Source organism: Solea senegalensis, linkage group LG16, assembly GCF_019176455.1.
Source record: "Solea senegalensis isolate Sse05_10M linkage group LG16, IFAPA_SoseM_1, whole genome shotgun sequence".
Taxonomy (NCBI): Eukaryota; Metazoa; Chordata; class Actinopteri; order Pleuronectiformes; family Soleidae; genus Solea; species Solea senegalensis.
In genome coordinates this window covers 15,538,966-15,807,488 of record NC_058036.1, presented here as the reverse complement: position 1 = coordinate 15,807,488, position 268,523 = coordinate 15,538,966, and the positions used below count along the sequence as shown (strand labels likewise).

General features: G+C 42.8%; 8 protein-coding genes across 37 annotated transcripts; 1 reads left to right on the top strand and 7 right to left on the bottom strand.

Moving 5' to 3' along the window:
* Positions 1 to 280: 280 nt before the first annotated feature.
* Positions 281 to 7,485, bottom strand: LOC122782714 (eukaryotic translation initiation factor 5A-1-like). 3 transcript variants are annotated; one of them, XM_044047190.1, is made up of 10 exons: positions 7,310 to 7,485; positions 6,698 to 6,854; positions 5,924 to 6,028; positions 5,404 to 5,474; positions 5,180 to 5,326; positions 4,738 to 4,865; positions 3,737 to 3,906; positions 3,513 to 3,617; positions 2,484 to 2,615; positions 281 to 2,111 (listed from the first exon to the last, which is right to left on the bottom strand). In XM_044047190.1, exons 3-10 carry the CDS (start codon positions 5,969 to 5,971, stop codon positions 2,061 to 2,063), a joined length of 852 nt encoding a protein of 283 aa, XP_043903125.1. In that variant the 5' UTR covers positions 5,972 to 6,028; positions 6,698 to 6,854; positions 7,310 to 7,485; the 3' UTR covers positions 281 to 2,060. The 3 variants fall into 3 exon arrangements, with proteins under 3 accessions (XP_043903125.1, XP_043903126.1, XP_043903127.1); XM_044047191.1 differs by lacking the exons at positions 4,738 to 4,865; positions 5,404 to 5,474; positions 5,924 to 6,028; positions 6,698 to 6,854; positions 7,310 to 7,485 and having other exon boundaries at positions 5,180 to 5,240; XM_044047192.1 differs by lacking the exons at positions 4,738 to 4,865; positions 5,180 to 5,326; positions 5,404 to 5,474; ... (1 more) ...; positions 6,698 to 6,854; positions 7,310 to 7,485 and adding an exon at positions 4,481 to 4,731.
* Positions 281 to 15,009, bottom strand: LOC122782715 (eukaryotic translation initiation factor 5A-1-like). 2 transcript variants are annotated; one of them, XR_006361955.1, is made up of 6 exons: positions 14,844 to 15,009; positions 13,442 to 13,611; positions 13,218 to 13,322; positions 12,118 to 12,249; positions 8,556 to 10,666; positions 281 to 782 (listed from the first exon to the last, which is right to left on the bottom strand). XR_006361955.1 is itself a non-coding variant. In XM_044047193.1 (5 exons), the coding sequence occupies exons 2-5, from the start codon at positions 13,601 to 13,603 to the stop codon at positions 10,607 to 10,609; spliced, it is 459 nt and encodes a 152-aa protein (XP_043903128.1). In that variant the 5' UTR covers positions 13,604 to 13,611; positions 14,844 to 15,009; the 3' UTR covers positions 7,997 to 10,606. The 2 variants fall into 2 exon arrangements, 1 of the variants encoding a protein (XP_043903128.1); XM_044047193.1 differs by lacking the exon at positions 281 to 782 and having other exon boundaries at positions 7,997 to 10,666.
* A 708-nt stretch (positions 15,010 to 15,717) lies between these two features.
* slc2a2 (solute carrier family 2 member 2) lies at positions 15,718 to 25,615 on the bottom strand. 3 transcript variants are annotated; one of them, XM_044047880.1, is made up of 12 exons: positions 25,279 to 25,615; positions 24,151 to 24,243; positions 22,484 to 22,689; positions 22,258 to 22,382; positions 21,475 to 21,590; positions 21,226 to 21,388; positions 20,082 to 20,188; positions 19,686 to 19,766; positions 19,395 to 19,499; positions 19,218 to 19,319; positions 17,896 to 18,099; positions 15,718 to 17,803 (listed from the first exon to the last, which is right to left on the bottom strand). In XM_044047880.1, exons 1-12 carry the CDS (start codon positions 25,291 to 25,293, stop codon positions 17,600 to 17,602), a joined length of 1,521 nt encoding a protein of 506 aa, XP_043903815.1. In that variant the 5' UTR covers positions 25,294 to 25,615; the 3' UTR covers positions 15,718 to 17,599. The 3 variants fall into 3 exon arrangements, with proteins under 3 accessions (XP_043903815.1, XP_043903814.1, XP_043903816.1); XM_044047879.1 differs by having other exon boundaries at positions 24,151 to 24,246; positions 25,279 to 25,614; XM_044047881.1 differs by lacking the exons at positions 24,151 to 24,243; positions 25,279 to 25,615 and having other exon boundaries at positions 22,468 to 22,528.
* Positions 25,616 to 26,164: 549 nt separating this feature from the next.
* tnika (TRAF2 and NCK interacting kinase a) lies at positions 26,165 to 78,597 on the bottom strand. 20 transcript variants are annotated; one of them, XM_044047856.1, is made up of 37 exons: positions 78,191 to 78,597; positions 68,353 to 68,418; positions 52,588 to 52,644; positions 51,577 to 51,702; positions 49,059 to 49,169; positions 48,000 to 48,090; positions 47,579 to 47,709; positions 47,433 to 47,487; positions 46,657 to 46,735; positions 46,167 to 46,342; positions 44,688 to 44,754; positions 44,384 to 44,582; positions 43,532 to 43,648; positions 42,740 to 42,826; positions 41,033 to 41,221; positions 40,212 to 40,817; positions 37,525 to 37,689; positions 36,399 to 36,659; positions 35,822 to 35,928; positions 35,558 to 35,673; positions 34,766 to 34,863; positions 34,549 to 34,572; positions 34,213 to 34,221; positions 33,703 to 33,771; positions 33,452 to 33,558; positions 33,240 to 33,342; positions 32,786 to 32,935; positions 32,282 to 32,384; positions 32,028 to 32,198; positions 31,800 to 31,943; positions 31,008 to 31,142; positions 30,592 to 30,692; positions 30,324 to 30,473; positions 29,890 to 29,895; positions 28,309 to 28,468; positions 27,956 to 28,095; positions 26,165 to 27,806 (listed from the first exon to the last, which is right to left on the bottom strand). In XM_044047856.1, the coding sequence occupies exons 1-37, from the start codon at positions 78,245 to 78,247 to the stop codon at positions 27,723 to 27,725; spliced, it is 4,617 nt and encodes a 1,538-aa protein (XP_043903791.1). In that variant the 5' UTR covers positions 78,248 to 78,597; the 3' UTR covers positions 26,165 to 27,722. The 20 variants fall into 20 exon arrangements, with proteins under 20 accessions (XP_043903791.1, XP_043903792.1, XP_043903793.1 ...); XM_044047857.1 differs by lacking the exon at positions 29,890 to 29,895; XM_044047858.1 differs by lacking the exon at positions 34,213 to 34,221.
* Positions 78,598 to 81,341: 2,744 nt separating this feature from the next.
* pld1a (phospholipase D1a) lies at positions 81,342 to 107,775 on the bottom strand. Its single transcript, XM_044047772.1, has 26 exons — positions 107,686 to 107,775; positions 96,938 to 97,152; positions 96,096 to 96,265; positions 95,439 to 95,581; positions 94,154 to 94,265; positions 93,813 to 93,878; positions 93,078 to 93,136; positions 92,824 to 92,916; positions 91,894 to 92,046; positions 91,320 to 91,469; positions 90,685 to 90,768; positions 88,745 to 88,826; positions 88,245 to 88,355; positions 87,964 to 88,149; positions 87,626 to 87,839; positions 87,269 to 87,397; positions 86,925 to 87,043; positions 86,454 to 86,567; positions 85,547 to 85,657; positions 85,312 to 85,400; positions 84,608 to 84,721; positions 84,483 to 84,532; positions 84,256 to 84,390; positions 83,556 to 83,715; positions 82,215 to 82,326; positions 81,342 to 81,568 (listed from the first exon to the last, which is right to left on the bottom strand). Exons 2-26 carry the CDS (start codon positions 97,119 to 97,121, stop codon positions 81,344 to 81,346), a joined length of 3,165 nt encoding a protein of 1,054 aa, XP_043903707.1. The 5' UTR covers positions 97,122 to 97,152; positions 107,686 to 107,775; the 3' UTR covers positions 81,342 to 81,343.
* A 1,077-nt stretch (positions 107,776 to 108,852) lies between these two features.
* Positions 108,853 to 111,467, top strand: ghsra (growth hormone secretagogue receptor a). Of its 2 annotated transcripts, XM_044047036.1 has the most exons (3): positions 108,853 to 110,294; positions 110,391 to 110,501; positions 110,807 to 111,467. In XM_044047036.1, exons 1-3 carry the CDS (start codon positions 109,658 to 109,660, stop codon positions 111,118 to 111,120), a joined length of 1,062 nt encoding a protein of 353 aa, XP_043902971.1. In that variant the 5' UTR covers positions 108,853 to 109,657; the 3' UTR covers positions 111,121 to 111,467. The 2 variants fall into 2 exon arrangements, with proteins under 2 accessions (XP_043902971.1, XP_043902970.1); XM_044047035.1 differs by having other exon boundaries at positions 108,853 to 110,501.
* A 7,358-nt stretch (positions 111,468 to 118,825) lies between these two features.
* Positions 118,826 to 203,599, bottom strand: fndc3ba (fibronectin type III domain containing 3Ba). 4 transcript variants are annotated; one of them, XM_044047598.1, is made up of 27 exons: positions 203,494 to 203,599; positions 182,292 to 182,437; positions 179,381 to 179,465; positions 163,293 to 163,369; positions 159,545 to 159,776; positions 159,248 to 159,413; positions 158,344 to 158,474; positions 145,430 to 145,488; positions 142,858 to 143,009; positions 142,705 to 142,764; positions 142,468 to 142,606; positions 141,680 to 141,733; positions 141,333 to 141,457; positions 139,338 to 139,512; positions 138,517 to 138,603; positions 137,158 to 137,293; positions 135,925 to 135,996; positions 133,971 to 134,089; positions 133,636 to 133,741; positions 132,535 to 132,707; positions 131,350 to 131,463; positions 130,943 to 131,092; positions 129,690 to 129,970; positions 127,531 to 127,749; positions 122,251 to 122,417; positions 121,139 to 121,266; positions 118,826 to 119,606 (listed from the first exon to the last, which is right to left on the bottom strand). In XM_044047598.1, the coding sequence occupies exons 2-27, from the start codon at positions 182,406 to 182,408 to the stop codon at positions 119,295 to 119,297; spliced, it is 3,636 nt and encodes a 1,211-aa protein (XP_043903533.1). In that variant the 5' UTR covers positions 182,409 to 182,437; positions 203,494 to 203,599; the 3' UTR covers positions 118,826 to 119,294. The 4 variants fall into 4 exon arrangements, with proteins under 4 accessions (XP_043903533.1, XP_043903535.1, XP_043903536.1 ...); XM_044047600.1 differs by having other exon boundaries at positions 179,381 to 179,462; XM_044047601.1 differs by having other exon boundaries at positions 179,381 to 179,456.
* A 9,116-nt stretch (positions 203,600 to 212,715) lies between these two features.
* ppp2r3a (protein phosphatase 2, regulatory subunit B'', alpha) lies at positions 212,716 to 236,005 on the bottom strand. Of its 2 annotated transcripts, none has more exons than XM_044047300.1 (12): positions 230,988 to 236,005; positions 219,237 to 219,560; positions 218,655 to 218,758; positions 218,451 to 218,553; positions 218,256 to 218,330; positions 216,411 to 216,654; positions 215,901 to 215,949; positions 215,694 to 215,783; positions 215,424 to 215,599; positions 215,212 to 215,330; positions 214,247 to 214,353; positions 212,716 to 214,127 (listed from the first exon to the last, which is right to left on the bottom strand). In XM_044047300.1, exons 1-12 carry the CDS (start codon positions 233,709 to 233,711, stop codon positions 214,031 to 214,033), a joined length of 4,212 nt encoding a protein of 1,403 aa, XP_043903235.1. In that variant the 5' UTR covers positions 233,712 to 236,005; the 3' UTR covers positions 212,716 to 214,030. The 2 variants fall into 2 exon arrangements, with proteins under 2 accessions (XP_043903235.1, XP_043903236.1); XM_044047301.1 differs by lacking the exon at positions 230,988 to 236,005 and adding an exon at positions 220,449 to 221,055.
* Positions 236,006 to 268,523: the final 32,518 nt, after the last annotated feature.

Genomic DNA, 268,523 nt, shown 5'->3' with positions numbered 1-268,523 from the left:
CCTATGACTTTTTTGACTGATTTTGGACGACATACTAACCTATGACTTTTTGACTGATTTTAGACGACATACTAACCTATGACTTTTTTGACTGATATTGGACCACATACTATACTATGACTTTTTTGACTGATTTTGGACCACATACTAACCTATGACTTTTTTGACTGATTTTTGACGACATACTAACCTATGACTTTTTTGACTGATTTTGGACCACATACTATACTACTATACGAACTTGGAGAAATTTGTTTTCAATGAGCAGACAGTCAATTCATTTCTTGGTGCTAGTAACTTTATTTTGCCTACACAGAACAAATAAGACAGTTGTGATAATCAAGACAGCAGCCATACATTTGTTAGGAGAGAAGTCTTTGCATCTTTATGCTCCAGAAGTGATTCAAGGTCAGATTCCACCTAAAACCTGTGCCAACGTCAGAATTCATGAGCTACAAGACCAACTTACTGTGGTATCATAACACACTGTACCTATTCTAAAACATAAAATAAACCCCATTGTTGCAAGTATAATTAAGCAGCATTTAAACCATAAACAGAGACTCAGTGGAGGACAGAAAATTTAAAAAAAATAATAATAATTCTTTAAAAACAAAAACAAACAAAAAAACACTAAATACCCATCCTCACTACTGACACAATTTAAGTAACACATGTCTGAACAGTCAGTTTGAAGCCCTGAGAAAATAACTAATAACACTCAATTTAACCGTTTGCTGCACACCCAGATCTGCATGTGAAGCTGACAAGGACAAGACCACCTTCCAGTCCAATTAATGGCACACTCCTTTTGGTCACAAGAAAACATAGGTTCCATTGACAATTGTTTGAGGTTAAGAGAGGAAGTCCGCTTAAAAGCAAAAGACAAAAAGTCTCCTGGTAAGAAATCCCTGCTACTGGAACAGGATGGGTGGGATGACCTAACCCTCATTTCATAGGACCAGGACTATGGACATGTACACACACACACACACACACAAACATGTGATCAAGCCCTTACAGTGTAATCATCGGTCAGACACACACGGAGAACAGTTTACAGCAGAGGATCACTGTCAAGATGGTGGCAATTTGTGCTACAAATCAGAGGCTAGACCTGCTTAGTAACTCAGTGGGAACAGAGAATGATGCAATAAGTTTGAGGAACAGCAGCCTGAAGTAGTGAAGCATCATTTAGTTCTCCGGCACATTTTCAGTTGTCTGAGCAAATAACGTGCAAATTTGACTACAGAGGAGTAACGTTTTTACTAAACTGCTCAATCAAAAGTTAATTGACCAAACACTTGACCTGGTTGATGATATAAATTCTCAATATGAATTTCTGACAAAGGCTTTTGTCAAAATAGGCAAGAAGAATCCAGACTTGGGAGCCATTCTCAATACAAGTGCATTACTCTTGGTCAATGAACAAAATGTTAAGAAATGTTAACAGAAAATCACCCTTTTTTCTCTATTTTTTTTTTCTTTTTTTTTACAAAAGTTACAATCCATGTCAAAGTGTAGACTCTGCAAATCCTTAACATCAAATTTAAATCCGTGGTAACACCCCAAAACATTCCCTTCCTCCACAAAAGGTCTCAATGGACAGAAAAACAAAAAGTAAAATGGCTTCACACCACCACCCAAGATCACCCAAGATCAGGCTTGTTCAGATTCAATTAGCACCTGAAGTGCGGAGTAAATTTAATGATGCTACCAACTACTAACCACAACTTTAAATGTAAATTTCTAAAAAGGAATTTTAAAAATTCCTAGAATAATATTACTACCTGCAAAACGAAGATGCATTTGCTCATTAACTTTGGTGATTGCGGGGAATACAGTCAGTCCAGAGTTTAAGATTTCATTTGACCAGCATTCACTACATTTCCAAGCACTTACATAAAGCTATGATTATAGTTGGACAAACACAGCAACTCAACTTTTACCAATGCTGTGTAAACGTGGGCTGAGCTTTGGTGACGCTTGAAAACCATGGCAAAGGATGACAATGTAAGGATGTGAGGTCTCCAAGCGTTATCCTCAATTAGTTACTTGAATTACTTTACGGCAACTATTTGCTCTTCACCTATAGCCTCGAGCACAGTGATCTGAAAAACAGAAGATCAAAAGTCAGTTGAGCCACAGTTTTGTTCTCTTTTTAGAGCAATCATGACTAGATTTGCATTCATAAACGACTTGTTGAGTTAGCACAGCACTGTCACTAACTGACCAGCTCATTATGAAGTTTAGCGTTTTCTTTACACACGTTTCAAACATTTTGTGGTCAGTAAAAACAAAGCTGTAGTCACAAGCACTCTCTCGTCAACTAGGTGTAAAGAAGTTTACAGGCAGTCCAAGTTTAGTGCTTTGAGGACATATATTGGAGGAGTTAGGATGCATTAATTGCAATATAACCTGCTATTACAAGCTTCCCAGACTCCTACTACACCATATTTTTCTTATTTTTCTTATTATTCTACCTTAAACTCTTGATCCTGTGCAAACCGGGTGTCAATTTCTTTGCCCATTTCATTTTCTGGCAGTTTAAGATCCTCTCTGATATCTTCAGTGTCATCCATGAGACTCAGGAGACCATCCGAGATGTTCAATACCTGATATTGGCCACCAGGAAAGAAACAAATAAGACCAACATGAAAGAAAAGTTAATAGACATAGAACACCAATCAAATACAGTATAAGCAGTAACATTTCAACGTAAACAGCCCAAGTTAAATCCAAGTTTAACCCTAAAGTGCTAGTTGACAGTTCTATAAATACACATTACAATCAAGTTATCAGACTGCAATACAAAAATAATTGAATACTCTAGAAACAACCAAGGGTTTAACTGATTATATTTGAGTATTGATTGGGGGAAAAAAGTGACATTATGATCTAAATTTGTCAACAACAACATGCAATAATTCAAGAAAAACAATACAAAAGAGACTTGGGCTGTAAATTCTCTGACTTTTTCATAACCAATAGGAAGTTGATCTACATATGGAAAATGCTATGCGAACAAAGGAGTGATAGAGAAGGCAAAATTCAAATGCCTGAAAATACGAAAAAGACAAAAACCTTTTGTTGTGTATTTTTAGTTTCATTTAAGTGAATCTTTTAAAATTACGGTATCAGGCATGAGAATGGTGCTTTGGTGTGTTTTAGTGGTGATATGTGTTAACTGCATATCACCACTGTTACCACAGTCCATCTGAAAACTGACTTGCCCATTGCGCCCCCTCAAAATAAAACGTCACCAGCCGCCACTGGTAACCAGTTTATCCTTTGACAACTGCTGCAGAGACGGTTCAACAACTACACACGACACACCCATTCAGCAAATAGGACACATTCTCCAAAATACACAATTTTGTATTTAAAACAAATCATAGTTACAGCTGTATTGTGGTGTCTAAACAAATGCCAAACCATTCTGTATTGACAAGGAAAACTTTCTACTGAGAACCCCTTTGGAACAAAGTGACAAAAGACAAAAGATCATTTACCTGGTAGTCCTTCCTCGTTACATTTGGGACCTCCATGTTGTGGGTAGATGGGCATATATCTTCATACTTTTCTTTAGTAAAGATGTCGACTCCAACAAGGTGAACCTGTAAAACCAACATAAGTTTTTGGATTCTACAGCCAGGGTGGGTGTGGACAAACTAGGAAACATCAAAAAAGTGCCTTGAGCTCTGCATTCCAAATAGGATGCACCGTATGCCTTTACCTTGGCATCTCCATGCTTGCCAGTCTTTGAGGTAGACATGTCAACTATCTTACAGGGACGTCCTTTCAGCATGACATGGCCATTCTTCCTCAACGCAGAGCACTGCATGGGGTATGTCAGAGAAGCCCCGGAGTCCGCGATATCAAATGAATCATCTCCCATGATGCACTCTGTTATGCGAGACCCAACAGGAGTACAGGAGCAAACATTAAAAACATTATTAAAGTCAGACTGACGATAGAAAAACCTGTTAAATATTATTATTTATTATTTAACAGGTTTCTGTCTCTCGAGAGACAGCTTGGCAGTCATTCATCTCATTCATTGGGCAGCTGAGTCACCAGATTCTTTGTTCATCTGGAAATAATTCAGTTTGGCCTTTGAATCCTGTGGAAGATCTAAGAGCTGCATGTCTTCATTTCCATCCAAACCACAAATGGGGAAATTATCTTTTCGATTACTTAAGTTTACATACACATACAATTATTCGATTAATCGATTACTAATTTAACTGTCAACTATTTTGATAATCAATTAATCAGTTTCAGTTTCTTGAATGTGATTTTTTTTGGGTTCCTTTGCTCCAAATAAATGAAGAAATCATTAAAACTGAATCATTTAACATTTGAGAACATCATCATTTCCAGTTTTCAAAGACAACTGATTAATCTAATCGATTGTGAAAATAATCGTTGCTTGCAGCACTATTTCAGAGTACACAATCCTGTATCAATAACTTAGTACCTGGAAAGTCAAGAGCTGCTGTTGGCCCCTAGTGTGTGATGTTTCCTTTCCGGTGAAACTCGTTAACTTTCACAGCATAGTCAATACAATTACTCAGGTCGGCCTCACAGTGGCAACGAACTTCCACCAGCAGCCCGATTTACCCCGCGGTACTGGACCCACCCCCAAAAATAACACACATTCGCAGAGCTGCCACCACACCTCGAAACGAAAGCCTTCTGAGTTAGCTGCCGTCAACATTGTTACCTTTAGCTTACCTTTAGTCCTGCTAGCACCAAGAGAAAATGAAGTCACTTGACATACGTGGAGCTTTTGTACCAGCAGGGGCAGGAACAGGCTCAGGTGACAGGGAGTGGCGGGAGGAATGTCATGACTTCTTCTTCTTCTACATTTTTGAGATTGCATGGCAGCCACCAAATTATCAAACAATGTGAATAGAATGTTGACCCCATGAACAGCTGATGAAATGACAATTTGCTTTTGTTACATTGTGGTCAGAAGGAAAATTATCTTAGCTACTGTGGTAAAGTTAACAATTGCGATACAATATGTTAACTTGTAAAATGAAAAGAACAGGGGAGAGACCCCTTTCTATATTGTCATAAATGCCAGCAACCCATACAACAAAGTTGATTTTGTGTACTGTAGCTCTGTGGCTGTTTTGAGCTGCTGCATTTCACTAATGTCTTTGGGACTCACCGCCAGCTCCTTCCGTCCCTTCTGGAAGATGGCGGCGATCTCCTCAAACGTTTTCCCTTTGTTCTCGGGGACCCGAGGGTAAGTGAACACGGTGAAACCAAGAAGCAGCACTGCAAAAATGTTGAACACATAACAGCCCAGCCAAGCCTGAAAAACAACAACACCAAAACAAATGAGACAAGACAAAACTTTCATTAAAAGGAAATTTAAATTTCTCACACAACCTCCAGTGGCTGGCTGATGTTTGCCCAAAGCAGGAGTGGAGAGTGAGTTGCAGTCTGTGTAGGAATGGATTCTGCCCCACAAAAACACAACGGTCTCCCCAGTTAATGTCTTGGCTGTGAGTCCGTGACCCTCACCCCCATGAGTGCGAGCACAGCGATTAATTTAATTATTGTAGCTTTTTGTCGTGTTTTTATGTGGAGTCAATGAAACAAAATCCCAAATTATGGACAGTAAAACTGGACCTAACCTATACAAAAATGTTGTGATGAATATGAATTTTCTCAACACACAACATTTGGAATATACAGAAGAGTATTAGGGCCACATGTAAAAAAAAATAATCAAAAAACAGCATGAATTCTGAGAAAAAAGTCAGAATTATTTCGTTTATTTATTTATTTATTTATTTTTACATGTGGCCCTAATACGCCGTACTGCCGTAAGAATATAACGTCCAAAAAAAGCGAAGCTATAGCAATAGTGAAGCTCAGGTCAAAACGCTCATGCTCTTGAACGAACCTGGAAAGCGAGGCCCACTGTCCACACGGTGATCGCACAGCAGCACATCCCTCCCAGACCAACGAGAGTCAGGGAACGTCTGGCCGCCTTATCCACTAGTGCAACCTAGAACACACAGTAAACTGTTCAGTGGGACGTGTGTGTGAAAGGGTACAAAAGTGTGCAGCTAGTGCACACATTTTTTGTTATTTCGTTGCCAGTGAAAAGGTAACATGGGCTCTCGGGACAAAAGGGTAGCAGAATGGACTGTAACACTGCCAGTGCTCCAGACAGACCAAGTAACAATGTCCACATGTCATCATTACTGTGATATCATGGTATCAAGAACCAGTCTTGGCTTTCAGCTTTAACTGTCTTTATTAGAGATGACAACGTATGTCACAGACTGACCGATTAGGCTAAACAGTCTCCCTCTCACTAGTTGCAACATACAGCTGCTTTTACTGTCTCAACCTGTGACAGAGTTCACTTCAGATTAAGCTAACTAGAGCCCCCTGCTGGTTCCAGAGTGCAACTGCATTAAACATACACTTTACCGAGCACAAAGTCGAAGCCTCTTTACCTACGAGCGCAGACAAATGCAATTAAAGCGATAATTACATTACATGTCATTTAGCAGACGCTTTTATCCAAAGCGACTTACAATAAGTGCATTTAAACATTTGGGTACAAAATAATATTTTAATGTGATATAAATAAATAAATAATAAATAATATGATAATATGTTTGGGTTGTTGTTTGGCTGGGCAACTCAACTGTTGTTCAAGCCTCACCTGGCTGATTAGGATGCCAACGACAATAGCCAGCGGGTGCAATCTCTCCAATGGGCACGAGTCCTGATGTCAACCCTGAAACCGATGATCTTCTGCGTTGTGTTTTATTGAGTGAGGCGCACACACACAGGAGTTGAGTTCTGGAGGATTTATTCCGCTTTTCAAAGGAAACAGAAAGCACAGGCGTCACACACAGTCCACAATGCACAGCATCTCACTACACTCAGAGCATCAGTGCTCACTCAAGCTCCATAAATTAGAAACCATTTATGAATGCATGTGGAAATTATCAAATTATCAAATCATTATCATAAATAAAGCACAAAACAGCCTCAAAGACATAAGTTAAATACAAAAAGGTATATACAACACAGACACGCAGTGGTGTTTTTACCCCGTAATAACTGCCGCTAGCATTAAGCTAATTCTCGTATGAATTAACACATAAAAGTCCTTAGTTTCTTACGACAATTTATCAAACTGAACAACGGGAATTTAACCCGCATGCTTGACAGCACGTCACGAAGCAGTGTGCATTATGATGGAAATGTTTAAGAGCGACAAAAACCTATAAAAAAAAATCATAGGGAGAGAGATGTAAACATTACTTACCAGCTGGACACAGGTGCAACGCCAAAGTACTCCCCAGGGAAACAAAAAGGTAAATAATGGAAAATAACAACGTGGAACCTTTTTACAATAGAAAACTATTTGGGGGGAGTTCACCATAGAAAGTAATGTGAATAAATGACCAAAATAAAATAAAACAAAATTTATCTCGGCTACATATGTCGTCCAAAATGTGACAAAAAAGTCATATTTTAGTATGCTGTCCTAAATGAGACAAACCATTGTAGGTTACCATGTCCTTTCAAAACACTTGGCCCTACCTCAGCGTGGATGTATGTTGCATAAATACTGCAAGTCTGCAGTTGGAGCAGTGTTTACCCAAAATCTAATAATTCCAAACCTGTTCATCTGCTTCCCAGTGCCAGTAAGAAGATGCCTCAGATGTCAGAAACACTGGGAGTTCCTGATGGTGTTCAGTCGTGAATAAGGGAAGGCCTTCATGGGTTTTGGAGTCTGATAGTACTTGACTAATATAACATATCCAAGATTGGTAGAAAGACAGACACCCAATGGATTGAGCAATGTTTTGCTGCCACCTACTGAGCAGCTGAAGTAGATAAGCGCTTTAAAGCCTATTCTTCCCAAGGTTTTGATAATTTCCAAAAACTCTAAAATGACCAAATGAACTTGGAGGAATTTGTTGTTTTCCATGAGCAGACAGTCAATTCATTTCTTGGTGCTAGTAACTTTATTTTGCCTACACAGAACAAATAAGACAGTTGTGATAATCAAGACAGCAGCCATACATTTGTTAGGAGAGAAGTCTTTGCATCTTTATGCTCCAGAAGTGATTCAAGGTCAGATTCCACCTAAAACCTGTGCCAACGTCAGAATTCATGAGCTACAAGACCAACTTACTGTGGTATCATAACACACTGTACCTATTCTAAAACATAAAATAAACCCCATTGTTGCAAGTATAATTAAGCAGCATTTAAACCATAAACAGAGACTCAGTGGAGGACAGAAAATGTCTGACAGATGCCAGAATGGACTAAAGGAACAAAAAAGAAATTTAAAAGAGACAATTTAAAAAAAATAATAATAATTCTTTAAAAACAAAAACAAACAAAAAAACACTAAATACCCATCCTCACTACTGACACAATTTAAGTAACACATGTCTGAACAGTCAGTTTGAAGCCCTGAGAAAATAACTAATAACACTCAATTTAACCGTTTGCTGCACACCCAGATCTGCATGTGAAGCTGACAAGGACAAGACCACCTTCCACTTTCCAGTCCATTTTATGGCACACTCCTTTTGGTCACAAGAAAACATAGGTTCCATTGACAACTGTTTGAGGTCAAGGGAGGAAGTCCGCTTAAAAGCAAAAGACAAAAAGTCTCCTGGTAAGAAATCCCTGCTACTGGAACAGGATGGATGGGATGACATAACCCTCATTTCATAGGACCAGGACTATGGACATGTACACACACACACAAACATGTGATCAAGCCCTTACAGTGTAATCATCGGTCAGACACACACGGAGAACAGTTTACAGCAGAGGATCACTGTCAAGATGGTGGCAATTTGTGAAACAAATCAGAGGCTAGACCTGCTTAGTAACTCAGTGGGAACAGAGAGTAACATTTCCCACATTTGACTGAATATAAACAAATGTAAGGTTTCAATAAGACCTTTTCTTACACCTCACTTCTGAATTAGGAAGCAAAACAAAAGGCTTCCACCGGCACATGGCATGTTTACAACTGAAATGACGCAGCCCATATACGTATGCATTCTTTGGGCTCACTTCTCCCTGAGAATGATGCAATAAGTTTGAGGAACAGCAGCCTGAAGTAGTGCAGCATCATTTAGTTCTCCGGCACATTTTCAGTTGTCTGAGCAAATAACGTGCAAATTTGACTACAGAGGAGAAATGTTTTTACTAAACTGCTCAATCAAAAGTCAACAGACCAAACACTTGACCTGGTTGATGATATAAATTCTCAATATGAATTTCTGACAATGGATTTTGTCAAAATAGGCAAGAAGAATCCAGACTTGGGAGCCATTCTCAATACAAGTGCATTACTACCAGCAAGAGGTCAATGAACAAAATGTTAAGTATTAAGTATTGCTGTGGCCAAACTACACAAGTGGAAAGCTCATATGGCTTACCCATGTGGACTGACCGCTAATAAACAGATTGAAATGAGCCAGCGCATATGAGCAGGATATCAATTTTGTCATGTCACATTAATCCAAATGTCCTGATAAAAATAAGGGGTATATTGTTAATATTACACTTTATTTTGTAGGAGGTAGCGAAGACAATGGGCAACATGCAAACGCAGGTTCTACGGCAACACAAAACCTGCGCATTAATGCAATGCATATTGAGACATTGTTATTTTGTGCCATTAATAGAAAATCACCCTTTTTTCTCTATTTTTTTTTTTTCTTTTTTTTTTACAAAAGTTACAATCCATGTCAAAGTGTAGACTCTGCAAATCCTTAACATCAAATTTAAATCTGTTGTCACACCCCAAAAACATTCCCTTCCTCCACAAAAGGTCTCAATGGACAGAAAAACAAAAAGTAAAAATGGCTTCACCCCACCACCCAAGATCCCCGTTAGAACAGTCCAATCTTACAGATGCCCAGTTATATGCGCAACAGACTTGCCACACGATTAGCACCTGAAGTGCGGAGTAAATAACATGATGCCGTCTACATAGATGAACTGCCAAGGCATGTTTACACAAGATATTGTCAAGTTTGCATGGACCTAGAGATCTACTCATAGTCAGAGGCAAAGGCTTATTTTAAGGCTCGAGCCTGCATGACATGGAATGACGGATGAAAAAACAAGGTAGAATTTAAGTCGAAAAGAAGCAGCAGCATTAACTGTACATGTGAGTTGAAACACATGTTCGGTCAAAGACTGATTTAAAACAAAAAACTATTAACCACAACTTTAAATATAAATTTCTAAAAAAGGAATGTTACAAATTCCTAGAATAATATTACTACCTGCAAAACGAAGATGCATTTGCTCATTAACTTCGGTGATCGCGGGGAATGCCAGTCAGCCGTAAGCCCATGATGCAGCAGAAGCTGAGCCAGTCCAGAGTTTAAGATTTCATTTGACCAGCATTCACTACATTTCCAAGCACTTACATAAAGCTATGATTATAGTTGGACAAACACAGCAACTCAACTTTTACCAATGCTGTGTAAACGTGGGCTGAGCTTTGGTGACGCTTGAAAACCATGGCAAAGGATGACAATGTAAGGATGTGAGGTCTCCAAGCGTTATCCTCAATTAGTTACTTTGTGTACTTTACGGCAACTACTTGCTCTTCACCTATAGCCTCGAGCACAGTGACCTGAAAAACAGAAGATCAAAAGTCAGTTGAGCCACAGTTTTGTTCTCTTTTTAGAGCAATCATGACTAGATTTGCATTAAACGACTTGTTGAGTTAGCACAGATTTAAATTTGACTATATGTAGGGATGTAACGATTACCGGTATGACGATAAACCGCGGTAAAATTCCTGACGGTTAGTACTACCGTTTCAAATTTTAATTATCGTTAAAACCGTGATTGATTACCGCAACTGATGACCGAAAAACTCAGTGATACTGCTCATTTCCTGAAGAAGCAGCGGCACCTGAACGGCACTCGCTCAGAAGCGGGCACGCATGCGCAGTTTCCACTGTCCTGTGACAACACGGCTGAAGCCACCTGCGCTCCAGAGATTTTCCCCCAGTAAAAAAACAAGATCAGAAGTCTGGGCATATTTTGCATTTTTAAATGATGTTGACGGTAAAATAATTGAAGACAAAAAAAAAACTCTGCAAAGGGGGGTAACACTTCCGTGACCACCACCCACAACGTTTCAGCGAGTGTAAAGTAAGTCAACAAAAACGGGATTTCGGAATAGTGGGAAATGTCATGGTTTGTCTGTAAAACGTTCCTATTTTCTCAATAAAGGAAACCTAAGTTAAGTGTTACCTAACGTTACTCCTGTAAAAATACATGTTATTGGGCGCTATCAGCGAAAGCGAGTAGTGTGTGCAGACAACACGTACCGTAGCAGAGCAAAATATGTTTGTTTCTGTGTTTTTTATTTTATTTTCATGCTGTGTACGACCACTGCTACTTAATTATTAGTGAGGACCTGGGTGTGTTTGCGCGCGCGCGTCAGTCAGTCGGATGATAATTAATAATAATAATCATCATATAATATAAAATATATTTTTTTAAATAAAACTTTGTTAAAAGATTTCAGTGTGTGTGTTCAGTACTTTCTGAACATTTTGAACACATCTAACAATACCGCGATAATATTGATCATTTTGGTCACAATAACCGTGATATGAAATTTTCATATCGTTACATCTCTAACTATATGCGAACATACCTGTCACTAACTGACCAGCTCATTATGAAGTTTAGCGTTTTCTTTACACACTTTTCAAACATTTTGTGGTCAGTAAAAACAAAGCTGTAGTCACAAGCACTCTCTCGTCAACTAGGTGTAAAGAAGTTTACAGGCAGTCCAAGTTTAGTGCTTTGAGGACAGAGCTTTGACAAGCGTATATTGGAGGAGTTAGGATGCATTAATTGCAATATAACCTGCTATTACAAGCTTTCCAGACTCCTACTACATCATATTTATTTTTTATTTTTGACCAGACAACGTTATGTTTATCTGGGCATAAAGATCAATGTTTCATAAAAACAAAGTTGAGCTTCAACAGTTACTCAGGATAAGTCAGTAATTTGCAGTAATTTGTTTATTTTCTGAAATAGAAAATAGGCCTTAGAACTTACCATTATGTTGTCGACCTTTTCAAACTGGGAGTCAATTTCTTTGCCCAGGTCATTTTCTGGCAGTTTAAGATCCTCTCTGGTCGCTGCCGCGTCATCCATGAGACTCAAGTAACCATCCGAGATGTCCGACACCTGACATTGGCCACCAGGAAAGAAACAAATAAGACCAACATGAAAGAAAAGTTAATAGACATACAACACCGATCAAATACAGTATAACCAATAACATTTCAACGTAACACCCCAAGTTAAAACCTAAAGTGCTAGTTGACTTTTAACTTTTAAACTTTTTTAATTTATATTTTGTTAAGTTAAACTGTTGGTTCTTCTCTTATTATTATTCTTATCGCTGGGCCGACCGGGTTCTGGAGAGATTGATTTTCGTTCTGACCTCATGTCTAATGTGTGTTGGTATGACAATAAAGAAATCTTGAGTCTTGAACAGTCCTATCAATACACATTACAATCAAGTTATCAGATTGCAATATAAAATTAACTGAACACTCTAGAAACAAATGAGGGTTTGACTGATTATATTTGAGTATTGATTTGGGGAAAAAAAATGACATTATGATCATTTTTGCAAACAACGTTTGGCAAGAAAAACATGCAACAATTCAAGGAAACCCATACAAAAGAGACTTGGGCGGTAAATTCTGTGACTTTTTCCTTAACCAATGGTTAATCTATAACACACAAACAATTTTTCTTAAATTTTAATTGGGGTACATCCCTAGTCAAGACACTAATCAAGTGATCCAGAACATAATCATGGCTTTGCATTTTTTAGTGAATTTAAATCCAAAGAGCTGCATCCAATCATGGGAGAAACAGAAAGTAGCCAAGTCTAAACCTGTGTAACCAGTTTATCCTTTGACAACTGCTGCAGAGACAGTTCAACTTCTACACACGACACACCCATTCAGCAAATAGGACACATTCTCCAAAGGCACAATTTTGTGTTTAAAACAAATCATAGTTACAGCTGTATTGTGGTGTCTAAACAAATGCCAAACCATTCTGTATCGACAAGGAAAACTGTCTACTGAGAACCCCTTTGTAACAAAGTGACAAAAAACGATTGAAAAAAGATTACTTACCTGGTAGTCCTTCCTTTTTATATGTGGGACCTCCATGTTGTGGGTAGATGGGCATATATCTTCATACTTTTTTTGAGTAAAGATGTCGACTCCAACAAGGTGAACCTGTAAAACCAACATAAGTTTTTGGATTCTACAGCCAGGGTGGGTGTGGACAAACTAGGAAACATCAAAAAAGTGCCTTGAGCTCTGCATTCCAAATAGGATGCACCGTATGCCTTTACCTTGGCATGTCCATGCTTGCCAGTCTTTGAGGTAGACATGTCAACTATCTTACAGGGACGTCCTTTCAGCATGACATGGCCATTCTTCCTCAACGCAGAGCACTGCATGGGGTATGTCAGAGAAGCCCCGGAGTCCGCGATATCAAATGAATCATCTCCCATGATGCACTCTGTTATGCGACACCCAACAGAACAAGAACAAACATTAAAAACATTATTAAAGTCTGACTGACGATAGAAAAACCTGTTAAATTAAGACTATTTGCCAGACAGCTTGGCAGACATTCATCTCATTCATTGGGCAGCTGAGTCACCAGATTCTTTGTTCATCTGGTAATAATTTAGTTTGGTCTTTGCAACCTGTGGAAGATCTGAGAGCCACATGTCTTCATTTCCATCCAAACCACAAATGGGGAAATTATCTTTTCGATTACTTAAGTTTACATACACGTTCAAAAGTATAAGAACTGTAAATCTATTGTTGCTCCACTTCCTCATTAATTCACACATTTGTGCAATAACTATTTCAGAGTAGGGCCGAAACAATTATTCGATTATTAATAAATGACTAGTATTTTGATAATCAATTATTGGGTTTGAGAGTTTTTTCATTATTAAAACAAGATGTACGAATATTTTCTGGTACAAAAAAAATCATTAAAACTGAATCATTTAGGTTTGAGGGCATAACAAGACATTTGAGAACCTCATCATTTCCAGGTTTCAAAGACACTGATCGACATTTTTCCAACATGTAATGGACCGAACGATTACTCGATTAATCGAGAGTTTAATATTAATCGATTGTGAAAATAATCGTTGCTTGCAACACTATTTCAGAGTACACAATCCTGTATCAATAACTTAGTACCTGGAAAGTCAAGAGCTGCCGTTGGCCGCTAGTGTGTGATGTTTCCTTGTACAAAGTGTTCCGGTGAAACTCGTGAACGTCTTTAGCATGTCAACTAGCTCACCGACTCATCACTTTCACAGCATAGTCAATACAATTACTCAAGTTGGCGTCACATTTGCGACTAACTTCGGCTTTAAACGCTAGCAGACGCCACAAAACGGTTCTGTTTACAAGGCAACCGAGCCACGACCATCGGGGGAAAAAGTCGTTAGCCACGTTAGCTCACAAACACGACCCACACCCATGGACAGTGACTGACAAGACTACTGCTAATGTTAGCCAAACCAGCGTGGCAGCATGTTACAGTTACAGACCAAGCATTTCGTAACACTACTAGTTTAGCAAGTTACTGATTAACCACGGAGACTACAGACCCACCCCCCAAAATAACACACATTCGCCGATCTGCCACTACACCACAAAACGAAGGCCTCATGAGTAAGCGGGCGTCAAAATTGTTACCATTAAGCCACTGGGTGTTTAGCTTACCTTTAGTCCTGCTAGCACCAAGAGAAGAAGGAGTCACTTGACATACGTGGAGCTTTTGTACCAGGAGGGGCAGGTACAGGCTCCGGTGACAGGGAGTGGAGGAGGAGGCGGAATGAGTAGGTCGACTCCGTCACGACGTTTCCTCCCACCTGTCGATCTCCTTTCCGGAAGTTTATGACATCAAAAATAAGCGCATGTCTTCTTCTTCTTCTTCTTCTACCTTTTTTGAGGTTGATAATAGCAGTTGGCAAACAAGCATTTGGTACATTACTGCCACCATCTGGTATAAAGTGTGGATCAAAATGTTGTTCATAATAATAATAAGCCATAACATTGCAATGACAACCTTTCCCTGGAGAAATTGACAGTGTTTGATAACAGTTACTCAGGTTCTTTTGTGTCTTAACTTTTGGATCATATTTTATCTTTCTCTTTGACACTTTTGACATTAAGTTAAAACACTCTGAACTGTTTCCTCCTGCGCACAGTGATCGCATCCCATTGTTTTTGCCAACTCTGCTTTAGTTTTTGTCTAATGATGCTCTTCATTTCCATCCCTTAATCCATCTCCTACCGCTTAGTCCTCCACATGCGGAAATGCAGTTGCTGGTACCAATCCCAGCTGACATAGGACAACCTGCATTTGTCTGGTCTTTCTTATTTATTAAAATAACATTGACAAATTATCAAACAATGGGAATAGAATGTTGAATCCACGAACAGCTCATTTACTTTTGTTACATTGTGGTCAGAATGAAAAATAGCTTAGCTATGGTAGTAAAATTAACAATTGTGTTAAAATGACACTTACAAGTTAAACTTATAAAACTGATTCAAACATTTCAGAAAATCAGGGAACAAATGGATATGGACATATGTTCACTGTCAGGTTTATTGCATCAATAAGTATACAGAAAAACAACAATGAAAAACGACAAACCACTAAGAAAATGTTTGAATTAAAATGCTATAGCGATGACGACCTTTCCCTGCGGCCTTGTTTGACCTCCGTTTTGCAGGATTGTCATGATCAGCTGAAAAACCTTTTTGTCATTGAGTAAAAAAGAAATGTTATTGGTGTAAACACATAAGAAAAAATGCAGGACCAAAACATTTTCATAAGGGGTATGGAACATTCCATAAGTGATAATAAGTGTTTTTCTCCACCAGCCAAGTGAACTTATTCACTTATTCGTATTTTAAAATTTTATAAATTCAATCCGATTTTGAGTGCTTTTTGCTCAGGTGTGTTTACATAGTTGGTGAAAAAAGATTGCCTATAGGTTGTGCTGAAAAAAAGGATATAAAACACTCTATGTTGCACGTTCTTCAACCCTCTGTATAAACTGTACATTTTAACATAGTCATGGAAAAAAGCAGCCACAATTCTCTGTGTTGTAAGGGTTAAAACACTATTTAGATATCTTAATATATCTAGATTTCTATAATGTGGTAGGCTGATGATCAAGGGGCCCCAAGTGGCTGCTTCGTTTTTTAAGTGCAGTTTCATTTGCATTTATACTTGCAGTGGTCCAAGAAGTCACCCTTGCAGGGGAATTGAACTGAAACTAATTAGTGATGATACAGGCATCATGATGGCATTAGCATATATTAGTGTATGTTCGGTTTCTAGAGCTTATGAATAAGCCTGCTTGGGCTATATGTGCTATTCAAGAGACTGGCGAAAGTAAATCAAGAGTATGTTAACTCTTAAAATTAAAATAACAAAGGAGAGACGCCTTTCTATATAAAAGCCAGCAACTACAGTGGCCGACAGGGGCAAACGCACTGCAACTACCCAAAACACATGCAGGAGGAGAAAGGAGCTGCATATTCACAAACGCTGCGGATTCCCAAAACACCGGCAAGTCCCAAAACATTTGCGTTTGTCCCTCTTGGCCAACAGAAACAACGGAGGCGTACTAAAAACGGAAGAGCTTGGGTCTGTGGGAGCACTTGTTTTCGTGCAGCTATACGACTAGCCGTTACGATGCTCGGGGACTACTTAATTCTTACTTTACAATTAAAAGACCTTTACTAAGAGGTTATCTGACTGCAATCAAGCTATCCGACGTGGAATTTTAACGCCTGAATCACTAAGGGATTTACGGTAAAAAGCCTGCAGCCAAGCTGATTTTTAAGGACATCGACGTACATGTTTTAAAAATAAAACACTCAGATCACCGTATCTACACGTTTGAAAGCACACCTCCTCGCAGCTGTGTCAGAGACCTATTAATCGGACATAAGCATCTGTACTGTATACATTGATATCTGATAGTATATTGTAAACCAGTTGTACTGTACAATGTTTGAAAAAAATTCAAATTAAAAGTCAGATTCGCCCCCCCAATACGAAATTATTATCAACTTTGAGATGGAATAAAAGCATACTTCTACTGCCGAATTGAAACACTGATCATAAAAACGGCAGGGTTATAGGAGGATAACCTCTTAATAAAAGTCTTTTAATAAAGTAACAATTAAGTAGTCCCTGAGTATCACTGGTGTTTTGGGACTTGCTGGTGTTTTGGGACTTGCTGGTGTTTTGGGAATCTGCAGTGTTTATGAATATGCAGCTCGTTTCTCCTCGTGCATGTGCTTTGGGTCGTTGCAGTGTGTTTGCCCCGGACACTTAGAGTTGATTTTGTGTACTGTAGCTCTCATAACACTGTGGCATAATATCTGTGAACCAAGTAGTCATCAAAACACCGTCACACACACACACACACACACACACACACACAGCCGTCACATTAGGCATCTGTGGCTGTTTTGAGCTGCTGCATTTCACTAATGTCTTTGGGACTCGCCGCCAGCTCCTTCCGTCCCTTCTGGAAGATGGCGGCGATCTCCTCAAACGTTTTCCCTTTGGTCTCGGGGACCCGAAGGTAAGTGAACACGGTGAAACCAAGAAGCAGCACTGCAAAAACGATGAACACATAACAGCCCAGCCAAGCCTGAAAAACAACAACACCAAAACAAATGAAAAGTCAGCAGGGTCCGTTTGCGTGATATTGTGTGTGTAGGTTTAGGACTTAGGACTGTTTACCTGTATATAAGAGAAGGTCATGCCTACAATGAAGTTGCTGGTCCAGTTGCAGCAGCCAGCCAGAGCAATAGCTGCAGGCCGAGGCCCCTGGCTGAACAGTTCTGCCACTATGAACCATGGGATAGGCCCCGGACCAATTTCAAAGAAAGCCACAAAGAGGAAGATGGCCGACATGCTGACGTAGCTCATCCACCAGAACTGACTCTGCAAGGAAGAGTCATGTGGGTGACTTCAAAATCATCAATTCACTTGTGTCACACACGTCTGCACAGGCAAATAACAAAAAGTGAATGACAGTTTTGTTGTAGCCATGGCAACTGAGCAGACGCAGACAAAAGAGATTTTACCAGACATTGAAAAATGTATACTTGCTTAATAGAATTGAACTTTCATTAAAGGAGCTTAAATTCCTCACACAACCTCCAGGGGCCCGGCAGGCTGACTTTTATTAAATGAAGTTTTCTGTTTTCCCAAAGCAGGAGTGGAGAGTGAGTGAGTGATTGTGCTAATGTCAGCGGACGAACCAGCTCCAAGCACAGCACGGAAACCCCACAAAAACACAGCGGCCGTGAGTCCGTGACGCTCACCCCCATGAGTGCAAGCACAGCGATGAGGCTACAGGTCAGTTGTGGCCACACGTGTCCCTGATGATTTTTATAACCTTTTTCATTTAGTCACTAATTTAATTCAACTCAAAGCTCTGAGGGTTTACTGTCTTTAATTATTGTAGCTTTTTGTCGTGTTTTTGTGGAGTCAATGAAACAAAATCCCAAATTGTGGACGGTAAAAGTGAACCTAACCTATACAAAAATGATGTGATAAATATGAATTTTATCAGAGTATTAGAGCCACGTGTAAAAAAAAATATTACATTACATGTCATTTAGCGAACGCTTTTATCCAAAGCGACTTATACTGAGACAATTCTGACTGAGATTAAAGTCAGAATTGTCAGATTAAAGTCAGAATTCCGAAATAAGTCAGAATTCTGATTTACAGTAAATCTCAGAATTCATGCCGTTTATTTTTTTATTCTGAGATGAAATCATTATTTGACTTTATGATGATGTGATGAATATTCATTTTCTCAACCCAACATTTGAAATATACGGAAGAGCATTATTCTGAGATTAAAGTCAGAATTCTCTTCCTTTCTTTCGTTTATTTGTGTTATTTTTTTTACACGTGGCCCTGATACTCTTCCGTAAGAATAGAGCGTCCAAAAAGAGCAAAGCTGCAAAGTCATTTGAAAACTGGGACGCTCACCACACAAGTGAAGCTCAGGTCAAAACGCTCATGCTCTGACACCGGGTTGAACGAACCTGGAAAGCGAGGCCCACTGTCATGATGATCGCACAGCAGCACATCCCTCCCAGGCCAACGAGAGTCAGGGAACGTCTGCCCGCCTTATCCACTAGTGCAACCTAGAACACACAGTAAACTGCTCAGCGGGATGTGTGTGTGTGTGTGTGTGTGTACAAAAGTGTGTAGCTACTCACAGACACCATAGTGAAAATTGTATTGATGACCCCGACTCCTATAGTGGCATAAACTGGCTGACTGATGCCCGCCTGAGTGAAGATGGCTGTAGAGAAGTAAAATATCTTGAAGGCAGAACAAAAAAGAGGTTTTCCATTACTGCACAGTCAAAACAGGAACAAATAAACAAGTCATTTCTATCAGGATATATATGATACAAATGTTGGAATAATAATAATCCTGGGGGTGTGTGTTTATAAGTCACTCTATTCAGATACAAAAGGCAGAGACGAGATTCATTTGCCACTCACTCCGTTGATGCCGGAAAACTGTTGCGAGAGATGCATCATGAGGGCAACGAAGAGCTGCTGTCTGTAGACAGTGGAGCGGATCTCCACAGAAATAAAGACACACAAGAACCTTGTCATTCATCTGTAGTGGATTTCTACAGCACATTGATGCACATACATTTTAGTTTAAGGCTGTGGTGCGTACATTTTATGTTATTTTGGTGCCTCCTTACTTTGAAAATGTTAGGTTTCTCTGAGTAGCACGAGTGAGTATTAATGTATAACTATGGACCACCATGTAACAAATAAAAGCCGGACATAAAGCTTTAATATCGCATCAACGACGGCTGTGACTGCTCTATGGTTGCTGGGTAATGTGGACATGTTGCACTTTCATGACTTCAAATGGAGACCTACCAAAGAAAGGAGAGACACCCTGGGCTCCTTGTCAGCCTCCTCTTTCTCTCTCCGCATTTCCTCTAGATCTGCGGTGGCGTCGTACTGCCCTTTAAGACGACACAGACCTGCAAAGAAACAACAACACGATATATCTTCAGCCAAGTGTACACAAACAGTTAACCCTGTTATTTATATAATTACATAATTACATTATAAAATAGAAGATATTTTTTGGTGTATTTACACAGATTAAACAAAAGAAGTAAGCAGTGCTTTGTGTCCATAGCTTTATTTATATACTGTATATATATATATAGATATATATATATATATATATATACTGTCTGAACACTGTCCTGCATGTTTTAGATCAGGGCTCTCAAACTCAAATGACCCGGGGGCCACTGAGTGTGTTTAGGGTCAGTAAAAGCTGTTGCGTAGGGGTGAGTGATATGAGCTTCAAATTATATAATAATATGCTATTTTTATTCCCTTTTTACATGTATTTTATTGCCTTGTATGAGCCTTCATAATCTTTGGTCCACTGTGATTGAAGCGCTTTACAGATAACCTTGGATTGCATTTGGAGAATTTCAAAATAAAAGCATGTGTTCTGATATTTTATTTCGTATTTATGATGCAAAATGAATCTATTCATTCGAAAAAACGTGCAAAAAAAAATTGACTTAATATAACTTGATACCGACATGAAATCGATGATCATTTGAATCAGGTGTGTTGGAGCAGGGCAACAACATCTAAAACATGCAGGGCAGTGTTCCCTGAGGACCAGGGTTGGGAAACACTGGTATGTATGATACAGGGCCACAAGGTTGGTGTAGTGGTTAGCACTCTTGCCTTTGCAAGAAGACCCGGGTTCTCCGGCTTCCTCCCACAGTCTAAAAACATGCAATATGGGGATCAGGTAAATTGGACACTCTCCTAGGTGTGAGTGTGAGAGTGAGTGGTTGTTTGTCTCTATGTGTGGCCCTACGATGGGCTGGCAAACTGTCCATAAAGATGGATAGATATATAATACAGTAACAGACATGACAGTGGATTGGTTACTTTACTATAGCTACAAAAAAGTGTATACTATGTGCTTCTGCATTGTCTAATAAAATGAGATATCACAAGATCACAAGACGAGTGTGATTCTTACTGATCCGAGCCTCTTCCTCCTCGCCCAGTATAATGAAAAGGTAACGTGGGCTCTCGGGACAAAAGGGTAGCAGAATGGACTGCAACACTGCCGGAGCTCCAGACAGACCAAGTAACAGTGGCCACATGTCATCATTACCGAGCACAAAGTCCAAGCCTATCACCTGCGAGCGCAGACGAATGCAAGTTCAGCGATAATATGTTTGGGGTGTTGTTTGGCTGCGCAACTCTGCTGTTGTTAAAGCCTCACCTGGCTGATTAGGATGCCAACGACAATAGCCAGCTGGTGCAATGTTCCCAGAGCCCCTCGGTAAGCCTTGGGTGCAATCTCTCCAATGTACATGGGCACGAGTCCTGATGTCAACCCTGAAAAACACACACACGTTGACAGGGATTATAGTGCACTACCTGTCTATGAATGGATTCAACTCTAAACTAAACTCACAAAGCAAGGCAATTTACAGTCAAGTGCATGTAAAGCAAAATGCAGATGCTCCTTTTTGACACATTATATATGCACTAGATGGATCTGTCCCTCAGGCTTGTATCCTTTTTTTTTATCCCCAGCAGGACCGAGGCGATCTGATGAGAAAAAAAATGTAATTTTTACCAACTATTTATACACACCTGAGCAAAACGTACTCAAATTTGTGAAATTTGGAAATACGTCACAGTTCAAAGTGCGCTTGGCTCGTTTTTATATCACTACTAAAAACGAATCATAACTTTGACTCAACAACTACATAAATCCTTTTTTTTTTAAAGCCTGAATATGTGACCTATAAACCCACACCCCCAGGATGTCCATATAAGGAGCTGTGTATTATTCCCACTGCCTATTATTACCATAGGTGCACCTATGGTTGGTTAATAAAGGGTTAATAAACAATTATATATTAAAAAAAAATTGTTCTGTATTGTTTTTCACCTTTTTTTTTTTTTAACTGATCACAAAAAAGGAAGGAAAGATCTATGGCAAGTATTTGATGTCGATGAGTATTCATTGAAGGTTATCGGACGTGCTTTACTATACCGCAGTAAAAGCCCATGACAGCACGGCCTGAGATGACCATAATGTGAGGTTTCCACATTCTGCACAGCCCCATCAGCAGTCCAGCAGCAACTGCCAGAACATTGACCATTAACATGCCTTTTACCCTGCATGTCAGGAGGAGACACATAGAAAGCAGGACGTCAGATGTTTATAAGATTGGTTCCCCCCCCCCTCCCCACTAATATTTACCTCTTTCCTTTCTCACCTTCCTTTCAGGTCTCCAACAAAGCCCACCAGAAAGGACGACAACACGCCGCCAATGGAGAAGATCGCCACGGACAGCGACCAGTACATGACCACAGTCGGATGTTGACCCACCTCGGGCAATTCTTCTTCTGTGCTGTTTTGCGAAAAGACAGCGGACTCCTCTGTCCAGACACCCAGGGAGCGGGCATAATTCTTTTCAATCACCTGTGACAATGACACCAGGCTTCACTGAACACAAACCACAGCTGCAAGTTGCTACAAATTATGCACAAATGACACCACTCTGATCCCTTTACAACCCTTTTATCCTCCACAGGAGGGTCGCGGTGGGAGCTGTGCCGATTTCAGCCGACATAGGGCGATAGGCGAATTGTTGGTGATCCGGTAAAATGCTCAAGACATTGTTGCCTATTTTTATGGGTGTAAACAATGTTGCCTACCGCCAAAAGGATACTGTTTTGGTTGCGAGTGTTGGGTGATGGGATTGTGTGATGTCGGCCATCAGATCTCTATTAAAGAAGACCTGAAACTGAGACCATTAAATGTAAGTTGGAAGTATAGGGTCATTTTCCCATAGACTTCCATACAAATTAAGTCCTTTTTTTTTTCCGCAGCAGCAGAGTCGCCCACTAGTGGCTATTCAGTATATTCTCACATCCTGATTCGCTTCACTGGCAAAATTAAATGACTGTATCTTATATTTAGTGTCCAGTTTACCTAATTGACCCCCATTAGTGCACGTTTTTGGACTGTGGGAGGAAGCCGGAGAAAACCCACGAGCACACACGGGGAGAACATACAAACTCCATGCAGAAAGGCCCTTGTTCCAACCAGTGCTCTTACACGGCTCTTCTTGCTGCAAAGGCATGAGTAATAACCACTACACCGAACGTGTAAAGTCTCATATCATAACTAGGTGTTCCTGTAATCAAATTAATTAAGTAATATAACATTTGAACCTGCCAGTTGTCTGTCATGATAATCTTAAAACCAATAAACCAATCTTGACATCAAAAACATTTCTGCCCTGTCCTAAATACAGTAGGTCAACTGTGGACCTGATCTTGAGCTACACGATTCTGGACATGGCTCTGGACACAAGATCAGGGATTGTAATCCACACGGGGACTAATGACGACGTGCCTCAGCAGCAGCAGTGCTCTCCGACTCCAGAGTTTCAGATGAAGCAACTCATTGATTGTGAAGCTAATCAGTATGCAGAGAGCAGAGCCATGTGTCAGAGTCAAAGATGAAAAAAAAAAATGGATAATGCAATTTTGCAGGATCAGGATGTGAGAATATGCTGATTAGTGGGCGACTCTGCTTGCTGCTAAGAAAATAACTTCATTTATATGGACGTCTATGGGACAATGACTCTATACTTCCAACTTATATTTTAAACATTTAATGGTCTCAGTAACTAGTCAACATCACACAACACTCAAACAATATCCTTCTGGCAGGAGGCAACACTGTTTACACCCATAAAAATAGGCAACACTGTATTGTATTGACAACAAATGAAGGTTTTACCGGATCAACAACGATTAACCGACCACAAGCTGCAAGAACTCCCAAACACGGGTTACGAGAAAATAATGACGTCATGACTTTTCTTTTCTCGCAGAATAGGAGTACGATACCGGTGGATTAGTTCGAGTTTACCTTCTGTGGCGCGTTGATGACTCCGAGGCTGTAGCCGTACTGCAGGGAGCCCAGAGCGGCTGTGAACACGGCCACGGCCAGTGTGCCCGATAACTGCTGCAAAGGTCAAAGGTGAGGACACACTGATATACACTGTAGGTCAGGCAGTCACACACGTGTTTAAACAGCCATTATTATAGTGAACGAAAACTAACAAAATAGCTGCAATAAAAGGGTAATAAAAGGGTTAGAGGTTTTTCTCTTTGTAAATTCATTTCATACATAATCTGTTTGGATTCATCTGGACATAAGGACAAACATACGTTAAACATACGATGTCAGAAAATGTTGATCAGTGTCTCTCAAACTCAATTCGAATGATTTCTTTGTTCTATGGAGCAAAGAAACCAGAAAATATTCACAGTTAAGAAGCTGTAAAATCAGAAAGAATCCTTAAAAACACACTAACCGATTAATCGATTGATTTAATAATCGATTCATTGTTTCAGCCCTAGTTCAACATACCATTGGTTATGTAGTTAACTGGGCTGAGATGGTTCATCGTGAGATGGTGAATCAGACCTCTAGTCTTTTATTGGGTTTATTGTTTGTTTGTTTTTAAATGTTGCTCATGTTTTTCCTCAGATGAGACATGAGGGATATTTCTTAGGGTCCAGGTGCGTTTTTGAGGGCTTTCCCGTGCCCCAAAACTCACAGATTTCTACGACTGCATCAGACCTGGTGAAAATGTACGTCTGAAAGTGGCTTAGTTCTAAAAACAAATGAAAACCTACTCGTTTTAAAAACAAAAAGTCTAAACTGTAATAACCATAACCTATAACTTAGTAGTCACAAATGAAGAGACATCAATAGATTCATAACTGTGTTATAGTGAGTGCGTACAGATGTTACACAGGTTTGTTTGTGCTCTAACGTCTATGAAGTCATTCAATAAAAGGAGTGACGAAGCACGACAGAGCCGACTCAAAGCTTCTGAGCATCTCTCACGGCTTAAGCTTCATTTTTTTCCAGCACTGTAGTGACCACAGGAACACATCCTTACACGACTCACAGGGAAGAGGTAACATTATGTCATGTAACTCCTTTTTAAATTCAAAACATCACTCTCGTGCCAAAGGATTCTCTTACCTTTGCTGACTCCATGCTGGGTCCAGAGAGACAGCCAGGAGGCTAATGATCAATGGAGCTGTGCGCTCAATCACGCTTTGTCCACTCACTAATCGACCGACACATGCATGACCACACGCACATGGACGCAAACAGCAGTGCTGCTGGCAGAGGAACCGACATGCAACGGGAGTCTTATTCCTCCTTTGTGCATTAACACATTTTGTCTCATTTAAAAGAAAATGATCAGAGTATGTTGGTGGGTAACACAGTCCAGAGAGATTACTGCCATTTCAGGTGCACTTTGATACAATTAATGGCAGTGTATCTCTCTATCTGTCACACACACACACATGCACACAGTGGCTGTTAATGATTGTTGAACTTCAGGGGTGGACAAAGTCTGAGGGTCGACACTGATAGAAAATGTGCATCGTTGCAAAAACAAACAAAAAAAAGGGCAGAAAAAAGAAAAACGTCACAGTCTCGCCAAACAACAACAACAAATGTCACAAAACCTCTGAGGTGTAATGCTCTAGTTTCATTTATTTCTCTCTTACAGCATCTCTTTTACAAAACAAATCAATCCCAGAACAGGAACATTAGTAATGTGCTTTGAAAAGAAAAAGAAAACGACAAGAATAAAGAATACAGTGGTTTTTCTATCTTTGAAAGGAGAGCGCTCAGTGAAATGACTGTCATGTCATGGTAACATTGCCCCAAAATTCACATATTATGCTCAGTTGTGCACGCACGCACACACGCACACAGGGAAGACTGGTGGCTTCTTCAGCTTGGTTCGTTATTGCTAAATGTTAGCCTGCCCCCAGAGATCAGTGAACCTAACGCAGAAACCGCTACTGCATGGATGTGCAAAAAGTACGGCGACGATTCTTCTCTGAAAACGCAAAAAATGTATTAATAATTGAACTAAATATTCAGGAGCGAAAATGGAACACTTTCGTCATGCGATGCAATGACTCCTTTCAGAGAACAAATCAAGTCTTAAGGTTGTTAATGTCACGTGTTAAGGTTGAGGACAATAACGCACGCATACACACACACACACACACAAAAACAAAAAAATGTGTAAACTAAACCGCATAGGCAATAAAATCCATTGATTATAAAAAAACGAGCGGTGACCTCTCGGCCTGGTTTTAGTCGGTTACGTCATACGCTTGGCACCGTACGCACACAGTTGGGAGGCCAAAATCAGGAGAGCCAATCACAGCTTTCACAACACACACACACACACACACAGTACTCCCGGTAGCTCATACCCCGCTGTGACGCGGGCGCGAGTAGCCGGAATATTGTTGTCTTCAAGGCAACAGAATCATCCGCCAATATCGAAGAAGATAACTCCATAAACCTGCTTGTAAACACACTCTCTCACACACACACACACACACACACACACTCACAGAATGACTGGACTTTGTTTTGTCGACATTTTCTTCAATATCCTACGATTCCTGATTTTAGAGACGCGTGTGCTGTACAATTCATCGAGCTTCAATTAAGACTAAGCTGACCGCAAAAAGTGCTACACAGAAAAAGGAAAGACGAAAAAAACAGAAGAAGAAGGAGGAGAAGAAGAAGAATGAACACAATAACGTGCGCATTGTTCATTTTAATGTTACAGTATACCTGATGCAGCACCTTCAGAGAGGAGTGAAAAGTGTGTGTGGGGGTGTGGGGGGGGAGATAAGTGAAAGGGAAAGAGGAAGACGGGAGAGAAAACACTTCATGGACCAGTGGTTTCATATTAAAGGGACATGGACATCGTCTTTGCATACTATGTCTACCTGCCTACGACGGCAGAGTCTCGCCGCATCTCTATCAGCAATCGAACACCAAATCACAACCTCGAGGAGGTGCAGGAGGAGGAAGGGGAGTGACAGGAGGAGAAGGAAAATCAATACCCGTCGTCCCTCGGCCGGCCCCCCCTTTTGTGCTCCCTCACATCCAGAGGAAACTATTTAAATTGATATCAAATCGTAATTCCGCCGATGAGGGCAAGATCTAACGGGAAGAGAGGAAGGAGCAGAGGAGTATTCTTCAACAGCTGTGGAATGCACTGGTCCGTTTTGCGGGGGGGAGAGAGACTAAAAAGGAGAAAGAGTTACAGACAGACAGACACTGAAAGAGAATATTTGGAGAGTTAGTGGCACCGGTTTGCCAGTCAGTTGTGTATCAATGGCTTCTGCACGACCAGACATAATCTTCTGGACACGACCTCTTCACTTAGCACACGCGTGTGTTGTCGTTTTTGTGGTTGTTTTTTTTTCCTTACATCATTTTTTTTGGGTCTCTCCAGTGTTAAAATAGTTCACTCGCGGCCTCTCGGGGAGTCGCGTTCGCTTGTGTGTGTGACGTGCCGTGGGTGGGGCCTAAGGTGAGTCGGCCCTGGTCGGGCCAACAGAAGAGTGAGGCAGAAGAGGGGACAGTGGGAGGAGCCATCACCAGTTCATCATAGAGTTTCTGTTGAGAGTCATGAAGAAAACTTGGCTGCTGCCTCCCGAACGCACCGATGCAAAGAACACCTATGGAGAGAAGGACGATACAACGAATTATTGGCAGAGTATAACTGCTTTGAGTTCATTGACCATGCTTTCCATGTTTCTACAGCAGCCGGAGCATGTGTTTCAGGTTGTGAAGCAGAAGTTTATTATTATACGGCTGTGCGTCCTACCTTGTCGTTCCGCTCGCAGAGGAACTTGAGTCTCTGGGCCCTCTTGTGCATAAAGACGCCGTCCAGGTGACCCGTTTCCACAGAGCGGATCTCTATGGCTTTCTCACCCCAGCCCATAATCTGGTTGGAATGAATGTAGGCTGGCAAAACGGGAGACACATAAATGGCACATGAGCGATTTTTTTAACTATTAGAACCTTCTGCCGACACGCTAAAATGGACCAAATTCAATCTTTTTAAAAACAAAATAAAATACAACAGAGTTGTGTCTGCATGATTTAAGTGCAGCATCTTATTTGCATCTTCAAAAACTAAAACAGTTGCAGTTGTTTTCCATGTCGGGGGGGGCATACCAACAGAGGTAGGCATCTCTCCCCACTGAAGCACCACGTCCTTTGTGATCCGACCGTAGGTGTTCACGTAGACGCCCTCGTCCTCGTAACACAGCAGCATCTCCATCCCGTCGGTCTTGGGCAGCACCACGATGGCGTGGGGCGTCACCTGACTCTGGATCTGATGCGAGCAAAAACATTTTTGAAAAGGGCTTTAATCTAATCTGCCACGATGGACGTCAGATTAAAAATATTGCTGGTGTTAACACCGCTACACGAATCGGTCTGACTGTGGACTATATTAGTGTGTGTTTAATCCTCTGAAGAGCAGTTTGGAAGGAGCGTCTGAGAAGCCTTTTTTCCCACATAAACTGCAAAAAAAGAGGCCAATATTAGCCCTTTTCTACAGCGTTAATGAACAGAAAGAGCATTAGAAGTGGCGGCACACATGTAGACAGAGGAGGAGGAGGAGAAGACACAGAGCGTAGTCCAGGGACCACGACTGCACTAACATATGATGAGCAACAACTCATGACTCATTAGGTGGTGAAAAAACTCATTTTTGGCCACAAGGATGATCCACATTCACACAGGAACCCCCCAGTTTGTACTTCAGGCATATTTTAGTGTATTTTATTTATTTATTTTCATTATAATTGTTGTTGTTGTCTCCTGAAGATGGAGACGGCCACCTAGAATGTCTATATAGACATTCACTGCATTCAGACACATGATAAAGACTGTTGACAGAATTCAGGGTATATACTGTATATATATATAAATATAGATATTTTGAATTTTAATCCGGTCTATGGTCTTCAAAGAGTCCTCGATATGATCTTGTGTGTGTGCACAGTGGGATTCTGGGATTGTGAGGATACAGTACACAGGCAGATTAGATGTTAATCTCCCGCTGCCTTGGAAACATGCGGCGACAGCAGAGGACAACATTTCTTTGCTGTGCATTTTGAGTTTGTGTGGATCAGATACATTAATGACCAACATCTAAAAACAACAAACTTTTCACTTTTAATGGGGAGAATAAAGTTGCTTTAAGAGCAAATCGGGGAAACAAATGTCTATTACATTCATGAAAATGAGCTCATGCAATGATGATGAAGTCAGTAGGGCAGCGTGTAGATCTACTTAAAGTACCTAAAAGGGATACTTTTATAGTAAAAGTACAAGTATCTTAGCAGGAAATAACTTTGGTAGAAGTTGAAGTCAATTTCTTTTGTTATATTACTTTAATTAAAGTCTTAAAGTTCATGACATTTACTGTACTTAAGTATCAAAAGTCATTTTCTGACATAAAGACAGGCTTTAGCCATGGTGGCTCAGTGGTAGGGCGAGTTGTCTTTCGACTGGAAGGTTGTGGGTTCAATTCCTGGCTCTGCTCGCGAGATCGTAAACCCATCATTTTATGTTCATTTCCGTGACGTCTACCGTGGCCAAGATGGATTTTTTTCACGCTAAACCAAATGCATTAATGCACTAACGAACTGCGCTGTGAACACAGCAGTGAAAAGGAAGCAAAGGACACGGTACTTTCTGTGCACTTTCTCTGGACCTAGTCTAAAGGAGCAGACGGCAGGACATCACCTTTATCTGCAAAGGAGAGAGGAGTGGAAGCACAAATGAAACGTGAAAAACACAGCAAGACATTCAGAGTTCATGAATATTCTTTCCTTATGAAAACCCTCGTGAGTTTGCTGCGTGGATACTTGTTTACATTCGTGGGTTTGGGTATGAAAAAGTACCGATGGTCCACCTACTGGGCACAAACCACCTCTGAATGTGGTTTTTGTGATCCGATTTTGTGCAATCTTGCTTTTCTTTGCCTGTTTTCCTTTCTCAGGGTTGTCTTTTGATTATCCACGTATTGCATTCATATTTTATGTTGCTGCTTACTTCATTTATATGTCATATAATATATTGTTTGCATGTACGAATGAAACTAGGTTGGATGTTAATGTGTAGAGCTTTGATTCAATGACGACGCGCACACACACATACACACACACACACACACTTACATGTGAGGGGATGTAGATGTCGTAAGGGTTGCCCGAGTCTACGTCGACGACATGGAAGCCCACGCTGGAGCCGTAGATGACTTTTAACCGCTGACCTTCCTCCACCGTCAAGTCGACCAGCTGGGGGCGGTGCTGCAGCTCAGTGAAGGACTGAAAAAAAAGAAAAGAAGACGAGGGGGAATGAGGGATAGCAGATATGAAGTTAGGGGCGTGGAGTGGAAAAAGACAAAGTGAGAAGCCAATGGAGTTCAGGAGTTTCCTTCCATACCTTGAAGGCCATAAACTTGTGGTAGGGTTTGGGAGCCCAGGCGTAGATTTCCACCGAGTTCTTCAGAGCGATAACCAGAAATTTGATCCGCTCGTATTTTACTGGAAAGGAACAGGCACACGTTTTTGGTTTAATTCAAAATGTTTGTCACTTCTCAGCACGTATATGCATTTGAACGTACATAACATTTCATTTAAATAAAAGGTGATGCTTTTTAATTTCACTCAGGATCAAATCTATCTCTAAATATCTGACATTTATCACATCGATTGATATATGATGTGAAAAATCCATACGTTAGAATAACAAAAAGGGACCACGTTTCGGTCTCCATGACGCGGTCAGTGCCAGAAAAAGGTCCAAAATACAAGAACACACACACACAAACACGCGGTATACACATAAACAATCCTTACCAACTTTATAATGCACACACCCCTCCAGCTCTCCCACGGTAATCCAGCCCTGCTTCTTTTCCACCTCAGGGTCGTTGTGTAATATTCGGTTTCTCAGCCAGGACAAGTAGTAGACGCGCAACTTGTTCTTTTTCCCTAAGAGAGAGAGAGAGAGAGGGAGAGGGAGAGAGAGAGAGAGGGAGAGAGAGAGAGAGAGAGAGAGGGAGGGAAAGACAGCAGGAGAAAGAAAGGCGAGACACCGAATTTATTGGATTGACATGTCAAAATGAATGAAAGACCTATCCAGCTGTAAACTGTAAACATTATACCTCAATATAACAGACTCCAAATGTTCTTGTTTGTTTTAAATAATAATAATAAACTTTATATATATATATATATATATATATAGTACCTTTCAAAACACAAGTCCTTTACAAGCCGTATAATAAAGGGAAAACAAAAACAGACGGCAATCACAACATAAAACAGAACGTAATCAAACAATAAAAGCAGTAAAAACACAAATCAAAATCACAATAAAAGTCCCGTAAAAGTGCACTTGTAAAAGGGATTTATAAGAGGATAATGAAAGTAGGCTATTCTCAGTGGAACTGGGAAGGCCAGTGGATGAGTTTTTAAAGACAAGAATGACAATTCAGATTATGACCGGGCACACGTGGCGTTAAAAGGTCAACAATGTATTTAGGTGCATGTCCAAAGAGGGACCCTAAAAGCTAGCAGTAAAATCTTTAAATCAGTTCTAAAAATGGACCGTTTGACGCTGAAATGGTAGTCATGTGTGAGACCTACCAGATATTGTGACTAATACATTGAGACCCTCCAGCACGTCCATCTGCAGGAAGCGGCGCCTGGTGATGAGGTTGTACACTTTCCCCTGTCCACTGCGGTCAAGCAGCATCAAGCCATTCTCCGTCCCGACCAGTAAGTTGACGCCTGAACACAACAAAAAAAAAGAAGCTACAGCGACATGAAGGTTTTCCTTTTGTTGTGGGACGAACGGAGGTTGCTCCCTCCTACCCCAGAGTGCGGCGCACAGGATCTCAGAGTTGAAGCGCTTCTTGTACTTGCGGATCTCGGGTGTGTCGCTGTGGGGGCGGATGTTGGTAGGGTTCACGTTGACCACGGAGATCTTTCTGGCTTCGTTTAGTCTGGCCTGCTCCTGCCTCAGCAGCTCGTTTGCAAACATGGCTAGGGCATCACAGAAGGGAGAGTAAGTGAGTAAAACGAATGTGCATATTTCAGCAAAATGATGTGACAAACGAGACAAATACCTGCCGCTGAGTTGTCGTCATCGTCATTTTCACTTGGGGAGGTCTGATAGACACGTGGATCGACAAATGGCGTAAAGGATGCTTTCGAGCCACTAATACCAAACTGTTTGGGGGGAAAAAAAAACAGGAATAGTGTTGTGTGAATATACAAGAATTTAAATCTGGTATTTCACACAAAAATGGACATAGTCTTTCGGTTTAAACCAGAGACAGTTGCACAAAGAACCCAGTTTGAGTGGAACTCTGTGGAAACACGGGCCCTAATTAATTAAACTTGATTTATAACATCTCAAACACTAGTTTCGGGTCTTCTGCAATAGAACACGACGTCACTTTTGTAAATGATGCTACAAATGAGAGGTAAATGAACGATTAAGCATAGCACACGTGAGTAAACATTGGTGCGATCGACAGCTCCACTTCCATTTTTACAGAACACATATGTGTGGATTTCCTTTCAACTCAGTGAGAGACGGATATTAGCATGTGTGGTTGTGTGTGCACCTCTGCCATGTCACTAAGTTCCTGCAGGGCGCTGGTGGGCGTAGCTGAGGGGGAGTGGCTCTGCTGTACCAAGTCGGGGAGGTTGCCGTGGTTGCCGTGACTTCCAAAGCCGTTGCTCTCCGTGTGACCTCCTCTCCTCCTCTCTTCCGCCTGCAACAGAACGAGAAAGAAGGGTGCTGACATGAGACAGGATAAGATGATAAGATGCAGAATAAAAGTGTCAATGAACACACTGAGTGGAGTGGGAGTGAAGACATTTTGGCTGGTCCTCACGTTCTCTCACCATTTCAGTTAGAATTGGGTTTAATTTAGGGTTAGGGTTAGGCATTTAGTTGTGATGGTTAAGGTTAGGATAAGGGGCAAGGGAATGTTTAGTGTGTCTATGAGGCTCACTTCCTCACTTCCAATGCTGCACAAACCTGTGCTGTGTGTGTGTGTGTGTTTTATTTAGTACCTCTCTCATCACTTGAGTGCTGTCCTTGGAGCTATTATAGGCCTCTCCCAAGGAGTCCTCCGTCAGCCCTCCATAAGACTCGCCACTGCCCTGCACTGCTGGCCTGCAACACACACACACACACACGCACGCACGCGCGCGCGTAGATGTCAATGCAAATGGACGGTGATGGAAACAGGGTATACGGCGAGAAACAGACGGGAGGCGCTTACATGATGCGTGGGATGTCACTAACAGCAACGGTCCCGTCGTGACCCACCGTCTCCCCGTCCTCGTCGCTGCTCTCTGACTCGTCACTCGAGGACGAATAGTCGGTCACCTTCATTAGAGGAAGAGAGGGCTACAGATTGCATGAATGCTGACATGCATATCCAGTTACTCGTTACAAAGTTGATCAGTGTTCTTGTTTTGTTTGATTGTAAATAGACATTATTAGAATAATGCTATTCTTTGTTCACAGTACCTTGACTGGGGGCCTGGTGCCCTCCTCTACCCTCAGTTCTCGGAGTTCTTTAGCCAGTGCACTTAGGTCCTATAAAGAAGGAAAGAGGAGGAGGAGAGAGAACAACAACGTCACTCACTTTGGGGTCACCAGAAACTAAGAGGCCAAACCACATACAAGAGTGAAGGGAGCAGAGAAGGGCGAAGCGTTAGACAAGCCATCAGCATCATGTCACGAGGACAACTGATTTGTCATCCCATAAAAACATCAAGAGTGCATATCTGAGAGCATTTTTTCTTCAAGTAACACTAAAAGGAGCACTTTTTATCTCTCACAAGCAACTATTATGAACACGTCTGATATGCAGATAATCAGGCTTAATGAACTCATAGAGTGCAGCATCGACCTCATCAAGCTCCTCTACCCCATCATTTCATCTCCTTCCTCCCTCTCCCAGTCAAAACCGAGCCAATGGATCAGACCAAATCATGCACATGGAAGTTTGGGGGGGGGTGGGGGGGATGGGCTTACCAGCTCCTCCTGACCAGTAACCGTGACAACAGTAAAACAGGAAAAGAGATTTAGAGAGTGTTCAGGTGCTTGGTTCCACACACACACGCGAACACACCGCATGCATGCATACACCGTCCACATACGCCGTCTGAGGCATGTGTGTAGAAGCACACATGCACTGCCATCGCTACGGCAACCCGATACTTCAAAGTTAACAGAAACGGCAAAACGTCGTCTTTTTTTTGTGTGTGTGAAAATTCCACCATGCCGCACGCAGTTCAAGAGAAGGGCTCTGCAGTTTCAAAACAAGAGGGAAAACTAGGGTCAGGGAAAGAGGACTCGGGCGTCACTAACCTCATCTATGGCTTTCTTATAGCTCTGAAGAAAGACAGGTGAGAGAGAGAGAGAGAGAGAGGCGGACAGAGACAGAGAGGAAGAGAAAATAGAAGGACAGACAAAAAAGAACCAGATGAAAAGAAGAAAAAAGGATAAGAGAGCTGTAGAAGATTCCCTGAGAGGAGATCGCTTTGACAGACAGTGATTGAGTGAGTGTATGTGCCGTGTGACTCACAGCAGGTCGGCTGGGTCTGGCTGATTCACGGCCCTCTTCCGGTTTGGACTTTGCCTCCTGATTGGCTCCTGGAGGAGACGAGTCCTGCTTGGGTTGACCTATCGGAGAAGAAAACTTTTTAAAAAGCTTAAATTTAAGTTCCTAAATTGAAACGTCAATTTTGTGCTTTTTATGACGTTTTCCCGCTTGAAGCCATCTGTCTTATCCTTATATATATATATATTTTGCAACCGAGCCCCACTTCAAAGTAGTAATAGAAACCAAACATTAAGGACAACACTTCTACATCTTCCCTCTGTCAAGAGCTTCAAACTCAAATTATCCCGGCGAGCGGATATCCTGCAATATTCTTGTCTTCTCTAGCCTTAATGTTCACTTCTTCTCAGGCTCAGCTGCCTGAGAAGAAGTGAACATTAAGGCTTTTGCTCTGAGGAAGGTAGCATTTAAAACCCTCGCACATCAAGTCACTGACATCAGTGGATGCTGCAGGAGTTCGAGTCCACTTCTTTATGTTCTGTATTTGCCAGAGGGAGATCCATGCATATCTTAGACATCCCTGCGCCATGGTGTTTGACACATCCCTCGACACCTCTTTCGACATCAATCCCTCTCTTCCGCCTCCCTCGAGGCCGAGGGCAACAGGGCAGATCGGACAGGTTGATCAGAGCAGAACTGTGACTGACAACACCGCCCCGAAACAAGCTGGAGCGATGTCGGTGCATGTAGGCGCTTGTGCGCGCGTTAGTTTGTAATTGTCAGCATGAATATGTGTTTCGGGGTGAGCGTTTGTACCTCTTCTCTCGACCGAGCCTCCCTGAGATGAAGGGGAGGAGGAGGAGGAGGAGTTGGAGGAGGTTCTTTGCAGCATGGCATCTAAGGAGAGCTCAGAGCGTCTCAGGTCCGGGTTACTATAACAGAGACAGACATATTTCTACAGCAGCCCCAAAAAGACAAACCAACCGTGCTTTTCTCTTGACAAAGCAAATACAGACAGAATTAGGCAATAAATGTGTCCTCAGTTGTGCAGCTTGCATGCCATAATAACACAAGCTCTACCTGGCCCGTATGAGCTGTGAACCTGTGCGAGGGCCTAGATCCGCTCCTCCGTTCGGGGAGTTCTTCCTGACGAGAGCTGGGGAGATGGATGTGGTCCTTTGGGGGACCTGGAGATGAAAAACAGAAGGTCAGGATAGGGGTACGTAATCACCGAGCAAGACAGTTAAAAGCTATTTTATCATCAAACTATCTGTATGACGGTGATGACGGTAAATTGGCTGTTGTTGCTTTAAATACTCAATATGTGGAGAATTAGGGTTAAACTATCTGAGTCAAATATCTAACTGTGATTCTGTGTGAAATTATCGAGGCTGCAGTTTAGAAACTCATAGAAATTCATATCATAAAGATCTCATCCTTGATATTTCTCTCTGTGTGTTTCAGGGCTGAGTGTAGGACACTTAAAAAGCTGCTAAACCATCTCTCAAAGCTCAATTTCACCAAATGCTTTAATGTCATTTGTATATCATTGCTATTATGGTAACACCTTACACTGCAGTGACAACATAGTAAAAAGAAAGGGGAAAAAGTGATTCTAATGGAATGTCTAACTTGGTCCTCCTGATGGTTCTCTGACCTTTGGTGGAAGGTCCTCCTCTCTCAGCCAAGCATTCCTGTCCCGATCCCTGTCTCGTTCCCGGTCGCGTTCCTCCCTGCCGGTGACGCGCAGCTGGGGTCCGGGGTTGTCAGACGTGGGGTCCGAGTTTTGCCGAGGCATCTCGGGCCGCGGGGACACTGCGCTCACACCCTCACTCAGGGCTGAGCCCGTCTGGTCCTGCAGAGACTGAGAGCCAGACATGGAGCTGGAGTGGGTCTTCACTGGAACCAGATGAGCCATCTGAGGGACACAGGAATGGTAAGTGGTTTGGATTTATATAGTGCTTTTCTAGTCCTGATGACCACTCAAAGTTTTGCCATTCACCCATTCATTCCATCACTCTTTCATACCCATTCACACACTGCCAGCACAACCGTGTAGTGGAGCCAGGAATCAAACCCCAGACCTTTGAGTTGAAACTCAAAGGTCTGGTCACTGTCGCCCAGGACAACGTGAAGGGACAGCGTCAGGTGGACAGAAATAGGGTTGAGCATGGCCAGGACAGAGATTCAGAAGAAAGAACGTTTAAATGAGAGATGAGAAGTTGGAAAAGCGTGCAGAGGCAAATGTTTTAGGAAAGATAATGTGGTAAAACTAGAAGAAGAAGAAGATGGAGTGATGGGGTAAGTGGGTCTGTGTAAAGAAGGTAGAGAGAGATCATCATAGGAAGAAGAAACACCAAGGATGAAAGTACAGCAGAGTAGGAAAGTAGGAAATTAAAGGTGCCACATGTAAGAAATGTATTATAATACATTTTTAATGACCATGAAGGGGAGTTAATGACTGACATCCCTTAATAGATCATATATGTATATATAAGTATATATACATATATATGTGTGTATATATAGCAGATGCTTACTTTCAATCTCATATAATTTATAAATTGTGGTTGGAGATTTGTAAAGAAGAAATGATGAAGAAGTTGAAGAAAAAAAGAACGAATGACAGAAATGTGAAAGAGAGAGAGAGAGAAAGGCACTTTCATTGCTTATTTAATTAAAGACACAGGGAGAAAAATAGATTTGGTATTAATTGATTAACAATACCAGTCACAAGGAAATACACCCACTGCCCACACATGCACGCGCACACACACACACACCTGTGGTTCGATGGAGCGGTGAATGGGTGGGGTGCGGGCAGGCTGCATGCCCCCGCTGCTGAAGGACTCGGATCGGGGAGGGAGGGAGGGGTCAGAGATGCGGTTGGACACTTTGTGCTGCAGCGCTGGCGAGCTCTGCCTGTTCAGCTTAGACCGCTCCTCCACCTGGGACGGGTCACACACACCACGGTCACTCACAGCGCAGCCCGCAGCGCAACCGACCACTACACTTGCACCACCGAGGTTATTAGTGCCATGCGTCCCACTGAGCCACCGGACAGCCTTAACGTCATCCACCTCTGTGGGACAGAGTCTATGGAGAGGAATTTAGGTAAAATGTTGTTGCACCTGTGAAAATGTGTTTGACGTTTGCTTATTTTGCCAGATTTTGTTTTGTTCTAAAGTGATGTACTATGGCTCAACAGATACATGAGAACTCACACAAGTGACTGTGAGTGTTCCAGGTGCATCAGGCAAGACAAAAACTCAATAATGTGTTTGTGTTGCTGTACCCCCGTCTTTCCTTTGAAGGACAACACCACTCCAGACTTCACGGAATTCATAGTACACGAGGGAAAAAAAAGGCAAGGTGATGACACCGCCGTTTAGATTTGGCTCCGTGTGAACCACCCTCTGTGTTTGGATTATCTTTGTCTTTGATCCCAGAACCATCTGTTCATGTGCGATACTGTATGCGCCTCTACACTTCCCACATGAGGTCGAAGAGTTAGCAGGTCCGATGGCCGGGAGGAAAGGTCCAAAGGGGTCTCTAGTGATTCAATAACCATGGTTCTCAAACTGTGGTGCGAGTGCCACCAGTGGCACACGAGCTTCCTCTGGTGGTACTTGGAGGAAAATCCGAAATGTGCTTCCACTGTATGTACCAGGGTATGTGATCGGAGTGGAGCTGAAGAATTTTGACCGGAGTAAGTAGAAAATAAGAAGAATTTAAATAAATAAATAATTAGGGTCCCCTTATCTCTCGCTCCATCTTAATCTAATTTCACTAAACCAGTCTAAAGCATAAGGTGAGGAAAAGAGAGCACTTTGAGAGCCCAATATTTTCTCAGGTGGTACTTGGTGTAAAAAGTTTGAGAACCACTGGTCTGCAACGCACTACATTATTTTGTACGAAAATATCCATAGATTGGATTAAACGCAAATGTACACATACAGAAACCGTGTTCGACTGTCGGTGCACTTAAGCACTCGAGGGACAATAGCGCCCACTGAATATCTGTGTGTGTGAGCAAGGCAGAAAGCTCTGCTTGCCAGGGTAATCAGATTATCAGATTATCTGCTGTGCAGCAAGAGAAGGCCTCCGAGGAATGCCCTCACTTGCCGAATCACACTCCTTTTTTTATTACTCTGAACAATCTACTCAATGGTCTGTGGAGGGTTAAGTCATGGCACAGAGCACAGTGTCAATACACCCTCCCCCAGGTAAGCATGCATGTGCAATGAGAGCTTTTGCCTTTGGAGGCTTTCGGATGGTCTGTGTCATTTCCTGAATCTGTTGTTAGTCACCAGTCAACTACTGGGTGGCAGAGAAGTTCATGAGTACTTTGTTAAAGACACAAATAATTGACGATGGAAGAAATGCTTCAGAAGAACGACTGTTTGATCTGTGGAGGCAGCACACGATCAAGGTTAGCCAAAGCATCAGCTGACCCTACAAGAGACAGAGAGAGAGGTTCCTCTTAGAGGATCCAACAACAGAAGAAAAACCTTCTGGGTCGTGCTGCTTCTGTTTTAGAAGACCACCCAAAAGCTCTTTCTGCTATGGCAGAGGTTCTACAGACACACAGACGGAACATTAGGTTATTTATGACCACAGCTGTGTCTATTTAAGGAAAGGACACAGGTACGTGTTAGACAGGTAGACAGAATGACATCCATTGAGGGGTCCTGGTTGGGGGAAAATGATCCCATCACCACTTGGCCAGAAACCATCACCATCAAGGTTGTACTTGATTGAGGGGTTGACTAACCTAAAGGGAGGTCGGAAAAGGTGTCTTTCTCTGGTGATGTGGACATCAATATATCCAGAAGAGGGTTTGCCGTGGTGCATTCTGGGGTGTGGTTAAGTGATTATGGTAATATTAGTCGAAGCATGCGTACGAGCACCCCTCCTTTAGATTGTAGCTTGAGTAGACAATAATATCAGCCAAATTATTTATAGAGATTGTAGATATTTGTGTGTGTGTGTGTGGCGTGTGTAATCCAAAAAGAGTGCTAAGGAAAGGGGGGTAATGATGAGCAATGAGTGAGAGCGAAGATGCACTCGAAGAATCTGGAGAGCAAAACAACTACGTGTTTGGTGGAGCGGCTACTCATTAGACAAAGCTCAGCCAGGTTGTGTGTGAGCATGTCTCGAAAAGGTCAGACCTGCACAACACACCTCATCCCTCCATAAGAGAGGGAGCAAGAAAAAAAAAGCAGAGGTTGTTATCAGGGATTTGAAGGAGGATGCCACTGCTGCGGTCAGATGAGTAGGCGGTACTTTAGTCTAAGTAAGGTTGGCTGGAGAGCGCTTCCAGATCGGATACAGAGAGGGAGTCAGGCCATGTCTGTGGAGACTGAGAGATGGCTTCACCCCGTACCCCAAATCATGGAAAAAAGGGTTCTAGATCTACATCTATTCTACAGATAGCCGAGTGCAACCTGCGATGAGGATGATCACTAACCAATTTCACAGCAGGGTTGGAAACTTGATTTGTTTCAGACTGGGATCTCTGGACTTGTCCTGGGGGCTGAGGATGAGATTGAAGGGCCTTGGGCTGTAGGTCTGAAGACATTAGCCCCTGGGTGGCTCCCATTATTATGGGACCGGAGAGAAACCTTTCTCTACTCTTCTCTATGTGACTACTGGCCCTCAGAGGATTAAGGTTGGGTACTGGACTAGATGGGTTGGGTTTTCCTTGACTAGAAAGCTCATTATGGCTCTTAGTAGGGCCTTTGGTGGGTCCTTGCCCAGCAGCAGGAGTGTGTTTCTGGGAGGGCCCCGGACTGCACTTCTGACTAAGTCTCTGGGCCCTAAACTCGCGGACCTGCTGACTTATCTCCTGCTTCAGCCCTGGATCTAGGGATTTTTCGAGGTCTGGGGAAACACATATGTTGGTGAGTCGGGCAGAGAGGGGCGGAGGACCATGGGACTGGCTATGGGACTGTGTTCGTCTAGGAGCTTGATTTCTGGGTTGGCCTTGAGAGCCAGGGGACGAAGCCGGTTGATTGAACGACTGGTGATGTCGTAGTTGGGGCATGTTACCATGAGCATGCTGCTGCTTCGGTACCTAGAAGTCAGAGTCAGAGGAAGGTAAGCCAAACACAAATACAGGATCAATTCATTCTCAAGGGATGCAGACAGCTTCTCCCCAGCACCGCTGCTTCTTGTAAGTCCTGTGGAATGATACTACCAAAATAAAAAAGGCCACTTTGTTTGTGAATGTACTGTATATGAGACATTAAATGTGTCATATTTCCACATCACACACAAGGCGAGACTTGCCTCTTTAGCCCACGCAGGCTTGTCATTAGGATTGATGACATCTTTGTAGTGGTAAAGCTGTTTCTTCTCCGCTTGCCTTCCCTCCTGCTGCTGCTGTTGCAGAGACACCAGGTAGGCTCTCTCCTGCTGGAGCTGCCTCTGTAGCCGCTCCGCTTGCCGCTGCTCCTCGATCTGCTTACGCTTGTACTCCTAGAGGGTTGGTGGTGGGGGGGGGGAAGGGGAAACAGAACATGAGAAACACAAGGATAATTTAAATCAAGTCAGCATTGCAGCCCATTAATGATCAGCGGGGAGATATTATTTAGTAGTTGCCAGATGTGTGTATTTTACAACCTTAGTGTAACATAAATATTTACCAAGAAACCGACAAATGTTCAGCTCCGTGAGCATTTGCAAATACTTCACAGATCATGCAAAACAGATAAACACACACACACGCAGCAGTGGATATGGAACATAAACACACACGTACAACACGTACACTTTCACAATAATCACAATTGCAAGCACTTCCTGATGACAAACAATGATACCAGACACGGGGGAGGGTAGAGAGCGTCTCGAGATGAACCGAGAAGGTGACGACCTTTTCTGGGTTTTGGTGTTTTCGAGTTTTTCCTGTGGCTGGTGGAGTTTTGCACGTGTTGGTTTCCTTGCAAAGAGTAGCGGTGTACAAGCGCGACACAATTAACTGTAGTATAGATCGGTCTTTTTTTCAAATCAAAACTCGTGAGTCATAGACTGTCCTTTTCATCTGAAGAGAAAGTCCTCAAAGTATAACTGCCTTGATGAAAACAGGGCACATATGAGTTGAAATCAAGTAGTGTTTAAGTAGCAACGTCACCCATAAGAATTTAAAGGCCTGTTTTAAAGCCTCCAAATTCACAGCCGGCACCATATTGAGGTTTTGCAAGCAGAAATGTCACCTGCAACTAGGCTCCTGTCAATCACACTGGTGTCCAGTCATCTGTGCCTGGTTTTATTGTCCATTTTCTTTCAAATGGGAAAATTATTTAAAGAACTGAAGAAGGCCTGAAATTAGAGATGTAGACCATTAACTCCTCAGAAAAATATGAGAAAAGAGTCATTTCCGCTTAGACCTCCAATCAGAAACAGAATTCTTTTTGCAGCCAGTTGGGTCGCCTCCTGGTGGCTACTCAAATCATTTTTACTTCCACGTTGGTGTCCTGATGGAAACCGGAAAAAAAGAAAACGAAAAAAAAATGTGGTCTATGGTCAAAACTCATTGGTATTTAACTATGAAGATATTCATCAGAGAGCCCCGAAAGGCTTTTCTTTGGGACTACCACTTAAACTTTAAGAACTTTCCATTAAGATCAGAAGAACAATCTTTACTGTGACTTTTAAATTGACTTTTTGCTCTTTGTTTTGTTTTTCTTCATTACTGAGTGAGCGATTTTCCAATTCTCAAATCGTTTCCCCTGCACCCTCGGGGGAGTTCTTTGCGATCCAGCCAACTTTAGGGTTCATACTTGCAAATAGTGATCTGAATACATTCCAGACAAAGCATCGCAGCAGTATGGTTTTTTTTCTTTTCTTCGGGCCTGCCGCTAACTGAGCAACTCGGACTGTGAATTCCATCACAGTCAGTTCCTCAGCTGCCAGGCGGGTGCATGCAGGGGGAAATGGGGGCCACACAGCACAGGTGGGGGGGAGTGGTATAGGAGCACGTAGGACTATGGTTACCAGCAGTAACGCCTGTTCCTGTAGTAGCTGCTGCTGGAGAATCTCTAACTGCCTCTGCTCCTCTTCCAGCTGTCTACGAATATACTCCTGAGCAGCACATCGGCACAAGGACAAAGAAAAATCAGGAAATCTTAACATCAGAACAGAGACACAGATAAAAAAAGAGAGGAAGAGAGAGGGATAATCTCACAAGGTGGCGACTGTGAATGATGAGAGTCAGAAGCAAATGTAACAGATTATGAAGTAGATGATGTGATGAACAGTTTTGGAGAAAAAAAGAAGTGAAACAGGAAAGACTTGAAAGGTGCAATCAGAGTACACAAGCAAGAATTAGAAGAAAGCAGGAAAGATGATAAAATGGGAGTCTGAACTAAAAATCAAAGATTTCTCAACATGTCACACATAATGTACTTCAAAAGATAATATTGAAGACATACTACAGTCATAATCTCATCTTAATGAGAATTAGACTTTTTGTATTTGTAGTTAACTTAAATATGGCTTTAAAATGGTATTAATCAGAGAAAAAAAATGGAAATTCTTTGAATGCAAGATCAACAGAGCTGAAAAAAGAAAGAAGAGACAGAATATCTAATGGTGATTGAACCATGGACATAATTCTGCACAAGATTTAAGATCTGCAAAAAAAAAAGACATGAGAAACAGAGACAACGGGAGACATAGAACAAAGTTGAAGGAGAGATGAGGGAATTTCATCTTTAATTCATTATTCTCATCAAGGTGCACATATCTGCAGCGTCACACTTTCACAATTAGAGAAAGCACACCAACCTGCTCTCTCTCGGCATGCCTCCTCTCCTCCTCTCTGCGGAGCTGCTCCATTTCCTCATAGCGCCTCCTCTGTTCCCTCTCGTGCTGCTTCCTCAGCTCACGTTCGCGCTGCTGCTGCTGTCAGGAGAACAGAGGCACGGGGAGATTCAGGGAGGCTGCACACATTGAATCGTTCAATTCAGTGCAAATTGAGAAGTCAAGTCTCAGCAGATTCTTGTTTTTTTTTTTAAATATACTTGTAAATCATAATAATAGAATATTCACAGAAAGCCATGTGCTTTCATACACACACACACACTAGACTCTGAGAGGAGAGGTCATGTTAGTTGAATTGAGTCATGATGCTTAGCCATGCAAATCCCGGTGGGAACCCAGAGAGAACATAAAGATTATGGTCTAAGGATTTCCTCCTATAAGCCTGCTCTCTGGAATTATGAGAGGGACACCAGAGAAATGCTGTGTTTGTGTGTGTGCGCTTGTGTACTTACACTTGTATTTGTTGCATATTTAGGACATTTTCTGGTATTAACTGGTGTTGTTGTGATCATTGAGGCAGAACCTCATTTCTGAGGAAGGTCTTTCAAATGGTGACTGTTGTGTTTTTATTTATTAAGACAAAACTGAGGTAAGTTATGTCATCACAAGGTGTTTTCATCCGCCGGTTTCCAATGCTCACATAAAAACTCCTGAATGAAAAAAAATTAGCCTCTTTGGTGAATCAGATTACAGCTTTTCTGTGTTTGATGAATGATCCGACATGTGCTGTATGATTAGGTTTTTATTGTCGGATGCAGTAGAGGCATGCTCCCAGTGTGGTCAAAGGTCATGGTTCTACATGTGCCCTTCATTTACCTCCTCCAGCCGCCTCCTCTGCTCCTTCTGCTCCTCGATGCGTTTCTGTCTCTCAGCCAGCAGTAAGCGCTTGTGCTCCTCGTTCTGCTGCTGCTCCAGCTGCTGCCGCCTCTGCGCCTCGGAGCGCTCCTTATTGGCCAGCTGGAGGCGCAGGAAGTCCCGCCTCAAGGTCGACTCGCCGGGGATGTTGATGATGGAGCTGAGGGTGAAAGAGGTAGACGGGAGAGAGGCAGGTCTTGAGGTTTGGAAAAGCGCTGATAAAAGGCGTTAATGATTTTGTACAGTTTGCAGACAAGCCACTGACCTCGGTTCACCCATTTCTCTTTCTTCGTCCTCCTCTTCACTGCCGCTGTACTCGTACTCCGTCTCATCTGATGAGGAGAGCGGGAATAAAAAGAGTGAGAGCATTTAAATAAGAGAGCAAAAGTGTGTAAGGTAATCACTTACTGGGAACGCAGCCGTTTCCCTTCTCTTTTTGCATTTCTCACTTCAGCTACTCTTGTTCATTACCAAACCGCTCACGATGCTGTTGGCGTTCCTACATTCTCACTCCTCCAGGGGATCTTTCTTTTAGTGACTTTGAATAAGAGTATAAATTGTAATTTTACTGTGTGCAGCGAGGTGGAGAACATTAGCTCACAGCTCATTCAGTCAAACGGCTGCTCAAAGCTTAACGGTCGTGGCTGCAGCTTGTTCTCCAAATGTGACAAACTGACAGCCGGAGAAAGGCGCAGTCTCTGCGACGGCGAAACATTTCTATACATCATCGGCTGCTCTACTTCCGCCCTGCAGTGTTTTGCTTCTCGAAGCGGCTAATGTAGTTTTCACCGCACAGTTCTGTGCGCCCAAGTGTCAATCTATCACTCGGACACTCGTTTCGTTTGTGTGATACGACAGAGGAGGACGGACATCTGTCACTTTTACTTTTGCCGTCGCTCATGTGCGTAGGGTTTTCGCGCGTGCGTCTGAAACGTAAGGTCTTTTCTGTGTGATTTATACACCCAATATCTCGTTTTGGCATCAGTGATGGGATTTCCTTGAGCAGCATATTTTGCAGAACAAGGTCAATCGCTGCAAAGTTTGTCCTCTTCCGAATCTGACCATTCAGAATGTTGAAATTCACTCAGGCTGCTATTAATCGAGTGAATGACGTGTAAAAAGTGTAAAATGCCATCATTTGTTTGTATGTTTTTGTGGATGGTGTCTTACTTTGCTTTTTTTTAAACCGCTGGCTGTGAATCAGGATTTGGACAAAATCTTATGGGTGAAGCCCAAATGTCACATGACACAATTTCCTCCGGGATTCTGATACCGCCATATACACGTACAGTATAAAGCCCATTTCATTGTGTCTATGTCTAACTATGTTGTTCAACCTTTTTTTTTTTTTACCCTTCTACTCAACTTCCTCCTTTTGCTTAGTTGGTATCCGGTTGATGTAGGCGGAACCGTTGTTCTCCATTTACGTAGTTCAAAAGGTGAAACACATTTCATTAGGGCTGCTGTAGAAAGTGCAAGTCAGCATCACCTTTGTGAAGCAAACCTATTTATGTACTATAAGTGATACAAACATGTGTATCGGATGTATCTTCAATTTCTATTCTAATATATATATATACATGTATATATATATACATGTATATACATATGTATATATATATATATACATACTGTATGTATATATCATATATCATTCCTCCCCTGAATCGGAACCGAATAGAAGTATGAGAACACCGTCACACACTGGACCTTTAAATTATAAGCTGCCACACATCTCCCTCACCCCTTTCTCCTCTCTTCTTCTTGGTGCGGTCGATGTGGTCCTTCAGCTGGATGCGGATCTGCCTCTCGTTGGGCAGGTCTCTGATGAACGGGTGCTTGAGCAGCTGCTCCGTGCTGGGTCTCTGGCTGTGGCTCTTCACCAGGCAGCTCTCTATGAACGACTGGAACTTCTTTGACCTGAAAGAACACCACAGGTGAGCAAACATGAGACAAAGTCGTTTCTTATGAGACGCTCAGTTGTGTTGCGCTGGCGTGAAATTGTTTCTTAAAAAACCTAATAGCATTTGACAAATATTAGGGACTACTGCAACCCTATGTCAGCTCTTTGAACCATTGCACAAACTGACACAAAACGTTCTTAAAAAACTTATTTTAAAGAAAGTGCATTCAAGTTAATTCCATCAAAGAATCTCAAGATTGTAATTACTCATATATTTACCCTTAGATGTGCTACAGGCTTATGGTCACAAATGTCAGGATTCACCACTCACCACTTCTTCGACTTGAGTCTGGGTGCAGGGTTGCGCGGGATGAGGAAGAGCGCCCTCATCGGGTGCATGTCACAGAGCGCTGAGGAGTCGAGACAAAAAGAGTTACCAAATGTGGGCGCACGTCAGCGTAAGTGTAAGTGCTTCTAACTAATTGTACTAAACATCATCTTGGCATAAAGTCAAAGAGAGTTGGAGTTTGCTCTGACGCAATCGATACACGCTTGTCAATACTGATAACATTAATGTGTGTGAGTGAGTGAAACACACACACACACTGTTTTGCCTTCTTATAAACACCAACTTTAAGTTCAGGTAAAGAAAAGATAATGATGCATTTACCTCGTGTCCCTTATTATATTAAATTAATCTTAAATGGCATTGTAAACAAGACATATAAACAAGACAATGATCAAAGAAGCCCAGGATCGCTGCCATAAAACGAGCTCAAAGAGCAGCACAGCAGACGGAGCGATGGGACTTTACATCGGTTACATCGGACGAGTTTTTCACTCGATGTGAAGGAAAGAAACAAACTTCTGCAACCTGTGATCATAAAGACTGCGAGCAAGCACTTAGGAATGAGATTCTCAATAAACAAAAGAGGGACTTTGGGCAAACGCCCAGCAATCTGACAAGCAATTTTACCCTTGTTGCTCGGCAATCATTACAATTATAGCCCCAGATAAAGTTGTATTGGCCAGGATTGAACACCTGATTATAATGATCTACTGTAGCAGCATTAAAAAAACCACGCGTGTCGTTGCGCGGGTACGTACGTGGCGCTCCCTCAGCCATCTCGATCGCGGTGATTCCCAGTGACCATAAATCACTCTGCAATAATAAGACAAGACACAGTGCAAACACATTAACCAAAGACGGAGAGTCGGGGGAAAGGGAAGGAAGCGGTGGGACGCTCACGCACCTTGAAGTCATACGTGGCGTCGGGGTTCTCGTCACAAGCGATGACCTCTGGTGCCATCCAATACGGTGTCCCGATAAATGTGTTCCTGCGACCTACTGTCCTGTCCAGCTGCGCCGACACACCAAAGTCCACTGCGGGTTCAAACGCACACAGAATTCTTCCGAGTTAATGTTTTGAATGAGTTTTGAATGAGTGATCCAAAATAGCTTTATCATTAAAGCTTAAAAAAAAGAAGCTATTTTGGATTTTTTTGCAAAAATCTTGACTCGTGGCAGCACTGTGACCACATTGTGACACCTTCCAAGGCACCGAGAGGAGCCGATGAAGGACACAGAGCCTGAATTTGGACACAGGCTGAAACTTTATACCTCCTCCCGATCCTAAAGTTGCTTTATCAAGTGAGGTAGGGTGACAGACTGACCCAGTTTGACCTCTGCATTCTCCGTCAGCAGGACATTCTGTCCCTTGATGTCTCGGTGGATGACCTTGTGCTGATGGAGATGAGTCAGACCCTGCAGATAGTGACACAAACACGACATAATATTATTATTAACCTGATTATTATGGAGCAGCAGCATTATCATAGGCCATATGAGTCGTTATATTTCAATGTAGATGAACTTATTATACGTATAGCATTGTTACCGTTTTATAATTGTGTCAAACACTTCTTAACATCTTTCTCTTTTAAACATAATTCAGCTGCATGTGATATTATTCATGAGATTTATTTATCCAAATCTCAAAAATTGTTTTGACACTTCCAAACTTATTAGTGTAGCGAGGCACAGTGTTGACTGTAAAGCGCCTTAAATAATAAGGGTAAAGATAAATATGAGAGAAAAGGGAGAATGGAGCACAGAAGGAAAAGCAATAAAGACATAAAAAAGGAGGGAGAGAAGACTAAATCAGACCAGGAAGAGAGAGTGAAATGATGTGAGAGGAAATCATTGTTGCCGCTGCCTTGAAACGCCACTGTTGCCAAGATGCAGCGTTATTGCTTCTCTCAACTTGAGGCCACAGACAACGACAGATATGAGAGATAACATGTGAGGACAATTTCAGTAAACATTTCAAAACGGAGGCAAGACAGGACACCGACAAGTGGTGATCGCTATCAAAACGGACAGGTCCGTGTCAAGCATCGCGTTTCTCCAATTCAGTCCAGACGTCTTCGTCTGCACTGGTTTGCAAGGACATAATAATACTTAATACTGTGACAGCACTTTAATTGTATGGTAATAAACTGGTAATGGGTAGGTAAACAAAGGTAGAAGTGTGGATAATATTTGGGTAAAAGTTTATATGAAAACAACAATAGGTTTCCATCAGCTCTTACTTGGTACATGATATAAATAAAATGGTGGTTACCATAAAATGACTTCCCTAATACAGAATAATTACCGTACTATGACCATATTGTAATGTAAACACAGTGAAAAGACATTCATCATCACAGTGTGCCAATGTGGCGTCGTACCCGGAGGATCTCTCTGCAGATGTAAGCGGTCCACTCCTCCTTTAGAGAGTTCCCCTTGGTGTTCTTGATCAAGTCCGTCACTGAGCCGGCTCCACAGAACTCCATGACCAGCTACACACACACACATAGAGAGAAGCTGGATTATTAGTCACTCTGCATGGAAGAAACCATCTGGTTTGCGATGTGTTTCCGTTCACGTACAAAAAAATAAAGTGAGATGAATCAAAAGATAAACCCTGTAGATTTCACATTACCCAAGTAAATATCAGGTTATTAAATAAAAACATATAAATTGACGTTTGCTGTGTGATTTTATTCAGGGTTTCAACATGATTTAATGCTTACTGAGACAAAACACAATCAATACGAATGTTTTCTGTCCATAAAAGGAGATTATGACCAAAATGAACCCTTGAACGGCGAGCGCTCTATGCATTACCGTAATTATGAGGTGTTTTTTTTGCTATTGGGATAAAAATTCCAACAGTTCCTGAAAACTTAGAACTTGCACTTCAAAGCCAAACAATGTGGTTATTACGCTCATGTCAGTGGCACACACTCGGTGGAGCGGTGGAGAAACGGAGCACAGAGCATAGAATTTTAATATCAAAAAGTTCTACTCAAATATGTTTTATATTGTTCAAATTTCAAAATGAAAATGCAAAATCTCTCATAAAACTAGTTTTTCTTGACTAAAAGTCTGTTAATGCACTCATTTAACACGCAGTATATTGTAAATAACTGTCATGTGTTGAAAGTTCAAAGTGTTCTGGGCAAAGACACTTACTCAAAGGACCTTTTCTGGGTACCATAAGCAAAAAAGGCCAGACATTTTAATCACCGTAATTATGATTATCGGCTGATTTGAAATCTTTTTGTTGTGATATTCTTTTGGCCACATCACCCGGTCATATACATAGAAACAGAAACTAATTCCTGTCATACACTGACTCAACAGGGTCACGGGATCACACGAATGAACCGGGACCAGCGCTTCACCCAAACACAATGTGTTCCTTTCTGTCCATCCTCTCTGTTCTCTCCCTCTTTTGCTGCTTTCTCCTCCACCTCCCCTCCCCTCCCCTTCCTAACCTCTCTGCTCCTCTCCTTTCTCCCACTGCATTACAGCCCTATAACTCTGCAGCCAGAATCTCAGCTGGTCACTTCTGGCTCCGCTTCAAGCTCCCTTCATCACTGCTCAGGCTTAAAGAGAGAGAGAGAGAGAGTAGCGAGTAATAAATAGAAATAAAAAGCCTTCACATCCAGTCTCAGCGTATATCTTACGCTAATACACGGAAAAAACACACAAACGCAGTGCATCAAAACGTGAACCTCACTGCAAAATGACACAGTGTATTCATATATGTATACAGTGTGAGTCTTTTTGTGTGTGTCTGGATACTTGGTGCAGACTTGAGGAGAAGGGTTTGGCTATTTATTACTCACTACTTCCTCTTGCCTTTTAAGTCTGACTAGTGATAAACAGAGCTTGAAGCAGAGCCAGAAGTGACCATATGTACAGTATATACATTATATATATATATATATATATATATATATATATATATATATATATATATATATATATATATATATATGTATATATATACACTGTATGTACTTACAAATAGTATATGATATACAGTAGTATAATGCATATGTATATACATATATATATATATATAATGTGTATGTATATATATATATGTACACACATTACATATTCCGCATACTAACCTTCAGTCAGCGCACACATGCATGACAAAAATACACACTCACTTCTTTGATGTGACTTGTAACAATGACAAATGGAAACTCGCTTCTTTCTGTTCCGCTCTGACAGACTCCTTCTCTTCATGCACACAAAAATACACAAATGCTGACAAAATGCGGGAGTTTTTTTTTTTTTTGTTTTTGTTTATTTAAATCACTGCTCAGTAGAGGAAATATTTTGACTGATATGGAAACTGTACAGCGGCAGACTGGGTTAGTTATTCAGAGCGATCCAAACTAAAATCATTAGACTCCCCCTGGCCTTTTTATACAGGTACCACTATCGATGTGACACCCACCCGTTGACACTGCTGCCCTCTAGAACCATGGTTCCCAACCTGGGGTCCAAGCCCCCCTTAGGGTGGTGCCAGAGATCACATGGGAGGGCGCAGAGCTTTGACTGCTCTGAGTTTGTGAGTGTTAATATAATTATATTTATGCATCCCAATCAGACAGTCTACTGGACAGTAGTTTGGGTCGGGGCTGGGTTGTCCTGGACACAAGCTTCAAAGTCAAAAGGTTGGGAACCACTGCTCTAGAAGATGCTATAGGGCCTGTTTTTACCCTGCAGGCATTTATTTAGCTTTTGTCCCCTGTCCCTTTCCCTCCCCCACCACTGCCACAATGATAAATGATTTTAACAACACTTTTAAATTTAACTTCAGGTTGTTTTACATCATTTATTTAGATTTGTCTCTGTAACGCTAGTAACATGAGCCCCGTTTGTATTGTTCACAACACTTACCCATAGCTGGTCATCTACGCCAGGGGGGTTTTTCTTGATGAACGCTCCATAGTAGGTGGCGATGTTCCGATGGTGGCTGTACTTCTTCAGCATGTTGATTTCCGCTTTAATCTCCTCCTCCTCATCCTAACAAACGAGAGACGAGACACATCGCACAGGAAAACAGGAAAGCATGTATAATAAAGGTCCAGTTTGTAGAAATTGAATATACGACCCACAAGTATGTCTATGAAATAAAATTCCTTTGTGTTCCAAAGGCTTCTTAAATGTGAATATTTTCTAGTTTCGGGGATTTTTCATCTTCTTAAATGTGAATATTTTCTGTTTTCTTTGCTCCACAAACAAAGAAATCATTAAAAACTGAATCATCTTGGTTTGTAGACAAAAACACTCAATATTTTTGGACATTTTATGGACCAAACGATTACTCGATTAATTGAGAAAATAATCTACAGATGAATCAATTATGAAAATAATTGTTAGTTGCAGCTCCACTCATGGTGAATTTTTGTCGTAGCATCTCATTTAGTTTGCAATGATGTGTTTTCAATCTTTAATTAACACAGTCCTTTTTACACGGTTTCTTTTAAGAGCCATTCATTCATTCATACTGCTGCTCATCCATTCATCTCCATTCATACACCTTCCTGTACACAGTATGTTCATTTACTTATCCATTCATTGCTTCTGGCTCTCACTCATTCATGTGTCTTTTAGCTGCTTTGTTGCTTCGCTCCTGCAAAGCGCCATTGTTTTGCTGGCAGCTGATTCTTGACACAGCAGCGTAGGGTGAAACCATGTCTAAAAATAGCAGAGACTCCCTCCTGCATTACAGACACTACCACACTCTGCTGCCTTAATAACTCCAGCTAATATTTCCCAGCAAATCATTCGGTCCTAATTATCTCTCTGGCACATCACACACACCCACACACACACACGAGCCTGCACAGACTCGTCAATTAAATGACATGCTCATGTATATACAGTATATACGAGCCTGGTTCTTACCCCGGTGACATCCATGACCTTGATGGCTGCCAGCTGCCCTGTCTTAACATGGCGACCCTGTAGGAAGAAGGAAAGGAGACAGAGACAGGGACGAAGAGGGAAATAGGTGTTTAGCATTCACTCAAGGAACTGCAGCACATTTGCACTGATGTTGATCTTTTTCTTTCAAGCATTACACTGTAGCTAATCAGTGGCTACTGTACGTCCATGTGACTTTCTAAAGATGCACTATTTCAGAAATGCAGTCATAAAATGAGACATAAAATGACCATAATGTTAAATTGAAATACTGGCTTCCCTCTAACAATGGTATATTAGCAGTTAAAATGTTCATTTAGAGTCCGCAAACTCTATTTATATTCCGTTTTGGTGTTATGGGCCCGGAAGAAGAGTTAGTCTTTATCCTCCATTTTACATCCATCCGTCCCAAACGTTATCTCCGTCAGTACCCTCCATGCCTCCATGCATCTTTTGCATTGGTATGGACGTCTACACAAGACCTCCTCTAGAGGGCAGTGCTGAGTACCAAGTTGCAGGCATCGACAAACATAGTGACAATTAAAAGGGACCGTTTCTATTGTGTTTGATCAGAAATGGACTGCGATATCGCTCCGTGTCGTAAGCTCCCCCGCTTTGCGCACAATGGTGGACGAAATGAACGCAAAGTACAGCGAAAGGCACTATCCATCTTGGTCTTTTGCGCAGAGTAGAAATGGGCATTAAGACGTCAAGCTGCAGCTATGGGACGCAAATGCCAAACATTACCAAAGCTAAAAGGCCTCAGTACTCCTCTTAAAAATGTCTCAACCTGAAGAGAAGACGAGTAAGCAATTGAGTAGCCAAGGTCTCCCTCTCTCTCTCCCTATATATATATATAGATATATATCTTACATGTTGGTGAATATTTACCAAACATTTAAAATAGTGCTTTCACTTTTTATCTGAAATTTTGTATATTCGTTCAGCGGGAAAGTTTAAACTTGTACCTTAAATAAACACAATCCACAGACAATATTTGAGGCCAGCCAGGCAGATGTCTGGGGACACCAGGAGGCAAGGAACTGGATCCTGAGGGGCGACTGGAAGGCCCAAGTGGTCTGTTTGCAACAGAGCATCTGTGGCTGTGCTTAGCTGACAGCACTAGAGATTCTTAAACTCCTAAAGGCTATTACTTCCACCTCAACTGATTAGCATGTTATAGCCAAACAGCCAAACAGCTTAGTAGCAGAGGCACAAACAAAAGAATAACACTTGCTCAAAACAAGGGGCACACTGTTTTCCTGGTGGAACTGTTAAAAACCAGATGGCATTAAGGGTCTGGCGCTAAAGTGCCTCCTCAGGGCTTTAATCAAAGGGCCATTCTGATAATGAGCACTGAAGCCAAAACAGAACTGAGGAACAAGAACAATACCATGTTATGGATAAAATTTGGTGGGTTTTTATTGCAGCTCACTGGAAGTAATGAGCGTATTGCAAAAGTAACAACATCTCTGCACCCTGACACTGGGAATTCATCATTGAAGTCATTTTTACAGATAAATTGGACCCAAATGCTTGTGAAACCTTATTTAACTGGATTTTATTGGTTAACTGGATTATTTTACTTTTTTAACACAATGTCCCTAGACTCTTGATACAAACAGTCACCATTTTAACCATTATCTGCCCTGGGGTTCAGTCTGGGGGTAAAATTACAAGTTAAGTTAAAAATAAATGTCGTAAACAAGCTGTTTCTTGTTTATTATGCTTCAAAACTCACCAAAATGATTTGTTTTTAATCTGATGAAGACATCATACTTCCCACAAGACACTGGTAATTTAACATCAAATGAAGTTCCTGAGAGAGGGACATTTATAGTCATGAGTTGCAATTCTTATTAAACTGATCCTCTGATCCAGCACAATGGAAACTAAGCACCACTGAACGGTTAAATTCTGTGATTGGTCTCTCTCTCTCTCTCTCTCTCTCACACACACACACACACACACACACACACACACACACACACACACACACACACACACACACACACACACACACACACACACACACACACACACACACACACACACACACACACACACAGAAGTCCAAATTCTGTGTGAGCAAAAGAGCCGCAAAGATTGAACAGGGATTTCTCATTAGGATCAGACTGCCCCAATTCCATAAGCACAAGGACCGGCTTTGTTGAAGACCCACAAAGGGATTACAGCCACTTACAAACCAGAAACTCAGACACACATACTTGTAGACGCACACACACGCACACATACACACAATATACAGAAAGACAACTCCTCACACAGACAGAGGAATCCTTACAAACACCCACACATCTGCACAAAGACAGAGGAAGGAGGCGAGATAATGACAGAGGGAGTTCAATATTAGAACTCGAACATCGTCAGGGCTGCATCATGATTCATTCCTCTGAGCCACCTGACGACCGGCCTCATATGATTAATGAACAAGAGAGAGAGGAGTAACAGCACTCAACAGGGAGTCTCCCTGTTCATTCGTTTTCGAATTCATAACACTGTGGCAAGAGGTTATAGATTTGTTTTTATTTTGCTTTTATTAATTGCAAAGTACTGAATGGGTCCTATCTTCCAACAAGTGCAACTTGTCCATTTCAGACCAACAAATGATTTCATATTCTTCGAAGTGTTAAGGGTTAATAATGAAAAATAATAAGATTTCACATAATCGTCCACCTTTTTAATAAACGGCCTCCCCTCCCACACTCTGATCCATCCCATTCAGGACAAGCATTTCTCAGCCCGATCATCCCTTCCTCCACTCGTTTGGCTCTCTGACCTAGATCTGCAGTTCCTCGCTCGCTCCCCGTGGCTCTAGCTCTCTCTCGCTCACTCTCATCCCTCTAATTCTCTCTCACTATCTAACCCTCTTCACTTCTCACAGTCTCCTCATTACGCCTTTTCATTATTTGCACCCCTTCCTCCCTCCTTAATGTCTTGGTTACTTCCCCATCATGCCATGCTCACGGCTCAGTCCAGTATCCTGTGAGATGATGCAGCTCCGTCGTGAGCATGACTTACTGTAGCTGTGAACGCTAATGCCAGACAAACAACATTTAGCTCTGAGCTTGACAAGCACAGACGACACAGATCGCGGACTTCCTGCAAACTTTCTTCCACAAAGAAGAAGAAACGTAGATTTATAGATATCGTATGCTCCTGCACGTGGAATCCCTTCATCTAATTATACTGAGCAGCTTAGCTTCAATCATCACAGTGACATTTAAACTGAGGTCTGGGTGAAATTATCTTCACATATCCACTCCACCATATTTACCCTCCTCAATCCTGTTAAGGAGTAGTTTTACACACACACACACGCAAGGAGATTGCGACACCACCACCAAGACAGGTGTACATAAGCGATACCAGACCCAAATCGATCGTTGAGCGGCCGCCATGCTTTGATGGAGACAGCAAACTGATGCCCAAGCTTATTTCCAATCAGCCTTCAGGCAGCCACATCGTGGCAGGTTTATTACGCTGCATCATCCTGACAGGTCAATGTTTGTTAAACTGCTGTCAAACTATTGGTGGGGAATCAGAGATAGGACTTGAGGCCTTAGGAAAGAGGACGTTCTTTCATGAAACAAAGTCAACTACAGTAAAAATGTTCTGTAATATATGTTGTGACAGTGACAGTGATTGTTTACTGATGTTCTATCGTGAATGTACTCATGTAACACCCAAAATTGGAGTTAAGGCCCTGGTGAACTTCCATGCACATGCCACGTGCGCCAGAGTGCGCGTCGCATATCGCGGACCCTGGTATACTAGCGCCTCAGGGTGGTGGTACAAGTCTGGATGCAGGGAATAGGACGCATTCCTACCAGAGAAGAAGAGAATGATGCAACAGCTCCATCTGTCATTCAACCTAAATCCAACCTTACAAAAGCAAGTGCAGTTTAGAGAATGTTCCCTAAGGGTTATGCAGAAGCCTAACATTCCCTGAACGTTGAGGGAACCAAAAACTGAAATGTTCTCCTGTAGTTGCACTGTGGTCACCACACAATGTATATTTAACGGTATTTTTTGTTTACAACTAAAAAAGAATGTGTTGAGTACGTTGTCTAGAGGTTTCATTATGCTAACTCCTGGAGATACACAGAGCTGGATGACTGAGAACCTTCGCAGACATGTCTGGGTGATCTTGCACCACCTCCACCCCTTCACTATCCCCTCAAACTTTTTTTCCACTTTTTGTTCTTTGAGATTTCTAAGCCGGATGCCCTTCCTGACACAACCCTCCCATTTATCCAGGCTTGGGACCGGCACAATGAGTTCACTGGATGAATTTGACCCCTGTGGCTGTGGTCAATTTAGAGAGTCCAATTAACAATGAGCAATGGGGGATTCACTGCATACCTTGCTCAGGGGTACCCCAGCCCTTGATTTGGTGGAGACTTGAATTGGCGACCCTTCGGTCACAAGCCAAAATGTACACGCTACAGCTTCAACGCAACCTGTGTGTGTATACTTTACGTAAACCACCTCCACTACCACGGGACACATTTACTATGCAGGACACTTCCTATTGTTGCCTAGCAACAGTCTTGGCTGGCCTACAGTTGGCACTACACTTAAACGCACACATGTACATACAGTATACAGACATAGGAAGAGACTATTGTCCTGAAATGGAGGAGTTGTTATATAGAAGGATAGGTGGAGGGAGGGAGGGAGAAACAGAATAGTTCACCAAGATAGCTGAATGTTACAGTGGTGTGACCAAGCGGCAAGGTCAAAGGAAGCCAAAAATCTGCATTTACTGCCAGTGCTTCTGTATGTTTTAGCTCATTTGCTACAAATCTCATTACATGGGGGACAATTTTCACAAGTCTATAAAAATTAAGATGAATGTTTCTGCTTCTAATTTCTTTGGACCCTTAAGTTTTTCCATCTTTTCCAAAAAAAAAGAAAAAAAAAAAGGGGCTCGATAACATGGGTTATGGGTTTACCATGTCTGCTAAACATTTCCTAGGGGAAACCCTGTTCTACTTGTTGGTGCCTCCAGAGCTGTCAACCCAAAGGAGGAAGCATTTAATATAAGACAACAAAAAAAGGATTAAAATTATTATTTTACACAACACTGTTTTTAATTTGTCGCCTGGGCTTCAGACAACGTACTCATTAATCCTAAATCTTGTCACATCTAGACTCACTGTCTGGCAGATAAGTCATCAGAACGACAAACAAAAACTGAAGCATATGGCTGGATATACGCTCACTCACCAAGGAAATGGGTCAGAGTATAATCCTAATCTGACCTGCGATGATAGATGATAATCCACAAAAACACACACACAAACGTCAAGCAAAAAGACTGGATGTCATGAACGCATGCTCTCCTGGCACAGGGCCTGTCGGCATGGTAACAGCATCACAGGAGAGAAGTGGGCTATGGGGCGTGTGCCCCTAGGCTTTGCCTCTATACGTTCAGTCTATACAGGGACATTGCCCACTTCTGTCACATACGCTCACTCACACAGACCAAACTAGTTCAACAGTGTCGGGGTGGAAGGATTTTTGGATACGCAGTGTTTCTGAGTGCACACTGGCATCAACACCCCTGATTCTAGCGTGAAGGCTTACTCACGCTCAGCTGCAGGTGTCGAAGCAAGTTTAAAGCTACTTTTTTTTTTGGTTTAACAAACACTACAGACACAGTTCTGCTCGAAGAAATCCAAAGAAATTGGGGGGGGGGTAATGCTCCCAGACACACCTCATTGCAGTTCAAACACACGCAATCAGTCTGCACTGCTCACACACACACACTCACGGGCAAGTGTGTGTACACACAACGCTGTTGTGGAATCAGCGAGGCAGTAAATAAAAGTGACAAAGGCCTCCATTCCAATCTACTAGTGCACTGCCCAAGAAATATATAGAAGCACCTCGAGGCTACGCTCGCGCTCACACATGAGAAAGAAAGGGGGGGACAGCGTGACAGATTGAGACGGGAAGAGATTTAAAAAGGAGAGAACGAGAGCCGGTGAAAACGAGGGTGACATATACAAGCAAAAAGTTTGTGGGAGAAGGAGGCCGTAAAAAAAACCAAAAACAAAACAAAACAGGAGGTCGTGATGATGGGAAAGTAAGAGGAAAGAGGGGAGGGAAAGGGGGTGGAAAAGAGCTGAGATGAGAGCAATGATCTGTGGCACAGACCAGAGGGCTTTTATTGACGAGTGAGGGCTGTTTTGCGGACAAATAGCCAGCGAATGTTGATGTCGACTCTCAATGCAGCAGAAGCCTATTGAAACGATAATCAATCATCAGTCTGAAATATAGCCGCTCATTAACCTGCCCACGCACAGTGCGACAAGCTAATTAACAAGCTTGTTGCACAAGAAACCTGGGGTCGGACGAGGAACTTGGTGCAGTGCTAACTGCTCAGTAATAACAAAGGCAAACGCACTTCAGAGAGACGCCACGATGCAAACACAGGATAAAAAAACTAAGACGTGATCTCCCACACTCTGAAGGTACTTGAAAATTAAGAAATAGCTTGGGCAAGATAAATAGTCTAAGATCATTTTGTAATTGTTGAGTGACAAACTTTAAAGACACATTGTTATAATCTAATGCTTCACTAATGAACTAGTGACTAATTCACACTGCATCCACTCACTCACTCACTCACTCACTGATCCCTGATCAAGCACTAAAACCCAAACACAGTTAGTAAGCTGTATTTGTTTTTGTCTACTTGAATAGAAGTCTATGAGAAAATGACCCCAATCCTCACTCGAATAATAACATCAGTGAATATTTTTATGGTCTAAATTTCCAGGACTAGCACGATGTCCATTTAGTAAATGGTCAAATAGACAATAAAGCACATACTGTACACATGATCTCTTGTGGTTATAACAAAACAAATGGTTTCCACTGACTTGCCTCGCCATGCCATGGCAAGGTTAAGTCGTGTTAAGTCTGTTCAAAAGACTTAATAATCCTAAAAACGTGGGTTGATCTCCAACAACTACCAGGGAAACATCCAAAATCTCAATATTTAACAGAGGAGTGCATCACAAACCCTGCCAGACAGAGTGTGCTCCAGTCATGAAGGAAGCTCTGAATAAATAGTTTTAATTAGCTGATTCTGATGATTCAGTTACACTGAAAACAGCTGCTTTACAAGTCACTCGTCACTCGTTCGCGTGACTTCGCAGTTTCATGCAGTGATGACTCCGCCCACACTGAGTAGGTACTATTTCTGTAGCGGAAAACCAACCTAAACCGTGCCGTGGCAAGGCGAGGCGAGCTGGGACCATGATGGAAAAGGGCCAAAACACAAAATCTGACAATTCACAACAGCAGTTCAGAAACCCCTGTCCAAAAACTGACTAATAAGTCAGTAAAGACAACTATACAATTGGGACAGAGTGGGCAGCACTGCCAGTAAATGCCCCTCAGGCGACATGATCCAAACAAGCTGACCAATCATGGACTTCCATGACTTACTCACACGGCTTTCATCGCTCAGTCAGCAGCGTTCATGTTTACAGCCTTGACGTTGTGGTCCTAGACAACAAGCAGATAAACAACTGCGGGAAACGAGTCAGAGTGTGCATGAGCAAAGCAACGTTACAGGCTGAGTAGGAGGAGGAGGATGAGGAGGAGGACAAGGAGGAGGACAAGGAGGAGGAGGGCTGCAGCGAAAGAGGCAAAGAAAAAGCGGCAGGTTCAGCACATCGGCAGTACGCTCCAGCAGCTCTGGAGGTCAAATGGGCGGCTAAGCTGATTTACTGTACTGACTGAAGGTAAGAGAGGTAAAAAAGACAAAGGCAAAAGGAGGTAAAGAGGGAAAAGAGCTGAGTAACGGCACATGCTGGAGATGAATATAAGAAGATAGCAAGGAAGGAAAACTATTGAAAACACACAAGAGTATGAAGAATAACAGAGTCTGTGGAAGGCCAATAAAGGGCTAAATATGGGCTAAACATAATCAACTGAAAAGTGGTCGATCTCAGAGGAAAAGTATCCGTTAAGAGGGATAGAACAGGAAAGAAAGAGACAAAGACAGGCTGAGAGAGATTGTTGTTGACATCAGGCTTGGGTAATTGACCCTGGTTTGGGTGGCAGGAGTGAATTGTGGGTAAGTAGGACATGTGGCCTTGGGGAAGAGAGGGATGTGATGTAGCCTAATGAACACACTGCCAGATGCGAGTGTGTGTGTGTGTGTGTGCATGACGGCAGAACGAGCACATCCACAGTTCCCACGTTAACAGCCAACATCCACCTCAGTCACGGTCCTGAGGTGGACTCCAGAGATGGGAGCGTGGACGTCCATGCAGTCGTTAAATGTGAATTTAACAAAAGAACGACGACATGACGTTAGAAAAACCAGACTGAACCATCTCGTTTCTCAAAGTCGGACTATCGCGTTCAGATTATGCGGCTGGGAGTTGAGTTACGTCTGCACGTGTATGTTCGATCATACCTCTTGGCTTTGACTCGCACAGAAAAATGAGACATAACAAAATCCTGGCCACTGACAACTGGAGACCGAGTCTTTGCTCTGGCGGCTCAGAGTACTGAATATGTTGAAGTTGGTGCCGGACAGGAGGACTTGGAATGCCATCAGCTAAAGTTGTTTCGGTCTGTGACATAACTGTGTCGCTCTTTGTCTCTGGAATTCTCCCATGAGGCACAATTCATCTGAGAGTCTCTCTCTCTCTCTCCCCCTCCAACCTCTTACAGGCCAGCTTATGTATGGTAACCATGTGGAATTGATGCTTTTTCTGTTCATTTCAAATAGCCTGAGTATCTATACTGCTTTCTTCTGTATTTGCATGGTACTATATGGTCACTATAGAATCACTATATATTCTCTGTACCACTAACTAACTGCAGGATCTACTTTTTTAAAATGCCGCCTTCTTGAATACATAAGAAACACTTATGAGATAGTGGTATGACACAATTTTGCTTTGTGGTCCTGCCTGCTAAACCGCCTAATATAACAGATAACATGGAATTTGAATATGTCCACTAACAAACAATCTTTTGGACGTATTTTATGCTCCACCGAGGGTTGAAAAAAGTACCTTCTCTGTTCTCAACTCATGAAGACGTGATGTTTTGGAGAAACTGTCTGACTGAACGGCCCAACAACAACAACAATAGTATTCTTGCACGGTTATTATTCCCTACTTTATGCATATGTGCTTACAGTATTCAGATTGATCAATTCATTGACCTGTAACTGGTACTTGAAACAATCGGTAGTCGCAGCACTGTGCTATTTTAACACTAGCCGTAAATGAGGAGATAAAACAGGACAGGGATGTGATGAGTCGAGATATTTTAATAAAGTATTTTATCACCACAGACAGCACCAGCGGAGCTGTTGAAGAGGCTGTAATCGTAATGGTATTTAAAGGTATTTATCAACTGGGAAATCAGTGATTTATGTGACTCCCATTAACTATTATGAACTAAACCTCACATATTAATCTTCAGTTCCACTGGAATAAAGTAAATACAATTTGAAAGATGTTAAGTAAAGAAAATGAAGCAATTTTTCAGTTTTTACTTTAAAAAAAACTATAAATCACACAGAGTTCACGTGACATTAAAAAAGAGAAATCTAATATTTTTAGACTCTAAAGTGGCCCTCGGCACACTCATTCAAAACTGCCTAATACTAACAAGCTGAAAGGGGACATAATTTCATTCAATACATAGATTTCCCCACTTGTATGTGCACGGGGACGGCGACAGTCGTCCCACTGAAGTAAGCATGGGAATGATACTTTCAAAGAAATCTCACAGCCACACAACGTGAGCTGGATGAGTCCAGAATGTCAAACGACGACGGAACAAATGAAGCCTCTCCATCGTCCATCCTCTTTCAGAGTCTCTTTGGCCAGGCTGTCACACTTAAGGCTGCTTTCTCTCTTTGTGTGTGTGTACAAGTGAGTGTAGAGCAGGCATGTCCAAAGTCTGGCCCGCGGGCCAATTACGGCCCTCGGTCCGATATTTCTCAACTAAATGCAAATCGGTGAAGTATTCCTTTAAGGATTTGTGCTTTAAAACCAGAGTCCGGGTTCAAACCCCACCTGTGACAGACACATTCTGTCTGTCATGTTTAGAGCTGAAACCATTAATCAATCATTAATCGATTACTAAATTAATCGACAACTATTTTGATAATCGATTTATTGGTTTGAAGCTTTTTTTCATGATTAAAACAAGATTTCCGATTGTTTAAGCTTCTTAAATGTGATTTTATTTTCATTTCTTTGCTCTGGATAACAAAGAAATTATCATAAGTTCATCATTTTGGTTTGATTGTACACCGCTCAACATTTGTTAAGGTTTTCTGATATTTTATGGACCAAACGATTAATCAGAAAAATAACCGAAAGATGCAGCTCTAGTCATGTTATATTATCTGACTCCAGATGTCTCCAAGTCATTCATGCGTGGCTTAGAATTGGTTACATTGCCATTCAAAAATGCTAACTGTGACAATGAAAATGAAATTATTATAATACAGTGCATTTGTATGCAACATTTACTCTCTAAGAAAAAAGGTCTGAGAGGCCGTTGACCCCGGAAATCTTAACATTATCAAATCTGGCCCTCGCTAAATAAAAGTTTGGACACTCCTGGTGTGAAGGAAGGCGTCGGTGGTGAGCATGCAGAGAGAAATCTCGCCAAAGTCCTTTGCAGCGTGACTTAAGGAATAAGAAGATAAGGAAGATTGTTTCGGTTCTTAAGAAAGGAGAAAAGGACGGAGCGAGGAGGAGAAGTGAGTCGAGGTGGGAAACAGACAAGGATTGTACCACCAGGCACACAGAGAAAAGGAGAGTGATCGCTTGATGAGATAAAGCCACTTTGTTGACTCCTGTAATCCTAATCTCCATCCCGTTCGTTTACATTTTCAGAGCCTCACACTAACAAGATTATCATCCAAGACGCGGTGTGGTCGTAGTCGCACACACACACACACACACACACACACGCCGCCACCGCCGCCACCTTGTGTCATCATTTTTGAAGATAAACAAATAACAGGACACACGAGAACACTGTCACCCCATACAGCGCAGGCTCCTTCAAACGTTTGTCGCCACACTGGCAGGTTTGTATTCCGCCGCAGTAAATGGAAACCACACAGCTGCACTTTGTGCAGAGTCGCTGTCACAGTGGGTGAGTAAGTACATAAAAGCCCATATGGCCCAGGTCCCCACCGCCACTTTTCCTCCTCCGTGTTTGTGTGCGTATGTGTGACAGAGGGACTGGTGAATATTTCAAGAGGTGTATGAAGCACTTTGCCCCGAGGAGGAGCAGAGTGGATGTGTTCTGTTGTCAGGAAAAAAAGAAAAAAGAAAGCTTTTCTCTTTCTCTCGCTTCTGCATGGAGACAGCAAAGTCATGAAGAGAAGGGTACGCACACACACACACACACACGCCATGATGTTTACCTGTTTGTGCGTCCCTGTGTGTTCACGTGACCGTGATATGATTAGTCGCCCTCTCAGCTTGTCCTTGCATGTCTCCGCGAGAAAAATAAATCACGTCCCAACCCTAAACCGTATGACACGGAGCTGTGATTTATCAATTAGCCAATCAATAAGTCTGTCAGTCAATAAGTCTCCATGACAGTCTAATGGTAAGCTATTGGGCCAATGTGTGGTAAGAATCAGAACTGTCTAGAGCCGCAGTTAACGATTATATTCATCATCAATGAATCTGTCGAGTATTTTCTCGATTAATCGGGTCATCGTTTACCAGTTTTAATATTTTAATGATTTCTTTGTTTTATGGAGCAAAGAAACCAGAAAATATTCCCATTTAAGAAGCTAAAACGATCAGAGATCTTGTTTTAATAATGAAAAAACCCTCAAACCGATAAATTTGACGATTTAGTAATCGATTAATAATCTATTATTTGAGTAACTGTTACAACCCTAATTATGTCCAGAGTGTTTACCGGGGCTGTGCAAATAATCAAAACAAAATGATAATAAAAAAAAAAACGGGGGCTTTTATTCTGAAAATAACACTTTTAATGTTGTAATGTTGTTTGACTTCTCTAATCCAAATTCAAGAAGGTTAATTCAAAATTTCACATTTAAATTGACTTTTTTTTTACATGCAATAAATGTAATTTGCTTGAAATAATCAGGACTTCAATTTTGACCCAAATAATTGTTATTGTATCCATAAATGAGCAGCCGTAGTGTTTACTAACGTTATAAATCACTAAAGTGAGAGACTTCCATTGAAACTGATGTACAGCGGCTATTCAATGCATTCTGACTTCCACTCTACGGCCCCGACTCCTCCATGGCAACGCATGAGTCGAGGCGATGAGTGCTTCCTCGTTTCAGAGAACTGCAATTCCCAAAACCCCCATCAAATATTCACAGGCATCAGGCAGAAAGAGAGAACGCAGAGAGACGGCGGAGAAACTGAAGGATGATGAAAAAAAAGACGTGGCTAAATAAAGGGAGAGAAGAATACTAATGATGGAAGCAGATGATGAGAAAGAGAGTGACAATGGGATGGGTTAAATGTGGCAAAAGAGAAAGAGTGAGTGCTGGAGAGGGAGGGGAAGTGGAGAGAGAATGCGATTAATTATTCAGTATTACCCATGTTCTCTATATATAGCCCTTTTAGAGGCAGTAGATTTATACATATACATACACATACACACGTGTATATATATATATATATAGATATATATATATACACATACATATAGTATACACTCACACACTGTGGTCATGAGCTGCTCCCTTAAGTACAACTCACCTGCAAAGTTTTCAAAACAAAACAAAAGAGAAGAAACAAACAAAAGGAAACACATTGATAAGGGAAACACGCCAAAGGCGAGGGAGGAGAGGACCAAGGATGAGAAAGTGAGACGGAGGCAAAAGTCGAGCTAAAATTATCTTGTCCACCGCAGCCGCCCCATCCATCATTGCTCTCAGGTCAAAACTATTTATTTGCACCGACAGATGAGTTTGTAATAATTCAGAGGGAGGTTTTTAATTACGAAGAGATGTAGAGAGAGAGCGCACTGAGGGGCAGATCTCTATCATTTAACGAGATGGGGGTACAGAGCAATTGTTGATAAACCCGTTATCTCTTCCTCCCAGACACACAAAACTACAGCAGTTATGTGGTGCATTACTGGACCTCTGTCATCAGTAACATAAACCACTGTGCTGACCACACACATACACACACACACACACACACTAAAGGATGCTGCATGCAAGGCTGCACATAACACCTTTGGCTTCATTGCATACTGGAGAAAAACTACTGCAGCAGAATGCAGTAGACTCAGATTAGAGTAGTGGCAAAAATCGTTGGTCTCTACATGTAATATTTCCTTTAAATTAAATATTAAATCTCAAGTGGGAATATGAAAATGTTTAAAGCTCTGTTAGCGGAGGCGCTTTCCTCTCCAATCTAATGAGCTCCTTAAAATTTTAATGAGCACAAACACAGCCCTACGTGGGTTCACTTCCAACTGCGAACAACTGTTTTTTACCTCCTAACACAGATACATACAGGAACACTGACACTACAGAAACCTCATGATCACAGTCAACAAAGAGGGAAAAAGAAGTGGAGGTTGTGTGCATGTGGTACAGGAGTTCTGTCAACGCTCAGAGAGGAATTATAAGCAAGGGCAAAAGATGTTAACTCCGAATTTATAGCCTCTTTTCCACCTCTGGTCCCAGCTCACCTCGACTCACCTCGCCTCGGTACAGCACGTTGCGGTTGTTAAACTAAAAAACAATTCCAATGAAATTCTGCCCTTTAGGCATTATTTGAAATAAAAAACGCTTATTTATATATTTTTTCATGATATTTATCATCTTCATTTTCAACAAAGAGACTATTTTCTTGATTAAACTTCTGGTCTGCATTGCGGCTGTACCCCAACAAGAATGTTGGTGGTTCAAATTGTGTAAAATAAAGGCACAAATAGATGCACTGTACAAATGGGAAAGGTTTATTCATTATAATTGCTTTGAGTAGCTGTTAAGAATAGAAACTGCTTTAAATACAGTGACCATTTGCCATTTCCAGGTTGAAGTGTAAAAAGGAATACTGGAAAATGTCTGTCACGCTACATTTGGCTCAAGGTAACATATGCTTATTTTGTCTGAAGAACACTGCAAAACCCAAATATTTTGGATTTCCTCCAAGGAGACGAGGAAATGAAGAGCCAGGCTCAATTATTTCAGCTTAACAGTTGGATTTTCTAGTTTTAACCCAAGCTTTCCGGGCTTAAAATTCACCATATCTAGCACCACAAGTCTAACTTTAAACACAAACTTCAATATGGACTCAGTTTGGTACACACTGTGTGACACACGATCAAAGACCAGTGTGGATCAGCCGCACAGGCTCCTGACCCAACTGGTGCTGTTGCTATGGGCAATCCGCAGCTCAGTAATGTAAAGGAACAGACTGTCTGAATGTCAGCCAGTAAATGAGCCGTGACTTTCTCTAAGACAGCAGAGTCAGCAATAAATGGATTCACATAACTCTGCCGTTCTCTATTCCCTTTGTGTTTTTCCCTGCCTTCTGTCACTCATGCTCTCTCTCTCTCTCTCTCGCACACACACACGTATGTGAGGATGTCAATTTTCCAAAAACACAGAGAAGCACGTCTGACCTCTCTGACCTCTGCCCTCTGCTCCAATCAGCTGTAAGGACAGCCCGTCTCCATCATCAACTCCCTGGCTCATTTTGGAATACTGTCTCACGCACTCACCCTTCAAATGTCCGAAACGAGGACACATGGTGAGGAGGGATAACGCGAGCAGAATCAGGAAAAGGAAGCAAGGAGCAGAGAATGACAGTGGCCATTACGGAGGAGGGAAGAGGAAGTTCAGGCTGCGGTGTGGATGGAGAGATAGTGTTTCAGTGACAGCAGCAGGCAGCTGACAGTAGGAACCTCAGACCACAGTGATGTCACAACGTCACATCAAGCAAAAGCACTTCCTGGCAAAACACTTCCTCTCACACCGTCTCTCTTCTGAGAGAAAACAAAAACCCCTACAGACGTATGCAAATAGACGCAGAAGAGAGAGAGGGTGAGACAAGTAAGAATAGAGTGAAGCAAATTCTCCTAAAAGCACTTTAACATGTCGTATGTACATCCGGTCCATTTCTTTACAGCTTGCGAGCTAAATTCATCTCCCTTTATCAGCCAAACAATTATCTACTCAAAGGAAACACACCACAACATAACACAACAAACCTGCAAACCATGAGAACACTGCATAACCCAAATATTTTGGATTTCCTCCAAGTAGACCCGTCCCTTGTCACAATGCACATACATAAGTATTGAATTCCGGTGTTTCAGTCAGGCTTTGGTCTCAGGCCCCTTATCTCCAGTGAAGGACATTTGGACAATGCTATGCTTGCAACAGTTTGAGGACAAAGTGCACTAAGCAAGGACTATAAAGACATGGTTTGACGAGCTTGGTGTGGAGGAACTTGACCTGACCTCAACCCCACCGAGCACCGTTGGGAGGAACTGGAACTTGGAGATCATGAGCCAGGTCTTCTCATCCAACATCAGTGTTTGACCTCATAAATGCTCAGTACAGATTGAAAGGACACAAACTCCCACAAGAAGTGTGGAAAAGGGGAACCAACTCATCCAGCTTCATCATGACAGTCCATGTTGGTGTAAAGACCTATATAGTGTATATCAAAGCCAATAAGTATACAATCTTACCTTGTACACCTGTCCATAGGTGCCATTTCCCACCAGCTCAACCAGCTCAAAGATGCCAGCAGGATCCTGGAAAGACAAGGGAATGAAAGTAGGGATTATTAGTTTTAATTTAATTTAATTTAATTTAATTTAATTTAATTTAATTTAATGTTAAATATATCAGGTAATCAAAGCTATCACATTTACAGTATGTCAAGAAGTTCCCAAAAGTTATACTGGGTATATAGTGCTATAAAGCACTATATAGTCTATAGCCGTTCAATCCATTGCTAAATCAGTTCACACAATGCAGATTAAGTCTATCAGCTCCACAGGACTGTCTCTGTGTTTCTCAGTGCAGCAGCGTTTGGATCTCACGTCACCCGGCAACATTCCCAAGCTGCACATAAGTGATTGGATTTATATCAACAGAGATGGAAACAACAGCGGTGTTTCACTAGTAAAGCGAAACAGCTGCAAACAGGATTATGACTGAAAACACAAAGAAGAACCCACAGAAAGAAGAGAAATCAATTGAATTCTGCTGCTTAAAAAAACAGATCGTTCAGCTGGATAGACTTGCCCCCGCCCGCCATTGTGCTGCAGGTGTATACACACAAATGCTCCCTTGCCAGGGCCATATTCAAATGAGGGACGCAGGCTAAAAAAACCTTGTTTTTCTTCACAAGACCAAACAGGCAGAATAGTAACTACCAAAATCACTTACAGTCACACTCTAAAGCTTTAAAATAATACATTATTATAATGACTCATAAATAATTGTGTTGTAATGTGAAGCCACAAGATGGTAATATCTTGCAACAATGCACCTGATCACCGAATTTTTGCTGACATTGAAAAGACAAAACTGCATCAATGCATCCGATTTGTAGGGTTGGGAATCACAGTTTACCTCACGATACCGTACACGATACACGGTCCACGATACCGATAATATCACGATACAAGGACTCTGTGATAATCAATAGTTTTCAAGACAATCATACAGAGATACATCAAGAGATCTGTCTCAGTGTAGAAAACAAAAACATCTGTCAAAAGTTAAAAGTGCAGGACGTAGTCTGATGTAGCCGTTATCCCGCCGCTAACTTCTGCCCAAGTTTCCCTCGTTCATTTGAGACACTGGCTGGGACTGTTCACTTTAGAGCGCCTTCATTTGTTAATTAAAATATCAATATTTGCCCTGGCGCATCGATTATTGTATTGCACGAGGAGTGACGATGATACATCACTCAAAAATTGATCCCTATCGAGTTGCACGTGGTGTTAAAACATCAAACTAAGGTAGCGCTTGTGTCTAACTCAGCAGACTGACCTCTGTGGATGTTGGTACACTGGTGGACTAATAATTTAATCCTAGATTCGCTAGGCTGCCAACACATCTCTAACAGGGAGCTGTTCGAATCCCGCAAAAACGCCACTGACCCCTGGACAAACACAGACAAACATCACCTCCCCCTTTCTCTGTGCTGCATGCTCCTGTAACAATGGCTGGTATTCACCCTCTCTGCGCTTCTCTCTTTATCTTCCACGCTCTCCGTCTCTCTGGTCCACCAGCTTCTGTTCTCCATCCAGCGGAGGTCCAGGCCTCTATCACTCTTTTATCTTCCCACTCTCCCTCTTTCTTTCTATCCCCCCCTGTTCCTGACAAGTACTTCATTCTCACGCTGCCCTCATTCCAACAGTCCCAGAAACACGACCTTTTAACCAGCGTTAATGTCTCCTTTCTCCTGGTGCCTCCATGAAGCTTTGTAAATGACACAATCGTCTATTTTTAGTACAAGCTCCTCAATTTTATAATGAATTCCTTTAGATGGAGGTGTCTGTACTTCACAAATCCTTCTCCACAATGAGTGTGTGGCTTTTGCAGGGCGATGTACATAGATAGTACTGTGGATTAGGGCTGAAACACTGATTTCTTTAATCAAATACTAGTTTTCTTTTCTTCCTACCATAGTTTATTATCGAGGAATAGGCCAACTAAAATGTTTAAAAATGAGATCTTCTCGGTGCAAAGCCGTTTGCTGATTCGCCAACATGATCTGTGCTATTGTGTACTTCTCCACTGGGGATAAATTAATGCAAGAGCTAGAGAGAAAGAATGATATTACATGATCTCCACTTTTCAGAGACTATTCCCCTCTCAATAAAGCATCGTTTCATTTCTTCCTGAAATGCCACACTTGCACCCAATTTCCATCCCTGTCTCTCTCTCTCTCTTTTTTCCATCTTTTCTAACCTCATCACTTCTCTCCTCCGCCTGCCCACTTGGTTCACAGCCTGTCCTTATTCTTTATCGGTCGCTTTGTTGCAGCTTTGGCTTTCTCCGTTTCTGCACTTTCCTTTTTCGAGCCACATCTGTGAGTTTCGCAGTTGACCTTTCAGTTAACTCTGCAGACCTGTGCGTGGGGAAGGAAATGACACAGGATCATTGCAAAAATGTGAAGAAAAAAAACCCCGTTAGGACTGTTGTCGTTTGTATTTTTTGGATATTTTACTTTGGCCCTTTGTGTCTCTTCCCCATGTTTTTGTCTCCAGTCCTCTCTCTATTCCCCTCACTCTGTCTCTCTGTTTGTTTCTGTGTGTCTCAGCAGGCCTGTCAACCTGTCAGCTGTTTCTGAAGACTTGTGCTTTTTTTTGCACCCTCTTTCCTTTTCCTGTGTTTTGTTTTTTTTCACCCATCTTTCTTTAAGTGCTACAGACGCACACACACACACTCGTATGCAAAGACACACACAGTGTCAAACTCATTCTCTCACACTCCGTCTCAAGTACATCCTCCCGCTGTCTCGCTCTCTCGCACTCTCATAACCACACACATGCAGAGCCAAAGGCAGCCTCCTACACAAGGGCTAGTGTTCAAATGTTCTAACAAGTACGAGTGGGCACAGAATGGAGAGTGTACGTCGGACTGGATGCATGCGGACGCGAACGAGGGCCCCGTCAGAGAAACAAGCAAGCGTCTCTCACGAGTGCAGACAGCAGCTTTCTGCAGGCGGTGCAACTGTTCGATCGACCGTGCTATCAGATCGTCGGCAGGTGCGGATTTCCTTTGCATGTGTAACATGCATGCATGCATTTGGTAACTCCCAAGACACAGCCAAGGATGCACTTTCTCCATCTTTTCCGCGGAGAAGCATGCGCTGTAAAAAGTAAGCACTAACGTGACACGTGACATAGGCCTGTATTTCAGGCTTTCCTTTCCTCCGCGCACGGCATCACAGATTACAGAGCGCGTGCCGTTTCTGCTGCTCCAGTTCATACATGTCCTCCGGCTTGCTGATAAAAAAAATATAGCACAATATCATTCATATTTTATAGGCCACGCGCAGGATGAGCTGTCAGCCTGCAACCGGCCTCTGTCAGAGCGTCTTCAGCGCGACTGCGGTGTCTGTGGTCTGGAACACGTTCGTCCCCTTCCCCTTTTTCATGCTGAGTGTTTACCAGAGTCATGTGACTGCCGCATGAACTCGCCGGTGGCCGGTGAATCATGTGCATGATGCTGCCGAGTGATGGGAACACATCAGATGTACTGTAGCCCCCAAAACAACTTCCCAAGGGCTGGAGAGGGGGAAGTAAGAAAGAGGATCGGCGACTTGAGACGTGACAAACGGTGACGTTGGAACAAAACAGACCAGACTACAGGCTGACCAATATGTTTTTCTTCAGTGGGTGCTGCCAATGCTGATATTTATGTACAGTATCAGGGCAACACTTACTGTCTATCCAAGCTGCATTTTGTATTTTAAATAAAAATAAAAACTAAAGGTATAATCCATAAATCAGGGAATCAACAAACAAGTTACTGAGAGCAGAAATGTGAAAAATTAGACGATTATTCACGTAAACATCTGCATGCTCATCATTCAAAAGTCTCCTAAATCAGTGTGAGTCATCGGCTCGACCAACAGACGCCAGATTTCTTCATTTTTTTCCCCTCAACGTGAACACGACTGCCTTCAATTTCTATGAAAATGTCCATAAAGAAAAGTCCAATTTGCAGAGCTTTTCACACAACAACCGCGAGGACACGTCCGATAATTGGATAGTTACGATAATTGGAAGTCTTCTGGATAGAACAAGCTTCGCCTAACCTCCCTCCGCACTCATCTAAAAGGTGTTAAGAACAACAATATTATCTGGCCAACGTTCAATGCCATATTCAAAGCGCTAGAAAGAAAAAAGGGATGATGTAGGATCAGCGCTGAGATGAATGCAGCATTGGATCTGTTCTACAAAGAGGAGATATCAGTCCGTGTGCACCATAAGCCATTAGAAATAATGGGTTTTAGAGTGCAGGCCTGGAGTTCTCCTGAAGGCCACTTTACAGTCCACGTGTAATGACTGCATTCATTCTTTCATTCCACAGCCTTATTCCTCTCCGCTGAATTCCTTTCCCTCAACTGTGAACAAAAAAACCAAAAGCTATGAAGCTGATTCTTGACCCTAAACCTTAGGACATAACAAACGAGATTTTATTTAAAACCTCAGATACAATCTGATCAGCAGAACCATATTTTAAAAAGGTAATAAGGGCCACAGCTGACCACAATGCAGTTGCACTTCTTCACAGTGGCTCACAACTCTGATTCAACGACATAGCGGTTAGAATTGTTGTCTGCAGGTGATTGTTTCCCTAAGTTTATGCAATTTAAACAATCAAAGGTTTACGCAAGAAAGTCATGATTGTGTATATAATGTAGCTTGACATTCTTTGAAGTCCTCTTTATTTTTTTTTATTTAACATGACCACACGGTGCAACTCGGTGCAAAAACCTGCTCGAGTTAACAAAAAAAACAGCCTAGAGGTACATCAGGCAGTTTAAAGGAATGACCAAGTTCTGTTCCTTTGCTGTTCTATCCTTTCATCACTGTTGTCTTCCACTGATGAACAAATGAAACTGTCCTCCTGAGGAGACGGTCATGACACCAAAATATCTGAAAGGCGATTCGAGTATTTCAACATGTGTGGTCTCAGCATGTCAGTACGATATCTGATCAAGATGCCAACCTTTGCACCTCCCTCAAGCATATTAGCACATTCATGCTATATCTCAATGCTTATTTCATTTCATTAGAGGTGCTTTTATGCACAAATCAAAAAAGTGCATAAAAATATGTGACATGTCTTCATCTACCAGACAGATCCTTTCCTGGTTCATGTCGACATACTGTGTATGTTAAGTATATATTTAAGCACATCAGACTGCAGCCAGGTGAGTCCCGCTGTTCAGAGTCTTATAGAAAGTGAATTAGAGAGAAGTGATGTGGATTGAATTAGAGACCCTAAGAGGATGATAGGAGTCATGCTGGGGCCGGGTCTGTCTCTCTCTTATAAAACCACTTACACTTAACAACATGGTTCACCACTTGCTTGCTTGTACAGGGAGAGGCTTCAGCCCAATTCCCAGGACATCTCACCCAGACATGTACAGTACATTAACAGGAGTCAGCTCTTAATCACAGGTTTACAGTTAAAGGATGACACTTACAAACCCGACCGCTCCTCGTCTCTCCTACAGTCCCCGCCAACTTGTCATCTCACACCTTTTCCTGTCATCTCTCCGCCCCTCCACATCCCAGTCATCATTCGATTTTTTTTCTTCTCATTTCTTTTTGCCTGTCACCCGCCTGTATTGCCACCATGCCCTGCACCGTGCACGTCAGACCACAACCGAGAGCTCGAGCTCCAACTATGGACTTGTTTACGTGCACATAATTCCAGCGTGCACCTCAGATCAAGTGTGAGTGTTTGTGTGAGAGTAAAGGAAAGATGTATTAAAGAGTGTGTGTGTGCTTGCAGGTGATGAAATTATTTTGCAATTAATTGTGCAACACTGTGATGTCCTTTTTCTTGAATTTGATTTATTTTACCTCTGCAAGAACTGGTATTTTTCAGTACTTCCTGTCCTGTGCATGAGGGCATTTTCTAAGGGAAACCTGCCTTCATCCTTACGTGTTAAGTTAACTTTGGAGCGGACGAGTAAGTAACGAACAAAAAACGTCTGCGATTACTATCACACGGATATTATGAGCTCCGTGACTTGTGCGCGCAGAGCCAACTCGTGCATTATTTGTGTTTAGATGAGCGCGGCGGAGGACTGAAGACTTGGTGTGGCTCCATCAGTGACTTGAGGGGAAATAGGTCAACTAGAAGCAGGCAGGCTGAGTGGAAAAGGAGGTGGGAGGGAGGGAGAGGGGCATTTCTCAGTGACAGACTGCCATACAGTATATAGACTACTCATGAATAAGCTCTGTGTAAGCCTTGGGCACTGCTGTGGCCCTGTTACTATGGCATCCGTGGTGAAGGGCCGAGGAATGTGGCCTTACTGGGCAACAAGGAATGGAGAAGAAGGGAGGGAGGGAGGGAGGGTTTTCTGGAGAGGGGCCTAAAGCCTTAGACTACTTTGGTCACTAGTCACATCTCCACCTTTAGTCTGAGCAGAGCCTCTGTCACTTTCTTCTCCTCCCTCTCCGTTCTCTACATCTCTCTTTGTCCCTCTAAGCCTCGCACGTCCTGTTTCTTTCTCTCACTGCATTCATCCTTTCGCTCTCCCTCTGCGCCTTTTTCCTCTGACTTTCACTGACCATGTCACCTTCCCTTCATCATCTCTCGTTCATCACAAATCTCACACCTGAGTCTCCTGCCAGTGTAGGCGTGCAAACGTGTGTGTGTGTGTTGCCGTGGCTGTAGGTCCTGCTGGTCTACCATCTGTTGCTCTCGTCAGCTGACTGGACGTAGCCGCGCCTCTGACGCCTCTGACCCGCGGGTGCGCTCACTTTACATAAAAACTACTGTCCGTATAATAATCTCAACCTCCTCTGCTCTTCTGTCCATCACTCCGAGTCACATTTGGACAGGAAACAGCAGTGACACGTCCGCGAGTGCCTCTTAATTTGGCCTTTCCCACTCGAGCGAAACCTGCAGCATCCATGCAAGTTGCCGCCCGGGGTTGATCCGTAACACTGGCAAATGTCACAGAAAAGATGGTGAGAGGTGGAAAGAAGGACGGAGGAAAGAAGGGAAAAGAGCAGAGACGGCAAACATGAAAAGCTACTGCTGGCATGAACACTGACCTCATCAGGACCAGTTGTCCTGGGGACCAAAACCTGGTTAAGGTTAGGCATTAACTGATTACGATTAAGGTTAGGGATATCAAAATGAATCCAAGTGTAATGCAGCATCCTCAGAGGAATACAGCTGCACAAACCCATGTGTGGGTGAGTGAGTGTGTAGTGTGTGTGTGTGTGTGTGTGACAGTCAGCTTGACTAAATGCCACCAAATTCAAGAGCTTTCAAGCTCTGCCCTTCAACCAGCCCCCAACACACAGACAGAAACACAATCCGCATCATTGCCACCAAAGCCAAGTATTATAATCAACCCCCACCCCGCATCACACCACAGCCTGCTGACCTACTTCCTGTCTAGTCAGTGCAGTGGTTGACTGTACACCATGTCATATGAATGGCTTTGTGTGCATGCATGTGTGCAGTGAGGGGAGGGGGGGCATAATGAGGACTCTAAATGCATGAAAACACGCTGTGGAAAATACATACAAACATGGCAGTGACTAGTGTAAAAGTGATTTATTCGATCATTCTGATTCACAGGGTCCCAATTCAATTCAAATTTGACTTGATTGAATGGAAGTCAAGTCAAGTCTATTTTTGATTCACTTCGCTTCATGTCAGTTTCCATAACCCTGCCACAAAAGTAATGCTGGAAAAGGTACAACAGTTGGCTCCCTCCAAAAATATTATTAACTGACCCAAATACAGAGTTGTCTAGTAGAGGGTCCTGCGAGCTAAGCCTGGGCAGAAGAAGACAACAATGGACAATGGAGGACACAAACAAACCTCTCAAAAGCAGCAGAGTGTGATAGTACTTTTGTACTTTATTGTAGGCAATTATAAATATCATTACTGACGGTTTAACTGACTTCTTCTTCTTCATTTTCTACAATGAACAATGTGGGGAAGATCAGGTTCTAACCCTCACCCAAAAACACGTTATAAGGAGTTTTTATTCAGTGTTTTACAGCAGGGAATTACGGATATCCTCAAGCTTAAAATGAGCCGACATTTCTCAAACTTTAAACACTAAATAGTTTGAAAATTGTGTGACCAATGTGAGTGAGAACCCAGTGAACGTTTTTTTGAATCGGCTTTTAAGGACCACAGGGTTATTAAAAGTACTTTATCAAAGAAATACGTCGCATGTAAGTGCATATTTAAAGCATATACAATAAAAGGGGGCTGTTAAATGACCACTTAAATAATAAATAACGAGCATGCACGCGTGAGTCCCTGTGCTGTAGCTCTTTGTGAGTCACACTAGAGACGAGCACTTGACAAGTCTCAGGGAATAATGGCCTCTTCCTCATTCCTCTGTCTGTCTCCCTCTCCATCTCTTCCTCCGATTTTTCTACCACGCTTCCGTTTCTGTTCGACCACAGACTCTGTTCCTCCAGCCGGCGAGAACACACACACACACACAAGGTGTGAACCTTCAAGACGTAGGTAGCGTTCGCCGTCAAGGCTTTATTCAACTCCCATATTGATATGACTCCTCGTGCAGCCAAGGCAGTGGGAGGGAGAGAGATAATAGTGAGAGACAGAGCAGCTGGCAGACAGACGTGGAGGTGTATTCAGTCAGTCACTGAGTTAGGCAGGTGGAGAGACAAAAACAGGGCATGAAATAGAGAGAAATAGCATGAAGGGTAGATGGATGAGCAGTTTTGACTGTAGTAGAAAAAAATAGAGACAAGCAGACAGGCACGAGGAGCTTGACATAGACTGGTGAGGACAGACAGTAAAGTGGACAAGCAGGCACAAACAAGCAGAAAAGGAGACAGGTGAACATGGGGAGGCAGAGGCAGACATCACCTGCTGCTGCTGCTGCTGCTGCATTGTGAACCTCTTGTGTTTGATGTGGTCTGGTTTGTCAGAGCAGCAAACAGGTCTTTGGGTCTCTGATGCAGCAGCAGCAGCAGCATCATTTACTTGTGTGCAGCATGGCAGACATTAGAAACACACACACACACACACACACACACACACACACACACACACACACACACACACACACACACACACAGCAAGCCCAGTGAAGCGAGAACATGGTTTATCCACGCATAAACTCTGTGCTGTGGTGTGATGTGGTTTGCAGCACACATTTGATGAACAAAAGAAATGGCTATTGCAAGCATGCAAGGCTTTAGTTAGAATAGAGAGCAGTGACTACAGGTGACCCTCTCTCTCAGACACACACACACACACAAATCTGGCCAAATAACTTCAAATGTGACATAAAGTCGTGCTGTTTTGTTGTTGTTTTTCGCTCAGTGACATAAAAAGCCTGAAGAATGAGCAGCAGCAGCAGCGTGAGGGGAATTAAAGGTTAGATTCCTCTGCTGTCTGAGTTAAGGGCCTTTACAAAAAAAAGACAACACAAACCAGGTCAGCAGAATCACACACACACACATACATACCATCAACCTCCCTGTTACTGACTTGAGTAAAGACAAACCTTACAGCTAGTTAATTTCTTATAAACATATATATGTATATCTATAGAGGTATACATATACACATATATATATATATATACACACACACACATTTACATATATATATATACATATACACACACATGCTCGTATCCCACACATCCGCCTCTTAGAGTCTTTCTCTCTCTGCACAGTCAGTCAGGTGCAAGGAGAAGGAGGAGAAAGCCGCGCGTGCGCTCGCTGCGCGCGCACACACACACACACACACGCCGGTTAGCTTGAAACGAAGCAACATCTTAAACACATGTCAAGTGTCACATTCTCTTACCCTCAGAGCGGACAGGTCGATTTCGTCCAGACTCCGGGCCGGAGAGTCACTCGCCATGATGATGGAGGTGTTGCCCTATATCCTGGAACGGCCTCTGCTGTCACGACTGTGTTTCCTCTGTCCCCCCGCCCGCCCCCCACCTGGAGCCTCTCTCTCGCGCGCGCTGTCTCTCGCGCTCTCTCTCGTGCACAGTGATGCCTCGCGGAGGGATAAAATAACCTGCCCCCCACCCTCCCTCTTCACTCCTCTCCCTCTCTCTCGGGACGCGTGTCGTCGGGGCCGCGCAGCTTTTACATGGGGGGCAAGAGCGCGAGGTGCATGGGCCGCTCCAGGTCCATGTCTGCGGGGTTCGGGGAGTGGAGCGGAGCGTACGCTGCTTGCGGTTGTCTCACAGCCGGTGCTGTGACAGCCAGTGAGCACTCAGAGGGAGGAGGAGGAGAGGGAGGAGGCAGTGCAGTGGCACAGCAAAGCCACGCCTATTACTGGGCGGGGTTTAATGAGGCAGTAAATGGGACTCCCTAACTTCTCTTATTTTCTTTCTTTTTTTTTGCCAGTTTCCAGATTTTACAGAAGAGTATGTAAAAAAAATGTTTAAAAAAAATAATTGAAAGAAAGAAAAAATAAAAAATAAAGCAGCATGAATTCTCATTCTCATTAACCCTTATGCAACCTTGTAAATAATAATGATCTCCACCTTAAGGGCAACAATCGCCCTAAAAAATGCCCTAAATTAACAGCATTGGTAGTTATCAAAATAATTTCTTATGTACTTTTTCTGTAATGGTTAATATGCCATTATGTAGAAGCTCTTCAACGGGAAAAAAGATAGTAAAGCACATTATTATTTCTTGATTAAGATGTCAAATTATAGTTATTTATTTGCATTCCTGGACAGAAAAATGTGTTTTATAGGTTGAATAATTTCTGACTTTGACTACATTTACCCTGGAATCCACAAAATCATTGTTTTTTTGTTGTTTTTTAAAAAACAAGCAGGTGTGTCATACAAGAAATATAAAACAGAGAATTCCTTTACACCAACGGACCAGAAAGTTTCTGCTTTGATAGGTTTCTATTTATACAACCTCATAAACACACACATTATGTAAACGCGTCAAAGTTGGAACAACCTGGCTTCACATGATTATCACTTGTGATTGTTCTCGTGGCACGAAACTAAAACAAAAACAACTTTAGATTATTTTTTATTTCTTTAGTGGAGTTACACTGTTGTCAATGAACAGATAGAAAACAAAAATATACCCACTGTACAAAAAAGGTTATTGTACACGAACAGTGAAGTTTCTCACTGGAGTGGAGGAGAGAGCTGTTTAGACCCGGGGGTCGTCACGGTCACAGAGTGCCCTATGGCTACGATGAAGAAACAGTGGTTCAAATACAAATCCAAAGCCATTCACACAACAAAACAAAGCTATACACTGAAACGAGAAGTGTTTTTAGAATGTAAAAATTATTCATATTCCATAAATATTGCACTGAGAGCAATAGCAAGGGGTAAACAATGCAGGCAGTATCAAACTCAATTTAAAAAATAATATATATGTATATGTATATATATATATATATATATATATATATATATATATATATATATATATATATATACACACATATATGTATATATATATATATACACATATATGTATATATATATATATATATATATATATATATATATATATGTAGCAGAAACAGTTTCAAAACATTAGCACTTCATACATTTAAGAAGTTAATGGTCCCTTAAAGTCTTTTAATACTTCTGTGATTCACAGGGATTTGCCCTTTTTCATAAAACTAATTGTTCAGGACTGGGTGAGTGAGCGTAGCTTTTTAACTTCACATTCGGGCGGGGTTACACACACAAGAGACACTTGTTTCTGCTCGACAAGTTAGTGCTGACGATATCCACATGATATATAAAAACATGTCGCAAAAGGTCACTTAACCCGGAAGAGGACAAAAGACGACTGCAACTGCTACACAGCACGCAGTTTCAAGAAAGCGTCCGGCATCGGCGGCATCTACACAGAAAATAATGTTAATTTCTATATTGTTAAAATTGTTTCCAAGACTGCATTTGTGCACTTGATAGAAAGCCTTCACCATAAGACTATAAGAGAACCAGCAGGAGATCCGGAAGTCTCACTTCATACTGTTCTCCTCTCTAAATGTATTTATAAAATGTTAGCACCATCTGCTGGAATTGTTTCTCAGAGTTTTTGGGCAGATTGTCTCAACCAAAGCTGAATTAACAATTGCATTTAATTCTTAGATGTACGGCTCGACCCTTTACTTTTGATTCAATTTAATTTCACACAAAACACCTTGAACATAAGAACAATGTCCGTCTCCAAAAGGTTTCCAAGAGTTGCGATTGGTGCATGCGTCACGTTAAGATTTCGAGCACGGTTAGAATAAATCATGCGCCGACTTTGAACCAATAAAACCGTCAGTCCGTCTGTCTAAGAGAGACAAAAGGAAGAGCAAGTGCACGCCTCGGTTTGGAAAAGATTGACAAAGATACGTCTGAGATAAGATTTCAAACAGCACATGTGATGCAAACTCGCTCTGTAAAAGCTCACATACGGCGTTTTCTAGCACGACAAAGCACCTCACAAGCATACATTACACACTCGGTAAACCACATGTTTCGCCTCTGTGTACGTTTGTTACATCTTTAATCAAGCGCTAAGTATTTATGAGCTCTGTTGTGTAAGATTTTGCTCGTACTCCACCCTCAGAGCTTGCGAAATCCAAGTTATTCCAACAGTCCAAAGGTGCAAAGTGTCCAGAGTTGAGTTTGATTCCCAAAAACCCAAAAGTTCATGTTCCTTTAGATCTTCACACTTGATGATTGCACTCACAGTGGAGTCATAACTGTCGTCAAAATGTGATGTCCTCTCATTCTTCATACATCCCAAATTTTAGTGCTTACACTTTTAATTTGTTACCACTGTTTATAGTGTTTTTTTTCAGTAGCGACACATTTGAGGGATTCGTCAATGCCCAGCAGAGCGGTAAACCCGCGTCTCATCGAAGGAGAAATCTTGCGAATCCAGACACATCAGCCTAATTGTTCCGACGTGAAAATAGGTGGCAGTGGGGTTTTTTTTTGTTTTTTTTTTACATCCTTTATGTCCAGAGCTCGGTGGGAGCCATAGCCTCCTTTGAACCGACAGAGGGCATGAGGTTGTGTTCAGACAGGAAATCCAGAGGAAACTGAACCAAGAAGCCTCGGATTTTGCGCAGCTCCTCCTGTGCGCGGGCCTTGTCGGTCTGGGCCAGGCCTGGTTTGGACTGGAACTGCTCCAGCTCGGTCATGTTCCGCACCAGAGATGAAGGAAGGCAGCGGAACACCTGCAGCAAAAAAAAGCAGGTATTGAGGTAACGTGCTGCTGCTGCCTTTAAAGATGCAATACGTAATGTTGGGGTTGATGTTTAAAACAGAAGAACAAATACACCCCTCCCACAAATGTCCTCATTGTGGGACTAAGAAAGGATTATCTTATCTTGTCTTTAATGCTCCTTCAGAAACTCCGCCCCCACCTGCTGTGAATATTGTCTGACACTTTTTTAATTCACCCTCCAAGATGAATATCACCGTTTGTTGTCCAGAGACTTATGTCTGTATTGGATCATTTATGTGCTGTAAATTGTTTTTAAGATATTTAATTGTTGTTCTTGTGAATATCATGTTTTTCAGTCAGTTACTGACAGCGTATTTGGCACAAACAGATCAAATATCTTTACAAATAACTGTAATACCACAATAAAATACCTCAAATCTAAGAAGGTAAAGTAGAAAGTCTAAAATCTAATACTGCTCAACACTGTATCCCAAAATTCATATGGCCTTAACACAAGGCTTCCGTTATAGATAGAATGAAATTGTTATACATATTCTGTTTCCTTTAGGAGGAAGTTACCCACTTGTGGACTTCAGTTATACATTCACAGGTTTACAAATCTCTGGTTAATTCAAGTTTTTACCCCCGTGACCCACCTTCTCATAAATGGTATCATTGCGTCCGGCTGTGGTCATCCACACTTCTTTATAGAAACGATCGCTGATGGGGTCAGACAGATCGATGCTGGAGTCAGTGTGACCAGAGAGAGAGAGAGAGAGAGATACAGAGAGACACAGAGAGAGAGAGAGAGATACAGAGAGAGGGTGGAAGTGAAGGAAAAACATTACCTCCTAAAACTCATTTTTACTCTTTGGCTTTTGACCCAGTATGAGACATTGGTTTTTATCTTTTCTTTTTTTTATAGTTTTATTGTATGACTTGTTTATTTGTGTTGTTTTTATATTTTCTACAGTATTTTGTTTTATTGTTTGTTCTTAGGTCTGATGGACAGCACTTAGTTTCAGCTGTTGCTTTATAAATAAAGTTGGATTGGAAAATATAATTTCAGTTGTTTTTTGTTTTTCTTAATCATATTGGAGATGTTTTGGGTGTTTATATTACAGTACAGTAACAACATAGTAACAGTATAGTCATCTTTTTACCGCTTGTATTTTATTTATTTTCATTGTATTATGCTGTACTGTAATGTGACTTTGAGTGTTTTGAAAGGCGCACATAAATTAAAGGCATTTTTAGTAGTAGTGGTAGTAATGAAGAGGTAATATAATTCTGTAATAAAAAAAGTAATGTGCAGGTAATGGCTTGGTAATGATAATTACTATATATACTTAACATGCAAATGCTTGTGAATCATGATTAAAAAATAAGTATAATTATACTAATAATTATATTATGAAGTTGAACTCCACTCTCCCATACACGTGTATTACCATAATATTTCTTCCTGACTACAAATATTACCATATTGTTACAGTACTGTAATATAACAGTATACACATGACAATTAGTGACATCTAGTGGTGAGACTGCAGAGTGCAACAAACAGAGGTCTGTTCCACTCACCCCTCCCTCCCTCCCCCAAGCATAATCAGGGAACTATGGTGGCCTTAACACTCTTTCACAACTCTCTGCACTCTCCAACTCTCTCTGCCTCCTCCTATATTTTCTTATTATTGGTTTGTACATCAGGTTTTATGTGGACACACACAGTAAGCTCACACTCGGCTCAACATGGCGATCTCCGTAAAACAAGCACCTTCCCTTGAGTACATATAAAAGACTTATTCTCAGGCTTCAAAATCCATAACATTTTAGTTTATACAAACACACCTATGGGTCGTATATGGATAGTCTGGTTGCTATGACTTCAGAGGACATTACATTGACATTAACTGTGACTGTGTAAACAATTTAGGTCCCCACAACCTGAGTAATACCTGGAACACACACACACACACACACACACACACACACACACACACCTGAAGCATTCCAGGCGTAGCTGGAGAGCGTACGGTCCAGCTTCATACTCCTGGCCATCCATCACAGAAGCCACCTTTTGGGAGTCTTCAACAATCACTGCCACCTCACTGTCGCGTTTACCCAGCATGCTCCTGTCGTTGATGTTGGCAGAGCCTGAAAGAAACACAAACGGGTTCCGTTGAAACTGAATCTCTAGCTTTCACCTGTATTGGTTGTTGTTATTGCTGTTGTTGGTATTGTCTCCATATGCTGGGGAATTGGCAACAAATGCACACAAAGATCATATATTCTACTCTTGTTTAATTTAGCTTATATGATTGTATATATACATATATATGTATATATATGTATATATATATATATATATATATATATATATATATATATACATACATACATACATATATACATACATACATGAGCTGAGCCTTATCAGCCAGCAGGGGGCACAACTGAGCTATATCACTTTGTAACACTCACTTTTCAGTATGACACATAATTATTTAAGTGGTGCATTTGTTAACTGCACACACAGTGGCAGACAGAGAAAACAGAGCCACATTTTGGGCTCCATCACATTTCTCGTGGTGTCAAGGCACTCGAGTGCTGCAGTTGCCTCAAATAGAAAACTGGTGTGAACAGTGTGAGGAAGAAAAAAAAAAAAGGGTGAAAGAAGATGAGAGAAAAGCTGACCGATGATGACTGTGTTGTCGTCGGCGATGAGCATCTTGCTGTGGACGTAGATGAGCTCTGTGACCAGGCGTCCCTCCAGCTCAGCATGAGTCCGCAAACCAGCAAAGGAGATGTAGTTAATCCAGTTGTCGCCCACTGGGATTGAGAGAAGAATATTATCATTTCTCCATATCTCACCTTAATATTGATCTTCATTCTTAAACACTCAAGATGATTCTACTACTTACTCTCCTTTTTCAGCTGGGATATGATGGAGTACTCTCCTCGGATCATGGTCCTTGGGAAGGCAGAGGGTTAATATTGTATAACTGAATCTTCTTTCCGTATAACACTCTGAATGAATGTGGCTTACCTGTAGTTATAGTGCATGACAGCCTGAATGGCGTTGCCTCCCCCTGTCGTGATGTCTCCCTCAAAGCCAGGAAGCAGTGGAGTGACCACATAGACGCGGTACCTCTTACCCTCCCTGTTTGAAGACACACACACTATCAGTACTGTGAATAAATACGTAGATGTTTTTATTTGTCATTTCCAAATGTTGTTTGACAGTTTGCTCAGCAGAAAAATACTAATTGGCACAGTATATTGTCTGCCTGATTGAAATAGCTCATATGCTGTAAATTGGGAATAGGTTTCCTCTTCACTAATTGTCTGTACCACCACAATATTCTTCATCGATACTCTGCTGGTGGCCGTTGTTACCAGTTCTATAGTAGAAATAGTACAACAGTTCAATTTGGTACATTTGTTTTGCGTTTCCATCAGGAATAGTACCAAAATAACCCACCACAACTGTTCCATTTCTTTGGTACCCTTCCCTTGTGGTACCAGAGTAATGGTAAGGTATGGGTGGAGCTAGACCCACGACAGTCAGCTGCGACCAGTGTTTCTTCAACGCACGTGGCCTATTCTCATACAAAGCTTGACGTCTTGTGGAGACAAACAGCCACAAACTGAGTAAACGCAAGCCTGATGCAGGGATTTAACGTTCCGTACCCTACCAAACCGAACTGTACCGTGATGGACACGCGGCTAAAGGTGTTTAATGTGACGTACTTGTGAGCTCTGATGATCCTCTCAATGATGGCGTCTCCGATCTTGTTGTACACCGTTCTGTTGTCGGTGCAGCTGATGAAGAACTGGTTCTGAACAGAGAGGAAGGAGCGACACGAATGCAGTGTAGCAGTTATATGGCTTTCAGGGTTTGACCGAATCAGTTTATACACCGTCAGCTTTCTCATAACAGCATGTGTCTTGTATTTTCTACATCCTGGCCTTTAAGATGGATTACCTCAATGTAGACGTAGTGTTTGCTCTTGGCGATGACCTGGATGTAGGCATTATGAATGGACTCCTCGTGGTACTTTATGCCTGCAGACCAGTCTGCAGCTGACCGCAACACCTTATATACACACACACACACACACACACAGATATATCATTATTAGAGCAGCAATTCAAAAAGTATTTCATCACTTTCATGGAGAAAAAGGGATATATGATATTCTATGCATTATATATATACTGTATATATACAGTATATGTATGACAAATACACATGTATCTGTTCAAGGGCTACAGACTTATTATTTGAATATTAACTTATGTTATTTACATAAGATGATAAATAAACACACAGCTGAAATTCAATTATTAGAACCTTTGGAAAAACTCAACGTGATCTAGCTTCTAATGTTTTATAAAGTAAATAAAGTATTGCCTTAGTGTACACCCTTTTGGTCTACTTATATACTCATACAGAGAAAAGCAGAAATGAAATCCAATAACACTGATGGACTAAAGAACAGGATATCTTCATGTCCATCTTATTTTATAGTCAAACCTTTCACTCCAGGGTTGGTTCCTTTAAGCTATAAAAAGTCAATGACAAGTGCAGATCCTTTCAGTTATGCAAGTTTTTGGCCCGTGGAGAGTTATTTCATGCTTGGTCTGTTTCATCACTTTCCAGCAGTGTTTACAGACTGGCATGCAGAGGGTAGAGTGGGAAAGTGGGAGTTTATGGGAGCTCTATGTGTTCTTGTCTTCTCTCTGTAATTTGCTGCTAGTGGGTTTTTTTGCACCGTGTTTGGCTTCTATCCCAGTTTCTCATTTCATATAATTTAAAAAAAAAAGGCAAAACCCACCAGTTCCAACGTGTACTTATTCATTTTCATGTACTTGGCGTGTACTTCTCTTACTTGTACTTTGGCATCAACACTGTCAGGGACCTGGTATCTGAGCTCATTGGCAGTGGAGTGCGACTTGGGCAGCAGGAAAGGATAAGACAGGGAGCGATACTTGGGCTTCATGATCTGCAAGAGAGGCAGTTGTAGAATTTCAGCAGAGAGAGGGTAAATATAGAGTCATGTAGAAGAGTAACAGTAAAAGCAGGAGAACTGGAGCTGGAGCAATGGAAAAAACGAGTGGATTAAGTATTTTTTCCAATGTTCCAGCCAAAAATGGCCCATTATGTTGCCAGTTTACTTGTTTTACAGACGTTTCCCATTGGTTTCCAGTAAATAAAGCCTCGAATTGACCAGACTATGAAAACAGTTCTACAACATAACTTCAGTAATAGGCAGCCAGTCTAAAAAAGGTGGTAAAGTTGTGCCATTCTAATCCTGATCTACACGCCTGTGCCTTCATCGAGGTACATAATGTTTACGTGCCTTTGTGAAGTTCCAGCGCTGAATGAAGTGTCTGGCCACATCTCGGGCAGCTCTGCCGTGAACCACGGAGGAAATGTCATGCCACGGCATTCTTTGAGTGGTATATCTGTCAATAAAGTCTGCACGTAGAGGAAGGGAAGTAGCAAAAAGGAGGATGTGGGACAAGGAGTAGGAAAAAAGGGGGGGGGAAAGCAGGGGGTTGTGTGGAAAGAGAGAGACAAATAATCTGTTTTATGACTCTGCTCTATAGGTATTTTAATTTCCAGATTACAGAATATTTGGAGGACTGAAATAGTGAGAATTTGGCAACTTTTCAGGGAAAATGTGAGTGTGTGTGTGTATACCATCAAAGGGTTTCTCCAGCTGGATCCAGTCCTTGTACACAAAGTTGCAGTAGTCTTTTCCATGCCAGAAGCGAGTGTTACCCTGCAACTCTCCAACACCTGTTTTCAGACTCCGCACAGAGCCACTCCCTTCACACAGAGAGAGAATCAAATATTATGATGAAGTGGATTCCATTCACAGCATGTGCCGCTTTGACACCACAGCGCTTCCCCATGTGGGCCTCTGATTCACCCATTATCACCCACACTGACACATTAATGCAGGAGCCGAGGCAGGCAGAGAGAGAGAGAGAGAGAGAGAGAGAGCATGTTTATGCCAAAACATAAGAGCCTCGGCTCACGCTCATATAAACATACCTGCACTGTCCACACTGCTGACACTGTCTGCGTGCTGTATAGTGTGTTTATGCAGGTGTCTGTACAGACTAAAGCGAACCATCCTGTGGCGGCCGATGCCCTTCAGCTTGGGCAAGTCCATCGGCTCATTGGGTGGCGTCCCCTGTCCATTGCTTTGGGAGATGCCATCCACAGGGGGCACACCCATGTTGGAGGGAGCATTGGTGGAACCCGCCTGAGGCCATAAAGAGCAATAAAGATCAATTAGTAGAGTTTATTCCCTTTGTTTAAAGGTAAAAACATGCAAACAGGCAGTTTAAAATAGTCAGTTTAAAATAGCCTGTATCCGTGCTTCCGACCTGCTCCAGGGCCACGGAGCGTGTCACACTGCCGACGTCCGTCAGCCGGTGCTCTCTGTCGTCCCAGCGGCCGTACGCCAGGTCGATCCCGCCCACGAAAGCCACCGATTGGTCGACCACAATGATCTTCTCGTGATGTGCCCACAGGTAGACCGAGGAGGAGACGTGGTCTGGATGACGCATCACCTGATAAATGAAAGACAACACACGTGCAGCTATGTATTAAAACTAAATAAATGTATGGTGGACGTTTTGTCCATACACACTGTCCATCCATGTACCTTAATATTGGGGTGCAGGTGCATGAGGGTCCTCTTGCTGTAGCCTGAGTTGATGCCCAGGGCAAGTTCCACCTCCTTATACAACATCACAAAGATGTGAACTCCCTGTTGCTGTTGGCAGAAAATTCAATTGATTACTGGTGGAGGAAGTACTGCAATATTTTATCATTTCTAAGGAACATCAACACACACATACATAAGCACTATAGAGTAAATGTACTTAGCTACTTTGCAGATAACAGTTCTTAAGAAAAAGATAGAAGAATCAATCAAGAGGTCTCAATAAAATTTTTGGACGCAAACACAGTTCTGGGCAAATCCCTTTTCTTGAAGCTTCAGATTCTTACGGGTGATGCCAGTATCATTTACCACTTGACTTAACCAGGTATGTTTACAAATGATCATTTATTACATGTGTGAAGACTCTTTTCTCCTGGACACCCATGTGGACATGAGTGGAGAACCAGGATCTGTTGGCAGTAGGTCTACGGCAGACTTACTGCTTTGCGTTTGAGGATACAGTCCAGTCTCCACCTGTTGCCCTCCACCACAGGTCTCTTCAAGAAGATCTCGGGGCTCAGCCTGAACGGCAAACAGGAGTCAACACAAGGGAAAAACAGTTCGCTCAGGCAATAAAACAAGGACAAATTCATCCTTTATGTTAAAATGTTTTACAGTGGCGTCCATATGACTGACATGACATAGTCTCATGAGTCTCCCACATTGGCATCCTGAGCTTCCATGTCTCAAGTGCCATTGGCTCAAGTTGCATAGGCTGACACCTCATTGGTTAAGACCTTAAGCTCAGTGATTACTGACTTGGGACAGAAGGATTTCAGCCACGTCACACATCTGAGTTGAACACAAACTATTTAATGTGAAATCACAGCGGCGGGACTACGACTGTGCCAGTGGAGAATGGAGACAATCGACAAGCGTTTGACTATTTAGAATAGTGATGACATTTAATTTCAGCTCATAGTATAATTAAGTATAATAAACATGTGTCACTATCATCATGAGAGACTCCACTTTTTTTTATAAACACAGCAAATATTGTTGTGTGCTTATGTTAGATTCCCTACCTTCTCTCTGTGTTTGCATATTTGCTCCATTGAGCAAATATGCAGTAGATTTACAACAAATCTCTGTTTGCAAATGTTGGTCCCAAGAGTCTGAAAAGTACGAGGAAACTTCAGCTCGAACTTCCACAACTGATTCGCTTAGGGTTTGCCGGGTTTCTCTAGTTAAAGAGATTTTGATCTCAACTAAAGAGCATAAATATACATCAAAACAAGACGCAACTGGAAAGATACATATGCATGCAAGCACCTACAATACATGGTAACACAACCAGACTTTCAGGTCATCAAACAGGTCACATAACCATTTTCAGGTGGGGAACATGACGCCTCAGAGGTTAAACAAAAAACTTAATTCAAAAGGAGACCGAGAGAGACAAAGGGAATGTAGTGCAAGTGGAAACAGATATGGAGACGGTGTCTTTCTGTCTGTGTGTGTTTCTATTCTCAGTATGTGGATGGAGCTGTAATTAGAGCTAGAGCCATGGCAGGGCCTTACTGTGAGCTGATGCTTGTTGATAATACATAATGTCATGCGTAACAGCATGTACAATAAGAACGGGGTGTGAGCGTCAGTTAATCAAGTCATAATGGAAAAAAGCCAGAGAATAGATTACCAGCTGGAAAACACGGATGTGTCGCAAACAATGCAAGAGAAGCTGTCTTTGCTAATGTTTTTGATGGAGGCTACATTATTTGACATGTTTGTCACATCCTATAGCTGAAGTAGTGGTTGCTGATGATGTCGTTCTTCTGCCTTTGTTCAATTGTTATGAAGAGAAACTGTGTAATTATGTGTATGCCTGTGTACTATTATCTGAAAATGGGCGCGGGGGCAGAAGTGTTTATCCCACCCACCCATTGAATCTGTAAATTGTGTGCGCTTCTTTTGAGTTTTCATTCATTACTTCAACCTGTTATGTAGACGTCCGGTTTTACTAGTGCAACGTCACATGACAGGAATGTCTCCAGATGACACGACGAGATAAACACAACATATTTGCCATTCGCACACACATTGAAACAGCATGTCTGAGGGGCCTTTTCTATCGCACTTCATTCACACCCTTCGGTCAGCAGTGTCTTACCCAGGAACACACTAGTTATGGCGTGTTTCCACCGGCTCGACTCGACTCGGCACGGCACAGCAATTTCGGCATGAAACTGAGCACGCTTAATGACTCAAGACTGCTCTCTTTTCTTTTTAAACCTGATGAGAGCCTGAGCTAACTGAGCTGTTTTCTCTTTTCCGTGTTCTCACTCTTCACTGACGACGGCAGACACGCGTGACACTCTACGCTCTTTGACGTCACGCACGTTTACACAAAACACACACACACACACACACTCAAACTCACCACCAGTCAGTGATGAAGATCTCCTCTTTGGCCTCCTCCAGAGCGTCAGCCACATCCTCCATGTAAGTTTTTCCATTAACATACCTGCAGTGAAATCCTACAGTTAGGAAAACAAGCCACATGCACAAATGTACATTTGTTTGGACATCTGTTCTGCCCCCTGTCTTTTCCAACCTTGCAACACCCTTATAAGCTTCAGTGTACACCCATAATGGTTTCACCGTGACATAACTGTACTTTACACACTCTTTTTCCATCGACTCACAGGGACAGCAATACAGTTTTGCATCGTGCTCTGTGCCGAGTCCAAAGATAATGCAGTGACATTATCACTTAGATGATTTAATATCACACAATCTGCCAGTTGAGGGGGAGAGAATGCAAAAAAATAAAAGGCCTGAAACCTGGCAGAAGAGGAAAACAAGAGCGTTTACTGCTCAGTGCTCGAAACATTTCCATAGTTACCAGTGAAGAACTAACAGAGGATAAAAATAAGATCGGTCTTTTTGAGCTTATGTTTCTCCCCATTGTGCAGCTTTCTTGTAGAAAACACGATTGAATCCGTGTTTTCCTTTTGTATCAATTTTTTTGAACACGCCAGCATCCGTTTCTTTCGAGCTCCACCAGTTGGTTACCATTTCGCTGGGATGTTTTCCTGCTCCTGTGCAAACGATCCGAAGCGATGATCCCGCAGGAAAGCCTTCCCGTGATTCCTTATGAAGCTCTCGATGCTCTGACCCCACCAGCGCGCGTGTCTGTAGCTGCTGCACTTAAACACCAGGGTCCTGTAGAGAGGACACAGACACATACAGGACTCATGTATCTGTGCTCACACACAGATTAACTAACTCATTTTATTGGGCACCATAAAACTGTGAGGTTGCTTGGTCATAATGTCCGTAACTTAACACACCACAGATCTGTTTATCAAAGCAGGAACTTGTGTTTAACTTTAGTGAGACAACACAGCTGGGATATCATATCATTATTATTATATAAATGCATTTAGTTAGTGCCAGTGCATAAACTTTGCATAAAGCAGTGTTTGAGATTAAAACAATCACAGAGGGATTAGGTGAAGCACCTGCTACTAAATCAGAAAAAAACCCAGAATGTAATAAATAGCCTTTTTTTAATAATGGATATAATGTCTCCAACTACTTTCACACACATACACACACACTGATATATGCACGGAGGAAATATAACCTGGAGAGGCTGTCAATCCGGACTCCATGTTTGGTCTCTGTCTCTTTAGAGTCCATTTTGATGGTGAACTCTTTATCTACCAGCAGCACAAAGGAGATGGCTCCTGAGTCAGGCTTCATGTACAGCAAACACGAGTCCTTCACCACCAGCCAGCTGCACAACAAAAAAAACACACAAACACGTGATTTTCATCCTCAAAATCATCATCATCATCATCAGGATTTCTTTGCTTGTTTCTCTTTGTAAAGAAATTGCCCGGTGCTTAACTTAACTGACTGTTGTTGAAGGTTTCGAATATTTCATGTTCAGAGGAACAGTGTAGGAAGAGAATGATCATAAGGCTGTAGGTGGATGGGCCGAGCATTTCATACAAGTGGGATTTTTTGTTTTGTTTTTGTCTTTAGAAAATAACAATAAAAAGTGCTCACATAATAATTTGGCTGCCATAAAGAGAAAGTGAGAGAAACATTCACAAATAAAGAGATAAGCAAAGCGTGTGCCAACACGTCTGATTTTGCAAGCCAAAAACTAAAATGATGAATATTCACATGACAGCCAGAGACAATACTCTTGTTGTTGTGAGCAGCCTTAGTGTAGGTTTGCACTCTTTGAGGGCTAACGTACAGTACATCACATCAGCTTACATTTGTATTAGAGATTGATGGCAAAAATAAGACATATTTCTATTGAGATTATTGTGCTTTACAGCCTCAAAGATACTGAGAAACATCGGTACTTAACACCTCATATTAGAGCCACAACAATAACATTCATTCCTCAAAGGAGTAATTAAGCTTTGAGGGACATTTTTAGCATAACTAAACTATTGTTGAGTGAGGAGAATAAAAGGAACTACCATTAGATAAAGACTAAAAGACAAGGATAGACAAAGTGAAAGGATAACAGAAAAGGAGAGAGGTGACCACACACCGTTTGGACCAGCGATAGCAGGCTTTGCTTTGACCACAGCAATTCATGCCAGGGATACGGTGTCCACCTGACCGCTTATAGATCATCCCTTCTCTGGAAAGGATATAAAAATATACAATTACAATAGAATTTCATTCTAATCCTTGTTATTTCAGTTGAAACTCGCTTCAGTTGAATACTAGCATATACCATCCTGACACAGGACTGCTGGAATTAGAGTGAAAATGAATTTAAAAGAGGAGGCAAATGCTCACAATCCTTTGGGTCCCAAGTCATGAATGAAAGACAGCTGGCTGACGTCAATGAACGCCATCTGAGAATAGACAGGAAGAGACAACAAGAGGCTTCACACAGTGTGACACACACACACACACACACACACAGGCAGAAAAAGTGATATGTTCTGCACATGAATCTTCCACCTGGAGGCAATGTGACTCATCTTAAATTATTCCACCTCAGATAATCACACTGCAACATGTCCCAATGATGCACAGAATTAATATGTCAGCACACAACGAGCACAACACCACTGCTAAATCCATTACTGGTGTTAAGTTAGCAAAGTTTAGAAGTGTGTCTAATCATTTACTCACATTCATAATAAAAATTAGTTTAGGGAAGATATCTTATATTTATTAATGTTGTGTCACCGTGGAATGGAATGGCAAGCGTTTTAACATGTAACTTTCCAGAGAAGAAACATTGGCTCATGTTTCTCACTGGACTATTTTTATCTAAAGCTAGTACCTTCAGCATGTGGTAATAATATGCCTTACAACAGACACAGTGGTAAAGGTAAACATAACAATGATTTGTGTCTCCTCATAGGACTTCCGTATGGTAAAATATAAAATAACTCATTTACTTTGAAGGTATATACTTGCAGTACTTACAGTAGATACATGTGTTTCCTGGCGGTAATTGAACACATTTAGTACAAACCTGAAGTTCATTCTGAGGTTATGTATCAGTGTATGATTACTCACAGTGTGGTGATATTTGCGGTACATGGCCATCCTCAGCAGCTTGTTCAAATAGTCTTCTAACTGTCTCTGTAGAAACATACACACACTATATTTGGCCACTGTGAGTATTTTAATGATGAAGTCCATGCATGTGAACAGGGACATACACACACACACACTTACATACATACATACATACATACACACACACACACACACAGAGTCAGTGTTTTACGAGACAGAGCTGCAGGCAATGAGACTGCGGGAGAGCTTGTAAGGTGAGCAAACAATGTTTAAACAGGGAAAGCAGGCAAGAAGCTGTAAATCGTGCTGCAAATGTTGCTGTTGCTGCTGCGACGTACCCTCCTGCTGGAGACCTGCTCATCTCGCACCAGCTCGTCTGCTACTCCCCTCGGCAGGGAAGGCATCTCCCTCACCTCGCTCTTCCTCACCGTCCTTCGTCTCACTGTGTGGCTGAGGCAGAGAGCGGAGTAAAAATCGAGATGTTAGAAAGGCCCAATTAAGCAATTTTGGCAGTCTTTCCATATAATGGCTGATTAGATTTTGCTGTGGTGTTGTTCTCTCTTTTCAAACATTGCCTGCAGCATTGCTGAAAGACATTTTCAGTCTTTTTTTTTTTAAGTAGTAGTATTTTGTCAGCAAAAATGACAAAAAGAGGAACATTGCACATCAGCAGAGAGATAAATAAAGGGAAGAAAAACTAAATAAAAATAAATAGAAAAGTGAAATTAAATTCAGTCTAATATCAGAACTCAGAACAGACATTGAAAGTACCACTCAGTTTGAGTAAGTGGTAGAGTTAAACCCACAGACTTCTATAAAGTAAAAGGACTGAGTCCAAAAAGTGAAGCTAATGTCAAAGTGCCTGAAAACTGCTCAGAGAAATATTCACTTGCTTCATAATTTCAGGAAACATTTTCCTGAGGCGATTATGTCGTAATCAGGTCTTACGTACATTTGAGTAAAATAAATAAGAAGCAAGATAGCTTAGTTATGGGGTAATAGTAGGGTGGCCATATGTCCAGATTTAGGCCTCCTTTTTGGAGTTGCATAAATTAAATAGTCTTGGAATGAATATAGAGTCACTGTATCATCATACCATTGTTATCATGGACACAACTGTTTAGTCTAGTGTAGCCGTGTGTGTCCTCCTTTTTGGGGCTATGGAAATAGCCACCCTACTGTTATGCTAAGCTAAGATAAGCTAATAGTCTGCCTGCTCTAGCGTCACATTTATTAAAATGGACACCCTACAGTATGTAATTGACAGTGAATATCATGCACGGGAACTAAAGTACATAAACCAAATTAAATGAATACGTCAGGACGTCGTTTTTTTAACTTTGAAAAGAGCCAAACTGGTTGTTCCTCACAGCTTCATTATGCTAATCTAAGCTAATCGCCCGCTAGCTCTAGCTTCACATGCATTAAAAATATTCTCATCTGAATTAGGCTAATGTAATTGTTCTTTTGATATAATAATACTGTGTGTCAGAAGGCCTATATTGAGCATATTTAAGCACGGTGTACACATATGAATTTAACCTGTTTGTTGGTGTTTGTCCGTGTTCACTTGTGTTTCACATGGGAAGGTTATTATGTGCACCTGTGTGTGTAGGCACCAACCTGCGCGACGGTAACGGTATCCTCATGAAGGTCTTGTATGTCCTGAGCTCCCTGTGCAGCTCCATGAAATGTTTCTCCTTCCTCTTCACCATCCAGGTGAACTCACCGTGTTTCAGCTCAATCTTGAACACAGCTGGCAGAGACTACAGCCAGAAATCACAAGATGAGAGGGAAAGTGCATGCGATAAAAACAGTGAGGTAAAAATGCAACAGCTTGTGCTTTCGATTTACAAGGGAGATAAACTGACTTAATTAGAAATTAGATTAAAGGTAAATTTTCACCTTTTCAACACAGATTTTTTTAGCAGTAGAATTCACTTCTGTGGGTGCTTCCTTACATTTTCAGTCATACTCCTGTTTGCAGCTGTAGTGCATAAATCAAATGCGCCCCCCATCAATTTCATGCGGTCTGCCACTTAACATCAAGCTATAATTTATTTATTTATGTCTGTTTTTTTTTGCATAATTATTGCATACATATGTTTAAATTGTGAACTATTTATTTTTCCACATAGAAACAAACACTTTTACTTGAAAAGGCTGTGAACTAGATATTATTATTTCAATAAATATATATATTTTTCTGGTTGAGAACTAGGCACTCAGAGCAATGTAGAAAGTATAAAAACAAGAGCTTTGTAAGTGTGTACACAGTACCTTGTTGACACTCCGGTTTTGTGACTGGTTAAAGCGGTCCTGAGCTGTGGTGAATCTCTCTACCTCCAGGATTCGGACAGTAATGGGCACAGTGGAGAGGTACACCTTCGCGCTGGCCTCCTTAAAACCCACCGTGGCGTACACTGCTGAAAATGGGATACGACAGTCCCCTAGGAGAGTGGAAGAGAGGAGGGAGGTGTGTGTGTGGTCTTTCTGCTTGTGTAGGTAGGTGTTTCTTGGAAGCTCCGGCTCGAGTAGGCTGCAACAGACTTTTATGCTTTGCTCGCATGTGAGTGTTGAGGTCAACTTTTTGTGTACATTCTCTGGTAAAGTTTATGAGATCTAAATTAAGTAAAGGAAGAAAAGCCACCCTCATACACTTCCACTGTGAGATTCCTGTTTGGAAGCTCAATACATATAGTTTTTTTGTCTAATTTTGAACATGATCACACACACCATCTCTTAATCTGCCAATAGTTCCTACATTTCTGAGAGATTCTAGAAACAGCCTAAAATGACAATAGGAAATGTTTTGTTTCTAGTATTTACCACCATATATATGGTCTTTATAAGGGATTCATTTGTCTCAGGTTCCATTTCCTGTGAATGTAATCTCTTATAATTTCCTTTACAAAAAATTAAATAATTTTCACAGGAATAACTAGTGCTATGCCAAGAGTGCTATGTATGGTTTTGAACAGGGTTCCAGGTATTCTTCAGATGTATTGCATTCAAAGTAATTTCAAACAACCCATTTCCTTTGAGAAATCATCTTTTCAAAATTGAAGTGAGATCCTTCAACATAGGTGAGACAGACATGACCTGTGCCAACACAGACTCACCTAAGTAGTTTGCATCATAGTCATTCTCATCTCCTTCCCCGATATCCAGCTCTCTGGCATCCAAGCTTTCCACAAGATCAGCCATCTTGATATGGTCTTGTGCATCTAGTGTGGCAGTGGAGTCAGAAACCTCTGAGTTTATCAGGTTTAGATTACTGGTCGTTGGCTGATTCTCCCCCAGCATGCTTCAAGTCAGCCCCAAGAGCAGGGTGCACCTAGAAGAGAGGAGAGATTTGGTCAAATTCCACATTAGACACAAGGAAAGTATCTTCTGTTAATGTGACAATATAAACACCAGTTCATATAAAGGGAGCTGTTGTGTAATTAATGAGGTTTGCATGTCTTTGTCTGTGTGATGTAAACACACTCCCAAAACGCAGTCATTTGACCTTTAACCTTTCAGTGATCCTGTACTGACTCAGCATCCTATCACAACTAGTTAAATTCTAACAACATTCTAACATGTTTTGATGGTGGGAGGAAACTTGAGGCTGGAGGAATCCCATGCAGACCCGGGGAGAACATGTTAACTCCACAGAGAAAGGTCCCAGACCACGAATTTAACGCAGCACCTTGTTGCTGTGAGGCAACAGCACTAACCACTACTCCATCGTGCCAATGTTTGACGCTGAAGGATCGGCTGCCTATTGTATAATCCATCCTTGTGTTGCGCTGCTTGTCCCAGTGCCAGCTGACACTGGACACCCCGGACGGGGCACAAGTCGATCACATGCGAAGAGAGACAAACAATTCAGACTCACATTCACACCTACAGGCTATTTAGAGGGGTCAGCTAACCGTGCATGTCTTTGAACTGTGGGAGGAAGCCGGAGTAGCTGAAGAAATAAAAAGCATGCACGAACAAAAAGCTCCCAGGTGAAGCATAAGGTGACACTAACAACATAACATAGCACTACACCTGGGTTGTAACAAACTTCATGTTAAAAAACAAAACAATGTTTTGGTCCAAAAAGGGAGCAAATCCCATCAGATTAAGGGCAAAAGGGTGTTTTACAACAGTCCATTCCCAGGACCATTATACAGAGACAAACAACCATTCACTGGTCAAATTACAGTGTCCAATTAGCCTAATTTGCATGTTTTTTGGAACGTGGGATGACAGAGAAACCCACACGTACATGGGGAGAAGATGCAAACTCAACACAGAAAGGCCCTCACTTTGACTGGGATGTATTATTACATGACTGATTTTAATTCTTCAATGAGTACACATCCATCCTGAGGAGTTGATCCATTTCTTTGGAATGTTCTTTCTCAAGTATGACACGAGTGTAACTTGCACATTGTCGTCTGACGGGAAAGTCCAGTTGTTCATTGTTTACATGTAAATCAAACGATACAGTCTCAGCCGGTCCCACACGGGGGGTCACGTCTCTTTCCCTCTCTTTTCATCCTCTCTTGTTTTTAAAGCTCAATTACAACAACATGCTTTTGCCTAATCTTTTGTGGTATGTTCTCAGGTCCGTGTCTGGGAACCGTTTGGCTGACAGGATCCATGGGAGTGCAAGATGATGGAGCAACAGTCAATGATGTCATCGACAGTTGCTGCTGAGCAACACCTCACATATCTGGGTCTTAGGTGCAATCTGCCACACACCCACATATGATTTTTTAATGAAATGCATGCCGTCATGCGACTCATCATTACACTAGCGACTGCATATGACACAGTTCTCTATAAGTAAATAATGATAACAAACCAGTTAAACAAGGACAATTAATGTGTTTGCACCAACTTTTTCTTTTTAAGAGTAAAACCCTGCAATTATAAGACAGCACAAGCACTGTGTTGTCACACAGTTATCTGCGTTTTAAAGTATTCAACCCTTTTTAAGTGCAAGACACTCCACACCCAAAAAAAACAATGACCGACCAAAGATTTCGTCCAAGACTACCCATAGCTCATGTGGGCCATTAAACAAACCTCCCTCTGGGTCCAGACAAAGCAGAAAAAGGGTTCGGAAGGAGAGAAAGAGAGCAGCTGCAGGTGATTTTGAAAGCCCATTTCACGGAAGGGCAGCTATAGGGATTTTATGTACTCCCTTATTTCTGCCCATAGCTAAGGAATTAGCCAGACATGGTTGCGGTCAACATTTCTCAAGAGAGAAAATACTTCATTTGGAAAGCAAAAGTGGTTTCTGTGAAAGCCTTAGACGCTCCCTTCTATTGAATCCCATGCTGTGTTCATTGAAGTGGAAATATGAGCAGAGCTTGTTTTACTGTGTAATCATTTGTCTCTGTTCTGATAACTATAGGCAAACAAAAAGCAGTCACGGATTAAATAAACACCTAATTGTGGCCGGAATCCAAGAATCACATTGAGGTGACTAATCTGTTAATTTACTTTCATTAACTTTTCCCTATATTACTCAAGGCTGCACAGTCATTTTCATTATGAGGTGATATTTCTATTATTTGCTGAATGGGTTAATTAGCTGTTCAGTCCTTTATTGTCATAGGGGAAAAAAAGAAAACAGGAAAAGTTCATATTTAAGAGGCAGATATTAAAGAACCTTTTATCAAAACTGAAACCAATTAGTTGCTGATCAAACTCATGCGAAAAAAGATGCAACGTTCACTCGCAGCAAAGCGCTGAAGTCCTCTGTTTCGAGCTAAAATTGTTTGTGACAAGTAAATAACACATGAGCGCATGCACGGCAACAGATTACAGCCTGACGTTCCCACTCAAGCGGACAAGATCCAACACGCTCACACACACACACAGTAAGATGAGTCACCAGCTGCCACCAGCAGTTTCTACTTTTCCCTGTGAGGGACCATTGAGACATTTCATTCATTCATTTTCTCATTCCTGGACAGAGATAATCCGATTAGTCAAACTCATTTGGTTTTCGATGATTCTAGGTTTGTCATTCAAGCATATAATATGACCCTAGAACACTAATGTAACACCATCACTTACACTGGGTATATTTTACCTGATATAATATACTTATATAAACAATACATGGCAAATTGAAGTACTCTTCTTTTACTTCCAAACATACATCTCCTCATAAAACAAAAAAGGCATAAGGCATTTGGTCTATCCATTCCTGGGACATGTGAGCCTTGTCTGGTGAAGGCACAGCCTAACCTCAGGCTAAATCCACCCAAAAAAATATTACCCTCAATCACTACCAGTGATAAGAAAAAAAAACAGCGATGAGGTCAGGGAAACAGTCCGACCTTCGATATTGTCCGTAAACAGCATGAAGGTACCCAAGGACCCATGAAACTCAGACAACAACATAATAAAAATCACATATTCATAATTGTGTGGGTGAAAATCACCCAACGTTAGTGTTCTAGGGTTAAAAACCAGGGTTAAAGGTCATGCAGAAGGACAAAAGTGAAGGAAAAGCTATAAACATTCGGATTATATTGCATGAGAGCAAGATTTTCCAATTGCCCCTTGATGACAGACAAGCAAAAGTAATGTTAAAGCATGGAAAGCTTCATCAAAATCTGATACTATTAGAATAAGAGAAAAAAACAAAAACATTAAATGAACGTGACTTGTGGCCTTTGAAGCTATGATATAGTTTAATTCGTCCAACATGCACTGGTTGAACTTTTTATGCAGAGCGCATGCTATCTTGGATTCCAGAGGACATATTTATGACCATGCAGTTATCTGCCCGCTCTAAGAATACCCATGACCCACCACAGGCCTGAGCCACACAGAGGTTCAAGTGTAGATGAAGCTGTCATTCTGAATGTGGTTTGAATGTCTGCATATGTAGACTCAGATGTCGAAACACACGCCCAAGTGTGACAGTGGTAGTAGCGCGGAAGACAAGAACTTGTTTGGAAGAAAAGTATGGATGTGTTATCTCCTTAGGCCATTCAATTGGAACACTGCCAACTTCCTGCTTCCTGTCCTGTTGTCATGGTGAAGGATTTAACAGCCAGCAAGTTGCTTGCATCGAAGTATGAAGAGAAGAAACTAAGAGCATCCGCCTCTGCCTTCGTGCACTTCCATCCCTCATAAATGCCATTTAGCTGGAATCAATGTGGTGTGAAGTCATAGATGAAGAAATGAAGGAACGTTGAGTGGGAGAAGAACAACTCTGGTTTGGTTAAGCTTGGCTTGGGGGGGGGGGTGTAGATTATAAAAGTGAAGCAGGAACTCGTCAATCTTTTCAACACATAACACACAAGACATTTAAGTCCGCCTTCATGCTTCACACAGATCCATTATTGCTCCACTTGTCCTGTGCAGAGCAACCATCATTAAGTCCACGGAGAACAAATCCATTACTGGAGAAGTGACATTTAACTCAAATTTAAAGCGTTTCTGAAATGTGAATGTGTCCTAATGGAGGCCAAAAAATGGTTTGACCTTGATTTCTAATAATGCTTCGCAAATCAAGGCTTATAAGATTTAAATAACGGCGTCACTCATGGTTGATGGAACAATCTAACTCTGATAACTTTCCTGCTTGTGAAAAAAAATAAACATAATGACACTTGCATTGTCTATAGCATGTTTGAACTCTGACCTTCTGGAAAAGTGCTGCAGGGTACATAGAAGATTTGAAGAGATTTGAATTTCAGTAAATTAACCTATTCCTGATAGTGTGTTTAAAGCAACACTATTTTTTAACCTTAAAAGCAGCATCAACATCATTTTGCTGGGTCACTGACTTGTTATTACCAAAATGATGTCTCTTTCATTCCCACTGGTTGGTGCATAACTTATCGCTTTGTCATTTTTGGAAACCTTTGGCTAACTTCCTGACTGTTAGCATTACCCTCCATCCTCTCTATATGAATAAAATTGAAAAGCATCTTCAGCTCAGCCTCCGTCTCGAAGCCATACGTCATAGCAGGTCTCTCTACCATCTTATAGACCTTCCCATTCACTTTTGCTGCTTCTGTCCTTCTGTCACACATCACCCGACACTCGTCTCCTCCCGCTCCACTCCTGCCATCACCCTAATCCTCACCTCTCTTGTGCACTGTCCATTGCTTTGAATGGTTGAACCAAGGTATTTCAACTCTACTCCTCGCACCTGTCTCACTTTCATTCCTCTTGTCTCCAGTGCATACCTCCACACATATTCTATATCACTAAATTGTTTCACTGACAACAGCTTTAATGATTGACGACCAAGGGCACTTTCACACCAAAGGTTTTTGGTCTGCTTTCAAACCGGACCAGAGATCGTTTCCTCGGATAGTCCAAAGTACCCAAAAGTAAAAACAGAAACTGCATACATTTGGTGTTGCTCCATTGTTATTTGTGGTGAACAAGCCAGTTGATGGATTTCTGTTTTCCTGGTCCTGGCCAATCGGTGAGGCGGGCTTCCTTCTTCCTCATGCTTTTTGTTGTTTGACAAAGTGTTGCTTTTCATATAAACTCTTGTGTCTTTCCCAGGCAGACGCCTATCTTTTAAGGCCCTGAAAATGACAACAATATGACCGTTTGCGTCGTTGCCTAAGAGGTGTACTTTTATGTCTGCATGCTAAATATTAAGCTAGCTTTAGCTTAGCATTAAGACAACAGCTATCTCTGTTCAACAGTTAGAAAGAAGAGAAAAAGAATAAGACGGGAAAAAATCCACCCACCATCAACTCTAAAGATCACTAATTAACATGTTGTATCTTCTTATATACATAGTAGTGAAGTGTCAAACAACAATTTTGCGCCAGACTATTTCTTGGTTCAAAGCAGTTTCCAGGCAACTGGAGGAGGATCCCTCGTACAGAACCGCTCCCAGCAACAGACCCCGCTATTGCACAATTTGAACAGGGGGAAAATAATGCGTTGCGATCTTTAAAGGTGCAGGTAGACAGAATTTGTGAAGTTACTTCTCCCAGTTTCCTGTGGTAGTTACAGTATCACATTTAAAGTGTCATCCTTAATAGTTAATTAAGCATCCCTTATTGATTTAATAAAAGTCACTAGTTATATGGGGCTATAAAAACTTTAATAATTAATGTATTCATTGCTGATTAACCAAAATCAATACAGTGTAACTAGAATACGCAGTAGATTCATTCATATTTCACGAGAATCATGAAGGGCAAGGTGCTTTGTCACTGAACATGATGCATTTGTTGTGGTCCCACCCATCCTCCTGAGATTTATTATAACAATGCTTTCCTCTGAGGTTCTGAAATACGAAGAGATAAGACAGCCCATAATATTTGTTTGCAGCAGATCCTGTTTCTAAAGGACTTGCTACAGTGTCTGAGGCTCTCTGGACCCATGAGAGACACAAGGGACGGAAGGAAGACAGGGTCATTCTGACCATGTGTTATCACAGTTGTTGAGCTGCTGCTCTCCTAAATCAAGTTCAGCTCTGGGAGTTGAGTGTCTCGCGGCCAACAGTTTGATTTAGATATGAACTTTTTGTGACCAGAGTCTCTCCATTCTGATGAATTAACTTTCCTCTTCCTGCCGGGCTCTCGTCACGCTTTGGCTGCTGCTGAAAGTTGTGTTGTGCTCACAGTATGGACCCCAGTACTGGTCTGATTGTATTCTAGAATAATTTATAAGAATAAGAAACACTGAATAAGAAACCCTTGATATAATTTGCTTTTTTTACGTGTCACATGACTAAAAAGAACAGAGGTGGACTGAACATTGCTGTCATCAAGTATATATATATATATATATATATATATATACACATATAGTATATATATTTATTTATATATATATATATATATACATATACATATAGTATATATATATATATACACATATATATACACACACACACACACGTCCATGTAGTACATTTAAGACAACATAAACATAGCTTATAGCACTCTCAGATCATGTGGTGCCAACCTCTTCATGGCGCAGATGGTACAAAGAGAGAGAGAGAGACAGAGAGAGATGATGATGGAGGGCGGGAGAGAGAGAAGCAATGAGAGAGGTCTGTGACACCTCTCTTTCTCTGCCCACACTAAAGCTGCCTATTATCTAATCCTTCACACCAGGGATGGGGGCTAGGGCTTGTCAGAGAGGCAGAGAAAGCAAGACATACAGTAGACGCCAGAAAAGTGGGGAGAGAGCGAGAGAGAGAGAGAGCGCAACCGTCAGCATCACCAGAGCGACATTCTGCTAGTGGTAATACAAGGAATCATTGTACTGGTGGAGTGAGGGAACTGATCCGTCTTTCTCTTCTCCTGTACTTTAGCCAAGCCTGACTCGGCTGTTACCCGGAAAATGAAGTGTGAGCCTGGAAATTATTACCAAACTACAATTTGTGTACAGCTCACTAAAGCCACTCTGCACTAAGATTATTGAAGATGACTGTGTGCAGTCATCCTTCACTGAAAGTAACATTATGGTGGTCATCCAGACAGTGACAACTGTTGAACCTGTACGACTGAGACTTCTGCCTTTGACTTTCAATGTGCAATACCATCCACAGACCAAACTGTAATACTTCAACTTGGCTTTTAATAAAAGGTAGGCCAGTGTTGACTGTGTGTTTTATTTGGTTTATCCAGCATTACGCTCTATGGACATGAATACATATTACAACCAAAGACAAATCAAACACAAGCTATCTGCAATCTAGCAGTATTTGATTGGGCATTTTCATCATCAATTAATCAAACATAGAACTAGGGCTGCGGCGATTATTCAATTAATTATCGAAGTGAAGACATTTGAGAACATCATCATTACCAGGTTTGGAGATCAACAAGTACTTGATGAATCAATAGCTTAATCGATTATGAAAGTAATCGTTAGTTGCAACCCTACACTTGGGCCAATAACCGATACCAATACATACAGTTTCTTCTGTAGTGAAAATAACAATATTGTTCATACACAAACAAGCATCAGAACAATAACAGCTGTAGAGGGCGCTAGCATAAAAGACAAAGAGGTAGCAGCATATTCAGCCTACTGTCAAAGTCATTATTCATAGTGGCAGATCTTGGTGTGGCTTGCCGATATCCGATAATACCTTTTAAAGCCAATATCCCGGCATGTGAAGGTTCTCCACACGAGATTCGTAAGAGTCTGCTAATAAACCACGCCCACCACACGCTGATCAAACCTGAGTGTAACATCTTGTGGCCCAGTTGTGACCTTTCCTCGTGAAACCTAAAGCCAGTGGCAGAAGTGTCCTGTGTCCACCCTCTTACATACATATTTCTCTAACAAAGCGCTGGTGAACTCAGCACAATCCAAACTGAAGCATAATATTGAAATTACCAACAAAGTCCACTGGGTGTAAGACATTGTAAGACACGACCTCTGGAATAGATTTTACAGCACTAAATGTGCTTGCCATGCTAAATTTCAAATCCTTCCCGAGAAGAAGAACTCTTGTTACATACCTTCACGTCTGCACATGTGAAAAAAAAAAACAGTAAGTTGAAGTGGACTAAAATTCTTTGACTTTGCTTCCCCTGTCCAGATTAATGATTGATGTGTAAGTATAAGTGAGCAAGGTGGCACGGCATGGGACTGGTCGATACAGTTAAACACACACCGTGCTCGGGGCAGGAGTAATGGTCATAACGCTTAGTTCAACAGAGAAGAATCGAGGTCATGTAAAAGAAGGACAACCACTGCCGCATGCCAGAGGTCAGTGTCTTGTGTATAGGTTGCAAAGAGAGAGGAGGTGGAGGAGGTGGGACAAGACAGGGGACAGCCTTCTTATGGTGCTCCAGCTGAAGCAACAAACTTACATATCAGGGAGAAGAGGAGCAGCACACAGGGGTTCACGCAGCTTTATTCCATCCATTTAGACCTTAACCATAACTACTAAATGCCTAATCCTGAACTTAACAAAATTCAAATCTTAGCCCTGTTCCTCAGAAATGAGGTTCTGCCTCATACGGACCAGGCCAGATCTCCTATGAGGACAACTGGTCCTGACAAGTTCAGTGTTTATGCCAGGAAAGGTCCTGAAGAAACAGCTGTGTTTGTTTGTTTTAGGGCAGAATGTATTGTTGTTTGCGTGTGATTTAAACTCATGCGCCAAGTGACGCTGTGATTACCAATTCAGAATGATAAATGTTACAGAAATGACAGGGGGGGACAAAGGTTATATTGTGATTTGGGTCTTTAAAATGTGAGTCTGTGATGCTAAAGATATACAATGAATTACTTTTAAAGTACTTTTAAAATAACAAATGCACACACACCTGTACTGTCTTTAACCAGTAACACAACACTTGTTGCAGGATTTCATTATGAAAACCTAACAGGAAACAAGGAAAGGTGCCAGGAAAGCTGTCTTCACACAAACCACACACAAAAACATACTGGTAGCACAGGTGTTCCCACATAATGCTAAAATGTGAATAACATAATGTGCACTCTTTCTTCTTCATCATCATGTTCCCAGGAGCAACCCCCAAAAACAAGGAGTGTCACAGTGTGACTGCACCACCTCCCACCACCCCTACACACACACACACACACACACACACACTCCAAATAGATCAGAGCAGACACAGAAGGAGAGGTAAACTTCACCGACCTGCTCTTTTTGTGGTCGCACAGACCACATGTTGTCTCTTGTTTTCAGTCCACTTGGCTTCACTGGGTGGTGAGCAAGACCGGAACACACGCGGACACACACTCCCGCGGACACACACTCCCACGGACACACACACACACACACACTGTCTGAGAGACCGGGAAAGACAGCAGACTCTGTGTCTCCCCTCCTCTGTAACTCTCTCAAGAGTGGCTAAGAAAACTAACAGTGAACTGTGTCCAACTCCTCGGCAAAGGGCGGTGTCTCTGAAACTCTGGACCAATCACGGGGACAAATCGCTCTCGCCGCACACTCGTCTCTGATTGGACAAGAAAAGTGCTGGATTTTTGCTAAAGTGGGAGGAGCCATTTGGGAAGAAAATGCGAGAATACTGCCCCATTAGCCCCTCCCATTATCTTGTTATGTTAAAAAAAAAACTGACTTTTGCTTCCATTTTCTCTCATTTTGATGAATATTTCCCAGCATTTCCACAGTAAAATTGCTTGAATAGGATGAAGACTCCAACAAAAAACAATAATAAACCTTGTAAAATTGTAAAAAAGGAAATACACGGGTTTGTGGAAGAGAAAGGAGAGAAAACACAACAATTATAACACAAACTCAACTTCACGCATGTAAGTACAGATTAAATAGAGATATCTGGCGCCATCTTGTGGCCGAACGCGTGTACTGCACAACTACATAATCCACTCACCTGTGGCTGTGAATTTGTACACCTGTGCTCGTCATTATAATAAGGACTTTGCCCTGTAATTCACCAGCACAGCCTGGAGGATGCATAACAAAATGACATCGAAAAACACCAGACACACTCCGGAAACTATGTTCACAAACAAATAACGTAGGCCTGAACATGTAAAGCGGTGAATTTCCCCTTTGTGAACAGAATAAACAGCAGTTTATTCACACAAAAACAACACCAAAACAAAAATGTGAGCTGGAGGAAATGACAATGACAATGTTAGAGCTCAATTTAATGTAATTTCATTCACTTATAGCCTCTGTTTACAACCAGAAAGTTTGATTTTGTCCTTTTTTGTTGAGATGATCTCAGGCTGTTGTCGTCTTCATAAGAAACATTTGGATTATATGACGCACATGCCAGACACTCCCAGGTTTATGTGTTTTATCTTAATGTCGCCCTCGTTAATATCTGCTCTAACAGACACACAAACTGACACAAAAACACACACACGTTAGAGATTGGACAGACAACTTATGCCACATGAAGGAACTTACTTATTTATGATGAAAAAGGTGTCACAGAGACCGTGAAAGACAACTGTCCTGATCAGCGTCTTGCTTGTTTCCTCTCTCTCTCTTCCTCTTTACCACACACACACCCACACATCATGATTCAATGGTCATAAACATAATGATATCAGCTGGTAAACACAGCGCAAAGGGCAATGAGATAACAATATTTAAAGCAGCGGGTTAATAAAAACAGAACTGTATTGTAACCATGATGATTGGCATGTTTTGTCCACTAGCAAACTTTTTCTTTGTTTTTTTTTTTAATGTTAAACAATATTCAGATATTAATCCAAACCTGTCTGTTGTTATTGGTGTTTGTATATGTTTTAAAACCATGCACCATATGAAAACTGCGATGGCCCATTCACAGGGGAATGAATTTAGGTCACACTTTTACAGCATACAACTTTACATTCATATTAATACATTTTACTGATGAGGGAAATGATTAAAAACCAATCCAATCCAATTTATTCAGAGAGTACTTTTAAAGTCAATCCTGGCCAAAGTGCGGTGCAGTAAGATTATAATCCATAAAAGACACGAAACAGGGGCAAATAACAACATTAAGTACAAAAAAGCAATTAGACACAAAAGGAGGAGTCTTGTCTAATGTGGAGAAAGTGTATTCCACAATGTAAAATGCACAAAAGTGCATTTTCTTGCATTTTGAAACAATATAGAGGGGAGTGTCTACTTTTTACATTACATTACATTTTAGACCTTAGAATACTGGCTTCAAAATCACTAAACCTTTGTCCTTACGCCGTGGCGACTGTCCTCATCCTGCAGAGGCCACAACAATCCCTGGTTTAAATCTGTGTGAAATATCTAATCTGGGGTTCTGTGTGAGAATTGTTGGACATTACAGACAGACAGACAGACAGACAGAGATACTTTTGGAAGGTAATTGCCTCCTTTTCTCTCCACTTTGGTAAACAGTATATTAATTGGAATTGATGGGCATCAAGCCTCAGCAATCACTGCCCTATACACACCAGTAGGTGGCGTTGCAGCACTGACACACTACAAATCCCCTCCCCACACACACACACACACACACACACAGAGATACAACATCATCCTCCCTGTTGAAGGATGTTTTGCGCACAGAGAGTCAGGATCCTCACACTGAACCTGCAGCATAACCAGAGGGTCAACCCAGAGAGCCAGACTGGACGAACTGACACTATTATCATTATTATTATTATTATTATTATTATTTAACTTTAAGTCATTTAAGCTCCTCATTGTATGATTATGTTTACAACGCGTCGTTCCTTCGTGGTTATTGTGACTTTTGCGAAACTGTCTCCGTTCCGTCCCACCACAGTGTTCGTCTTCATGCTGGTTGTAGTGTGTCCGTTTGTGTTCGGCTGAGTGTGGACACATGTCTGTCCACCTGTGCTGCTGCTGCATCATTACGAGCCTGCTGCTTCTGACTCACCGTCACTGAAACTCGCCTTTTCCTCCATTGTTGTGTTTTTGTGTGGCGCTCAGATGCAGGGACGCGCTGCTGGTGATGGGAACTCTTTGGGGCTTTTTCGCTTCTTTGGCGCATGAAGGTTTCATTTGCACCTATCCAACAATCAGAGTCAGACAGGATGCGGGGGATATCTTATTCTCTTGTAAGCAGGTATTTTCTGTGCCAAACATTGTTGAGCCCTATTTTTATTTAGAGTGGACCTAAACTATAGCCATATCCCGTGCCACATCCAGTCTGAGTGGAGTGTTCCCTGACATTCGTTGTGAACTTAAGCTTAAGAAGGACCGTGACGCGTAAAGGGATTCTGGTTTTTACGCACGGCTGTTGCTCTCAACCGTTACCTCTTGGATGTGAACAGTGATGATGGCAGGAAAGCGCAGCGCCACGGGGCTTGAGGAGCCCCAGACCCGGGGTGCGTTCACCACTCAGGGCCAGGCGTGGCCCCGTGAATAATCACGCGGCAACAGCATGCCCACTTGGCCCAATCACTCGGTGTGCCTCTCCATTAACTGCAGCTGGGAGGAGATCCACAACAGCACATGGAATCCAGACCATGTCCAGCCTCCTCTCAACTACTACTCCATCCCTCTCCTCACGGTCATCACCGTCGCCTGCACGCTGCTTTTTCTGATCGGAATGACCGGCAACGTGATGACCATTTTGGTGGTCAGTAAGTACCGGGACATGCGCACCACCACCAACCTCTACCTGTGCAGCATGGCTTTGTCGGACCTGCTCATCTTCCTCTGTATGCCGCTGGACCTGTACCGCATGTGGAGGTACAGGCCCTGGCGCTTTGGAGACGCGCTCTGTAAACTCTTTCAGTTCGTGTCAGAGTCGTGCACATACTCCACCATCCTGAGCATAACTGCGCTCTCAGTGGAGCGCTACCTGGCCATCTGTTTCCCGCTGCGTGCCAAGGCTCTGGTTACGAAAAGGCGGGTGCGCGCCCTCATCCTTCTACTCTGGACGGTATCTCTTTTGAGCGCCGGGCCGGTGTTTGTCATGGTGGGAGTGGAGAGGGACAGCGTGGGACCACGCGACTTCACTTTGGGACTCGGCAACGACAGCGACTCCTCTCTGGAAGGCGTGGACACCCGCGAGTGTAAGATGACGCACTACGCCGTGGAGTCGGGTCTGATGGGTGCCATGGTGTGGTTGAGCTCTGTTTTCTTCTTCATGCCAGTGTTCTGTCTCACAGTGCTCTACAGCCTCATCGGCCGGCGGCTGTGGCAGAGACACCGGGAAACAAGCATCGGCTCCCGCGGGGCTCACAGGGACAAGAGCAACAGACAGACCATCAAGATGCTGGGTGGGTATGGAGACTGGAGAGCGCGCAATTACGCACAGCGCGAGTTTATTTACTAAGAAATAAAACCACAGATATAAAATGTTTGTCAAAACCACTGGAGTACACTAAGTATAGTCTGTTTAGTTCTTCTTTATGGTGGTAAATGAATGTATATAATTCTTTAAAATGTGTAAAAACAACTGTATTGTACTGATATTCAGTGTTGTGATATCAGCATCAGGACAAGAGGAAGTGATATCAGTCATCCCTTAAAAAACCCAGTATCTTTATTATAAACATCACCTATCCTTGTCTTGCTCCTCCAGTGGTGGTGGTGCTGGCGTTCGTCCTATGCTGGTTGCCCTTCCACGTGGGCCGCTACCTGCAGTTCCGCTCCCTGGACGCCCCGTCCCCCCTGCTGTCCCTGTTGTCCGAGTACTGCAGCATGGTGTCCGTGGTTCTCTTCTATCTGAGTGCCGCCATCAACCCCATCCTCTACAACACGATGTCGTGGAAATACAGGGGCGCAGCTGCGCGCCTCTTCGGCCTGACCGACAGCCAGCCCCCACGAGGGCGAACCGCCAGCACCGCGAAGGGAGACTTTTCAAACGGCTGGACAGAGTCGACAGTCAGCCTCTAAACCGCTGTCAAAAAACGTCTGTAAAGATAATGATCACAAACCTGAAAGCCATCTTGAAAGCCATTTATCATCTCTGGACAGAGGATGAGAGCGGCCCCAGCATCCATCCAGACTATTGTTTCAGTCAATATTCCTGTTTCAACAGGTTGCAGCATCATCTGAAACCCTACATGTCAAGTGTTGAGAGTGAACATGAACACATGAACAGCCTGTCAATCACAGACATTAACAACTGCCTTATACTGCATTCATATTCTGGATGACAAAGAAAGCACTGTAGATCTTGTAGCACTGCTCTGCAGCCTATACTCATGTAGGAAGGGGCAGACGTGCTTTGTGTGTGTATGTGTGTGTGTGTGGGATTAGTTTTTAAGTCAAATATCACTTTATTTGTCTCTGTCCTGCGTCTTTAAACTTTACCAAACCACCAAACTATCAACAACTCTATATTCTAATGTGAGGATTAGAATGAAATGAATGAATTACGTCTAACGCGTAGGTTTTGACATTAGGCTGCATAAAGGTTTTGTTCATTTTTATTTAATTGTTTAATTATTTGTTTTATTAATTAATTACTTTGTGGTCCAGAAAATCATATTGTGATTATTTTAGACAAAATGTGGCACAACTATTTTTGAGTCAAGTTAATAAAACGAGAAGAGCAATATTTTTTGGGCCATTAAAAATATCTCATCACAATACTGTTTTTGCACAAACAGCGTTAACAATGATGAAGTTGTTCTGGATTTAGCACTTCTCCATTATTGCAAATTTGATTGTTTGGCTTTTGCGATTAATTGTGCAATCGTTCTTTTTGGTGTGATTATTGTAATTATTGGGAGAGTGTGTGTGTGTGTGTGTGACATGTTTCTGTGTCAATGCAGCCAACCATGGGTCGGTGGGGTTGGCGGAGAGTCAACACAATTCACATTTCCTCAAAATAATCCACAAATAATTAAAAAAGAATATGTACAGAATGCAAACATTTCCAACACTTTTGTCACGTGGAGTAATTCATATTCATGTTAAATGAGCCACAGCATCAGGTCGGACACTTAAAAATGCATCATGTGGTGCACAGGACAACGAAAGCTGTAAAAGTCAACACCATTGACCGTGATTGCCTCAGAACTGTGCGCCACTGATACACTGGTGATTTTCTAACCTCGTCATGAACGCGTATCAGCTATCTCAGGTGTACTGATACAAAGAGTAACAGCGGTTTATCACAGAGAACGGGGGACATGAAGCGCTGTCGCATAACTTTGTAAGTCATTGAGAAGTTACTGTTATTTCACTGTGAACCAGCGGTGAAGTAACCATGTCACCAAACATCCAAAATGTGAACTATATTGTGTTTGTCCTGTACATTTTATTTTGTTGCTAATCGAGGACATTTTACGCGCTTGACAGCCCAATGGAGACGATTTTCCTTTTCAAGTCCAAATGTGTCCGAATGTTACTTACAGCATGTAGACTAGTAGAGCTAGTCCACCTTTTAAACTGCCTTGAATGAATTCACTTTTTTCGGTTTGTATATTACGCTCTCCCCCTTTGGACGAAAAGCGATGCCGTTATTGTCGCTTTAAGTTGTAAATAAGACGCGTCGCATAAAGCTCCACACGCAGTGCTGTACTCTCTTTGAGTTCCAATCACCGCAGCAGCCTCCACTGATCCGCACTGGATCTCAAAAGCATGAGGAATGTATCTCTGTCTAAATCAATGCTTCTGACTGTACGTACTGATGTCATGAAATAATGTTTACTGTGTGAAAACAGAGTCCTATTTTTTGGCCTGTGAATATTTCCTGTTGGGTACCGTGCCTGTTGAAGTCTTGTATAAAGTTGAAGAAAACACACTTTCTCTTTGCTTTTCTTTTGCAGTAGGACAATATGGTTAGAGAGGGAGGGGTTTTTGAAGAACCTGTATCAGAAATCATGGATTTCACACTGTGCAGATTGAGTCTATGAGCTCCAGTTTTTTTTTATTTTTTATGTACAGCAGTGACTTGACGTGTCCCACCTCGTACATCACAACAGTCTTCGCACATTTTAGCTTCCCACAAAATGAATGTGAAACACAAGCTCTCCTTAAACCACTGCCCTGACTTAGAGGAATACTTCATCGATTTGCATTTAGCTTCGTATTACTAGAATAGGGGTAGTATTTTTTGAAAAACTGTGCGAGTCGAGAAATAGCTTCATTCTTTTTTTGTGTAATGTAAACAGTGTCTGCCATCTTTGCTAACAGTTATGCTAACAGGATCAAGTGCCACTGGCGGGCACGTAACAAAGAAAATTGTATTTAGCTTTGTATTACTAGAATAGGGATAGTATTTTTTGAAAAACTGTGCTTCCCAACCTCAGTTCCCCCTGAGTCAAGAAATAGCTTCATTCTTTTTTTTGGGTAATGTAAACAGTGTCTGCCATCTTTGCTAACAGTTATGCTAACAGGACCACAGTGGGCACGTAACAAAGAAAATTGCATTTAGCTTTGTATTACTAGAATAGGGGTAGTATTTTTGAAAAACTGTGCTTCCCAACCTCAGTTTCCCTGAATTGAGAAATATCTTCATTCTTTTCTGTGTAATTTATACAGTGTCTGCCATTTTTGCTAACAGTTATGCTAACAGGACCACAGTGGGCACGTAACAAAGAAAATTGCATTTAGCTTTGTATTACTAGAATAGGGGTAGTATTTTTGAAAAACTGTGCTTCCCAACCTCAGTTTCCCCTGAATTGGAGAAATATCTTCATTCTTTTTCTGTGTAATTTAAACAGTGTCTGCCATTTTTGCTAACAGTTATGCTAACAGGACCACAGTGGGCACGTAACAAAGAAAATTGCATTTAGCTTTGTATGACTAGAATAGGGGTAGTATTTTTTGAAGAATCGTGCTTCCCAACCTCAGCTCCCCCTGAGTTGAGAAATATCTTCATTCTTTTCTTTGTTACATGCCCACCAGTGACACTTGGTCTTGTTAGCGTAACAGTTAGCAAAGATGGCGGACACTGTTTACATTCTGGGAATGAGGTTCAGACCAAGTGTCTTTTACATAAAAGAATATAAAAAAGATATTTCTCGACTCAGGGGAAACTGAGGTTGGGAATAAATCTTCAGCTTTAGTCAAACACTAAATCACTGCTCAGACAGACGAGTTGTCGTGTGGTGAATGTCACTTCCCCTGAAGGGTTACTTTTATTTTTACTGCTGCCGTAACTAAAGAGCAGTTTAACAAAATAAATTCCACTCGATAGTGAAAATGGTTTGTATTGACCATATTATTAACTCTATTTCTATGCAGCACAATGTGCTCATGGATATCACAAAAGGTCAAACGACTTAGTAGCGTCCTGAGGCGGCGGTGCTTAGGCTGCTGCGGGGTGTGGGGAATTGAGCGTGCAGTGTCTCTCTGGTCCTCCGGCCCTCGGGGAGGGCAGGGGATAATAGAGTGTGTGTGATTTACTCCACTCGGCTCTGCGGCTAAACATTATCAAGGCCACAGGAGAGGAGAATGTGGCAGTGAAACACCCTTACACAGACACTAGAGTCCAGATGTAAGAGTCACATCATCAGTCCTCTCACTGAAAACTTTGTGGAATAACAAAACAAAACAAGGCGCTTCCTTATCATTTTCTGTGGCATCACCTTGAATAAATGAAATCTTCACACCACAACATTCACCATCAATCATGTTTTGAAACCTAAAACGAATACTATTTAGTATTCTCTACACAATGCGCTCCTTTTTTAAACAGTTTCCAAAAAAACATACAGTGTCAATCAAAGTCAGAAAAAATTAAAACATTTATTGGGCATAAATATATTATATATACGCTACCGATACAGTTACGTCTTACATACATAGGGTAGTATTTGCAAAAATCTATACATTAAAATTGATATGGCAGTTTCTTTTATATAATGCATATGAAATTGTCTAACATTTACAATACAAGAAGAAATGCATGAATTTCTTTTCTTTTTTTTCTATTCAATTCGTAGCCCATGACAACATTGGAATGTTTTTAAATCGTGAGGTAAAAATATGTCTCTTGATTCTTTTTCTTTTCTCTCTCTCCTTTTTGTGTGTGTGTGTGTGTGTGTCTCGCTTTTGAAAAAATACTTAAATACCTGTGAATCTCTGGAGGTTTTTGTCAAAATCGCCAAATCGCTCAGTCGGAAAATCTCTACGTACAAAACACTGAAAATAAAAAAATAGAAAATAAAACTGATCGGAAGGCACGGATGTGGGGAATCGCTGGGCAAAGAAAAAAACAAAACAAAAATAGTCTCTCATTCTTGACGCCCCTGCTAAAATGTGCAGGACCTGCAGGGTAGTGAGGGAGGGGGAGGGGCTATAACTTCACCAGCATTTTAAAAACAAATTAAAAAAATAATAATTACACATTAAGGGAGTACCTTTGCCCACAAACACGTAGTCTGTGAGTTAACACTGTGTTAACCGCAGACTTTACACTAACATTACTGGCCTGGATTTTTGGCCTAACACGAGGCAAACCTCCGCTCTCCCACTGGGGCGATTTTAAACGTTTTAAAAAAACAAAAAAACACGGTGTGTGTGTGTGTGTGTGTGTGTACGGGCCACATAACATCAGGGGTTAAAGGGCAGGTCACGGAAAAAAAGGCATCGTCCTCCCTGCGAGCTGTATGTCCGTTTTGTCGCCAACGTCACAGTGGCGCCGGCGAATGTAACAGACGACGTTGGCAGTAGTGTTTTGGAACAGAGTGGGGCCCCCGGCGTGACTCCTCCCACTCACATTAACCTCATCGAGACTAATGCTCGGCGTAAAAAATAAAAAAAGTGCTTCAACTCTGTTAGTTCATAACGTGTTCACCATCGTCTCGTTCTATAGCTCTATAGATATCTCTGTATATCATAAAATACTGGATACAAAATACTCGCCGCTACGACTACACCAGCACTAGTCTGAACAAGGAATCGTCGAATATTATTATTGTCGTCGTTTGCCTGAAATCATCTCATGATTGTTTTTGCCTTTCAGTGTGAAATTAAAATTAAAATTGTGTTAACAAAAAAAACGTCTCCAAAAGGGGCTGCGCATTTCAAAAATGGCACATTTTTGCTTTACAAAACAAAAACAAACAAAAGATAATATGAAAAGAAGCATAATCACAGATCACGTTATCGTTTTTTTTTTCCTTTCGAGAGAATAATAACAACAGTAATAATAATCATAATAATAATAAAGACGATGATCGTAACGCTGTGTCGTCACAAAAGAACGCCACAGGAAGCCCCTTAGACGACTGCAACGCTGTTTACACGAGAAGCCTGCACTTAGAATTGTAGAAAGATATCATCAGAAGCTTCGTTATTATAACACTAATCAGAAACAAAACAGAAGAGAAAAAAATAAAAAGCCAAAGGCAGCGACGTTTATCCCAATACCGATGACTGGAAGTGACCCTAAGGCCCGACTTTGCTACATGTCTGTCTAAGCGTTACAAGAACAGCTCGGCTGTGTACGGCCGGAGCAGGAGATGAAAAAAAAACCAAACAAACAAACAAACAAAAAATACATAGGCATTTGGTTACATGTCTGAAACAGCGATGATAACTGCAATGTATGGTTCAATGAGCTACAGGTTCCCAACAGCTGTAAGAGAAATACTTAAAGGGTTACTGAGATAAGGAATGCTGGCCTTAATCATACAATCTAACATACATCCATTAAAAAAAAAAAAAAAAAACATGCTACAAGGAAAAAAAAATTAGTATATAACTACACTTGTCTCATAATCTTTAAATAAATAAATGAAGATTGCACTGTAATTGGCATGTAAAGTACTGTATGCAAATATATAGTATAAATAAACCCTAGAAAAGGAACTCTACCTTAACTTTCCCATCAACTTTGGCAAAGGTTTTTTTTTTGTTTTGTTTTTTTTCTCATTTTCTGTTTGAGCTAGTAAACCACTTTGCTTACGGACTGACGCGCAGGAGCAAGGCACAGCATAGGCGGAGGACAAGATACAGCATCAGACGACGAGAGAGAGCGAGAGAGGAAGAAGACGAGCAAAGACAATGATGATGATGACAGGATGAGCTCTCCCCGCCCCTCTGTAAGGCCTTTTTCCCTGAGGTACATTACAGGCTGCCAATCAGAGCCAATCATTGGTCACCACCCAATCCATCCTCAACCCACGGCCCCCGCCCCCCGGCGCCACATAAGTGGACATGACATGTTAATCTGGTGCTGGTCAGGGTGACTTCTTTGGATTGTCAGGGTGTGTATTAAACTGTACCTTGGCTTTGTTTTTCAGGCTGTGGTTAAATGGATAAGGTTGGTGGGTGGTGCGGATGTCAGAATGCCCCGTCCCTTTACATCCTCAGAGAACATGTGTGACTCAGGAGAGAACGGGGACTTGCTGCCGCTCTGATTACATGTCAATAAAGCACCTTTTAATTAAGGGGGGAGAGAGAGAGAGAGAAAGGGAGAGAGAGCCAGAGCAAAATGGAAAATGACAGATATGTATGCACAGGAAAATGGGGGTGGGGGGTAGGGAGGGAGGATTCACATAGTAGCTGAAGGGAGAAACTACGGCTTCAGGGCAGCTCTGGCTGACAGCTGGATACGTTTTCAAAGGGCTAAAGCTAACTCAAGCTAACTCCTACTGGCTTTCCTGGTTAACACACACACACACACACACACACACACAGAGCTCTGAGAAAGGCAGGCTGTTAGCACCTCTGGGTCTGTGACACTATGGGCTATGAAAAGTCGCAGAAAAAGACGCTGGAGAAATGTGTGTGGTTGTTTTTTTTTTGAGATGGTCGAATGCGGAAAGGAAGGGGCCGCCGGAGAAGCCGCTCACCCGCTAGCTGCGGCCAATCGCGATCCATTCCATTGACTAATGTTTGAATACCTAACAAGGGTTCACACACTGATCCGCGGCCAGTGTTTTTGTTTATTTATTTTTTCTAAAAAAAAACAAAAAGGCTCCTTCAAAGTCACACGAGCCGCTGAACTGACCTCAGAGCTGCTGTTGTGAGCACCAGGAGTAAAACTCCTCCGCTTTTGACGTTGTACTTCAGACCTTACATTTGCCATTCACCTACTATGACATCACTTCTATAGCATCATAGATATTTGTTATAATATATATATATATATATATTTGTATTGCATGTATATATATATATATATATATATATATATATATATATGTGTGTATATATATATATATATATATATATATATAAATTATATTAACTGGTTTTCCATTCTTTCTTAGATATAATAAAATCACAGGATAGCAGCATCTTACACCACACATGGATTGCATCACTTTGGTAGCTGAATGAATGAGTGAGTGAGTGATTGAATGTTAAAAGCTGAGCGGATAAGTGATTGCCTTCTTTTAATGGTGGAAATGTGTTTTTTCATTGTCGTTGCATGAGTGTAATTGTACATGTGTGCACGTACGGCGTATGTATGCGTGCGCGACTATCAGTCTACGGGTCGACCGACGGCCCGCAGAGTAGTATAAAACGGAATAATATCGTATGATCGGCTAAAGCTTTGAAGGCCTACATTGGAATATGGCTGAGTGAATAAAGACTGCAGCAAAAACAAACAAAAAAAAAAGTAAATTTAACATTGAAAAACAATAACAAAACAACAACCTAAAAAAAAAAAAGAACTACCGTAAGGCAATGACTGTCCAGAAAATATACACGTTCTCTAAATCGAATATGTGAAGGAAAAGGAAAGAAAAAATACAAAAATGAGAACATGCAAGTCAGTCTGAGGAGCAACTGCTTTGCTCACAGCTATTCTTAAGGCTTGATTTCTCAGTTTTTCAGGCTTTCCTCAGCCAGAAATCCTTGAAATTCATTGACAAATGAAACGGACGTCGAGTCAGAGACGACAGACGGAGAGAGAAATGAGACCAAACCCGAGTGACGGCAGAAGACGACGGGAACGAGGTGAAGGAAAGAGCCTGAATTCATACTAAAAAGAAAACAAAAAAAACAACAAACAAAAAAAACATATATAGCCTTAAAAGTACATCTCAAGTGTTTGTTTTGATTTCGTTCGGTTCTTTCATAGACTTTTTTTTTTTTCTCTCTTAAAAGTTTCTCTGTGATTTAGCTTTCTCTTTCTATCCTTTTAGTAAAAAATTCCCTCACTTCATGAAGAAGTACTGCAGCAGGCAGGCGATGAGGATGGAGAAGCCCGCGAACACGCACACGATCAGCGCCGCGAAGCGCTCGTCACTCGAGATCAGGCCCGCCCCCTTGCCCGTGTCCGCGGCACACGAGTCTCCCGACGCCGCCGACTCCTGGCGTCGCAGCGCGAACAGGGACGAGGGGCTCAGCGGTCCGCACAGTTCTTGGCACGTGTCCTGGCAGCGGCGGCAGGCGCCCACGCGGAAGCGGTAGTCCGTGTTGCCCTGGAGACCAGAGATCTGGAACAGGCCCTCCTCTCCCTTGAAGACCTGTGCGGGGAGAACGAAGAGAGTTCGTGTTGAGCGTGTTGAGCATTTCTGCCGAGTCTGGCTGCGACTAACGATTATTTTCATAATCGACGAATCTGTTGATTATTTTCTCCATTCGTGGAGTAATCGTTTGGTCCATAAAATGTCAGAAAACGTTGATCAGTGTTTGTCAAACCTGGAAATGGTGATGTTGTCGAATGTCAGAATGATTCACTTTTAATGATTTCTTTGTTACATAAAGAATATGAATATATTCACATTTAAGAAGCTGAAACAATCAGAAATCTTGTTTCAATCACGAAAAAAGCTTCAAACCGATTAATCGATAGTTGGCGACTCATTTAGTAATCGATTAATAATCGATTCATCAAGTAAAAAGCCAAGGTTTTTAATAGTTGTCATGTAAGTAACGAAATAACGAAAACTAAAATTGAAAAAAACACTTTTGTTAACTGAAATAAAAACTAGAGTTAAAAACTAACTGAAAATTTGCTTCTATTTTTTTCTCTGCCAGGCAATTTTGATAATTCATAATAGAAATGTTTTCAATTTGTTTTTTTGTTTACATAAATAAGGCTGTGCAAGTTAAACATAACGCATTAGTTATGGGGTTGAGTTTGATCGTCTAAGTGAATCAAACCTCTCGTCTTTTATTGGGTTTATTTTTGCTCCGGAGTCTCACAAACATTTATTTATATATTATTTATGTTGGCTATTTGATTTTTACATGACACACTGACTGCATCCAACCTCAGCAGTTAAACTGTTATATTTGATTCAGAGATGTGTCCTAATAAACTTGGCATTAAAATGGCATCTTTTGCTGGGTTTTTATGACACACAACATTGATTATTCTGACCTTTTTGCATCTTGCATCCTCCATATTACAAAAAAAACCTAAAACTAAGCTTTAAAAAAAGAAAACTAATCTAAACTAGCAAACCCGCGCTAAAAACTAAAATGAAAACTAACTCATTTTTAATGAAGTCAAAACTATTATAATCTTGCACCCAGCAAAACAAAGGACATGAGTCTAACACAATAACACAAACATGTGACACACTTCTTTAAAGAGCAGACTGAGTGTGTACTGTGTGCATTCACTGTGACATTAGCGAGAGGAAATACACATGCACCACGCTGCAGTTTTGTCCAACAGTGAGTCAGCAGTTCTTTCCTCTGAATATTCACTCACTCAACAAGGGAGAAAATTGACTCTTAAAGATGAAAAGCCTCCACCTGCCACACACACACACACACACACACACTCCATCGATTCTTTTCAATGAAATCTGCAGGAAATTCAGTCTCACATTAGGAAGTTTGTGTGTGTCTGTGTGCGTCTATAATTCTATAACACCCTCACTGTCGTTGCAAATTGCATTTTCCAGCGAGCTAGGGAGAAATATTCCAGACAGAAGCCGAACACACTCCCACTAAAATAAGAATGAACCTAATAATTGAAGTTGGGCTCTGGACACTCTCAATATCATCTTATGTGTGTGTGTGTGTGTGTGTGAGAGACACAAACCTGCTTGTATTCAGACTCGCGTCCCACCAGCACCTGCAGCACATAGCTCACAGGATCCCCTCTCATGGGTGGGATGGTCTCCCATGTGATCTCACACATGTTGCCCTCCAGCTGTTGCACTCTGGGAGCTATCAGTTAAAAAAAAAACCCACAAAGACAAAATCAAGGTGCCGCACAGAAATAGATACTAGATACATTTAACAAACGACAGAGTCACCATGTAACGCTAATGTCTGTCACCCTGTCAGGAGTTCATTCTTCTTCTTCTTAGCAGCAGCAGCAGCAGCAGCAGCAGCAGCAGCAGCAGCAGCAGCAGCAGCAGCGGCAGTGGGTACAGTTAGTCACGTTAATTGCTCTTTTTGTTTCAGGCTATTTAGAGAGTGTGGGCTCATCCTGGATGAAAGGATACATTATTCATACGGAATGATTTTGTTTTTCAGGTGTCAATAATTATTTAAAAAAAAAAACAATAATATACTTGGGGGTGGGGGTGGCGGGGTGATGCCAGAAATAACAACACAACAAGGATCCTATTACGAGTTTAAAAAGTAACTTTTATGATCAGGGTAACCATGGTGAGAAAGGACGTGTTGAGTGTTGGTCTCGGCGCCCTTGACTTTTTAAAGTGTTTATCTGTTTGTAGATACACCAGCGCTGTGCTCTGCACAGCGTTATGTTATTAGTATTATTATTATTATTACCCACGATGCCCTCTGGCTATATCACCAGAGCGAGGGAGAGTGGGGCGTCTGTAACTGGGGTTATTGTTGCCTCAGTTTCTAACAAAGACCACAAAATGGTGTTAATGCTAAAGTACACGCGTCACATCGCCAAGGAAACTAATGTAATCTCATGATATTTGGCCTATAAATTATGATTTAAGATTTTTTCAAAGCAGTTCTGGCGTTAAGATCGACTGTTGCACATTTAAATTGAACAAAAACAAACGTAACAAATCAACAATGACCTAAATGACTAGATTACATATGCTATGCATAACTGTGTATTTATCTTTTTATTCCAAAAATGCACAAATATGAATTGTGAGCAACACATTTCCCCTTTATACAAACAAAACAACACACACTAGACTTTTCCCTGGGTGAGTTTACCTTTGAGGGTCGGGGGAACAGACTTGGTGGTGCAGAAGGTGTGCGTGTCTGAGAACGGGCCGTCCCCAGCGTCACTGATGGCCTGTATTCTGAAACTGTAGCTGCTGGACTCGGTCAACCGCTGGACCTTGTAGGTGTGGCTGGGGCCGCGGTAGATCGTCACAAACCTGGAAGGGGGAAAACACAAAAGGGGGGAGGGGAAGGAGGGAAGGAAGGGAGGAGAGACGGTGAATCACAAACGTCAAGGGGAGACCTGGGCTGGACGTGGAGGCCAGAGGAGAAGATTGAGATGCTAGTGCTCGGCACGGCTCCGGTCATGGAGGAAGTACTGAAGAAATATTTTTTAACAAACTGATTCTAACGATTCAGTTACACTGAAAACAACTGCTTTACAAGTCACTAGTCACTCGTGTGTGTCACGGCAGTTTCATGCAGCCGTGCAGTGATGACTCCGCCCACGTTGAGGAGGTACTATTTTGTTACAGTGATTTGTAAACACCCCGGATAACCAATCACAGGCAATAGACACAAATCAGATGGACGCACTGATGGATTAAAGGAGAGAGGATAAGTTTGGTGAACGAGTGAGCCATTTGATGGAAAAAGATGAATTGTCTCTGTTATAGGTTTTTCAGCAAATAAAGCTAAAGGGAGATAGCAACCGGCGAGGAGACAGGAAAAAGAAGATATGCTGCAAGTGATGGAGGAGGACATGAAGAAAGAGAAGGAGGATGAAAAGAGAGGTGGCTGCTAATTACATGGGTGGAGACTATGATGGAGGGTGTGCTGCGAGAGGAACGTGACAGTGAGGGATACGAGATGAGAGAGGTCACTGTGTAGTAGAATGCTTTAATTCCAGATTAGCTCTTAATGTAGCGGCACCACGGAGACACGATGTGTTTCACGTGGGCGACGTGCGTTGTTGTTGTTGTTTTTTTCCCCTTTACCTCGCTGACAGATGTTACACTTACACTAAAAGTGCTGGTGACAGAAAATAGCAACTTCTTTATTTACAGAAGCAAATGCCACATTTTCCCATAATTAGGAGTCATAATATGTCCTCTGCACTAAAAGGCGGATTATTGAAGCAATTAAAACAACACATAATGACCACATTGCACTTAATGAGATGAACCGTGTCTGTTCCGATAACAGAGAAGCAATTAACCACAACAAAAAGCCCTTTGTTGTGATTATTAAAGTCTGCGTTTTCTGTACTTATTCATAGGAATGCAGTTATTGGGATTTTTTGTGTCCATTTTGCTGCAGTGACGTGTGACAACGTGTGTTTCCTCTGTATCGGTACCATTTGTAAAAAAAATGCAACAACAAGGCAAGCAATAAACTAAAGGAGATTATATTTCAGACTGATGTTATCAAAACATCTCTGTGGTAACGTGTGGCTTTCCCTGATGATTGCCACCGCCAGACTGCGGACACAATTCATGAAAGTCATGAATAATTAGCATAATGTTTTGCCCAACCTCTGTCTCATAGTAAACACGACCGCAGGACATGCAGAGGCGGAGCTCATTCTCCAAAGAAGAGGAAGAAATATGTGCACGAAATAACAATAACAATAATAATAATGATAAGTTCAGTGTTCAAGACGATAAAACTGGTTTCTTTTAGGAATCAGTACATTTTAAACATGAATTTGTATTATTGAATTACTGCCTGATACTGTATCAGTCTACCGCACCATAGACAGTGAAGGAGTAACAGCCTGCTCTCGAGGTGGCTGAATTATTCACTGGCTGACTGGAGTAGGAAACAGATGACTGTACATCTTTTTTCTTGCACGTCTTTACAGATGAATGCAGTGTCAGTGTTATTAATGAGAAATGTAATGTTGAAAAGGCTTTTGTTAAAAAAAGGCCACGTGACTTTGATCTCTCGCTACCCGCACCTGAGCAGTTAGTGCAGTTCGTCTGTGAATCCAAGTGAATGTTTTTGCCAAGATTTAAGAACATTTCTGAAAGCTTTCTTGAGATTGGGGCTGAACTATTTTGAGTGTTTTTTTAAGGAATACAAATAGATTTTTTTCTGGTTTCTTTCTCCCATATAACAAATAAATCTTTAAAACTGAATAGCTATACAGTTTTTGGACAAAACTGAGGACATCATCCTTCCTAGGTTTGAGAAACACTGACCGTTTTCTGACATTTTATGGGCCTACTTGAGATATTGTGTTTGCAAGAATGGTAAATAGTCTGTATTTATACAGCGCTTTTCTAGTCTTGATGAACTAAACTCACAGCTGCTTTACACGACAGTTTCTTGCCATTCACACGCTGCAGTTAGCAGCGGAGATGGGAACCGAACCCACGACCTTCGAGTCGAAAGTCGACCGAAGACGATCTTGACACGACCTTGACACGCCCTGGGCCACCACCTGCCGCGAGCGATGACTAAATGAACGAGTGGAAGGGAGCGCAGCTTCTGCTGGAGGGGTAAACAGTTGTGTGGCCTGGCTGAGCGATGGGTAGAGAATGTGAAGATGGAGGGTATGTAGTGAATCTAGGAAACGCTGAAGGACAAGACGATGAGATGGAAGATGGATGCAAGCCTGGACAGATGGAGCTGTGTGGATGAATGCTTTTTAAGAGTGACAGCGACTACACACAAGCTTTTCCCCGAGTGCATGTTCCTCCCGCTGCATCCGTCTTTAAAAAAAACAAAATCAATTTTTCCAGAAGGTTGAAGCCTTCTTCATGTTGCCATGGCGCCCTTTCACTCCCGATACCCGCGCCAGAAGGCAGTTTTGGGTATAACATGGTCTCGGAAATATCAAACAAACTTGGCCGTGGCTTTTTAAAAGGTGAGGGAAAACAAGTGGAAATGAAAAAAGAGCTGCAAGTGAGGGAGGACAGAGAGCCCTGGCAACCCATCTGCAGGCAGGGAGATAAGAGAAAGGAAATAAGCTACGAGAGAAAGAGGAATGAAGACGGGTGGAAAACAGGGATTCACTGCTGTGAAAACAGCTTTCTTTTTTCTTTTTTTTTTAAAATCATCACACGCACTGATATAAAGCAACCGCAGGGGCGTGGACAAGGGGAAAACAAAGAGGGTAAAAGATGATGTTGGAGGGAGGACACGTATGAAAGGTCGGACACATTTATCAGGAGGTCGTCGCGCAGTGAAGTCACCGCACTCTCAGAAAATTGAATATCAGCCAAGGACAGAGACAGACAGAGGCACAGACACTAAAGCTATTTTCAATATGGAAATAAAGACGGCGATGAAATGTATCGTCAAACCCCAGAATTTAATTCAACTACTGAAACCTGATATGCCTCTGTACCAAACTTAATATCATACATATTGAATAAGAAGAAAGCAGGATTAGTCTTAAGTTAAGAGTTTCCAATCCATCCGTCTGCTAACGAACCACCGCAGACACACGCGCAGCTAATGCACCCGCAAACACAAACATCAGGTCAGAGCCACCAGGAGCTGCACGTAATGAATCCTGGGAAACAATTAGTCTGCACCGGTCAGGAATGATTCACTCATTTAAAAGGGCGCTTATGTGACGGTTTCGTTTGAGGGAAGAAATGTTGGGAGAGGAAGAGGAGGATACAAGTTTAACCGCTATTTTTATCCGCTTTAATTATCCGACACATGGATTGTTTAATCCTCCGCGTGGGCAGAGCCTGTGGATCGATGGATCCTTTCTTCTTAGTTTGTTAACCCGGCGATCGATAAACACAAAAACATAATGCTTTTCACGAGGATAGAATACAAGAATAGAAAGTAATTACCATCGTTGAACAGTGGAAACCTCAATGAATCAAAAACATTCAACGACTTCCTTGGTAGAATTACTCAGCTACTTCACGGGGAACTTTGTTAAAATAAATATAAGTATTCCATTTTCTTCCTTGCTACATTTACGCCGTTTTTAGATGAAAACAGGAAAAAGATATAGTGCTGTAGGGGGACTGGAATGCGCAGAAATCCCTGAATAGACGGAGAGGAAAGCGAACATTAATTCTCTCCCCCGATAATAAAAGAAGCAAAGAAAAAAGTGGACGGACCCAAGTATGAATCACTAACCAACAAAAGACTACTCTGAACCATTCGGACCTGAGCTGCCTGAAAAATGCACATTAATCCCGGGCGGTAATCATCGACGTCAGCGCATTACTTTACGTTTCGCTAAATATAGGAGCGAAAAACATGTGATGCCGCGTTCGAGGTGTGCACTATACTCAGTGCTTTCAGCAAAGAAGACTTCGGTGAGACTCAGACTAACAAACGCATCCAGGCAAACCGCTGGCTTAATTAAAAAGGGTAGTTATAACTCGCTTAACGATGAAAGCTGTTTTTAATCGACTGGAGAGAGCGTGTCCGCGCTTATGTGTGTGTGTGTGTTACAGATCACGGCCCATTCCCAGTGTGCCAAGGTAGCAACGCATGAGAGAGAGAGAGAGAGAGAGAGAGAGAGAGAGAGAGAGAGAGAGAGAGAGAGAGAGAGAGAGCGACAGGAGGGAGAAAGTGAGACAACCTGACAGGTGTGTAGAAGCACTTCCTGTTCTTTCTTGAGCTAAAGTAAATAGAAATTGCCCCCAAACTTGTGTTCTCGCTAATTGTATTTAACTCTCCGTCTGGTGATGTTCTGACCCCTTGTCCCCCTTCCTCCCCACCACAACTGCTAATTCTCTCTCTTCCCATCTGGCTCCCTTGTCTGACCGTCCGGCTAAATGGACGGTTGATTGTTTGTAGGCCATATTCCAGCTGGCTCTATATGCCCACAACGTGACTACTCTCTGGTACATCTGGTTAATGCTCTCTCACACACACACACACACACACACACACACACACACACACACACACACACACACACACACACACACACACACACACCTCCTTCCTCTGCTGCTCATGTTCTCTCCTATTTGTGTGAGTGAGTCTGTAGCGTGTGTGTAATATTGACCTTTTTGTATTGACTGGCTGTAAGATAACAAGTCTGACTCTACACAGGACCTCACAGCGTCAATAAAATAGCTGACGTGTAATATATGAAATACCCACTCATCTATTCAGAAAAGTGCCTCCCCCTTTTTAAAAACACATTTATCTTGCGATTGGTTGGAGCCAATCTCCCAGCTAACGTTGTCCAGTGGAGATGTGAACAAACCTAAAGATTCTCATTGGACGTTTGACATTTTCCCTTTTTTAACACGCGCGTGTGGTCGAGACCCAGCGTCTCAGTTTACACCGCGAGGGGGAAAACAACAGTGGCTTGAGAAGGGTGTCGCGTTCGCGCCTCACCTGTGGTTCTTGTCCTCCATCTGTAGTGTGTAGACCATGTCGTCGGCGAGCAGGGCGCGCGTGTGGCTGGGGTTCTCGCCCCACTTCAGCTTCAGGCTCTGGGGGCCCGCCGCGGAGCATTCCAGAGGGGGCGGGGCCGGAGGGAGGGGCCGTGTCCTCGCCAGCAGTGGCGGACTTGTGGGACTGGAGCCGATGGAATTCAGCGCCTGAATCTGTACACTGCAAAGCCAGGAAGAAAGAGAAGCAGATTATTATTTGTTCAGCAGAGATTATGTTCATTTTACGGCACATGAAGGAGTGAGTAAATGCATGTACATCATTCTTCTGAGACCCATTCGTCTATTGTTATTTCTAGCCTTACTTCGGCTAATGGAGTCAGGATTGACTATAGATCCACTCTCCCATCCCTCATTTTTCATTACAAATCAATGTACTCTCCACTTCAGTGACTGCAGCTGGCCCAGCTTTTCTGTGTATATAAAGTAAAACACATGGAAATCCAAGTGTTTTCTTAGATTTACTATTTTGTGAAGCACTTTTACAAACACACACCTGCATGGATTGTTTACTGCACGTGCACAATTGGATCACCACCCCGCTGCCTGTCGTCTAGGTGTCCGCCTCACTCTCACACCCCCTTTTTCTGCCAGTAATTAATCAGCTGATCAGCATCCACGCGCGAGGCCCACGGCAGCGAGCGCGACCGCCATCTGATCTGACATTTAACTGGTGATTCTCTGTAACAGTAACCTTTTCCTATAATTCATTTGGCCCGAGAGAAGACAAGGGGAGAAAGGGCAGCGTTCGCCCAATTATTTGTCATTCATCCATGGGCCTAATGGAAAGTGTTGGAGGGGCCAATTCACGTGTAATCTGCAGCACACGAGACCCTAATCTTCACGGCTGTGAGTTCTTTTATTTTTTGTAATAATGACATTTCGTAATGCACACCTTAAAGGTTATAAAGCTCTCAGTAAAATGCAATTAGAGAATTGATCATCATCATATTTACCGTGGTCCTTCACAGAGCCATACACAGAAATAACATCAGGATTAATATTATTTGAAGTAGCACACATTCATACACGCGCGCACACACGGGGGCTTTGCCTCCGCGGCAGCAATTACGCAAGGGAGCAAAGCAACACTGGGACGAAAACAACCTCAGAATGAAAACAATGGCGTGTAAACACGGTGCCTCTTCACATGACACCCCCCCCACACACCTCACACACCCTCCCACTCTGTTTCCAAGAACTCATAACATGCAAACATTCAGGCACTGAATTACTCACGGAAACAAAAACAACTGAAGTGAGTCGGATCACAAAATGGGAGTCACATGTTTGGTGTAGTTGCTCGCACTCTCTGTGTGTGTGAGTGTGTGTGTGTGTGTGTGGGGGTTCTCCAGGTTCTCCAGTTTCCTCCCAACATGCAGATGTAGGGATCTAACCTCTAAATTGACCGTAGCTGGGAGTGTGAGAGTGGATGGTTGTGTGTCTCAGTAGTAGAAGATGGATGGAGTAGCGAGATAAAAATCAACATTACTGTGTTATATACATTATGAGATCATTAGTGATAATCTCAGACTCATGCGTCTGCATAATAAAACCATGCACATAATCTGTGGCAGTGGAGGAGACTAAAAGGCCCCAGCTTGGTTGGTTTTCTAAATACATTAAATGTTAAATATCGAGATTTTAGACATTTCCCTGGTAATTGTTGGAGATGAAGCCACGTTTTTAGGATTTTTAAGTCTTTTTAACTGAACTACAGTGCAGCAGTCGGATGTCTCGCTCCTGTAAATGCTGCTCTACGGTGAATGAGAAGCATTTTCGGTTGATTCACTGCAAGCGTGTTCTAGTGACAATTTAAAGCGACTTGTCTTCCCACCGTTGTGTCTATACCCATACAGATTAGTCACATGACAGTTGATTAGGCTCTTTCTTCATCTTTGTTTAGTACAAAAACCTGAGATTTACCGTTCTACGTACTCTCAGTTTTCAGTAGCAGCTGTTTGAACTCTAGAAAAACACAGCACACAAGCGGCAGGTGCAAACCTCTACATCGAGACAAGAGCATCCACTATTTGTACCCCATAATATGCAACCATCATTACAATCATGTCCTCAAGTCAACATCAGAATATGTTCCCGTACCTGTATTCGGTGTCCGGCTGCAGGCCTGTGACAAGGTGACTCGTCCCCGACTCCACAGTGATGGTTTGGTCGTCCACGGTGATGACGTAGGACGTGATCTCCGCCCCGTTGCTGTTTGGCTCGTCCCACTTCAGGAAGAGGCAGGTCGACGGGGAGTTACCCAACTCGGAGGAGGTCGGGAGGTCCAGGAGGAGGAGAGATGAGATCTGGTCCGGAGTTGTTGCTGGGGTCCGGAAACTCACCTGCTCGCTGTAGGGACCGGCGCCCGCCTGATTCACCGCCTGAGTGGGAGACAAGAGAGACAAGAGAATACAGAGACGGTGAAAACAAAGAAGGTAAAGGACAGAAGAGAAGTGGTCAATGTACAATTTTAGTCACTTTTGAAAGCTCAAAACTAAAACAAGACCAAAACCTAATGAAACAGATGGTTTTATTGTCATTTTTTAAGCATAAAAAGGAGCATGTTCAGTATTAATATATAAATGTACAAAAAAATCAATGATATAAACCATTTACAGTCCCCGCGTTGCTAGTACACGGCAGCCTTGACTTGACTACTTATAAGCAGTAAACTATCTACATACCTTTCAGGTCAGCGATAAAGAAATATATTTCGGGGGTTTTGTCTGATTTACGGTCACCTGTCGAATATATTGTGTGAGGATGTCGTGATTTACCTCGTCCTCTGGCACTTCAAAGAGTTCTCATAAAACAAACATGTGTATCTCAAACAATTAAGCATCACCTGAAGGTACAGAACATTAAGATGGGGGGGGTTGGGTCACGTCGAGTTCAACTGTTAGATAAAGCACACCGAGTGATCCAGCCGTCTTGCAGACGCACGCATGCACACACATAATCATTGATTAAAACATCAGCGTGACCTTGTTCTGCCTCTGGAAGTCCATAAAGATCCATGAAACATTTTAGTGAACTCATACTAGCCGAGTGTTCGTCAGGAAAGAAGACACGGAGCAAGAGCAGTACATTTATGGACCAGATCAGGAGTCCGGGCACAAACAGAATAAAAACAACCCTTTCCCTTTCGCCGGCCTCCGTCTGTCGGTGTTGCGCTACTGACTCTTAATGCCTCCATTGGCTGATATTTGTATGTAAATGCTTTCATTCTGACGTGATGAAGTGCCCGTGTCGTACTTGTCATTCTGGACAGCGCAGCCCCTCGCAGTCTGTGTCTGCATAAATGATTCACGCGTATTCCCCTCTCTTCTCAGTGTGCGTGGTTGCACTGTTACCTGTAGCCTGCAGCAGTAATCTGTGGCAGGCGTGAGGTCTGACAGTTCACACAGGGTGGCAGAGCCGGAGTAGATGAGCTCCATGGGTTCCTCTTCCCTTGCCCACTCCAAGCGATATTCAGAGATGTCCGTACCCGAACCCTCGGGACTCTGTGCAACACACAGGGAGAGAGAAATCAATGAGAACTTGGACTTAAATAAAAATGGAATGAATGGACTCAAAAGGCTCTCAAAATGAGGGCAGAAGACTTCTTAAAAAGACTTTGTTTCAAGCTGGAACAGGTATTTAGGTCAGTAGAAACAAAAAAAACAGGGAGTCTAAACATAATATAGACAGCTTTAAATCTCTTTCTGTCTTGTCTCTGTTTTCTTTGCCCATATTAAGCATTTTTCTGCGTTTGTCTCACCTCCCAGTTCAGCGTTATACAAGTGTTGTTGGTGAGAGTGATGAGGGGCGCCCCACACTGGCCAGGAGGACCCGCTGCAGTTGTCACCTCTGTCGGGTCAGAGTACGCTCCCAACTAAAAGAGACAAACACAAACACAGACACAGACGCACACGTGTGGACGTTAACACGTGAGTCACAAGTGTTGTTTTCAGAGCTGTTATTTTCAGCGCGCGCCCTCCATGCTTCCTATTGTGAGCAGCGTGTTTGTGCTGATGAGTCGGCGCGAGCGTCGGTTGATTTTTTTGTCTGGGAGAATAATCAAACCAATCAGGGTTTTAGCTCCAGTCTGTGAAACACTGTGAGAGTGTCTGGGACACTAATTGCTCCTGGCCCCTGTTTACCCCGGGGTGTTCGTGCCTGACACGACCACGGACCATATATAAAAAAAGGGGCACAGCGCAGTCTTGTGGTTGGCACCGTGCACTACAGTTCACAGGCGTCTACTGGATGTTGCCAGCTGTCAATCAAACGGCGCCCACTCATATCTTAATTTCCTCTAAATGGAAACGTAATTTATTACTCAATTAGAAGGACTCGATGAACCAATGAATCGTTATTAAATGTGAGCTTTCTCCTGGTGTTTTTATTCCATCCTTCTCTAAAGAGCACTGTATGAACACTGCTAGTTAAATTGTGAGTAAAGTAAGAATGAATACATTTGTAAATAAGGTAATGAAAACCACTACGTTTGTGGATTATTGGGGATCAGCGTTCAAAACAAGTTGCTATTGCAACCAGCAGAGTAGCCCCCTTCCATCCCATTTTCTGGGCTTCTCCTTGGCTTAGGTGCTCCATATTTGCACACTCTCCTTCACAAAAAGCCACTATTTTCTTTGTTCTAATGAAGTTTCCATCTTTCTGTTCCACGTGTTTGAACAGAATCGGGGGAAAAGAGCGCTTCGAAACCAGTAAAAGTGCCTGTGAACCTCAACTCCTGCACTTTAAATGCCACGCTAACATTGTACACCGTTACATTACTTTTAGTTTTTGTCTAATCTGATATTTATTGTGACCTGTGCTGCTGACCTCTTGGCCAGGTCACCCATGGAAAAGAAAATTTCAATCTCAACTCACGGGTTTTTACCTGGTTAAATAAAGGTCAAATCAAATAAAATCGTCCGTGAGATGCGTGCAGATTTCTCACCCCAGCCTCGTTGGCAGCCCGCAGTCGGAAGCTGTACGTGGCACCGGGCAACAGACTGCCAACAGTGCACTGCAACTCCGTCCCGTGGTACACCTCTGATGGCGTGGCGTCTCCCTCGCTCATCTCCAGACTGAACGCGCACTCCTCGGACACTCCCTCAGAGACGGGCGAGTCTAAGAATGCAGAGGTGAGAGGAGTTTAAGGTCTCTCACAGGACCAACATACACAGATTTACCAACAACTGACTTTCACATTCACATCTACGGTCAATTTCCAGTGTCCAATTAACCTAATCTGCATTTTTTAAACCCACACACACCCACATTGGTTTTCAGATTTTTCAGCTTCTTAAATGTGAATATTTTTCAACTTCTTTGCTCCATGTAACAAATAAATCATTAAAACCTTGTGGACAAAACAATTCGTTTGACAATATCATCATTTGTAATCTGTACGACATTATGTGTATGTATACAATTCCCCAACAAATGATTCTGTTTTCACAGTGAGCTTGAATTCAGACTAGTAAAATGGATCACTTCACTTGGTCCAATGGATAATTTGTGCTGAATTTGACAAAAAGATAAAAAAGATATTGTATTTTACAGAAGTTCCTTTTGTCTCAGTTCATCGGGTCCATTTTTAAATCATTTCCAGGTGATTCTCTCTCCCACCATTTAAGGTACAGTAATAAATGAAGTGCAGCTAATAAATAATGGAGACACGGAGGGGAAAGCCCTCTAATAGTTTTTGTCTGACCTTCAGCTCGGGGCCAGTAATTGTAGCAGCGCTGGCTGCAAGTGAACTGATTAGGCCTGTGGCCTGCTGCATTAGAGCAAGAACTTGTGCCTGCCAACGAAAAACAGCACTAATCTGCAATAATGGTGTGGAATTAGGGGAGTTAAGTCAGATATGAGACGAGGTAAGGTATTTAATGGCCTAAATGAAGGCTCAATTAGGCAGAAATGTGTTTGACTGATGTTACATTAGAGCTCGCCAGGAAACATATTAAACTGCCAGAGGGTGCTCGGGTTGAATTGTGTTAAAGTAAAAAAAATAAACATAAAGCTAACCACAGTGTATGTGTACGTCTGCACTCACCCCATTCTAGCTGTACTTCCTTGTGTTTGGCTTTACCCACAATCCTTGGTGGCTGGCAGGGCCCTGGCGGGACACTTAATGTACGAACCGGAACACTTCCAGTGCACTTTGGGAACAGAGACACACAGAAGAGAATTAAAACAGAAGAGACACGCCACAGTAATTGTGGAATCTTTTCATTAGCGACAGGTGAAAATGCCAATTAAGACGCGAGAGTGTTTGTGTAAGCGCCAGCCTAATGCGTCACCGTTAATTCACTTCTTATCCTGAAACACTTAGCGGGAAAATTTATAGGTCAGCGGCATAAAGATGCGCGTCTCTGTGTGTGGCCTTACCGAGCTGTGGCCCCCTGTGGTGATGCTGCACACGCGTAGGCGGTAGAAGGTCCCAGGTGTCAGGCGCTCGCACATGCACTCTGTCGCTGGACCACTGTACGCTACCTCCCACTGGCTCGCTGCACAAACAAGTAAATACGTAACAAAAGCATGAGTACACATGGCAAACACAAGCCATAGTGTATAGCCTATATTGCTGCTACTCTGGCATGTTGACTGAATGTGTGTGGCTGTGAAAGAGCAACACAGGTTCACCTGTGCTCCTTGTCATTCACCTATCCTCCTCATTCACCTGTCCTCCTCCTCATTCACTTGTCCTCATCATCATTCACCTGTCCTCCTCATCATTCATTCACCTGTCCTCATCATTCACCTGTCCTCATCATTCACCCTTCATCATCACCTGTCCTCATTCACCTGCTGTCCTCATTCACCTGTCCTCATCATTCACCCATCCTCCCTCATTCATTCACCTGTCCTCCTCATCATTCACCCGTCTTCATCATTCACCTGTCCTCCTCATCATTCACCTGTCCTCCTCATCATTCACCTGCTCTGATCATTCACCCGTCCTCATCATTCACCTGTCCTCATCAACTGTCCTCATCATTCATCCTCCTCATCATTCATTCACCTGTCATAATCATTCACCTGTCCTCATCATTCACCCATCTTCAACATTCACCTGTCCTCCTCATCATTCACCCGTTTTCATCATTCACCTGTCCTCATCATTCACCTGTCCAACGTTTTTTTAACACAATAACGGATGTGACTAAAACGAAAAGTACAAGTACACAAAAAAATCTACTCTATCACAGTAACATGAGTAAATATACTGTAATTCATTACTTTCCACCTCTGCAGGTCTTTTTAAACAAAAATGCGGTATTGTGGATGAAGCCTCTGGGAAAAGTCATCCAGAGCGACAACCATGCACACACACAGAATAAAAAAAAAATCACGAATCACAGAATCCATGATGAGATGAGATGAGTCAGGGTCATTGTGTGCGGTTAACCCTGCACCCACCAGTAGAACTTTAGAGTGCAGAGAAGGTAAAAGGGTGCAGAGCAGCAGTAGGAGGCAAGATAGAGACAAACACACCGATGATAGAGGAGAGGCTAATTATGTTTGACTAAAATGTGCTTGTTAGTCCTCCTCCTGCCACTCAATTTGCTGGGCAATAATAAAAAATTCGCCAGACAAGTGGCTTTGGCAAAAACATTATAGCACAAGAATGAAGAAGATTTTTGACCTTTTGGATACAAAATGTCATCACTTCATGCTTTTAACTTTTTTTACATATTCGCTTGAAAAAAATGTTCATAATAAGGGCAGTAAATCGTCAGTAATGGCCATGCAAGGGACGCTGACCTTTGACAGGCAAAATGAGTGTGTATGCTAAATGTGAAGCTGTCCTGAAAGAATTTAATCATTCTAAATATTCAATGATCTCTACCGCATACCATTAAAGGGATGCATGGGGAGCTAGAGCCAGTAGAAGGTAAAATTCGGGGCCAGGGTTCAGTTAACCAAAATCTAATCTACATGTCTTGGACTAACCCCAAATAAAAAGACAGAAAACGTCCACTCAAACACTCAGGGACCACGAGTCATTCACTGAAAGAGCTTTTGAGCCTGTTAAAGACATTATCATATAAAATACATAAACAGATTGCAACTCGTTCTCACGTCCTTTGTCTTTCTGCTGTATATGAACAGAACAAACCATGGTAGTGTGGGTCTGAGGACGTCCAAGCAAAGCTGTGTGCTGGGAGTGATTTAATTTTGAAAGGATGTGATTCTTCTTAATGGAGTAAGTGAGGGGAAATGGACAATAACTGAGAGAACAATAACGAGGGAGAGAATACAGAAGGTGCTTTGCTATACAAAAACAAACAAACCTGAAATACTTTGAATGTGTGGCACACAAAAAAAATGAAAATCGTACCTTCAGTGCAGCCCTCTGAGATCTCCAACAGGTACGTGAGAGTCTCTGAGCCGCCGTTGTCCTGTGGAGGATCTGTCGGAGCAATCGATAGGTTTATTTTAGTTTGGGAGATAGATCACATTATCTATATATTCTTTATGAATGAAGAATCTGTATTATATATATATAAGAGCTGACTAAATCTATCAAAACGAAATATAATTCATGTACGTACGGGATAGTGCATTCGTAAATCATTAGCAAAGCCATCAATCCCGAACACACGTCACATTATTTCACAATAAAAGTGCCGAGGGCACAACTATTGATGCGTTAAACATTCTTGGCTGTTATCAGCAATGTTGTCATAAAGCAAGACTAAACCGCAGAATTAGAGGTGTGTTGTTTAGCAAACTCGGGTTTTATAGTGTCATCGCAGCACTGATTAAAAGCTGCAGCTCAGGCGGACGCCGCCGCCGCCGCCGCCTCACTTTGACAATCACACCTCAGAGGCAGCAGTTTGTCAAAGATTTCGCCATCTTTCATTATAAACATTTCCTCTGGTAAACGCTCGGCTGAATTATTTGATCAGTTGATTTTTTTTTACTCTGCTGAAAATGTAGGTCAGAGAGTAACATCATCCACATTGTACACCGATCCTAAAACCAGAACATCTTTAACTTGTGGTTTTCAACACAACCTCACTGAAAAAGCCAGTGTGTGGTGATTACGGTAAAGTGACTCGCTCTGTTGCAGGAAGCCAGCAAATCAGCGTCTTTGTCACCAGACAGGAGAGAGTTGTAAAAAATGGGTCTCTTTTTGGACCTTGAGACAAAGGCTCAAGCAAATGTTATTTTAAATATGTTTTATACTGTTCAAATTTCAAATTTAACAGGCAAAATCTGGTGTTTTTTCCGTTTCAAATTGTTAACACACCATTTTAACATGCAGTAAATTGTAAATAACTGGTTCAAAGTTCAAAGTTATTCTGGAGGCTTAGGTGTTAAAGGAATAATTCCCCTATTTGCATTTAGCTTTGTATTATTGGAATAGGGGTATTATTTTTGAAAAATTGTACTTCCCAACCTCAGTTTCCCCTGAGTTGAGAAATATTTTGGTCCTGTTAGCGTAACTGTTAGCGTAACTGTTAGCAAAGATGGCGGAAGAAGAATTCGTTTAAGAATAATGGCTAAATCTGTAAGAATGAGCCCTAATTTAAAGAACATGAAAGGTGTGTACAGTGTCTCCATTTACCCCATCTGACAGTAAATCCGTAGGGCGTCGCTGCAGTGACACAGGGTGTAGACGGAGGTCCTGGTTTGTCAGGATTGGTGGTGCACACCAGCACTTCGCTGGGACTGCTCTTCCCCTCCATGTTTGACGCTATGAGCTGCACAGAGGGAAATGGAACGGTGTCAAATAAACCGGAAGGAGAGAAAGACGTGGACAGCCTAAAAAGACTCAGAGTGAGCTTCCTCGGTGAAAACCTAGAAACCTCTTACAGAGCGAATTAATTGTCCTGCCTAATGGAGCCATTACTCTCTTCTCCTCCACCTGTGGCTCTCCGGGCACTTCCACCTTCCATTTATTCCATCAGTTTCGTCATCCAACGGAGAAAAAGAAAACATGCTTTCTTTTCAAATGTCCACAGTGGACATGTGTTACAAAGAACGCAATGAGTTAAGCTTTTGTGATTAACACACATTCAAAAACTCACACATGTCTCCCATCAGTACATTTTGTCTCACAATGTCCTCTCATTATGAGGAGCTGTCACAGCTCTCAGAAGAAGCAAAGCGGGATTATCCCCTCTGTAAGTGGCTTGGTGAATTGCCTGCTCTTTAAAATTGTGGCCAATTCTCTGCTGGTAAAATCCAGTATTCCTCTCTAGTTTGTAACGTTAGAGCCACCTGGAAGGAGTTGGTATCCTTGGAGACGCCTCACGGACTAGAAACTGATGAAGCGAGAACATTTGAGGAGAAGCAATCATAATTCTCCTCCAAAACTACACCAGATGTCAAACGAAACTTAATGTAAACCCGCTAAGTCTCGCTAAATTAATTAGGATACCACACACAAAGTATATTCTTTTGGCAGTTTGCCTTTATATAATAGTAGCGATCACTGCTGAGACCTACAATAACCCCTCCCCCTGTCCCTGACATGCAACTGTCACCATGGTTACTGCTTATTCTTCCTGTTTACAGACACAGCTGACCCTAAATTAGGAGCGTTGATAATTATTGAAATACTTTTTTTATGTTTCTATAATATGTATGTAGATATTTTTAATGCTAAAATATAACTTTTATTGTTATCCATGAATTTTCAAATGTACTGCTTTAAAAAAAATTATGCTACAGATGCACTAGCTTGATAAAACCCGACCAAAATCTAATTTTAAATGCAAAATAGAGCATACTAAGTGGTCTGTAAAGTAGGAGTGGGAAGAGAGTTGTATTAATCTCATTTTCGGTCAAAATCAAAAGGACGTAAACCTAAAAAAACAAACTAAAACAATACACAGCTCTATCATAATAATTAATACCCTTTGGATACAAGGACAATTTAACACAAAAACGCTAATTTAACTGACAACCTGACATTACTTACCCTGAATTTATACTGTGTGCTCCTCTTCAGGCCTTGTACAGTACAAGTCAAGTTTTCTCCAGTGTACTTTGGATGAAAGTCTGCTCCCTGTGAGACAAACACTGTCAGTTATCTGTGTTGCACCACAATGCTGCTTTCATCACCATCACTTTGTCAACATGGATGAAATAAACGCTGATGTTGTGTACGTGTAAGATTTGTTTTTGCAGTGAGTGCATTATGTGGGCAATTTTGAAATGTTTTGTCATAATCCAGTTTTCAAAAGTGCGTCATTAAACTACATTATTCTCTTTCTACTAGTCCTGGGGGATTTGACAGACTGACAGCACGGAGCTCCAAGACGTAATAAAAACAGGAGAAAAAAACAAATTAAGGTTTCATGTTTACTCTGATGGACGACAGAGTTCCTGCTCACTTTTACAATCAATGAGTGCGGTTTTTAGTGTGTGACGGTAAACAAGCTCTACACTTTCAGCAACACTTTACACTACAGGACAATGACATGTTGTGTTCCTAATGGGTTGGTAATAACAATGGGAAATGTGTGTGAGACATAAAGGAGGATGAAAAATTTCAATGGGGGTAACTGATCATTTACAAGCTGTTATCAAAAATAACTATTACCATTGTACGGAAGAGTATTAGGGCTACATGTAAAAAAAAAACCAGCATGAATTATGAGATTTAAATCAGAACTCAGAGATTAAAGACAGAATTTTGAGAAAGAAAAGTCAGAATTCTGACTTTAATCTCAGTACGGAAGAGTATTAAGGCCATAGATCAAGTCAGAATTATGGTGGTTGTGTGTGTGTGGTACTAACGCTGTTGTCCTCCTGGATCTCAAGAATGTATTTGAGCTGCTCCTCACTGGGACTCCCCTCAGGTCGCCCCCACTCCAAGGTCACCCAGGAAACCCCAGCCCTGACCAGCCGTGGTGCCAGGGGCAGAGCAGGCAGGGTACCCATGGTGTAAAACACCACCTCTGTGCTGAAGCCACTGCATGACACATAACCAAAAAAACCAAAAACATATTTTACATTTTGTTTGATTCAAAATGCTGATGTTTTTATTTGAAATGTGGAATGTTGAGGACAGCAGTGGCAGAGACATAAAGGAGAGCAATGAGAGGAGGAAGACATACGGATGCACGCCAGTATACATGTCAGAAACCAGACACACAATTTGGGAGGGGGTTGATTTGTGAGTCACAGGCAGACAAATGACTTAAAAACACAAGCACCTTCAGAGGTTTGAGATGCTGTAAATCTTTTTAAGCGTGAAGAAAAAAGTAATCGAAATCCTGTGCGTAAGCGTATGTTTGTCCATGGCTTTAACTGGGAGTTCATATCACCTCCACCTAACTCCAGATTCCCTCTATCACCACCTCCAATTTCCCCTATCATGGTGAGATCCACCCCGCTATTATGACCAGATGAAAGAACAAGGGAGGGAGATGGAGAGTAATGCTATATTGTGGGTGACATTTACACATATTATTAAAAAAATATAGCTGAACACCCAACAGGTGTTTTTCAATAAAAAAAACCAAACCATTCTCCTACTGTAAGTGAACAAGGACATAGGAGGGAATCTGTGTTTGTTGACTCATAAAGACAACATACTAGGGATGTCGAATATATATATATATATATATGCCCATCCACGTGTGAAAAACAAAATGCTTTGATCGCATATGACCCCTCGCATAACAATAAAGTTTTCTGAATCACAACAATCTCACGCTCAGTTAGACGGCGACGGCGATAAAACACCCACGAAGGTCACCCTTCCTGACCGGCTAAAAAAGCCATGAGTGGAAAGTTTTTGGCTTTCTGTCAACAAACTGAAAAATGTAATTAAATAAAGCTATCACTCGACAACAAGCAACATTATGGGACACCTGCCAACGCCGCAGCCTGGCAAACTAGCGGAGTTTAAAGGAAGACTTCACGATTAGCATTTAGCTTTGTATTACTAGAATAGGGCTAGCATTTTTGAAAAATTGTGCTTCCCAACCTCAATTTCCCCTGAGTTGAGAAATATCTTCATTATTTTCTTTGTTACATGCCCACCAGTGACACTTGGTCCTGTTAGCGTAACTGTTAGCAAAGATGGTGGACAGTCACATTTCTTTAGCAGAAATTTAGCAGTAGAGGAAACCAGGTGAATGTACAGTGAATTTGGTCAATATCGCTCCTTGCAATAAAGAGTTATAGGGTGGACACTGTTTATATTTTGGGAATGAGGTCCCGTCCCCCTACGAGTGGCTCTAAAAAGTGCGGAATTAACGTTGCAGTTTCAAGGCTCGGACCACAAGAATGAAGATATTTCTCGACTCAGGGTTGGGAAGGCTGGGAAGCACAATTTTTCAAAAATACTACCCCTATTCTAGTGATACAAAGCTAAATGCTAATCGGTGAAGTTCGCCGATTAGCATTTGTCAGTTTACAGCTGCTTGTCAGAATGCTATTAAGGACAAACGATGAACATCTCCCAGGGGTCCGGTTTCATAGACTTCATCCAAGAGCTTGAGCCAAGGTGCACGGTTCTTAGCCGCACGACCATCGGCGACAGAGTTGCCACGGAGGCATACGCGACGATCACCGCACATGTCATAGACATAGATATAATTTGCTAATTATATTAACGCCGTCGAGAGGCCCCTGCAGGTCGCCAGTGTCCCATGCATGGCCCAGTGGACAGAACATATAACAACCACATGATATTAAGTTCAAATGTTTTCAAATTGGAATGTAATTCGAATATTAAAAATGGGATGGAAAAAGAAATGGAATTCGAGAGGAAAATTGACATACCTTGTGCCAATGTCGTTGTGTGCAGCCACTCTGAACGTGTAGCCACAGGCAGGAAAGAGTCGTGTCAGCTTACAGTGTCTCTGGCTCCCAAAGTAACAATCTCTGAAAACACTGTTCTTCTTTCCCTGCGCAGGACGGGAGAACATGGTGTGTGAGATTAATTGCAGTGAGAGATGAAAGAAAAACAAATGTAAGGGTGAAAGAGTATTCCGGTAAATGTGAGCATGAGAGAAGATTGAAAATATAATTTACAGAAGCTCAATATTGATGTCGGCATGAGTGCTATTAAAAAACAAAACAAAACAAAAACCCTGACGGATGTTCATGACATCAAGAGGGAGACTTACCTCATCCCACTCAAGCAGGTAGTTTGTGATTTTGGATCCATTGTCGCCAGGAGGCTGTGAATGACAGGGAAATGCACCGCACAAAGGAAAGAGACAAGAGAGAGAGGAGGAGGAGGAGAGATTAGCCAAGGATAAAAGACAGTGAGACAGACAAAATACCTGCCGTGTTTTTGTGATTGACCTAATATCCTGTCTGGGTGACTGATAAAAGTTGCTGGCGTGGAAAAGAGAGGGCACCGACGGCAAGAATGTCCGTCTATTAGAAGCTGCTGGATTATTTGAGTCAAAGTAGCAGACGAAGTAGTGTACACAGTGTAAACCTTAAATGATAAAATCATTACACTTCATTTTGTGTACAATCACCCGTTAGTATGAATTGTTGTTTTTCATTACTCCAGAATTAGCCCTGCCATTTTGGACCGCCACGTTTTTACAGTAGCCCACAATGGACAAACTCACCATTTTTGAGTGTAATGCTAACTGAAGGCTACATCAGTTCTCAAACTCACTTGAGGTGAGGGCTATTTGCCAGCAACACGGAACTTCACTGAGAAATTTTGCTATATTTCACACAAATATCAACATTAATGTGGACAAGGTGGAAATAGTTTCTTTTTCACCTGTAGAAATAAAGTGTCAGACTTTGTGGATGCAGGCAAATTGGACGATACATTAAAAAAAAAATACTGTTAGGGTAGTAGAAGTGTAAATGTGTCATCCAAAAATGAAATCATTATAATGGAAGTGCTTTCTCAGCAGCCTTCAGGATGAAGCACAGGTGCCCGTACCTTCCACTGTAAGGTGAGGGTGCTCTTGGTGCGGTGGGAGAGTTTCGGGGCTAACGGGACGTCAGGAACGCTGCAGTGTGTGGTGAACGAGCCGGCCTCTGAACATGAGCCTCGCACCGAGTTGTACATGGCTGAGACCCTGAGGAGAACACACACACACACAGAAATTGCATTAAAAATGACAACAAAGGGAGAGCAGAAAGTGTACAGACGGCGTATGATCCTGCAAGTCCTTACCGTACGTGGTAGTCTGTTGTCGGCCTTAGGTCTTTGAGATGGTACTCCAGTTCTTCGCCACTAAATCACACACACACATACACACACACAAGAGTCACAAGTGTTCACCGGACATACACTGTATGCTGTCTTTTAAGAGCGATTTCCCCCCACCTGTATATGAGGCGATACTTTCCATCTCGTCCCTTATCGGAGAGGGAGACCTCGTAGGAGCAGGACACGGGCATCCCGTTAGTATGCCTGTGCACCAGCCCTGCCGGGGGGGCCCAGGAGAGCCGCGCAGCCCGCGCCTGCACATTGGACACCTGTGAGACACATAAATATAAGTTCATATGCCTCTCCTCTGTCGTCCCCCATTTTTTCCTTTCACCGCAACCTGTCGAGGCACATGGCCGCACATCTTTGAGTCTGGTTCTGTACATATATTATACATAAACTATGAGCTCAAAATATAATAGTATAAAATTAAAGGATCCCTTTCTGTCAAGAGAACAATCCTTTCCTGAGTTAGAAAATATTATATCTGATGGAGGAATTTATAACAAACAACTACTAATGTGTGAGGTTCATTTCGACGTGAAGTTATCATAATTATTATGTAACTGAATTGTAGTGTAAATGCTGATAATTTAATGCCAGATTTGGCTGGCATTAAAATCTGGCTTACAAAGAAAGAAAGAAAACATGAACCTCCATGTTATTTAAATGCGTGTCCGTCTGTGTGTCTGCCTGCAAGTATGCACATGTTTACGCGACTTTCAGCTGCAACGCACGGCGGTGGAGCCAATTTAGCGGTGATTTAGCACAGTCTGCTGCAATTCTGCAATTTCCAAACTCCAGATTCCCCTGAATAGGCGACAAATGTGCCTCGAGGGCAGCGCAAACCACAAACCATGCCCAGACTGTCTTTGAGGAAGAGCAGCAGACAGACAGAAAGACAGGAAGCCATGATGAGACATTTCATCTCATCCAGGATTGTGATGATTAGGTTTTTTCAATCACTGTGTCAATATAATTGCGAACATCTGCGTCTTCAAAAACATTCAGCATTTTTTAACAGCAGTTGTGTCCATCACTTTGCTTGTGGACACAAAGATGAATGATGTGCAAAGACGGAGAGAAACGATGAAGTTTTAAAAAACGCTGAAGGATGAAATGCACCATTAACATTTGTCACCTTGTCTGCTGACCCTGACAGAGAGTCTGTTTATTACCAACGTTAAGATTTCTCTGACAAGACCGGCCCATATATGCCACCGAATAAAGAGGTATTCGACATCGAGTGTGGTCTGATTGATGTCACATTGAGTCCTTGTCCTCTCTATTCCACACTTTTGCAAGAAAATAACTGAATAACTGTCTGATTGTGCCTTTCACTTAATCTCTGCCTCAGTCGTTTATCAAGGGCTGCTTTTGTGAACACAAACAAAGTCAGACCAATCACAGTAGGATTTGTGTGGAATATTAAACAAAGGCAGCACTCGCGATGACACCCAGTCTTAACTGAGTTAGAAGAGAAACCAGACATTTTCATTTTTAGTTTCATTTTGCAACTAGTGGAGTCGCCCTCTGGCGGCTAGTTGCTACTTCCGTCTTACGTCCCCGGGCTTCACTTTTCAAAGGCTACATCCTATTTAATATTCAGTCTGTGGTTAGTTTGTCTTTACACTTTATTAATTGTGTCGTGCGTTTCCTTTAACCTGCCCAGCACAGCTAACGGTGACATTAACACAAAATAATGACTCGGGCTCGAAGGTTAATATCCTTTTCGAGGAACAGCTTTTAATTCCGGCGTAATTTGAAAGAGGACGTCTTCCTTCATTAAGCGGCTCTGCATGGGAATAGAAACGTTAGCGCCGTCTAACAAAGCGCCTTGAACGGAAGAAAGAGACTATATCTCCTATAGTCTCCCATCGCTCCTCATACAGCTGAAGCAGACGCACAGTATTGACGTGAGAACAAGGTAACGTTGTGAACATTGTTAAAATGAACAATTCTCTCATATGGGCTCTGCCTCTGCAACACCTGCTGCCACGTCTGTCCGGCAGTTCTGCTGCACACAGCCCACACCACCACCACGGCGTCTGATATAAATACATTATAGTATGATCAGAGGAGAGTTGAAATGAAGTATAATGACGGTGAGAAACATCTTTAAATTGCCATATCCCCCCTTAATCTTCTTCTTTTTCCCCTCCCAGTATCAGCCATAATAAAATGGATTAACTGCCGAATCAGTGTTAAGGTCATCTGAGGTAAATCACCATGTACTAATGCACTAATGATGCCTCCCTGTCTTCTTCTTCTCCACTTCCTCTCATCACTGTGCCCTCGATCAGAGAAATCAATTGATCAGACATCTTAAATCACTGGCGAGAGCATTTCCTTTGTGATTAAACTCCTGAGGGAGGGAGGGATTAGCACCAGTTACACCACAGTGTTTTTTCATGATGGCAAGAGAGCAGATCCTGCCTTGGATGAGCAGATGCTGCCCTCGTGTGGCCAGCAGAGAGCACAGCTTATTTAATCAAAGTGAGAAGAACGTGTGTGTGCATGTGTTTGAGTCTGCTTTTTATGTTAATGACAAAGACGGGATGGAAATAAGGGGAAAGAAATAAAAGCTCTAGCCAGCTATGACTACACCAGTGTGTGTGTGTGTGTGTGTGTGTGTGTGTGTGTGTGTGTGTGTGTGTGTGTGTGTGCCGTTGTGGGAGGAAATGCCAACCTGTGGTTTGTCGATTGTAGACAGCATATCTTGGACACGCTTCCCCTCTGAATCATGATCTGAGGAGATAGAAACAAAAGGAAGACAAGGTGATTATCAAACATTAATTACAAGAGGCACGTCTAGTGTTACAAAGAAAAAAGACAGACACTGTGTGTGTGTGTTTGTGTGTGAGACAGATGGAAATCACAAGGGCTTTTCTGTCACAGGTCAGCTCATACCTGCTGTCTGTGCGCATATTTCTAACATGTCTGAATTTGATTCTGCCTGTAGCCTGTTTTTTCCTTTGAACAATAAAAGGGGAAAAATTCATCATCGCAGGGTTTCAAAACAGATGCACATTAACAATTTTTTGGCGGCGCTGCAACAAAAACAGCAGCTGATTGACGAGGAGAGGTTTCTCAATTCCCACGAGCCGTGCGATTGTGATATCTACAAATCTACGGCTCGTTATTGGCCAAGGTCGGCCAAGCGCTGCGCACGGATTGGGGAAAATGTGGGGAGGCTCGACCCCGACATCAACGCTCAAATGATGCCTAATGTTGTCCGTGAAATACACACTCAACTAGTGACTGAGTCATGTGGATAAAAAAAGAACCAAAATAAAGTAAAAGCAGACCTAAATGATCTACTTGTCTAATGGAGTGTGACATAACACACATTTTTATTTTCAGGATCTCATCACCTTTATCTTATCAGACTGTAGGTAGATGGCACTTAGAGTTTTCAACCCACTACCTCTTCACCTGCAAAAATTGTATACAGACTAAGCGGGAATTAATGAATCCACTTTCTTTTCTTTTCAAATCTCTTAAGATCTTATTAAGCAAAAACGCCCATTAAGTGTTTAGTTTTCCTAATTTTCCTCTTAATAATTGAAAATCCACAGTTATAAACTACCTGACGCCTGGTTTGTTTTCTTTGAATTTTATTTTTTATAATCACTCGTCATATTAATCGACACATAGATGCAGCAGAAACATTCATATGATGAGAAGCAAGATGTTTCTTTGTTTATTTGAACTCTAACAGCTCCATGTGTTAGGAGATGCTGAACAGGCTCTGTTGCATAAACACACTCAGGAAAACACACACCTATGCACAAGTCCGGTCTAAAGAGGGACATGGCTGTGATTTAGTAGACCCTCGGGCTGTTGTGAAGGAAAACGTGTGCGTGTGTGTGATGGATGATTTTCCTGCTTCCTATGATCCCTGCATTTGAGATCTTTCTAACTGGAGGAGGTCTGCTTTATTCATCTGAATGTGACCACTGTAAATCACACAGGACTGAGTGAGTGTGTGTGTGTGTACCAAAAAAAACCCAAAACGTCCAATGTGGGGACATTTTGTCTGGGCCCCACAACTTTAAAGTGCTTTTTCAGGGTTAAGACCTGGTTTTAGGCACTTGGTTGAGACTAAAGTGCACAGTTTAAAATAATATTAGTAATATATAACGAATGCTGCCATGTTAATGTATGAAGATTTTGACAAAGTACGTTAGGTGAACATTCTGGGAGAGAACATTCTCTAAAGGTTGTGACAAAGTAATGTTCTGGGAACCAAAAAATAACGTTCTCTGAAGGTTGTGACGAAGTAACTTTGTGGGAACAGAAAGAGAACATTATTTCAAGGTTGTACGAAGGTTGTGACAAAGTAACGTTAGGGGAACATTCTGGGAACCTGTAGAGAACATTCTATAAAGGTTGTATGAAGGTTGTGACTAAGTAATATTCTGGGAAAGTTCGGGGGAAACAAATGTGCAACCAAAAACTTAAAACGTTCCCTAAAACCTTTCCATATCAATCACAGGAGAACCTAGGGGGGACACCTTCAGGGAACGTTCCCGGAACCAAAAATTGGTTGCTGGTGAAGATTTAAAAACAAGTTTGTACATGCGTGAGCAATACTTTGTTGGATGAGTGCGAGTCTAAGTACTAAAAATCACAAGCTGCAACATACATACATATATATATATATATATATATATATATATATATATATATATTTATATATATATATATATATATATATATATTTATATTTACCCAGAATACACACATATACACACACACACAGCATATTTGTATAGAAAGCCGTTTGTGTGTCAAACATCACTGCATACACTTAAGAGCAAGTGCTGAATGAAGTGTGTTTGTAGCTAAGTCCCTTTGACAGGTTCCGTGGAGGAGAGGGCCTTACTGTGCCTGGGGGTATACTTATGAGTCATGGCAACAGTGATGTCATGGAAGCACAGCCTCAACCTGACCTCTGTGTGTGCGCATGTGTATGTGGATATTAGGAGAATTGGTGTGTCTCACTATCAGGTTACAGGAGATTGGTGATGGGTAAGGAGGATAGTTAAGCTCCTATGTATGTGTGTGTGTGTGTGTGTGTTGGGGTTGGAAGAGTTCAACAGGTGAAGTACACATTCTGCATCACTGCCAGACACCGACACTGGCTCACTACAGCCCCTTTTGTCTCAAAAACACATGTGCCCTTTTATCTATTTGGACCAAACTGGGCTTTCCTCTTTTATGGAATAAAAAAAGTGCACCCAGGCTCAAAGCTTCAGACATGAACAGCTCCGTCAGCCATTAAGCTGACCCTAACTTACTCTACCCACGGATCACGGCTGAGTGAAAAAGAAGAATACGGCCCGTTTATGGTGCTGCACTCCTGTAGCTACTGCAGCGCAGACAAAAAAGGTTGGAGTTCCATTACAGCATCACTGCAGCTGTCACGTTCAGCAAACAACAGATGTTAGGAAATCAAGCAATAACCAAGCGTGATGAAGGATTTCTTCACCATTTCTAATGGGAATGTCAGGATTTCATCTCTGCTTTCTTGATTTAAGTTTAGAGAAAAGAAAAATCAAATCTTGTTGTTGTATTTGTTGACACTGTTTAAGAAATGTATTAGCTTTTAGAAAAGAAAGATGTATTCTGTGTATAATATCTTTTGCTTGTTTAGATTAATTCCAGTATAACCAGTGAAATACTGTGTTAGTTAAATGACATTACTGGTGTTACTGGAAAACAGTCAGTCAAGCTACTACACCGTTAAATTAAATTCAATTTCTGTCTTCCAATTCCTCCAAGGGGGCAGTAAACCAACTCTCAGGTTGTTACTATTGGGTGGTTAAGCTGTTGGCTAACTGTTAGCATACATGTAAAGTGCTATTCCCACCATCCACAAACTAAAATATTCTACTCTTTAAGATGCCACAGCATAAAATTGGTCTCTAATCCGGTGGGTACATCCAACAAATGAATTTTGCCATGTTTTTGTCACTGCTGTCTAATTCTTATATTATTTCCTGGTATTGGCTAAGGGTTGCAACTGTGGTACTGTCTGATATCCACAGATACATTTCCAGTCTCTATTTAGTAGTGGAAAACACAATAATTAGCTATTTTTCAATGTCATGTTAGCATAGATTATATTCCATTTGTAGGTTCCTGTCCATTGCAGCTGTTAGCACTCCCCCTCACCTACCTCATGAAGGTTTATGGACAACAAACAGTCGAGAGAACAGCCTCTTTAAATTCTTAAAGGAAATACTAAATTACTATACTAATACTTAGAATAGAGGTAGTATTTTTTGAAAAATTGTGCTTCCCAACCTCAGTTTACGGTGTCTTCATTCTTTTCGTTGTTTCGTGGCCACCAGTGACACTTGGTCCCGTTAGCCTAACTGTTAGCAAAGATGGCGGACACTGTTTACATTCTGGGAATGAGGTCCCGCCCCCCCACGAGTGGGTCTAAAAGGTGCGGAATTAGCGTTGCAGTTTCAAGGCTTGGACCAAAAGAATGAAGATATTTCTCAGGGGAAACTGAGGTTTTTTAAAAAATAATACCCCAATTCTATTAATACAAAGCTAAGTGCAAATCAGTGAAGTATTTCTTTGAGTATTGTGGGATGATTTCTTGTTAGACCACTGAGAGAACCATGCACTGACCAAACATCACAGATCAGTGATAGCCGTCAGAGTAAAGAGCGACTTAATGTGCACTTTAACGGTAATATTTCAGTGCAGCAGGGTTAACTTTATAAACTAATATTTCATGTTCAAAATCATTGCTTCTGTCAGGCTGAACACAGACCTACATCACTGTGAACATTTCTACACTGAATGATATTTTTGTTCTCAACACAATGAAAAAAGGTCGGCGAAAGCCACAAACTCAAACTGTGAGAGGAGAAAGACATGTATTCAAGATGTCAGGCGACTGATAATAAAGTTTGAAAAAGCTCAGCATTCCGACTCGCTGTGGTCGATGAATCCAGCTGTTAAAGTGTTTATTTCAGGAGAAGAACCACATAGAGCTGATGCTGACGGCTGACACTGAAACTGAATCTCTTCCCAGTTCCCCAAACGCACACAGAGACACACACTCGCTCCTCTGTCCTCATTGTCCCTCACCTCGTCTCTTTTCTGTTTATGTGCTGCCCACGCACCATCACTTCCTCTCCTTGTCTGACCTCACATCCTGTCTGTGTCTGACTGCCTGTGTTTGATTACCGAGGACAGCCAGACGGAGCGAGGGAGCGCAACGGGCAGGAGGAAAACAAGAGGAATGAGGAACTGGGGAAGGGGGAGCAACAGGCTAAGCCAAACACAGACAAGAGGGGGATTCAGAGGAAGAAAGATAGACACTGAAGGACAAACTGCAGAGCAAGAGAAAGGACAGGCAATGAGTCTGGGCAAGAGATTAAGGTATAAATACATAAGGACATTGACAGACAAAAAGGGAGCTAGGAATCAACAGAGAGGAGAGAAGACGAGGTGAAAGGCGAGAGGAAGGAGAGGGCTTAGAAAGATGTGAGGCAAGGATTATACAACTTAAAATGACATCATCAGAGGGCGCACACCACTGATCTCAGTGTAGGTGAGAACAGTGAAAAGTCACACTGCCTTCAGGAGTCACAAAAGACATCGAAAACAAACACAGAATATTTTTTTTTTACATCAGATTTGTGAAAGTTATTTAGTTGTAGTTGAACCAACAGATTTTACGGAGCAATAATTGGACAAAAATGCACTTTAATGTCTACATGTGATGCACAGAGCTGATTATTTTTTCTTAAAACTGTTCCTTTAACTGCAAACTGTTTTTATTAAGTTTAAAAATAAGGTGGGGTTAACCTGGGCTCACTATTTTAAAAACTGGGACTGGAAACTAGAATTCTCAACCACTGACATCCTTCAACTTACAGTCACCCAGAAATAGTGTACATAAAAAAAAAAAAAAAAGAAAAGAAATAAGATATCTGAAATAACTTGGATTCTGGATTCTCTGCAGGGCCACATTCACCTAAATACTTCGCGGAGCACGTTCCATTCCTGAAACATGAATCTCTATAAAAAGATCACACAACCCCACACACTTCAAAATTAATGGCATCACTTTTTGCAAAAAAAAAAAAGAAAGAAAAAAAGTGCAACAGTAAAAATGAGTCACTTTGACATTGAGGAGGTTGCATTCCTCCTGCATGACAGCCTGTGGTTCTTAGACACAGTCTGTCTGCACTGGGCCAGAAAAAGACCTTTGAGGCCTGGAAAAGAAATGTGAAAAATGTGGCAACGGTCGCTCTCTGCCTCCACAAAACACACACTCTTGTACAGCATTGTTAGCGGGGACATGCTGTAGCCCCTTTACCCTCACCACAGCCATCACAACTAAATGTCTTACCCTTAACCTAACCCTCACAACAAACTTATCTTAAAGTCTTATCTTTAAAGCCCTTTTAAGACTTGTGAGGACCAGCCACAAGGTGAAAAATGTCCTCACAAAAACAGGTTTGAATCAAAACATGTCCTCACAGCCTACTACAAACAAACACAGCACTGCACCAAAGGCACAGGGCGTGTGTGTGTGTGTGTGTGTGTGTGTAGTGCTAAAGGAACAAAGTGAGATATGATACCCATCTTTAGAGGCCTCTAATCAGCGAGTACAAAGCAAAGTGACGAACCCTCAGCTGGGCGAAAGGAAAAAAACAAAAACAGAGACAGAGATGTGGAGATGAGAGGGAGGGCACGCACAGAAGTGGACGGAGAGAGGAGAGGAAAAGAGGAAAAGGGGCACAGATCTTGAATTCCACACTATTATCATCTGCCGCATAGCGAGCATTCCATCTGTTCAACAGCTGGGCTACACACACACACACACACAAACACATAGTGCAACAATTGTTGGGACATGCCTGAAATTGTGGTCGTCATGGTGAAAGTGTGGTTCACATGGTCAGAGTCCAGATTGTTTATAAAGGGGATTAGAGAGGGGGAGAGACAGACAGACAGACAGACAGACAGCCTGGCACAGAGACGGAGGAAAGAGGGGCACAAAGACAGAAAACAGAGAGAGAGACGACAGAGGCGCAGGCAGAGGCAGACATGCAAATAGGCAACCAGGTTATTATCATCTTTCTGTAGTTACGTGATTTATTGGGATTGACATCTCCAGGTTAAGCTGCGGGAAAATCAAGTTGCTGCAAGTACGATTTCTGCAGGAGAGACTTGATATTTAAGCAGCTGTCTGAATGTTTACAAAGACTGTATCCAGTCTGCCGCATAAAATATCGCAGTATTAATACACAAATGCATTCACTCAATAACTGGGTTTAACGTGTGCATGGAGACACAGAGACCTTGTGCACTGCAGCTCTCTCTCTCTCTCTCGCTGCCGAGGACACAGATTAGTGTCTAAACTGCCAAGCAACACATAAACTCACTCCACTTTTCCAAGAAGAGTGCGAGTTCCGAGGAGCGCGCACACGTACGCACATGTGTTTGTGCTGCAAACGACACACAGCGACCTGGCCAGGCAGGGAGGGATTATGGGGATGCGTTTCTCAGAAACCCTGACCCCATTCGACCCTGCTCAGCCCAAAAAAGAAAAGAAAAAAAAAAGTCTCGAGTTTGAGAAAGAGAGACTGCAGAGACTGGAAGACGGAGTGGAGGATGTGTCCACAGGGTGACAGACGGCAGAAGGCAGAGAGGAAGAGGGACAGAGACGTTACAGAGACAAGAATGAATGAAGTAGTTCAACGTTCATTTGATTTCTCTGTCTTGCCAATTGTAAGCCCAGATGAAATTATTTAATATGACATGGACGGTGGCCACAGAGTCTAAATCGGTCTGCCCTGTCATGTGGACAGAGATTTAATGTCCTGTTAGGGAGGCTTTTCCAACTTAAACTACTTGATTTTCTATTTTTATTCCTCGCTTAACGTTTATGATAAGTGATGGCTTTCATCAGACATTCATTTTTGCTGTTCTTTTGTGACAGGGAAACAATGAAACAATGAAATCTTCATTATCTAGGGGAGAAAAAGAACGATCACATCATCTTTGAATGACCATAAAATCTGTTCTACACAACTTATACAATGTTTGATCAGGAAAAAACAGGTTGAGAGCATTTCAAATGAATCACAATGATATGAATTTTACTTTTTTTTTTGACGGGCAAAATGTGTCAAGTTAGCATATTAGATTAAATATTGTCATATTCTACAGACTGAAGAAAACACCTTTGTTTCATACAGATCCGCACAAATATCATATTAAATACATATTTATATCAATACCTTATTTACCAAAAGTCAGAGTGCACCTCTTGCTCCTTATGCGTTCCCTTAGACTTGAGTACCGCGATGCTTGTGTGATGCTGGCTGCCGTGGACATACATTATGAAATAAAGTCAGCAGCAGCTATTTTCTGCCGCCATCATGTTCCAAATTGATGAAATATTACTCTTAAAATGCCAGGAGATTTACTTTGGCTCCTTTTCCCACCAGCTGTGCAGATGTCTGAGGGTTTGTGCATTTCATCTCATGAATGACATTATTTGATTATACCACTGATGAAGCAGAAGAAGAGCACGATACTGTGTATTTCTGGTGTTCACAGGTGGTGGAGGAGTTTGATAGTGTGGCAAGATTACGTTCGTATCGCAGAGGGCTCTTTGAGCTGAACGGGGGAGACGGGGGAGACGGGGGACGTCTGCTGTATTCATTGTAACCGGCGAGAACAGCCTCCCCTTCTAATCCCACTAGTCTCGTTACATGATATCAGCGGGAAAGACATTCCTCTGCTGGTAAAGCCACCCCTTGTTCTCCTTCCGTTCTCCACAGCCACCATTTTGGCCCTTTCACTGCCCAGTTTCTGTCCTACATTCCTCTCCTTCCCTTTTCTCTCGTCTTATCTGCGTCTTTTCTTTCATCTCTCAACATTCCCTGTCCGAGTCCCTTCACTTCACCTCCATCTTGCCCTACGAACATGGCCCTATTTGGATTTGAGGGAAGGGTTTGGAGTTTGGAGTGTTGTGCAGGGGGCTGCTGAGATTATCGCCATGGCAATGCACATCAAAACAGTCTGGGTCAGGAAAGGCTGCGTGTATGTGTGTGTGTGTTACAACAATGACGTCACCAAAACTACAGAGAGAGAAGAGAGTCCTTTGACCGCTGCTATTGCTCCAAAACTGTCACTAAAATAACTAGATTAGTAGAAAAGAATTACATGGACAGAGCAGCAGAGCACAACCCATGTCATGTGACAACAGCAGCGATGGATCTGCAGGAGCAGCATCTTTTGAACTCACAAAATCCGCCATACACCTCAATTACAATAAACCAACCGTCTCTTTTAACACAGTGAATTGTTTTGTTATCACTAACTGTCTACCTTCATGACTTTTTATTTATTCATGCATCGTGCCTTTGTATGCACCTGCAAATTATTAAACGCCGCTTCCTTGGAGTGCATGTTTGTCCGTCATTGAACTATCATATCATATTTGCATCATTATTTTTTACTTTTTCAGGTAGGCAGGCTTGTCTTTTGGATAATAACGAAGAGGCATATGTCTGAAAGGTTACTTTTCCAGCTCGGGTACAGCGAGCACCTTTCCCATAAACACGTCACGAGTGCCTAACGACCTTAGATTCATCAACCGTTTCTTTAACGACGCTGCCGACTACATATCATTGACGACACTTTTACTATTCAAAGTCAGAGAGCAGCTACTTTTCTTTTATTATTTTTAATGATAAAAATTCGTTCAATTTTAAGTCAAATCTCAGGATTTGGCATGTGTAATTTCACATTTCCATAACTCCTGAACCGTTTGTGACATCTAAAAATCTCAAAAACTACCGGATGTTATGGAGAAACAGAGCTGTGCACCTATATACTTGTCATTACGGTAGACCCTCAGGACTTCTGCGGAGTGACCGTCAAATCACAGACGAGATTGGCCTGCTTCTCGGCACCATCATTCCTAAAATGGTTGAAAAAGTGCCAGATGTGGAAAGTGAAAGTTACTCACTCATTCAACATTCCTTTTGGCCATTCTACAACCATAAAATCAAAATAAATTGAATATCATGATGGTCAAGTGAGGGTTAATTAGGATTCACGGTTAGAAAATATCTTCGGGGATGTATTTGGAAATGAATTAGGTCACTTAGAGGAAAATTAACTTTGAGGAGTTGGTACTTAAATAAGCAAAGCTGGCCATACACAACTCTCACTCGTGTTAAAATGTTCCCTCCGCGTAATAAAAATGTTCCCACCGTTTTCATAGCATTATATCTAAGAGCCTTGTTATTTTGCTCATATCTCACTCAGGGCCAACATGGTGGACACAGCAGTCCCTGTGCACATCTGGTTTCTCCCGAATTCACAGCTTTTGGCAATGACGTAGAACCAAAGATGGAGGCGCTGAGGGTGCTGCTCCATCTGGTTCTGCTGAAATCCCAGTTTCTCAGAGTGAGAGACAGGATCTGCGGTGGTGATGATGCAGAGCCAAGATGGAGGAACAGAGGGGACGGGGCCCACATCTGTTTCTGCTCAGCGAGCAGCTCAGCTCTGAGGAAAAAAAAGGCCTGTTGAGTTGCTTTACTGGGGAATGGTCACTGCACTCGCCAAGTCAGCCTGCTGCCTTACTGGCACTTGGGCAACAGCCACACACACACACACACACACACACACACACCGCCTACGCGTTGCCCTTAATGCCCTTGGTCTTGTGTGTGTGTGTGTGTGAGTGCACATGTGTGTGGTATTCTGGGTTGGCCCATACATGGATGCACCGGGCCAAGCAACAACTCTGTCGGAATGTTTGTACTCTGCTCTTAAAACTGCGTCTCTCCATCTTTCCATCTCTCCATTCCCTGTGATACAGAAGTTCTTCTTTTTTTCCCCCCTCTTTCTTTCTTTCTCTCTCTTTCTCTCTCTCCTTGCAAACCTCCCATCCATCTCTCCCTTCTCTCTCATCTGTCCTTTAAATCCTACATTCCTCTACTCTGTTTGAACCCTGCCTCCCGCCAATCCCCTGGACCCTCATGCTCTGATTGTTTTACAGGAAGCCCAGTCACGGGGTGTGTGTATGTGTGCGCGTGCGTGTGTGAGTGTGTGTGTGTGTGTGTGTGTGTGTGTGTGTACATCCAGCTGACTCAGCCTGATCTCCACCCTAGTACTGAGACCTTCATACCCTGAGAGAAGCTGCAACATGCTGACATGTCTCTCTCTCTCTCTCTGTCGGTCATGTGCGTTAATGTTGTTGGAGTTACTGCAGCATTTGCCACTTGAAAGGGCGAGACTCATAAGCCGAGGTGCCGGCCTTGCTTTTCTTTTCCCCCTCCTTTGGCACTCCTCTAAGATAATTCTCTGTCCTGTGGCAGTCTGGTATGAGAGTGTGTGTGCGAGTGTAGCCGGACAGTCTCTGTGCCATACAGTGTAGTCCAAACGCCGCCTTTCTGACTCAAGTTATGAGTAAGTTTGCTGGGTTAAGATGATTTCTGTGCATTGGCGATGACGCTTCTTGAATATCTAATCAGCCAATCACATGGCAGCAGCAGCCACAGGTGGTCAAGGCAAACTGAAGCCGCTTTTCCACCTATGGTCCCACCTCGACTCGCCTCAACTCGGCTTGGCACGGGGCGGTTTAGTGTTTTGTGTTTCCATTCCAATATAGTGCCTGCTGCATGAAACTGCCGTGACTTGGTTTTACACACACAAACGAGTAACTAGTGTGTAACTGAATCATTAGAATCAGTTCATTCAAAAGATTTGTTCAGTACTTCCTCCATGACTGGAGCACAGACTACGTCAGACACAGTCACTTGACTGAAATGCAGCGGTGGGGTTTGTGATGCCGGTCGCAATCAGTGGTGCTGTCACGAAATACACCAGACTCCTGTGTTAAATATTGAGATTTTAGACCTTTCCCTGGTAAATGTTGGAGATTAATCCACGTTTTTAGGATTGTTAAGTCTTTTTAACTGATCTACGGTTCGGCTTGATGTCGGACGTGGGAGCCACGTCTGCGACTGTGTTGGTGAATTTTGCAAGGGTCAGTGTCTTACTAGTGGTTTACAGTAGTGTGTGTATTTTTGGTTGTTATCGGAGAATGCTGTGCACTATTACGATCATTCAGCTGAACAAAATACCAGTCATGTTTATCGACTTCTGCTATTCAAAATATGCAATTATGAATTAAAGTTACATTACAGTAAGGTGATGATCCGAATTCTGCAGAAATCCTTTATCAGTGTGGACTTGGAGTTTTGCTCATATCTCATAGATGTAGAACACAGAGATGAGCCCACACCTGGCAGGGATTAAATGTTCCTCTGATCTGACACCATGCTGCGAGGGACCAGACCAAGCTTTTATGAGGAGGTTCGATTTAAAAAAAAAGAAAGAAATTCAGAAAAGAAAGAAAAGAATTTCAGTCCTTCTGTATTGATATTTGTCTGTCAACACCTCCAATGATGTGCGCGTGTTCAACATACATCTGACATGTCACAAAAAAAAACAAGAAAACCACATGTGTGCGATTTGAGGACCCGAGAACTTTGAAGGTCTTTTTTTGGGGGGTTTAAGATTTGGATTTAGACTGAAAAACTACTTTCTTACTTAAAAATTCAAGTTAAATTGTATCATTAATAATATACTACTAGGTTAATGTGCAAGAGTGCAATACACCCAAGAGTCTCCTCACTGAAGATGCTGTTTGTTACTACAGTGACATAAACACACTGACCGTGTCAGGACCAGAAGTTGTCAGACACAAAACCACTTCTTAATGATGCAGAACCCCATAAGTTTTAAGTCCGGGTTAGACATTAAGTGTTTATAGTTAAGGTCAGAGGTGACACTTAGGCTGTGTGACCTGTGCGTGCATGCATGTGTTTACACGCCCCCTAGTGTCTTTGCACACTGTTTTCATGAGTATGTACGATACGGCTGAGCTTCAATGCCTCAATCTCAGAGCTCAAAGGTTTCCTTCATCTCCAGCAGGACTCTACAGGTATGCAACTCCCCCCACCCTAGCAGCCCCCCAACGCCTCCATCCCCCTACCCCTGTGGCTCAGCCCCCACCAACAATGCCAGTATTGTAGTGAGGGTAAAACGATAGCGCTCAGGGACGGGTTCAGCTATGTGGTTACCCAGACAACCCCTCTCACCCCCATCCCCACCTCCAATCCCTTCATCCTCTCCCCACTGGATCCCTTCAAGCCAGTCACACAGAGACAAAGAGCGCGGGGTCACAGGGGATAGAAGTTATTCCTTCATAAGGAGATATGAGCTGGTTGCATGTTAGGGCTGAGATATCGGCCGTTTGGCCAGTGCTGTTTCGTAGTTGGCAATATTTAGACTGCAAAATGGAAAACGAATCCTTTGAGCTTCTGATTTAGTCTGTATGCGTTTCACATCTCCTGTGCCGTGCGATTTATTGACTGAAGGCGCCCCGTATTAAAAATTAAAAACAACCAAATCGATGAGATGCTTTCAAGGAAAGGAAAACACAAAGCCCTGCAGTCACCCTTCGCAGTTCATCAAAGGTTTTTTAGTATTATCATTAAAAGTGTGCGTCAGTCTCCCCTGCATTTATTTGAGTCCTACCTTGTGTTTGTGTCTCTGGTTCACTGCTCCTTGGACTGCTGCGGAGTCGTCTCTCGGGCTTCTTCCCTCCCGGACTGCCGACGCCTCCCCCTGACCCCACTGACCCCAGCAGTGGGGTGTGTGATTTGGTGCTGCATCACAAATGACATTTCAACACCATTATTTATTAAGAAGGGGACAAGAAAAAGATATATGCAAATATATCTCAGACCCAGTACGTAGTTCTCATCCCAACTACTCAAATAAACACAGCATAACAAACAATCTACTGCTAAGAATGTTAGATTGTTTACACCTGTAGCTCATTTATTATAGGCATTTATTTACAATTTACTGCATGTTAAAATAGTGTGTTAACAATTTAAAATGAAGAAAAACAAAACAATTTTAAATGAAACACCAGATCCATAAAATGTCATAAAATGTTGAAAAATATTGATCCGTGTTAGTCAAACCTGGAAATGACAACGTTTCTTTGTCTTATGGAGCAAAGAAACACGGAAAATATTCACATTTAAGACGCTGAAACTATCACAGAAACTGGTTTGAATTCTGTAGGAAACACTCAAACCGTAATGATTAATTTAGCAATCGATTAATAATCGATAATGCGACTAATGTTATACATAATTGTAATTAAATAAATGAATCGACATAATACAGCGGTGAATCCTATTTGGTACTAGGTACTAAGTAAAGTTATATTACTTTTTCAGGCAGTGATATGTAATAACTGATGCTTTCAAACACAATGGTGAAGGTTTCTGATTATTTTCCAGGAGCTACAGAGGCAGCTGATATTTCCTCAGTCTGCGTTGTTGTGAATGCATGACCAACATCTGGAATAACTGCTGGATTTAATCAAATCATAGAAGTGAACCCATCAAAGAGAACTCGTGGTCACCTGTATCCGTTGTGTGCCGTGCCCAGGCTGCTCTTATAGTGGAGAGTGGAGGGAGGGGAATTAAGTCGGTTCTGCCGGTTCTGTTCCCTTATCTTTTTGGGCTGTGGCTTACTGTAAGTCTCCTCTCTGCCTATGAAGTTGGACATCCCATAAACTGGGATTATATCTGCGGGAGAAGAGGACAAGAGAATGGGGACATGATTGCAACGATTGGATTAATAATTGCAATTTTCAAATTTCATATTAAAAAGGGAGGGTAAAAAAGGGAGGGTAAAAAACCAGTTGTCACATCAGTACCTGGATCGCCGTACATGGGGGGGAGGTGGTGCTGGTAGTATTGGTGGGGGGGCAGCTCTCCTGGGCTGACAGGCGGGTAGAAAGAGTGAGAGTTGGGAATGAAGTGTGGGTGAGTCAGATAGGGGGGCAGGTGGTGTGTGGGGGAGAGGGCTGGAGAGTAGGAGGGGGGGTAGCACTCCGGAGACTGGGGGGTCACCACCACCCGGCGGACGCCCGTGGTATCCTCCAATACCTGTGGGTGAAGAGAGACAAAAGACAAAATCAATCCTATATCAAACCTCATAGTAAACAACAAGCGAGTAAAGAAAGAAAGTGATTAAGCATATTTCTATTAAACTATTCCTGTAAACTTGTGATGTCCAAACACTGGGTTGGGACCCACAGATGGGTCAGGGGAGAGGTTATTTAAAAGCTGAAGGGCTGTACCATTTTTGACTCATGGAAAGTGACGACTGCTGCATCAGCTACGCTAGCACTGCTACTACTAGCACTGCTACTACTAGCACTGCTACTACTAGCACTGCTACTACTAGCACTGCTACTACTAGCACTGCTACTACTAGCACTGCTAGTAGCAACACCCCTGAAGCCAGTCAAGCTAGAAACATTGACGACGAATCCACCTCATCGACACGTTTAGGGAATTATCAGCTAACTAACTTGGTGACTAAGTAGTTGGAAATAACGTGAGCTTTTGACATGTTGGTATTCTTAAAGAACTGGTCGTTATTTTTCCATCTAGAATTGTTTATTTTATTTTCAAAAAAGTTGTGCGTTGTGCAGTATCTTTTTGTTGTGGAAGAGAGATGTCTTGTTGTTGTTGTTGTTGTTGACCTGGTCTATATTTATTTCTCACTAACATTTATTTATGTTTATTTACTGTTCTTAAATCTTCTTAATAACTTAATGACTTTGTTTTACAACTGAAAAACATTTCTAAAAAATACCGAAATAAGGTACTGGTACCGACTTCCAGATACTGGTACTATATTGGTTCAATTATGAACCCTAGTCCCCACATTTGGGAAACACTGCTGTAAACTATACCTCTGAAACTCATCCTGCAATATTGTAACGGTTGTTGTTGTAACAGTTGTGTTAAGAGCAGGTGTTCTGTCTGTCTGATGTTTAATAATCGACCAGAAATGCCACACACGTTTTTATTCAGCGAGTGAGAACGTTGTGCAAACAGGATGCTTTGTCCGTGACAGCGGTGAAAACAAGCTCTGCAGTGTTGTCATCAAACGGTCTGCAGATTTCCATAACAACAAGTTTCAAGGACCTGCGTCGAATTAGCATGAATTCACTTTCAAATTCCTTTGGCGCGCACACACACACACACACACACACACACATGCAGACACACAGAACAACAACTATTCAGACACTTTCACAGGCCTGCATTCCAAGCAGTAAGCAAACACATACTCCCTGCAGTGAGGGGAAGTCATCTGCTGGTCCCTAACAACAACAAAACACACTCACACACCAAATAACACCACAACCCCCACACACACACACACACTCACACACACACTGAGAGGCAACCCAGTTGGTGCCAGAATATGACACACCGAGAGGAAAAAAAGGGAGAGCGTTAAAGAGGGTCAGGAGGGGAGGAAGAGAGTTACAAAACTAATCCGAGTGAGAAAAAACTAAGCGAGGAGGGAGGAGGAAGAAGAGGAGGTCCCCCCCTATCTGCACCTCATCTCCGCCTCTGCAGTGAAAGAGAAAAACAGTGTGTTTGTTTACAGAAAAACAAGGGCAAAGTCCCTGCATGAGTACTCGTGGACCCGACCTATGAACCCCCAACAAATAGTAAAAACTGGACAGGACCCACACACACACACACACACACAGATGTGCACCCACACATTGACATCAGCATAAACCACCAAGGACACAAACAGATTGCACTATTTTCCACCAACGCAGTGCACTTTCTACATCCATCCATCCGTCCGTCCCCCTCTTCCTACCCTCAGCCCCCAAAAATCTACCCACTCTGTGCCCATCTTTCCCATCAGGGCTTGTTTACGTACGAATGACAGTGTTTCCTGCTCACACTTGGCCCAGTCTCTACTCACACACACACCCACAGTGAGCCAATGACCCGACTTCCACTGGCACTGGGAACACAATCCCACCACAAGCAGCCTCGACCACACTGGCGGAGGCAGTCCATTTGATTTAAGCGCTCATTTATTTACTGACCTTTGACCCCCAGCAACACCACTAAACATGCCAAACTTGACCTTTCACCAATTCATTATGTCGAGTCTTGACAGAAAAACAATACAAACACAATGGAATTTAATAATGATGATTTGCACCGGGAAATCCTTGTGAGGACACACACACACATTCATGTGCAGCAGTCTGAGTGAGGACACTCATAGACAATAGAGCTGAAACAATTACGCGATTATTAATCGATTATTAAATGAATTGTCAACTATTTTGATAAACGATTAATGGGTTTGAGGGTTTTTTCATTGTATGAAAATAACCGCTAGTTGCAGCTCTAATAGACAAAAATTCATGGTTAGTCAATCACAATTAGAGCTGCAGCTAACAATTACATTCAGAATCGGTTAATCTGTGAATCTGTGGAGTATTTTCTCGATTAATCGACTATTCGCTTGGTGCATAAAATGTCAGAGAATGTAGAAAAATATCGATCAATGTTTGTCAAACCTGGAAATGACGATGTTCTCGAATGTCTTTGTTTTTGTCCACAAACTGAAATGATTCAGTTTCAATGATTTCTTTGTTGTCATGTAGCAAAGAAACCAGGAAATGTTCACATTTACGAAGCTCAAACGTTCAGAATTCTTGTTTTAATAATGAAAAAAACCCTCAAACCGATTAAGCGATGGTCAAAATAGTTGACGGTTCATTTAGTATTCTATTATTTGAAGGAAAATTACAATTACACATTTTCCCCAAACTTTTTCAGCAGGTTTGCACACGTCTTTCTATGGCTGTAAGGAGACACACACACACACACACACAGAAACAAATGCTCCCTAAAATTCAGCACATTCCTGCTTGGTGCTGCAGTGGGGGAGGAGGAGGAGGAGGAGGCATCCTTGGATCCTTGGATCTGTGTCTTTTTGTCGACCAAAGCAGCTCAGAACGGTGCCGGATGGATCAAATGCTCAAAACCTTGTTTACTGACGAACACTCGACTCACTCCTGGTAGTTCTGCCGCCAAGAATAGACGTTGTAGTTTCCGTCTACAGGTCCGTTCGGCCATGTGCTTCGGATTTGCTTTGTGCTTTCAATGAAACATTTTATTTTGGCTGTAAATATATAATTTTCCCTGACTGCATTTCAAGAATTTTCCAGAAACAAGCATTGGTGTGCTTAAAAAAAAAATATATATATATATATATAACACACATGCACAACAGGCAACAATGAACACACACACTAACTTGTTAAATCATGGCAAGAGAAAAAAACCATTCTTTCAACTTGTTGAGTGTGAAAAACAAATGTCAATTACGAGTAAACACGAGAGCACATGATGGCTTAAGACACTCTTTTTTTTAAAAAAGCAAAGAAACCGCGGGGCTAATTAAACGCAGTTGCAAACTCGCGTCTCCCCTCTCATGTTTGTCTCTTCCTTTGCCCAAAACTCTCCCACACAACAGAAACACATGATGACGATGATGAGAAACGTCTGAGACGATCAGACGGGAGGAAAGAAATAACACACACACACACACACAAACAAACTAACCTGTGAGATGTATCCTGGAGGAACGTGGATGGGAGGGATTGACCCATTTGGGGACATCATGGGAACCTCAGCAGGACCTGGAACGTGGGACAGAGGGGAAAGGACGTTTATTTTTTATTAGCCAGGCAGCTCATCTACGTTTGTCAATCAACAGAAAAACATTCAAGACAAAAGCTTGATGTGTTTTATTCCATTTGTGTTTACTCCAGAGATTTTACTTGATCAACAACAGAAAAATCAGATAAAAACAATTAGCACCTACATAAAAAGAGGCACGAGCAGACGACATAATTCAGCCGAATAAAGACACAAATACAACTGTATTAACAGGCACAGCTGCTGTCAATTCATTAACACATTAAATGAGCTAAAATGAATGTTTCGATCCAGTCTTCTGCTTCAGTGAACTTCATCTACAGTATCGCTATGTTATGTAACTTTACAATACATATATACATATATATGTTGTACATACACATATATAATCCCAATTTTAAAAGAAAAATATTCAGAAAGTGAAAAAAGTCAAACTAAAAAAGGCAAGATACCAGACAATTAGATTCAAACCACACCCCAGAATCAGAATATAGAAGATCTAAACATCATTCACACTTGCATATTTGGAGCACAGTGCATGTAGAATGGATGGATTGTAAATGTAATGAAATAAAAAGGAAATTAAATATGGGATTAAAATGTACCATTTGTTTTGGGGCCATTTGTTACTAGTAACCTATTACAGAGACTGTGTGTGTGTATAAGAAGTGCAATGTCAAAGACTAATATGTGTGACACTGTGATCGATTGTTTCTTTTGATGTGTATGTACAAATGTGATGTGTGGAAAAAGAAGAAAGAAATAAGAGTGGCTTCTTCAGATTCCAATGTCAAGAGACTCCTTGGTTAAATGAAGATGAAATTTAAAATAGTCGCATTAGAGATCTTTGTGCTCTTCAAAACCCACTTGCGTAGCTTCAAAGAAAAAAAAAGCACACAAACATAAATCTAAAATGTCAGCCGCTCTTTTCTTCTTGTATGTGGGAGGCAGACTGAAAGGTTGTATGTATTGTGCTATGGATGTGCGACGCATGAGAGCACAGGTCTGTTCTTTCACGACTGAAAGAAAGAAAGAAAGAAAGAAAGAAAGAAAACCTCGGCCTTAAAGGAGGAGCAAGAGAATCTAATAGAATTAGCAGGCTGATAATGATGTTGACTTTTCCACTATCATAACTCCTCCTCCCCCGACCACCACATCTCTCCTTGCCTCTCTTCCTCCTCTGTGTGTGTGTGTGTGTGTGTGTGTGTGTGATGGAGGTCTGCGGCTGCTAAAGTCATTGGGACCCCATTGGGACAGCTGGAGGCAGACTCGGCCTCTGAATAAATCACATACAGAGGCCCTTACTGCCTACAAAAACACATGCAAGCATGAAGAAACACTTCGTTTTTTCTGTCTCTGAAGACACCAGTGCAACGTCTCCTCCTGTAAAGGCTCATTCCACCATTTTACCTCACATTCCTACCTTCTCCTTTACCTCTCTTCTGGTATAGGTGACTTATGTAACTTAACCGACCTTCGTCTTCCCTCCATCCCTCTCTACACCTTTGCGTTCCATCTTTTTTTCAGGAATTCCTCCCACACTAGAAAACTCCCTCTCTCCCATTACTCACATCCTTCACTCCCACCTTTGATTTCAATTACTCGCTTCATCCCTCTGAAACCAGCCTCCCTGAATCAGCCCCCTTTTCCTGACCTCTCACCGGCCACAAACAAACAGGTTCGAGAGAGTACAGTACACACACATTACTGTGCACACACAAACCCAACCGGAGCAAAGTCGAGTGTGTGTGTCTCTGTGTGTGTGTGTGTGAGTGAGTCAGTCACAGGTATGGGGAGAGACAGACGTCTTTCAGACCCGTGTCTGCCCTCCTACCATGGCGACCAGGAAGGATATGAAAGTCCTTATTCACTAGAAGGTCATAGCATGGCATCACACACACACACAGCTCATCTAAACCTCTTTCCATCACTGAATAAGGCACAATTTTTCCTCTTGCTCACACAGTCTCACACACACTCTCTCTCTCTGTATATCAGTAAAGCCTCTCTCAAACACACTCTCTCTAAACAGACATGTGTTTGGACAGTCTGTGCTCTTCACTCGGCAAACAGCAGCATTCCTACACACACACACACACACACAGAGAGAGAGAGAACACTCCCATCCCTGGCCCCCAGGACTGGACCCAACAGGCCCAACTACCCCCAACCCCTCCCCAAAATACAAGACACTCTTTGTCCTATAACCCTTCATACACACACACACACACACACAGCTGTAAGTCATATAGCATTAGGCTGACTGCAATTTAGGAAGGCTAAGGATAACCAAGCAGTAGTCCATGTAGTGTATTTGAGTGTGTGTGTGTGCATGTGCACATTTTAAGTAAATGTGCTCCTTGATCCACACTGTAGTAACATCACTCCCCCGGTCTTTGCCCTTTAAGCACCACAAATAGAGTTACAACTTCCTCTGCCTAATCCAGCTGGAATCCCAGGCAACAGGGGCTCGCGGCGTGCGCTCATCTCCTCCTCTCCTCCGCCACCACCTCTCCCCGTCTTCCATCCGTCACTTCTTCCGCTTCCGAATGTCGGGGAGGTCACTTATGGGGTCAATGATGAGCTCATATCCTGCATTTGGAATGACTCCTACTTACCTGAGTCACTGAAGAGCATCGTGCCATGTAATCTGCCCCCCCGGGAAGCATCCTGGGGGGGCATCGGGCTAAATAGCTTATTTAACCACACGACCTGATAACCAACTACAGTCACCGATAACTTAACCCCATTAACACCTAAGCCTCAAAATATCCGTCTTTTTTTAACCATAAAAGGACACGAAAATGTCCTTTTCACCATTTTCCCCAGAATATCTTTCAATATCTGGCAGTTATTTACAATTTTCTGCATGGCAAAATACACAAACACCAGATTTTGCGTGTTAAATTTGATATTTGTTTGTCTCAATGTGAAAAAACAGCCTCAACAACAATATAATGTCAAAGGTCAGAGACCGCCTGCTGCGTGTCACTTCTTAGATTCATTGTAAAACACTGTTTTACCATTTCATGCGTCTCATCTCACTGTCTGTCATCTGTTAAAGGGCAACGCGCTAATGTTACAGTACGCTAATCCGCATCTGCGACTGCAAGGGCGACGCAGATGAATCTGGGATCAGATGTGCATCATTTGAGGGGAGGTCAGAAACATGTGTTTAAGAGTCACTGCTACAGCAACCGCACGGACCACAGGAATGATGACAGAACGATGCTGCGTGTGTGTGTGTGTGTGCGTGTGTGCGTGTGAACAAAGACAAGATAAATCACGACGCATGGGGGTGAGAGAGGGAGAGAGAGACACAGGTGTTGAATGGGACCATAAAACGATTGCTTTTTAGTCGGACTAAGGCGATAATTTGGTTCAAACAAGTTAGTCCGACTAAAATCAAGCTAGCTTTAGTCGGACTAACATACCTGGATCGTAGTCTGATTACTCCTGCATTTACACCAGAGGTCTCACCAGAACCCTTGGTTGATTTCATGCGGCCCACCACTTAATATTGTAAGGTAACTAAATTAATTTTGGTTCATAAATGTTTTCTTTTTATATATATATATATATATATATATAAAATCCGTAAAATATATTCACAATTTTAGTAGTTGCAATTTCATTTCCCTGTGACCCCTGATGTATGCGGACTTTGTGTCACGATTAACCCGATTCTGACCATGGGCGGGGCTTAGGAAGCTGCCTGCTGATTGGCCACTGAGTTTTGGAGTGACAGCTCAATGGACCGGAAGTCATAGACTTGGAGCACAAAGAACAAGTGTATTTCCAAACAATAAAATACAATATTTTGCAATGATTAAATCAATATTTTATTTGCTTGGTGAAAAGTGTTGTTTGATAATATTGACGAACATCTAATTCCATAGATACAGCGCCACCTACGGAGGAGGAGTGAGACATACAAAGCCAATAAATCAATTTGTCTCCTCCGCATGTATACTCTTAGTCAGATTACTGCCTTATTTTGTTTACTGTAAACACACTGAATTAACTTAACTTAATTTTGACTACAAACTGCTAATTTAGTGGAAATTCAGTCAGATTTGACCGGGAGGTTTAAAAAAAACTTACACTTAAATTGCAGCCTTACCATTTTGCAAATTGCGTTGCCTTATCAATTTAAAAATATTGAATTGCTCAGCCCCATTCGCTGGCAATGTGATTATAAACGCACACGTTATTTCTCACCTCGGTGAGTTTAAATTTTGCCGTCAACCATTTACACAAGATATACACACACACACGCGTGCATGATAAACATCCTGCCGCACACGCAACCACACAAATGGAGAAGTAGCAGAAAATCTACTATGCCGAGCTTTACTGTGGCGACTGTCCAGCTGTGTGTACATACATTCACACACACACACACACACACACAGAGAGAGAGAGGAGGTGACGCAACATTTCATCAGATGTTTCCCATGATACAGCTGTCAGAGGCAGCTGCAACGAGGCCCCCGAACGCACACACAAACACAGAGAGAGGCCCGGCCTCACACACGCCCAATTACTTCCAACCATAATGATGCCCATCATACACACACACTATATGAACGCACAGTCACAAATCACACTTATTAGTCAACTGTACCGACAATGAGAGCGTGTAATGAAGGTCTTTATGTGGATCAGGTGGCGTTGAGGCTCTTAGACTCGAGCAGGATTCAGGTTCCAGGAAAGAAGTGCAACACTGTCACTTTTCTTCTCCCCCCTGGTTCCAGCCCATGTGGTCGCCACATTGAAAGGAAACACAGAACCCCTTGGGAAAGTGTGTGTGTGTGTGTGTTCTTATATGCGTTACCTTTTTCTGGCATAAACAATGACCTTGTCAGGACTGGTCGTCGTCACAGAGAGAGAGGTTCGAAAACTAAAGGTTTGAATTATGTTTAGGTTAAGGGTAAGGTTAAGGTTAAGGGTCTGGCATCAACTGGTTATGGTAACACAGTTAGAGATAATGCAGTGTCTTCAGAAGAATAGCTGTGTGAGTGTCTGTGTGTGTGTAAGCTGACCTGAATACAAAAGAACTTGACTCATTTTTGGATTTCCCAAAAAAATACAGACAAAAACAAGTTAAAAGTACAACACAAACGCACAATCTAAACCCCACAGAGGCAGCCGTCTAATCTCAGTGACTATGTGTGTGTGTGTGTGCACATCTGTGTGTGTGTGTGTGTGTGTCTGGGTCAGTTGTGACGTGGCATTGCCTGGAAGTTATGTAAGCATCAGCGGGGTAATGTTATCTGTCCTCGGCGCTTGGAGCAAGACACTCCCACGGCAGCTTCCTCTACTGCCAATACACACACACACACAGATACACTACACAAAACCCACACTGTGGAGAACACGGGCTATTGTCAGATCTACCTACAATGTAAAAGCACCACAAATCTCCACTGATCCCTTAGTAAATTGAGCTATTAGAAGCTTTGGAGATGAAGAGGAAAAATAAAGAGTGACAGAATGTGAAGCACGATGGGAAATGTAAGGGAAAAAAGAGAGAGAGAGTGAGAGAGAGGAAATGTGGGAGACGACGTTCAAAGAGCACAGTGTGTCGTACATGTACAAACACACACACACACACACACAGGGAGATTGAACCCGTCGGTCCATCTCCGGTGAGTCAAGTCTGGCGGACATGTTTGCTGTGGGCAGGGTGAGTTTCAGTGATGGTGGAGGAAGTCAGGACTTCCTGAGCTGCCTGACCCGCGGCAACAGAGTGACACACACACACACACACACACACACACACACACAAAGAGATCACATCATCATCATCATCATCACGTCTATACATGTGCATAAAGAAACACTCCCGATCTTCTACAGTCCGTAACTTGAGTGGGCTGCCTTGGAGTGTAAAAAGTTAGTGTGTGTGTGTGTGTGTGTGTGCGCACGCAGGTATGCATAAGCACATTCCTCAGAACGAGCACGGGGGGCCCCCCCCCTACACTTCTATCCTCCAAAGTCAACGTTGCATCAGAGTTTCATATGAGAACAAGGAGAAAGTTGTGCCAGAATGACGACACCGTCATCGACACCGCGGTGACTTCATCAACATGTGATGCCAGTGCATTAAAGCGCTCGAGACACGAGAAAAGAAAGAAGCGGCGAAACTCGTGACATTGCATTTCGTTATCCCACCGGCTCCGACTCGTATTTCATATTAGGAGGACTTCAAATGAAATAATAAGCCTTGTGCAACAACAGCAGAGGAACATTTCCACCCCTGCTTGTGCAAAGCTGCCCCTCAGAGCCAGATCCTGCATGGGCTCTGATGGCAGATGTGTGCACTTGAGTCTCCAGGTGGTTCTGCTGTGTTCTGCTCAGCGATAACAGCAGCTAATGGATCAGATCCAATTATTACTTCCCTCTGCTTCTCCGGCATCTCCGTCCTCTCTTTAAGTTGAACTGCCACAAAAAGCCTGCAGTGCCCATCATATCCTCTCAATAGTTTTACATGTCCGGACATAAAGTCAATAAAAATGCACATTTTATCAGTTGTAAGGGGAATGTTTTCTGACATGTATAGTAATTTGAGTTGTCACAGATGTTTTCAAGTCAAACTTTTTACAAAGTATTAACTATCATAGTCTAATTATGTGTTAAACGTGGTGTTTTTGTTCATGGTTTGTGATTGTGCACCACCCCAAAATTTGAAGCCTCTGAGATTTGCTCACTTTGAGTCAAAAATGTATACTTTTCCGTTTCTCCACTCAACTCATTGAACAAGACGAACATTTCGGGTTTGTTTGTTTTTTCGTGTAATGGAAAACTGGCCAAGACAGCAGCAGTGTTTAACTGTCAGTATCCACAGGGAAGTAAAAAAACATCCATGTTATAATAAATCAAACACTCATCGCCTTATTTTTTATTTATTTATTTTCAATCTTCCCTAACGATGAGTTATGTTCCCATACGCGATACACCCAGTTTGTGGAAAAAACTTCTCATCATTACATTAGTAAACCACCCAATTATCTTTTGATGAATACGCCAATGATCCGTTTCTATTCTTCTAAATCCCTCGGGTACAACATCTCCTGAAAACTCTTAACGTATTTGAAAGGGTTAAACTTGTTGGAATAAGATGTTACCGTCTCCATGTAATCTCGTCCCGATCGCCGTGTAAACGGCCCGTAAGCATACAAGCCCAGATCTGTTTAATGTTCCGCATGTAGCCTGGGTGCCAGCCCACACCTCCACCCAGCCCAGACCTCTCTCGCCGCCGCTGCGCCTCCACCCAGAGGAGGGGCGCCGTCAGCCGACCTACTTCTGCTGCTGCTGGGTTTGCTCCAGAAGGAGAGCAACGTAACGTCTGGAGGGACCCGGAGCCCAGTCGGGCTTTGTTCTCAGGATCTTAACATAACACACACTTGAATGGACAGAGGTGTCCAGAGAAAACAGCCGAGTAACCCCAGATCATCATCACCTGAGCAAGCATGCAGAAACTTTTTTTTTAAAGTTGTCAGGCTGACACTTGTGGGACCGACTGACATTTACGGTCAGAAATCGTGGTCACCTTGGTCATCGTGGCCACACACACACACACACACACACACACACAGGCTCTGCCATTATTATCACATGAGTCTATTCTTGGGGCTCACAGATATAATTGTTGTGGAATTGGTAACCATGCAACACACGACGCATGGAGCATCGGCATACTTCACTTATCATGTTTTCCATTCACGCACACACACACACACACACACGCGTGTGTTGCCATGGGCAAAGGCTTGCCTGACATACATGTGCAAGCATGCACGTGCACAAGCGAACATACACAACCCCAGACGCTGATGACTCACTGTATCCATTCCCTAATCAACTCTACATGGCTACAAGGGAGAGAGTGAGTGAGAAAAGGAGAGGGAGAGGAGCGCAACCAAGTGCAACAGCTGTCGTGTGTGTAAACAAACCCAGAGTCTAATAATCATTTCCTGCTCTCCCTCCCTTGCTCCCTTCATTTTTCTCCTCACTCCCTTGAACCCTAAAGACAAAACAAACTCCCCAACCTTGACCCACAAAAGGAACGGCGATGTTTTCAGTCCTACTCATTTTCTTCTCCCAATTTGTGCACAACTTGCTACATTTGCACCCCCTCTCTCTTTCTTTCTCACTCCCTGTCCTCCCCTTCCCCCCCCCCCATCTATCTCCACATGTTAATGTGGGGCATTCCTGGTGTATGAGTCACAGTCAGTCTGAACAGCACCGAGTCCTGTGTCCGCCACAAGGAGCAAGCAGAGAAAGAGTGGGTGCGAGGAGAGGAGAGGAGAGGAGAGGAGAGGAGGAGAGAAGTCGTGTGAATGTCAGTGGAAGAAAGAAGTCAAGACTGGAAGTCCTAGATTAGCAGGGACTTTCCCCCCACTCCCCAAAATTCCACTGTTTGTGTGTATGCATTTACATGAGTGTGTGTATATGTGTATGTGTGTGTGCACATGCACGGGCATACGAGCATGTTTATGCGTGTGTGTGTGTGTGTGTGTGTGTGTGTGCATGTCTGACGACGGCCGTCGAGAGATCAGACAGGAAGTGAAGATGTGGAGACTGTGCGTGCGCGATAAGAAGAAATATCAATGCCCCCACTAACTTCGCTTTCAGACCAATATCAAACCGACTTCTCAATCTGTGCCGCTGACCATTCCTCAACTTCCTGCTCAGCCGTGACCTGTTCATTAACTAACACACACACACACACACACACACACACACACTGGTGTGTCTCGCCGGTCAGATTAGAGAGAAGGAAAACTTTTATGGACGGACACATTTCCAGAACATGATGATGTAACAGTGACATTGATCCGGTGTGTATAAATTATGATTCACACCTGATGATTTGCATTTTCACACAAAAAAATACATCCAAAGTCGTGATTTTTTGGCGGTCTTTTAACTGAAGAATTTCTGCAGCACTGCAGAATTTCACTTTAATTCACACACATTTTTATTTCTCCTTACTGTCCCACAATCTTATTGTAAAAAGTGTTTTAAAATAAATACATAGAGACAGCAGGCAAAAAAATCCTCAAAAAAGTTAAGTTAAAGTTATTAGAGTGAGATTGAAGGAAAAAAAAAAAATACTACGGTATAGAAAGGGAGGAAGTCAATGAGAGGGAGGTGGAGGAGGAGAATGAGGGTGGAGGGAGGAAGAGGAGCTCCAGCTGTACCCTGAGCTTCAACGGAGCCAAGAATTTCATCCCTGGAAAAGCTCTCTCTCTCTTTCTCTCGCTTTCTTTCTCTGGAAAATTCTGAAAGCGCCCTCCAATACACAGCTGCTGTTCACACACTTATCCACTTTCACACAGCCTTACGTATGAAGACAGACACAGTATTCTCCAGAGTTTTTGCCCACTCTCTCTTTTCATCCCCCCACCCCACCCCCCCTTTCGCTGCACTCAGTGGGCCAGTCCCGACAGCGAGCACAGCCTTCCTCAAGAGTTGGCAGGCCAAACCAAGTCAGGAGCACAGGGGTGGTTGGGGTCATCGCTTGGAGGAAGTGGCCTCGCCCGGAATGCATGGCAGCAGACACGACCAGACATGTAGTGTCTGATTCTCTCACTCTCACTCTATTTCTCTTGCTGCTGCTTCTCCTCCTTTATTTACTTTAACCTATTCCATCATTTTATTTCCACTCCATGCTTCCCCCCTTCCTTCCTTCTCCTGCCTCCTCATGCCCTACTGTGTGAGGGCAATGAGTTTATGAGCGAGCACTGGGCAGGGCATACAACAACAATCAACGCTCTATCTCCCTCTCTCTCTCTCTCTCTCACACACACACACACACACACACTCTTAAGTCATGCTCTCACCTTGTGCCAAATAAAGCAAACCAACCCTCTCTATCCTTTTGTTTCTAACAAAGAACACTTAAGTAGGAAACGCTGGAAATAGAAGAAGCCAGGTATACCACACACACAATCTGTGCCCAGAGGGACCACATTCCATTACACACACACACACACACACACACACACACCACCACCTGGAGTGAGAGCCCGTTCCCATAGTGACCAGTTTCCAAAATCCAGTGGGACACGAGACAAATTTAATATCCCCAAATGCACACACAGTTTTCTCTATTGCACGGCGCGAGCGCCTGTTGCAGCACAAAATACTACAAAAAAGCCATGTACCGTGTGGAGTTCAGTGACTTCCGTGCACTCGGAAACGGGTTTAGGGGAATACGCTGGCCTTGCGACAACACACAGGTGTGTTGAAGCAGGGCAACATCTTCTGGTCCTTTTTCCACTATGGTCCCGGGTCCCACTGTGCTAGTGGAAATGCAACGTAACTGTGCCGTGCCAAGGCGAGCCGGTGGAAGTACGCCATTGGGCATGCAGAACAGGGTTGGGAAACACTGGTCTAATACGAGCAAAATGTATAAACTAGAGCTGAAACAATTAATCGATGAATCAATTATTATTATAATGAACTATTTTGATAATCGGTTTGAAGCTTTTTTTCGTGATTAAAACAAGATTTCTGATTGTTTAAGCTTCTTAAAATTTCTTCATTTATTTGATCCGGATAACAAAGAAATCATTAAATCGTTAAAAAATGGTCTCGTGTCTCGTGTAGATCATTCAAAATTAATCATTTTGGTTTGTGGACAAAACAAGACATTTGAGAACATCATCATTTCCAGGTTTGACGAACGTCGATCAACACTGTTTTAAGGTTTTCTGATATTTCATGGACCAAACGATCAATCGATTAGTCGAGAAAATAATCAACAGATGAATCATATTATGAAAATAATCATTTGCTGCAGCTCTGGTGTAAACGTGAACTGCACAATACAACAAAATCCCAGGACTGCAATGATGCTGTGGGAAAAAGACACACATGTACATCATGATAGAAATGTAGAGTGTGGGGGGTGTAATTACATATTACATATTATCCTCAAGTATGTTGCACAGTTTGTTTCAACACATTCTCACACACTGTAAATTATTCCGGCTAACAGAACAGCTGCAGTACAGACTTTAACCAACTCCCCCCCCCCATTGCACTTGAAAGTTCATTTCATTACACAACATGCCTCATGTCACAGTGTTGCACACACAGATGACACACCTCGACATCATCTGACACAGCACAGAACTCACGAATGAAACCAATCTGAGTTACAGTATCTGTGCCTCCTCCCCCAGCTTGTTTAGTGCCATCTGGCCCGCGTGTAAACACGGGCCGCAAAAAAACATTCCACCATATTTTCTCTGAAGCAGCTATTTCCATTTACATCAAAGGGCTCACAGCGTATATGGAAGCGCGCGCGCTCCTCGTCTCAGTCTCAGTGTGTTTTTTACAGCGCGACGCAGTGAAACCAGCGAGAGGAATATTAGCGGCGTCCGTCCGGCGAACACAGGGTGAGATGAAACCGAGAAAAGTGACGGATAAACAAACAAGAGGAGGAATATTTAAAAGTGGAAGAAGAAAAAAAACACACACCCCCTGACGGTCTTCCCTGCTACCGTGACTCGGTGTCTGCATCCTAAGTTAGAAAGAGCAGGTAGTGGAGATGCAAGCAAAGGTGGAATAAATGAGAGAATAAGAAGAAATGGGGACATGCATGGAGAGAGAGTCAATGGTAGAGTCTTATCACAGCCATTGTTTGCCCAACACAGTGCGACCAACTGTTGCTTGCAGCCACAAATGAGCCGCAGCATGCATTGTAATCAATGAAAGCATATAACTTAAGGATTACTGGCATTTTTGTTCCAATTAGATTCATGTAAATTGGAAAATACTCAGTAGCAGAGCATTCTTTGTTTTAAACTGTGGTTCCTTAAGATGTGAGGAAGGGCATCTGGTGTAAGTTCAATAAAACCCAAGATTCTATATAACAAAGTCTATATTAATAATGAGGAACAAATGGATGTAAAGAACATTGCTGGATGGAAATCGGGAAATTGTCTGGGGGGTAAATGCAGCACAAGCCAAGAATGAGCCTCTAATCGTTTGTTTTCCCAGAGCTTTTTGATTTGGGCCAACAGTTCTACTATTCCCACACGCATGCCCCCAAATTTTGATAGTTAAATCTTTCGTAGCGTCTCAAAGAGGAGCCGCACGTTTGCTAATGTGTTTACCTTAACACCACTTGTGCAAAACCAAAGATGCCGCTTTATTTGACATGCAAACACAGCTCCAGATTAAACATCTCTATTCAAAATATGCTTATTTTAACCATAAAACAGGCCAGAAAAAGTCCTGTGAGTAAAGTGCTTTGACCCATTTCTCCACAATAACAGTTAATTACAATTCAGTGCATGTTAAAATAGTATATTAACATTTTGAGGAAAAAACACCGGAGTTGTACATCAACACCAGATTGTACGTGTTAAATTTGAAATTTGAGCAGTATAACACACATTTATGTCCAAACACGGGCCAAAAAATGGAAACTATGTACAGGCGTTTTCCCAACTCTCGCTGATTCACCGGCTTCCTGCGACAGCGCGAGTGAAATTCCCGTAATAACTTCTCATCTTTCAGAAACCCTTTTTTTTTCCGCGATGCGTTCGGTGTTAAAGGATTTAAGGAGTCGATGGCAGACGTTTATCAACCATCTCATCTGCTAACAGTAAGAAGAAAAGCAAAGCCTCGTGACGTCACTTCCTCCGTGGCCGGGCACAGCTTCCTGCTGTTCACCGCCTGGCCTCATCATCCCTCATAAAAAGTCCAACAAAGAGCAAGCAACTCAGTAAATCAACACAGCCTTGTTAAACACAAATACACACACACACACTCATATTAACACACTGACATTCCAGAGCAGGGTGCTCTAACACACCCTCTAGAGTCTTGTCCTTTGATGTGAGTGTGGGAAAGCTCAGGGAATGGTCTTCATGGGGATGGAGAAAGGGAGTCGGGGGCTTCAAAGGGGAGGGGCGGGGAGGCAGCCAGGGGAGGGTGCACACTAAAGCGCACGATGAGAAGTGGGAGGGCGAGTTGAACCTGATCCTCGAGCACCGAGAGGTCAGTCTGTTAAAGGAGGTAACAAACACATGTACACACACACGTGGATCGTCCATCAAGACGGACTCATCCACTGCTCAAAAAACGGCATAAACACACACACACACACACACACACACACACACAACTAGAGGTCAACCGCAATGTGTTTTTTTTGTAGTTATTATATTTATTCCACTGCACAGTTCCAGCACGACTCGTCCCTGCTCCTGGGTGGAGTCAACTGACGTCATTTTTATACGCGACACACAAACTAGTGACTTGAACGTCAATAAATACGTAAATACATCAGACTCCTCTGTTAAATATTGAGATATTAGACATTTCCTTTGCTAAATGTTGGAGATTACGGAACGTTTTCATGGATTTCTTTTTAACTGATCTACAGTTCACCATTGTTCCCTTTTGGATCTTTTCCACCTATGGTCCCGGCTCGCCTCGCCTCACCTCGGTACAGCCTACAGAACCTACTCGAAGTGGGCGGAGTCATCACTGCACGGCTGCATGACACTGCCATGACTTTGTTTTACATGCAACACACAAACGAGTGACTAGTGACTTATAAAGCAGTTGTTTTCAGTGTAACTGAAACACTAGAATCAGTTGATTCAAACTTTTTTTTCAGTACTTCTTCAGTGGCTGGCAGTCTGGTCTAAAAGGGTTAGTACCTAGTACCAGGTACGATGCTAGTGGAAACGCAACTTAACCGTGCCGTGCCGGATGCAACGTTAAAAAAAAAACGAGTAGAAATGAGTAGAGTAGAGTCGAGTCGCGCTGGAACTGTGTTGTGGAAAAGCACCATTCATTTTCTTTTTCTAATACATTGATGAACGCCAACTAGCTGTAAAACCTCAACAACCAAAATGTGACAGAGCAAATAAGGTGGAGATCACTGAAATAACTGATCTGCTCTGTTTCACACGAGCGCACATTTTAATCCCGCTACGCAAATACGTCCACGTCGACTTTGAGTTGCACTAAAAAGAACACAACTGTCGAGCCAGAGGAATTTAGCAGCGGTGTGGCTAATGAGCGGCACTTCACAGCCGTCCAACAAACACAATGCGCTCTCTTCTCTGCTCCGGGTTTTCGCTTCGCGGGCCGAGGCGGACAAGAAATGAGAAGGTAAGGAAAGAAGAGGGAGATGGGAGGAAAAGATGGGAGTAAGAGGAGCGAGTGTAAGAGACGGGGAGGCTGAAAGTTCCTATGAAAGAATCTCTTATGGCTCCAAGCTATCGACGTCTCCAGGCTGGTTCGGACTTGGCAGAGCATCTGTGTGTGTGTGTGTGCACATCTGCATGCATGCACCACAGTGCAGCAGCTAAACAGAGGTTACTTTATATAAAAGCTGGTTCCTGGTTGTGCCCTGAGGTCTCTGTAATCTCGCTGCCTGGTCCCCATACACAAGCGCACCATGCAAACACACACACACACGTCCAGAAGCAGGCGCAAACACAGAGCCCTGAGGTCTCAGTAATCACACCGAGTCTCTGTCTAAAGAGCAACTCAAAAAAACACACTGCCACACTCCACCTTTCATTAAACCCGGTGACCTCCTCCGAAGAGAGACAGAGGGAGAAGGAGCAACTGTGTGTGTGTTTATGTCTGTGTGTGTGTGTGTGTGTGTGGCCCTCCACATTAATAATATGTGCATTCAAACATGACCTCAAGCCACCCGCCCAATTAACTGTCATCAACTGGCGTAAAAGACACCGAAAAAACACACAGGGATACACAGTGTGTCTTCAAAGCCAAACCCACTTGCATGCACCCACACTAATACACAGACGACCGCCAGACGCCGGCTGCATTAATTCCACGTCTCACTGCAAATTCGGTGTCCGCTATCACATTCATCTCAGCCACGCACATAATCCACACATATGTACGTCTCTAATCCATCTCTCCGTTTGCCACAGTGCCATATCTGTGCGTTTCTCTGACATCTGTATCTCCACATCGCCTCCATCACATCCATCACATCCATCCTATCTTTGTAACTTGTCTGTCTGGCATTATCTCAGCCAGTAGGTGTGCCTGGGGCGATCCCTCTGATTTCAGGGAAAAATTGAATTACATGGCGAGTGGAGAGGAGGCGGGCTGTAATTAGCTACGACATTAGACTATGGGGTGGTGGTGGTGGAGTTTTCTTTTCCGAAAGGGGGGGAGAGCGAGCGTGTGAGCCAAATCTGCACTCTCCCCTGCTCTCTCCCTCAAAGAAAACCTTCACTCAGAGGGCAAAGAAAGAGTGAGCGAGGAAGGGTGATACAGACAGAAGGGGAGAGCGAGATTGAGAAGAAAACAAAGGTGCCCTTTCAAAGTTTCTGACTAACAGCTTATGCCGCTGACATCATCAAAGTGAGACGTGATTCCGCAAAAGACTTGGGGAATTCCGGTGTCGCTGCAGCTCCGTTTGGTCTTTGCAGAGTCTTTCAGTGGCTTACATTTCCAAACTTTTCATGTGCCGATATCAGATGCAGACAGAAAGCGAGACTTTAAGTGCTTTCAACTGGCATTTCTTCTAAAAGACTACAGCTCAGGACTATCATAAAGTTTTACAGAAATGTATTGATGCTATTTTTATCCAATTTCTTAAAGAGGAGGGATTCAAATGTGCATCATCTTTTCCACTCAGTACTGATAATAAGACTTTACAGCCTTATTCTCCACGGAGGCACATGAACGCACCATTGTGCATTGTGGAATTAGGTAATACACAATTTAACACAATAAAATAGTGGCATGATATCCCAGCGTGGTTTCTCTCAAGTCTCCATAATTAGTCGTATAGAAGTCATATAAAATGTTTAAAAGTTAAATTACTGGAACTTAGCAGCTACCTGGAGGAAAAAAAGGAGTCATTTCTGAGGAAAAACAGTACATTTTGAGTCAAGTATATAAAAGAAACGAGTTAAATTGATGAGGCAACATGTTAGTAGGAGAACGTAATGATTTAAAAGTGGACTGACCCTGGATGCACTGCAGTGAACCATCCTCTGCTCGGATTGTAAACGTCTCCCCGGGGTTCACCTGCACCAGGATCACCTGGACCAACAAACACACAAAGAGACAGACCACAGCGTTATTCCGTTTAGCCCATCTTCAACGATTACAAACAGGAAAGGACACAGTGCTGCATTTACAATAGGCTTAACACGACACACAGTAACCATCAGATCCTAAGTAGGGTGGATGAAGGAGGTGTTTTCTCTGCTGCTCACACACCCTCATTTAGAAGTTCTCCTGAAGCCACACGGAGTGGCAGAGAACGCCACCAGAACCGCTGCGCACAGACGCCGTACGGCGAGAGGCACGGTTCACGTCTCATAGTGAAACAAACGTGGCCAGGCGAGGCACACAGAAAACGAAACCAAAACAAACACTGTTTTGATCCCTGCTGAACGCGGCCGCAGCACCTTACCGTCATATTGTCCGCATACAGATTGTTGAGAGTGTACACGTGGCTGTAGACATGAAACAGGTGACCCTCCATTGCACACACACACGCACACATGTATCCATGCACACACACATGCACGCACAAGTAGCCGAGTCTACGCTCTACAGGTGCGTCGCTGTAAAATCCTCATACTACTGCGTGTCTCCTGGAGTGTCTGTCTGCTCTCCCATCTCAGCCCTAACCTGCTCGTCTCCCTCAGACACACACACACACACACACACACACACTTCCTGCTCTGTCTACTGCAGCGGCTGCTGTTGCTATGGGAACCCCAGGCATGGTAGGACTGTGTTGTGACAGTGTGCACATCTGTGTGTTACGGTTGCATCGCTATACAAACAGTCATGTGTTTTGGATTTATTTGGATTAGATATTTGGTCGTCCAGCCTGCTGTTGGTCTGCCGCACGCACACAATGTTTAACATAAAGTTCAATCAGAAACGAACCGACAACAACAAGTTCAATTGAAGTAACAGAAAACATTAGACCTAAATCTACTTTTTCTAATTGAGGGTGGTTTGTTTTTTATTTCCATGCAGCAGCTCAGAGCAGTTATTGTCCATAATGTTCATGTAATCTAACTGTGCTCATTTGCATTTAATGGGCAGTGTGTAAACAAACACGGGGGCCGTATTTTTTTGGTACTTCCCGACGTGTGAGGACGCCCATCGTCGTCAATCGTGCAAATTAATTAATAATATATTGTAATAAATAAACATGCAAAATGTGGTATACAGTATATTTGTGATTGTGGTTAAAAGATAATATGTGACCTCCAACTGGCTACATTGTTTCACGTTGTGTAGCCAGCGCAAGATTGCATATTATAAATGCAACAGAATATTGTTGTTTTTTATTACTGTTTATATATAGTTTGATTGCTACCATTAAGAAGCCAGTGTAAGGTTACATGTGACGTAATTGGATGAATTGTTGCACTTTATATTTTTCTTAAAGGTCTACTGAACTGAATATTCTACCCGTAAATATGTTTGTGTAAGATTACAACTGCTTTAAAATGAAAATCCTTCCGTTTCCGTTTCCTTAGAATAAGTTTTCTATAACTTCTTTAGGCAAAGGCCTTGCTTTATAGTAGCTGCCATGTTTCAACAGCAGCCCTAAAACAGACAAACAAGCCAGATTGTGCGGGGTTTCTTTTGTTTCTTTTCGTTTTCCTTTTTTTTTTGTGCTTTGAAGCAGACGCTTACAATGCAAACAAAGAGGAACAGTTTTGCCCACATAAACTCGATGAATAAACCAAGGAGGAGGAGGAAACGGCAGACAAAGAGTGGGCAAAGTTGATGAGTGGCGAGAGTTATGAAAAAAAGTTTTTTTTACATCCCATCTGGTATGTGAACGGCACCGGAGTTCCCTGGCATACTTGGGAAGGGGAAGAGTGAGCTTAGGGATACTCTATTTGTTCCACTATTGCAGTTTAAACGCTGGACTTTTAAAAACAAACGTGATGGGGGAGCAGCGTCGGCTACAGCAGAGACGACAGTGCTGGGACAGAACGTGGCGCCCTAACAATCTCACTCATGTATCTGCAGAACACAGACAAAACACACACGTAAACAGGTGTAGGCAGGTAGGAACAGACAGACAGGGAGCAGGCGAGCGAGCAGACACAAACACAAACACAAACACACAAACAAGTATGTATTCAGACGACAGTGCCCACACACACACACACACGCACGCACGCACTCACATTCAGAGTCAAATCTATATAATCATCGGTCTCCATCTCTGCCTCTACACTGGGAACCAAGTTTAAACTGCAGGGTGTTACAATAAAAAGAGCTCCCTAACTACTGCGTGTTACAGCCAAAACCCTCCCTTAACTGTTATGTGTCACGGCCAAAACACTCCCACCAACCATGCTGAGAGGGAAAAGGCCAAGAAAGTATATATATTTATAATTATCATCATCATCAGCAACCTCAGCATCCGCATGCCTCATAAAAACATTATCTGTGACAACGGGATTAAATCGGAGTCATTTAAATGTGGAGTGGTTTGCAGAAGTCAGGTGTGGAATGTGATATGATCCGTGAGGTGCAGAAATGAATTCATGGCTTGGGAATACATGGACAAAGTAGTCTTTTTCTTTTTTCTTTTTTTTTTTAAACGTGCCCGTGTGCATCTGTGTTTAGTCTCGTTCCTGTTAAATGACAACTGCTTCACAGCTTGGCAGCTGTTCATTACCTGTAGCAGCCACCCATGACGCATGTGATGAACAGACAAAGGCCGTGCATGCTTGCTGGACTCGTATTCCTGTGTGCATCTGGATGGTGCGCGTGCGTGTGCGTGTGTCAACGCAGGAATGCTGAAAGATGACTTGTGTGTTCATTGTGCAGCTATAAGTGAATGCAAACATCAGACGTGTGTGTGCGTGTGTGCGTTTGTGTGTGAGATACCTGCTGTGCTGCATCACCATTAACCATGTGTTGCATTAGGGGGACCTCCCCGTTCAGGAGGGGGGGCGGAGCCAAATCCAGTGGAATCTGGTCTGTCATCATCATTGTGACGTACATTCATGGAGAAATTCACTGAACTGCCCTACCTGGGGAAGTACACAGACAGAGAGAGAGAGAGAGAGAGAGAGAGAATGAGAATGAGAAACAGGGCACATAAGTGTTGTTCATTTAGAAATACACATACAGTATATACATATACACAAATGCCCTGACAGGAAGTAAAGACAAGTAAAAAATAAAACCAGTTTAAAGCAGAACATCCAAGAAACAACAATTTAAAAAGGGAAATCTGTTGATTTTTGCTTCCATTCAGAGGTGAAAGTATAAACTATAGCCTTGTGTGAAGAAGCTAGAATGGGAAGACTCCGTAATTAAAACACTTTAACATTCGTATCACAACGCTACAAAACATACTTTACGCCCTGGATCAGAGTAAAGTACGGCAAAGTAAAGTACATTTATATTGCTACTGTGAATATGAAGCTGGAGGCAGCAGCTAGTTAGTTTAGCTTAGCGGCTAGCAGCTAGCGTGACTGCATGTGAAGAGAACATGTTAAAAACTCATTTTGTAGAAAAAGTTCAATGTAAAAAATGAATATTCTTCGCTTACAATACAGTAAGCTTACTGACTTATGCCAGTTAAAGTTCATTTTGAATAAAAACAAACATGGCACTGTGACCTTCTGTTTAATCTGACTGTAAACCTGAGATTTCCCAAAATGTCAAACTATCAGTTAATGCCAACCAGTTTGATGCGCTACTTTCAGTTTATGCAAATGTTTTTTGCATTAGGAAGGATTTAATTTATATTAAAAAAAGTTGACTGAACTACAGTAGTGTGCAAAAGTATTAGTCTGACTATACAATATCAACTTTATTAGAACATATCCAGAAAATTTGGGCAACATTTAAGCAGTTTTTCAAAAAATAAAGTGAAAACAAAAAACGTTTTTATGTTTTAGTTACCAGCATGACCCAGGCTCTCATAAAATTGGAGTGGAGCCCAAATGAACTTTAATTAACTGTGACTGTCCTTCTATTTCATGTTGAAATATTAAAATGACAAAGTGATAAAATGACAGTAGTAGAGTAAGACTAAACTTTCAGTCACATCGTTTCAATGACCACAGAATTAAACACAGCTGGTGGTGCCCTGAGACTTTTGCATAGTGTTATATCTCTTGACTGTCAGAGATGGAAAGCAGCGATATCCAAACCAGGTGTTCGCTCAGTGACCACGATCAAGGAAGGAAAACAAAACAAATCATGTCACCCGAATGGAAACATAATTCAGTGGTCAGTGTTCTACCAGGAAGGGCTAATAAAATGTAAACAAAGGGACCTCATTTACCTAAAACACAAGCATATTATCAAGATAAGAGAAGTGGAAAGATATACAGTAGATGGTTGGATCAGGATACACAGTTGAAAGAGGATTAAGATTAAAAAAAGGAGATTAAAGAAAATAGGCACATAAGGAGAGACAGAGGAGCTTCATATCAAGTTATATCATGTCAATATGAATGAAAAAGAAGATGAAAGGAGGCAAAGAAACACAGACATTAGTGACTCATTCAAAGCTCTTCATCATTAACAACAATATTCTTGTAAACTGCAGGAGGGATTACAGTGAATATCCTCTTAGGAGGATTAATAAAAAAAAGAACTATTGGATGAATACGGTCTTAGTATGATGGGTGAATGGGGATAACTGCACCTGCCGTTAGCTTTTTCAACAGAGCACAGAGCAGATTAGGATTCCATAAACATGCAAAACACTCAGAACGAGAAGTCTTTCGAGGTCAAGTGTGTGGAGAAGAACCGTGAGCTAAATCTGGGGATGGTTTCTTTGCCTGCGTATAATAAAAGCGGCAAACCCAAAAGAACAACTATAAAGAAAATTAAATAAAAACAACAACAACAACAACCACCACGGCCATTTCTCCTCGTCTTTCATCCACATCTGCAGAAGAGAAGAAAAAAACCCCACGAGGTCTTCAGATATCAATACGTGTACTGTACGCACACGTGCAAATACACGACAATTCAAGCGCCCGAGGCGGATTACTGTATGACGTAGGTGTTTTTAATTCACTGCTGCTGAGTGAAATCGCTGCTAAGTCACTACCAGGCTATAAGCTGCCATATGGACTCGCATGACCACACACAGCATGTCTGAGCATCGAGAGTATGGGCTTTTTTATTAAAGTATTAAGTATGAGAAATATGTCAGATATCCACCTCTCGCACACACACTGACCCTCTAAAAACAGCTGTGTGTCATTGTGTGCCTTCTCTTTCAGCTGCTTGTCTTCAAGCCCTGATGAGGTCTTTGAAAAGGTTAGTGGATCACACAGCTGTGGCTCATACTGTTCTAACATAAACACACACATGCACACACACACACACAGACCAGCAGTGTCTTTGGTGCCTTTCTGACTCTATCTCCTCCTTTAAGTCTTGATTTTTTTTTTGTTTCTCCTCTTGTTAGTCTAAAACCCTCTCTTTTCTCCATTTAAGCCGCATTTCCAGCTCAGCCTAGCCATCCTGCCTTGAACACACACACACACACACACACACACACAGAGAGTTGTGTTCAGGACACATCACAGACACCACTCTCAGCTCTGCCAGGAAACAGCGAAGGGAGAGACACAGAAGAAAGTAGGGAAAAGAGAAGACTTGCGAGGGGGAAAAAGCAACTTGGTGAGGAATCAGAAAATAAAGAAAATAGGATAACCCAATCTTTACTTATGATATAAAATATGAATTCAATATTTGTACTCACATCAGTAACAAAGCTGATATCTAGCCATGCAGGTAAAGGCACATCTTAAACCCTAGATTTCTGCCTCCACCTTAACACAGGGATCCAGGTAAAGTGATGCTCAAGAGCATTTAACACTTCCTGAAGTATCCCTGGATCATTCACAAACATCACTGTTCCACTAAAGGGTTACTGATTTACACCTTGCATTTATATTTCCTGACGTCTGCGGTTCCATCCTGTTTTCAACCCTGTCCTCCTGGCTGTAGGTGTACATGTAACACACAGAGGTTTGACAGTAAACGACCCAAAACACGGACGTATGCCTCACACATGCAGTCGCCGACTGAGCCGTAAAGCCAAATTATATCGTCTTAATCTCACCGGTACCATGTTATATAATTTCTAGGCATCGGCGTCCGCTAAATTTAAACACTCTGCAATTTGGAGCAACTGATGTGTGAAATTGCACAGTGCAGAAAGAACTTTGAGAAGGGGAGGAAGAGAGCCTACAATCGTATTGACGACTTCGCAAAGCCTACACCCGGCCCCGCGCATGCCACTGGAGTGGACTTCAAAACAGAGCCGATGCAGATAATTGGAGTGGAAGTGAATACGTTTTGAGCAACAGTTGTTTTTTGCAGACATCACTGCGACACAGAGCCTACAGCACGGGCTATACTGTAACTACTATATGTGTGTGTTTCACACAGCTGCTCTCTCTGATGCGGGATCTGACGTATATGGGAGTTTTAGCGTATTCTGTGGATCAATGATGACCTTTGTTTTCCGGCGGAATCGCAACCAGATGGATGCTGCTGTTGACAGCTGCAGACATCACCACACACACACACACACACACACACAATGGTTTCCGTTGCCTTATGGAAAGTAGCAGGAATAAGGTGTCGATTCCCGGCCGGGGATAAAGTGTTAAATTGAAAATTCCACGTTGGATCCGGAAAACAATCAGGCACTTGTGCGGCGGCTGGTGTATGAATGTATTTGTGTACCATGAGCGCGTGTGTGTGTGTGTGTGTGTGTTAGGAGTCACTGGACAAAAAAGGCCTGTGTAAGCATGGAAACTGCCTCTCCAACATAAAAGACACATAGACTAAAACGCACACCTCGATTTAACACTCACTCTCTCACACACACAAGGCCTAGATATGCGGAGGCAGCGCTGACCTTACAACACGGCAGTCATAACTCATTCAGTCATTCATCATTCACACACACACGCGCGCGCCCAAAGACTCCAGTTTGTCCATCCTGACGGAGCATAATGGACATTCACAACCTCATAGCAGACTGTCTGACTGATTCACACCTCCATATCTGACCCTCACAGAAACACAAGCACAGACACACACTTGTGCAACTTCTTGGCAATTTTTGCTCCAAATAAATTTGGTTTTTGGGAAATGGACAGAACTCACATTGCTCTATGGTTCCCCTTTCAGGCCCGGAGGACAGTTTATAGCATTATTGTTAAAAGTAAAGACTGACGCTTGCACTGCTGCTGTATTTCCATGTGACTGATGACCTTATCAAAAACATCCTGTTTTGCCCGCAGCTGCAAAACCAAACCGTTTCATCCCCAAAATTAGCTCATGGTTTAGCTTCACGTCAGTCTTTTTATGGACGGGTGATGCATGACATGGCTCCCACATGACAAGACTGGAGGTGACGAGTCCTCTCTTAGAAGCGCTGGTGTCACCGGAGGATTGTTTAAAAATACAAGTGTCTTGAGTCGGGTTTTTAGGTGCAGTGACAGATGACATGGAAACGCACGAGGAAAATAAAGCCAGAGTTTATTTGACGGACGAGAGGGATGAGAATTTGTCTTAAAGCACTTTACAGGAGGATCAGGATTATTGAAACTTTAAGATTGTATATGGATTATTAGGGATGTGTGTAAGGCTAAACGCAGAGTGTTGTATTGCAATGGATGAAGACAATAGACTGAATTTCAATTAATGAATATACAAGGTCATAAGAAACTGGAACAATCTATAATCTATCTATACAATCTATACAAGGTCTATCATTGTGAACTCCCAAAATAGTCTAAAAAGTCACACAGACGCAGTGAAATCTATTTTTACTGGCTGCGTTCAAACGTCATCGCCAAAAGGTTTTCATTCAAACACCCAAATCAAAGGTAATACATGTACTATTGCAATGTTTTTAAATGTGCTTTTGTCCGACGTTATTTCAGCGTTGGCCTGTTAAATATGAATGTATGTTATCAAACTGGACAGAAACACGTATGATGTGACATCACGGCGACATGAGAAGCCTCAAAATAACACAACCACCAAAAGGGAAGCAATATTTCCTGGCCAGTGCGAGAGCTGAGCACAGAAACCAGAACCAGACACGGTGAACTAATATTCACGAGCTGGGAAAAGACAGATTGTAAGCCCTTTCATCCACAACACCAGCTTCTCCGGGACCTTGGGAACTCCTTCACGAACTCAGGAACCTAAAGCTGCTTTTGATTTTTTTCTGTTTTGTCTTCCTAGTTTTCTTTCACAAAGAGCGACCATTAAGACACGTTCGATTTCACCAGCGGCTGCAAAATACCGCGTTTGGAGAACTGAAATTTCCGGCTAATTTTTACAAACTTTGCAAGAATATTACGCAACTGCCATTGACGTTCTAAAGAAAACTGCTGCTGCTGCTTTACTTCATCACGTCACCTTGCTCTGTCAGCATCAGTCGCTCAAGACTCATTTATACCGCTTATGTCACAAAATAATCCAAATCTGCCACTTATATACATGCAAATTCAGATGGATGAGTCGATATACCACTGACATATACTGGGGACACAGTGGGAAACTCAAATATGCACAAGAAACCACTGGAAATGCCCCAAAATGTGAAGTTACTCAACTTCAAAGTTCAGTTTCTCCTGACAAGAGAAACCTAAGGAAATGTACGGCCACAGGTGAAAAGCAAGTAGAACACATGTTCTATGAACAGCTCAAGGAGAAGTGAAAGTGAAACAGAACCATCAACGCATTTAGGTAATGTTTTTCTTTGTAATGCTGTGGTTCAACGACACCGACGTCACCGTGGCCTGGATGTCAGCGACAGAATGCAGACAGTCGCACAAAAAAAAAAAACAACAACCCTGTAAGTCATTTGTAACGTGCATGTAAATGTAGGGACGGAAAAAAAAAGGAGAGGAGAGAACAGGAGACATAGGTGTCAGTGTCCCCGTTTGTTTGTTTGTTTTCCACATCTTGGGTGTGTGAAGAATGCTCTCAGGTGTCAGTGACTAAATGACAATGTGTTCGCACACACACACACACACACACACACACACACAGAGCGTGAGAGTGCGAAATACACATATGCATACAACAGATCGATCCTTTCAAACCCATTGTATCAGCTGACACGATCAATCTGTGCTGGCACTTAATACACACATGTGTGTGTGTGTGTGTGTGTGTGTGTGTGACTTCTAAATATGGTGGGAAACTGCCACCAACACCACTCCCATTCAACTCCAGCTCCTTTTACAAAAGGTATTCAGTCTACAAGAGACCTGTTCCCTCCATGCCCCCCCACCCAACCTCTTTCTAACACACACAAACAGACTGAGAGAGAGTACCTTTTCACCAGAGGAGAGAGAGAGAGAGAGAGAGAGAGAGAGAGAGAGTGGGGTGGAGGTAGGGGAGATGCAGAAAAGGGAGGGAGGGAGGAAAAAAAAAGGTGGGGAGTAAGGCACAGAGGAATGCTCGTCTTGTGCTTACATTGAGGGGAGCATGAATGTAGTCTCTCTCTCACTCACACACACACACACACACACACACACACACACACACTCTTGGGAAAGACAGAGAGGGGATTTATAAAAGATGGAACCTCTTCACATTCCCACGTCAGGCCGACAGCTTTCTGCACATATGCAGGCAGCGTGTGTGGAAGAGAGAGAAGAGGTGGGGGAGGGAGGAGGAGAGCAAGTGAGAGAAAGAAAGAGAGACTGTCTATTGAAAAGGCTGAATGAGAGGGAGCGGAGGTAAAACTTAAGGCTCGGACTTCTTCTGCCCGTATGACTGCATGCATTTCGGGTTTTGCAGATGTGTGTGCGTACATTTGTGTGCAGTGACTTTTATGTGTGTGTGTGTGGATATGGTCAGAGTCCTCTTGCCCTGTAATTGCGGTAATGATATGTCATACACGAAGAAGAAGAACTTGGAGCGGGTGGAGTGGAATGCAACGGACACATACAAGCACACACACACACACACACACACGGAGAGAGAGAGGCTCCACTTGCAAACCGTGTATGAACAAGCTCTTTTACAAACTCTTAAAAACGGAGGCCTCCAGGGCGCCGTCCCCCCCCAAACAGAGGAGATACAGCACCTCCACAAACCACATCTGATGGTGCACGAAAGACTTGACCAACACATATTTCCCTCTGGTTTGTTCCATTTATTGGAAAATTCAAACTCAAACCTTAAAAACCCGGCTCGACTTCAAAATATACAGCCTAGAAGCGCGCAGACCATTCGAAGTGATTACAATTTAGTCCAGCAGATGGCGCTGTGAGCACAGATTCACCTTAGCTCAACTTTGAACCCAGACAGTGGCGTTGCGTTGTGGTATTGGTAACACAAGTGACCTAAATCACTCTCCAAAGTGGACGACGACGACACCAACAGCGTCTGAAAGGCAACATGTGGTAATATCACGAGGAAGCATCTCACAACAACCTTAGGTGACAAATGCTAATAAATAAACAGTAACGTTTACACATTTATGTCTGTGTGTGCGCAAGGGGAATAAGTGAATACCTCTGAAGGAATACGGAGTCATGCAGCATTCGTTCAAACTCCATTTCTGGAGAAAGCCACAGCCAAAATCAGCATTAGGGTAAAACCTAATACCTTTTTCAAGGTAACATTTCTCAGATGCACAATGTTTGTCTCAAAGACACACTGAACTCGTCTGGGTGCAGGACTCGCTGTTGCCTCATTAGACAAAGCTGCCAGACCAGGAGTGTCCACACAGGACGGGAACATGACTAGGAAAAGTAACATACGGTATAAGCCAAGTAATCCTAATATGATGGAATAACTGCCGTCGCTCTTTTTTTTTTCCTCCTGGCTGCTGCAATCCTTATCACAACAACGCTGCAGTTTTGTTTGACGTTCGCTCTTTGCCACGTCCCACATACCCCGCATGAACCAGCGTTTCTCCACTTTTACAGAATGCAAATGAGTCTCCAAGGTTACATTGTGGTTGTTGCCTGAATCTTGCACGTAACTCATGGCAGATGTGGCGCTATTAAGAGTCTGCATTTGGCTCCGTGGAACGCAGAAAACACCCCGACATTAAATGTCACTTTCTGATGAAATCCTGTCATGCCGCATTTAATTAGTCCCAGATTATAGTTGGCACCAAGAAAACGTGCGTATTAATCCCGTTTCATGGGTTGTAACTCTTCTTCTCTTTAATTTTTTTTTGTCTCTTTTCCCTTGTCTGCCCCATCCCCATTTCCTCCAAATACCAGGCATTCTGCAGATTGTTGTGTGCAGCGAGCTAAGGCAAGTCAGGACTTGGCCCGCCGTAAACGACCAGCTCAGCACTTCTCCCCGCCTCTCCTCTCCGCATACACAAAATGAGTAACCTGAGTAAAAAAAAACCCTGTCATTCTCTCCCGTCCATCCATCCATCAATCCATCTACCCACCCATCCAATCCTCTCATCAGGGCTGGTTTCCAGGAACACGGGTCAAAAACAGTTGACCCAGTGACTTAAAGTCACAGGGCCGTTCATCTTTCTTACAGTCTAAAAATAATCCCTAAAGCCCCACTTTCATTTGGGAAATGTGTGTAAAAATAAACTTTTTTTTTTTTTTTTTTACACACTGAAAGCACAGCGACTTTCAACTTTCCCTGGATCTCACTCTACTGCCATCCACTTCCTGGAAAGATCCCGCCTTCGCACGCATTCCACCGCACTGTCAAAACACAGCTCCCCGCTCCCACTGGCTGATGGGAAACCATCAGCCCCGCTCACAGGCTGTTGCCAGAGCAGTGGGCGGGAAGTAAATATATATTAAAAAAAAAAAAAACGGAGCTCAAAGAAGTGGCGGCCCATTCCCAGAGAGAGAGAGACTACGGTTACATAACGTGCACGCAGACACACTCAGGATCAAGACAACACCCTCGCAACACAAAACAGGGTCAGCGAGAGAAAGAAAGAGGGAGAGCACAGAAAGAAAAGGAGGCCAACAGGAAAGAAAGATGGGGTGGGGAGAGAGGTGGTGAGGCATCAGTTTTCAAACTGTGAACAAAATGGTATTTTACACTCGGGTCAGGAGCAGTGTGTGTGTGTGTGTGTGTGTGTGTGACAGAAGCTCACCTGCATCAGTACAGACGTGGAGGAGCAGTGTCATAAATAAAGTATACGCGGGTGTCTGACGCCACTCAAAGCTAATCTGTCTTTCCCTCAAATCAAGTGATTCTTGCGATCTGCAAGCGGAGAGAACGGCAGGGAAGCAGGATGGAGAGAAGAAGAAGAAGAAGAGGAGATGGGGAGGAGGGGGCAGATGATGGGGGCCGGAGGTTGAGTGTGTGCTGAGAGAGAAATGTGTGGAATTCTAATTGTGTTATTGCTCCAGAACAAACATTAGTCCTGCCTGTCATACCACAGACAGCAGGCTCAGTGTGTGTGTGTGTGTGTGAGTGTGAAGAAACAGAGAGTGAGAGAATATTGAATTGAGTCCAGCAAATTAAGAGTCAAGTGCAGCGAGTTTAAAAACAGTCCTGACAATAAGCTCTATGTGTTAATGGCAGTTCCCGCTCAGACAGTGTGTTAGCTTCATGTTAGCACAGCTAGCGCCAGCAGATCTGCCAGTGAGCCCTCCCTCCTGCAGCTGTACGCCTGTAGGCTGGCCATGTGTGTGTGTGTGTGTGTGTGAGTGTGTGTGTGTGTGTGTTTAGGGGGGGGCCGGGCAGAGGGCCAGCAGGCAGCAAACCCTTAGTAGAGGCCCTGACAGTCCAATGTTTGCCACGTAGCCACGACGTAGGCGAGGAGAGGAGAGCAGAGATATATATAAAGCGTTGTTTGTCATTCATCTGCGCTCAAGTACCGTGACACTACACGTCCGGACAAATATTAATATAAAATAAAGGCTTATTATAACACTGGCAGCACAATTTGAATCACATCTTCACATGATATAAAAAGGTGCCGAAATCAGAACGCTTCAACTGGACTATTGTCCTTGACCAGGTATATGCCCCGCCTTTAAGCCTGTTAGTATTAGTCAGTCCTTTTCCGTCCTATCTAATGAAGGCGTAAAGGTCTCGCGTCAGTCAAACTAACCCAGAGGTCTGAAACACGCGGCCCGTGGACCACATGCGGCCCTCCATTTCATGTGGCCCACCACTTTTATTTGTTGTATAATTGAATAACTTTGCATTGCAAACACATTGTTATTGTGGACTAAATATCATTCCATGTCAACACACTTTTATTTTGAAACGTCGTGAGATATCTATCATTGCCATATCATGATAGAAAGTGATATCATTTTAAGCTTCTGCATAATATTTTTCACAAGGATGCTACAAGATGCTCCGTGGCCCTAAGGTCATTTGAATTTGAGACCCCCGGACTTGAGACACACAGCAGCGAACCCCATTTTCCATTAATAGACCAACAATACACATTCCTTGTCTTGTCTATGACGAAAAAGAACAAAAGCAGGACTGAGAACATCTCTGTTCCATTCCCTTGTCTAAATCAGTGGCCCATCAAGTACGTGGCCCGTCAAGAAAGTCCGAACCACTTCACCACCTGAGACCCCACAACTAAAAAAAGAATGTGCGCGAGTCACAGCATACACAAAGGCAAACACAGTCAAACTCAGGGAGACACCGTGACTTCACGGAATTGTTTATCTCACTCGGAGACACCGACGTTTCCACCAATTACATCAGCCAGCAGCTGCCAGACTCTCCCTCGTTTCCTCTGTCTGAGAGCCCCTTTGATTCGCACATGCCGGAGGTTTGCTGGTGACCACACACGCGACAAAACAGTTTATAGGCCGTTGCGCAAACACAACCCTCCCCCCACCACCCTGATAATCGTCATTAAAACTGACCATAACCGTCAGTGCCAGCCTTATTTTTGCAAACACCTTCAATCTTCATTATTCCCATTAACGCCTTAATGCCGGGCCACCTTCAGAGCGCGCACGTGTTCTGTGTGGTTAATGCTGAGGAAGTGGCTTTTCTCCCACAAGCGCATGAACATGACTCACTCCACAGAGCTTCCAGATTTTCCCTTCTTCTTTTGTCCTCCCTCCTTATCGCTTTTTGCCCTCTCTCATCCCTCTCTTCCGTCCTTCCTCGGACACAATTGCAGGCCAAAGAGAGGAGCTTTGGAGCCTGAGGACAGCTCACAGCCAACCCCTCTCCGACACCTTGGATCCACACAAGGCTCAGACTGGCCTCACACTGGGAGGCTAAACGTTGGAGCGGCTGCTGGGACACACACACGTCACACGGGTGCCGGCTCTGCAATTACTCGAATTACCCGAGATAACAGTTTTAGGAGTCCACTTCCTCACAACAATCGAGGTTCATTTAGCATTCAGGAATGTTTATATCACTTCAGCCTCAGGGGCAAAGGCCCAGTAAACCTCATCGCTATTAGACCCAGGAATGAAGCCCCCCGAGTGTGCCCCGGGTGGAGCACGCTGGGACAATTTGAGATGTAAAGAAATAAATGAAGGTTACACCTGGATTGTTTGATTCCCCCTCACTCACACAAGCCTCTGACTATTCTTATTGTACCGTGACATCACAGAGGGCCAGCTCACATCTTTATTCTTCCTCATTCACCACCACCTTTTAGTCTTTCCTTCACGGCTGTGTAATGAAGTTGGTTCCACAAACGTTCACCATGCTTTGACTGCATCACTTCCGTGGTTGCACGCTTTTCGCTCGAAATGGTACAAGTTGCCAATGAACATTAGTTCCACTCTGATTTCTATGCTCCAGTGCTCTTGCTCGGCCTTCCTCCTCCTCCTCTTCCTCCTCTACTCTTGTCATCTTCTCCTCTACCCCTCCCCTGGCCCACTTCCAGCTTTAACCTGTCTCAGCACTCCCCTGCCCTCATTCTTCCCCTCCTCCTTCGTCCTCACCCCCACCAGTCCTGCCTCTACTTCCCAAACAACCCCACGGTTTTCAAAAGACAGGCGCCCATTCAAAAGGTTTTGGTGTGGGATGGGGGAGGGGAGTGGTGCACGGGGGGGGGGTCTCATTCCCGCTAAATTGTCCCACATGGCTGAGCGTGCCGAGTTTAAACAAACACAGCCACTTCCTCCTCCGCACGCACATCGGCGCAGAGACACGGGCACACAAACAGCCGCATAAACATCGACTGGGCGCACACGGGGGGCGCGCTTCGACTCCCGGCGACGCACAAAAACGAGCACATAGGCTGCACACGTACAGGCGGTCACCGTACACTGTGGTCAGAAACACTCTCGGATGAGCCCGGACTCCACACCAAACCAAAACCACCACAGGGCTGCAGATGACTTATTATACAGGATACAGTTACTCGTGACCAACACTCTCATATGCACACTCAGCAGAGTTTGTTTGTGATTTGGCGAGAGAGTTAAACTGAGTTACATTTCAACTGTGCAAGCCACAATAAACACGAGTCTGACCCAGAGTCCTGAATGTACATCACAGAACGTGCATTATTGTTCCCAACCTGAACCAAACTTCAATGGCATTTCCTGGGTTATAAAACCTGCCTTTTGAGTATTTTTTAAAGATGTCAGTGCCTTTTTTTTGCTGGACAGACTGAGCTCAATCGTGACATCCACAAACACCAGTGACTGACTCGCTGGTTTGAGTGACAAGTACTGGATTTGCTCTATTGATGTTGCACTTTCAAAGGGATTAGTGTGAACGCTTACCAGAGAATGTGCCTTGTTGATTTAAGATGCTCTGATACTCACACCAAGAGTTCTGCCTGGCTGCAGAGGAGAGACGGTTGTCTCATTGTTTTCTCGATTAATCCGAGTAATCGTTTGGTTCATAAAATGTCTGAAAATGTCTTGTTTTTGGAGCAAAGAAACCCATAAATATTCACGTTTAAGAAGTTGAAAAATCCCGACCTAAGGTGACCTGGTTTTGTTACTGATGGACTAATAAGTGTAATTTGAGCTTGCTTTGTGTCAGGCCGTGTTATTGCAGTTATCGCCTCTTCAAACAACGTGCATGCAACAGGACATAGGTTATATAAGCCAGGTGGAAAATGCATGCTATGTAAAATAAAGCGCCGTCTTTCTTTTGTTGTTGTTGTTTTACTGGGTTAGATTCCATTGCTAAGAAAATAAATCAATGGAATCGTATTTGAAAAAACACAGGCTGCCGTACCTGGTCTGCAGACGTTAGACGTCGTTGTCTTGTCAACAAATGTTACCATGCGACATTCATTCATTTGAGTGGCAGCCATTGGGGCTTTGTGAGAGTGGAACTAGGGACTCGGACATTTCGACTCGCTACTACAACTCCCAAGAATCCCCTAAAAAAAACAGAAACTAAGCCAAGTTATCACCTACTAACGACACCATCGACTCACCCTGAGCGGAGAAGGATTTCATAACTGAGCTTTGACCAAAAAGACGGAGCAAACAATCAAATCTTCATAATTGCAGACAATGAGCCTCCACTACACGGTACATCCCTGCTGCTAATACCGAGTCTTACCAAAATCACTGATGCCAAGTCAATAAGTTAATTCTACTCCATCCCTTACTAGTCTCTCACACACACACACCACCCACTGAGTTTACTTCTTCATGGCCCATAAAACAGATCATCTGAATGTCCCTCAGTGGTGCGTCTGCATGTGTGTGTGTGTGTGTCTCCGCCGAGGGAGAAAGACTGTTTAGTCACACCTACACGAGAAGCCCGTCTCCTCGCGCTCACAGACGAGACACACATACACATTTTCTCTCCCACGTAGCTCTCGAAATGCCCGACAGAGCCAGCAAATAATGAATGAATGAATGAATGAATGGTTCTATGCATGTTTACTACAACGACTGACTGACAGCTGTGTTAATGAGTGTGTGTGTGTGTGTGTGCAGGTCCAGGAAGCAGAGAGAGTTTTATCCATGACCAAGAAAACGGACAGAGCGCTTCTGAGAATAGCAGCAAGGCAATGGAAAGTGTACATACAATCACTTGCTTCCCAACATCAAACACATGGACACACACACTCACATATTTATAACACCCCTCCCCACAGCCTGGGGTCACAAGGTCACATACCTCCTCCTCAATCAGCCTCAGGATTTCACACACTGGTTCAGAGATGTGTGTGTGCGAGTGTGGTTTTGTGTGTGTGTGTGTTTCTGCCTGCTCGTCTGTGTTTGGGATGTTTTAGTGATTTGTGGGGGGTCCGGCTCGAGGGCGAGGAGGGGAGAGGTGGAGGAAAACAGGGGACCGGAGCCAGCAGTCAAAAGAACTCCAGAGCGCAAAACTTCCTTTACTTAAATCATAAAAATCTTCCCTTAACTGAATCAAACGCAACAATAACAAAAACACCGACAGCGGTCAGGTGATTTGGCTAAAGGGTAACATTTATGAGTCTGTCTCAGTAGTCACGTCTGCCTCGGCCCTTGTGTTTTTCTTTAAAATGGAGTTGAGTTTTTACAAACACGACCCAAAAACTTTCACCAGCACTTCTAGCTTCTTTTTTTAATAATAAACCGCGTGCAGGTGTGCAAGAGTGACAGGTACGGAGGAGTAAACAACCGTGGATGCAACTTCAACGTGCACGAAGACACGGTCGTGGGGAAATTCACTACTCTAGAAAATGTGTCAAGTGTATCAGAGCCAATTTCACTTCCTGTCACATGGTAATTAGGGATATAAGCGGTTGTAGATTCAGTTCCCCCAGTGCATTTTATACACACACACACACACACACACATTCTTATACACCAGTATTGATGATGACACTCAGAGACAGAATATATTCCCTTAACATCACAACTAAATGCCTTACACACACACACACACACACACACACACACACACACACACACAGCAGAAAATGCTCACAGTCAGGCATAAAAACAGCCATTAACAACTGGCGGAACTTTCCATGTGCCTGCCAACAAGCAACACCAACACGCCTGGCATGCTAATGCAGGCACGTAAAGTGAACGCCGTGAGAGCGCATGTTTCGTGCATGTGTGTTAAGTTGGTGCTGTGCATGCGTGTGTGTGTGTGTGTGTGTGCAGGTGCACAATCACCACACACACACACACACAAACACACACCAATGGGCAACTCTTTAATCAGCCATTTCTATGAACGGTGCCCTCGAGGGAGTGTGAAAGGGCACGAGCAGGGCACGGCGACCGAGCGCCGCACATCAACTCCCCTGAATGACTCCACCTTTCCTGCGGGACGTGTACCAACGCGACTTTACCGTCTCCTGAGAATTTACCTACCTAATTCCTAGATTCCAAACATTTTAATCGCTTTGTCAATTTTTTTTTTTTAAATAGTCTGGTGCTCTCTTCATGGAATGTCAGTCAAATCACACGTCAAGGCAGCAGGGGTGGCGGTCTGATCTTCAATGGGATCAAGTGGAAGCATTTACCTACTGTCTTACATCACTGACAGTTCTGACGAGCCTATTTAAAAATGTCACTCGATATCACACGCCCACATTTGTCACTAAGCCAGTCACAAACAAAAAATAAATCATCACGTTCAAATTTTAAATATCATCTTCATAAAATGGCCCAAATATATCTAACAATAGATTTTAACACATCAGAGTGTAAATCATATGAGTCACGACACAATGTGACTAAATGAGAACAGAAATGTCCTTTTGCTGATTACGGCAACATCTGCACAAAAGGAAGAAAAGAGGAGAGCAGACGTGGGACAACATGAGGAGACTGGGAGGGGGAAAAAAAAAAAGTAAAGTGACAAAAGTGATGGAGATAAAAGAGGAAGAGCAGACACTGAATCACCTGAACACATTCAAACTAAATAACAAAAAGTTGAGTCTAATCAAACTTACCGTCATATCAAAACAGGATAACTTCTGCACATGTGCAGCCTTAAAAACAATAAACAGCTGCAGCTTCACTCTGTCACTATTACTATACACTGAATGCCTTTAAAGGTCACTACTGTGTTTACTACAAATTCAGGACAGCTGTTCCTGGACAGTTTTAGATTTAATTTGAGGTACGATGACAGTCAACTTCATAGAGGCCCCCACTGTCATATCTGCACTTTCTTTTAAAAGAGAAAAATGAGGAGAGGTGAGGCTGCTTTTATCTTCTAAATCAACATTCAACAATGCAGGAAATGATCAAGGCAGACAAAAGACGGGGGGGAGACGGCTTTCTGGAGAATGGCAGAGGGCCGGGAATGAGAGAGATAAATAAAGAAGGAAGGGAAAAAAGAAAGAAAGAAGGTAAACATTACAGCTCTGTGCCAAGCAAACAGGAGATGCTGGGATACTTCAACAAAAAGCCCTCGGTTCATATGGGAAAAAGAGGGAGAAGGAATCCGTGGAATAGAAAGTGAAAGCATCCATCGGCCGTTATCATGAGATAGGTTGTAACATTTTCTTTACGTTTTCACACATCCTTCTCTCACAGTGACACGAAGGGAAACTACTGTTCCTGCAAATACAAGATATCGCCGACCATGATGCGACACAACTAAAGAAGTCTGAGAAACCCCACGGAAACATTATGTCACCAGAAAGAAGACGCAGGAAAAACACAGTGCCACATTACACCGACAAATACGGTACAGTAAGGGAAAGACATCATTTACTGGGTCCAGTTCCTCGTTTGCAGGGACAATAATACCGTGTAATTAAATTCTTACTTTGCCAGTCTACTTTTACACAAAAAGAGAGACGAAACCCAAGTTTTAAAGAACTTTCCACTCGTTTTTTTTAAGTTAAATAAAACATTGGGGTGATGTAAGAGCTCCCCTGTGCTCCATCATAACCCATTTTCAAAAAGGAGAGCCTATATACGTGCTTTACTGTGCATGTGAATGAAACCAGTAGACAGAGAGTGAGAGAGAGAGACAAGACACCGACTCTGTCCTCCTTCACTGCCACTTCAGGTGTCAAACCCTTGACCTCGCGGCAGAGGAACGGACCGCCTCCTCACGCCCAACCCTCCACGACAAGAACGCCTCTCATCACAGGCAGTGGAATCAAGAGGCAGCCTGTTCTCTCCGCCAGACCGCAACTCTGCTACAGTAACAGCCAAGGCAGACGCGGTTCTGGGAAGCACACCTGTTGCGCTTGGGAGAAACAGATGGTTTACACCAGCACTGCAGACACAGTGCAGACGCGGCAGAGGTGGGATAGTTTCTTGGGGTGGACGTGTTGACAATCTGGGCAATTATTGGGTGATAACCAACTGTCTTGATATCCTCATTTCCAGGAATTTTCTGGCTTAATCAATCATTTCTTTAAGTCTACAAAAGAATCTGCCTCATCCTAATGCTTGAAAATGACTTAATGCAAACAATAAATTCCTCTAATGGTGACATAAGATGAGTGTATCCTGTGAATTGCCCCCGAACAGGAAACATATCGTGACGAGGTTTTTATCCGACACTCTCCTCTTGTTATTTGCCTCTTTTTCACATGTTCTCACACACACACACACACACAATCCAGGGATATGCATTGTCTTGTCTGTGTAACTCTATCGCTGCTCCAGCTCCTGTTTGCGATACACAAGCACTGTTCGGTAACACTAGCTTCCTTGGATAACGTGTTGGAGAACACCACACACACACACACACACACACACACACACACACACACAGGACTGGCTAGCATCGCCCTTCCCTGACCCAATTACAACTCTACGTGCTGAGCCGACGGCGAACCACCAAAGAGTCCTCACTCAGTACGCTTACTCGCACGACGGGAGTAAACATCGCTCTATCGGCCGTGTACGTCTGACTCCGCCTCCATAGGTGGCGCTTTATGGGCAACAGTACTGCACTTTATACGCCGTCTCCTTTTACTTCCAGTAATCAGACTATGAATCACATTACCCATGTACGTCAGGGTGCATTCACGCCAGAACTTGCTCGGAAAGTCCTCCAAACGCATGGCATTGTGGGTAAACACACCAATAGCCAAGTTCATCTTCTCTTTCAACAATTCTCGATGCAGCGACACCTCAGGCGAGGAGGGGAACACGACCAGCACGATTTTAGTCGGACTAATGTGTTTACATGACATTAAAAAAGAAATTGTCTTAGCCCGACTAAAATCTGACTTTTAACGTGCATATAAAACACACTGATAATCTCTCAGATTATTAAAAGGGAAATCATCCAACACTTTTACACCAACACACAATCAGTCCCATCAATGCTAGACATGTTCATGTCTCCCTGCTGGAGGAGCAGGAGGGAAAAAACAAAAACCATGTTATTTCTGTCGTCTCTCAAACACTCAGACTGAATTTAAAACAAACTGACAAACTAATTAAGTTGGATCAATTAAAGTAAGTCGGGACGTCACAGGGCAGAGCGAGTGTAAACAATGACACCCAGTCACATAACAGTCACTGTTGTACCTGTGTGGTTACAAAACTTAGGTCGTTCACTTACATAAAAGAGTTATTCAGCCGCTTCATGTGACAGAGAGGCAAAGAGCAACAATGGCTACCTACTTTCACCTCACTAAAGTCTGAAAACAGTTATTTCTTACTTAAAAAGCCCTGATATACACACTCAGTTTAGTGTGAAAGAGGCTTAAATCCCTGCTTTCTTTCTGCTGGTATGGATTATATCCTTTGGCACCACATTCTGCCACATTCTCATGTAAATTCTGTCATTTAAATAATGGATAATTCATCCACACTTTGTTTTTAAGGCTCATGACAACACAACGGGGGGAGGGGAGCTTTCATAACGGTTCAAAGCCAGACTATGAGCTTTGTTTACATTCTTAAAGTGTATAAATGTTGAAGCCAAAGAGGCTTAGTGTCCAGAGAACAGTGTTCTGTGATATAAGCCTCATTCATCCTGTGTTTAGAGGAATACGGGCGCACGCGGTCACGACTAACCCACGCAAAAACGCAGACGCAGCCGATTTCGCTCACTTCTCGGTGATTTGCAGCGGTTCTCTTGAACGCGTCGCACACTTGACATGAGCTGTAGGCCTCAACGACCTTCTCTGACTGAAACCGGAGAGACAATAAGACACGTCCTGAGGCTGTGGAGCGGTGTCTTCCCCATATCTGAAAGCCTATCTCACCTCTTAAGACACATCGGAAATCTGAGTTTGAGTCAGACTTGGAAAAATGGGAAACTCCGGTCGAGCGGAGAGCAGTTTCTCAAAACTGCTTAGACAACACATGTCACGGGACGCCAGCCTCATTAAAGCTTTACATGCTCCCTGCGTGTCCTCGTCTCACTGAGCTCCCCCATGTCAAGACATTTTTTTTTAATGACCCCACCGACATGTGGCAAGGGAAATAAATTGCCCATTCATGCACCACGGGGAGAATTCCTTCACAGCCATAATTGTAAACACACCTTTTTTCAGCTGGTAGCCAATCCCTTCATCCCACAACACCCTCATCTCATCACAAAAAAAAAAAAATTCGGATATCAGTTTTTCGAGGAAAAAAGAAAATCATGGCCACATCAGCCTTTCACCAAAGGAATTTCATCTGACGTCATCTATTTAGGATCAGATTTCCTCTCCTTCTTCTTCTCCTCCTCCTCCTCCTCCTCGTCTCTCTCCCTTGAAAATCTCTGAGTGTGTGTGTGTGTGTGTGTGGAAGTGTTAGGTTATTTTTTCCCCTAGCCTATATTCTCCAATGTGCCCACTGGATCCAGAGCCCACAGCATGAGGAGGGAGAGAGTGAGAGAGAAGAAGAGAGAGAAGAAGGTGAAATTCCCAAAATCATAGCCCCAATTATATCCCCCTGCACCACTAATCATGACAGCATGATAATCAGCCACTCAGTCCTGTCATTAACTTTCTTTTTCCCCCTTATAAACAGACGCAGGAGTCATCTTTAACCTCTCTCTCTCTCTGCCACACACACACACACACACATCACTTGTGTCTCCTCTTACTCACCAGTTGAAGCACTTTTAACACAGGGATGTGTGTGTGTGTGTGTGTGTGTGTGTGTGTGTGTGTGTGTGTAAGAAAATCGATCGTTCTCAGCAGGAGGAGACCAATGCTTGATTTCCACGTCTGCATCAGAGAGGGAGAGAGGGGGAGAGAAGGAGAGAGAGAGAGAGAGAGATTTGTCTTCTCTGCACAAACAGACACGTAGCAGTTTCTGATAGACAGAGAGAGAGGGAGAGAGAGGGGAGAGAGAGAGAGAGAGAGAGAGAGAGAGACAGACTGGAAGGAATGCTAGGATATGCTGGAGTTGAGACTTTCCCCCCCCCTTTCTTCGCCACTTTTGCTGCAGCTTCGCACAAATCTTTTATTCGTACGAAAAAGCAAACACGAGCACATAACGCAACACACTCCGATCCAGCGCAACGACAATTATTCCCACACACAGCGCACAAGACGCACAAGGATTTCGCAACAGCACTCTTGTGTCAAATCTGACTGCCTCAGCATCTTCCACTCACACCGACTTCCCCAGCTTTATACACACACACACACACACACACACGTTTATGTATGTATACATAAATATATATATATATATATATATATATATATATATATATACATATATATATATATATAAATAAAAAAGACAATTTTTTTTAAAGAAGCTACGACACAAAGTACAACGCAACAACTTAAGGGAGGGAGGGGGGGGGAGTCAAAGAGAAGACGCTTTGGTCCTGTTGCGCACTCACTCCATCTGAAGACAAAAAGACATTCTTTGGTGGTAAAAGTGTGGACCCGGGACCACAGAGAGCAGCAGGCCGACGCGGACTCGACCACAGCGTGGAGAAGTAACGTCGCTCCCTCAGACTGTGTCGGAGGAAAATGTTGCCCGAAAGTTTCGTTTCACCCCCCTCTCCTTATCCTCTGCTTTCCTTTCCTTTTTCCTCTGCTCTGGCCAAGTGGCCCAGACTGCCGGCGTCAGCGCTCAGCTCACCGAACTCTCACACACACACACACACACAAGCAGACGAAAACGCACACACGTACACACACTCACTCAGAGGGAGAGACAGAGAGAGAGAGAGAGAGAGAGAGAGAGAGAAACACGCACTTCTAAAACTTTTCCCAACACCGACTGCTCCGGAACTCTCGTGCCTTTTCCTGGTTCGACCCCGCGACACAAAGTGTAAAAGAACTCACCTCGCTGCAATAAAATAATCTTCAAACAGACGGCGCTGCGCGTTTTTTTATTCCCAGGGTCGGGTCTTGCCTGTCTGCTGGCGCGGCGCGACGCGTACTGGGAGACTCCGCCATGTCAATCAAAACGCGACGCACATGGAGGTTTAGAGCCCGCCCCCTTTACCCCCCTCCTTTACCGTAATACACTGTGCGCAGCGAGAGGAGGTTTGGTTTGGAGGAATGAAGTGACTGCACCACAGAAGAGCTCCAGAGAGAAGAGTTAGTTAGTTAGTTAGTTAGTTAGTTAGTTAGTTAGTTGGTTAGTTAGTTAGTTAGTTAGTTGGTTAGTCGGTTAGTCTATAGATAGATAGATTTTCTTTGAATATTTATTATTATTACAATATCTGCCATTCCCTTGTGGTACATCCTTTGTTATCACATACACATGTAAAATTCACATACATGTACATACACGTACAACAGAAGAATAGAATAGAATAAAAAAGTATTAGGATGACATATATGATATTACAATAAAGCTGTACAGAGAAAAGGAAAAATAGAATGGAAATGCACAGGTAAGTGGTGGACATTAAAAGTACAGACACATTATGTCACATCAACAGACACAATACACCTGTGGCACAAAGGTTATATCATAAACACAGCATATACAAGTTATTAAAAAGGTAGATCATTGTTTTTGTTTGTCGTTTTATTACAACACACATTACTCGAATTAAGGCTTGGGGCAGTTCAAATAGTTGAATCCGGCCAAAGCCGGTTCATATTTATCTTTCACGATGACACAGAATCTCAACAGTAAATGACCTGCCCCAGCAGCTCGTCCTGGACATTTGTTTGCTCTGGCGACAAAAAAACAAACATAAAAACCAAAAAAAAGAGAACAATAATCGTCAACGGGCAATCGTAAAGATAGCGTGATTACATTAAAAGTGATCATATAGAGTGCTTTAAATAGAGGCTACAGTTGTTTCTCTGACACAACAAAGTTTGCTTAAAAAACAACGTGGACGACAGAGCAAAGTCCTTCCATCAGCTGACAGGTCCAAGGGTCTGACACACAAAAAAGAAGAACAGAAGGTCTTATTTCTGCCAATAATAAAGTGTAATCTAAATTGAATTTGAGGCAAATTGTCAGGACACGTTTCATTATAATACAAACACGAGACTGTGTGTGTGTGTGTGTACAGAGCACAGTTTCATCTGTGGATGAGGATTATTTTAGGGCATGTTGAGACATTAATGTCAACAAGTGTCTCTGTGCCAAATGTGCAATTTAAATAGGTTCATACTTAAAAACCATTACAAAGCATTTTCTAAATGATTTCTAGAACAATTACAGAGCAGGTGAAAAAGTGACATTAATTCGAGGAGTCGTCCGTCTGCTGAAGTTTCTACTTTGACTCCTTCAGGTAAATTATTCTGAAAAAAAAACCTCTCAAGCTACAGGCATCAAGTGTGTGAGTGGTCGTACTTTATGATGGTGCTTTCATGATTTTGTCATTAAAAGAGCAGATTTCTCATGTTCTTTATTGGACGCTCACATCATTATGAGTGCAAGTGGTACAAAAACAAGCAGTAAAAAAACACACAACCTCCCAGCAGCGGGGTTCCTGACAGTTATGAACATGTTTGTGTCCAGCAGTCATCAGTCTCCTTCCTCGCTGCATGCACATGGAGCCAAATACACTCGTTGCCCCTGAGTTCTAGATTTCTCTCTGCTGGCACACACACACACACACACACACACACACACACACACACACATTCCAGAAAGTGTGCTAAGAAAACAGCCACTGTTGTAATTCTAAGCGAGCTAAAGTGTGACCCTGGACCAGGAGAGTCTGCCTGTGAGGAACTGAACTTCAGTTCAATTTTGTTCAACAGTGCCAATATGGATCACACAGAAAACTCCTGCTCTCACATCAGTGATATAACTCAGGTTAAATAGAGTGGGCACAGGCAGACAGACAGACAGACACACAGACAGACAGACTGTGGAGCCCCCTAACTGCAGAACTAGTGAATACAGCTAAATTAAATCAATTTTAAATGTTAATTCTTTACTTTGCCTAATCTGATGCTGGAGGCTTTTACAATCTGTGCCATTTACAGAATCTTTTCACATCATTAGCGCTTTATTTTGTAATATACTCTAAACTTTATGTCATTTTTTTTGGCTTATTCTGTGAATTAAACCTAGATCAAGGCAACATGCTTTATCAAAATAAGCAAAAATGGAATTAATGGGTTATTCCTGCATTTTTACACACGGGCCGCTGTGTTCGAGTTTACCAGGTGTTTGTATTAGCTTAAATCAATACGGTGATAAAATATTGATTTAACACTCAGGGCCGGGTCTAATATAAGTCACACTCATACTTCTAAGCACAAAAAATTTTTGTTTTTTTTTAAAAGCAAGCAATAAATGCCAGTTTCTTTGTCATGATGCCACCAAGTTTTTAGATTAAAATAAATAATATGACTTACTTTCAATTCCTGGGATATGTCAATGATGAGCAGCAACACTTGTGACAGCGCCATCTAGTGGAAATAGCATGTTTTTTCTGCATATGGCGAATATGGCAAAAAAAAAGATCATTTCCAAGGCAAAAGCCCAGATCGACACTCATGTATAATAAAAATACATTATAGTATTTATGCTTTAATGGAAGTGAGATGAGAAACTGCAGTTTGAATGGGTTTCAATGGGACATTTTTTGCGCTTAACGGCACGAGTGTGACACCTGTTTGTACCTGCTGTGTATTTTACATTCATGTGGAGGATTAAGCGTACATGTCTGTTGCTGTCCGTGTGTCAACAGTGAACGTGTAGACAGAAAAAGAGAAGCATATGGGTTAGCAAACACGGGGGGGTGGGGGCAGAAGTCAGTATCAGGAAGATCTTGTACAGTCGAACGCATACATTTGGGAGTTGATGTATTTTCGCTGCGCGGACCTTGTGAACTCAGATAAAGCACAAAGATGGGGGTAACCTTGACGGATACGTCGGAAATTTCCAGACAACCACACAGTTTTATTAGATTAGAGCCGAGGAGGAGAGTAGATGAGGAAAAATCTGGAGGGAGCAGATCTCAGAATGGCAAATGCTGCTATTTCCCCCTGTATGTCAGGGTCAGGCCTCCACAGCCACCAGATGTTTACCACCAACCCAGCTGCTTTCTCTCCCTCTCTCTCTCTACCCCATCTTTCTCCCGGATTTTCTTCTTTTTTTTTGCCTTCCCTTTAAAGCAAGTCCTCCCTGTAATCATGCACACTCAGTTCCCAAACGGTCTTTGAAGTGAGTGGAATATGTCCAGCTTTATGATAATATGCACTGCTGCATGTTCCTCGCAGAGAGGAGGAGAAAGTGGAATAAGTGTGGTTTGCTATATGTTAATTATTGCCTCTCTCCCTTTTTTTTTGACCCTGCACGTGTGTTGTGTGTCTGTTTATGGATCCAGTTATATGACTACACTGGCATGTGTGTGTGTGTGATAGAAGACCAGGGCCCGTTGTCTTAGAACCTCATTTCTGAGGGACTGTGTTAAGTTTAGGGCTAAGATCTGAATCGTTAGGTTGCTAATGCACAGTCCTTAAAAGGATAGCTGTGCAAACCTGTGTGTGTGTGAGGCACTTCCTCCTATAGATGCAAGGATGGAATTTGGCTCATCATGAGTTCAAAGGAGTCAACGCAAAGCTCTCTGCTCACCAACAAGTGCCGACGTGCCTCCCTCTCTCTTTCTCTCTCTCTCTCATTTCTCAGCTGCTTAGACCATCAAACACTTCACCTATTTCTTTGGTGTGTGTGTGTGTGTGTGTGTGTGTGTGTGTGTGTGTGTGTGTGTGTGTGTGTGTCCCACTAATGTTGTGGGGACCTAAACCTGTTTACACAGTCACATTATTGGGACATCCCCATAACGTAAATTACTACATTTTAAGGTGAAGATATGTTTTAAGGTTAGGTTAGGGTTAGGATTAGGCCAGTAGTAATTGTGGTTAAGGTTAGAGTAAGTCTCCAAGAAATGAATGTAAGTCAATGCAATGTCCCCTCAAGTCATGAATGTCGTGTGTGTGTGTGTGTGTGTGTGTGTGTGTGTGTGTGTGTGTGTGTGTGTCCTGAATTGGAATAGATAGGGGCTCATACTATGAGCGCAGACGTGTGTCTGGGAGAAGACATGACAAGAAGATTTGCGACGTGATAATCTGCTGTGACTCTATCGCTAAAGTCCTTTTTTTATGGAAAAAAGACACTTATAATCTGCGTTACAGTACATATATATATATATATCCCTCTTTAAAGGTCAAATAAGTTGGGAATGATATGAAACAAACCACATTTTCCTTCATCGACGGTATATGCTCATGTGCACACTGAGCAGAATAAAATGAAAATATACAGCTTATCGTCCTTTCATTAAATGTTTAAACATTCAGTGCGTTTACATGCACAGTTTAATCAAGCGAGTGCGAGTATACATGCTTGTGCGCCTGACTCCGCCTCCGTAGGTGGCACTGTCACAGAAAAACAAATGGCAAGTGGATCGGGTCAAAGAAGTCCGACTCCAGTCCGACTAAGCGTATACGTGCAGGAGTAATCGGACTATGAATCACATTATCCAGGTATGTTAGTCTGACTAACATATAGCGCGATTTTAGTTGGACTAACTTGTTTATGTGACATTTAGATCATTGTCTTAGTCTGACTAAGACTAGCTTGATTTTAGTCGGACTAAGATGTTTACACAACATTTAGATTATTGTCTTAGTCCGACTGAAATCCGACGCATTAAGTTGCTGTTGCTGTATACACACAAATGCTCCCTCAATCCTGGGCTGACAGTATTGCTTGATATAGTCCGTTTTGGGATAGAAATAATAGTTTTTAACAATAATCAAAATCAGCAGAAGTTACACACTGTAGCTTTAACATCAGACTCATTTTAAAGATTACCTTCAAAGTCGAAACCTACTTTCTGTTGCTTTCAGCGTATTCAGAAATGTCAAACCACAGGTCAGAGACAAAAGCTAAGTCAGGGGAACTGTAAAAGTCAGTATGATTTGTCCGATGCATGCCTTTGACTTTTATGGCAAACTATCCTGTGATTATAATTTCAGTCTGGACCAAACCGGCGCGCTGACTGACCATCCCAGTGACACACTCCAGCACAGGCAAAGACACATTGCACACTGTGATTTTAAGTATTTGGTAATGATATTAAATATTTGATCTGGCATTTATCTGGCAGCTGTGGTATGTCCAAAACAAGCGCCTGATTCAAAATCCCTGTGTGCTCCAGCGCCATCACTCTGTCTCTCTGTGATAAAGATGAATCGCCTCCAGTTGCTCCCTCTCTTTACTTTGTCCACAGCACATGTTTGGAGTATCACTAAATTGTCTGAGACAAGGAAGACGCGGCAAATAATTCAAGACCCTCCAGTGGCCGAGTTGCTCTTTTTTCCCTCTCTTTGATAAGATGGATCAGTTTCCAGTTGTTTCCCTGTGATTCTTTAGACCACCTAATCTAAATCTCAGTTTAGGAATGTGTCATGTCATGTGTTCCTACTTAGTGAACTCCTTCCATTCATGGCATCACGTCATGCTTGCTGGGTCACACCACCAGAACCACCACTGCCGGGTGGTGGGAGTTGGCAATCATGGCAGTGGAATGTCGGTGACTCAGGGAGGTGGGACAGTGATCTGGTTGGCCGTCGACTTTGTCCCTGACATTTGTGGAAAACGAGCCGGCTGCCATTTCAAACAATGACCCGTCAACTCTGACCTTCGACGGGAGGCAAATTGCTCGCGTACAAAATCACAACATGGTGGGACGCCAGCTATTGCACCACGCTCAGGACAATCGGGGCATTCAGAGCGGTCGACTCCGACCGGGACTCCCGACTGCACTTATCTTTGGCTTGATATGAACCGCGCCTCCGAGAAAAGAGGGCAAGGGCAACGTGAGCAAACGAGTTAATTTGCCCCAAAGTGAAAAGCTGTTCAAACTTCTTGAACTTTCACAAATCAAATATTCGCTGTCCTAAAACCGGCCGACTGAGCACGAGCAGGGAGCACCGACACGCTTTCTGCTGCCGTCTATGAGCTCACTCACACATTAACCAGATATTATGATAAGGAGCTGGCGGGAGGTTGGACACATTTTGTGTTTACAGGACGAGCTCCTGACACGCTCCAGCAGCTTAAGTGAAGTTTGTGCGATGCATCATAAAATATACAGTGTATTATTTACAGTAAAGTATTCAACTTTGCTACCATTCGATGGGAAACCGGAGAACCCGCAGAGGTGTGAGAGTGAATGGCTGTTTGTCTTTGATGGAGGATAAAGCGGTAGAAGACGGATGGACAAATCTAGTTCCTCCACTTTAGCTTCACTGAATGGCAAGAAATCAGAATTTGAAAACTGAAATCTGAAGCAATCCCATCAGCGCCTTCCTGTGTTTCGTTTTTATTCCAAGACAGCGAAGTGAGACGACTGCAAACAGGGGCGGGATATCACACGACATGAAAGACCCGTAATCGGCTCTGATAGTGTTGCTTTTCAGATGAAGGATTTTTTGGTTTGTTTATTTTATATGTAATACCTGGAAGCCACAGTAGGCGGCGCTCTGTACTGTGGGGTGCAGGACATTGGTAAATACAATAGCAGGTAATTACTGGTGAAGTGACACAGTCTACTACTAAGTACCGGTACAGCGGCCCCTCAGTGGCTTAGGCTTGTTTTGTTGTTTTTATTTTGATAAACACAAGTCACTATTGATCCAAACAATGCTCCATTGTTGCTGTTCACAAATCAATCAACCATAAAAAAAAAGATACCCGCTGCAGCTTTAAGTTTACCGTCTGTGCTGCTGATGACAAATGGTTCTACTGACGGAGTTACAAATGCCAGATGGTTCCACTCAGTGGTAACTGGTGGGCACCAAGGCAACACTGTCACCGCTTCAGCACTGATGTCACCGCGCGCTGCCCGGGAGAACAAGGTGTAGATCATTCCAGATGAGCCATGGTTACTCATGTAATTGCACAATAGCTGACTGAGGGTTTTCAACCAGTACCAGTGTGTTCCCCAGCTGGGACAGCCGAGGAAAGTCACCATGGCGTCAGTGAACTAATGTAAAACTCTCAACTGTCATCACTGGCTGTGGTCGACATGGGAATCTGGAGGATATATTTCTTTTCTGCCAACAGCGCAACGTCAACAACGCGCCGCGCTCACCAGAGACTTCCTGCGCTGGCCAGTGTTTGTCATGACAACAATGACGCCAGTGATTCAGTGATTCAGTGCAGGGCCGCTTACGTCATGCGCGCCAGTCACAGTCCAAGCCCATGTGGGTCTGAGGAGCCTCAATAAACTCAAGCAGCATCAAGTCATTCCCTGCACCTGAACAACAAAAACAAAAACCCACGTAAAATAGACGCATAAAACATACCGATGTTTTTATTGCACGTATATAAAAAGACAATAAAGTGCACTCCACTGAGCAAACACACTTACAGAGTGTGTGTGTGTACACAAGGAGGGGACGATGACGTGTGCGTGAGACATGAGTGTGAGTGAGGACAGGAGACATCACAGAGACTTAATATCGTTGAAACATCTTTATTTAAACTTCAGACAAAGCAACAAGTAAGAGAAAGAAAGAGACAGACAGATTGTAAGAAAGAAAGAAAGGAAGAGAAAACCATGCCAATACAATAATTATCGCATCTCAACCACAAATCTCCTCCGCGCAGAGGAAGTAAGTCAAAAATAAAAGTCAGTTCCTTTCTTCTCGTCTCATAGTAGAGAGATCATTTCAAAGCAGAAGTCCCACATGGCTTCTTTCTGTGTGTGTGTGTGTGAGCACCAGGACATTTTTTTGCATAGAGCCACAAAGTTATTGACCACAGACATCCCATCATCATCATCATCATCATCTTCCAACAGTTCTTTAAAAAAAAAATACTGTTTGGCTGAAAAAAAAGGAAAAAAAAAAAAAGGTCTTCATGAGAGTGTGGCAGCTGACACTTTTGTCACTGAGGTCTCTCATTATGGCATGTTTCATTTACTATTGTTTGTGATTGTCAGGTGGGTGGAGCTTCAGATTGGGTCAGTATCCGCCCACTCCCTCCTCCTCCTCGTCCACTGAAATCCACTGCACTGTGCATCTAACAAACAAACATACACACGTCTAACATAATTTACCCCCCTGCCCCGAGCCACACAGTGGCACAATACAAACCATCAACAAACATGAAAAAGAACAAAGCCATTAGATATCTATATAGGCATATATATATATACATATATATATACATATATATATATATATATATAGACATATACATCTATAATGGCTTCTTTTGACTCGTTATAATAATATTAATATAGTTTCATACACAATCAGGCACATTGACAAGTGCGGCAGGAAACTCAAGGCCTTTCAGCATCTACTCGCTCTGTAGATGCTTCAACTGCTTCTACTGTGTGTGTGTGTGTGTGTGTGTGTGTGTGTGTGTGTGAACATTACACACACACACACAAACTGCAGGAACCCCATCCCCATGGCAACAACTGTGACATAAAAGCAGCCAAGAACTTGTCACACGTGTCCCTCAATCAGTGATGTTCAAGCGAACCGAGTCCATGCCATTATAGTAAGGGCAGTGTACACACACACACACACACACACACAAGCACGTACACACACACACACACACACACACACACACACACACACACACGTGTCCCTGCATGAGTAGCAATAAGTAAATAACAGAGTTAAAGGATCACTTCACGCAAACTTGTAATCATATGTAATAATAATAATGATAATAATAATGATAAAAAAAAATGTAATAAATAAAAAATAAAGACGACTATTGTTGAGATTTCTGTCTCCGTATCGGCACAGTGGGCGTGACATGGCGTCCCGGTACTCCATGTAGTGAAATATTAATGTCATTTTTTCTATTATGAAGGAGATTCAGTCACGGCTATTGTTGTCAGATGGCAGCTGGAGTCCAGGGGATATAATATATATATATATATATATATATATATATATATATATATATATATATGTATGTATGTATATATATATATATGATCATTTGGAAGTACTGATCCTTTACGACTGGCGTGTTTGGTTTGTGTGTTGCAAGGGAAAAAATGGACATTAAACAAACAGGTATTTACAACAGGCAGGGACAGGAAATAAAAGTATTATTAACCGTTTACTGTGCAGTCAGTGATGACGTCATACTTTACGCGACACTACAGTGACAGCGCGGTAATAACAAGGTGATATAACAGTGTTACTTCCAAAGCAGTAACTTAGTGTAAGAGAATGAGAGTTATTGTAGATATAAGACCCTTCACATGAAAATGGTTATTACCACATAGTCCTATTGTCCTGACACTGTCACGTAAAGTGTTACCAATGAGGACGATGATGGAACAAACAGTGGAGACGGAGAGGAACGGCTCACAGTTCTCATTATGTGCATATATAATTACAAATGTTACAGGTGGAAATGTGTGGGCAACTCTACCAGAGAGTTAGAAAACGTCACGTCAGCGTGTTCACATCTCTCACTCTGCCCTGGCAGGAAAGAAACGACGACGACTCCTTTTTTTTTTGTGGCTGCAGAGGGAGGAGTCAAGAGGCGGAGCGTCCACTCTCACAGCGTCCTCTCTAAGAATAGATGGGGGGGGTCAGGCTGTGCAGTGAACTGAGCTCCCTTGGCTGAGAGGCCGGCTGGCCGGTCGCTACGCGCCACGCGTGCCAGCTGATGACGTGCAGTGGCGCCGGCCGGCCACAGAGAGGTGCTGTCGCGGCCGCTCACATGCGGTTACATGCTCCCACTCCCTGAAGGTGACAGAAGTTTAACAACTTCCTCGACCAGAGACACAGTGACGGAACCACACAGGCACCACGTGTTTAATGGCAGTGTCTGTCTGTCTGTCTGTCTATCTGTGATAAAATAGAGCAGCTGACTGTTGTGACTGTTGTTTTGTTTTTTTTTAATGGCGGAGTCACTGGAGTCACTATCCTTATCTCTTTCCGTGTGGCTGTTTCTCCGACGCGGAGAGTCTATTTGTGTACCTGTAGCAGAACTGATGATTGTCTTATGGCAGGATTGTCAGTGAACCATTCACAATGACACTTGCATGGTTACCTTTTTTTTTTTTTTTTACTGGATTCTCGATTTCCTGTCAGAGCTTATACAGTAGTTCTCCCTCCATTGGTAGCTTTGCTCTCGCAGGTGGAGTAAAAAAAGCGACACAATGTGCCGTATGAATACAGATGCGTCTCTGCACCAAACACACAACTGTACTGGTCTGCGGTCGCACACACACAAAAACGTCTTGTGAGGAGACTCCAGAGTCGTTGCAAAACAGATGCCACAATCATTTTCTCTCCCCCTGTTTTTCCATTCCACGTATTTTTTCGATGCATCCATCTTTAGGGACTCGGCTTCCTGTTTTCCAGGATGAAACGCCCAGGAATTCCAAGGAAGGCGCTTAATTTATGCCGTTAGATCGGATATCACCAGCTTTTCCATTTTATTCCCAATCTCTCCAGGGACTTGAAGCTCGTCGGACTCATAGTCGTCATCAAAAGACCTGTGAACAAACACAAACAGTTGCTGCAAACACTTTACGCTTATTACCTTGTTAGCATTAAAACATAATCCTGTTCTGTGTGCGAGCATTGCATGCATGTGTGTGTGTGTGTGTCGCACCCTTCATGCAGCTGTTCATTTGCAGTCTCTTCTGCGACCAGTATCTCATACTCCTCTGAGGCATATTTATCCCAGTCAGAAGGCTCTGGACCTTCACTGTCAATGTCCTGCAACAGCACATGTACAAGACAAAAAGAGTAAGCGTTACAAGAGTAAAAAGAAGATACTGAGTAATGAATTCATCCGTTAAATTGATAGTTTTAATGAAGAAGTAGGTCATTTCTGCCTCTAGGGGTCTCTCATTCAAAACCTGAGCAAAAGACCTTGTTTGACGACATGAGGAAGCAGCAAGGGATCATGGGAATTGTTGTCTTTTAAAATAAAAACACAAAATATAACATACTGGCTAACTAGTAGTAACAAAGCAGGTACTGGTTGGGGTAGTGTTGTGGAAGGGACATTGGACTAGAAACACAGAACACCCTGAAATGATCTCCAGTTTGTGACAAGGCTGAGAGACACTTAAAGGAATACTTCACCGATTTGCATTTAGCTAAAATTGTGTTTCCCAACCTCAGTTTCCCCTGAGTCGAGAAATATCTTCATTCTTTTTTTTGTTACGTGCCCACCAGTGACACTTGGTCGGAGCCTTGGTCAGAAGGCTTGAAACTGCAATGCTAATTCTGCACTTTTTAGACCCACTTGTCTAAAGGGGGACGGGACCTCATTCCCAGAATGTAAACAGTGTCCGCCATCTTTGCTAACAGTTACGCTAACAGGACCAAGTGTCACTAGTGGGCACGTAACAAAGAAAAGAATGAAGATATTTCTAATGTAAACAGTGTCCGCCATCTTTGCTAAGTTATGCTAACAGGACTGGTGGGCACGAACAAAGAAAAGAATGAAGATATTTCTAATGTAAACAGTGTCCGCCATCTTTGCTAACAGTTATGCTAACAGGACCAAGCGTCACTGGACATTTTCGCAGCTTCTCCTTTGCAACCGTTGCTGAAAATGACACAAACCTTTTGCACAGCAAACGGATCCCTCTGCTCATGGTCCAGGTATTTCTCCAGGTTGAAGAAGGTGTCGAAGAATATGTGCGCCATCCGACAGCGCTTCAGATCGCTCAGGGTTATCTTACCTGGAGAGAACAGCGTCGACACGTGGCGTGATCAAGAGCGGCATTTCATAAGAATCATTTTTATACAAACAGGACTAAGCGTCGGCACAAAACCTGGGCTCTCGGGTTTGACGAGGTCGAGCATCTGACAGAGCAGATCCTGGAAGGGCAGAGGCTCGATGCCCATCCTCTCCATCCTCTCACACTGCTCCTCGTAGAAATACTCCAGTTCAAACATGGACAAGACTCCGTCACCATCTGTGTCCATGCACCGGAACCAGTATTCAATGCTAGGGAGAGAAATTATCCAAATTATCATTCCCCCAATGAATTAAATAAATAAATAAATAAATAGTGCAGCTTAAAACGTTTGTGACTGTTTACCTGGTGGGGTTTTTCTTGTCTTCCTCTGATATGAGGAACCAGACGAACTCGGCATAGCTCATGCGTCCTTCTCGCTGCACCGCATTACCCCTGGAGACCGGAGAGACAGAGCCTTTTCACATTCACTGCCGCCATTATGGTGAAGCAATCAGCTCCTCTGCGTTTGTTTATGAGTGTGTTTTTGTGTGTGTGTGTGTTTCCACATACCGAGTGACGGCCCCTGAATACAGTCTCTCAATGATTCTGCTGGAGGAGGCTGTCGGAGGAGAGAAACACAGGCTGATGTGTCTTTGCTCAAACACACGACAACAAATGGAGATTGTTCTAAACGTCTGTAGTTAGCTGTAGGTGACCGTCACTACAGTAGAATACAGTGACTTTTTTATCTCACATCAGACAGCATGGAAGTGCCGCTGAGGACAAACAGCTGCTGTTTTCTTAAAACTTGCACCAGTGAAAAACGCCAAACAAATGGAAAAATAACAAAATCCAAAGTCTGTCTGCTTCTGATTCTGGATCTGTACGGACATTCTGAGCCATATTAAATCAGCAAATCAAACAAAAAAAATCTTGAAAACATCATGTCATCATCTCACAAGAGATTTTATGTTTTTGATTTTAAAATCCTAGTTTTTTTTGTTCCCCTCTTAAAATACTTGACATGTGGTGTGAACGTATTTCTCTGTGGATGTGGATGTCCTCTGCTCGGGTTCATACCGTGGTCATTGTATCTGGAGAGGTCCTTGGGGTCAATGTAGAGGTCGTGGTCAGTGTCCAGCTCCCAAAACTTGCAGTAGATGACGTAGAAGTGCTCGTACGAGAAGTAGTCGGTGATCTGGTTGATGTCGTCCTCCTCCTCCAGCAGGGCCAGGGTCTGGAGGAAGTTGCTCCGGCGCAGCTCCATCATGGTGATGCGACCCGTCCACGAGCGGTTCACGATGTAGAATATCCGCTGGATCACCTGGGGGAGGACAGAATCAGTGACATCTAAGACTGAGACTGCAGAGAGGATGTAAAAACTCTTCTCCGTTGATTTATTTATCAGTTTTATGTGGGTGGAGCCTTTTTTTAAAAATAATGTGAAGTAAGCTTCATTTATATTTATATTTTATAGTACATATGAAGGCTCCAATAACAACATAAGCAATTATACACTTCTACAAACATACTTAGTAGTAGTAGTATATTCAAATTCTCTTCCTAAACCCTCTGTCGCCCCCCTGTGAACCTCTCAGTAATAACCACAACACTGTGATATTTGACCTGGCGTTTCATTCCAGTTCTACAAACTACAGCTTTAAGTGTTAGCCATAAAATCCAATTAATTTACAAACTACTTACATAATAATATAACATAATGTCTTCAGTGTTTTTGGTGGTTTGGTTCTGTTAGATAGACATGAATTCAATTTAAAAATCAACATAAACAAACAACTGTGGTTAGTTATATTTTCCTTTCATTCTGCCTGATTTGATTTATTTTTTATTTTGCCTTGTTTTGCTTTATTTATCTCTATTTCTACAGTATCTATTGAACTTGTTTGTACACACGGTGGAACCGTAAGTTGTATGGACTCATTTTCAAAATGTTACATCAAAGCCCTGACGTCCATGTTAATTCAGTGTCTTCCTCATCACCATGTGGGAGACACATGTCCCCAACAATCTGACACCTTTGTCCTTCCTTCTTAACCTTAACGAGACAGCTCTTTGGCATTAAAGTGGAAACAGGAGGCTCTGCCGTCCCTGAAGCACAACACTAAAGCTCACTGAAGAGCAAATTAGCATGGATTTCCTGGTACATGGACCTCCCAGGGTGACTCATGTCTCATACAGTAGTGGGTCAGCTGGCCAGAACTGAAGGAAGTGTCTTAATATGGACATGTGAGGGGCCGAGGACAGCAGCAGCAGCAGCAGGCTGTAGGGGGCATCAGTGTTTCCGTGATGTCACTGCACAGTCATGTATCAGAGCAAACCCCCACCCCCTTTTCTGAAAATTTAATCCAAATTTTTACTTTTAATCTGTTTATTTTGTACTCATTTTGTTTGTTTTAACCATTTATTTTAAGAAACTTTACTTCTGTATGGATTTCTTATAATTCTGTATGTGTTGTTTTATCTCTCTCTGTGTTGGAAAAGTGCTCTAAAAAAATACAGAACTGCCTTCTCATGTATGTGGCATTTGATTTTTGTAGCCACATACAGTGGGACATATTTTAGGGTTTTATGTTTTTATATGTTGGTGACTAAAGCTTATGAGTAATAGATAAGCTAAGAAATTTTGTCACATTTTTATGGAGCAAAGAAACCAGAAAATCTTCATATTTAAGAAACTGAAACAATCAGAAATCTTGTTTAAAATAATGAAAATAGTTGACGATTACTTTAGTAATCGATTAATAGAGTAAACGTTTCAGCTCTAATTTACTTGTTGCTACTTTATGTGTCACATTCTGTAGAGCAGACTCCTCATAAAATAAATGACAGTGATCTATCCACCCAAGTCCACTTGTAGAATAAAACACTTAAAGCAGCGATCATATCTCACTTCCAGCTATTTACCGTTGTGATGTAGCGGGAATGGAATTCAGGTGCATCTTTCAGAAAGGTGAGCCCAGGGTGTGTATCCACTATGTCCTGAATAGAAAAAAACACACAACACAACACACACACACACAAACAGGAAGAACCAGAATTAAAAAGGCAGAAGTTTGAGTTTGTGGCGTCTGCAGAAGAAAACATTAGGAAGACGTTTACCTGCAGCAGAGGAATGAACTCCTCCTGCTCCAGGTAGCGACAGCCAGGTTTGGCCAACAACGAAATGAACCTGGAAGCATCGTCGTGGCAACTGTGCAACAACCTGCGAGCAAGGAGGGCAGAGGAGAAGGAACAGTTTCATAACCTGGTGACAGACGAATCAATAATAATAATAAAAAAAAATGAACAATGTGTCTGTCTTACTTCCTCCAGGTCGCAATGAAGGAGTGAACGGAGACAAAGCCCGTCCTCTCGCCACCTGCGGCGTAGAACATGGGGGCCTTCCAGTAAAGGGGACACCCACAGGCCTGAGCGCAGACAATAACAAAGTCACACGGAGCATGTTTACACTGACACTGAGGAATGAGTGTGTGCTGTGTTTTTAAAGTGATTTAAAAAAAAAGAAAAAAAAAAGAGGAACAATAAAGGCAGTATTGTATCGTAACGGGACACTTTTATGTGAATGCTATGACCTCTTCAATATTCCTCTTAATAGAATGCCAAACATCAGGAGCTCAGTTCAGACCTGGTATTACATCTGTCCTCGGCCTGGATGTTGTCCTTCAGATCTGATCTGGTGTCATCTCCCTTTATTTAAACACACGCTGATGTCACGGCTGTTTACAAGACGTGTCTCCTGTCAACGTGTGTGTGTGTGCGCGTGCGAGTAAGACAGGACAATATATAATGTTGAAATGATGTCAACAACATAATGCATGAGCGCGTGTGTATCTAAACATGTGTCGAATGTGGTCTCAATTTCAGAGCACAGACGTCCGCACTGACCTTAGCGATCTTGCCCATCTCGTATATGTCCGCCTTCTCCTCCTCGAACTCCGTGAAGGCCGCCTCGATGGCAGCGATGGCCGCGTCGTGGTTGGCAGCCGGGCCCAGGGCGGGAAGCCCGCGGGGGAAGTAGAACCTGGGAATGTTGGCGGCAGGCGGAGGAGGGGTGACGATCACCGGCGCTGGAGGAGGAGGAGGAGGGCTGGGTGAGCGGGGGGTGTGTTGTGGGACAGGTGTGTGTGGTGCAGGGGCAGGAGCGGGAGTGGGAGCTGGAGTGGGAGCTGGTGGAGGTGTGCCTGGTTTCTTATCTGGTTTGGACTGGACCTGAAAAGAGAGAAGGGCGATCATATATGGGAATGTATAGTCCTATAAGTCCTAATTCATTTGATTTGTAATTTAAGTAACAATCATTAAATACATGTTTCCAAACAAATTTGCAACGCGCATTAAAAGATGAGACGATCAAAGTCAATCAATTAACAACAGTTTCAATGTTTCAAACCAGCAAAAGCTGCATTAAAAGCACACTTATTAAGATATCTTAAAATAATCAATAAATTATTTTGGAGCACACATCTAATGCATTGTTCTCCCTTCTTTTCCTAGCTTTAAATGAAATGTCTTAAATACAAGAGACCTGCTTTATAATTAGCCACAGAGTCAGTCACAGGACGGAAATATTTATATTAACAACATTTCTTTACCCACCCAACTGACACACATGGAACGAAATGCCACGTCAGCCACGAGTAATATCTCTGAGACGATTCTCAAGTGACTGCGCGTTAATGAAAACGACAGCACTGAGTGAGCAATTAACACGTTTTCTCATCAGTATACTCGCGTGGACGGACAGGGGCCTACTGTGAATGGTGTGTGTGTGTGTGGTGTGTTTTTTTCTCAAGGGCCTCCACACTGTGTGTATTGAGCAGGACAGCTGGAGCTGGAGTCCTCCCCGTCTCTCTCCTTCACAGCATTCATTCTATCACTCTATTCCTGCACCTCCTCTCCTATTAATACACTGCTGGTATCTGCTCAGAATAGTCTGTCGTCACTCTGCGTGTGTGTGTGTGTGTGTGTGTGTGCAACAAGTCTCATGTACTGCATGAGTACTTCATGTATGAACGTGTATAAACAATGACTGAGACGAGCATTAAAAGACAGAGAGAGTTTGAGTTTTCGGTTTCGCGCTCGTTGCACCGACCGACTGACCTGCTGCTGCTGAAAAGACTTGAGCCGCTTCTTGAAGCGCGAGGGCAAGACAAAGTCACACCCCCTGGCCAGAAAGGCCAGTTCCCCCCTCAAATCTGGGTCCCTTAGTATCGACGTCTCCTTGATCATCATGGTGGGGGACGAGACTCGCAACCCCCCACCCGACAGAGCCACCGGTGCTGCTATCGACACAGTGAGTACAGGCGGATCAGTCTGTCCGGGAACCAAACGATCGGCAGGTGAGAGCAGAAGAAGTCTCACAATCCAGAAACAAAGTCAAACACTTGGTCCTTGTTGGCGGTCAGAAACACACACTCTCTTCCATACACACAAATGTGCGTCCTGTGCGGCACTAATCCAGCGGTGTATCGGCGTAAAAGAGATGTTCCTAGAATCCCCAGCGCTACTCCGAAGGCCAGAGGGCAGAAACCACGACGCGGGGCTGTTTTTATAGCAAAACCGCAGCCCTGAATGGCAACTTGAGTTTGAGGCAGAAACCCTCTCTGGTGTTCCCCCGTCAGCTGTGGATGTATGTATTTGGTGCAGCCTCACTGGTGCCTGCTGAAAAACTGCACTGAGAAACATGAGCCATGCCGGGATCTGGCAACACACACGCAGCACACCGGCTGTCCTGAGTATTAGGCGTGGGGCATATCTGCAGGATCTGGGCACTCGTCAACACCCAAAAGTGGGAACTTATAGAGTGGAATAGTAATGTTCACAGGAGCAGACAGGAAGTTCGGATGGATGCGTGAGCGCGAGTGTGTGGAGAAGAAGCCGTAAGCTGAAATATTACAGAGGTAATTCTGGCCGGACTGATGCAGTAAATCAGTGAGCAAAGCACCTGTTGTTCTCTCCGTTGACACGCAGTCATTTCACTGGAGCGGCTCACCGACTCAAAGTAGCGGCACATGCATTTGGAACGACCCGGTCGAGTAAGGCAGCAGTTACATATCTTTTAAATTACAGTTTAAGTTTCTGTCCCCCCCCAGGAGGACAGAAATGTTTTCACGCCCCCCCCAAACTGAAATACTATTGAGAAGCTGATCATTTTTATTTATTTATCTGTATAAACCACTGTATGAGTTGTCCTGCCCTGCCTCTCACGCCCCCCCCGACACCTCACCGCCCCACTATTTGAGAAGTACTGGCCTAGGTGATCAGAGGGTGGATCAAGGTGATTTCAGCTTGTATTTCAGCTTATAATACTTGTCCTAATTATCATTGTTATGATTATTATTACTACTTTTTATCAACATGAATATCCTTATCATTGATATTACCACTACTATTTTTTTTAGTTTATACATCAGGGCTGAACAATTTTGGAGAAAACATCCAAAGAAATATATACTTTTTTGACAGTATTTACAGTGTAATACATATAAAATGTGATGGAGCATTAAATGACACCATTAAAATATGAACTAGTATCAGGATTCCATTGCAAGAATGTGAACGTGCGAGGAGATTTGAAGCGTTTGCACCATTTTTTAAGGATAAACACAATCAAACAAGAGGAATTTGGTCCGGCAAACTAACGTATGATAATAATAGATCATTAATCAATAGTATAAACGACAATTTGCCACTACAACATTCTCCATCTGCCTGGAAGCCAGGGGTCTATCCTTTCTCACAGCTATGCAACACCAGGCCAAAACTCCTTCAGTGCCAAGTTACACCAATCAGAGACAGGGGATCCCTCAGGACACACAGCTGAGCCCTTTTATAAACCTGTCCATCTGAAACCCCTACATGAACCGAGACACTAGACTATTGAAGCACACACACACACACACGCACGCACACACACACACACACACACAGAGGACGGCATCAGCGCTCGCTGGTAAACTGTCAGAGAACAGGAAACAAGTCCGTTTCTCAGTGAACACACGTTCCACTGCGGAGAGTCTGGTGCCATCTAGTGCTACACCAGGTTTCATGAGCGGCTTCACTCCACTCATAAAAACAGATGGACACGTTTAAATAGAAAGACATCAGCGGTGTTGGACGCAAACCTGTCAGGAAGTAAGGGAATCATCAGTTCTCATGTTCCTCTCCTACATCCTATCTATTCTTTACTTACTTCATTACTAACTATTACTCCATGTTTCTACTGTTTATGACATGATACGGCACAGAGCACGGGGATTTACAGATGACTACAAGAGGGCATTTGCAGGCGTGTGAGTGACCTTCCAAAAAAAAAAAAAAGTGAGTCACTTTGTGTCTTAGGGTAACTCCTCTCAGTTCCCTGTACGCCCTACTGAATTCTTTGGAACAGTGATCCCACACACACACACACACACACACCATTACACATAACCCACTTCTTACTAAATAATATAAAGACAGTATCTCATGTCTATCAACAAATGAACAAAATGTTTTGAGAACTGACTTCTCACCTCCCTCCCTCCCTCATCATCTCTCACTTCTGATCACTGGACGTTAATTGCCACCACTTCCTCTGCGGCCGAACCCGTGCACTTGTGGCATCGCAGAACTCTTGTCTAAAGAGATTCACGTGTGAATGTGAAAGTGTGAGTGTGTTTGTAAAGGGAGCCAGAACACATGCCACGGGGCAGCTGTGTGCTCTTTTCCTGTCTGACTGACTGACAGGCGGCGTAAACCTGCCCTCGCGCAAAGTCTCCGCCCCCTTCACCCTACAGTAAGTTTAACATCAAACAAAGACGTTCTTTAAACTATCACATCAGTTCCTTTCTTCCTTGTAGATAGTTTTCCTATACGAGGGCTGAACAAGTAATCATTTTGTGAGTAATAACTTTCAATATCTGGCATTTATTTACAATTTACTTTAAAATACTGTTTTAACAATTTCGATCCAGTGATTTTTGGCCCGATACGGATACTAAGTATCGTATCGGCTCATCCCTGTAGTTTTAACAGAGGAAAAAGACAAACAGAAAATGTTCTTATTGGGAGTAACAATGCACAAATGAAGATATTCCGATACGATGGGGAAGCAGAGAAAGGACAAAAAGATTATTGGATTGTGGCAAAGAGAGGAGAGGTGCTAATGGAAACCTAATGGGGGAGGGGGGGCTGAGCAACAGGTGTGCGAGTGTGTGTGCTGAGTGTTATGTCTGCAAGTGCTTTCCTCTTCCCACTGCACAACCCTAACCCAACGCCACCGCTACAGGAACAGGTGAGTCAGCAGCAGCAGCAGCAGCAGCAGCAGCAGCAGCAGCCTTCCATGACACTGATGGAGCGAATGCATGATGTGCGGCTGTTCCACAACAACTGCTGCCTACACTGTTAAATACACACGTTAACACAGAGACACAGAGACATGTGTCTTATTTGTCATATCAAATGCCATACCCTGTGTGTGTGTGTGTGTGTGTACTTCCTCTTTAGGGCCTTATGATTAAACAGTGACCTTTCCTCATGGACACCAAAACCAGGTCTTATTGAGGCAGAACCTCATTTCTGAGAAACTGGTTAAGTTGAGGGTTAATATTTTAAATGTGGTTAAGTTAAGGTTAAGGTTAGACATGAACTGGTTAGGGTTCATTTAAGGGATAACACTTTGTTTAGGCTGTCCAGATGAATGGAAGTTAACGCAGTGTGCCAAGAAGAGTGGCTGCACTAACCTGTGTGTGTGTGTGTGTGTGTGTGTGTGAGAGAGTCAAGTTCACAGGAACAGCGTCTTCCAGTCTTTCAGAGAACTTAAATAGTGTGAACATAACAACATCCTAAAACACACACACACACACACCTGCTCTGTGAAATTGGCTGTCTGTTGTGTGTAAAATTATCTGTATAAATATAGCCACCAATTTCACGTCTATTTCTGCCTCAGGCACCAGGCAGATTACACACAGATGTACACTTGACAACACCCACACACACACACCAAACTAAATGATAAACTACACAGTCACGGTCATATATTAGTACATTTCTTAATAAACAAAAAAAGCTCAGACTAATATTTTGAAGACAAAGATGTAAACTCCCCCACCCACACACACACCCCCATCTTTGTGATTAAACACAAACTCACTTCAGACCAGGCCGGCCAAATGCCATCTCCATGGCAATAACCCTTTCCCTGGATTGAGTGGTGAGTGGAATGCTCCCAGGGTTACCGTGCCAACAGCAGGAAACGCAATTCACTCCGCTGCTCTGTTCTTTATTCCCAGTTGTCTCACTTCCTCTCAAGGACACACACACAGACACACTAACACACCCACACGCACACACACAAAACAAAGCTGCCTTCGGATCCCTCCTCTGTAAACTTGGGAGAATGAACCGCGCTCAAGTGCCGCTTCCGCGATAGATGAAGTGTGTCAGTGCTGGGCCATGGTCTACCTCACATCCGCACCAGAGGAGGACAACATGGGAACGGTTAAAAACACAGCTGTGGAGCCAGAGCTCTGGTCTGTAATAAAAGTGTCACAGGCTCAAGTCAAGTATTTTGTTTTCTTTCAATCAAGCCACTACATTTAACTTCTCTTTAATACCGATACGGAGAAAAAAACAAAGCTGTGTTCCTCACACATGACACAAAGACAGGCCTAATAGCAATTTCCATACCTACTAAAACTAGTGCACATGCTACAAAACACTATTATTTACAGAGAGGAATAAGCTACATAGAAGAAGTCTTTGAAAGAACTCCACTCCATAAGAACAGTGCCGAAGAGGATGCAAGTGCAGAAGTTGTCTTTTTCGGGGTATTAAATCGTGGATAATGCCTGCTCAGAAATGTAAAGATCGGTCCGACACTAGCCAAAAAAAAAATCACTGGATCAAGACCGATATATGGCCGAAGTACTGCGACCAGCAGCCAAGAATTCAATGACCAGGAAATGGTGTAAAGAGGAGGACCCGACTTTGAAGAAAATAAATAGTTGATATGGAAAGACTCACTCATATACTGAGAATCCTACAAGTAAAATGAAGTGAAAAGGGACAAATATACGACGTATAAGTCCCAGACCAGAGATCAGCTAAGGTGTTTTAAAGAGGTAAAAACTTCCGACTCTACCTCGACTAAGACGACAAAAAAAAAAATTGTATTGCACTTATGACTAGCACTTCATAGTTTGTTCTACTTGAAGCTCTTACTTACTTCTAGCTCTTATTTGTACCCAAATGTTTAAATGCACTTTTGTAAGTCGCTTTGGATAAAAGCGTCTGCTAAATGACATGTAATGTAATGTAATGTAACTTATTCTTTTGAATAAACCTGTCTGACACACACAACATTTAAGACAGACAGGGTCGTAAAAGTGATTCAGTATCTATGTTGAGATTAAAGTTGATCAAAGATTCATCCTCTCGGCAACCAATTCAATGACCTGCTGCTATGACCCGACATGAACTCTATAAAATGTTAAACTTAATAACGAGAGGAGTGGCATTCTTTGTAGGAACTGTGAGTTATGGTACCTCTTTACTGCCTCTTTCTGGGAGGGAAGCCCAGTGACATCATCAAAAACAAAAAAAAGTCAGAGTGATTCATTTCCTTTAGTGGGACCAGCAGTCTGTCCACAAGTAACATTCAATAACAACGGGCTGCAATTGGCCAGCTTGGCGCGGTATTGTGTATTTATACACGTGGCTATCAGGTTTGGATAGTTTAGTGTTACCTTTTAATGGCTGCCTCAGTATTTAAAGTGAGTGAGCTAATCCTACATCAGCACTCGTGATGGCCCTCGGCCTGAAACTGCAGCAAGTGAGCGCTACAGCGCAGGGAAAGACACCGCACCGCAGATGAAAGTGCAGATCAGGCTCCCGTTTCCTCTCTTTTTTGCAGATAGAGGAGTAAAGATAGACCGGAATGTGAGGAGGAAGAAATGTGTCAGCATAAATGAATAGCTACTGCACAGGGGCATTCCTGTGCCGCTGCAGCAAACAGTGACAGTGCGGTAAGACTTTAAAAATAAGCCTTAAAGGGATATTTTATATATTTACACATCCGACTTAAGACACCCCTCTCGACAACTCATGTGTACGAGCCAGTAATATTGCACAACAGTTTCCTCCCAATAGCCGTTTCATCATAATATCACAGCAGATGTTTGGTTCCCACACTTGTTTTGCATGTGAAAAATCACATGGAAGCAAATGAAAGTACGGCTTATTAAAACAGAGGTTCTCTACTTGGTAAACTACATGGACAAATGAACAGATTCTGTCTCCTAAATCCAGGGGAGAACTGGTACCAGTTCACCAGCAGATGGAGCTCTTAATTCTCTCCATATCAAACAACTGGAGGAAGCCGACACCGGTCCCTGTAATACAGTGGGCACGCAGAGTCACTAGAGGGTAGCAACTCTCTACATGTTACCACATCTGGTAACACACACACACATACACACACACACACAGAAGATACTGAGCCTGAAAATCCCTAATCTCACTTCATTCGAGGGTAAAATTCATTAAATCCCTTTGTGGAAACAATACTCTTGTAACCAGAGAGTAAAACAGAGTTGTAGAGTTGTTTTGGTTTACAGCAAAAACAGCAGTGTTGCACTACACAGCATTGGGAATTAGTATTTAAAAGAGTGTAATCACATATTTACACTTCTAAAAAAACGTTTAAAAATAAGAAAACAAATGTATGAGCTTTTTCCCGTTTGGGTTTGACTCCCACCTATTTTTTTTTGGTTCCTGGAGAAAACCCCCGGCTTAGTTTGGGTGGAGCTGGGGTCAAGAGTGAATTATACGTGAGAAGGGGAGGTGGAGTTAGACGAGGAAGCTCAAGGGAGACTGTGGAGGAAACGCTGGAGAGTCTCTTCACACAGAAAACACTAAACACACACACAAGGCCAGTCACACCCACATGAACACACTCTGTGACATAAAAAAAAACCCCATCCAGGTTCTATTTGCTATTCCCTGGTGCCACGATTCTGTGCAACCCAGTGCAAGAGATTGCACAACTTATATTCTGAGGTAGGGGAGTCCCACCATGTATTGTGCTGGTTTCCATGGCGACACAGAGGGAGGCCCCACATGCAGCAGTGACGCATGCCGAGTTAAAAACTTTTGAGATGAAAAGGTAGCATTAAAAAAATAAATAAATAAATCCCAGTAAGGCTAACATGTGTGTGTGTGTGTGTGTGTGTGTGTGCACACTGGGACCAGCAGCTGGATGATATCCCAGACTGCACCAGGGGTAGTGAATTATGATGTAATTTGCACAAAAGTGCTGTGTGCGTAGATGTGTGTGAATGTGCTGTGTGTGTGTGTGGATATCAAGGCTGGGTAGTGAATAATCCATTGTCCGGTCTAACCTTGAATGGTATGAGCTGTATTGGAAAACGCCTCTCACACATAGCAACACCAGCCCCTGTCTGGCAGTGCATTGTGTGTTTGTGTGTGTGAATGAATGTACTCATCTGTGTGCCTGTGCACCTCAGCTGAAATGGGCATCTTTCCACACTTGACCAAGGGTCCTGCTGTGACCTTACTTCCTGTGGAAGCAGGAGGAGGAATGATGTCAACCTTGCTCAGCCTAGTGTCAACAACTGCACTCCCACCCACCCCCCAAAAGTAGCTTATCTCTGTTCTTTTTAGACTGGAATGAATCCCTGTTCTCTTCCAAGCCAACCTCTCCTGCTGTCTCGCAGACATGCACTCGTTCGTTTGGCTTTCCCCGTCTCTTTCCCCCTCCATCTCCCATTAACTCATCTTTAATGACGTTTCGATCCTTTCCCCAAGACTTTCTCCTCCAAAAAGTGGCAGGTTTATGTCTACAGGACGAGCGGTTCACTTGTCTTGGCCGACTAAATATGGTCAGGAAATGTCAGGAAGAGAGGAACGCCAAGACGAAACTACAGCACTGGAAGGCCCTTGAGTAGCATTTAAGGGAGGCATCAATAAAAGCTGTGTGACCTGTGATTGCACTATTTTCAGATCTAGACACAATGATGAGATATGTTGCTATTAAACAAAGGCATAACTTTATATTACTTGTACTTCATGGAAATAGACAGTTGTTGTTTTTTTTACATTCTCCTACCAGGTTACATCGTTAAATTACAGCTTGTATTATTTCAACTATGATAAGCATATATGATAACAAATTAAAGAGAGCTATTGAATCACTAGAAGCTTGGTTAATTAAGCCATCAGAAAAGCAGCTCTGGATGCAGCCAGGTAAAACACAAACACAAAGGGAAACATGCTCTCAAATGTCTGTTCTCACATTACCCAAAAAGTAAGAGAGGGGTAAAGAAAGAGGCCGCTGACCTAAAAGCACCGCAGGCAGATTTAGTCGACTCCCCTCTCGGCATCCCTTCTACTCTGATTTATATCAGCTGGCTTCGTTGTCTCCATGGAGATTAATGGGTCTGCTTTGACGGGTGTAGAGAGCCAGTTTGTCAGCAGTCAACATGTGTGCACCATACCTACACAGAGACAGACATGGACGCGACTGTCTGATGCCAGTGTCACCCCCACAGAGCTTAACTGAACTGAACCTCGCATCAAAGCGAAGCCCGACCGCGAGCAAAACACGAATACAAATCTCCGAGGCGGCGCCTGAAAGTAGCTGTGTGCGAGCGTGAGGGCATTTTCTCACTTGTGTGTGTGGGGGCTTGCCTTGTTTACAGTTTGATTGGCAGTTTAATGGGCAGTTAAGGCCGCTGGGGGGGGGCGGGGTTGGCTCTGAGGGTATATTAGCATAATTCCCAGAGTGCCAGAGTGGGTATTAGATGACGGGGAGCTATTCCCAAACTCAGCTGTGACCCACAGTAGCACGGGGTCAACTTACCCTCGGTTAGACATGCAGTACATTCTGTACGTGAATGCACGCCTGTACATACGCAGTATACGCACGCACGCACGATTACTTTTATAAATGTAAATGCACCTATATGCATGGACACCTGTACATGTAGGCAAAGCCCGGGCGTTCACAAACAACACGCAAACAAACATGCGCACACACACACACACACAGAGGTCCATTTACACTGTGGCGACAGTGCGTCTGTTAGCGGGATGCCATAGTACAGAGGGGTGGACAGATTTAGGTCTCTCTCACACCTAACTCTGCCAAGAAGAGAGGCTGGACAGTAACGATACCATTAACACTTAGTGTGCCAACAGACACCCCCACGACCTCCCCCCGCCCCGCCACACTCTCATCCCCAAACCCAACCCCACCCCCACCTCATCCCGCCTTTCCACCATCATCCTCCTGTGCTCCAATCATCACCTCTCATCGGGCTGCTCTGCCATCCACACAGCAACAGCTGTTATCCCATGATCCCAAAATAACATGACAGCCAATCACAGGATAGGGAAGAGAAGTGGCGGTCACCACAGGCCGCCTCCTCTCCTTAACCACAGGTGAAAGAAAGACAACGCTGGACGGGCCGAGCAAAAATCGGCCAGATGCACGTTAGAAAGAAGAGAAATGATTACAAAACAAAGGCAAACAAACACTTAAAAAGAGAGGAACGGGGGATGAATAGGCAGTGAGCGGACAGAGGAGAGGAGTGAAATCACGTAATGATGTGTGCGGGTGCTGGTTGTTCTGATCTGAATATGGCAGCTACCATGGTAACCTCATAAATAGGTGCCCTACATATCAGCAGGGCATAAGGTTACACAGCTCAGTAAATAAACACACACAAAATCTGCAGCAGGAGAGCGCTGGGGAGAAGGAGGGACGGATGGTGGGAGAGCGGAAAATGAAGCACATCAATTCGAGGAAAAAATAAATAAATAATAAAAGGGAGTGAGGCAGGGAGAGCGAGAATTAGAAAGAGTAATGATTTGATATTCTGTGCTTGGCTTAATGTGTTTGTCTGTCACGCATAATCACTCAAATTCACAAAGTGCTGTAGAATTCATGCATCAGACACAGACTGGGGGGAAACGCCACCTTTCTGGCTTCACGCAATGTCGTTTTAGAATTATTTACACACACAAACTTCTCCTTTTATCTCCCTTTGCAGTGAAACCGCAATTTACCTCTAAATAGAGGCAAGGAGATCCAACACACACACACACACACACGATACAAAACACAAGTTAGAAGCCAGGAAAAGTCAACAAAGAGCCACTCCAAGCACAATGAGCTATTCTTTTCCATGATTCAGAGCACACAGATAGGGAAACGGTTCATTGTCGTTAATTAATACTATTCATCACAGTCCATCAACTGCAGCTGTAGAAGTCCTGTTGTGTTGCAGCAATCAAACCCTTGCCTCAGCACTTAGAGCCTGTCATTCAAAAGTCAGTCTCTCTCTCTCTGCATACTTGCTTCTTACATCATGTGGCAAAGCTAAGCGACTTTCAATCATAATACGAAACATCTGCGTACATGCAACGACAGTGAATATGAATTAAATGGCAGCTGTGCAGCATGTGAATAGCACCCACGTCCGCTGATATCTACTCTATCTGAGACACTGACACTGAAACAGTTTTGTCATTATAAGGAATTCACTAAAGTAACGTAATGTGCACACTGCCCCTAAAACAACACGTAAGGAAAGAGGAAAATATCCTGTGTGTGTGTGTGTGTGTGTCACTTACTCGGATCACCTCCGGCGTCTGCTGGATGAGTAGGGTTGAACCAGTGTCTCTCATAGGAGCAGGGTCAGCGACAGTAATGGCAGCATCTCCTGCGTCGACCGCAACTGGGCTGGCGACGGGGGCTAAAACCCCAGGCGCAACCACGGGTGTCATGTCGACCGACAGTGTGGACGGATGCAAGCTTGCAGACTCAGATAATACAGGTTCAGGGACGTCATCGGTAAAAGCTTCCGTAACTTTATCTGTAACGGCGGCGGCAGGCTCTGGTGTGGGCATAGGCATAGGCAGAGGTTTGGGGGACACATCCGGTGAAGGTTTAGGTGCAGAAGGTTCTTCAGAAGTTGCAGGCAGAGGTGTCGGCACACGTGAAACTGCAAGTGTGTTTGCCAGGGGGTGTTTTGGCAGTATAGCCGGGACTGCATTTGTGTGCATGGACGGAGTAGTGGGAGCAGTAGCTGGAGGTGTATCAGCCCTGCCACCTGTGGCCAGTGTGTCCTGTAGGAGCCTCATCACCTCTCGCTCCTTCCCACATTTCCTCTCGGCACTTCCTGTGCTTCCTGCCCCAGAATCCACTAGCTCCTGGGCAAAGCTCTCAATGCTCTCCAGGATCCTCATCAGAAGTGCCCCATCCTCCTCCTCGCCCACTAAAGCGTCACTGTTCTCTCCCTGGGGAGGAGTGAGACTCGTGGGCACTCCGGAGCTAGGGCCATTCATGGCTAAGTGGCTAGTGGGTTTCTGGATTTGGAACGGAGACATTTTCTGCTGAGTGGGGACCTCACTGGATATGGTCACCTGCGTCCCCTCTCTCTTCCTGGTCTTGACTGGAAGTGGGGGCTCGGTGTTCCTGGGGTGGCTCATGCTCTGAGACAGATTCTCCAAGTCCATGAGTAGCTTGTCAATGTCATCATTCCTGTGTGATGCGGTTTTGGGCGCAGACACTGACAGTGAAGTAATGGGGCTGTAGCCACTGCTGGCTGGCAAAGAATCGAAAGAATTATGGAGTGCGTGTTGTTGGGATAGTGTCATGTGCTGACTTGAAAAAGTCCCGTTTTTGTTCTGGGTTATGTTTACTCCTCTGGTTGGCGTCTGCTGTGGGATTTGTTCTAGTGTCTTCCCCACATCTGCTTCTTCCTCCTCAATATACAGCGCCTCCATGGGGGACGCTGGGGGAGTGTGAGTGTATGGTGGGGTTGGGGAGGTCCGAAGAGGGGAGGGAGACTGCGTTGGAGAGGATCTGGATGGAGAGCAGGTGACAGATGGGGGAGATAGTGTGTGTTGTGTAACAGAGGAAGAATATGAATGCTGCAGTCCATTGGTAAGGGAGCTGCTTCTAGATGGTGAGCTATGGACTACTTTATTATGGATGGAGTCTGCTTTCACGGAGGTTGACGAGGGGAATGAGACAGAGGGGGGAGTTGAAGGTGCAGAATAAGGAACAGTCTTTGATACGGGAGGTGACTGCACCACATCCTCATAGCGAGGAGGTTGCTCATGGCCAAATATTGGAGAGAAAGGTCCCTGTTGGATGGAGTGAAGGGTGTTGACCAGCTCAGCCAAGTCACTGTGCCCACTTCCAGGTGCACCCTGCCCACTTCCCCCCAAACCTCCAATCCCTTCTAGGTCAAGAGGCAGTCTTTTCAGGTAGCCGCTGAGTCGGGTCATCACGGCCCGGTACATGCTGTCAGGACTGGCTCCTCCGTCCGTAGCGCCGCCACCAGCTTTGCGTTTGATGCACTGCTTGATGATATCCGTGCATTTCTTCAGGTCTTCAGAACATTTAAGCAGAATGTCAAGGCAGGCTCGGATGTCCTCACCACCTGCTCCCCCAGTGCCAGCCTCTGCTCGTGTCTTCTCAAGCAGACGAGCGATCAGGTTCTCCTCACCCAGCGTGTTGCGGTACAGGGAGGCCACTGTGTTTAGACTTTGGTCTAATGATCCAATACCTGTTAGACTGCTTGTTGAACCACCACCTATTTTGATGTTGGCTGACAAGGTGCTTGTGTTGTCTTTTAGCTTTGTCTCCTCCAGCCCCGCCCCTTTCCCGAGCACAAATGGCGGCACGTTCTCATCATTAGAAGTAACAGTGCCATTTGTCATGCCATTAGTTGTTCCGTTAGTGGTGGTGTTGGTGCTGAAATGGCCATAGATGATCTCCAGGTCAGTGGAGCGTCGGCTAAAAGAGTCGGGACGAACCTTTCGACCTTTTCGGAAAGTGACGTGATTGGAGGTGGAGAGGCGGAGCTTGTCAAAGGAGAACTCTTTGAGTTTACCACTGGCCAGATTAATGGCCTCCTCAGTTATGTCCTTTAGACTGCCAGAAGTGCTCAGATTTCCTGTCGATCCTCCACAACCTGGGGTCTTTTTACCTTTCCATGTGGGACTGTCCTCCCCTAAAGACAAATTGCCACTGCTGCCCGCCCTTTCTAGCCCCCCATTATAACTAGTATCCACGGTAACACTGATTTTACCATGGTTGGGAAGTTGCTGAGCGATGACGTTGCGGTTGTGTATGGGCGAGCAGTTCATCTCAGTGTACATGCAGTCAGGCGCAACAAGTAGCTCAGAGCATGTGCCGCGGTGTGCGACAGTGCAGTCCAGACCCTGAGACAGCGCCCCACATGGCCCTGAGCAATAGTGCACAGCATGAGAGTGCGTGCGCCGGTCCACTACCACACTGTTGTAGCAGCTCACGCTGCTCACCACTACGCGATAGGCTGCTGCCATGGTGACCAATGCACTTCAGGGCATAGGAGGGTCAAAGTGTAAAGTGTAAAGCTTAAACAATACAATTTCAACACAAAAAGCTTAATGGACTACAAAAAATGAAAAAGTTTATGTCCAAATATTGAATCATCTTGCTGAAAAACAATTGTCTGCATAGTCACAGTCTAAGATATAAAGCACAAAGACAGAGAAGAAAAATGAAATCCAAAGTCCATAGTCTTTCATGGCTGCACCGGAAAAAAAAAAAGAAGCTTTGAAGGATTTCACTCGCCTGCAGAGGGAAACAATTCCTTGTCACAGATCTCTGGGCCTCTTAATAACAGCTTTAAGGTTCCTCTTCTCTCCACAGGCACCTTCTCTGTTTCCTCTTCAGCAGCAGCTCATTAGCCACTAATAATAGCTGTGGAGGATGGCGACAGCGGAAGATCCAGCTGGGGCATCACCCATTCCTCGACAGACACAGCCTCAGGGGGCTTAAACCAAGGCCAGCGAGGCCTTCACATAGCTCCAGCCCTGGACTCCTCAGATGTAAGGAGAAGCCCCCGGTCGCTCTCTGGGACTCTTGTTTTGATTTCCCTTTTAGTTTATGAAGGAGCTAAAAGTGACACAGCTGCAGGATGGCAGGGGACCAATCACAGATGGCTGATTGCCTCCTTCTCTCTGTGAGAGTTTGTCTGGATCTCCCCTCCGTCTCCTACCGTCAACCATGTGTCAGAGTGAGTGTTGGTTTCCAACAGGAGGGCACCACCTGCGAGTCAGAAAAGGAGGGAGGGAGGGTGAGGATGGAGGAAAGAAAAACAGAGAAAGAGAAAGTGAATCATTAAAACAGTTGACCAGAGCTGGACACTTGAACGTGTGCATAATATGGAGATGTGGACGTGCACGAGCTCTCCAGCTATGATACGGTTGAGAGTTAATATGGAGCTTTGGACTCCTTGTAAGTCAACCCCAAATCTGTGACACACGTTCAGATAAAAACTAGACAAGACAGACAGACAAGTGTGGAAGGTTAAACAGGCGGAGCAGAGAAGCGACACAACACCCTCTTTGATCGCAACAGATGTACAAGGAGGTTTCTTTTTACCGAGATCCTGCTGAGAAATCACAACTCGGTGAAAGAGAAGAGAAAACACCTGTTGCTCTCACACTTTCGGTTTCAGCCCAGCTGATAATCCTATCTGTTTCTGAAGGAAGTAAAGATGTATTTTCCGGATTTTATCCAACTTACAGTGCTTCAGGAGGAACAAATAGCCTGAAACATACATATATACATTAAAAACAAGCTTTGCATATGTAAATACCAGCTAAATGCCACGTACCACAGAGCCTGATAAGAGGGTTAAGACAGCGGGCACTAACGCTGCGAGTGAGACTGAATAGTAAAATGATTTAAAGGCCGTGAAAAAAGAGTGAAAACACTTCGACGTGGGAGTTCTTTCCATCTTGTTTTCTGCATTTCTCACTCTGTTTTTTTTATTTTTTTTTTTATGTTTCGCTCTCATTCTTTAACACCCCAGCAATTAAAAAGTTTAAGATGTTTTCCTCCAGGCTGTATTGTCCTACACTACACAAGCATATACATTCATGTATATTAAGTTATACCGTATAATATTGTGGCGAGAGTCAGCCACAACCACACGAATGTACTCAAACCTCAAGTTAAGACTGTAAAATTTCCAGAAACCCCAATGTATACACACATTTTACATTCAAATACTTCATTTAAACACTTCTTCACGTCTTTGGAGGACTCATAAAACCCCCCCACTGTCAACACTCAAGCGCAGCTGAAAGGTTTATGTTAGTTCAGCACGGCATATCTGCAGGGTTTTCAGGGAAAAGCCACGAGAAGAAAGGACAACATCGAGAGGTTATTACAACGACTCCACTGAGAGCGCGGAGACATGATCTGTGCGGAGTTCTCAGGGGAATCGCGGAGCCAGGATTTCCAACTTAAACGTGTGAAAAAGAGCAACGAGTGGAGAGAGGGAGGAGGAATGATTGGTGGGCCTGTGGGTCAGGCAGAGCAGCGGGGAAAAGGTGGGGAGGGGAGGTTTGAAGCACCTGGAAAAACAACTATTATGACTTTAAGTGGAAACAACAGGCGGTCACCTCGTCTGTCTGACTTGCTTTCTCTCTCCCTTCTACACACACACACAGACACACAAACAACAGCTGGATGCTGCTGAATCAGTCTCTTGAGCAGGAAATTACACTTCCTGGCAGGGTGCACTTGAAATCTTAACAGACAGTTAGGAATAGACTATTATAGGATGGCAATTACACACACAAAAAGACATGTGCACAATCATGTCCACACACAGTTCTTTCTCCCCGCTGCACTTAATATACTATATATATATATATATATATATTTATATCTATCTGTGTATGTATCTCAGAAAAAGACAGCTTCCCAAAGTGATACTGAACATGTAAACAAACTCCGCTGCTGTTTATAATAACCGACACACACACACACACACACACACACACAAATACACACAACACACACACAAGCACGTGCATACACCCACCCATGAATGCCTGCACATGCCCCGCTGGCACAAACAGAGTTACAGAATGAGATGATTGACTACTGGGCGCGCACACACACACACACACACAGTATTTTTCAAGTATTTTCCTTATTTAGTCGCTGCTTGTTTTGTTTTTCTCTTTCCTCTGGACATTTTATTTTTATGGGCAAATTAGATGAGAATGTGTGCAGGTGTCAGGTTTCAATGTTGAAGAAACTGTAGGTTTATTTTTGAAAGAGATGTGGACAATAAATAAAGTATAACTATTGGTGGCTTTTGTGGGACATGAACACAGAATCTTTCTAAAACTATAACGTCAACCTTGGTGAAGTATAAGTGAAGCTTAACTACAGAGTTTGTCAACGCAGTTTGCAAGGAAATCCTCACGTGTAGCCTTTATCCTCTGCTTCTTCCATTTCCTGTTTATCTTGAAGGTTGGTAATGCTCCCTTTGTACTCAGAACTTAGAGACAGAATGGAGGGAGATAAGTGGAGGTAGACTGGTCGAGGCTGTTTCTTGAGTTTCTTTGTGGGGCGAAATGAGGTTCTTTGTGACGACCTTTTGTCACCCATCCTCTCAGACCCTCTCTCACTCACTCCCTCCCTCCTTCCCTCCCTTCTTTCTTTTGCACCCAGTCTAAAAAAGTCTTGCCTTCAACCTGACCTTCACCAGGAAGCTCTAAATCACTGGAGGCCACTTCTGTCACAACGTCCAATCCAACCATTAAAAGTATGTGCATATGGATATATGTGTGTGTGTGTGTGAGTGCACATGCATACAGTGAACGGGCTAGTATAGACCTGTCACCACTTCACTGGGATGTTTGGGGTTATGATTTGGGCCCTCTTTGCCACAAAGACTCACTTCCCCTGGGAGGCCCCCTGGCCTCTTGTTGTGTTCCCACGACACACACACACACACACACACACACACACACACACACACACACACACACACACACACACACACACACACACACACACACACACACACACACACACACACAGAGGTTTGTGCAGCTATTCATCTTGGGACACTGCATTGGCTGCCATTTATTTGCCTAAATAAAGCATTACCCTTAACCTTATCATAACCACTATTCAAACGTTACCCCTAAATGTACCGAGTTCCTCAGAAACGAGATTCTGCCTTGTTATGACCACGTTCTGGTCTCCACGAGGACTACTGGTGACCTGATAAGGTCATCGCTCATGCCAGAGAAGGTACTAAAGAGGTACACGCACACACACACACACTGTGCTGCCACTGAGATCACATGGCGAGAACAGAGATGCCATAGAGAGAGCATGGGGAGAAGCAGCTCTGTCCTACCTAGCGAGAGACAACAGAAGCGACAAAAGAGGGATTAGTAGACTTTATACAACGTAACGCTCCTCTGAGGGAATAAAAACACACACACACACACAATGCATACAAAAACTGTCTGATATCTGGAGCTCTGACCTACTTCTCTGTTTCTTTCTGTAATCTTCACATTAATTATTTACCCTAACTGCAAGTGCCTGTTTGAATGCATGCACACACACACACACACACAAAGACTACACATTTTCTCTGGAATATACAGTCAAACTTATTCTGTAGCAGGTTATGAGCTGTGCATCAGTGAGAGCCGCCTTGCTGGCAGGGGAACAGCGTTGCAGACAGATGGATGGATACTCTGGCAGACAGCTCTGTCCTTGTCAAGTCTGGGCCACATTTCAATTACATTGGTCCTTGTGTGTCAGCTGCAGCTGCAGAGAAAGTCAGACTGAGGAATAAGGAAGAAGGATGGCCTCGCTGGCAGTCGGAACGTCTAAAACAGGAAGGAGGAGAAAAGTGCACTCTTATGGGAGCAGATGTAAAAACTTGCAATAAGATGAACTTGGCAGACACAGCCGAGCATTTCAATCCATTTTTAATCTGAAATGACAATCACACAAACAACATCCTCATGACTCAAGACCTCTCTCTCTCTCTCTCTCTCTCATCCATCTTTTCCTATATGTTCCTCTTTGTGTTGTCCGCGAAAGCGTACAAGTTCAAAATGTGATACATAAAAACACAGCGGCCAGACGCACCTGGCCATTAGTCTATCTTGAGGAGAGCTGGCGTTTTTGGAGGATCTGGCAGGTCTGTGACTTAGAGAAGAAGCAGGGAGCAGCTCCGCAAACCAGACATCTGTACCAGAGCCAGAAACAGGCAGGGGGGCTAAAATACGTAAGAGAAGATATTAGGGAATGTTGAAGTGTGTTCATGAGCGCTAATCTTTGTGCAGACGATTAACAGTAACCATCCACCATCGTGCATGTACTATGGGAGAGGGTTCCTAAAACAAGGGAAGACGAGCACTTTTTGACATATTTTAAATGGGCAGATATAAGTTTAAAGAGTATAAACTGTGTGTGTACTTGTACTGTATCTCTAAACCTTCTCTGACCTTGTCAGAACCGGTCGTCCTCGTGGAAACCTAATCTCTGTTTTGCTGTCAAGATTTAAATTGTGGTTAGTTTAAGGTTAGGCATTAACTGGTTATAGTATAGATCATCTAAATAACCATAGGCTATTTAGATTTATAGAGGTCAATGCGGTGTCTTCAGAGGAATAGCTGCACAAACCTGTGTGTGTGGTTGTGTGAGTGTGTGTGGCAGGCAGAGACTTGGGGGATGTCTCATTATGTCTGCCAAACGTACTGCCTGAATGAGATCCAGGCTGCAGAGAGCACAAATCACTGTCCTCTATAGACAGAGACACACACACACACACACACACACAGAGAAAGAGACAGTTGCTCATGATAAAACCACGTCTGCAGGCTTGGCCGAACGAACACACCCCAGAACGATGATACCACACCTTTAAAGGTCCGTCAGGGTTGAACAGGACTAGGCCACATGCAGGCAGGTCCAGGCCCATGGGGGAAAGTTTCATAAAAAGGCACTGGGAAAGCATTTTCACTGTAAACCAAGAACAGGCACTGCTGGACCAAGAGCTCTTTGATTTGTCTTAGTATGGTTGCTATGACATAGGTTTATTAATCTGTTTTCCATTGCTTTTTCGTACCACGAAACCAAAGCCAATCCAGATGACAGTGCCAATGGGATTAAAAAAGCAACGGTTCCAAAACTGATCCGTGTGGTACCCCACAGGGACACTCATCAGCATCATTAGTTTTGTCTTTCTCTCTATTTTCTTTGCTTAATTGTTTCTCTCTCTCTTCTTTAATTGGGCACACATTCCTACGTTACACACCGAGCACAAGGGCTCCTCAAAGCTTCCACACCTATGGCACTGCAACAGCTGTTCCCCCCCACAATCTCTCCGGAAAGTGGGCAATGTGACTAGCAAAGCACCTCATTAGGAACAACACGGTAACTACAGAGCACACAAACACACACACACACACCTGCATGTACACTCACTCACAGAAACACAATCAATCCCTTGAGGATGGTGCTGTGGGCAGCGGAGAGGATGTTTTCATGCGTCGGAGCAAAACACTGACTCACATCTTTTCTTATCGAATGTTTCCTAGTCAAAACGGCTTTGGCCTTATAAGGCTGACAAACTCAGTGTGTGTGACCTCACTCACACACACACACACACACACACACACACACACGCCACTGTTTAACTGTAAAAGGCAGAAAATACCCTCAACCGTGTAAGTCACGGATGATGATGATGTAAATTGGCATTAAAATATTCAAACCTGCAGCACAGACGGTGGAGGGCAGCATTACACCTCTCAGTGTACGGCCCGCTAAAAAAACTACAGATACATCTGCACTACATTTACATTTGCCTTTTTTTGTCCACAAACTAAAGATATTCAGAACTTGTTTTTATTAGAAATGCTCTACTACTGATTATTTGATTATCAAAAATAGTTGGTAATCAATTACTAATCCTATCACAAATGAATCATGGCAACGTGTACACAAGCACGCATAAACACACACACGCCCCCACATGCCTGGAAGCTCACTGTGACCTGCTTTTGGTTGCAGTCTGCTAATGCCAATCAAGACACACACACACAGATGCATATAGAAACGCACACAGACGACGAACGACACACAAATAAATGTATTGTAATGTGCAGAGACAGCTGACATGGATTCAGTGAGTCAACAGTTTATTCCTTATTTACTTCGTCTCCACAGAGAGCAGCTAGTACACAGACATGAAGAAATAAAGTTCACAAACTTCCCAAATCTAATCATCATCATCATCATCATCATCATCATCCATTACAGACAAATATCATCATCTTTCAGGCAGAAGGCCAGAGGCCCCGGCTGGACGTGTGCTCAGGCTACTTTTCTTGATCCCTCCTCATTATCCCTTAATACTGAGAATTTGCTAAAACTAAAAGTCCCGAGTCCAGATTGGTCTCGTCCTACAGCTGCTCAGACACACTGAGCCCCAGATAGGCCCACTGTAAAATACGCAAAGCCAATCTGATTTTAATCTGATTTTGCACGACTGTACTGTCTTTCCAATGTGTCGATAGTGAGAGCAGCCGGTTATGCACCATATGAAGTAGCAGCACATCTGTGTCCATCCAAAGAAACATAATGACAAATTCAAAGCACTTAATTTTAGGTTTCAGCATTTTAATGGACCACAATAGAGCATTTGCATACTGTAAATATACCAACCATAACTTATCAAACGATTTTCTGAAGCCCTCAATTGTGGCCTTTCTGATTCTGATTAATAAGGATAAAGATAAACTTGGCTGCGGCGGTGACTACTTGAAGCTTAATTTAATTTGTTTCTGGCCTCACATGTAACGCCTTGGTTGAGGCTGGTTAGTGTGACATTCATAGACGAGTGAAGATTTGCCACACTGCGTTGCATCTTTTCCATCAAGCAGTGCATGCAGCCGGACAAAATTGTGAACTTGAATATTCATTTAATCTTCTTTACAAATTAAACTGAAAGGGTTCCAGCTAAACCAAGGCCTCAGCCGTGGAGCTGCAGCATCTCAAAAAAATCAACCGGCCGATGCAGAATCATGAGCAACATTGTGCTTAAGTTTAAATGCAAGCAGTGAATTGACAAAACTATGTCACCATCTGTTCGCCCACAGGTGATGTGGGAGGTAGCAGATAAGTCTAGATGTGTGCTGAAGGGTGTTAAGTGAGCAGGTGTGGCATGAAACGCACACATAGGTGCACTAAAGGTGATTAATCAGCTGGTTCGTGAAGCCTTAAAATAAGTATAGATAACACATAGGTGGGTTGTTTATAATGCTAGATGGATAAATGTCTTCTCTGGTAAAGTAGTCTGGTGTATTTCTATATAAAAACCATCACTTCTCACTCCCATAACAGCGTATAAGATGTCCACACATTTGGTGTCCTCAGGCATGTTTGTGCTCACTGGGCAGTGACAAGACGACAGCAGGACAATCTGTTTATGATGAAAGAAAGAGTCGAGAACCCCAGATTTGAACAGAAATCCTTATAAGAGCATGTTTAGACTGGAGCACTGAAGCTAGACTAACGAGACTGAGGGCCATCTATCTGTGCGACTATGTGTCTGTGTGTGTGTGTGTGTGTGTGTGTGTGCGCACTGCTGTCCCTGTCCATCAGAGGGTCATATGAGGAGCAGATTAGGTTTTCTAACCGCAATCCCCTGTCTCCATGACCCATCGTCACGGCGACAGTGAGGAGAGTCATCGTGTTCCGATCCGCCACTGACTCACCCCCTCCTTATCTTGACACCATGTGCACGAACGCACGCGGCGCCCCAAAAACCACATCTAAATGCGGACTTTGCCGTGCAGGTTCGCCATCGCGGAGTCACACGATCTCTCCCTCTCTCCTGCCCCAACATCTCACCCCGGTTGGACCAGCTCAAGCAAATGAACATTAACATTCTGGTTAGTTCTGTTTTCATCACTGAGTTATTAACACTGTAAATTCATAGAAATTTTGGACGCATTTCTATGATGTCATCCACTTTACTGCATCGGCTGTGTCTTCCAGCACAAACCCTGAGGACGGAATTATTTGGTATTTCTGGTTAGCCAGTATTTTAACTTTTTTTCTCCCTTTTTATTGAGTGTATTAGTCACTTATGAATTACGACTAATCTCAGCTCTCCACATAAAGCACAAATACACGGAGAAACCAAATGAGATGACAACGTCTTTTGTTATTGTTTTGCCTGTGAGACCATTATAGGCTGAAATGACATCCTGGGCATTTAATTAAACAACATGTGGCAGGACATAATGGGATTTGACAAATTTTTCCCACGTGGACCTGATCGCTAAAACCTTTAGGTAGCAGCTCAGAGAAGACTGCATGAAGGAATGTCAAGACTGAATCTCAAAACACCTATTAGTGCTGCTTCATGCTGACCATTGGCTCTACCAACCCTCTAATTTAAGAGTTCTATGATGCTTCCCAGGACAGCAACATGGTTAAATCATCCCAAACGTCCTCTAATTCATCCCTACTCTGAGTGTATTTGGTCTGCCTCAAAGACCCTGACTGAGAGCCACGCGATGCACAGTTATTGTTGTTTTCAGTGTGATGTACAGTACAGTTCCAGCAGGATCCACCGCGACACTTGGGACCAGCTGCCACTTTAAGCCCGTTATTTACAACCCAGCATACAAACAAGACTATAAATTTGGACTCTCTCTCACCTCTCCCTCAACTCTCCTTCCTCCGTTTTACTGAACTCCGGCGCTGTGAGCGAGCTCACTAAAGGAAAATTAGTGGGGACAGCAGTAAAGACACAACTCAAAGCTTTAATAGGAACTGAACAGCTTATGGGATCCATTACAGCGACAGATGAAAGCCGGGCTTACTTAAAGTGAGTGGATGGTTCATTTATGAGAACAGTTATCTCTACAAATGAACGTGTTAAACTGAAAGGACACGGAAAATTAAAAACAACAATCGCTCTCTCTCTCACACACACGTGCCACATCCTCTGTTACTGGGTTATTATTTTCTTCCCTAGTGTTTACGGTCTATTCTTGGAGTCGTGTTTGTGCATGTGACCCGTGTCGCTGCTCACGGTCAAATGTCCGGCTGCCTTTTTCATGCAGGGAACATGCGTGTGTGTGTGCGCACGCATGCAGGTCTCAGTGTCTCTGAGTGCGTCACAAGACACAACCTTATCCTCGGAGAAGGGGCCGTCTTTACCCTTCTGGGTCCATATTTTCTTCGAGGCCATCACTCACTTCTCCTCAACCAAAGATATCCTCCTTTCCCTCTGCCACCTCCACTCACGGTTATAATAAACGCTTACACCCAATTTCCACTGGTCGCGGGAGTTTAAACCACGTTTATGAGAAGTGGGAATGTGCTAAACGAGCACATGCACGAGTCAGAAGTCTCTGCAATTGGATTTAGTGGGAATGCAAGACCAAATTGGACACTCTAGATTGAGGATAAAGTGGTAGATGATGGATGGATGGATGGATGGATGGAAGCTAATGCTACGACACACAATCTAACTTTTTACAACCTTTGCGCTCAGTGTTTGTTTTGGATACATTGAAAGTTCAATTAAGAGAGGGACCCAAGTCAAAGATATTAATGACAGTATCACTCAGCTCCAAGGTGTTGTTGTTTTCTTTCTAGTACGTCCATGGAAGGATAAAGCGTACGGAAAAAGGACAGAACAACCACTGGCAGTGGGAATGGTGTTAATTGCCTTTTTTTTAACAGGTTCACACAGATCTCTCCTCCAATCCACTCTCCTCTCCTCTCCTCTTTTGTAGACTCAAGATTTGTCCGTTCTTTTCTTGACATTTAATTTCATCTGATGGCGCCAAGAGCGCACAGGCGCTGGCTTAGGCTGTGGGTTTAGCTGACCATGTTGCAGCTGAAGCCCAAGGTCTAGACTCCTCTAATGAAAAGCAGCCGTCTTTCACGGCCACAGTGAAAACGTTTGGAATATTGCACAGCTCGTGGTTGTACATGCGCTCATAACGTACAGAGCAAACAACAACAAAAGGAACACAGAGCTTGGCAGCAGTCGGGGGCCATTCTCAGATTTCAGGCACATGTGGCCACCAGCTCTTTTTGAGTCGTTAAAGCTGTTAAGTAAGCGGTGCACAAAAGAAACCCGACTGCACCATAGAATCAAACCATTATGTAAAGCTTGTTTCTAAATATTTAGCCAACAGAATAGCTGTAACTTACCACGCAAAACAACTGGTCTTTCCAATGTTAGATTTCCGACACAAATAAGATGTTCAGTGGCGACGTAACACACGAGTTATCTTCAAATGTCTTAAACCTAAACACATGTAAATGGAGCCTTGAGAAACCAGAAATTGGTTCATCATTGTTGCATCTGTCGTTTAAAAACGAAGGTTTGACATTTTTTATCTACTTCCTGAGATCTGCAAACTCTAACTTAGCGATTGGTTTAATTAATAACAAGGAAGGAAAATATTATGAAGGGAAAGCAAGAACCAACAGGTGAATCAGACGAGATAATGAAAAGGGCGGAGGGGAAATAAATAGAAGAAAGCAGAGTGAACATAATATAATAAGACTTAAAAAAAAAAAAAAGAGCTTGATTGTTGAGCCAGGTTAGAAAACTGGGTTTGGCCTCACCACAGATTCAAAGTAAACATAAGAAGAGAAGGAGAGACACAGAATGTTTTTCTGTCTCCAAGTATGGCTGCAGGCTACATTTATGTGTATCCACTGTGTGTGTGTGTGTGTGTGTGTGTGTGTGTGTGTGTGTGTGTGTGTCTGCATGCACATCTGTTTGTAATATGGCAGCACAATGGCAAAGATTTACTACATGAGCGGACTGGAGTACAGCTTATTAGACTGCAATAATGTCAACCCAGGACTTAACAGAGCTGGGGCAACCTGTCTCTGCTGTCACTACACACACACACACAAGTGCACTAACACACTAACACTAACTTCTTGACAGGCCGCCCAGTCTTGTCGGCCAAATCTACAAAGTAGAACGAACACAGTGATCTCATGTTATACTATTCTGTGTATGTGGAAAGTATCCACCCAGGGGCAACATGCGCGCACACACACACACACACTCCCATCGACACACACTCACTTTGCTCCTGGTTTGTTTCCCTCACCTGAGAGAAATAACACGACCAGCATGCATGTTTAGAATACAAAGACGACGGCCACAGCTTGTATGACTCACCGTGCCGTGTGCATGCGTGCGTGCATGCGCGCGCGCACACACACACACACACACACCCCTCAGGTTGGCTTAGAAAAGCTCATTCCCTCATTATAGCAGCAGTTCAAAGGCAGAGTGGCATCGCTGAGTTGTTACCATGGCTCTAACTGGCTGTGAGCCTGGTCCATCACACTGACGACTGTCACAGTTTATCATACTAACACACTGACCAATACCCCGGCGAGTCTCACACACACACACACACACACACACACACAGTTATGCTGACTGCCAACAGTGATGTCAATTATAGTCTATTACAGGATCATCAGTAAGTGACCGTGTTGAGCCAGGAACTAAAAGCCTAGTAACAGTTTATTTATATGCAGCGTTCAAGTCATATGGCATTGCAAGCATTGATGTTATCCAGACATTTAAAGTGTTTACTAACAACTGACATCCTTCTATAGGGTAATTATCGTTGTGAATTTTGTGGAGAAACTGGAGAATTTAGAATTAATCCGAATTTCCGCTTTCGCAATTATCATATTAGAGTTGACGTGAACCTTTCGCCGTACAGATGAAATCTGATCATTCATCACCGTGAGCTCGGCTGCTGCTCAGACCACAGCGCGGGGAATTACTTACACAACGCTCTGTGAAGAACTGTGAGGTGCAAATGAAAAGGCAGCATAGACTGGATATCATCATCTCTCCTGTGACTTAATACGAGATGCTTTGAGGAATGTGGCTGCGAAAGGTAGGTCAGAGAAAAGGCCAACAGCCTTGTTAGCCTTGCCATATCTGGAGCGGTGCAGCACACACACACACACACAGATTTACTATTCTTCTTAGGACACTGCACTGTGCTCAATACAGTTGTAAAGCCTGAACTAAAGCATCATCCCTAACCTTAACCATAACCAGTTAATGGCTAAAGGCCCTGGTATACTTCCGCACACAGTGCAAAGAGTGTGTTGGGTGCTGAACTGAATTTGGAGTGTTAAGCCTCGCTTACGGAGCAGAAAAAACATTTCCACAACAGAAGAACTAGTCGTCAAGGATAGTCATCTGAGCCTCGACCTAGTGACCCTCAAACAGGCTGACACCCCGATGGACCTTTCAGCTGTAAGCCGCTCGAAACACGAAGCGTCCGAGGGAGCTGTAGCCTCGTTCTCTTCTTCTTTGGTAGGAATACGTCATATTCCCAGCGTCCAGACTTGTGCCACCACCCGATGGCGGTAGTCAGATACTACAGGGACCCTGACGTGCGAGTATACAAGGGTACCAGAGTCTGCAATACTTCACCAATTTGCATTTAGCTTTGTATTATTAGCATAGGCGTAGTATTTTTGAAAAATTTTGCTTGTTTCCCCTGAGTTGGGAAATATCTTCCTTCTTTTCTTTGTTACATGCCCACCAGTGACACTTGGTCCTGTTAGCGTAACTGTTAGCAAAGATGGCGGACACTGTTTACATTCTGAGAATGAGGTCCCGTCCCCCTGCGTGTGCGTCTAAAAAGTGTGGAATTAGCGTTGAGGTTTCAAGCCTCAGTTTGGGAAGCACAATTTTTCCAAAACACTAGCCCTATTCTAGTTATACAAAGCTAAATGCAAATCGGTAAAAGTATTCCTTTAACCTAGCCACAATTCAAAACGTAACGACTTTTTTAAGAAATGCCTCAATAGGAGCAGGTTGTGGTCTCCGTGAGGACTATTGGTCCTGACAAGGTCCAAATACAAGTACATACACAAACACACAAGCAGTAAAAGAGTAGCGCACGGCCCTCCGACTAAACCTAAGGCCTCATCTGCCTCAAATCCAAAATACATTTGTTCTGACGGCATGTCGCAAACTGCAGGGACGTGTCATTGGCGCATATCTCAGAAAGTCTGTGTGTGTGTGAATATTTCCATAAAAGTTGAGACGGCAATAAATGCTATATGTCAAGTAGGTGTGTGGATGTCTTTCTTCATATAATTAGCTGCCAGCAAATACTATAAATGAGGCAGAGTGTGTGAGTGTGTTTCCATATAAAATGAGGCGGTGAGCTCTTATGATCCCACATTTTCCAGCCCGAGTTACTGAGCTCCTGGCAGACGAGGGAGGCAGACACACAGTCATCCTTGTCGGTATTCTGCCAAATATTCCACGTCCATGCCTAACATCTGTATGCGGCAACACACGTGTATGCAACACGCACACACAGTACAAATTGTTCATTGGATTTGAACCCAACACAATTCACCCACACAGATGCACAAATTGCACAAACTATTCATGGACAAATGATGTTTAAAATAAACCAGAACCGGCCCACCAGAGGGTCCAATCTGGTCTGCAGGATGAATTTGTGAAAATGTCACATTATGATTAGATTCTACTAGTACATTTTTCACGTCCAGATACCCGTGCCTACATTTTTTTGTCCCTTTGTAGATCCACTGTCATCTGTAAGTGGTAATGCACATGTGTGAATGGTATATTTAAGGAATAATATTGTTGAAATTGCACTTATTTTTGCTCAAATGTGAGGTTGTTCATAATATGTTACCTCATTTAATGTAAAATAAAGGGATTCTTGTTCTTTATAGGTTATTATGCTTTTATTTTGCAGGTCCAGCCCACTAGACACCCCTGAAATAAACATATCTCAATGCTAGAAAAAAGATTTTAAGGTCAACAATATTAATTCTTACATTCTGCAGATGTGTAAAATTAAAATAAGCTTTTTTCCCCAACCACCACTTGTCTTGTTTCCATCTCATGACTAACCTTCCCTGGTTTACGACGTATAATCCTTTCCTATACGTATTCCTTTACGTTTGTGTGTGGAAAAACAAAGAGTGACAAAGTCTTAGTGACGTCTTTAACTGTATACTTTAGCATCACTGGCACTTTCCCGTCAGCATTCTCGAGGTATAATTCCCCACACACCAACACAAACAGGCGCACACATACACACACTTCTTATCCGTCAGGCTTTGGCAGCTCCAGCATCAGTGACAGTGTGACTGTCGTAGCCTTTGAAGTCGGGAGTCAGTAAACCTCTGGGAAACTGGCTCCGTCTCCTCCCCTCTGTCTGCAGCGAAAGAGCAGCTTCCCGAAAAGCCTCATTATGAAGTCAAGAAAAAAAAAGCGGTCGGTTATAATGATCGATTCAAAACACTCTTTGTGTTACACTAAGTCCAAAGATTGTATCATCTTTTGCAGTGTGTGTGTGTGTGGGGGCTGACTGACTGTGCTCAGTTCAGTTCAAAAAGAAAAAAAGGTTTCCATCATCTCAGCTCTCTTTTTCCCAGTGTCACACTTCACTGTTTGGGATTAAAACAGTGGGTTTTTAGATATTCTGACTTCAAGTCAATCTTTCTTAGAAAGATAGAATGGAAGGGAGAAAGATTTTTGACATTTTGTTGAGGAAAAAAAATCCCTTCCCTTTTTATTATAGCTGCACAAATCCCCATATTTTCACATGCTTGGTAAAAAAAAAACACATTTAAATCTTCAAGGCTCATGAATCCAGCAACAGAAAAGAGAAAATGTCTTGTCTCAGAATTGCTTCTCTTGTAACTTCTCATTCCCACTGGACAAAGAAAAACAACTTAATCCAGGGTTTTAATAAGATTTTATGTGTTTAACTGATATGCACTGCAGGGCCAAACGACTGCAGAATGCACATGGGTGTTGGGTGAGTGAGAACACTAAGACTAGACCCTAATTTCTTCTTCATCTGCCCTGTTTTTGCCAGCGACGTGCCATTTCTGCACATATTCATCCTGCCATTAGAGAAGCATTAAGCGGCACAATTACAGGCACTGGTAAATGGTTTAAAATACACATGTATACCCACTCATTTAGGTGCCAGAGAGGCTTCACTTTACTCTTATGTCTTATTTGCAATCCATCGCCGTCCCCCCCTGCCCCCTTTCATGATAAAGACAGATTTTGGAGTGCTGGGGACAGGTGAGAACAAAGACAACATACTTTAAAGACAGGCCATTACGATATAAGGCAAGTCGTGAGGCCGACAGCACTTCAGTGTGTGATTAATATGCTGTAGGTGGATCTGTAGGGCATCTGGAGGGCAACGCTGGCATCCTTGAGGTGTACGACCTATATATAAGCACTGGCGCCAGGGGGTAAAGTAGCCTGCATTCCCCTGATTCAGCCTCAATCATGGATACCTTAGATACCTTCCCTCAGTGTCACAGTCTCTCGCTCTTTAACAGCCTCAGGGCTAACCTTAACACCCATGCTCACCTCCTTTGCCCCCCCCATAGCCGTGCATGCCAGAAAATGTGCCATTTGATCTGTTTTTTTTCTCCTCAGCATGCGAGAGACAAACAGATACTCAGGATGTTACTGTTGCTGCGTGTGGTTAATATGGAAAAACACAGAGGAGGAGGATATTGTCAATACCTACAGTAGCTAACACGTCAGGGTCTGACGGTTCTTTTCATCATCGATGAATCTGTTGATTATTTTCTCGATTAATCGAGCAATCGTTTGGTCCACAGAATGTCAGAAAACGTTAACGGTGTTTGTCAAACCGGGAAATTGTGATGTTCTCAAATGTCTTGTTTCACATTTAATGATGTTTTTATCATGCAGAACTAATTCATCGATTATCAAAATCCTTGACGAGTCGATTAATCGAGTGACTGTTTCAGCTCTAGTCTTGGCAGATGATGATGATGTTTGTTTTTTTCCCCCTGGCTCTAATCTATGATGTTCTGATGCACTAACTGCACAACATCTGATCCTCAGGTCATGTGAATGTGAAAGTGCGACTGAGCCTGGGACCGAAAGCACAGCAATTAAATACTGCACGTTAACGCATTACGTTAATGTCACGTTTTCACCCATCAATTATGACATGTGACTTTTATCCAAAGTGTGTTTATCTGATCACACAAGCAGGAACATTTTCTTCCTGCGTATGTACGGCATGTGTGTGTGTCTTGGCTCTGGAACTGTGGGACTGCAACAGCGTCAGTCCCAGACGTCCCCGAGGACCCAAGAGCTAAAAAGCCACTCTGGTTCCCATGAGCGCTGGGGCCCACACAGTCCGTAAACTGGATTGTGTTGGTTTTTCTATTGTGAAACGCTGCACAATGTTTCTACAAATAAACCAGCCCCTGCTTAATCACAGCGTCATTGTGATGAAATTACAGTGTAATTACGCACCACATCTATGTATTCTATGTATCGGAGAAGAATGTTTTAAAAGACTCGGTCTCTAATCAGGACACAGTCACAAAGTAGAGCCTGGGAAAGCAAGCGAGACCATTATTACTCTGAGAGCAGCTGATTTTCACTATGTTGTCATTCTACACTGTAAACATCGACAACACTTTAGTTTGAAAGAGTTCTCATGTGGCGCTTTTCCACTATACAGTTCTGGCTCGAGGTAATACCAGGAAAAGTGTCGTCACTGGAAGAGTCATGAACGCGACGTCCGACACGGGAATCAAACCGACTGTAGATCAATTAAAAAGTACTGAAAACATGTGTTAATCTCCAAGATTTAGCAAAGGAAATTTAAAATCTCATTAAATCGCGATCGTGAAGCCAAATCACAACCTGTTCTGTGTTCCAGTCACGCAGGAAGTACTGAACTAATCGTTTTAACGAACTGATTCTAATGATTCAGTTACACCGAAAACAAACCGAGTAGAGTCAAGCCGAGTCGTGCTGGAGCTGTATAGTGGAAAAGCGGCAACCAGATGTGTGACGAAAAGTGGTTTATGTGTGTGTGTTTAATCATTTAAAAGCTTACATCTGTGTATGGATGAGTGTAACTTTGCTGCCGTGTGGTTTTTATATTAACCTCCTTGAAAATCTCAAAGAGCTTGAAATAAATGTTTATACGGCATCAATCTTCAGACAGAGAGCAGGCACTGCCCTATAATTCCTAACGCGAGACTGGAAGTGGAAAAAAAGAAAAACCAAACAAAGCAAAACAAACAGGAAACGGCACAAAAAAAAACCAGAGTTGTACATGCAGATTACGGACAGATTATATTCCCTATTGTGTTCAGTCCAGACCGAGCATGGGTTATCAACCATCATGACTGCAACTGTAGGAAAAAAAAAGAAAAAAGGATGACAATGAAGACAGAGTGGACTGAGCGTGAAGGTGATGTGGTCGCAGCTGCAGCTGTACAACGCGATGTCTTTGATTCAGTGTTCAGTTCAAACACATAGCAGGAGAATCACATCACAGATGAAAGAACGCCAACGATATCAATCTACCGCATCGCCACTCTGGCGCTGGCACACACACACACACACACACACACAGTGAGGTGAAAAATCTGCACTTATGTAGTAAGTCAGATGTTGTGAAAGAATATATGTCTGTATTAGCAGTGGCATTTTACACACACACACAATCTCTCTCTCTCTCTCTTTCTCTCACACACACACACGAGTAATTCAGTTTGGATCAAAGAGAGCGTCTGGTGTTTAGCCGCCTGCGGGCCCCGTGCATCTGGACAGATGAGATGCCAGAAGAAGACGATACGGGGGGGGGGGTTGGGACGAGGGAAAGAAAGTGCTGTCAAGAGTGTCTGAGCAGATTAGAGGAGAGCTGAAGGAGTCAAAGAAGATGGAAGGGGAGAGAGAAAAGGTGAAGGGACGAAGGGCGGAGAAACTGTTGCTGCTGTAAGAAAATCAGGAACTAAACCCTGGTCTTCTCAGCCCTTGCACATAGTTATGGCTCCTTCCAGAATAATCACAAGAGTTAGGAGGAAATATCCCACTGTCAAGGGAATTTTGAGTAAAATCCACACAAAACAGCCTAATTCTCAGCAGCTGAGCTCAAGCGAACCAAAGGGCTTCCTGGGAAAAACTGAATCAAAACTGAACACAGATGTCTCCATCCAAGGTTCACAAAGCATAGATAAAAACTCATCGATATGCTGCAACAGGTGTTACATTTCTTTCTGTATCCGTTTCTTTTTTCTTTTTTTTTTACACGAGTCAACGTTTTCCGGTGTTCAGTCATGGCGCTCTTGAACCGCACGACAGACATGCCAAACCCGCACGGTTTGTTTTTTTTTCCAAATTCAATCTGCTCAAAGTCGGAAACATGTTTTGCATGATTGGTAAGATTATATCTAAATTGTAGCCTTGCTTTAACTCGAGAGAGGTAGAGAAATGTCTCTGACATTTCTCAAGACTCCATGAAAAAAGAGGAGAGAGAGAGAGGGGAAAAAAAGGGACCCTAATTTGAGGATTTCTTGAGTCTCAGCTCAAGCAGCACGACTTGGCCACCAACCACCAGTTGATGTTACTCTCATCTGTCTGGCGTTTGTGCATGTCTGACTCTGCAGCCGAGATATAGCGCTGTCTGTAACCATGGAAACCGCAAGGGATATATCACTGACAGTCGCTGGTAGTGGATGGCACATTGTGCCCACGCACACAGACAAAATCCTCCGCACGCGGTCCGAGTCAGGAAAAGGTTACACGAGACGACGCGTGTCCTTAACAAAACTGAGCACACGATCTACACACCTACAAAGTCCGCTGCGGTAGACAGAGGAGACAAATCCACGGGAGCTCGACACGTTACTCAAGGGCAATGTGACCTCTTTGCTCTGTGCCCACTCACCGTTTCCCAAACCGGCAGTTTTCTGGTTGCGAGCCCACGCCACTGGCTACTGCAACCCAACATTAAATCTCTTCCCCCGAGGCCTCGTGTGCAACTAAGCAAACGTACCGTGTTACATAAGTTTCATTAAAAAAAAAAAGAGCCTGACAACAACTTCAGACTACCTGCTCGAGTAGAAGCGATGTGACAGTGAGGTGACGTACAGTACAGACAGAGTGACAGCCGTGAGGAGTCGAGCCCAAATGGTTGCAAGCCTCAGTGGACATGGAGGGGTAATTTGGATTAAGTCCACGTGGTTGATCAGGGGACAGATACGGGAGGAGACAGCAAAGAGGGACATAAAAGGTGACACTGTCATAAAGAGACAGTGTAAAGACTTGTGACCTACAGAGGAAAACTTCATCTCTTCTATATTAAGAGATGATTAATGAATTACTCCGAGTGAATAAACTGCGGCACATTTATTCAACTTGCACCGTCTTGTTTTTCAGTTGCTCCCTAAAAGTCACTGAAGACATTTCTGCATGAAACCAGGAGACAATGTCCATTATTGATATTGGGGATTTGGTTAATAAACGAGGAAGAAGAGGGGATGTGACAAGATCCTGCAAGATCACAATATGATGAGATTTCACACTGTGGGATGATGCTCGAGTTATTGCAATTTTTTTTCCTGCCTTATCTATTGATCCACACCAGAGTTTCAACTGACAATTATTTTCATAATTGAAAAGTCAAGCGTCAGTTATTTTGTGAATTTCCAGTTAAGTTACTGAACAGCATTCATTCAGTCATTCATTCATGCATTCGTCCGTGCCGCCAGAAAACATAATCTGACCACAATGACAAGTCAGTTATATATCATTTTCAAGGAGACAGCTTTAATTGTGATTCAACAGTAGCTCAGGAGAACAGGGTTTTAGGCAACATCACTGTTTTCTCTTGAAAAAGAGTTGAACAAATACACCCATGCGTACGCCGCCAACATAGACAAAACCTCACATGACATGCAAAGCATTTCCTTAGCATCATAAAAAAAGTTTCTAAATTAGCATCTGTAAGAGAAAAGTACAGTGCACAACCACATGGTGACGAAGGCTTTTGCATGGAATTATCCACTGGGTTATGGCAAATCCAGTTGCACTGAGCTCCCCCTGTGCTGTGGAGCTGTTTTACACACACACACACACAAACACACACACACACACACACACACAGGGGCGCACAAGACACACACACACAGCCACCAGTGGTCAGACTGGCAGGCAGGAGGGAAGCTCGAGTGTGCTAGGATTTGACCGGTTCACCATAGACTGGCAGCCAACAAGCCACCGCACAGACACACACACAGTCAGACCACAGCTTCAAATGTGTGTGTGTGTGTGTGTGTGTGTGTGCGCATTCATATACGTCTACATACGTCTATACATATGTGTAGAGATTTTGGCAGGCTTTGGGGGGAGAGGTTCCAAACCAGTAGCTTAAAAACCCTTAAAAAATAAATAAATATATATATATATATATATACACACACACACACACATATATAGATATATATGTACATATATACACATACACATATATATGTATACACACATATATATCTATATATATATATAGATGCATATATATATACATATATACAGCCTAGAAGAGAATCACACTGTCTGAAGTAAATGAGAAAGTAATTAACAAACGTGCAGCCTGTTAACTTCCCCTCTCAGGTGATGCAGCAGCAGAGGAGACGTCACAGATGAGCGGCCCAACCTTGCGTGTCTAATAGTTTGCAGAGGAATAACGTGTCATGTAATATATTCAAATTGATTTTTAGACAAAGTGACAGGCCTAATGTGAGCACCACTATTCACATGAGATGAACCTTTGCCTGTCTGTCTGTGTGTTTGTTACAGTGTCCTCTGGAAGTGTATGCATGGGAAGGGGAGTACAAGACACAGGGTAAACAATATAGGGACTCCCTCGGCTTGTGTTTACTGACCAAGATAAAGGCTGTCGTTCCGCTCTCACCACCGGACTTACTTCCTCCACCGTCCGACCGCAGAGAGCTAGAGATGCACTTAAGCCTTGGCACTGTCAGAATGATGTTATCATGCCAATTTAGCTTCTCGAATGGATTTAGATTAAAGCAAGAGAGGGAGAGAACAAGACAAGGGCACACTGGTGCAATGGGGTCACACGCCCCCCCCATGAGAAACACTGCTGCATGCTCCTCCCCTCTCCTCTCCTCCTCCCACATCACATGTTAATGTACTTAGAGTGCTCCAAAAACCTTGACTCTGCCCTGAGATGCTGGCTGGCATAACAAACAGGGGCAAAGCCTGGAATAGTTTCTCCCCCTTGTTTCCCCAGATGCTCTGGAGCTATTTCTGTGGTAAAAAAAAAAAAAAATTACAAATACTTTTACCCACGTCTCTGCCTTTCTACTTCTCTCGGTGCCGCCTTTCTTTCATGTCTTCCTCTCGCTGTATCTCATAATTTCTCCATCCGTTTCCCCCCCAAGTCTTTCCTCATCTGTGGTAGGCAGTGAGACGCATGGTCTACCCACACTGACCGAGAAAGAGGGGCCTTTTGCCTCTGTCATTCAGTCTGCCCGTCTGTTATACAGCTCAGGATGTATCAGGGCCAGAACTGTCGGCCCATGATGTCACACATTTGGCTCCGTCTCATGACCTTTCTTGAAAGTCGTCCTCTCCTGTGCTCGCTGTCCTCTCTATCACTTAGACACTGTGACACCTTGGAGAGTTGCAACCATCATCTAGACTCTATAAAGATGCTGTTCATCACATCTTAATGCAGCACAGGCTTCACTTCCTTCCTCTGTGAGTAAAACAAAAAAAAAAAAAAACAAGGGAGGAGTAATGAAAAGAGCAGGGGCATAAAAAGCAGCAGTAAAATATTTTTAGCATCACACCCATTCATGTCTCTAACCAGGGCCTAAAAGAACCTCGTCGTCATGACTAAGAATGGTACGGTTAGTGAATTAGTTCCCTCTTTCATCCGTTTTCTTTCTCTCTCTTTTTTCCCTTGGCAAGTGCTGTGCCACTGGAGGAATGCCTGCTTCAGATTCAGAAATGTGTAGATGTACATAAGTGTGTGTGTGTGTGTGAGAAACATGAACAAAGAGTGCCACTGTGGACAGCAGAGCACAATCAGCCAGCTATTAACTCATCGCACACACACACACACACACACAACACACACACACACAAATTCCAGAGTCCACGGACAAGAAGCAGTGACATTCAGACCCAACCAGCCAATCAGCACGGTCACAATGGAGCCAGTCAATGAGCAGCAAAGGATGATGGGAGATCTGTGAGTCAAAGTGCTCAGATTAAAGGTGGTTAGAAGAGGACATCGGGCAAAGTCCACTTCCCACACACACTCATGTATGAGTCATCCCATTGTGGGCTGGGTTCCATTTCTTCCACTTGTTTTGGGACTAAGCAGTGTTTTTTTTATTTTTTATCTCTATAGTATCTATCGTACTCACATCCTGGAGCAATAATAAATGATGACACTAAAAAAGTAGTTGTATGCAATCATACCAGGTCTAAACAAACTAAAATAATCTTTTAAATCTGCTGGAAACTTGACTTCTTGCTATATTATTTTTATTATAGTTTGGCTCCTATGCCACCCGGCATCTATCTACAAAACAAAATGCAAGTTGTTGATTAGATCTCCATTGTTTCTGTCTGATATTCGATGTCATTATCAGAAGTGATAAACTATAAATTGATGTAAAGATAAACCCCTAAAAGAGAGCAAAAACTTAATAAAGTGAAATTGCTCCTAAGACACACACACACACTCTTCCATGACTGTTTAAATGGTTCTGACTGTTTGAGCAAACGTCCCGACAGTTTAGTATCAAGAAGCATTAAATGATCATTACAACATTTTTGTCCACGTCATTCACCCCTACCTCAAACCAGCTTTAGGCTACCACTAAAACTATCAAGTAGTCAACCTAATTTACCCTCCTCGTCTGGGAGCGAGGCCCATTTTATGGTTCACCACAAACCACGACATGCAAAACTAAAGGTGAACTGTTTCCAGCTTGAAGTTCATGTGTTGTCTCTCGCTGCTTATCTTTGAATTCCTCCGTTTTTGCCTCAAAACTGTTGCACTGGCCGACGCTTTATTTACTTTTATGTGGCAAAATAAGATGTGAAATTAGCGAGTTATCACGATTCTTAATTATACAGAACATTTCAAGCCGGAGGACAAAGTCATTTCCAAGGGTAATGATTTACACGGTAAAATGCTAAATAAGGAAAGAACCTTTTCATGAAGAGAATTAAGAGTCATCATCTGTTGTGCACTTACTATTATTCTCTGTCCTTAGTTTGTTTTGTTTTTCTCTGGAAAACAGCCTTGGGTTCCTTGAAACGAACCATACAAGTTATTACTATACAAATCCACACATGCACAAATTAAATGCAAGTAGGATAGAAAAGAAATTTGAGTAGGAAACAGTGAAACACAACTTGTATGTTGACAGTGAAGTACACAAACAATATACTGCTATGTTTTAGGGCAAACGTCAGGTCAACAAAAACAACAGACTTTCATTTAAATATAGAAATGAAAATTAAAACATACCTGTTTATCTCTTTTAATGAACACTACATCAAATAGAATGGAAAAGGCCATGTTTAGCGCCATAAGGTAGGAAGTATATTATAGTATCCACAGTGAAACGTAGAAAATGTATGTATTTATTTATGCTTGTGTGTGTGTATGTTTACTGTACTCATGAGGAAGAAGTGCATGAAATAACTTTAACTTGACGGCAAAATGCCATGATAAACAAGTAGCACGTGTAACTTCAGATGAAGCTGTGTGTCCCCTAAACCGCACACACACACACACACACACACACACAAACATTTCCTCTAACTATCTTTGTTACTCGTTACGAGTTGGTATTATGGTCTGTATTTATGTAGAACTTTTCTAGTCTTGATGAGCTGCTTCACACTACAGTTTTGCCATTCACCCGTTCACCACATCTCTTTCACACCCATTCACTCTCTGCAACAATGGGCTCTTGCTCAGAGCCAGAGGAATTGAACCCACAACTTTCCAGTTGAAAGACAACTCGCCCTACCACTGAGCCACCATGGCTCAATCCTAACTGATACTTAAGTACAGCAAATGTCATATACTTGAAGACTTCTATTTACAGTAATATTATAAAAAAAGAGACTTCCACTTCTAACAAATTAATTTTTTGGTAACATACTTGTACTTTTACTCAAGTATCACTCTCAGGTTATTTATACAAGGCAGTTTTTTGTCCCCATGAGGAAGACAAGTCCCTGTAATGTGGCTGTGTAAATGGGTTTAGGTCCCCAGAACATAAGGAAGACCAGGTACACACACAAAGTCCCTTCTTACTAGCACACTCACACTTTCCCTGTCACATCTTCATTTTTAGCAGCCGGCAGTGTTACATGGAATATGAGACGACCACCCACGCATACACTCATCACACATGGGCTCACATATGTTGCCGGGAAATGGGAACGACTATGTCACTAAAAGTGCACTGAAGATGGTCAGCACAATAGTGCCAGTGTGTTGCAGTGATGAGTAACTCGCAGCTTGTGTGTGTGTGTGTGTGTGTGTGTGTGTGTGTGTGTGGTCGTCTGTTGCACAACGAAGGGCAGGCAAGCACATGTGGCTGCAGAGAGCAACATAAATCACACTCGGAATCAATTAGAAAGCATAAATGTGAGACGTCCTACAGCAGTTGCAGGCCTGGCGCACACTTTAATGCCGGCTTGATTACAGACACACCACACCCATACACACATCCAGACAGACAAACACACACACACACACACACAGCCAGGGTGTGGGTATGATGTAGCTCATAATTACACATTAAAGTAAGCCCAAAATGGAACATAATTAAAATTTGGGATTCGACTGGGTTTCTACTTCACGTGCTACTCTTATTTACACACAGAAAGCAGAGTAGCTCAAACACAACCAGGGAGCGGTCTTGAATTAACCCGAAAAGGTGTGTGTCGTCTGTCCATTTATGTTCAGTTTCCACCTCGGTTACATAACTGCTTTCTTGACTTAAAACTCCTGTTGTTTATAAGCCTGCGTGTCTGTGCAGGTGTTGCGTTCACACATTCATAACTTTGAATCTGTTGAATGCTTTGAACGACATGCTTTATTTAAGCAGCATGAACTAAAACATGATGCCAACAGAGGATGCTGAACTTGTAAACACTGCAGCAGATCGTGCTTGGTCTAATAATAATTTTTCTTATTTTGTACAAAAGCAACAACATATTTCTTCCCAACACTTTCTTGTTTTCAAGGCCAGGGTCTGTAATTTGTCTCTGAACATCCTGATAGTCAAACATAAAGTGTGAAAAAAGGGCTTTTTGACAGTTAAGACCTGTTTTTTAAGGACATGGTTAGAATTAAGTTTAGGGTAAGGCATTTAATTGTGATGGTTCAGGTGTGTGCGTGGTTTTCTCCGGGTTCTCTGGGGATTAGATAAATCGGTCACTCTAAATTGACCGTAGGTGTGAATGTGAGAGTGAATGGTTGTCTCTTTAGGTGATGAACTATGATGGACTGGTGAACTGTCCAGGCTGTGACCCCCGCCTATCACCCTATGTCGGCTGAGATCGGCACAGCACCCCCTGTGACCCTGTAGAAGATGTTGGATGGATGGAAGGTTAAGGTAAGGATAAGGGAGAATGGTTCACATTATGTCTACGAGTGTCCTCACTAAGAACGCTGTATAAAAAAATCACAATTCTGTTCTAAACATGACTAGTGGTTTCATTCAAACCTAATGAATGAAGCCTAATTTGTGTCTCTAACTGACCAGCCTACCTGTGTCCCCCTGTAACCACAGTCTCCGCAGTGAGTCAGAGAGAGGCATACACTGCTGAAGCAGAGATGACAGCCAGAAATAAGTGGGGGGGGAATGGCAGAGAAAGCCCTACCAAAATTTCTAGTTCCACAACAAACGTCAACTTCCGCTGTTTTGGGCCAGAGCTTTGACAAGAGAGCCGACAGCAGGGACTGCAATATGTGCAGTTGCACTTTGTCACGTATGTATTTCAGTGGTTCTGTTGGGCCCCCCTTTGGAGGACGACATTTCCCGGGGGGGCCCCGCGACATTTTTGCTTTAGCGATACAAATAACCTCAATATTGCTTTGTGAGAAAGCAATTTTCAAATAAAAATTTTAAATGTGCAATTATAACTATAATAGTGTCATTTTTTAAACAATAAATACATTTGGATAACAAAGAATACTTTACAAATATCAATCATTTGCTGTGCAATTAATTTTTTTGTTTTAACAATACAAATGCTGTCCCCTGCCAATGTTTTGAGACACAACACACAGAGAGGTCTTTGGTGGCACTTGAATCATTGTTCCGTTCAGCTGACGCTGGCTTGTTGTTAGTTGCACAGTTTTCTTTTTGCCCCTCAGAAACTTCTCTATTATCCAAACCTTGTCACCAGTGTAGGTTTTGTTGTGGTACGTCACTTAAATGAGTCCAGCTTACAGCGAGACCAAAAGTTCCGCCTGCTAAACTTTAGTTAGGACTTAAAAAAAAACAGAACTCGTGCCCCCCCCCCGGAGAGTCTCCACGCCCGCCCCTCAGTTTAAACTTAAAGAACTCGTGCCCCCCCCCCGGAGAGTCTCCACGCCCGCCCCTCAGTTTAAAAAAGGCTGTTGTATTGTAAGCCTCTTTCACACACATATTTGTGAACCTGGGTGAAACAAAGTTGTTTTTTAGGACCTGCACTGGCGAGGTTCCAAACAAGCTGAGCCGATACTAAAATATGACGTCGCGTGTCGTCACTGGAAGAGTCATAAGCGCAACGTCAAAACTCAAGAATCAAAGCGAACAATGTTGAACTGTATATCAGTTAAAAAGACGACCTTAATCTCCAACTTTTAGCAAAGGAAATGCCTAAAATCTCAACATTCATATTTGTATTGTATTTAGTGTCAGCACTTGGCGATAAGTGAATCAAATCACAAACCCGTTCATCCGTATTTTAGTTCAGTGACGGAGTCTGTGCTCCGATCATGCAGGAAGTACTGAACACACCGTTAATGAACTGATTCTAATGATTCAGTTACACTGAAAACAGCTGCTTGGCTCATTCACTAGTTTGTGTGTGTCGCGTATAAAACGACCCCCATGGATCGCTGCGAATATTTTACTTCAGTCAATCTCTCAAGTGATCAGAATGGTGAAATAAAAAATGATGGGGTGTAAAAGACCCTGGCATTAAATAGTTTGAACCCCGACAAAAAAAAAAAAACATCTGAAAGTGCTCGAGTAATATAATAACACTTGCCCTCAAAGCTGACAAATTTAGTGGCCTGAAGTCATTAGAGACTTCCTGTCTAATAAACACTCCAGTCTTTCACACTACACGCATACACTCCCTGTTATACATGCTGTATGTGTATATAATCTCTGAGTGGATAATGAAAAACAAGTTGTCAGGGTTTTGAAAGCTCGCTGCTGAGCCGCAGAAGACGGCGAGAGTCCCACAGTAATACTCGTCCAGTTGGATAAGCTTAACGTGATGTGTAAAATGTAAGTGCCCACTTTGTTATAATGGACTAATAACAACAACAACACTGTGCTGTGAGTGCAATCTCACAATAAATAATGTGAATAAAGGGTAGGGTTCATTTTAATGAAATTACATTTAATGGAAGCACAAACATTCGATTCAGACCAAATCTAAATTTGTTTATATCACTAAAAATCCCAAATCAAAAGCTTTACGACGGCATCTTTATTCTTAAACTTTCATTTTGGAGAAAAAAAACTCTGGACATCTAAATAAATACACAAAAACAACTTGCCAACTTTAGATTTTTTTTTTTATAATTAAAACAAGTTATCAGATTTTTTTCAGCTACTTTTTCAGCTACTAAGTTTCATGTAACAAAGACATGTTTAAGATTCAATAACTTGTTTAGACACAATAAGACATTTTGTAGTTTGAGAAAAACTGTTCAACATTTTTCAATATTTACTGCCTTTTTATGGACCAAACGATTAATATGACTCAATATACTCCTTTATTTGTTGCTTTTGGTTTAAAAAGGAAACACACTATTTATAGAAGTGACATCAACAGGAAAGAAATATAACATTGTGACTGATTTGTGACTCATCCGACTGATCAAACCGAGTTCTGTCTGACCTAAACCACAGTCATTAGAGTTACCCTATTACATCAGGACACTCCCAATCTATTCCAGTGGGTTATTGTTGCTAGGCACTTGCTGTCCTTCTACACCTACGTGAAAAATGGATCAAACCCAGATTAATATCACACATGCATGCGCGCACACACATATCGAGTTACACACACACACACACACGCGCGTCCACAAACCTTGGGAACAACGAGCACCTGTGAAAAGACGCACATCTGTGAGGGGCTGCGAGAAACCGTGGCTCTCATGAATGCACTTCCAAAAACGGATACGGACTCCGTCGCCCAAATCCACCCACCCATCATCTGCCCACAAGCCATCCACTCAAGCTGGAAAAGCAGTACACAAGAAAAATCTGATCAGACGAACTTCTCCGGAGGTTATTAAAAAAAACAACAATGTGTCCACAAAAGGAGGTGAGAAAAAAGGAGGAAGGAGAAGAAAGGAATGGAAAACGGAAGACAGCAGTTATTAGGTGTGATAATGATATCTGATATGTGACTCTGATATCAGAGATAATGACAGGAAGCGGCGGCGTCTTTTGATAAACTGTCATTATTTCATTAGACAAGGACGACTGCTCTGATTCGGATGAGACGATACGTTGAGAAATTCAGTGACATAAGAGGGAAAATCAAAGTCCGTCAAAGTCTGTCTCTTTCTGAATCCAAGTGTAAATGTACAAATGTTCCCCCTCACGTGGTTTGAGACTGGTGGATAAATGTACACACGGAGACGATGTCTGACCCCGGGCTACTTAAAACATCATGTTTCACTGCTGTGAAATTTTCCTTTCCATCAATCTTTCCACAATCCGTGAGGCATGTTTTTGTTTGTGTTCATATCAGGGTTCCCTACGATTTGCAATTTTTCCTGACAGATATTGCAATTGGACTTGATTAACGATATCATTAAAACACAATGCAGCATTAGCAATATAACAAAAGAAAAGTTCAGCCTTATTTTGTGTGTGTAAAGTTAATCATGCAGTCGCTATACCGTCTGTCTTTTAACGCAGACTTGAGAATTAGTCTGTCAACAATGACTCTTCAACACCACTTAACTTCTACATCCGCAGTTCCTAAATCAATCTGGTCAGTGTGGAAAATGTCCGGAAGTTGTTCAAGCAACATAATGTAGGATTTCATTCGTTAATTCATTCATTATCCACTGCTTTATCCCCCACATGAGGGTCACAGGATGTAGGATTTCAACCTTTAAATAATGTCTTTTGATGGTACGGGGTGAATGTCACCTCTGTCAAAGCCTGAGCAGGTCTGCATCGTCTTAATTGGCACAGAGGAACTTCTGGTTTCAGGTCCATGGAACCACAAGTTCTATCGTGTCTATCGGATTGAGTTTCTAATATCTTAAGAAATAAAACAACATATAAAATGCTACGACAAAGGCTAACGTATGGTTATTAAGACGTTATTGTTCAACATTACTGTAACAAACAATACCGTTGGCCAACTGTTGGGGGACTCAAAGTAGGGAGCAAATCCTACTTTGTGTTACTTTAACGTCTTCTCGAAGGGTTTCTATTGGAGGTTGGAACTAGACTAATGGATTTTGTTTTTCCATGATCGATATCGCTGACAATTTCTTTTGATTGACTTGAAAAAATAAACAAAAAACAGGGACATTGATTCATTAGGGTGACCCCCACTCTGAAATACCAAGATACACATTTATTGCATACATGTAGAGTATTTATCCAAGGATCATTTACTTGAAAATGCTTTTAATGAGATTGTGATGAGTGAAATATACTCTTATTATTATTATTATTATTATTATTATTATAATAGACATAAATGAGTAGTTGCAGCCCTATTCTGAATTATGGATTAATTGCCATGAGAAAAGTACATGATTTGTGCATCCTATTAACAGAGGTAGAAAACTGAAACTGACACACACACACACACGCTCACATTCTGCACAGTTTGTGCTGTCAGGTCTTTGTGTTCTTCCAAAATAAATGTGTTCAGCCAGGATCCAGTTACAACAGACAGAATCCTCTCACTCCCTCTTGCTTGCACACACACACACACACACACACACATACTCTCAAGCATCATCATCTCACAGACAGATCTCTTCTACTGGCCGGTGAACAAACAAGAGAGCATAGGTTTCTGGCTTTTCTGACGTTTCTTTCTCTGACTCATTCCAGTCACTCCCCTCTGTTTCTAAGTGTAAAGTCAATGAATGGACACACAACAGAAAGACTATGTGCCAAACCCCAGGGCCCGTCCACACTGTCAACATGTCCTTGAGTACTCAGATGATGATGATCATCATCATTTAGATATTTGGAGTAAACCACAACAACAAAAAGGTGATGTGCAGTGACTAATGGACTCGGCTGTTCAATATCTGACAAGCACTTTGAGAGCTAAGAGGGCAAAAACACTTACACGGGTAGCACTGCTGTCAAAAGGATGAAAAGTATAGATTTAAAGAGGAGAATTAAATTGTCGTCATCATCAAAGACAAGAGAACGCTTTGACTCGACGAGAGCGACGTGGTTTTGAAGGTCTATCTATGAGTACAGCTTTGAAATAAAGTGGATTTCAGGGCCTCCGCAGCAATTACACAGGTTACTGGGGGTCATCATTAAAAGAAAACACATTGCTCAAAGTGTGTGTATGTGTGTGTGTTACATCTATTCTAGGAGAATTCCAAAGGGGAGACCCTGTGACTGACCCCCACCCCACAGGATCTGACAGGATATCACCAACTGGACACACACACACAAACAAGCACTTGATGGGAGTGTTGAAGGACACACACACACACACACACACATACTTACAGTACACACAACTCCAACTACCAGCAACAATAATACACACATGTTGGCTGAGCCTTTGTTCATTTATTTCTATTGCTTGTCCTGCTCTATATCTATCATTTTGTTAACAAGTGTATTGACCTTGGAACAACCATAAAACTGTAGTTTTTCCTCATTTTGAGTGCGGTGACTTCATATTAAAGTCAAAAATCAGACTCAAAACTGCAATGCAGAAAATAACTATACAATTAAGTCTGAATACATGTCACTTCTTGGACTTGTACAATAGATATAGCACAGTGCCTTTGATCTAAAACACTTCAATTAAGTTTTTAATTGAGGAAAAATAAGATTTCACTCACATGAGAAGGTCACTGTTTTTTTCACAGTGGTCACTTCAATGATCTGCGTCCACTCTGCAAACTTCCTTTGACACAACAGGACACACACACACACACACAGAGAACACACACACACTAACGTGACTGAGTCAGCGCGCGCACACGCACGAGCCGGCACGCGCGCGCGGAAAGAGAAATACTTGAAAAAAAAACACACGCCCTGGCTGATTTTCACAGTGCTCCGCAGCTGTGGAAACCGCACAGGCGATAACACTGCGACGCGAACACACGATAAAGTTTGTGCAGAGAGAGAAGAGGGAAAACGTTCCGACTGACACCATCTCCTACCTTCTTCTCCTCCTTCCACCTCCTCCACCGCTTTCTCCTCCTTCAGCCGCTTCCAAACTCTGTCACGACGTGGCTCGCCGCTGACTGCGAAACCGAACCGCCGCTTTCTCAGGGAACCGGGGAGCAGCGGAGAAGAGTGCGGACGTTAACGCTCCTCGGCGTGCAGCTACTCCGCGTACGAGTGTATGTATATGTGTGTGTGTGTGTGCATGACAGCTCATGGAGAGAATGAGCAGAGAGTGAAGGAGAACCGGGGAACTTAGGGGGAGTTCCCGTTGAGCAGAGCGGCGAGGGCGGGGGCTGGAGTGGAGTGACAGGTCGACCACACTTAAATTTCACAGCTTATTCCTGTTGAAGCTGCTTTAATATCAGAGACTCACGTGTACACTAACACAACAGGGTGTGTGTATGGGTTTATTTATGTAAACAACTAAATACAAGCCCCATCAGTACATTTGTATGCATTGAGAATAAACTTTTGTTTTATATGCACTGTAGACAAGGGTCTTGCCTTACGTGAGACGGCATCTTCACGCGTCTACGGTAGCCTGAGTGGACAAATCAGCCAAAGTGTGTTTTTCATTAACTCCTCATGAACGCAGGGAAGTACGCTCACTTCCCATTAGCTGACCGACTCCCAACTGTTCCGTTCCCTAGGGATATTTAAGTAACGGTGGAACTAGACCCACGACAGTCGGCGTGATGCTAAGACTCTCAACGTCACGTGACGCCGATCACATGTCACACGGACGGCGTTTGTAAGCCAGATTCTGTCACCCCAGCAATATACTGTTTTAATTATTTACCAGGGCATCATCCTTGGCTAAAGGAAAGGAAATGTCACCGGATTTGATGCCTTCTCGACTGAGATTTTGTCAATAAATGACTGTATTTGTACACAAGAGTAGCATCAAAAGTGACCTTCATTTAATCGCAAGTGAACCCAACTTTTCCATTTACTCACGATGAGTTCCAGTTATAGTTGGAAGTCAGAATTTCAACTGGAATGCCCCCTAACGTCGTATTTCCAACATAGGACAAGTCCTATGTCTTATATTTAAAAACCTCACTTGTCCAAGAGGATGCAGTGACAGTGTGGCCCATATTCATTCAGGTCAAAAGAGTTTCACACAGATTTTGGTGCTTGACCATTAGTGGCACATTGCCATTAATGTCTGTGTAAAATGTTAGCAGCTGTGCTCAATAATCGAAAGTGTGGTGGCTGGTAGATTATTGACTGTAGGGGAAATACTGCTGTGTACAGTTGTTCAATTTTGCACTAAATTTAACAATCTAATCTCATTTTGGGGCCTGGGCTTTTCTGGGTTTCCCTGACAGTGAGTAATTTTGGTTTAGCCTTCAGTAAAAAAGTATTCATCACTGAAGAATATAAAGCTCTTGTAACAACCACAGTCTAAGAGATTTATGCCTTGGGCCACCTTCAATAATTGATGAATTATACATGGATATAACAGCAGTGCATACAGTTTAACTAGACCACTCATTGGGTGAAGTGCAAGACCTCTGTTCCCAATGATCTGTTGTTTCTATGGAGACCAGGTGTTCCGACTACTACAGCACAGAATGCAGATCATGATACATGCGTGATACGGCCGTATATTATTTTATAGGCGTTTTATTTTTAGCGAGACAGGTTGAAGACGCAGTGTAAGAAACCCTAGTCAGTGTATGGATGTGACATTACATACATGGTTTTATATGTATTTATATACACATGACCACAAACGCACATGGTCAAAGTGGTCGGTCAATGTTTACGAGAGGCGGCGCTACTTTAAACCACAGTTTTAGAGGTTGACCCAGGAGAGGGGGGACACGCCTCGGGACAAAACGTCTAAAATGGTATGGGTTATGGTCTGTGGTTGCCTCGTCGCTGGTGTGAAGTTACCAAGTGTGAGTAAGACGTGCTGATGGCCGATGTATAGTGGATTTGATTTAAAGCAAACACACATACACACAAACTCACACCTAACATCCCCCCCCCCCAACCAAATCCTGCAGGAATGTGTCTCCTATAACAACATTAACTATCACAAGGGCCACATCACACGACTAGGAACGGTGTGTGTTTGTGTGCGTGTAGTGGACGGTATACCTCGTTCTGACCACAGAGTAAAAATAAACACCAACACTCAAGTAACAGTATTAGGAAATGGACCAGCGGGAGGGATAACAAGAAATCGTCTAAATGCTTTAGACGACTTACATAAGAAAAACCCTGATGGCAGCAGGGAGTCCAATACAATTTAACCCCCCAGAATCTAATTTTGCCGTAGCCAGGAACACCTCCCAGATAAGTTACCAGATATTGCACCCGGTCGGGAGCCGCAATAAAGTGACACATTAAAGTTTCATTCCACCCAAATGACTTTTATTGCTCGTTGGTGTCTGGTGGTCTCGCATGCAAACACGTGTTTCTTCAGCTTATGAGCGGTTAAGTTTAGCCACCATATAGTTTGGTCTACTTGAAGGTCCAGTACATTTAGGATTGGCCATTGGCCCAAAATTGAATATACTTCCCCTTACTATGAAGAAATAATCTCCTTTCAGGTATGAAAAGGCCATTGTAGTTCCCTGACACGATTAGAGAAAAGAGGAGTCCTCCATTTTCAGTCTTGTATAAAGTACTTGAAAGTACAAGTATCTTACCAGAAAATAACTTTGGTAGAAGTTAAAGTCACTTATATATTACTTGAGTTGTTTTTTTTAAACTTTTTTAAACTTTTGAAGTCTGTGGAG

Excerpts from the sequence above, each read along its gene's own strand:
- LOC122782714 (XM_044047190.1), bottom strand. The coding sequence starts at position 5,971 with ATGTGCTGCTGTGCGATCACCGTGTGGACAGTGGGCCTCGCTTTCCAG. Across the intron at positions 5,327-5,403 it reads ACATCAGCCAGCCACTGGAG|GCTTGGCTGGGCTGTTATGT; the intron begins GTTGTGTGAGAA and ends GTTGTTTTTCAG. Across the intron at positions 2,112-2,483 it reads CACAGGATCAAGAGTTTAAG|ATCACTGTGCTCGAGGCTAT; the intron begins GTAGAATAATAA and ends TCTGTTTTTCAG.
- LOC122782715 (XM_044047193.1), bottom strand. The coding sequence starts at position 13,603 with ATGGGAGATGATTCATTTGATATCGCGGACTCCGGGGCTTCTCTGACA. Across the intron at positions 13,323-13,441 it reads GCAAGCATGGACATGCCAAG|GTTCACCTTGTTGGAGTCGA; the intron begins GTAAAGGCATAC and ends TTGGTTTTACAG. Across the intron at positions 10,667-12,117 it reads AAAAGGTCGACAACATAATG|GTCACTGTGCTCGAGGCTAT; the intron begins GTAAGTTCTAAG and ends TCTGTTTTTCAG.
- slc2a2 (XM_044047879.1), bottom strand. Across the intron at positions 19,767-20,081 it reads GGGTGTCTCTCCTTTCTTTG|ATCCGCTCCACTGTCTACAG; the intron begins GTAGGTCTCCAT and ends ATTTCTGTGGAG. Across the intron at positions 19,320-19,394 it reads CAATTTTCACTATGGTGTCT|GTTGCACTAGTGGATAAGGC; the intron begins GTGAGTAGCTAC and ends TGTGTGTTCTAG.
- tnika (XM_044047856.1), bottom strand. The coding sequence starts at position 78,247 with ATGGCGAGTGACTCTCCGGCCCGGAGTCTGGACGAAATCGACCTGTCC. Across the intron at positions 46,343-46,656 it reads AGACTCAAGTCGAAGAAGTG|GTCAAAGAAGTTCCAGTCGT; the intron begins GTGAGTGGTGAA and ends GTGTTCTTTCAG. Across the intron at positions 44,755-46,166 it reads GAAGAAGAGAGGAGAAAGGG|ATGAGACGGAGTACGAGTAC; the intron begins GTGAGGGAGATG and ends TCTCCTCATCAG.
- pld1a (XM_044047772.1), bottom strand. The coding sequence starts at position 97,121 with ATGCTGGGGGAGAATCAGCCAACGACCAGTAATCTAAACCTGATAAAC. Across the intron at positions 95,582-96,095 it reads AAAACCGGAGTGTCAACAAG|TCTCTGCCAGCTGTGTTCAA; the intron begins GTACTGTGTACA and ends TTCTGGCTGTAG. Across the intron at positions 82,327-83,555 it reads CTGGAATGCTTCAGGTGTGT|TCTCTCTGGTCACACTGACT; the intron begins GTGTGTGTGTGT and ends TCTCTCTCTCTC.
- ghsra (XM_044047035.1), top strand. The coding sequence starts at position 109,658 with ATGCCCACTTGGCCCAATCACTCGGTGTGCCTCTCCATTAACTGCAGC. Across the intron at positions 110,502-110,806 it reads ACAGACCATCAAGATGCTGG|TGGTGGTGGTGCTGGCGTTC; the intron begins GTGGGTATGGAG and ends TTGCTCCTCCAG.
- fndc3ba (XM_044047598.1), bottom strand. The coding sequence starts at position 182,408 with ATGTACGTCACAATGATGATGACAGACCAGATTCCACTGGATTTGGCT. Across the intron at positions 142,765-142,857 it reads AAGTATCGCCTCATATACAG|TGGCGAAGAACTGGAGTACC; the intron begins GTGGGGGGAAAT and ends TGTGTGATTTAG. Across the intron at positions 127,750-129,689 it reads CAGCCGGACACCGAATACAG|TGTACAGATTCAGGCGCTGA; the intron begins GTACGGGAACAT and ends CTGGCTTTGCAG.
- ppp2r3a (XM_044047300.1), bottom strand. The coding sequence starts at position 233,711 with ATGGCAGCAGCCTATCGCGTAGTGGTGAGCAGCGTGAGCTGCTACAAC. Across the intron at positions 218,554-218,654 it reads TTCATTGCGACCTGGAGGAA|GTTGTTGCACAGTTGCCACG; the intron begins GTAAGACAGACA and ends CCTTGCTCGCAG. Across the intron at positions 218,331-218,450 it reads AGTTCATTCCTCTGCTGCAG|GACATAGTGGATACACACCC; the intron begins GTAAACGTCTTC and ends TTTTCTATTCAG.